The 224309-nt window shown below is 51.5% G+C and overlaps 9 protein-coding genes, 1 long non-coding RNA gene and 1 pseudogene across 25 annotated transcripts; 5 read left to right on the top strand and 6 right to left on the bottom strand.

Moving 5' to 3' along the window:
* Positions 1 to 5666: 5666 nt before the first annotated feature.
* LOC115865152 (large ribosomal subunit protein eL20 pseudogene) lies at positions 5667 to 6276 on the bottom strand (annotated as a pseudogene).
* An 11843-nt stretch (positions 6277 to 18119) lies between these two features.
* Positions 18120 to 26904, top strand: ANGPTL4 (angiopoietin like 4). Of its 2 annotated transcripts, none has more exons than XM_060297210.2 (7): positions 18120 to 18632; positions 18808 to 18918; positions 19045 to 19162; positions 21409 to 21522; positions 21849 to 21944; positions 22033 to 22314; positions 25962 to 26904. In XM_060297210.2, the coding sequence occupies exons 1-7, from the start codon at positions 18297 to 18299 to the stop codon at positions 25979 to 25981; spliced, it is 1077 nt and encodes a 358-aa protein (XP_060153193.1). In that variant the 5' UTR covers positions 18120 to 18296; the 3' UTR covers positions 25982 to 26904. The 2 variants fall into 2 exon arrangements, with proteins under 2 accessions (XP_060153193.1, XP_030735423.1); XM_030879563.3 differs by lacking the exon at positions 25962 to 26904 and adding an exon at positions 23036 to 23692.
* LOC132597138 (uncharacterized) lies at positions 23796 to 28128 on the bottom strand. Its single transcript, XR_009563561.1, has 3 exons — positions 27926 to 28128; positions 26414 to 26568; positions 23796 to 24352 (listed from the first exon to the last, which is right to left on the bottom strand). It is a non-coding gene; the product is annotated as an uncharacterized lncRNA (long non-coding RNA).
* A 4710-nt stretch (positions 28129 to 32838) lies between these two features.
* On the top strand, positions 32839 to 43370 carry RAB11B (RAB11B, member RAS oncogene family). The gene is made up of 5 exons (XM_030879564.3): positions 32839 to 33011; positions 40000 to 40195; positions 41049 to 41242; positions 41594 to 41674; positions 42326 to 43370. The coding sequence occupies exons 1-5, from the start codon at positions 32972 to 32974 to the stop codon at positions 42469 to 42471; spliced, it is 657 nt and encodes a 218-aa protein (XP_030735424.1). The 5' UTR covers positions 32839 to 32971; the 3' UTR covers positions 42472 to 43370.
* A 6916-nt stretch (positions 43371 to 50286) lies between these two features.
* MARCHF2 (membrane associated ring-CH-type finger 2) lies at positions 50287 to 64741 on the top strand. The gene is made up of 5 exons (XM_030879581.3): positions 50287 to 50415; positions 54241 to 54468; positions 59856 to 60051; positions 61518 to 61727; positions 63975 to 64741. Exons 2-5 carry the CDS (start codon positions 54293 to 54295, stop codon positions 64131 to 64133), a joined length of 741 nt encoding a protein of 246 aa, XP_030735441.1. The 5' UTR covers positions 50287 to 50415; positions 54241 to 54292; the 3' UTR covers positions 64134 to 64741.
* A 2346-nt stretch (positions 64742 to 67087) lies between these two features.
* Positions 67088 to 106144, top strand: HNRNPM (heterogeneous nuclear ribonucleoprotein M). 4 transcript variants are annotated; one of them, XM_030879569.3, is made up of 16 exons: positions 67088 to 67241; positions 75791 to 75960; positions 83328 to 83380; positions 84282 to 84289; positions 84375 to 84468; positions 85589 to 85780; positions 86443 to 86596; positions 87462 to 87511; positions 88394 to 88454; positions 91026 to 91127; positions 92393 to 92437; positions 92891 to 92968; positions 100500 to 100553; positions 102611 to 103413; positions 104075 to 104126; positions 105718 to 106144. In XM_030879569.3, the coding sequence occupies exons 1-16, from the start codon at positions 67129 to 67131 to the stop codon at positions 105879 to 105881; spliced, it is 2193 nt and encodes a 730-aa protein (XP_030735429.1). In that variant the 5' UTR covers positions 67088 to 67128; the 3' UTR covers positions 105882 to 106144. The 4 variants fall into 4 exon arrangements, with proteins under 4 accessions (XP_030735429.1, XP_060153191.1, XP_060153190.1 ...); XM_060297208.2 differs by lacking the exons at positions 67088 to 67241; positions 75791 to 75960; positions 92393 to 92437 and adding an exon at positions 96972 to 97070 and having other exon boundaries at positions 78898 to 84289; positions 105687 to 106144; XM_060297207.2 differs by lacking the exons at positions 67088 to 67241; positions 75791 to 75960; positions 92393 to 92437 and adding an exon at positions 96972 to 97070 and having other exon boundaries at positions 78922 to 84289.
* A 1260-nt stretch (positions 106145 to 107404) lies between these two features.
* Positions 107405 to 115656, bottom strand: PRAM1 (PML-RARA regulated adaptor molecule 1). Its single transcript, XM_060297203.2, has 10 exons — positions 114880 to 115656; positions 111339 to 112455; positions 111192 to 111249; positions 111042 to 111118; positions 108477 to 108534; positions 108253 to 108361; positions 107941 to 108103; positions 107819 to 107852; positions 107700 to 107734; positions 107405 to 107559 (listed from the first exon to the last, which is right to left on the bottom strand). Exons 1-10 carry the CDS (start codon positions 114880 to 114882, stop codon positions 107522 to 107524), a joined length of 1692 nt encoding a protein of 563 aa, XP_060153186.1. The 5' UTR covers positions 114883 to 115656; the 3' UTR covers positions 107405 to 107521.
* A 1770-nt stretch (positions 115657 to 117426) lies between these two features.
* Positions 117427 to 122779, bottom strand: ZNF414 (zinc finger protein 414). 4 transcript variants are annotated; one of them, XM_060297206.2, is made up of 8 exons: positions 122656 to 122779; positions 121639 to 121948; positions 121220 to 121327; positions 121010 to 121115; positions 120127 to 120470; positions 119996 to 120046; positions 119391 to 119564; positions 117427 to 117833 (listed from the first exon to the last, which is right to left on the bottom strand). In XM_060297206.2, exons 1-8 carry the CDS (start codon positions 122656 to 122658, stop codon positions 117820 to 117822), a joined length of 1110 nt encoding a protein of 369 aa, XP_060153189.1. In that variant the 5' UTR covers positions 122659 to 122779; the 3' UTR covers positions 117427 to 117819. The 4 variants fall into 4 exon arrangements, with proteins under 4 accessions (XP_060153189.1, XP_060153188.1, XP_060153187.1 ...); XM_060297205.2 differs by having other exon boundaries at positions 117428 to 117828; XM_030879578.3 differs by lacking the exon at positions 117427 to 117833 and adding an exon at positions 118942 to 119297.
* Positions 122780 to 126925: 4146 nt separating this feature from the next.
* Positions 126926 to 158955, bottom strand: MYO1F (myosin IF). Its single transcript, XM_030879589.3, has 28 exons — positions 158849 to 158955; positions 150003 to 150140; positions 149513 to 149602; positions 149335 to 149429; positions 148858 to 148945; positions 148635 to 148724; positions 146566 to 146697; positions 146266 to 146400; positions 145894 to 146026; positions 145491 to 145687; positions 144640 to 144720; positions 144445 to 144531; positions 143530 to 143616; positions 142880 to 143047; positions 141626 to 141711; positions 138231 to 138312; positions 136640 to 136746; positions 136109 to 136207; positions 135876 to 136020; positions 131611 to 131725; positions 131348 to 131517; positions 130549 to 130694; positions 130041 to 130187; positions 129706 to 129854; positions 129099 to 129182; positions 128310 to 128505; positions 128063 to 128232; positions 126926 to 127335 (listed from the first exon to the last, which is right to left on the bottom strand). The coding sequence occupies exons 1-28, from the start codon at positions 158849 to 158851 to the stop codon at positions 127259 to 127261; spliced, it is 3297 nt and encodes a 1098-aa protein (XP_030735449.3). The 5' UTR covers positions 158852 to 158955; the 3' UTR covers positions 126926 to 127258.
* Positions 158956 to 160323: 1368 nt separating this feature from the next.
* Positions 160324 to 179670, bottom strand: ADAMTS10 (ADAM metallopeptidase with thrombospondin type 1 motif 10). 9 transcript variants are annotated; one of them, XM_060297198.2, is made up of 27 exons: positions 179520 to 179664; positions 177226 to 177304; positions 176189 to 176375; positions 175726 to 175912; positions 175141 to 175487; positions 174634 to 174790; positions 173418 to 173635; positions 171864 to 171947; positions 171620 to 171765; positions 171171 to 171214; positions 170917 to 171022; positions 170685 to 170831; positions 170347 to 170488; positions 167394 to 167501; positions 166839 to 166984; positions 166678 to 166741; positions 165847 to 165949; positions 165482 to 165615; positions 165260 to 165383; positions 164172 to 164324; positions 163920 to 164083; positions 163698 to 163824; positions 163473 to 163602; positions 162923 to 163127; positions 162507 to 162683; positions 162254 to 162413; positions 160324 to 161095 (listed from the first exon to the last, which is right to left on the bottom strand). In XM_060297198.2, the coding sequence occupies exons 4-27, from the start codon at positions 175811 to 175813 to the stop codon at positions 160986 to 160988; spliced, it is 3384 nt and encodes a 1127-aa protein (XP_060153181.1). In that variant the 5' UTR covers positions 175814 to 175912; positions 176189 to 176375; positions 177226 to 177304; positions 179520 to 179664; the 3' UTR covers positions 160324 to 160985. The 9 variants fall into 9 exon arrangements, 8 of the variants coding, with proteins under 8 accessions (XP_060153181.1, XP_060153180.1, XP_060153178.1 ...); XM_060297197.2 differs by having other exon boundaries at positions 176189 to 176236; XM_060297195.2 differs by having other exon boundaries at positions 176189 to 177304.
* Positions 179671 to 222300: 42630 nt separating this feature from the next.
* On the top strand, positions 222301 to 223164 carry NFILZ (NFIL3 like basic leucine zipper). Its single transcript, XM_060295551.2, has one exon. It carries the CDS (start codon positions 222301 to 222303, stop codon positions 223162 to 223164), a length of 864 nt encoding a protein of 287 aa, XP_060151534.2.
* Positions 223165 to 224309: the final 1145 nt, after the last annotated feature.

Raw genomic sequence — 224309 nt, 5'->3', positions numbered from 1 at the left:
GATGGACCTAGAGTTTATCATACTAAGCATAGTAAGTCACAAAGGGAAAGACAAGTACCATATGATACCACTTATATGTGGAATCTAAAATACCACACAAATGAACCTATCTACAAAACAGAAACAGCCTCACAGACATAGAGAACAGACTTGTGGTCGCCAAGGGGGAGGGAGGTGGGGGAAGGAAGGATTGGGAGTTTGGGATTAGCAGATGCAAACTATTTTATACAGGATGGGTAAAAACAAGGTCCTACTGTATAGCACAGGGAACTATATTCAATATTCTGTGATAAACCACAATGGAAAAGAATATGAAAGAGAATATATATATATATATATATATATATATATATATAACACTGAATCACTTTGCCGTGCAGCAGAAATTAACACAACATTGTAAATCAACTATACTTCAATAAATTTTTTTTTTAAAGTCAATGTCATGAAAGACAAGGAAAGGAGAAAGGACATTCCAGGCATGACATTTGTCTGCAATGTGTGATCCTGGATTGGACCAGAGATCAGAAAATAAAAATTACTAAGAAAGACATTATTGAACCTTTGATAACATTTGAATATCTGTAGTTCAGGTAGCAAGATTAGATCAGTATTAAATTTCCTGATTGTGATCATTATACTGTAGTTATATAAGCAATGGTTCTCCACTGGTTGGGGGAGAGGCACTGTCTGTCATCCAGGGGACATTTATGTAATGTATGAAGACATTTTTGGCCGTCACAGCCAGGGTGTGTGTGCTACTGACACCTAGTGGGTGGAGGCCAGGGAGGCTAAAAATCCTGCAATGCAGGACAGCCCTCTACAGCAGAGAATTATCCAGCCTCGGTGTCAATAAGGTAGAGAAACCCTCCATAGGAGAAGGCCCTTTTTCTCAGGAAATATAAATTGAAGTATTTAGGAATAAGAAAGAGTCATGTCTGTAACCGGCTCAAAAAAGGTTCAGAAAGAAAATGTGTATCTATATCTATACCTCTCTCTATATATATACACACCTAGATGTGTGTGTGTCTTCCTTACAGCAAATGCTAACCTGTTGCCACATTTGCGTATTTTTTTCTCTGTCTGATTCTGCCCCCACCCCCCCACCGCCAACCCGAACTTCTTAGTGTTCCTCGAACTCATCAGGCACATTCCTGCCTCAGGAACCTCAGGGCCTTTGCACTGGCTATTCCCTCCTCCTAGAATGCCCTTCCCCCTGATATCTGCCTGACTGACCTCTTCACATCCTTCACTTCACTACTCACACACCCAGTGAGACAGTTCCTGACCACTCTAGTTTAAATTGCCAACATCCCCCCATTCTGTATCTCCCTTCTTCGATTTATTTTTCTTTTTAGTACTTATCACCACGTAACATGCTATATATTTTCTTTATTTGTTTACTGTGTCTCTTTCACACAGCCATTGTGCCAGCTCCATTAGGGCAAGGCCTTTGTCACCGGTGCTTAAAAAGGGGCCTGGGGCTTCCCTGGTGGCGCAGTGGTTGAGGGTCCGCCTGCCGATGCAGGGGACACGGGTTCGAGCCCTGGTCTGGGAGGATTCCACATGCTGCAGAGCGGCTGGGCCCGTGAGCCATGGTCGCTGAGCCTGCGTGTCCGGAACCTGTGCTCCGCAACGGGAGAGGCCACAACAGTGAGAGGCCCGCGTACCGGAAAAGAGATGGCCTGAAAGGAGGAGGAAGTTGGGGGCGGGGAGGAGGGAGTAAGAGGAAAGTTGCTACTCATCACCTCCACATCTCCCTTTGCCTCCTCCTTTGAATCCTTCATCTTCTAGGACAAGACCTCGAGGCCACTTCTGGGGGGCCCCTCGGCCCTCAGGAATCGCGCACAGGGGACGCTCAGCAGCCACGGGCACTTTCCTTCCCTCCCGGGAGCCCGTGACAGCGGAAAGGAACGCGCGTGAGCTGCTCTCTGATTCGCCACCAGGAGGCCACTTCGGGTAAGAATTATTCTTCAGAAAATTTTTAAAAGAAAGGAAGGAAGGAAGGAAGAAAAGAGAGAGAGAAGGAGAAAAGAGAGAGAGAGAAAGAAAGAAAGGAGAGAGAGAGAGAAAGGAGGGAGGGAGGGAGGGAGGAAAGCAGGAAGGAAAGAGGCAATCTCTAGCTTTTTCTTATTGTTACAAAAATACTTTCTTAAAATTAGCACATTCATGGGATTTCCCTGGTGGTCCAGTGGGTGAGACTCTGCGCTCCCAATGCGGGGGGCCGGGGTTGGATCCCTTGGTCAGGGAAGTTGATCCCACATGCATGCCGCAACGAAAGATCCCTCCTGCCACAACTAAGACTGGGCGCAGTCTAAATAAATAAATAAATAAATATTTTTTTAAAATTAGCATATTCATCATAGAAAATTAAGAAACTAAAGAGAGAAATAAAAATTGCTGCGCTAGCCCATCAAAATTGGATCTACCAGGGACTTCCCTGGTGGTCCAGTGGTTAAGACCCTGCGCTCCCAGTGCAGGGGGCCCGGGTTGGATCCCTGGTCAGGGAACTAGATCCCTGATGCCACAACTAAAAGCCGGCACAGCCAAATAAATAAATAGTGGGAAAAAAAATTGGGGGACTTCCCTAGTGGTCCAGTGGTAAAGAGTCCGCCTTACAATGCAGGGGATGAGGGTTTGATCCCTGGTCCGGGAACTAAGTAAGATCCCACTAAGATCCCAATTGAGCCCCCGGGCTACAACTACTGATTTTGGAGAATTTTAAACCAAAAATAGTAGCAAAATGTACTTGATGCCACTAAACTGTACACTTCAGAATACTTCAAATGGCAAATTTTATTTGATGTATATTTTTCCACAATGAAAAAAAAAGTAGATTGTATAACATGAACACCAGTTATCAACTCAGTCTTGTTTCATCTCCTCCCAGGTTCCCACTTCCTCCCATCTGGATTACTTTGTTTTTGTTTTTTTTTTAAGTGTTATTTTGGTGAAATCACATACAACTTAAAAAAAATAAACTTATTAATTTATTTTTGGTTGCATTGGGCCTTCATTGCTGCACGCAGATGGGGCTTAGTTGCTCCACAGCATGTGGGATCTTCCCGGACCAGGGCTCAAACCTGTGTCCCCTGCATTGGCAGATGGATTCTTAACCAATGTGCCACCAGGGAAGTCCCTGGATTATTTTGAAGCAAATCCCAGATGGTCCCTCACCTGTAAATATTTGAGCGTGCATTCTAGGAGATATGGACTTTTTTGTTTTTGGAATCATTTCTTTTTAAAATACCCATAATAGCATTATTATACTTTAAAAACTTATTATCGTCAAATGTCCAGTAAGTGTTCAAATTTCTAGTTGTCTCATAAATGTTATAATTTGTTTTGTTATCTTTTGTTTTATTATTTTAGAGATGTTTTGAATAAAGATATTTAAATATCTATACATTGCATTTGGTCAAAATGTTTTAAAATCTCTTTTGATCTAAAAATTTTCTCACCAGCTTTTTATTTTTTATTTCTTATTTATTTATTTGCAATTTACTTGTTAGAAAGAAAAAGATTTATCCTCTCACAGTTTGGATTTAGCTGACTGCACACCTGTGGTGTCATTTAAGATGTTCTCCGTCTTCCATATTTTGTAAAATTTGTTATCTAGATCTAGACCAATGCTGTCTAATAAAAATGTAATGTGGGGCTTCCCTGGTGGCGCAGTGGTTGAGAGTCCACCTGCTGATGCAGGGGACGCGGGTTCGTGCCCCGGTCCGGGAAGATCCCACATGCCGCGGAGCGGCTGGGCCCGTGAGCCATGGCCGCTGAGCCTGCGCGTCCGGAGCCTGTGCTCCGCAACGGGAGAGGCCACAACAGTGAGAGGCCCGCGTATCGCAAAAACAAAAAAACAAACAAAAAACCAAAAATATAATGTGAGCCACAAATATGAATGACGTGCAATTTAAATTTTTCTAGTAGCCACTTTAAACACAAAAACAAAGAAGATGAAATTTATTTTAATCATTTTTTATAATTACTTGTATTGAAGTATAGTTGATTTATTTATTTGTTTCTTTATCTATTTTTAAATTTTTTTAGCTGCACCACTTGCCCCCAAGGGATGGAACTCTTGCCCCCTGCAGTGGAAGCACAGAGTCCTAACCACTGGACCGCCAGGGAATTCCCAAATATAGTTGATTTATAATGTTGTGTTAATTACTGCTGTACAGCAAAGTGATTCATTATACATATATATACATTCTTTTTCATATTCTTTTCCATTATGGTTTATCCCAGGATATTGAATAGAGTTCCCTGTGCTATACAGTAGGACCTTGTTGTTTAGCCATCCTGTATATAATAGTTTGCATCTGCTAATCCCAAACTCCCAATCCTTCCCTCCCCCAGCCCCTCCCCCTTGGTAACCACAAGTCTGTTCTCTATGTCTGTGAGTCTGTTTCTGTTTCGTAGATAGGTTCATTTTGTGTCATATTTTAGATTCCACATACAAGTGATGTCATACGGTATTTGTCTTTCTCTTTATTTTGACCAGTTAATTTTAACCTAACATATCCAAAATTTGATGATGTCAACATGCAATGAATATTAAAAACTTAGATATTTTAACACTTTTTTTTTTTAACCAACTCTTCCAAATCTGGTGTGTTGTTTACATCTAGAGCACATCACATGTCAACTTGGAATGGCCACGTTTCAAGTGCTTGACGGCCACAGGTACCTCATTGCTGCAATTTTGGATTTTGGACATTCTAGAGAATTTTTTAGGTTCAAGTTCGATTTTTCAGCACAGTGACTTCATTGGTGGTGATGGGCACTGCCAGTAAGAGATGCAGAGCTGCCTCCCTTTTGTGATCTGGGCATCAACAATTATCTTAATGAATAAATGAATGTTCTCACAGAAACCCTGCCTGAGATTATTAGTCCATTTCTCTGTTTCTCGCCAGCCTCTTTTCTCATAAACACGTTTAAAAAGAAACATTGGAACGGAAACACTTTGCTGTACACTTGAAACTAACACGACATTGTAGATTAACTGCACTTCAACTAAAAAACAGGAATGGAAGAAATATTGGAATGCTATTGGATACAGAGTTTGGATTTCTTGTTTAACACACCCTATATTTTTCCTAGGTCACTAAGTACTTCCTTGAAATAGTTTGCAATTTGAAATCTTGTTGCACTTGATGGCTGTTCCTTCATGTTGGAACACTTAGGTTGTTTCCAGACTGTCAGCCAATCACTGTTACAATAAGTCATTGGTTAGGGAAGTGGTGTAACTGACTCATTAAGATGTTGTAATTTCAATCAAATAACTAAGCATGAAAATAAAACCATAAATGTTCTGCAAGGGAAAAAAAGGGAGAATTTTATCTTGCAATAAGGCTTTTCTGTGACAAAACCTAGAAGACCTTTTTTTTTTGGTCTTTATTTTTTATTTTATTACTATTTTTATTTTATTTTATTTTTTTTAGCGGTACGCGGGCCTCTCACTGTTGTGGCCTCTCCCGTTGCGGAGCACAGGCTCCGGACACGCAGGCTCAGCGGCCATGGCTCATGGGCACAGCCGCTCCGCGGCATGTGGGATCTTCCCGGACTGGGGCACGAACCCGCATTCCCTGCATCGGCAGGCGGACTCTCAACCACTGCGCCACCAGGGAAGCCCTGGTCTTTATTTTATTTTATTATTTTTTTTTTTTGTTTTCCCAGCGAGTTTTATTTGGGCAGACCTGGGGACAGGGAGGTCCTGCATCTAAAAGAAGGTGTTGGGCCTCTTGGTGGTGAAGCGTGGCTTGTGCTGGCGACGGAGGACCCGGTGGGGCAGTGGGAATTTGATCTTGGAGTCGTAGAATTGCTTGACTGCTGGTCGGCGGCACTTGCTGGCTGCGATCTCCTCCACCTTCATGATCTGGATCGAGTGGGCCCGGGCACGGTGCCGGGCGCCCATGTCTCGGTAGCACTGGGTGACAGCACCGGCTGTGGTCAGGTCCCGGTACTCCCGGTACATGTTGTGGGTGCCACTGCGGGAGTCATAGCGCAGCCAGATGCCGAAGTTCTTCACCCGCAGGGGAGATTTTTCAAACACCTGTCCACAGTAGACAATTTCCCCTGAAGACTTCTTCATCTTCTTCAGCTGAGATACAAAGTACCAGAAGCGAGACTTGGCAACAACATGGTTAGGCGCAAAGATCCGCATGCGATAGGGGGGCGGCGTGCGGCACTTGGGGGTCGGCAGGCAGCGCCCCACCACCTTGTATTCTCGAAGCGTGCCCGAGGCCTTCATAGCGCCCTATCCACGCTCGCCGCCACCCTCGAAAAGCTGGTCTTTATTTTTTTAATTGAATTATAGTTGATTTACAATGTAGTGTTAGTTTCAGGTTACAGAAAAGTAACTCAGTGATACATATATATGAATACATGTACATTTGTATATATAAATGTATACATATACATTTATATATATAGATTCTTTTACAGATTCTTTTCCACTATAAATTATTACAAGATATTGTATATAGTTCCCTGTGCTATACAGCAGGTCCTTGTTGGTTATCTATTTTATATATAGTAGTGTGTATCTGTTAATCCCAAACTCCTATTCTATCCCTTCTCCTGCAATCTAGAAGACATTTTTAAAAATTGATTAGTTTGCTCTCTCTCATACACACATAAAATTTCTGTATGGCAAAAAATATTTAAAGCAAAGTCAGAGACAAATGAAAAGCTGAGAAAAAAGTTTGCAATTCATATCACAAAGACTTAATCTGCCTAGTAGAAATCAATAACAGAAAGAAAAAAAATAACAGAAAGAACAACCCAAGAATTTTTTTAATAGGGCAAAGGAAATACAAATGGCTATTAAGCATCTGAAAAGGTCATCTCATACTAAGACAGATGAAAATTTAAACTATGTGAGGTGCCGTTTTCCACGTATCAGAGTGGCAAAACTCCAAAGTTTAATAAGGTAATTTATTGACAATGCTGAGAGAAAATAAGTGCTCTCATAAGTGGTCTCTCATTGTTGGTGCCAGTGTATACTGGCCCAACTCCATGGAGGGCAATTTGGTAAAATTCATCAAAATTACGAATATATATCCCTTTTGACCTAGTAATTCCACTTTGGGAAACTCTTTCTCCAGGTATAATTGCATAGGTACAAAATGACAGTCTGCAAGGTTATTCATTAGTGCATGGTTTGTAATAGCAAAGGATTAGGGACAACGCAGGTGCTTAATAGGGACCTGGTTAAATACAGTACAAGTATAAATGGAATACTATTCAGCTACTATATAAAAAATGAGGAACCTTCTATGGGCTGATAAGAGCTCTGAGATTTATGTCAAGTGAAAAAAGATACAAAACAGTGCATGTGACATGCTATCTTCTGTGTAAAGATAGTGCGGAAAATTGCTTATATCTGTATAAATAAATGCAAGAATGACAGAGGAGAAACTATTGACAGTGATTTTGGGTATGAGTGAGGGGAACTGGACAGATAGGGGACAAGAGTGTTAGGGAGATTGAAATTAAAATTTTTAATTAAAAAATTTTCCGGACTTCCCTGGTGGAGCAGTGATTAAGAATCCGCCTGCTAATGTAGGGGACATGGGTTTGAGTCCTGGTCGGGGACAATCCCACGTGCCACGGAGCAACTAAGCCTGTGTGCCACAACTACTGAGCCTGCATGCCACAACTACTGAAGCCTGTGCACCCAGAACCCATGCTCTGCAACAAGAGAAGTCACCGCAATGAGAAGCCTGCGCACCGCAATGAAGAGTAGCCCCTGCTCACCGCAACTAGAGAAAGTTGCGCACAACAACGAAGGCCCAACGCAGGCAAAAATAAATAAATAAACTTATTTAAAAAAATGTCCTCCAAGAGAAATGAAAGCACTCTCCCATCAAAAACTTGTATGTGACATTGGATGCAACTAGAGATTATCATACAAAGTGAAGTAAGTCAGAAAGAGAAAGACAAATACCATATGATATCACTTACATGTGAAATCTAAAATATGGCACAAATAAACTTATCTATGAAATAGAAACAGACTCACAGACACAGAGAACAGACTTGTGGTTGCCAAGAGGGAGGGGGGATGGGGGAGAGAGGGATTGGGAGTTTGGGATGAACAGATGCAAACTATTATATATAGGATGGATAAGCAACAAGGTCCTATTGCATAGCACAGGGAACTATATTCAATATTCTATGATAAACCACAATGGAAAAGAACATAAAAAAGAATGTATATATATGTATAGCAGAATCACTTTGTGGTACAGCAGAAATTAACACAACATTGTGAATCAACTATACTGCAATTTTAAAAAATTGAAAAAAAAAAGTGTATGTGAATGTCCATAACAGCTTTATTTTTAATAAACAAAGACTGGAACAACCCCAATGTCCTTCAACAGATGAATGTATACAGAAACTGTGGTTTATCCATATCAACGTTAAAAATAAATATACTATTGATACACACTCCAACAGAGATGAATATCAAAATAATTGTGTTAAGTAAAAAAAAAGCAGGCAAGAAAGGAGGACATTCCATGTACTCTATGTGATTCCATTTATATAAAATTCTAGGAAATGCAAACTTACCTGTAGTGACGGAAAGCAGGTCATGGTTACCTGGGGAAGGTGGGAGGAGCCAGTGGGAGAGGTTCTTAAGAGGCACAAGGAAGCTTCTGGGTGTGATAGAGATTTCCATTACCTTGATTATGGTGATAGATTCACAGGTGTTTACATAGGTCAGAGTTGATTAGATTGTGCACCTGACATATGTACAGATTATGGTATGTCAATTACACTACAATATACTGCCAAGATGCTTTCCCCACCATTTTTGTCTTAGTCCTCTTGGGCTGCTATAACAAAATGCCACAGGCTGGGTGGCTTAAACACAGAAATTTATTTCTCACAGCTCCGGAGGCTGGGAAGTCCAAAATCAAGGTGCTGGTATATTCGGTTCCTGGGGAGAACTCTCTTCCTGGCTTGCAGATGGCCACCTTCTCACTGTATTCTCATATGGTGGAGAGAGAGAGAAAGCTCTCTCCTGTCTCTCTTTCTAAGGGCACCAATACCATCATGGGAGTCCCGTCCTCATGACCTAATCATCTCCCAAAGGCTCCACCTCCAAAGACCATCACACCTGGGGATTAGGGTTTCCACATAATGAATTTTAGGGGAACACAAACATTCAGTCCATAACAATTTTGAAAAGGAAAATGTTTAGACATACAAAAAAACTTCAAAAGTGATTATGAATAAACCTGGATAAACATTCTCAAACAAAGTTTTAGGTGGACACACAATTAGGAAAAGGGAGACTTCTCCAGCTATGGTTTTTATTTTATTTATTTTTAAAATTAATATTCTCTTTTTTAAAAAAATATTTATTTGTTTGTTTGGCTGAGCCAGGTCTTCGTTGCTGCATGCGGGATCTTTAGTTGCAGCATACGAACTCTTAGTTGTGGCATGTGGGATCTAGTTCCCTGACCAGGGAGTGAGCCCAGGCCCCTGCATTGGGAGTCTTAGCCACTGGACCACCAAGGAAGTCCTCCAGCTATGATTTTTAGAGTTTTGGGGTTTGGCACAATGCAAATGCCTTCCCCATTCAAAATTGTAACTTACAAAAACAGACAGGATTAAAAAAAAAAAAGATTGATTAGTTTGGAACTAGAGAGAACTAGGTTGAAATCTTGGGCTTTCTAAGCTGTCTGTCTTTGGCCAAGTATGTGAACATCTCAGAACATCACAGTTTTCCTGTCAGTCCGAAAGGGAAAGGAATGCTTTCGTTTTCAGGGCTGATTAAAGGGTGACAAAACATAGACTATGCAAGTGCCTAATGGGATAAAGGTGAGTGCTAAATTAATGTGCACTGTTATAATTATTATTCTTACCTTAGTGAGTTCAGGGCTGTTTGCCCTGGTGTCCAAAGGCGGCAGGTTCACACACACGCAAGCTCCCAGGCTGGGAGGACTCTGGGAGACGGGTGGCGATGGGGAGAGTGTCTTGGGCAGAGGCCACTCCATTCCTTTCTGGAGCCCCAGCCCAGAATCTGAGTCATTCTTTCTGCTCTGAGATTCTGAGGCTCCTGCCCTAAAACTGACCTCTCCTGATGACCTGATGTGACTAAAGGCTGACAGGAAAGGGCATGGGCAGTTGCCAGGGGTGGCGGGGGCCACTCCTGGGGGGCCAGCAGCCTTGTTTTGGGATGTCCACATACAATGTCCCTCTGGGCTCGTCTGGGAAGAATCAGTCACATATCCCACGCTACAATGCATTATTCATGCTCTTCCCCAATCTGGGTCACCCAGTCCATATCCTTTTCATCTGGATAATCTTACTGTTCCTCAGCCCCAGGGCCCCTGCCCAAAAAGCCTTACCTGCTGGGATAGGTCCCTTCTCTGACCTCTTCTAGGCCCTGTGCTTCCCCATTACAGCACTGATCATCCAATATTAAAGTTAAGTGGTCAAACAGACATAGAGAACAGACTTGTGGTTGCCAAGGGGGAGGAGGGGTGGGACAGGGAAGGACTGGGAGTTTGGGATTAGCAGATGCAAACTATTATATATAGGAAGGATAAAAAACAAGGTCCTGGGCTTCCCTGGTGGCGCAGTGGTTGAGAGTCCGCCTGCTGATGCAGGGGACACGGGTTCGTGCCCTGCTCCGGGAAGATTCCACGTGCCGCGGAGCGGCTGGGCCCGTGAGCCATGGCCGCTGAGCCTGCGCGTCCAGAGCCTGTGCTTCCCAACGGGAGAGGCCACAACAGTGAGAGGTCCGCGTACCGCAAAACAAACAAACAAACAGAAAAAAACACAAGGTCCTACTGTATAGCACAAGGAACTATGTTCAATATCCTGTGATAAACCATAATGGAAAAGAATATGAAAAAGAATGTATATATACATATAACTGAATCACTTTGCTGTACAGCAGAAAATAACATTGTAAGTTAACTATACTTCAACAAAATAAATGTAAAAAATAAAAATGCTTAAAATAATCAAAATTAGGTCAAAAGATACAAACTTCCAGTTATAAAATAAGGAAGTCCTGGGGTTGTAACATACAGCATGGCAACTATAATTAATAATACTATTATATATTCAAAAGTGGCTAAGAGTAAATCTTAAAAGCTCTCATCATAAGAAAATAATTTTTATTTTTTGGCCGCTCCGTGTAGCTTGCAGGGTCTTAATTCTGTGACCAGGGATTAAGCCCAGGCCCTCAGCAGTGAAACCACAGAATCCTAACCACTGGACCACCAGGGAATTCCCAAGGAAAGAAATTTTGTAACTCTGTATGATGATGGATGTTAACTAGACTTATTGTGGTGATCATTTGGCAATGTATATAAATATTGAATCATTATGTTGTACATCTGAAACTAATATAATATTATGTCAATGATGTCTCAATGAAAGAATTTTTTTTTTCTGTGTTGGGTGTTCGTTGCTGAGTGCGGGCTTTCTCTAGTTGTGGCAAGTGGGGGCTACTCTTCATTGTGGTGCGAGGGCTTCTCACTGCAGTGGCTTCTCTTGTTGCAGAGCACGGGCTCTAGGCCCACAGGCTCCAGTAGTTGCAGCACGTGGGCTCCGTTGTTGTGGCGCTCGGGCTTAGTTGCTCTGTGGCATGTGGGATCTTCTCGGACCAGGGATCAAACCCGTGTCCCCTGCATTGGCAGGAGGATTCTTAACCACTGAACCACCAGGGAAGTCCCAAGAATAAATTTTTAAAAATCACAATTAACGGTGCTAATATGGGCAAACAGATTTGCCCCCTGGTACTATGCCCGGAGGTCACAATATCAGTGCCAAAAAATGCATAGTAATCAGGAGGAAGCATCAGACAAATGCAAAGTGAGGAACATTCCACCAATAACTAGTGTGTGCATTTCAAAAAAGTCAATGTCAAAAAAAATGGTACAGGGCTTTCCTAGTGGTTCTGTGTTAAGACCCCACATTCCACTGCAAGGGCCATGGGTTCGATCCCTGGTCGGGGAAGTAACGCATGTCGCAAGGTGTGGCCAAAAAAAAAGAAAAAAAGGTACAAATGAACTTATTTACAAAACAGAAATAGAGTCACAGAGGTGGAAAACAAACTTATGGTTACCAAGGGGGAATGGAAGAGGGATAAATTGGGAGATTGGGATTGACATATACACACTACTATATATAAAATAGGTAACTAGTAAGAACCTACTGTATAGCACAGGGAATTCTACTCAATACTCTGTAATGACCTATATGGGAAAAGAATCAAAAAAAGAGTGGATATACGTATATGTACAACTGATTAACTTTGCTGTACACCTGAAACTAACACAACATTGTAAATCAACAATTTTTAAAAAGTCAATGTCGTGAAGGACAAAGAATGATTGAGGAACGGGTCCAGATTATGGAGGACTAAGGAGACACAAGTAAATGCACCATGTGATCCTGGATGGGACCCCAGAGGGGGAGAAAACAGCTGTAAAGGACATGATGAAACTGGAATCTGGACTGAAGATTAGATAACAGCAATATGTCAGGCTCAAACTTCCTCAAGTTGCTATCTGTGCTGCAGTTACGTAAGTGAAAGGCGTTGTTCTTAGTAAAAGCACTAATCATGTCTGCAGCATATCCTCAAATCATTCACACACACAAAAGTGTGTGTGATTATCTTTTTTTCTATGTGTATTTTATATATACATGTATACGTGTGCATTATATATGTGCATGTGTATAATAGGTGTGTGTGCATATTATATGTATATACATGTGTCTCTCTGTATATAAATGTTTTTCTCTCTCTCTCTCCTCCTCTCTCTTTTTTTTTTTTTTTTTTCGGTACGCGGGCCTCTCACTGCTGTGGCCTCTCCCGTTGCGGAGCACAGGCTCCGGACGCGCAGGCTCAGCGGCCATGGCTCACGCGCCCAGCCGCTCTGCGGCATGTGGGATCTTCCCGGACCAGGGCACGAACCCGTGTCCCCTGCATCAGCAGGCGGACTCTCAACCACTGCGCCACCAGGGAAGCCCTACTCCTCTCTCTTTTGTACAAGAATCATCTCTGTTTTATTTATTTCACAGAGTAATGATTTTAGTTGAATACATTTGGGCACAGTAAATATTTGACATGAAAAGTAGTTGTATCAGAATGGGCATCAGAAAAATAGCAACTCATCTTTACACATAATAAGTAGAAAATATTTTTTCTGTCTGTTCATGTAAGTGTTACAAATCCTGAGAATGTTATACACTGAACTAGGTACTACCTTATAATTAAATCTTGCGCATATATATATATAGAGAGAGAGAGAGAGACAGAGAAGAGAAATATATATGGAATATATATATATATATATTTGTGTGTAATATATATATATATGCCTCTCTTCCTTTATGTGAGGGAGGATCACCAGGGAAAAGAACTGCTCAGCTGAGTCCACTGGATGTGGTTTTGAGCCACTAAGTTTGGGGAATGTTTGTTACACAGCAGAAGAAAACTGATTGGGCTTCCCTGGTGGTGCAGTGGTTGAGAATCTGCCGGCTAATGCGGGGGACACCGGTTCGAGCCCTGGTCTAGGAGGATCCCACATGCCGCGGAGCAACTAGGCCCGTGAGCCACAACTACTGAGCCTGCACGTCTGGAGCCTGTGCTCCGCAACTAGAGAGGCCGCGATAGTGAGAGGCCCGCGCACCGCTATGAAGAGTGGCCCCCTCTTGCCACAACTAGGGAAAGCCCTCGCACAGAAATGAAAACCCAACACAGTAAAAATAAATTAATTAATAAACTCCTACCCCCAACATCTTCAAAAAAAAAAAAAGAAAAACCACGGCTTTAAAAAAAAAAATGCTCCTGATTTCTAAAAAAAAAAAAAGGAAAATGGATACACTAATGCTGTTAAATAATAAAATATGTTCTATCCTCCCAGTTTTTAAAATATACCTTCAAAACAATATGAAAGGCCAGATTCAAATTTATTATTTCTTTTTTGTTTTAATAAGATTTGGGTTTTTTTTAGATTAGAGTTTTTAAATTGTGGTAAAACATACATAATAGAAAAAGTTTAACCATTTTAATGTATACAATTCAGTGGCATTGAGTACACATACAATGTTGTACAACTTCTACCTAGTTCCAGAACTTTTCCACCAGCCCAAATGGAAACTCAATGGTCTAAAAGGAAGTCTATGGGCTCCAGTAAATATACCCATTGCTCCCACAACTCCTTGCCTGGTGGAGGCATTCACCCTCCAAAGTGCAGTGCCATAATAGAGGTCCCTCTTGCCCTGGTCTGAGGCTGGCACTGGCAACAGAAAAACACCAGCCCAAAGGCAATGATCAGAGGCTTAAAGGATCTGCAAAAAAACAGAACATGGAATGGCCTGTGTCGCACAGCAGTGATGGGGCGGGAGGGCTTCCCTTGGCCAAAGAGGGCAGCTCCCCTTCAGCTTTGGACCGTTGCAAACAAGCAGGACTGCAGACCACTCCTGTTGGACCTTCCAATTTTTCAAGAGAAGCAGAAATTCCGGATTTTCATTAGAAATCTCCTGATACTCAAAATTCTGGGCAGAACAAACCAAGCATATCTTCAGGTGGAGTTTGGCCTGTGGGGTCCAGCATAGGATCATGCAGGATCTGTGCCTAAAACATGGGTGAGGGAGACTTCCCTGGTGGTCCAGTGGGTAAGACTCCATGCTCCCAATGCAGGGGGCCCGGGTTCGATCCCTGGTCGGGGAACTAGAGACTGCATGCATGCTGCAACTAAGAAGTCTGCATGCTGCAACTAAAAAGATCCCATGTGCAGCAACGAAGACCCGGCTGAGCCAAAAAAAAAAAAAAAAAAAGGGTGAGGGATGGGGTGGGTGGGAGAGCAGAGCTGGCAGAGGGGGCTTGGCTTCTGTGCAAATTTGAGCAGGAGACAGGATTGCAACTCATGGGAGCAGCATTAGTTGTACTCCATGTCCGCCACTGGCAGAACTCAAAATAAAGCATGGTTGGAGCAGGTTTAAGCTCAATAATAATCCTAGTCTTCCTGGGAAACTTTATTCCCCCCACACCTCCTCTCTCAGACTATGTGATCTCTCTGTACCTCTGTTTCCCCTTCTTTAAAATAGAGACCTTACAGGATATATTAAGTGAATGAATATATGTAAAATACATAAAATAATGCCAAGTGCAGGGTGGGCACTACTTAAATGTTGGCTACTGTATTAGCTGCAGAATGAGTGGCTTAAAACAACAAGACACATTTATTATTTCTTACTTTTCTGTGGGTCAGGAGTTTGGGAGCAGCTTAGCTGGGTGGTTCTGGCTTGGAGTCTCATGAGGTTGCTAACAGATGCCAAGTGAGGCTACATCATCTGAAAGCTTGACTGGGGCTGGAGGATCTGCTTCCAAGATAGCTCCCTTGTGTGGCAGACAAGCTGATGCTGGTTGTTGGGTGGAGGCCTCAGTTCCTCACCTTGCAGATCTCTCCAAAGGGCTGCTTGAGTGTCCTCACAGTATGGTGGCTGGCTTCTCCCGGAGCAAGTGAGCTAATCAAGAACAAGAAGGAAGTCACATGTTTTTTATGACCTAACCTCAGAAGTCACACACATTGTCATTTCAACAATATCCTCTTGGTTATATGATGGAGAGGAACTACACAAGAGTGCAAATATCAGGAAGCAAGGATCACTGCGCTATTATGAATAAAGGTAGCATGGCTGCTAAGAGCAGAGCTGTGAGTCAGGCAGCCTGGTTTCAAATCCTAGCTCTTTCTAGATAACTGTGAGAACTTGGACAAGTACTTAACCTGTCTTTCACTGCATCCTCATTTATAAGATAGAATAACAGTATCTGCTTCATTTGCAGTTGTTATTGGGATTAAGGGAATATATAATCACTTTAGAACAATTCCTGGCATATAACAAGTACACAATAGTGCACAACTTTTTTTTTTACTTGAGTTGTACACTTCATTATTTATTTATTATTTATTTATTTATTTGGTTGTGTCAGATCTTAGTTGTGGCACGTGGCTCCTTAGTTATGGCACGCAAACTCCTAGTTGCGGCATGCATGTGGGATCTAGTTCCCGGACCAGGGATCAAACCCGGGCCCCCTGCATTGGGAGCATGGAGTCTTAACCACTGCACCACCAGGGAAGTCTCTGCTGCTACTTTTTTATACACAGCCCCTCCAATGACAGATCAGCTCCTCCCATACAACCCACCAGAAGCCCCAATGATTGAAGACTAGTAGAGAGGGACTGAGGGGTCCCCAGTAATTAGGTCCTAGAGATACATACAGATGGAAAGACACTGTTCATGAGACTGTGTCCTGCTCCAGACTGAAATTTCCCAAAGGCAGGGGTTTTCCTTTCAGCTGCCCACAGACAGAAAAAAAAAAAGTCAATTTTACTGCTTCGCTTTCTGATGAGAGACTCCAGCCCACATGTCACCTTTCTAATACCATTTACTTCACCCAGAGTAGCCTACATTGGGTGGAGGGGGCATCTTGCCCACCATTATGGACCCAGCATAGTAACCAGCACACAGCAGGTACCAAAGAAACAATTGATCATGGTGATATGTTATTGCTGGGTCAGAAGTATATTCCACAGAGCAGTTTTTTAAGATATAATCCAGGGCCAGCTCTGGGTCCCTGGACAAATTCTTTTGTAGCCTGCTCACTGCAGGTGCCTCTAAGAGGCTTGGGTGTACTTTGTGCCCTCTGAAACACAGCACAGAGGTAGAAGCTACTTCAGAGTGGATCAGAAAGAGGCCTTCAGGTTGGGAAGGTAATTGATCATTTTTCTCAGTGCAAGAAGCCAGGGAGGAGGAGAGCTCACTCTTGGATAGCTATGTCCCCCACTCAGAAGGAGGCCAGGGGCTGGGGGCTGGACAGGCCGGCTGCCAGGTCAGATGGTGGCTATCTGGATCTATTCCTTGCCAAGGTTTTCCTCTGTGCCCTTCCCACCTGCCTGTCACTGCTGCCGGGATCTGCTATCCTGGCATCTGGCCCAGCCAAGTGTATGGGGCACACAGTGTTGGATTCCAGAGGCTGAGCTGGCTCGGAGCCCTGCTGAGTCAACTCTGTTTTTCTTGCCTGTTCTCTGAGCCATCGTGCCCTGGGTTTTTCCTGGCAGGCAGGTTTTCTATGCCAGCCTCAATTTTCAGGCAAGGTATAGGGAAGTTGGTGGGAATGGAGGGGGAGAACTTTGGTAAAAGTTTGTTGAATAAATGCTTAGCCTTGTGAAATGAAAGTGGTCCACCTCACAGCCTCACTCAGTTCTTCCTCTGTCCCAACTCTTTCCCTACCCGAGGGTCTCTCCACCAGCCTGGGAACTCCATGTAGGAGAGCAGAGGACTGTTTATTGAATGAATGAATGAATGAGGGAGAATGGGGAGACCTTCCTTCCATGTATCCCCTCTTTCTGTTCCAAGGTTCCTGCTTTGATTCAGGCAAACACTCTGAAGACCCTGAGGGTAGAGAGTGGGCAGTGGGGAGAGAGGCACCCGCTGGAGACTGAACAAGACAAATCTGGTCCCTGCCACCTGGGCACTAAGTTGTGCGGAGTGGGATGAGGGACGTTAAAGAATGCCACAAACGCATCTGCAACGACCAAGCCTTGAGCGGGAAGGAGCGCGAAAGCCCGAGATGTCTCCCCGGGAGACCAGCCTGGTCTTGGGATGCTCTCCAGGAGGCGTTCCGGAGGCGGGGATGTTTGAGGGGTCCCGGGTTTCCGTCTAGCTCTGCTGGACTGAGCGTACCAGGACCCTCTTCCCCAGCGTTTGACTTGGGGAGGGGGTCAGGAATGCAGCCCGCACGCCCCGTCCCCGCTGACACCAGCGCCTTTTCCCCCTGGGCGCGGCGGGGGCTGGGGGGGGGGGCTCGAAATTCCGGCGCTTGGAAAGGGACCGCGGGGAGAGGAAGTCACGTCTCCCACGGTCAGCAGAGAAGGCACGGCTGACCACGCACGTCCGGGCCTGGTGGGAGGAGCCACAGTTTTGCACCTCCCAGGGCACCCCTCACCCCCAAAACTACCCGGCCTCCAGCAACTGAACCCCACCCCCGGCCCCACGCCCCGTCCCCGGAACTCCACGCGCCCCGCCTCCCAGGCTCCGCCTTCTACTCCCGCACTGTGCTTATAATAGAGGGCGTAGCGGGCACAAGCCAAGCTGTGATTCGAGTCTTTGCTCTCTGGCTTCTGCACCCAAGCGAGTCTCCACCAGGGCCCCCGCGTCTCCACCCCTCTCATCTCGACCTCCGAGTCCCCCTTGCGCCCCCTCACCCGTGCCTCTCCGATCTCCGCGTCCCGGCGTCCACACCACCCGGAAGGATGCGCTGTGCGCCAACAGCCGGAGCAGCCCTGGTGCTGTGCGCTGCCACCGCCGGGCTGCTGAGCGCGCAGGGCCGCCCGGAGCCTCCCGAGAAGCAGCGCTTCGCCTCCTGGGACGAGGTGAATGTGCTGGCGCACGGGCTCCTGCAGCTCGGCAACGGGCTACGCGAGCACGTGGAGCGCACCCGTGGGCAGCTGGGCGAGCTGGAGCGGCGTCTGGGCTCGTGCGGGGCCGCCTGCAAGGATCCTGAGGGGTCAGCCGCACCTCCGTTCGCCCCGGAGAATCTGGTCCCTCCCGGCGGCGATGCAGTCCCGGAGACCCTCCGCAGCTTTCAGGTACGTACGCTCCTACTGCCCTGGAAGTGTGTGGACGGGAGGGGGCGCATCTCGGACTCCCTGGGCTCTTCTGCCCGGGCCTCAAAGGATGGAGAGTTGGGAGTAGGACCGGGGATGAATGGAGAAGTTGGCGGCGGAAGGCCAGATCCTCACCAGGGTTTTATACTCTCCCCAGACTCAGCTCAAGGCTCAGAACAGCAGGATCCAGCAACTCTTCCAGAAGGTGGCCCAGCAGCAGCGGCACCTGGAGAAGCAGCACCTGAGAATCCAGAATCTGCAGAGCCAGGTGCCCGATGCTTGCCCCAGGTGGGGAGGGAGGTTGAAGTTGGACCTATGGGTCTGGACGTGGAGCTAAGCAGGTCGAGCAGCCTGAGCCAGCCAGACCTGACCCCCTCCTCCTGTCCTGTCCCAGATGGGCCATTTGGCCCCCATGCACCTGGGCCACGGGGTGGCCAAGCGTGCCAGGAGGAAGAGGCTACCCAAGATGGCCCAACTTGCTGGCCCAGCTCAAAATATCAGCCGCTTGCACAGTGAGTGTCCAGACCTTTGCTGTTCTCCGGAAACCACACCCCCACTATTCTTGCCCCCCACCCTTGTCAGGTCCACCTTACTGAGAAGGAGAGAGGCCCCGGCCCTGCGTCCCTGTGGGCTGACGGGGCTCTGGTGAAGGGGTGACTGGGACACCCCCTCCTCAGTCCTCTCCCTGCCCCACGGGGCCACCCCACCCTTCTTCCCAGCAAGCCACTGGGATTTCCCACGGGCCACTAAGTGGAGCAGCAGGCGGCTGGGAAACAGGGTCCAAGGGGGACTTGAGCTGCAGGGGTGTGGGAAAAGGGGTGGTACAGCTCAGGGCCACCTTCCTGGAGGTTGGAACCTTCTAGGAGGGACAGGATGGGGGACGAAAGGGTGCCAGCTAGGGAGGCTGGAGGCTGGAGCTCTCGTTGGGTGAAGAGAGAATGGCGGCCTGGGAGAAGAGGTTCTGATGTTTGGCCACCACCCACCCACCATGGGCTTTTAGAGTGTGGATCTAGGAGGGGAGGCTAGGGCAGGCAACCCCCATCTCCTTGGCCAGACGCACCACTCTTGCATCTCTTACAAATCCAGGCCTCCTGACTCACACACCTCTTCCGTCCCACAACCTTCTATTGGCCCGGAAGTCCCTGATCAGCCCTTCCCACGCCCCCCCCTAAGTTCTGGTTCCTTTATTGTGTATGCCCTATGCACCCCAGATCTCCTAACATGTCTGTAGGTATATGACACAGATTCCCAGCTCCCGGTGTCTCTGTCCTACTGCTCCAGAGCTGGCTGGCTTCCTTGTGGTCCTCCTACCCCATCACCCACCTTGGCATCTGCAGCCGTCTGCAGCCAACTGGGTGAAAGTTCAGATCTCCCTCTTCACACCCTCGGGCTGGTTGCTGGCTTCCCGCCCTCTAGTCTTGAGGGCTCTGGCATCTCCCCGTCCTACCACTTTTCCTCCCCTCCCCAACCAGGAAGGGTCCATTACACCCTCCCAAACCGTAGCCCTGGTATGAGTGGCTTCTGGGTGGGGCCCGCAGGCATAGATCCAGGCTGGGGAATGTGATGGGGAGGGTGGGGGTCATGTGTAGGTTTGGGGACTCCAGGCTCGCCCCTGCCAAGTATGGGAAAGTTCAGAGCTGCGGAGACAAACAGCTGGTGTTAATGGAAGCCACATTGGTGGTTTGGCGGGCTGCCTGTTGTGATTGGAAGAGAGGAAAGTAGGGGAAAGGGGAGCTGCTTCAGGGGCCAGAAAATGCCTCCAGTCATCCGGGCCCGCCCCCACTCCCACAGTGTGGACACATTCACCCCGCGACCTGAGCCTTCCCCTCCCCCTGCGAACTTTCCCCTACTTTCCGGGCTGGGCTGGGGCTGGGCTGGGGCTGGGCCTGGGCTGGGCCGGGCATGGGACGGGCTGGGGGCGGGGACTTACCCGGTCTGCCGATGTGCCCTGGCCATCCTTCCGTTTTTTCCTCCCTCCTCCCTCCTTCCCTCCTCAATCCTTCCCCCTCCCTCTCTGATACCTGGGACCCCAGGCAGGGCCTCTGTGGTGTCCCCAAGCCCCATCCAGGCCTGATTCCCCTCCCGCCACTGGACAAAGCAGAGCTCCCTCCTGTTTATCACAGTTCTTGCCCCATCCCCACTCTGGTCCAACTCCTTCAGTCATTCCTTCATGGCATCTTTAGTAAACACCTGCTGTGGGCTGGGATCAGCCTGGGCACCGGTGCCAGATGGTGGCAAAGAGCCATTCATTGTCCCTAGCCTCATGGACCTCCTTCAGTGTGGGGAGTTGGAGAGAGACCATCAGATGACCCCAGTGTTGGGGAGTAGGAAGTCCTCAGTGCCCCTAACCTGGTCTGGGTGGGATGGTCAGGGACATGATCCCTTTCAGAAGCTGGGACCTTTAATATGAGGCAAGGAAAGGCATGAGGGAAGTGGGTCTCAGAACAGTAGCACGTGCAAAGTCCCTGTGGCAGGAGGGGGGTGTGGTACCAGGAAGGCTATGTGGCCAGAGGGTGGGCGTGCAGTGCAGGAGAGGGAGGATGAGTATAGCAACCAGTCCTGGGGTGCCTTGTAGACTGTGTCGAGGAAAGGCATGGGGTGCTATGGAAGACTTTAGGCAAGTGGGGTGTGTGTCATGAGCTCTAGATTGCCCCCTCCCGTCCCTGTCACCCGCTGCCCAGCCCCCAGACATGCCTGTTTCCTGGAACCCCCAGGACTGCTCTCTGCTTCAATCCCCCCACCCTTGTCTGCCCTGCAGGACTGCCCAGGGACTGCCAAGAGCTGTTTGAAGAGGGAGAGAGGCAAAGTGGATTGTTCCAGATCCAGCCCCGGGGGTCCTCTTCATTCCTGGTTAACTGCAAGATGACCTCAGGTAGGGCTGCTCTGGCCCCCCAGGTACCCCAAATATCATGGGCCCGGTTGTCTTTCTGTCAAATGCAGCTCACCCCCCCTCCCTCCCTCGCTCCCCGCTTTCTCCTTCCCTGCTGGATCCTTGGGACAAAGATCCAGGCAGAGCCCTCCGCCTGCTGACCAGCCCATCTTCCTCCTTTAACCATCTTCCTCCAGTCCTGCTGGGATGGATGAGAGGAACATTGCTCTCCCTTGGTTTAGACGTGGTTTGGGGTTTGGGAGCCAGATGGGGGAGTCAGGGTCTCTTGTAAAAAAATCCTCCTGGTGACTTTGCACCTTTCCGGGCAGATGGAGGCTGGACTGTAATTCAGAGGCGCCAGGATGGCTCAGTCGACTTTAACCAGCCCTGGGACGCCTACAAGGATGGCTTCGGAGACCCCCAAGGTGGGTGTTTCCTGCAGATCAGAGGCACAGGGGGAGGAGGGGGCCACGGAGGTGGGTCGTTCTCACAGATGGGCCTTTCCCACTGTAGGTGAGTTCTGGCTGGGCCTGGAGAAGGTGCACCGCATCATGGGGGAGCATGGCAGCCGCCTGGCTGTGCAGCTGCAGGACTGGGAGGGCAATGCCGAGTCATTGCAGTTCCCTGTCCACCTGGGTGGCGAAGACACAGCCTACAGCCTGCAGCTCACGGCGCCCGTGGCCAGCAAACTGGGTGCCACCGCCTTCTCACCCAGCGGCCTCTCCCTGCCTTTCTCCACTTGGGACCAAGACCACGACCTCCGCAGAGACAAGAACTGTGCAAAGAGCCTCTCTGGTGAGCAAGCAAGCTCTGTCCCTCCTTGTCTTGCCCTTTGCCACACAGCTGGGACCTCCCCTCCCTACCTTTCTGCATCCGTCCCCTGCCTTCAACTCCATCTATTCCCTCCCCACTTTTCTCCTTACGTGCAGCATACCCTTGGGCAACTGACTTAACACTCACTTACTCCATCTTCAAAATGGGTAGAACCATACCGTCCACGCCATAGGATTATTATGAACATATGATGAGATGACGTTTGTGGGATGGTGGCTGGTGTGTGGCAAAGCCATGGAGACAGACCCCATCTTGTTCTAATGAAATCGGAGGCAGAGCCCGGGCCCTGTGAAGTGAAATATATGAAACTGCCTTTTGGTGGGTCAAAGAAGGATGGACTAGTGGTTAATTTCATATGGTTCAATCTAATATAAACTAGTGAGATGCATGACAGTCATAGAGAGGCTTTGATAAATGTTTGCCATGTGCCAGGTGCGGAGAAGTCACTCGCCAGGGTCACAGACATAAAAGCTGCAGTTACCGGGAAGGGGGGTACCCAGAGCCCCTGAGGTGCCTTTGTCACAACCTGGGGTTCCTCAGAACACAGTTTGACAACCACTGCCAAAGACATCTCATCTAAAGTGTGTGACATCCAACACCCAGCCTCATCCCCATCCTGGGCCCAGTGGAGGCCCAAGGACCCATGGGCCTAACCAAGTCCCCTTTTTTCTGACCCCGGCAGGTGGCTGGTGGTTCGGTACCTGCGGCCACTCCAATCTTAATGGCCAGTATTTCCATTCCATCCCGCGGCAGCGGCAGCAGCTTAAGAAGGGCATCTTCTGGAAGACCTGGCGGGGCCGCTACTACCCGCTGCAGGCCACCACCATGCTGATCCAGCCCACAGCGGCCGAAGCAGCCTCCTAGCCTCCTCGCTGGGGCCTGGTCCCAGGCTCCTGGAGGACAGGGACTCTGATTCTGGCCCAGCATGTGGCCACTCCCTGCCTGGGCAGGGGCTCCAAGCAGGGGCCACCTGAAACCTCATGGACAGAGATGTCCACGACTGGAGATGCCCCCGCGATGAGTGGGGGGGCTGCAGGAAATGCCCTCTGAGAAGAACAGAGCTGCAGGGCTGCAGGGCACAGACCCCGAAAGCGTGGGACATGGGGGCATTGAAGCCCACTCCTCGCCCGCCCGAGGAGTATGGGACGCAGAGGGACCACTCGGGGGCAGCCAGGCCGGCCCTTGATGGCGGATTCAGTCACGTTGACTGGCTGGGGGACCAGGACTCCCGTAGACCCCGGGCGCCCTTGTGGTGCTGTAGCGTGTGGGTGCTATAGGCGAGCCCACGCCGACGGCATCTGGGCTGAGCCCACGGAATTCTTGGAATAAAAACAACCTCAGAACATTTCGTTCCTTTTCGTCCTTTGTTTTTGTTTTAAAAAGTGGACAGTTTTCAAAGTCCACATAAACATGTTCCCAGGGTGGAGGGTGAATGCTTCCGGGGCTCTTGAGGGCAATGCTGGTTATCCCTACCACCTCCGACAGCTGATTTCAATTTCCTTCACTTATGATTTCATGACGTGTATCTCATTTTTTACTTTCAAAGTTACAAAATAAAACCCTCATTCAGTCCTTCTGGAAGCAGGTAATAGAGAAAATAAGAAGCTCTTCCTGACCATACTTAGGCATATGAATCACTATTAACTTTTTAGTGTCCTGCCATCTGATAGAAATATGATGTGAGTTGTGTGTTTAATTTTTTTTGTAGCCACATTTTTTAAAATATTTATTTATTTTTGGCTGTGTTGGGTCTTCGTTTCTGTGCGAGGGCTTTCTCTAGTTGCGGCGAGCGGGGGCCGCTCTTCATCGCAGCGCGTGGGCCTCTCACTGTTGCGGCCTCCCTTGTTACGGAGCACAGGCTCCAGATGCGCAGGCTCAGTAGTTGTGGCTTATGGGCCTAGTTGCTCCGCGGCATGTGGGATCTTCCCAGACCAGGGCTCAAACCCGTGTCCCCTGCATTGGCAGGCAGACCCTCCACCACTGCGCCACCAGGGAAGCCCTGTAGCCACATTTTTAAAAAAGAAAAAAAAAAGAAAAACAAGTTTTACAAGAAAGTAAAAAAAAAATTTAGGAATATACTTCATTGAACCCAATATTTCCAAAATATTACTGTTTCAACATGTGGTCAATATAAAAGTTATTGATAAAAAAAAGTTATTGATGAGATATTTGATGTGGCTTTTTGTACTGAGTCTTCCAAATTCAGTATGGATTTCACACTTATGGCGCATCTCAGTTTGGACTAGCCGTATTTAAGGGCTTAGTAGCCACAGTGGCCAATGGCCACCATCTTGGACAACCCAGCTCTACTGTGTGACATTAATGCAGTGTTTTGGGTAAATTCTTCCCATTTTTGGCCATGTCTGCAGAAGTTTTCCTTTAAATTGGCTTTAAAATATATATATATGTGTATATATATATATATATATATATATATATATATATGTATCTTGGGACTTCCCTGGTGATCCAGTGGTTAAGAATCCACCTTCCAATGCAGGGAACGCAGGTTCCATCCCTGGTCAGGGAGCTAAGATTGCACGTGCCACAGGGCAACTAAGCCCGAGTGCCACAACTAGAGAGCCTGTGTGCTGCAACTACTGAGCCCACGCACTCTGGAGCCTGCGTGACACAACTACAGAGAAGCCTGCTGGCTGCAACGAAAGGTCCCACATGACGCAACTAAGACCTGACGCAGCCAAAAATAAATAGATATTAAAAATATATATATATATGTGTATCTAAAATTCAGCTAATATTTCTTGAGCACCTACTACAGGTCAGGCCCTGTCCCAAGTGCTTGGGCTACTCTAGTGAACAGAAAGATCCCTGCCTGCACCAAGCTTGCCTTCAAAGCCCCTCCCATTACAGAGAAGGTGACCTATAATTGATGGTCCAAACTGGAGACACTGTTGAGAGTGAAAGGCGGGGTGTTGTTAATAATTACGCCAGATGACAGATGTAAAGCAGCTCACCCCCAGGCATATAGGGACTTACTGACCCAGTTTCTAAAAATGTAGTCATATATCTTACAGTGTGTGGAAAACCCTGCCATAAATAGGTTAGTAAAACTAAACTCGGTGAAAACAAAACAATGTAAATGCTTTCAAATTCCAGCTAGAGGGAATTCCCTGGCCGTCCAGTGGTTAGGACTCCATGGCTTTCACTGCTGTCAGTGTGGGTTCAATCTCTGGTGGGGCAACTAAGATCCCACAAGCCCCGCCGCCTGGCCAAAAAAAAAAAAAAAAAAATCCAGCTAGAAAACTGATCTATGGTGAAAAAAAAAACCCCACAATAAACGAATAGTGGTTGCCTCTGGAAGGGTGGGAGGTGGGATAGGGATTGACTCGGAAGTGATATAAGGGAACTTTCCCAAGTGACGGTGATGTCTGAACCTCAGTAGAGGTGGGTTACTCCCGTGTTCACCTTTGCCTAGGTGAGTATACACTTAAGATTTGTGCATTTCATTGTATGTAAATTTCACCTAAAAAAAAAGCTACAACAGTCATAAAAAGACATGGAACTCTAGTTAATGGTATGCATGCTGAAGTGTTTTAGAGGTGCAGTGAACTGATGTCTTCAATTTTGTTTTTTTAAATTTTTTCCAGCTTTATTGAGATGTGATTAACACACAATTGGACTTCTCTGATGGCGCAGTGGTTAAGAATCCGCCTGCCAATGCAGGGGACACGGGTTGGATCATTGGTCCGGGAAGATCCCACATGCCGCGGAGCAAGTAAGCCCGTACTGAGCCTGTGTTCTAGAGCCCACGAGCCACAGCTACTGAAGCCCACGCACCTAGAGCCCGTGTTCCACAACAAGAGAAGCCACTGCAGTGAGAAGCCTGCACACTGCAACGAAGAGTAGCCCCTGCTCACTGCAACTAGAGAACGCCCGCGTGCAGCAAAAAAGACCCAATGCAGCCAAAAATAAATTAATTAAAAAAAAATAAAACATTGTGTAAGTTTAAGGTGTATGACATGTTGACTTGATACACATATACTGTGAAACGATAAGCACCCTAGCATTAGCCAATGCCTCCATCACATCACACAATTACCTTTTCCTTTTTGGTGGTGAGAACATTGAAGATCTACCCTCTTAGCAGCTTTCAGGTACACAATACAGTGTTACTTGTAATCACCATGCTGTCCATTAGATCCCCTAAATCTTCAACTTCCTTTGAAATGCATCAAAAAATTAGATGACGGGTGGCTAGAGGAATGGATATGCAATAAAGCAAAATGTTAATAGTGCGATCTGGGTCTGGGTATTCTCTGTACAATTCTTTCCATTTTTATAAATGTTTAAAAAATTTCACAATGAAATGTATGTAGGGAAGAAAATCCTAATGAGATCCTGTTGCCTTCTAAAGGCTCTCATCCTTCGTCTGAGCTCAAAAAGGGAGATGAGGATTAGATAATTGTTGAAGAGATATGAGCAAGAGAGAGTAAGCCTCTCTCCTTGATGGGTAATAAAGGTCTTCAAGAATTGAAAAAAAAGGGAGAGGGATAAATTAGGAGTTTGGGATTTGCATATACATACAAGTATATATAAAATAGATAAACTACAAGGACGTACTGTGTAGCACAGGGAACTCTACTCAATATTTTGTAATAAACTATAAAGGAAAAGAATCTGAAAAAGAATATATATGTGTGTGTGTGTGCGTGTATAACTGAATTACTTTGCTGTACACCTGGAACTAACACAAAATTGTAAATCAACTATACTTCAATAAAAAATTTAATTCATTAAAAAAAAGGAATTGAGGGCTTCCCTGGTGGCACAGTGGTTAAGAATCCGCCTGGCAATGCAGGAGACACGGGTTCGAGCCCTGGTCCGGGAAGATCCCACATGCCACACAGCAACTAAGTCCCTGCGCCACATCTATTGAACCTGCACTCTAGAGCCCGCGAGCCACAACTACTGAGCCCGTGTGCCACAGCTGCTGAAGCCCGCGCGCCTAGTGCCTGTGCTCCACAACAAGAGAAGCCACCGCAAAGAGAAGCCTGCACACCGCAACGAAGAGTAGCCCCCTCTCGCCGCAACTAGAGAAAGCCCACGCACGGCAACAAAGACCCAATGCAGCCAAAAATAAATAAATAATTTTAAAAAAATTGAAAAAAGGAATTGAAAAAAGGTAGGACTTTCACAGTATGTGGTTCAATGTTATTTAATGCACTGCTTACGATTATCACCCCTATCATATGGCGCATTATCATAGGGCACGTTTGGGAGAAACAGTATTTGCCTGTGCCCTGAGCCCCAGCTGCTGTTTTAATAGAGAACCTATTTTTCCAATATTCCTAGGGGTTCCTTGGGAAGGTAGTGGGGGCCTCTTTCACTAGAGGAGAGCCTCTGTGTTGGGGACGCACTAGCTTCCCTGGGGCCCTGGCTGAGCATGGGTGACGATCTCCTCAACACTTGGAGGCCAGACCCTCTCCAGGATCCTTGTTTGGGGGTGTCCTGTATCGGGCAGGCTTGGAGAGTCTCCCTTGAGACCACTGTGGCTGAACTGGTGGGGAGTCCAGTCTGTTGAGGTGGGGGCAGAGCCCTCCCAGTTACGTACTCTTTATTCTCAGGTTCGGTCAAACAGGGCTGATTGCTCCAATGCTGCTTCTTCTTCTGCTATCACCTCCTCCTCCAACACAGCATTTCCTGCCCCTCCATCACTGGGAATGACAGAAAGAGTAACCACCATGGCTGGGAACCAAACAAGAGCCAGGAAGTGAATCCTGACCCAGCCAACTTCAGAGCTGGCGCCCTTAACCATATCACTCTCCTGCGGAGGGGCCAGGACAGGACACTCAAGCTCTGTGGCCTCAGCTCCTGCATCTGGAAAATAGGGATGGTCTGGTACCCCACCCTCCCATCCGCACCACCCCTTCCTGTTCTCCAGGTACTGTGAGGATTTCATGTAGCATTACATGAAAAGCAGTCTGAGTAGTGTCTGACTCATGGTGAGCACACAACATAAACGTGAGCCATCATTACTAACACTATCATTACTGTGAGCCATGCTGGATGGGCGCTGGAACAACATGACCTAGACAGGAGAAATGCCTTCATGGTGGAGGTCACTTTTGAGTCAGTTTTTTTTTTTTCTTCTTATTTAAAATGTTTATTAAGAAGGTTTACTTTTTAAAAAAATATTTATTTTATTGAAGTATAGTTGATTTACAATGTTGTGGGGCTTTTTGTTTTGTTTTTTTTGGCCATATGGCTTGTGGGATCCTAGTTACCCGACCAGCGATTGGACCCAGGCCCTCGGCAATGAAAACACGAAGTTCTAACCACTAGACCGCCAGGGAATTCCCTACAATGTTGTGTTAATTTCTACTGTACAGCACAGTGATTCAGTTATACATATATATGTATAATTTATATATATATACATATATATAAATTCTTTTTCATATTCTTTCCATTATGGTTTATCACAGGATATTGAATATAGTTCCCTGTGCTATATAGTAGAACCTTCTTGGGTTTTTTTTGTTGTTTTTTTAAGGCCTTTATTGAGTTTGTTACAATATTACTTGTTTTATGTTTTGTTTTTTTGGCCCCAAGGCATGTGGGATCTTAGCTCCCTGACCAGGGATGGAACCCACACCCACTGCATTGGAAGGCGAAGTCTTAACCACTGGACCACCAGGGAAGCCCCGACCTTCTTGTTTATCCATTCTATGTATGATAGTTTGCATCTACTAATCCCAAACTCCCGATCCATCCCTCCCGCATGAGTCAGTTTTCAAAGGATAAAAATTCTACAAAGATGGGGGAGGGGTGTGGCACCGCAGCAGGAGAGCACTGTTTGAGAGCAAAAGCCTGGCTGCCTTGGAAGGAAGCACGGCTCCTGTCTGGAGAACCAGTGCCTTGCCCCACCTGGCTGCAGCGAGAGGCAAGAAGCTTGGGTGCTGAATGCGGGTGGGGTGGGGAGGGGGTTTGGGTGGGAATGTGCTGGGCTTCAAGCCAACAGCCCAGGAGTGTGCAAAAGCCACTAGGGTCCTCCCTGGACTGGCTTCCAGACTGCCTCAACTTTTCCCCTAAGCTCATCTCTGGGCCCTTGGACTCAACTCTCCGGCCACTGTGGCCTCCTGGCTGTTCAGAGCCATTGGGCTCTCTCTCACTTCTTTGTTTTGTCTGTCTAAAATGCTGTTCCCACCACCTCCTCCCCCTCCCTCGGACTCAGTGTAAATGCCACCTCCTCCGGGATGCCTTCCCTGCCTCCCTAACTAAGTAGATCCGCTGTCACATAGCCCAGTTTATTCCTGGGCTCACTGCACTCTGAAATTTCTTGTGCGTGCTGTTGTTTACTTGCTCCTTGTCTGCCTGTTCCACTAGACTGTCAGCTCCCCAAGGGCTGGGACTTGTCTCCTTCAACTCTGCATCTCCAGCCCATAGAGCATTGCCTGGCCTGACTTATGTTTTAAGACTCTCGGGGGTGGGGGGGATAAATTAGGAGTTTGGTATTAACATATACACACTACTATATATAAAATAGACAACCAGGGACTTCCCTGGTGGTCCAGTGGTTAAGACTCTGCGCTCCCAATGCAGGGGGCCCAGGTTCGATCCCTGGTCAGGAAACTAGATCCCGCACGCCGCAACTAAAAGCCCGCATGCCTCAAAGTAGATCCTGCACACCGCAACTAAGACCCGGTGTAGTCAAATAAATAAATAAATAATTTTAAAAGTATATAAATAAATAAAATAGATAGTCAACAAGGGCCCACTGTATAGCACAGGGAACTATATTTAATATCTTGTAATAACCTATAATGGAAAAGAATCTGAAAAAGAATATATATGCCCCTGAATCACTTTGCTGTACACCTGAAACTAACACATTGTAAATCAACTATACTTCAATTTAAAAAAAAATTATTTATTTATTTATTTATTTTTGGCTGTGTTGGGTCTTCGTTGCTGCGCACGGGCTTTCTTTAGTTGCAGTGAGCGGGGGCTACTCTTCGTTGTGCTGCACAGGCTTCTCATTGTGTGGCTTCTCTTGTTGCACAGCACAGGATCTAGGTGCGCGGGCTTCAGTAGCTGTGGTACGCAGGCTCAGTAGTTGTGGCGCACGGGCTTAGTTGCTCCGCAGCATGTGGGATCTTCCCAGACCAGGGCTCGAACCCGCGTCCCCTGCATTGGCAGATGGATTCTTAACCACTGTGCCACCAGGGAAGCACCCCCAATTTAAAAATATATATATATATTTATTTATTTGGTTATGCCGGGTCTTAGTTGCAGCAGGCAGACAGGCTCCTTAGTCGTGGCATGTGGGCTCCTTAGTTGCAGCATGCAGGCTCCTCAGTTGTGGCACACAAACTCTTGGTTGTGACATGCATGTGGGATCTAGCTCCCTGACCAGGGATCAAACTTGGGCCCCCTGCACTGGGAGAGCAGAGTCTTAACCACTGCGCCACCAGGGAAGTCCCTATACTTCAATTTAAAAATACATAAATAGGAATTGCCTGGGGTCCAGTGGTTAGGATGCAGCTCTTTCATTGCTGAGGGCCCAGGTTCAGTCCCTCGCTGGGGAGCTAAAATCCCACAAGCCATGCGGCGTGGCCAAAAAAATGTTAATTTAATTTTAAAAATAAATAAATAAAAGACTCCATGTGGCTGCTATGGGAAGAACAGACTGTGTGAGGTGAGCTCAGATCAGGGAGCTTTGGGAGCAGGAAACTACACAGGTCCGTGAAGTGATGACAGGGCCAGTATAGGGGTGGTGGCAGTGGTGAGGGTGAGAAGTGGTCAGAAATTTAAGAGGGAGGAGGGACAGAGTAAGGCAACTGAGGGAGGGGTTGGGAGAGAGGGGCAGGGGAGTAAAGGACGAGGAGGAGAGGGGAGTCCACCACCTCTGGCTTTGATGATGTGGGTGAATGGATGGAGTCACAGGAGGAGGAGAGGATATGGGAAAAAGAGGCCAAATTTGTGTTTGGGATGCCTGATGGACATCCCAAGGATGAGGTCCAGGAGGCAATGATTATTATTATTATAATTAGCACATGAGCTATACTTACATGATCACTAATCAAACATTTCTGTGACTTTCCTGGTGGTCCAGTGGTCAAGACTCTGCACTCCCAATGCAGGGGGCCTGGGTCTGATCCCTGTTCAGGAAACTAGATCCCTCATGCCGCAACGAAGATCCCACGTGCCACAACTAAGACCCGCGCGGCCAAATAAATAAATAAATATTTTAAAACAAAACACAACGTTTATTGCCCACTGGGGACACAGCAGCGACTGCCACAGACACAGCCCCTGCCCTCACACGGCTGATGTTCTGTTGGTGGGGGACAGAAACTAAATAGGATTGTGAAAATTTAAAAGAGGAAACCTTAACTAAAACTGGAGTCAGGAAGTCTTGCAGAGGGAGCTCTTATGCTCTGCCACTCCTCAGTTACCCCAAACAGGAAGACATCAATTACAGACCCCAACCAGAAGAGATGTACGTACCTTGCACTCCCAAACAGTAACTGCAGTTACTTTACTAAAACTGGAGAAGAGATTTTCTTCCCTCCCAGCAACAAGCCCAGCCAATGGAAACACCACAACTTAGCCAATGAGAAGCTGTCCTGAACGCTTACTTTCCTCCGAATTAACTTTCATTTCACGATTGTCCATGACTTCTTGTCTCACCGTCTTTTCTATAAAAGGCTTCCATTTTGTACAACCTCTGGGAGTATCTCTGCTTGACAGATGAGATGCTGCTTGATTCATGAATCTTTTAATAAAGGCAATTTGACCTTCACACTTAGTAGAAGTTTGTTTTTTAACAGGATCGAGAAAGAAATGCATACTTTAATGTCAAGTAGGGATAAATCCTTGGGGTGAGGGATGGAATAAAACAGGATAAGGGGACAGAGAAGGGGAGACAGTCTGACACCGAGTAAGGATTTACAAATATTTGTTAAAGACTTAAAGACAGACAGTGGGTGGTTGATTTAGTATGTGTTTAGGTCAACGATCTAGTCATACTCCAAAGATTCCATAAGGTGAGTTTCTCCCGTTTTACAGAGGGAGAAAACTGCAACCCGGAGAGGAGACCTCTAAGCTAAAAAAGTCCCCACTCAGATGTTCCCCAGAAACTGCCATTTCTGGGGGCAGCGGGCGTGGGGGTGGGGGTGGGCGGCCCGCAGAGCAGCGCGCATTGACCTATGACGTCATCGGGACGGTAAATAGCGTAACACTACCTGGACGTAGCCCCATTTCCCCTCCCGGACAGGTCCTCTGCTGGTCCGGTACTGCCTGAATCAAACCTCTCATTGGCTACTCTCTCCGTCAATCCGTTTCATTCTTCCAGTTTTTCCGCCCCGCCTTCCAGATCTCGCCTGTGATAGGCTGGCGAGGCCGTCACTTCATAAAGGTCCGCATTCCTTCCGCCTTTCTCCAGGAGACCGAGAGAGAAGAAGGTGGATCTCCGGCGGCGCCCACCCCGGGGGCTCTGATTCCGCCTCTTATTGGCTTCTCTGGGTGCCGGTCGCTACGCCATCCATCGCTGATTGGCCATCCGGCCGCCACTCTGCGCGGCGCCGGCTCCGCCCCCGTCGGGTGTTTGTGGTGGGGCTGCGAAGTCGCCAATCCCGCCGGAAGCGCCAGGACAATGGGGACTCGGGACGACGAGTACGACTACCTATTCAAAGGTGCGGTTGGTGGGGCACAGACGGGCGAGCGGGCGGCGGCGAGGCGCCGGGCAAGCACCCAGGCTGCGCTCCAGGCCTCTGGGCCCAGGCCGGAGCCCGAGGCTTGGGGCCTGGCAGGCCAGGCAGCCAGGATGGCCAGTGCAGGCCGGGCTTGGTCAAGTTCGGGCCGGGATGCGCAGCCGTGCGGGGCAGGCTGTCCAGAGAGGTTTGGGGGCCCGGGATGCTCCGAGGCGGGGCCAGGGCCCAGGGGGGTGGGGCCCGGGGCAGTGGGAGAGGCCGTTAGGGGCGGGGCATTAAGAGGGGGCGGGGCCGCCCCAGAATTTGGCGGGCCGGGCTGGGTGGAAAGCTCCCTTCGTGATGGGGGCGTGTCCGTTAGAGGCGGGGCTAGGATGTGGTGGGCGTGTCCAATAAGTGGGCTAGGGTGGGCGGGTGGGGGTGGTGCTCTCATGGAGTAGGAGGGGCCAGTCTTGATTGGTGGCAGTGCATCTGGGGGCGGAGCCCTGGAAGGGAGGGGCGGACAATGGGGGTTGAGGTGCGTGTGTGGCAGGGGTGGGGATGTTTACCCTGGATTGGGGAGCAGAGTCGGAATTGCGTGTAGGGGCACCTGGGGTGGTGGCGGGGGACTGTGTGTGCTGAACCCAGGCCTGGTGGTTAACAGCAATAATTATGTCTTAACTCTTAGAGCTCTTGAGCGCTGTCCAAGCACCTGCACTTTTCTAAGCACTTTACACACATGAATTCATTGAAATCCTCAGCACAACCCTGTGAGATCCATTTTATCCAGCATCTCTCTTTATGGACCTGGAAACTGGAGGGACAGTTTAAGTATTAAAGCAAGATTTGAACCCAGACCACTTAAGGAGTGTATCTGGGGGGGCTTGTGGCCAAGATCTGGGACTGGGGTTGTCAGATGGTCTCCTCCAACCTGCTGGAGGATCTTCCCTGCCAAGGCAACAGAGGACTCTAGGAGCCTCAAGTAAGGCCTAGGAAGGTCAGGCAGCTTAGGGGTCACTGACTTTACAGTACCTTCTGTGCCAACCTAGGCTTTGGGCAGGTCCTGTGCTGCTGTGCTGGGCTCCCTGGCTGGCATTGGTCACCCTTGAGAGCTAACCCCTGGATGCACACAGGACACCTTTGCCATGCTGCCTGCTGCGTGAGGGTGTGCTTCCCATGCCAGCCATTGACATCTTTCCCTCGTTGGGGGAGCTTGGCCATCCCTGGGAGTGTGGCCTGTGTGACACTGTGTGTCTATGGTATTATCCCTGGTTGGGTCTGGGGTTCTGGGGACCTTGGGAATGTAGAAAATGGGATGGAGCACTTCCTACCTGGGATATCCACGTGGTAAAAGGTTTCTGGGCAGAACGAGTCCCCATGCAAAGGTCCGGAGTTGTCACACAGCACCATGGGCTCGAGGAGCTGCCTGCAGGCTGATACGTTGCTGCCAAGTGAGGCTGTGTGGTCGGCAGGCATTGGGCCCAGGCCCTTGTGCCGACTGAACCTTGGGGTCTCACTTTAGAGGCAGAGGAAGCTCTGTCAGGGCCTTGGGGACGGGTGATAGGTGGACTGGACGCCAGTCCTGCTGCAGCTGGTGCCTGTCTCTCTACCCAGCCCACCCTGAGGCAGCTGCTCCCCAGGTCCTGGCTGGCACCCACCTGGATGTGTTACTACAAGGGCAGGGGGCGTTCCTCCCAGCGTTTCCGTGGTCATTCCCTACTTGTTATTTTCAGCCGTTTGCTGTTGTAAATAACCCAGCTCCAAGTGTTTGCACGAGTCATCGTTTGCCCTTTGGGTTATTTCCTTGAAGTATGTTCCCAGAAGTCCAGTTATTGGGTCAGGGGCAAGGGAGCAGGCTGTGCGCTTCTCAGGATTCATCTCTGGAGTCCTCTTCCTGGAAACACTAGTACCACAGCTGGTGTGGGGGGGGGCGGGGGCGGTGCCTGCCTGCCCCGCTGCCCTCTCCCACTGGGCTCCTTTTCTGAGTAGAGCAGGTGCCCTGCTGTCTCAAGCCAGGTCAGATGCGAAAGTGTAATTCACAAGGTCAGTGTTTACCAAACGGGTCCTCTGAGACCTCACCTTCACACGTAACGCCTTGTTGGAGGACCCTCTATTATCTTTTAATATTTGTTTGTTTGTTTTTATAAATTTATTTTAAATTTTTGTCTGTGTTGCGTCTTTGTTGCTGTGCACATGCGGGCTTTCTTTAGTTGCGGCGAGCGGGGGCTACTCTTCGATACAGTGTGTGTGCTTCTCATTGCAGTGGCTTCTCTTGTTGTGGAGCACAGGCTCTAGGTGCATGGGCTTCAGTAGTTGTGGCACACAGGCTCAGTAGTTGTGGTGCATGTGCTTAGTTGCTCTGCGGCATGTGGGATCTTCCCAGACCAGGGCTTGAACCTGTGTCCCCTGCATTGGCAGGTGGATTCTTAAGCACTGCGCCACCAGGGAAGTCCCCTAATATTTGTTTTTAAATCCACTCAGTTTTTGTCTCACTTAAATAGGAAAAGGAAATTCTTTCTGACTCTTAGAAGGAAGAAAGGAAGCCAGCAGGTAGACAGGCCGCCACCATGGCATCACTGGCCATAAATATGGCAGGTAGACTGAAACGTGAATACACTGCACCCCACAGACCCTCCTGAGACCCCGTGCCTTGCAGAGGGTCAGGCCTAGGCAGTACAGAGGTGTCCAGGACACAGCTGTGCCAGAAGGGTTGACAAGGACCAGAAGGGTTGACAAGGACCGGTACTCTCACCGTACATCTCCCCAGCCCTGCTGCCTGGTGCGGGGAGTCCTTCAGGAGTGGAGGGGGGCTGTGATCCTCTCATCCCCCATCCCGTGCCCAGCCTCCTCCAGGCTTCAGTCACCTTCCCCAGGCCCTGCCCTGGGCACAGAGGGGCCACACCTCTCACGTGGGACGCTGGCTGCCCCCTCTCTAGCCTTCCCACTACTGACTTGCTTTTTTTGGCAGCCACGTCACAGGTTGGCTCTCCTGACCCCCCAGCAGAGGCCAGCAGATCCCTGTGGGTGTTCCACACCCCCCCCCCCAGTCCCCGTGTGGCTTGTTTTCCTCCCTGCTCATCTCCCGCCCCCGCCAGGAGTGAGGCTGTTTATTTGCACTTAATTATAGATCCTCACATTTATCCTGCTAACATTTTATCCTTTTCAGCGAGGGGCCATTTTCCCAGCCTGCCGATCAATCCCCGGGGGCGCCCCAAACTCTCCTCTGATGGACTGGGCGGCAGGGGCCACAGTGCGAGCAGCTAGGTCCCCAAGGGCCACCAAGGCCTTCCCAGAGCTCCCACCACTCACTTACTCCCAGGGAACAGGCCGGCCCCAGTGCTCACCAGGTGCTCCCGAGGCAGCCTCCTGGCTCTCCAGCCTGAGCAGACTTCACACCTTGCCGGCTGGTCTGGGACCCGAGCACACCAGCTCCCCCCATTATGAATGGTGGCCCTGCCTGTGCCCCGGTTTGGGGCACCTGTCCTCTGCTCTCTGATCCCCCTGGGGAATAGCTCCTGGGGGAGGGGTGGAGCCCTGCTCTGCCTGGAGTCGGGGAGCCGAGCGCCCCTAATGGCCACTCGGTGACCGGAGTGTCAGAATGGGGGCCCCAGATGTGCCACGCTGTCGTGGGGCGGGCCAGAGGACCAAGGGCTTCCAGGAGCTGCCAGCTCTTTGTTTTTGCCAACTGGGCTTGCCTGCTCTGCCAGCCAACTGGTGTGCCCAGGGGGACCGTGTCCCGGCCAGTGATGCCACCAACTCCTGTGGAAATGCTGGGGGCTGCGTCCTCAAGGGCCCTTTCTTTCCCGGAGACAACAGATGACTTGTATCTTCGACAATGCCATTCTCATTCCCAGCCTGCACACGGGACCAGCCCGGCCGCTGCCCTGCTGGCCACTTCTGCATTGGGCACCGCGTGCCAGGGACCGCGGGGGCAGCCCCGCCTCCCCGCCATTTGTCCGGGCAGCGGCTGGTGGCCGTTGTTCTGCTCTGGCCTCCACTGTTCTCACTGGGTGACCTTGGGCCAGGGAACTTGGTCACTCTGTATTGAGCGTCTCCAGCTGTACACGATAACATGAACATCTGTCGCTGGGGTGGCCCTGAGAACTCCGTAACAAAGCCTTTAGGGCTGGGCCCGGCCTGAGGGGCTGAGGAGATGGTTGGCTGGGCCGGGGCAGAACCCCGATGTGGCAAAGGGGATCCCGAGGCTGGACAGCTGGACAGGGCTGGGAAGGGAGTGAGAGGGTGGGGAGGATACAGGCAAGGGCCCAAAAGGACCCTCCTCCTCATTTCCTGTTCTGTTCCTGAGGATATGAGAAGTATGTACAGACATCCCTGGCTTTGGCCAGCTTCCTGCAACCGCCGTGGGCACGAGGTGACGGGGTGAGAGTGTGGACAGTCAGTCCAGTCATGGCCCCACTGGCATGGCTGGGCGCCCTTGACCCTCAGCCCCAGACCCATGTCCATTCACCTCTTTCCACCTTTCTCTGAAGTCAACTTGGCATTCTTATGCTGGGTGCCCCCAGTGTCAGGGGAGGACGCTGACACTGTCATCACAGATGTTGTGGGCTAGGCCACGTGGTGGTTTGGGAGAAGAGGAGAAGCCTGCACCCAGGGATTTTGAAAGACAAATAGGAGTTTGCTAGCTACTCTAGGGGTTCAGGATACCCCAGATGGTGGGAGAGGAGGAAGCTGAACCCAGACCCCTGAGCTCAGCCCTGGATCCAGAAAACCTGCGTTCACATCCTGCTGGACCACTCTCCAGCTGGGTGGCCCTGGGCAAGCTGCTGGTCGCTGCGCTTGGTTGGGGGATGGGAGTGAGCCTGCAGTCATGCACGGACTCAGAGCCCAGCTCTGCCTTTGGTGACCACGTGCCTTAAGCTGGTCATTCCCCCGTCTGCACCTCAGTTTCTCATCTGTAAAATGGGTCATGTGATGCATATGTGAGATGATGGCACGGGACGTTCTTCCTGTTCTTGTTCTTGGCTCTAAAGCAACCTGTCCAGAGAGGGTGCTGGGTCCTGGGGGCTGCCTGGCCCGCCCCCTCCTTACTTGTGGCCCAAGGATGGTGACCTGGCCATCTTCCAGTGTCGGGGGAGGTGGGCCTGGGAAGCTCCGCCAGCCACTTTGGCGTTTGTTCATTCGACAGGCATTGCTCAGGTGCGTCCCGTGCGCCGGGCAGTGCTCCAGGTCCTGGGGATACAGCAGGGAACCAGACTGTCTGAGATGGCTGCCCTCGAGGCAGAATGACAAAAAAAAAGTCTATAAGGGAAACCTGGTGAGTGTGAGAGGGTAGGGAGAGCTATGGGGGAAAGGTAGGGGAGGGGAATGGGGAGTGTTGGGGGGAGTGGGTTTTGGGGTTTTTAAAAATATATATATTTATTTATTTATTTGGCTGTGCCGGGTTTTAGTTGCGGCGTGCGGGATCTTTAGTTGCGGCATGCCGGCTCATAGTTGCAGCGCGCGGGATCTAGTTCCCCGACCAGGGATCGAACCTGGGCCCCCTGCGGTGGAAGTGTGGAGTCTTAACCACTGGACCGCCAGCGAAGTCCTGGGAGGGGGGTTTTAAGAGGATGGCTGCAGGGAGCCTCCTCGATCAAGTGCCATCCGAGGGGCCACACGGAGTAGATGAGGGCAGGAACCTGGTGGGTACCCAGGGAAGAACACTACGGCAAAGGGTAGCGTTGCAGGGAGGCCTGTGTGTCTGGAGCAGAGTGAGCGAGGGAGAGAGAGGCAGGAGGTGAGGGCAGGGAGGGGACGGGGCAGGTCATGCACGGCCCTGTGGGCTGCCGGGAGGACTTTGGAGGTGGGAGCCCTGGAAGGCTGTAGGCAGAGGAGGGATGGGACCCACGCAGGGTGCTCACAGGCACCCTCTGGCGGCCAAGAGGAAAACAGCCTGTTGGCTGAAGCCGAGAGTAAATGTAAGGGCGGGCACCAGGGAGGAGGCTGTCACAGCAACAGGGAGTGACGGGAGTGATGATGGCCTGGGGTCGGGGAGCAGTGAAAGTGCTAAGAAGCAGCAGGAATCTGAACACGTACACGTAGAAGTTCTCATCAAGGAAAAACTTTACATCGGGGCCTTGGGTGACCAAGTCTGCAGCCCCCGTGGCTCCCCACGAGCCAGAGGCACCCTGGGGTACCAGAGCCTAAGGCCCACACTTGGGGGTCCCTGTGGTTTCCAGCTGGGACGTCCGGAAAGAAAGGCTGTTTCTTCTGCGCCGCACACACACCTATGCACACACTGACACGAGTCCCCATTGTGTCCTGGGTCTGAGCACAGCCCTCCAGGCCCGGGCCCCTCCAGGACCCTCCAGCCTAGAGCTTGGAGCGGCTGGGCCGCTAGAGGCAGGGCTTCTACAGGTGGAGGCAGGAAGCTCAATAAAGGGAGGGATGGAGGGAAAGACCCGCCTATGCCTGCCCTGCTCTGCCCTGCGCTGCTCAGGAGGGCCCTTGTTCCCACCTCCCTGCAGGACGATCTGACCCCCCCACCCCCGCCCCGTCTTAGCGTACGAGATGCTGGCTGAGTTCTGATCCCAGGCATTCCCGTGTCCCCCTCCCCGAGGTGGCTCTTGTTACTGTCTCCCTTTTCACACCTGTGGAAAAGGCAGCCCAGAGACGTTAAGTGACTTGCCCAAGGTCACCCAGCCCTGGGGCTTTCTCAGGCATGCCTGGCTGCCCAGGTCACCAGGGCACTGTGGAGGTTTGGGAGTTGATGGATCCCCAAGCTGCCTTCTGCCGGGATGCCTGGATCCCTGTGTCCCATCAGAGCAGGGGCAACCCTATTCGCTTCTGTACCAGGAAGCGTGGTTCCTCGGGCCAGTGGCCCCAGGACAGCTCCAACTCTGCCCCGTCACTGGCTGTCGCGTGTCTGCAGCACCCGGGGCGCCACTGTGAAGGTTCTGTGGGTGGACGTGGGCAGCGCGTGGGGTCTTGGCTCGGGGGCGCTGCCCCCCTCTGACCCAGGGAGGCTCACTCGTATCCCTCCCCGCTCCCACAGTGGTGCTCATCGGGGACTCGGGCGTGGGGAAGAGCAACCTGCTGTCGCGCTTCACCCGCAACGAGTTCAACCTGGAGAGCAAGAGCACGATTGGCGTGGAGTTCGCCACCCGCAGCATCCAGGTGGACGGCAAGACCATCAAGGCACAGATCTGGGACACCGCCGGCCAGGAGCGCTACCGCGCCATCACCTCGGCGTGAGTGGCGGGGCCGGGGAGGCCGAGGGCCCCAAGAGATGGGTAGGAGTTGGGCTGGGGGGGGGCGGGGGAAGGGGAGAGCACAGACCTGAGAGCAGGGGGCGCAGGGTGGAGGGACAAGACCCCCAGGAGCTGTGGGACCCTCTGAAAGGCCAGTGCCCAGGCTGTGACCCCAGGTGGGCATGTCCCACAGCCCCTCTGACCCCTGGCGTCCCACTGAGGCACTGCAGTGTTGCCGGGTGCTGGCTACACAGTGAGGGCTGTTATCAGGCTCTGCCCGCTCCCCAGCCTGCCTGCTCGGCCCGCCCTGCCCAGCCGTGTTCCCAGCCTTCCTTTTCCAGGTGCAGCCCTGGCACCCCTGGCCCTCCTGTGGCCACCCCACCATCAGGACCCCCTCGACTGCCTCTTCCCTGACGCTCCCAACTCCTGGCCATTCCCTGTCAGTCACTTGCTGTCTTCTGGAATCCCTCCACCGAGGCCTGGTCACCTTCCCGGCTCCTTGATCCCTTGGAATGGATGTGCGTCCATCCATTTCCTTGGTGCTCTGGGCGGACAGGGCCACAGCAGGCATTAGAGCTTCTGCCCTTTCCCTGCATAGTCACTGTTTTCCTCCTCCCCTTTTGATGGCTGACCCTGTGGGTGTCTTCTGATCCCAGATCCTAAACCTCCCTCCTTAGGCCTCCCCATTCCTGAGCTGAATCTGGGGAGTGGAGCCGGGGCCTCAGGACACGCACCCCTCCCTCGAGGCCCTGATGGCCACCCCTCGGGCCAAGGAGCCACTGCCCACAGAGACTGGGGGGCCCCCAGGGACGCGGGCTCAGCTCACGCCTGGGCCCTGCCCCCATCCCTGCAGATACTACCGTGGTGCCGTGGGTGCGCTGCTGGTGTATGACATCGCCAAGCACCTGACTTACGAGAACGTGGAGCGCTGGCTGAAGGAGCTGCGGGACCACGCCGACAGCAACATCGTCATCATGCTGGTGGGCAACAAGAGCGACCTGCGCCACTTGCGGGCCGTGCCCACGGATGAGGCCCGCGCCTTCGCAGGTGAGCGCACGCCGGGCCAGAGGGCACGGCCAGAGGGCTGCTAGGTGTCAGTCCAGGCCATCTGCTCTGGCCAGGGCCTCTAGGTGCCACACTTCTGAGAGCAAGACTCTGACTGAAGCATCCGAGAAGCATCTGGAATGCAGGCAGCTCCCCTGCACCAGGTGCATCTTCCCTGGCCGTGCCCATGGCTGCAGGGGTGGGCATCTCCATCCTACCCCTTCGGCCCCAGCCCTTCATTTCCTGGGCCAGGTGAGCAGACAGGCAGCCACAGTCCCCAAGAGGAGGGTATAGGGGACCACCCTCCCCCGCCTCCACCAGCTGACTCACCTGGGCAAATATTCTCTCTTTCAGAAAAGAACAACTTGTCCTTCATTGAGACCTCAGCCTTGGATTCCACCAACGTAGAGGAAGCTTTCAAGAACATTCTCACAGGTGGTCACAGGGCCCAGCTGGGATCACAGAGGGTGGGCATGGGAAGGGCACCAGCCACACGGGTCACGTGCTCCAGAACGCAGCCCCTGAACCTTCCTTCCTTAAAACTGCTGTTCAGTCTGGACACGAGGACAGACAGGGCACCTTCCACAGCGTGAGGCCAGATCCCACCCCTGCTGGCACTCAGGGCACAGAGACCCTCTCAGCCCAGCTCCCGTAGATGGGCCCTGCCATGGCTTCACTAGAGAACAGCCCACAGCTGGGGAGGCAGGTGGCCTCAGGGTCCCAGAGCCGCTGGGCTTCTGGGAGTTTCTCCTGAGGGAGGAGGGCCTCTGATCTTAAAGAATGCGATACCTGTGCTGGGAGTTACATCTGCAAACAGATATGGGTCCTTCCCTTGCTGAGTACACAGCCAGCATTGGGGATGGGCAGGGAGCCTCCAGGAGCCCAGCCCATGGCATGGATCCCCCTGACGTGATGGGGCGCACAGGGCACAGTGGGAGCCTTTGGAAAGGGTTCCAACTCAGCATCCAGGGCGCTACCGTGAGGAGGTGACATCCAGATGAGTCCTGTGGGAGGGGGAGGTAACCGAGATTGGGGGCACACAGTGCATTCACCCTGTGTCGTTCTCCCCGCCCCCGCCCACCGCAGAGATCTACCGCATCGTGTCACAGAAGCAGATCGCGGACCGCGCAGCGCACGACGAGTCCCCCGGAAACAACGTGGTGGACATCAGCGTGCCACCCACCACCGACGGACAGAAACCCAACAAGCTGCAGTGCTGCCAGAACCTGTGACCGCCCCGCGCCTGGTCTCAGCGTGCGTGCACGTGCTCATCCTCCGCCCACCCCTCACTGCCCTGTCCTCCCTGCCCACCCCCTCCGCCCCTCTGTGACTGGCTCCTGCCCTCCCATCGAGCTCCGCACGAAGAACAGGAGTTGAGCGGCATCTCCTGTCCCGCCCAAGGAAAGCTAGAAGCCCCGGCTGCTGCACCTGCTGTCCTTGGGTCCCAGTGGGCATCTCAGCGGGGCGGGGAGGGGAGGGTGGCAGGATGGACCGGGCCGGCCAGAGGCCAAGAGGATGGGCACACCGAGCAGGCTTCTCCAGTTTTCCACGGTAGCCTCCGGGGAGCCATCGCCGCCCTCCCTCTCTGGCCAGCTGGCCCAGCTGGCCCCCGGTCCCCACCCAGAGCCCCATTCCAGGCTGAAGCCCGAAGAGCAAGGCGCCAGGGGCCAGGCAGACGGACACTCTTGGCTCTTGGCATCCCGCTCCCCCGCGCGCAGCCAGCAGCGCACATGCCTTCGACCTCTCCCGTGCGTGCGCAACTCCAGCTCCTGCCTGTAGATTTATGCTGGGAGAAGACCCTCTCCCCACCTTACCCTCCTTTTTGCACGCGGCGCGCTCTCCACCCACCACCCCCTCCCTGTGCCCTTCTCTCTGTCTTGTCTCCCTGTCTGGTCAGGAACCTGTTTGCAAGTGAAGCAATATCTCCGTGTTTTGTATATACAACCGCTCTTGTAGCCTTTGGTTTTTTTGTTATTGTAGAGAAACACAGATTCTTTATACACTTTGTAAGATTTATGCCAAACCCTAGCTCTCGATCTCTTATTCTTCCTGTGGCCCCTGCACTGTTGCCCCGATGCCTCGTTTCTCTCGCCCGGTTACTAAAATGTATAATCCGACTTCTGTACAGAAACCTGCCGCTGCGCCTTTGTCTTCTTTCTCTCCACCAGGCGGCGCTCCCGAGCCAGGGTCCGTCGCTGCAAGCTCCAGCAGCCCTGGCTCAGCCCCACCCACCCCCGCCCCGCGGACAACGCGGAGCACCCTGAGCTGACCACGGGGGTCCTGGGGTGGGTGAGGGTGTTGTTGGGTGGACCTTCTTCTTGCTGCCCGTGTGGCAGGGAGGAAGGGAAGGCGAGGGCTTGGGCAGGTAAACTCCCTGGCCCTAGGACAGCCAGCCCTAAGACCAGAGGGTGCCCCTTGGGAAGGGGTGGGCTGTGCCCGCTGCTCCCTGTTCTCAGCCCCCCCGGTTGGGGTTCACTGCTTTCATCCACTGCCCACCCACCTAGCCACCACCTCACCTGTCACCTTGCCCAGGGAGGTTGGCGATGCCAGTCCCACCCCTGCTCCCTCCATCCCAGACTGACCTATGAGGAGGGCCCACGGTGGGGGGGGACACTGGTGATAGAGGAGAAGCGCACAGGCCGGGGGGCAACTGTTGCTCTGCCTCTCCTCAGGACCCAGCTTCTCCCGCTGGTCTGGGTGGCAGGGCTGGCTTGAGGGCCACTTGCCACTGCAGAGGAGGCTTATAGCCATCCCCCCAGGCCTATATGGGCCCTCCACCCTACCCTGCACTGATCACATGACCCAATGTGTGTTTCCTCTCACCTGAGTTCCGGCAGCTGTTCTAGAAGCTCCAGCCTCTGGCTAAAGCCACTTGTGACCTTGACCCCTAGGAGAGCCACCAGAGAGGGGGATGCACGCCCTCCAGGCACTGGCTGCCCTGCCTGGAGGGATGGGCGAGCCCAGATACATCTCTCCCGAGGAGCTCAGAGCCACAGGGAATGTTCCGAAAAGGGGGGTGGAGTAAGTCAGGGTGTGTGGTCCAGGCCAAAGGGGTATCCTGGGCCAAGGACGTTGGTGGGAGAGCTGGGGGTCTGGTGGGAGCCGTTCATAACAGCCCTTGGGGGCACTGACTCCTCTGGGTTTGGACAGGGCAGGGCGTGGAGAGGGTGGCTGGTGGAAGGAGAGGTCGGGAGGGCCAGGAAAAGTGGTGAGGCACCCTGAAGGGTTTCAAGCAGTCAGAAGATGAAATCTGGGACTTCCCTGGTAGTCCGGTGGTTAGGACTCTGCGCTTCCACTGCAGGGGGCACGGGTTCATCCCTGGTTAGGGGAACTAAGATCCCGGATGCCCTGCAGCGTAGCCAAAAAAAAAAAAAAATCAAACCTTTCTGGAGCCTCTGTGATTGGCCAGCCCTGGGGCATATACCTGAGAACAAGAATGATGTGACCCTGTGCCCTTGGGGGGTCACAGTACAGCGATGTTGTTTCAATTACTCTACAGTCAGTGATTTACTAAGCACAGCGTGTTCTCTCTGTGCCAGGCACTTTTTAAAAAATATATAAATTTATTTTATTTACTTTTGGCTGCGTTGGGTCTTCATTGCTGCACACGGGCTTTCTCTTGTTGCGGTGAGTGGGGGCTTCTCATCGCAGTGGCTTCTCTTGTTGCGGAGCACGGACTCTAGGCGCGCGGGCTTCAGTAGTTGTGGCTCGTGGGCTCTACAGCGCAGACTCAGTAGCTGTGGCGCAAGGGCTTAATTGCTCCACGGCATGTGGGATCTTCCTTGGATCCCGCCACCAGAGAAGCCCCGGGAACCAGGTTTTTCACCGTCACAGAAGGACTTTAGAAACATGTAAAGCGGCTGGAATAAACCTTGGTGTTGAATTCGAATTAGAGATATTGGTGGGCACTCATGCGTTTAAAGACATAAGATAATATAGGGACATATTGTAACATATTACAATGAGAGAAGCAAGAAATAATGACACTGGCCTTCCCTGGTGGCGCAGAGGTTAGGAATCCGCCTGCCAATGCATGGGACACGGGTTCGAGCCCTGGTCCGGAAAGATCCCACATGACACGGAGCAACTAAGCCCGTGCGCCACAGCTGCTGAGCCTGCGCTCTAGAGCCCCGTGAGGCACAACTACTGAAGCCTGCATGCCTAGAGCCCATGCCTAGAGCAACAAGAGAAGCCACCGCAATGAGAAGCCCGCGCACCACAAAGAAGAGTAGTCCCCGCTAGCCGCAACTAGAGAAAGCCTGCGCGCAGCAACGAAGACCCAAGCAGCCAAAAACAAATAAATAAATTTGTTTTAAAAAAAAAAAACTTAAAAAAAAAAGAAATAATGATACTGTGGTAGCAATGAGCCCACCTGGCACCCAGATCTTGGTTTCTAAATATTATTCCCCACTAAACAGAAGGAAAGCTCCTTGGAGAAAGGGTGGAGTCCAGAACTGGGGCCGGTAAAATTTCAAGAAAAAACCACTCTGGAACATCTTGTTGAGCCAATAAGGAAGGAAGTGCCAAAGATGGAATTAGAAAACAATCATCATTTAGCAATCATTATCTGATAGAAGAGACAGACATGGTGGACACCTCCGTGCCACTCCCTTTTTCCTGCCTTCATTGAGGATGTGCTGCCTGGAGCCACAGCAGCCATCTAGCTACATGAGAAAAAGGCCAAGAGAATCTAGGTCATTAACCCTAATATCATTTGACCAAATCAATGCCAGCAGCCATCCTCCTCCAGAATTCTTGTAAATAAAAATAAAACCCTCTTTGCTAACAACAGCAACAAAATTTAATTCAGGCAAGAATCATCAATGAATATTAAATCTGGTGGGTGAAGGTCTGTTGAGGAGCAGATATTTAATCAGTTTCATGGTATTTTCCAATAAGGCACTTACTGATAAGTGCAACATGAACTCATGCTGGAGAAACCTGGAAGACACCATTTAATTAATTAATTAATTTTAAAATATATATATATTTTTGATGTGGACCATTTTTATTTTTATTTTATTTATTTATTTTTGGCTGCGCTGGGTCTTCCTTGTTGCGTGCGCACTTTCTCTAGCTGCGGCAAGCGGGGTCTACTCTTCGTTGCAGTGCGTGGGCTTCTCAGTGCGTTGGCTGAGCACGGGCTCTAGGCACGCGGGCTTCAGTAGTTGTGGCTTGTGGGCTCTAGAGCGCAGGCTCAGTAGCTGTGGCGCACGGGCTTTGTTGCTCCGCGGCATGTGGGAACTTCCCGGACCAGGGCTTGAACCCTTGTCCTCTGCATTGGCAGGTGGATTCTTAACCACTGCGGATGTGGACCATTTTTAAAGCCCTTATTGAATTTGTTACAATATTGCTTCGTTTTATGTTTTGGTGTTTTGGCCGCCAGGCATGTGAGATCTTAGCTCCCCGACCAGGGATGGAACCCACACCCCCTGCATTGGAAGGGAAAGTCTTAACAACTGGACCTCAGGGGAAGTCCCTGGAAGACACCGTTTTAACATAATCAGGTTAATATAATTAGGGTAGGTTATAAGTAGTGGAAGAAATCAACATTCTTTGCCTCCTGATACATGCACTGAGAACACAACATCACTTCTGTGGTTTCTGTCCTAAATGCATGTCATGAGGAAATATTAAAGAAAAGCAAATTGAGAGGCTTTCTACAAAATAACTAGCCAGTAATCTCCAAAAATATCAAGGTCATAAAAGACAAGGAAAGAACGAGGAATTGTTCCAGACTGCAGGAGACTGAATTAGACAGCAAAATACAACATGTGATCCTGGGACGGATGCTGGAGATTTAAAGAACTTTACTGAAACTCTGAATGGGATTTGGGAATTACCTGGTGATACTGGATCCATATTAATTGCCTGATTTTGAAGATCATACTGTGATTATGTGGAAGAATGTGCTTTACTTAAGAAATAAACTGGGGGGCTTCCCTGGTGGCACAGTGGTTGAGAGTCTGCCTGCCGATGCAGGGGACACGGTTCGTGCCCCGGTCCGGGAAGATCCCACATGCCGCGGAGCGGCTGGGCCCGTGAGCCATGGCCGCTGAGCCTGCGCATCCGGAGCCTGTGCTCCGCAATGGGAGAGGCCACAACAGTGAGAGGCCCGAGTACCGCAAAAAAAAAAAAAAAAAAAAAAGGAATAAACTGAGACTTCTCTGGTGGTGCAGTGGTTAAGAATACGCCTGCCAATGCAGGGGAAACAGGTTCAAGTCCTGGTCCGGGAAGATTCCCCCATGCTGTGGAGCAACTAAGCCTGTGCGCCACAGCTACTGAGCCTGCGTTCTAGAGTCTGCGAGTTACAACTACTGAGCCCACGTGCCACAACTACTGAAGCCTGCGTGCCTAGAGCCCGTGCTCTGCAACAAGAGAAGCCACTGCAACGAGAAGCCCGTGCACCGCAACGAAGAGTAGCCCTTGCTCGCCACAACTAGAGAAAGCCCAAGGGGAGCAATGAAGACACGACGCAGCCAAAAATAAAAATTAATTGATTAATAAATTTTAAAAAGTTAAGAAAACCAATCGGTTAAAAAAAAAAGAAAGAAAGAAACACTAGAGACTTCACTGGTGGTCCAGTGATTAAGAATCGGCCTTCCAATGCAGGGGATGTGGATTCGATCACTGGTCAAGGAACTAAGATCCCACATGCCTCAGGGCAACTAAGCCCGTGCACCTCAACTACTGAGCCCACTTGCCACAACTAGGGAGAAGCCCGCCTGCCTCAAAGAAAGAAAGAAACACTGAAGAATTAAGGGTTAATGAGACACCATGTGTGTATCTTATACTCAAAGGATTCAAAAATGTTAACAATTGGGGAATCTGGGCAAAGTGTTTATGGGAGCTCTTGCATTCTTTCGGCAACTTTTATGTAAATTTGACATTATTTTAAGATAAAAAATTAAAAACCCAAATGCACAAAGTTGAACATTTGATGCATTTTGATCTGCAATCATTATCCTTATTGAGGATCAAATTGTCCAGTTCGTGGCCAATGGAAGCTTCTTATTGGCTCCCATTGACATTATCTCACCAGGTAATGTCTTTGATAACTCCCTTTCTGGTATATCAAGATGTGCCATTTTTGTCTGTACATTTCCTGCCCCTGACTCAGAATCAGATTTTTCCTCAGTGTTCCTGGCTTCTTTCAATTGGAAATGGTATTTAGAGACCACGATCTGGGCTTACGGGGTGCTTATTAAGAAGGTTGGTCTTTGTTTCAGACTTTTTTTCAGTGGACAGAGGTAGGAAATGTTTGCTTTTTATAAAGATAAAATATATCATGATACCCCCAATTCAAATTCAAGACCACAGGGTTTTTCTTTAATGTGATCAATCTTACATCTGTACCTCCTTCACTCCCTCTGAAAAGCTCAGTTCTTGACACCAACATAATCACTCCTTTTCTGTATCCCAGACTAAATGTGCAACAAGCTCAGAATAACAATTTTAACACCACCACCACCAATATAGTGGTATGTACAATCAAACTGTGGAGTTTTAAAGTCATTAGTTCATCTCTGCGTTGTTTTGTCACCAACTGGATACACAGGTTAATTTGTTTTATCTTATTTTTGTTTTTAGGGATATCTTATATTTAAAATTTTGTTTTAAAGTTATATAAAATATTTACATGGTTGTAAAGTCAGATATCCAAAACAAGGTACAGTTTTAAAAGTCTACCTTCTATCTTTGTCCCTTCTATTTTACCCCTTCCCTCTATAGGTAACCTTTTAAAAACTGTTATGATTTATTGTTCCTTTTTTTTTTTTTTTTTTTTTTTGCGGTACGCGGGCCTCTCACTGTTGTGGCCTCTCTCGTTGCGGAGCACAGGCTCCGGACGCGCAGGCTCAGCGGCCGTGGCTCACGGGCCCAGCCGCTCCGCGGCATGTGGAATCTTCCCGGACCGGGGCACGAACCTGTGTCCCCTGCATCGGCAGGCGGACTCTCAACCACTGTGCCAGCAGGGAAGCTCTTATTGTTCCATTTTTGAAAAATGTAAGCTAGTACAGCACAGAAGAATTTGATTAAGGTAATTGAGCTGATCTACATATTCAATAAAGGCAGGGGAAGAAAGGAGTATTGAGGCCATTCTCCATCCCACCTCAAGCTCTTTGCATCCCACCTCAAGCTCTTCACCATTGTCAGTTCCATTGCTTCTTTAGGGAAATATTTTTGGACTTTCCAAATATTCCATGATATGCCTCCCTCACTCGCTATAACTTATCACCTTTGAAATTAAGAATTACATAATTGACTGCTTAATGTCTATGTCATTCCCTAGACTGAGGTCCATGAGAGCAGCAATATTTACTCAACATTGTGTCCACAGCGCCTAGCACAGTGCCTGGCTCATAATAGGCCCTTTTATTGATGCTTATTACATCTAATGAATGAATTTGTTGTATGTATGAATGAATGTGAATGATAAATAAATGATGTTGGCTTTATGCTCTTCCACGGCCCCTTAACCTCTCTAGACTTCTGTAGTTCCTCTCTGTAAAATGTAATCGGACGGTTCATCCCTCCCCCAGGATTGGCGAGAAGCCTAAGAGAGGTGACGAACACTTACAAATCCCTTCGCTAGTGTCGCGTTGAATTCTTTTTGTTTTTTTTAACATCTTTATTGGGGTATAATTGCTTTACAACGGTGTGTTAGTTTCTGCTTTATAACAAAGTGAATCAGTTATACATATACATATGTTCCCATATCTCCTCCCTCTTGCGTCTCGCTCCCTCCCACCCTCCCTCGCGTTGAATTCTGTAACGGTATCTATTAACTGGTCTTCTGCAGGTGGCGCCACGTGCCCCGCTCGTGCCCCGAGTCGGCATGGGGAGGGGCCAGAGATGGGGGCGGGACATAGACTGGGGTGGAGCCAGGACGCAGCAGGGGCGGGGCCAGCAGCTGCGGCGCCGCCGGGCCTGTGCGGCCCAGGACGTCCCCGTCGCCTCTGGCCCCGCCTCCCAGGGCGGGAGTTCTACGGCGACTGGCCAGTGTAGGCGAGAGGCGGTCGCCATTGGTTCGTGGCGCCGTCTGCTTGGCGGGCGGTGTCCCGACGCAGGTGCCGGCCGGAGCGGAGCTAGCGGCGCTGACGAGACCGGCCGGGCCGGGACCAGGGCCGGGGCAAGCGGAGGGGCCTGCGCGGCCGCCCGGCCCGGCCGCGGATCAGGTAGGCACGGGCGGGACGATGGGGCCGGAGGGTGCCGATCCGCGGGCCGGCCCCGAGTTTGAGGCCCGAGCCCGGCCCCCAGGCGGGACGGCCGGGCTCGGACAGTCGGCCTCAGCCTTCCCAGGGACTAGGTGATCGCAATTTCCGTCTTTGCAGAAGTCAGGAGGTCCTCTGGGGGCCGGCACACAGTAGGTGCCTCTCTGAGCCTCGGTCTCCTCATCTGTGAAACCGGGTCATCCTAGTACCAACCTAATTGGGCTGTTGGGAGGAATCAGGAGGTGGCAAATGAGGAAAGCGCTCTGCACACAGTAGGCGGTCAGTAAATGACCAGTCACCTTCCCCAACCTCCTCCTCAGAGGGGCTCTGCCAGGAAAATAGTAAATATAATGACCCAGGCACTTGGTTAGCAGAGTGCCTGCCTGTTCGTGTGTGCTCAAAACGGGATAGCCAGAATTTATAGGATTAGGTCATTTAGTCCTCTATCGACCATATTAAGTGGAAGTACTAGAAACGTTCCCTGCTATACGGATGAGGAATCAAGGCTCAGAGAGGTCAAGCCTTTTGCACAGGGCTACACAGCGAGTAATGATCAGAGCTGCGATTAGAGCCTGGCCTTCAGTGCAGGGCCATTCAAGTACTGAAGGGCATACAGGAGCCTCTCTGTGGTAAGTGAAGAGGAATGAATGCATTTGACAGGCTCCATGTTTATCCTAAAAAATAATAACAGTGAGCATTTGTTGAGTGCTTACTGTGTGCCAGGCACTGGCTGTGCCTTGTCTCATCAAACCCTACCAACAGCTCTATAAGCTGATGACGGTAATTATCAATAGAGCTAATATTTATTGACTTTCTCATATTTATGCATGTATGAGCTGGGTTTCACTGGGACCCCCATTATACAGAAGAGAAAACTGAGGCCCAGAGAGCAAAGCAGCTGGACTGAGATGACACTGTGGGGAGCTAGGGCCCTCTGACTCTTCTTCCCTTGGATTCCTGCCCTCAGAAAAAAGGAGTCTGGGTAGGTGTGGAAAGGTTGTGGTTCCCCAGCGCCACCCCAGACAAGCCTAGCCAAGGGCGAGCTTCGCTGGAGGAATTGAGCCTGGCTGCTCCTTCCCAGGAAGCCCTCAGCAGACACAGTCCACTAGCTTCATCAACTTATTTGACAAAGGAGAAAAATGAGGCCCAGAGAAGTCAAGTGTCTTGTTCCAGGACAGACAGCATTAGTAACAGAGTCAGGACTTAAAAGAACCCAGATCTCTTGAGTCCCAGACCCACCCACTGGACTAAGTTCAAATCCTGGCACTGTCCTGACTTAGCTGTGTGATCTTGGGCAAGAAGCTGCCCCTCTCTGAGCCTCAGTCTCCTCACCTGTCAAGTGGGGGTAATTATTGGACTTACGTCATAGTTTTGTTGTGAAGACTCAGTGAAATCCATCTCTCAAGCACTGGGCCAAGTTTGCTTGAGGCATTGGCTCGCTCTGCCATCCCAGCAGCCCCAGAGCTGCAGCCACCCTATCCTTGCATCCAGCCTCGAGTTTGGCCTCTTGCAAGCCCAAGCCTCTGTGCTTTGCACAGATCTCTAGCCTCTAAATATTTCTGATTCCCGTCATGGGTGCTGGCAGACCAGGGTCTGGGAGGCGGGGTCAAGAGACCTGGCTCTCCCAACCCTGCGTTTACACAGAGGAGGGGCTGAAAAATTAATGCAGGAACTCTGTACTAGACACAGGGCCAGGTGCTGGAGAGACTGATGAGTGGAAGACGGATGTGGTTAAACCAGTAGATGAAGAAATAAGAGCATTTCATGGGAATTCCCTGGCGGTCCAGTGGTTAGGACTCTGCTCTTTCACTGCTGAGGGTCCAGGTTCAATCCCTAGTCGGGGAGCTAAGATCCCACAAGCCGTGCGGCGCGACCAAAAAAGAAAAAAAGGGAAAGAAATAAGGGCATTTCAGGCCCGTAGGCAGAGAGTCTTCTGCGCTGTTCCTAAGGCCGCTGAGTCACTGGACCCCCTGGGTCTGGCCGTTGCCCGGTTCTTGGATGGATCGAGAGGGAGCCCACTGTGGCCGTATGCCTGAGCACCCTCTCCAGTAGCTGCTGACTCAGGAATAAAGGCGGCATTGGCCTCTCAAAATAAAAAGGAAAGAGCATTTCAGAGAGGGGTACATTCTGTAAGGGCAATAATGTGGACACCAATGGCACTTTGACCAGAGTGGTCAGGGAAAGCCTCTCTGGGGAGGTGACCTTTGAAGGGGACACTTATAACAACTGTTTGAGTTCAGTGAGCTTAGAACAGTACCCGGCTTGCAGTAGGTACTTAATAAACAGTAGCTGCTATTATTATTTTGGTGATTTGCAGGCCTTGCATTAGCAGATTTTACCAGTGTTTTTGTTTTTCCCTTGACAGTAAAAGAAATGATAGAACTTAATATACAGTAGCTGTGATGTTTCTTGTGATGCCCAATTACTTGCAGAAATGTGAAGGCCAATCCTTGGAGGGGCAAGAGGAGTGGATTCCCCTCTGCCTGCATTCCCTTGGGTAACCCAGCGACTTCCCTGCTGGCCTCTGAGCTGGAAATTCTGGTTGCAGGCACTCGGAAGGGACAGCAGTGTACACAACATGGCAGGCCTGGCCACTGCCCTGAGGATGTTATCTCAGTCATGCAGCCTTCCTCCCAGCCTCCTCCTGCCTCTGGGCTGACACTTGCTTATGTGGCCAACAGCAGCCCAACTATAGAGGCTCAGAAGGGCCTGCTGAGCCTGGAGGTCTTCTGGCTGAGCTGTTCAGAGACTGTTGATCTGGCAGCAGACTGTCCTGGTGCGAAAAGTTAGCCAATGACTTACACTGCTTCCCTCCCGCCCCTCTTTGGGTCTCAGAGTTTGACTGGCAAGGGTTGGTAAAAAACAATTGTGGGGGGACCTCAGCGAGTGTTTCGGGGGTCTCTGGATCATAGTTCCTAGGGACAAACGGTGGAGTATGAGACAAGTTTGGGACAGAGATCCTTAGCTCCAGAGCACCTGTATTGGCTTCAAGAGGCCTCTGTTACTTTCATGAAATTCTTCAAGGGAAACACACAAGACTCGCTGGCTGGTTCTGTGACGGAAGAAGAGCTTGCCAAGGGTTCCTTTTGTCAGGTCAGACCCTGGGGTGGGGGACAGAATCCTGCTGAAGTCTCCCACCCAGAGCAGACTCCAGATTGCTCCGGTGGCCTTTCCTTGGGGACAGAGGCATGGGTTAGAGCAGCTGCTTTGGTGGGTGGGGACAGAGACTGTCATGGTCCTCCCCAGCCTGGGCCACTTCCTTGATAGCCTGAGTTATCAAGGAGTTCAGAGCCCCACAAGAGGCCGTCAACCAGGAGGGTCAATGTGACTCACCATCCTGGTCTGCTGGGCCAAGTTTCTAGCTCAGTTCTGGCCCACTCAAAGGTGGGCGTGAGCCCAGGCCCAGCAATCCAGTCCATGGAGAACAGTCTCTACATGGTTGGCGGGCATGGTTCTGTTCCTGGAAAGCGCCAAGCACAGGGCCTGCTACACAGAAGGTGTTCAGTCACTGTTAGGTGCTGTTATTATGTCTGGAAAGGTGATATTGGGGGTGACCTGCATGCTTTGCAGGCTGGGCCGGGCTGGCCTTTCTTAGGAGGGTCAGAGGTAATATAATCAAGCCCCTGAGACGTGCCAGGCCTGGGCTGAGCTGCATGTGTGACCTTATTGAATCCTCACAGCCCCCTCCAAAGCCCCATTGTATAGATTGGGCAACCGAGGCTCAGAGAGCTGGATTCGGTGTGTGGCTTGCTAACCTTGCCCTTAATCTTCCTGCCGGCCTCTCCCCAGGCTCCTGGGACCATGGGCCTCGGGCCCTGAGGACGCGGGGCTCCCTGTGGCCATGACGACGGGTGACTGCTGTCACCTCCCTGGCTCCCTGTGCGACTGCTCCGACAGCCCCGCCTTCTCCAAGGTCGTGGAGGCCACGGGCCTTGGGCCACCCCAGTATGTGGCACAGGTGACATCAAGGGACGGCCGGCTCCTCTCAACTGTCATCCGGGCCTTGGACACACCGAGGTTAGTGGTGGCCAAGCAGGGATCTTTGCCTTCACTCACTTCGCTCTCGGGCCCAAGGGATTTCCTCCCAGCCCTGCCTGGGGTCAGAAATCCAACTGCGGGAATCCCCTGGTGGTCCAGTGGTTAGGGCTTGGTGCTTTCACTGCCGGGGCCTGGGTTCGATCTCTGGTCGGGGAACTAAGATCCCACTAGCCGCGGGCCAGAAAAAAAAACAAAAAAGAAATACAGCCACCTAGAGGGGCCAGGTGGGCAAATAAACCAGTAATCACCACGTGGAAACTGGCTAGCCAGGTCTGATTCTTCATGAAAAGCAGAAACTCCAGATTACTGGGTGAAATCTGAAGGTCCAATGTTGATGAGTAGCTCACGTCTTGGGGAGGCTGCTTGAGGAAATGGCTGGATGTGGACTCAGGGTGCCTGGGCTCAGGTCCTGCGTAGAAGCCTCTCTCCCTGTACAACCTGGGAAGAGTTGCTTCACCCCCGTATCTCTAAACTGGGGACGCCTTCCTCACTGGGTTGTTTTGAGAGTACGTGGCCGTGGTCCACATAAAGTGCCCGCAAGGGGCTTTGCCACCTCCTAAGCAGTTGATAAATGTATTTAAACCTCAGTGCCAGCCTTCCAGACCCACGTGTGAGCTGAGTCTGCCTGGTTCACCAACTTGTCACCAGTTCCAAGGAAAAGAGATTTAAGGAAACCCCACACAAATTTAAATCCACTTTAACTCGTTAAGATTTAATCTGGCCACCAGTTTTTCAAGTTTAATGTATTTTCATGATGTTTACTTGAGACAATTTAATTCATAAGCTTTTCTTTCCAATTTTTTTTATTGTTACGATATAACACAATTTAGCTTCTTGGCCATTTTATTTTTATTTAATTTATTTATTTTATTTATTTATCTTTGGCTGTGTTGGGTCTTCGTTGCTGCACGCGGGCTTTCTCTAGTTGTGGCAAGCAGGGGCTACTCTTCCTTGCGGTGCGCGGGCTTCTCATTGTGGTGGCTTCTCTTGTTGCAGAGCATGGACTCTAGGTGCGCAGCTTCAGTAGCTGTGGCGTGCAGACTCAGTAGTCGTGGCTCGTGGGCTCTAGAGCGCAGGCTCAGTAGTTGTGGCGCACGGGCTTAGTTGCTCTGTGGCATGTGGGTTCTTCCCGGACCAGGGCTCGAACCCGTGTGCCCTGCGTTCGCAGGTGGATTCTTAACCACTGCGCCACCAGGGAAGCCCTCTTGGCCATTTAAAAGTGTACAGTTCAGTGGCTTTAAGTACATTCACAGTGTTGTGCAACCATCACCACCATTCAACCCCATAACTGTTTTGATCTTGCAAAACTGAAACTCTGTCCTCATTAGACACTCACTCCCCAGCCCCCGGCCCCCACCATCTACTTTCTGTCTCTGTGGATCTGACTCCTGTAGGGACCCCCTGTGAGTGGAATCAGACAGTATTTGTCCTTTTGTGACGGCTTCTTTCACTGAGCATCATGTCTCTAGGGTTCATCTGTGTTGTAGCAGGTGTCAGAGTCAATTCATAAGCTTTTCATTCAAAACATAAAAAGAAGCAGATGGAAGCCTTGCAGTGCTTTGGAGGGAGCCCACTGCCAGTCACCCTGTAAGTCTTTGCCTGGCATCACTTCTTTCAGGAAGCCTTGCCTAAGCCCAGATGAGATTGGCGTTCTCCTTCTGGGCTTCCTCCAGGGTCTTGGTTTTTATGTCTGCATCTCCATCAGACCCCCTGAAGTCAGGACAGGGTCTGTGCTGCTTGAGCCAGGCTGGGAGCAAGGGGACCCTTGGTGGGCCCAGGGGCCTCCTAGCCGGAGCTGCCGGGGTGGGGGGCAGGGAGGAAGTCTCCCTCCATGGGATTCCTGGGGGCCACTGAGTGAGTTGACGTCACCTTGCCCCACCCTCCCTTTTTACACCTGGGGAAACCGAGTCCCAGAGGGAGCTGGACCCCTGCCAGTGTCACTGAGCAGAGCTGAGGCTTGAACCTAGGGCTCCCCCTTGGGTGTGGGGGGCAGGAGGAGAAGCCTGTTCGGTCCCATCAGCCTCCCCTGCAGCCCTCAGAGACCCAGGCAAGCAGCGGTACCAGAGCGGCCCCTCCGCGGGCAGCTGGTGGTCAGGACAGCTCTGCCCACTGAGACCGACCGCAGGGCCCTCCTGATCTGCCCCTCTGCCATTTTTTATTTTTTTGGCTGGATTGTATGGTAGTGCTATTTTTTTTTTAATTTTTAAATTTTTTATATAATTTTTAAAGGTTACAGTCCATTTACAGTTATTACAAAATATTGGCTCTATTCCCGGTGCTGTACAAGACATCCCTGTAACCTATCTGACACCCAATAGTTCGTACCTCCCGCTTCCCGACCCTCACGTTGCCCTTCTCCTCCCTCTCCCCTCTGGTAACCACTAGTTTGTTCTCTATATCTCTGAGTCTGCTTTTTGTGTTGTTATACTCACTAGTTTCTTGTATTTTTTAGATTCCACACATAAGCATATAGTAATTGTCTTTCTCTGTCTGATTCATTTCACTCAGCATAACACCCTCCAAGTCCATCCATGTTGCTGCAAATGGCAAAATTTCGTTCTTTTTGACGGCTGTCTCTTCTGCCTTTTTGTTTTGTTTTGGTTTTGGGCTGCACCGTGAGGCATGTGGGATCTTAATTCCCCGGCTAGGGATCGAACCCGTACTCCCTGCAGTGGAAGCACGGAGTCTTAACCACTGGACCGCCAGGGAAGTCCCCCCTCTGCCTTTTTTTTTTTTTTTTCTTGCCGTACGCGGGCCTCCCACTGTTGTGGCCTCTCCCGCTGTGGAGCACAGGCTCCAGATGCGCAGGCTCAGCGGCCATGGCTCACGGGCCCAGCCGCTCCGTGGCACGTGGGATCTTCCCATACCGGGGCACGAGCCCGCGTCCCCTGCATCGGCAGGCGGACTCTCAACCACTGCGCCACCAGGGAAGCCCCCCTCTGCCTTTTGATGCAGCTCAATCCCAACTTGCCCAGACTGAAGGCCAGGGCAGAACAACCCTTCCTAGAGAGAGGGCTGCTGTTTTCCCAGAGGGTTGTCATCATCCAGGGATGGGGCCCTCTTTACAGCCTCCTGGCCGATCTCCCCAGGAGGAAATGAGGATCCTCCACTGCCACTGCTGGGAGGTGCTGGGATCGGCAGAGGCCACACAAGCAGGTCACTGTCCCCCTCCTTCTCTTCACTCACCCTGTAACTCCTCCTCCCAGCCAGCCTGTGCCATCTGGGAGCAGCAAGGGTGGGGCTGAAAGATACTGTCCCCAGCACCTGGCTGGTTCCATGACCATAAAATCAAGCCTTCCATTTCACTTCAGAGGAGACCCTGATTCCTGGGGGCGCATGGCACCCCAAGTGGGGCAGAAAGTTCTGGACCCTGAAACCTTGAGAGGACAAAGAGGAAGGCCCAGGAGGTATCTCCAGGCCCCAGGACAATCCACAAAGGCTCAAGGCTTGAGGGCCAGCACCTGGGGCCCCTCTGGCCTCTGTGAGGCATCCATTCTCTCCGCCCCCTGGTCTGTGAGCCAGGCCCTCCTGGAAGCTGCCCTGAGCATTTCCACACCCCCCAGCCCTTCCACCTGGCCTCCTCCCGCTGCCCGATTCCCCATGGCTTCCATTTCCATCTCCCTTCTGCCCATGGAGCATGCTCTGGTCAGCTCCACTGGGATCTGTGGATGTCTCACCCGCTCCCCCGTCCCATCTCCTCCTCAACTGTATCATTTGCATAATTTTCCTCCCAGAATTTCGGGAGTAAAGCCCATTTCTCTTGCCCTACTACCGGTGGCAGGCAGCCTAGTGGCTCAGAGTATACAGGCCTGGAGTGACTTCCTGGGTTCCAATCCCAGCTGTGCCCGACGACTGGCTGTGTGACTTCTGCACAAACAGGTTAACCCCTCGATGCCTCAGTTTCCCTGTCTGTAAAACAGGGGCAAAAAGAGCACCTTCCTCCCCGGCTCCCTGTGAGAATGAGAAAAATTAACCCAGATGTTGCCCTCCAAATTGTGCATGGGACCTCATCAGTGCTCAATCATAAATCAGTGTGTGCTTTGTTTTCTCTGAACTTGCACCTCTGAAGTAGGGTTCTTCAGGGGCAAACCCCAAAACCGACGTGGCTCTCCCTCAAGGTCCTCGTCACTTCCACTTCCCGGCTTGGTTTCCGGAGCAGGGATCCCTTTCCTGTTCACTTGATGTGTGTGGGGAGTGTGGGAGCAGAGGGGAGCCGGGCATGCCCTTTTGACCTTGGAGGAAAAAGTAGCAGCCCAGGCACAGGATTGAGGACCAGAAAGCAGACCTGAGGGGTCAGCTCAGCTCTTGGGTTTCAAAGCAGCCAGGCCCCGTCCCACAGCAGGAGACACTGAGAAAAGGATAGAAAGTTTCTGAGGGGAAACTGGCGTTATCTGGAAAACAGCTCTCCTGCTCCGCCTCCTCCGTGTGTTCCCGCAGTCCTCTCTCTGGGCAGAAATGTCTGGAAAACAATGACTCATGTGCTGGACAGCCGCTGGGGCCACCAAGGCCACGCCCCTGGCCCTGAGCTGCCCCAGGAAGGACCCAGCATCCCCAGAGACCAAGCTGGGGCCGAGACTTCCCTGAAGCAGCTTCCTGCAGACGCTTTTTATGTCTGTTTTCCGAGCCTCACTAGAGCAGAAGAGCCAGGGAGCTCTTCTCCCTGGACGCACAGGTTTCTTAGGTAGCATGGCCTTCAGGTGCGGCTGGATCCAGAGCTTCTGATGGTGTCCTTGAGACTCTGCTTCTCCTTATCTCTTGGCTCCACCTTCCTCTGTTTCCCTCTGTTTTGGCATCATTTACAGACTCCATGTGGGGACCAGGCTGCTGCCAGCAGCTCCAGACTTACATCAGCCATGCTGCCTGTAGTTCTGGAGTTTAGGGAAAAAAAAAAAAAAAAAGAATTTCAGGAATCAATTCCCAGTGGCTCTGATTGCATCACACATGCTGTTCCCTGAATCGGCCCCTGTGACCAGGGACGTGTGGTGTTTTGATTGGTCAGGCCTGAGGTCATTAGGGGTGTCGTCTTGAGGACCAAGAGTTGAGAGTGGATTGGTTGCCCAGTACAATCATGGTGGCATTGTAGGAGAAGGAGGAGTGGACGCTGGGCAGGCAGGTACAAGTGATGCTCACCCTGGGCTGAAAAAGGTGCCACGGGAAACTTGGGGAGGGAGCACATCACTCCACCTGTGGGAGTCTGTGAAGACTTCCCAAGGGAAAGGATATTTGGAGCCGGGCGTTGAAGGATGAGTAGGAGTTTGCCAAGTAGCAGCATATAGGGGTGATGCTGAGCTTGTGATCCAGTGCATGTGAAGTAGGCATAGACAGGAAACTTGATCGTTACTCATGTGTCCCATCTCTGTGTCTAGCGATGGTCCATTCTGCAGGATCTGCCATGAGGGAGCGAATGGGGAGAGCTTGCTGTCTCCATGTGGTTGCACCGGCACACTGGGCGCTGTGCACAAGAGCTGTCTGGAGAGATGGCTTTCCTCATCCAATACCAGCTACTGCGAGCTGTGCCACACGGAGTTTGCAGTGGAGAAGAGGCCCCGGCCCCTCACAGAGGTATGCTTGGGAGTCTGAGGTTGGAGTGGGCAGAGGGGAAGAAGGTAGGCGTGGGGCAGGAGGAGGGAATTGCCCTGGAGGATCCTGGGGGGCTGGGGAAGCAGCTTCTCTATAGGGAGGAACCTTTCTCCTGTCCCCAGGGTCAGTTCTGCTGATGGGGGTGGGGAACCGGGCCTGAGATTCCAGACCTGACAGACCCTGTGCCTCCTCCCTGTTTTGATCACTTCAGGTGACCCTAAGGCTTAGACCTGAGGAATGAGAAGGGAGTGCCCAACCTGAGGAAGGGCAGTCCTGGCAGAGGGCACAGCAAGTGCAAAGGCTCTGAGGCCAGGAGAAGCTTGGTGTTTTTGACAAAGCCCACGTGGCTGGAGTGGAGCTAGTTAAAGGAGGAGGAGAGTGGCCCAGAAGGAGGGGTAGTGGCCTTGCCGGGGGGCTTTGTGGGCCAAGCCTGGGAGCTTAGACTGTAGCCTGAGTGTGCTGGGTGGGGGTTGAGATGGGATATTCCCAGGCATGACGGGAGCCACATGGCTTTCCAGAGCATTGCTGGTTGCCCGGGTGCCCTCCAGGCTCCTCTCTGCCCAGCTTGGCTTGGCATGGGGCAGCTGAGAGCTGCAGGGGGATGTCACTGTGCCGAGGTGTGGGCTCCTGGAAATGCCCCTGGCCCACCCGGGACATTGGGCTCTTAGGAGAACAGTTGGAGGGAGAGCCAGCCTGCCTGCACCGCTCCCCCCGACACGCTCCCACCCCAGTGCCTTTGCACATGCTCTTTCTGCAGCCTCGAGCGCTGTCCCCCCCATTCTTCACCAGGCCCCTTCTGCTCATTTGGTTCTCTGTGGTGCCACCTCCTCGGCATAGCCTTCCCCATCCGGATCATTCACCCTGTTTCATGCCTCCCCCGACTAGCATGGGAGCTATGGGCAGGGACTTTTTCCTGCCATCAACTGTGGCAGGCAGTGTAGCATAGAGGCCAAGACGCACAGGTCCTGGGACAAGACTTCCTGGGCTCCAGTCCTGGCTTTGTGGACGACTAGCCATATGAGTTTGCACAAATGGGTCAGCCTCTCTGTGCCCTCAGTTTCCCCCATCTATAAAACAAGGTCATGGGACTTCCCTGGCGGTCCAGTGGTTAAGACTCCATGCTTCCACTGCAGGGGGCATGCGTCTGATCCCCTGCATGGCCAAAAAAACCAAAGAACCAAAAAACAAAAAACAGGGGCAGAAGTGCCCCGCACCTATCCGGGCCTGGCCTGTCATCGTCATCGTCTCCATAAATATTTGAAAGAAGGAATGAACGCAGGGAGGTGCCAGGCAGGAGGCTGGTCCTGCAGGGCCCAGTGATGAAGATGGGCATCAGCAGAAGGGGCGGAGGGCCTGGCGGTCCTGCACCCCATCCCCCCGCAGAGGCTCGAGGGAGGGCGGTGCATGACGCTCTCTCTCAGCGGCTCCCCCTCCCTTCTTCCCCGCAGTGGCTGAAGGACCCAGGGCCTCGGACAGAGAAGAGGACACTGTGCTGCGACATGGTGTGCTTCCTGTTCATCACGCCTCTGGCCGCGATCTCAGGCTGGCTGTGCCTGCGTGGGGCCCAGGACCACCTCAGGCTCCATAGCCGGCTGGAGGCGGTGGGGCTCATCGCCCTCACCATTGCTCTCTTTACCATCTACGTCCTCTGGACGCTGGTGAGTGGCTGCCTGCCACAGAGCAGGCATCTGCGAGCAGTCAGGCCCGGGGTTTGGTCAGTGGCTTGGAGGGGGTAGGGGGCGCCCTGCCTGCCTCGGTTTGTGGCTGGCCCTCGGGTGGAAGCAATTCCCAGCATCTCATGGAGCTCCAGATTCCAAGCTGGTCCAAGGTCCAGGGAGCCAGGCGTGAACCTTCTGCCCCAAGGATACAAGGGCACGTGATCACCTCTGCTGAGTGCAGGCCCTGCCAGCCACGAGCTCCACCAAGACTGTACTGGCGGTGGAGGGCGGGTGAGGGGGTTGGGGGGGGAGAGGCAGAGGGACACCAAAAGGCTGCGGAAGAAAGAGTAGGAGAAAGAGAGACAGAGAGAGAGGACCATCAAGAGACAGAGAAGGGACTTCCCTGGCGGTCCAGTGGTTAAGACTCCACGCTTGCACTGCAGGGGGCATGGGTTGATCCATGGTCCGGGAACTAAGATCGATCGCCCCACACGGGGGTGGGGTGGGTGCTGAGAGAGAAAACGACTGGGGTTGAGAGAGAGGGAGTGTAGTGGGGTGTTGTCCCCGGCTTCTGGCAGGCATGAGAACCCTCACTCAGAGAGGAAAGGTCCCCAGAGTCTGGCCCCTCAGACAGAACCACTGGCCTCCAGCTGTGGGGCACTCCCTCCTCAAGAATTGTTTCCCAGCACATCCACCAAGCAGGTTTTTTTTTTTTTTTTGTGGTAGCGGGCCTCTCACTGTTGTGGCCTCTCCCGTTGCGGAGCACAGGCTCCGGACGCGCAGGCTCAGCGGCCATGGCTCACAGGCCCAGCCACTCCGCGGCATGCGGGATCCTCCCGGACCAGGGCACGAACCCGTGTCCCCTGCATTGGCAGGCGGACTCTCAACCACTGCGCCACCAGGGAAGCCCCAAGCAGGTTTTTTAATACAAGTAGGATGAAATCATAGGTCCTGCTTTGCAGTCTGCTTGTTTTCACTTTGCTAATGTCCTTTAAAAAAAAAAAAAGGCAGCCACCCAACAATCCTTGATTGTATGGGCATGCTGTATTTTTTTAACTAATCCCTTTTGATGGACACTGGGATCATTTCCAATGTTTTTTTTTTGTTGGTTTGTTTTTTTGTTTCCCTTCTTTTTTTTGCCGTTATAAACTGTGTTTTGGGTGCCACCTGTGCAAATGTTTCTTGGAACTGGCTTGGTTAAAGAGTATGAACCATTGACATTTATTGGAAAAAAAAAGTTTTTTTTTTTAATAGATTTGACTCATTAGAGCAGTTTGAGGTTAAACAGCAAAATGGAGCATAAAGTACAGAGTTCTCCAAAATCCTCCCCCACACCTGCAGAGCCTCCTCCACGATCAGCAGGGCACCAGAGCAGTGCATTTATCACAGTCGATGAACCAACACTGACACATCATCACCCCCAGCCCATAGTTTACATTAGGGGTTCACTCTTGGTGTTGAACAATTTGTGGGTTTAGACAAATGTATAATGACATGTATCCACCATTAGAGTGTCATACAGAGTATTTTCACTGCCCTAAAACCCCTGTGTGATCCTCCGGTTCATCGCTCCCACCCCCAAGCCCTGCTAACCACTGCTTCTCTTACTGTCTCCATAGTTTTGCCTTTTCCAGAATGTCCTATAGTTGGAATCATGCAGTCTATAGCCTTTTCAGTGAAAGCACCGAGTCCTAACCACTGGACCACCAGGGAATTCCCTGTAGCCTTTTCAGATCTGCTTCTTTCCCTTAGTCATATGCATTTAAGCTTCCTCCATGTCTTTTCATGACTTGATAGCTCATTTCGTTTTGGTGCCAAATAACATTCCATCGTCTGGATGTCCCACAGTTTATTTATCCACTTACCCACTGAAGGACATCTTAGTTGCTTCCACATTTTGGCAGTTATGATCCATTGACGTTTGGCCCCTTCCAAGAGGCTTTATCACTTCACTGCCACCCTCTGAGAGACAGAAGGGGACCCCCCCCCTTCCACACACACACACACAGACTCTCTCACCTTTGCAGGGCCCTCAGTGCTGGTGGGGAGGTTCCCCAGGTGAGGGAATGGGTGTGTGTGCACTGTCTGTGTGAGAAATGCCTGGATGCTGCCCCTGCTTCTGCAAGCAGGAGCCTGGTCCTGGTTAGGTCGAGGCAGATGCCTCAGGGGCCCGCTTTTCCTCTCTTGGGGGTAGAGGCTGGATGGCCAGAGGCTGGCCCTCCCACTCATCTCCACCCTGCCCTGCAGGTCTCATTCCGCTACCATTGCCAGCTGTACTCCGAGTGGAGAAGGACCAACCAGAAAGTGCGCCTGAAGATCCGGGCCACCGATGGCCCCGAAGGCACCCAGCACTCCTCTCTGGCAGCTGGGCTCCTGAAGAAGGTGGCAGAGGAGACGCCTGTGTGAAGGCCGGGCTGGCAGGGCCAGAGGCAGCTGGCGATGCCCTGGTGTTTGGAAGGACAGAAACTGCCCGACACTTCCGCACAGCTGGAATGCTTCTTAGGCCAAGAGATGCCAAAGTGGAGCTGATTCCGTGATTCCCGTGTAAAGCTATTCTCAGATCGTTTTGCACACTCTTACACACGAGGAGAACAGACGGACGTGGTCCCGAGCTTCGGATGGAGCAGGCACCCTGATCTCATTCTGAGGTCTACCTGGCCCCTCCTGGGCCAGCAGCCATGGCCAGAGGCGAGTCGCGGGCACCCATCGAGCTGGGAGGTTCCGCAAGCTTCTTGCACTTTTCTGCACCTGGCAGGCTCACATTCCCGGCACCCTCAACTTTATAAAGTTGCACCGTGTTTCAAAACCCACCCCCCTACCCCACCCCACCCCCAATGAATAAAAGGAGCCCTTGCTGGACAAAACGGACCTGTCAGTCACGTTTCTGAGGCCTCAAAGTGAGGGCACGGGGACCGAGGGGAGTCAGGACCACACAGAGGTAACAGCAGCAACAACCAATGCTCTCAGCTGGTTTGAGGGATCACAGGGCTAGAAGCAAAGTGCGAGTTTTCAAGTGAAGAGCAGGTAGCAAGGCTATGTATTAAATGATTTAAAATAAATATACATAAGAATAGTGTCTACTTCCTGTGTGTCTCCCGTGGGTCAGATACCCCGCTGGGCCCTTTACACTCACTCACAAGTAATGTCCACACTTACCGAGGGTCACCCTGAAGAGGGCCCAGTACTTTTTTTTTTTTGGCCACATCATGCAGCATGTGAGGTCTTAACTCCTCAACCAGGGATCGAACCCTCACCCCCTGCATTGGAAGCACAGAGTCTTAACCACTGGACCGCCAGGGAAGTCCTGAGTTGTAGTTTGGTGCTAGGCTGACTTTCATGACCCTTAACCCTAGCAGAGAGAGAGCAAGTCTTAGACTCAGATCCTTTGACAGAGCGTATGACTGAATTTACACTTTAACAGCATCATTCTCTTATTTATTTTTTACAATAAGCTATTTATAGTAGGGTTTCAATGTGGGCTGTGAGGTAAAGCAACATTTTAACATCCTTTTTTTCTTTGACTGTACTGGGAGGCTTGCAGGATCTTAGTTCTCCAACTAGGGATCGAACCCAGGCCTTGGCAGTGAGAGGGCAGAATCCTAACCACCAGACCGTCAGCGAATTCCCAAAACATCCTTCTTTTAAAGAAAATAAAGTGTCAGTTACAGGAAAGAGTGAAGGAATTAATAGTGCAGGCAATGGCTAAACCCAGGAATCTGGGCAGTGTTGGATTAAATCAACCAGCCTATAGAGGAGCACAGCCTAGTAGAAAGTTTGTCTCCTCAGCCTGGGCTTGGCTTGTGGCTCATCTCCAGTCACACCCACTGCCGGAGAAGGGATCAGAGAAAAGGTGCCTTCTTGTCCCCGCTGCTTTGTATTCGGCCTCCTCTCCATGATTCTGACAGACTGCTGTGGCCTCTTCCGCCATTTCTGAGCCCTGTTGGGCGAGGGAATTCAGAGATTCATGAGGCTTCTTCTGGTCCAGGGGCCCCTCTGGTCTAGAGAGATCTAAGGGGGAGGGGGGAACTTCCCTGGCTGTCCAGGCCAAAAAAAAAAAAGAGAGAGAGAGAGAGAGAGGTCTAACGGGGAGGAAAGGAAACTGAGATAGATTCCAGTGGGACCATGTGAAGAGGGTTGGTGTGCACAGGGGATTTTAGTAGATCAGAGATTTCCGGGGGGAGGGGGCGGGGTGGGTGGGTGGAGATGAGAGGAGGGGCTTGCAGATGGGCAAGAGAAAGGAGTTCTGAGACAGGTGAGTCTGGGAAGTTCTTGGGAATGGGAGCTGGAAAGAGAGGCTGGGGCCTATCCTCTGCCTTAGCCTGGGCTATTGGACTTATTCTCCGGGCCTGGAGTTCTCAGCCTGGCTGGATTAAGTATTTAATTTGGAGGAAGGTGTGGCAGGTGAGATAGTTCCTCAGAGCCTGATGAAATGTAGTTATTTTGTGAGATAGGGGGAAAAAAACCCATTTTTCCCATTGTGAGCTTAGAGTTTGGTGGTTAGATGGGAACTTCTTCAAGATCCAGTGAAGCATTTATTTCAAAGTACCAGAGACAACAGAGACCAGGGGTGGCTGCTGGGTAAGGGAGCCTGAGACCTCTGAATGCTGGGGGCTCTGGCCTCTTCCCAGGCCACTGTGGCTGTCCCAGGACATGGTCCTGTAACAGCCCTGAAAACCCATTTGTGGACAGGGCCAAGCTCTCAGGGCAGAGGGACCGACGGTCAGGCAGGAAGGAGCCTCCATCGTGTGATTTCTATCACCATGTTTGGCTTCTTGCTTGTTCATTCACTCAAGAAACATTCATAAACACATTCAAAGTCTCCAGCTAGGCGTCTGGTTGTTGACGGCTGTTAGTGAGAGAGACCTAGGCCATGGGCTCTGCGCCCAGGACTTCTCAGAGTGGTGGGGAGACAGGTCGGATAGAGCCCAGATATTCTTGGTGCAGGACGATACTTGCTTAGAGAGAGAGCATTTTACACATTTGTCCTACGGCCTGGTCTTTCAGTGTCCTACCCTTGCCTGCCTAACTCCTTTCTAGCCTAGTAAACAGAACTTTCGCTGCCCTTCTGCCCTAGCTGTGATTACAGAAAGCTGGGAGTGACGAGGTCCACGTGTGGGGGGGTGGAGAGATGGTGCCTCTACCAGACCTGGAGAGCGGATGGAGTATCCAGTAGGCGCCAAACGCAAGTTAGTTGCGAGAATGAATTAGTAACAGCTGACGATGCGCGCCTGCGCGCGGCGGGGGCGTGGCCCGGAACAGGGGCGTGGCCCGGGGTTGGAGGGAAGGAGGCGGGAGGCCGCCGCGGCGCGAGCAGACGTTACTGGTCGAGCTGGATCACGTGAGCACGCAGGCGCAGCGCCGCGCATCCCGCTCGCTCACACAAAGCCCAGACGCGGAGAAAATGGCGGCAGGGGTCGAAGCGGCAGCCGAGGTGGCGGCGACGGAGCCCAAAATGGAGGAGGAGAGCGGCGCGCCCGGCGTGCCGAGTGGCAACGGAGCTCCGGGCCCGAAAGGGTGAGTACTCCACGGCTCCTTGTCCCTGGCCGGGCACTTCTGCGGCGGCCGGCGGCGGCTCTGTTAGGTCTTGGCGGCTTCCCACCGGCGCGGCCTCGGCCGGGCTTTCCCCTCAGGGTCTGCCGAGGGTGGGGGCCGCCCAGGCCGTGAGGGATGAAGCCGGGCGGCCCCGGGAGCGCCTCTAGGACAGCTCCTTCTTCCCAGGTCTCGGGCCTCAACTCCCCCGGTCCCTCCAGGCCGGGTCCGACCCCGACCCCGACGCAAAGGCCTCAGGCTGGGCCTCTGCGCGCGGGGATAATGGCGCGCGGGCCACGGAGCCGATGAGCCCCGGAGTCCGCGACCCGCTCGCCTGTCGGGTGACCTTGGTTGGGCGCGTGGTTTCACGTCTCTCCGCAATGGCCCGGGGCCTCAGTTTCCCGATCGGTAAAGTGGGGGGAGGGGAGGGATTGCGCACGCAGGATCTCGCCCGTTGTCGGTCCGGGTAAACGGTAGCAGAGGCGGGTGGGTATCGGGAAGGACCGCGAGGCCGGCTCCGGGAGCCTCCTCCCCCCCCCGCCCCCCGGCGCGCGCCGTTCCCCTCCTTTCCAGCCCCCCCTCCCCCGTCCCCGCGATAAGTGCCTCTGTCGGAACCGCCCCTCGCTCCACGCTCTGGCCACGGCTCAAGTCCCTTACCTCCTCCCCAGGTGCGCAGTAGGTATTTGTGGAGAGATCGGACCTGCTGCTCAATGTTCAGCCGTAGAAACAAACTATAGGGGGAAAAAAAAAAAAAAGGAAACATTCTCTTCCGTGTTCCAGGGGAAGATTTTTCCATCATCAGGCGGGTTCACCCATTTCCAAACTCCGTCACCCTTTCAGTCCTGGTTAGAGGTCTGTCTCGGGTCCTCGGTTTTTAAAGTTTCCATAAAGCTTTAAAGCATCACCTTATGTCCCCTTGAACCCCATTCATTCTGATTACAGGCGCCTGAAAGATGGAGAGACGTTTTGCCTCCTCCCGGCAGCTGTCGGGGGGAGGACAGGGGAAGGCTGGGCACACATTTGATTTGCCACATACGTTTTTTTAAAATTGTGGTAACATACGTAAGGTGAAATTTACAGTTTTAGCCATTTTTAAGTGTACGATTCTGTGGCGTCAACTGCATTTGCGGTGTTGTGCAGCCATCACCAGTATCCACATCCAGAACTTTTTCATCATGCCAATTAAACAGTAACTTCCTCTTCTCCCCCTCTCCTGGTTACCTGTGTTATACGTTCTGTCTCCTATGAATTTGCCTTCCCACAAATTTTTAATTGGAGTTCGTGGGGATTAAAAGTGAATGTAGTTAAAACGCTTTGTTAATGAACACTCACTAAATACTAGCTATGTTGTTGAACTTTCTCTCCTTAGGTGGGGAGGAACAAAATACCGTGGTTACTGGTCCTTGGAAATCAAGAGAAAGGCATCTTAGAAGTATTCCCAACCCTTTATTATTGAAAACTGTGGAAAGGGATGTGTTCATTTAAACTTTTTTCATTACCTATTTCCTTTATTTCTTTATCACAGGATGGAGTGCTGCTAGAATCGTGCTAGGTGAGAAGTTATTAGTTATAGATTATAGCATCTGGGGTACATTTTTCAAATTTCCCATTTTCCACTGTCCATTTCCAAATAGTCATTTTGTGACTGATTCCAAATAGTCATTTTGTGACGAACGTTAACACATGGGCTATTAGAAAGAATCTGAAGGTTTCAGAGCTAAAAGAGCCCTTGTTGGAAAGAACCTCAAAGTCTAGGACTGCTTAGTAGAGACTATTTTAGAAAGTTACGAACACTCAGATCTGTTTGGGAGGGCCATTGGAAAAGTTAGTGTTCGTTGTGTTTTTTTTACATCACAGAGTTTTTAAAGCAGAGTTCTTTAGAAAACAACCCCCCTACCCCCACAGGGAAGGCCAAGGAATATTTTTGTAGTAAAGTAATTGTTCTGTGGTATTAGTAAAAGGAGTTACTAGGTAGGGAGCATGGAGGGGCTCCCCTCCCCCCAACCTAACCAGCTGGGGGCAGTTAACAGGTGTTCTTCTAGGGGGAGGAGGATGAAAGATGATGGAGAGAGGCACAGGAGAGTGTCCAAAGACTAGGGATTTTTATATATTTATATATTTGATATGTATTTATAAAGAACCCAAACTGCTGGAGCACTGGGGGCCAGCTGGTGGGCAATGAATTCCAGACGAAGGAATTTAGATTTTTATCTTGAAAGCCTTTGAGGGATGGGAAATGAGTGAGACTGGATTCTTCTTACTTTGTCTCCACCAGGAGTGGAGTGTGCTGTAAACCAAAAAGGCAGTGAGATAGCAAGCTTGATGAGGACCCCAGATGGGACAGCTTGTTTTGCAGTTCCTTTTCTTCTGGGTATAAGAGGAGGATTTGTTTTATTTTGATGAGAAATCTGTTCCATCTAAAGACAGTCAAGGGACTTCCCTGGTGGTGCAGCGGTTAAGAAGCCGCCTGCCAGTGCAGAGGACACGGGTTCAATCCCTGGTCTGGGAAGATCCCACATGCCGTGGAGCAATTAAGCCCGTGCACCACAGCTACTGAGCCTGCACTCTAGAGCCTGCAAGCTGCCACTGCTACTGAAGCCCGCGTGCCTAGAACCCGTGCTCTGCAACAAGAGAAGCCTCCACAGTGAGAAGCGCGCTCACCACAACTAGAAAAGCTTGCATGCAGCAGCAAGACCTAATGCAGCCAAAAATAAATGAATAAAAAAAATAAATTAAAAAAATAAATTCTGAAGTTAAAAAAAATAATCAAGATTCAGAGTTAGAGTATATTAATCAGGAGGTAAAAGCGTTCATTTTAGAGGACTATGTAGGCTTAGGTTTGATTTTTTTTTTTAATTTAAAATTTTATTTTTTAAAAATAAAGCTTGCACTGTCCATTTAAAATCAGTGACTTAACCTACTCCACTTTCAGAGTAACCTTGTGGCTGAATCAGAAAACTGAGAGAGAGGCTATTTTAAAAATGAAACTTTGTATTTAGTATAAATTCCTGGGGATGTAATGTTAGTGTTGACACTGTTTTACAGTCAAGAAAAACTTTTTTTTTTTTTTTAAACAATTGAGAAGACCCAGGTTAAGGAAATTGACCCAAAGATCTGGGGGAGGCCATCTTGACTCCAGGTCCTTTGCTGCTTCCACACACCACCCTGGTAACCTCTCACTGAACACAGTTATTTAAAGTGTTTTTTTTTTTAACCAGATTCTCCGTGCTTTGCAATGATTTGAGTGTTTGCTGTACTTTAAAAAGTGATGGTATACTTGATAGTAATTTTGAGGCACATTTGATTGTGAGCTCAAGATTAGAATAGGGGCTGTAGGTTGTTTGAATGCATGCTGCCAGCTCTTTGCTTTCACTTTGCTCTTTGATTTTATTCATGGCTAGGCAGGGAGATGCTAGTCTGCAAAGATTAGGTTGCTTGTTTCATTTAGGAGTTTGCAGATGGTCTCTTCCATTACCATGTTTTGCAGTCATAGAGGTGAAAGCTGAATTGCTCCTTTGGTAGTCTGTAATGAGTACAGTGCCTAGGTTTCCTCAGCCACGGCCCCAGTGGGCTTATTTTAAAGCTTAATCAGTATGTGCAATGGTAGAAGGCAAGGAGTGAATCATTCTCCAGAAAATTTTTGGTACAAAAATATATCATTGCCACAGTTAGTGTGCCAAGTCTCTCCTTTAAACTTGTCAGGGTGGATAAGTAACCTCCTTGCACAGATGAAGGAACTGAGGCCTGACAAAGAGTTGGTGACATTGGGGTTCAGACCTAGATAACCCTACCTCTTAGTCACCCGTAGTACTGCTCCCTTAGGTATTGTGCTTAACATTTACCAACCTGCTTTTTGTTAGGCTGATTGTTGATTCTCAAGACATCCCTGTGAGCTACATGGATACAGGTTATGCTGGTTTTGCTGGTAAAGAACCAGAGACGGAAAGCGCTTAAGTCACGTGGGTAGTGAAGAGGTGGACCTGGAGCTAGAATAGTGTTCTCCACATCTTAAATGCATTAGGGGAAACTCAGAATTGAAAGGGTTTCTGTGAAGAGTCATTTTATATAAGGGATGGTTCTCAAGGGAATATGGGGGGTGGGGGAGTCTTTTCCCTCAGGAGATGTGGTCAGGATTTCAAGGTATCGGGGTTGCCGTTTCAAACTACACTTGATTGAAAAACTGTGAGAATAATGAGAGTATTATATGTGAGAGGGAATGCCATGGAGGCGTAAGGGAGGGTAGGGATTCACTGTTTTACATGGTGAATGTGGCAGCCCTTGGTGAAGTAGGCAGGCACTCAATCTTTTTACTTGTGATCTTTATGTACAGTATAATTCTAGTATGGTGGAGCAGTGACATGTTAAATTATCAATTTTCAAAGAATGCAGTCAGTGAAACAATTCCAAAGCCATATTAAACATACTTAATCTATTTTAATGATTTGAGAGGTTCTTGCAGATACTTTGGCCTTATCTTTATTGATGTATCATGAATTAGGTTGACAGAATGTCAGAAAAAGTTTTTTAACATATTGGGTCTATTTAGAACTTCAGGTAGATGATTGGGTGCCAGAATCAGATGGGGTGTTCATTGGGAATTGGGAGCCACTTAGCAAGGAGAATATTGGTAAGGCATTTAGCTTGCTTAGGTAGCTTCAGTTTCTTTGAAAGATGACAAATTTGTTACTTTATATAGGAGTTAAAAGTCAAGTTATATTGGGGTCAGGTTTGAAATTTAAGAAACTAGTGGAAACTTAAAAAGTGTATAATTGGGGCTTCCCTGGTGGCGCAGTGGTTGAGAGTCCGCCTGCCGATGCAGGGGACACAGGTTCGTGCCCCGGTCTGGGAATATTCCACATGCCGCGGAGCGGCTGGGCCCGTGAGCCATGGCCGCTGAGCCTGCACGTCCGGAGCCTGTGCTCTGCAACGGGAGAGGCCTGAGTACCGCAAAAAAAAAAAAAAAAAAAAAAAAAGTATGATTGGCACAATAAACTGAATAAGTTGGAAGTGTACGATTTGATACCCTCACTGAATCAAGATAATAAATACAACCATAACCCCCTTTGCTCCCCCTTTGTAATCCTCTGAGTCCTTTTTTTCCCCACCCCCAGGCCATTAGTATGCATCAGTGGTTCTCAGTGGGGTGATTTCTTCTTTCCCTTCAGGGGACGTTTGGAAGTGTCTTGGAGATACTTTTGGTCTTCATTTTCAAGTCTGAGGAATGGGGCTGCTACTGGCCTCTCTGGGGTAGAGGTCAGGGATGCTGCTGAACATCCTACAGTGTACAGGGCAGCCTCCCACAACAAAAGGATTATCTGGCCCCCAAATATCAGTAGTGTTGAGGTTGAGAAAACCCACTATAGATTAGTTTGCCAGATTAGATTTTCTCAAATATAGTTGTATATGATGAAATATTACCATATGTACTCCTCTTTTGTCTGATTTCGAGTGTAAGTATTTTGAGATTCATCCACGTTGTGTGTAGTTCATTACTTTTTGCTGAGTAGTATTTCAGTGTATGGATATACTATAGTTTGTTTATTCATTTACCTGTTAGTAGACATTTAGATTTCCTTTTGGGATATTACAAGTAATGTTGCTATGAGCATTCGGGTCTAAATTTTTGTATGGATATATTTTCTTCTGGGTAAGTATCTAGTTGTGGATAATGTATGGTAGGTGTGTTTTAACATTTAAGATTCTATAATCTAAATTTGGGGTATTTAGGATAAAGCAGTTTATTTCATCAGTGTAGCTAAATTATAATCTACCTATAAAAATGTGCTTCTAAAAGTTTTTCACAGTTAAGTGTTATATGTATTTTAGGGCTAGAAGCATATTCCCCTAATTTTATCCCGAAGGTAAGTGAGAAAATTGAATTAAACATTTAATAAATGGGCTTTTCTTAAACTGTCACATCATCTATACTTGAACATGCGTCACGTGAGGTTTCTTTGAGGGTGGTTTTCTACAATTCTGTCAAGAATAGAGTTGATGGTGATTATTAGAGTTACAAAAAGGTCAATTTTTTAAGAAACTGGAAGTGATGAGATAGGAGGAAACTTCTCAGAGAGAGGAAATGATTAGCCAGAGAAAGACTTGGGTGTAGTAGTGCTTTGCTCACACCTTGGCCATAACCCATTTGAGCTGCTTTCTTGATGATGAGCCATGTGAGGTGGATTAACCCCAAACCAAATCCCCAGCTTCTGGGGTTAGATTGGGTAGTTTATTCTTAGCAGTAATGATGCATGGCAGAATATGGCCTAGACACTTTGTTACCTACTATGTCTTGTAATTCGTTATTTATACATTTTGTAACTAATAAGGTGAGCTGGGCAGTCTTTGAAAACCCAGGCTGGAAGCATTACTGTGTCATGAACCCTGTGTCAGAATAATGTTTTTTAATGTAGATTGTAGAATATTTGGGTTTCAAAAGAAACCAATTCTAAAATATATTCCTACCCACAGGCCCTCTGTAGGCCCATGAAATGTAGATTGATCTACATTTTATGAATTGTTGTAACACACTTCCTCCTTATGTAGGGAGGGTGAGATGCATGCTCTGTCTGGCAGACGGGTGCAGGGCTTTCATATGGAGTGGATGGGTGGACTGTGCTTGCGGTGTGCAGTCAGCCTGAGGAGGGTCTGTTGTGAGCCTGGGTAGACAGAGTGAAGAATTCTAGGAATCTGGGGATTGGTGTGGCCCTACTCCCCCTCCCCCATCTGCCGACCCATGTGAAGGTCTGTTTATTGCATGTTGGTATAGTTCAGATCATAGAGGAAGTTGCTTTCCTTAGTTTTGCCTAGGGTGATAACTTCACTGGGTTACCACTTGGCACGGCTGTGTTTGGATATGAGGGACCAGTAGAAAAAAATACTTTGGGGACTACAAAAGGTTGCTGACTTAAATTTTTCCAAGTACACTGAAAATCCTCCAGCTACCATTGATGTTTGAACAATACCCCTCCCCCACACAGGGAAGACATCTCTTAGAATAAAGATCAACCCTTTACGTTAAAGAAGGTGGTCTTATAAATCATCAATGCTGTAATCTTGACTTTTTGTTTTCTTTCCATTTTTGTTGTGGATCACAAAGTCTCTGCTAGAATCTGTAGTTTGGGAGTCCCTTGATTCTCACTGGTGGAAAGCATAGGGCTTGGGAAGCAGGAAGTGCTGGACTTAGTGCCCTGAGAGGACTTCTGTGGCTGCTGCCTCCCCAGTTGTTCCTGGTCAGCTCTCACAGGTGTCTGCCTATGGTCAAAGGGGGCTCGGAACAGCCACACGCAGCCGGCACAGGGCCTTGCCCTGCTGTGCACACCCTGTCCGGTTCCTGGGCTATGGACTGGGCTTCCAGCCTGTCTTGTTCTGTGCTTTGGGAGCCTGCGTTTCTTGTGAAACTTTTCCTGCCCACTCTTAAGCCAGATTCATACCTGTAGAGCTTAGAAATGTTAACTCCATGGAAGCACCTAACACACAAAGGTAAAGAGGATTACAGGAAAGGCCATGTCAGAAAAACGAATCCACCCTTCTTTGCCAAAGGTGGAATTGTTTGCGTGCTGTCTTTTACCTACCAGCGTTGCTCAGACTTCAGTTTCCCTAGCCTCAAAGTAATAGGGTTGAGTAGAGAATGGTTTCTTTCCCTTAAAAATTTTGTTTTTAAAAATTGTGGTAAAATATATGTAAATTTTGCCATTCTAAAATGATTACGTGTACAGTTTAGTGGCATTAGGTACAGTGTTGTACACTATGCCAATAGCCACTCGCCATTTCCAGAACTTTTTTCTTTTATCATCCCAAACAGAAACTCTAGCCATTAAACAGTAACTCGCCATTCCCACCTCTCCCCAGTCCTTGGTAACCTCTATTCCTTTTGTCTCTATGTCTGGCTTATTTCACTTAGCATAATGTTTTCAAAGTTCATCTGTGTTGAAGCATGTATCAGCACTTCATTCTTTTTTTATGGCTGGATAAGTACTATTCCATTGTATGGATCTACCACATTTAGTTTATTTCATTCATCTGTTGGTGGACACTTGGGTTGTTTTCACTTTTTGCTATTGTGAATAATGCTAATGGTGTACAAGTACCTGAGTCCAATTTTTTTCCGCCCACAATGAAAGACACTTTTATTTGTAAAGCTAAGATTGGTTGGACCTATGTGTACCACCTCATTTCTGTTCCATGAAATGTTACAAATCTTCTTTCTCTTTTCCTGTTTCTGTCTTGGCGTTAAAGCACCTTGGGCAGGGAGTTGGCCTGTCTCCCCCACCTCTGTTAGAGCCCCACAGGAGTGTGTGAAGGCCTAGGAAAGCACATTTGTCTTGGGAATGATTTTTTTTCATAGGTGGGTTTTAAGGAGCGTACTACTGCAATATTCTGCTGTATGGACCACTTTAGTTTGTTTCAAATCAGAATCAATATTAGTCTTGTGTTACATGTAACTTTGTGTGGGATTGTAAACCTGGAAAATCAAATATTGTCTTTAGTATTGTGCTAACATATGGACTTTTTTTCCCCCTCTCTTTTGAATTCAGTGAAGGAGAACGACCAGCTCAGAATGAGAAGAGGAAGGAGAAAAACATAAAAAGAGGAGGCAATCGCTTTGAGCCGTATGCCAATCCAACTAAAAGATACAGAGCCTTCATTACAAACATACCTTTTGATGTGAAATGGCAGTCACTTAAAGACCTGGTTAAAGAAAAAGGTAATGGTACTGGTGGTTGAGTAGGGTCAGAAGGTTGGTGTGTCATCTTTTCTGTGGATAATTCCTTGGTTATTTTTTTGTCAGTGAAGCTGTTCTGGGTAGAGCATGTGTTCTCTCCAGGCTTGAGAGTGAAGCCCCCCCATCCTACTTTTTTATTTTTACTTTTTGTGGTCATGCACTTGTGTGTCAAACAGGTTGTTTGTTTGATCCCTTGGCCTATGAATGATTTTACTGGCTTAATATGGTTAATAGGGCTTTGATTAAGCTTGAGGGGAGCCTCTTTGTGTTAAGGAAATTTTTTGAATTCTTCATATGAGGTGGGAGAAATTTTTTCTTTTTCCTTTTTGTTTTAAAGTTCTGGCGGGAAGGTAGTTTGTTTAAATTTTGTGGCTGTCTTCCTGGGATCAAAAGTTGGTAGCTGGAACTTGTGCTGCTCAGATCCTGAATTATAAAACCGTAGCTTGTATTTAAACTGTTAAGCTTCCCCACCCTGGGGAGGAAAACACAGAGTAGATTGGCAATTGGATAGCTCAAAATAAAGCATCTGCTGTGTAATTTGGTGCCTTTAGGCACACATCGTTCACAGCCCTGGTGTTAAAGTCTGGCCTAGGGCAGAGGAAGCAACTGAATGAAGCTCTGCTGCCACCAGGAGGTCCTAGGGGGTTGGTTGCCCCCATGGTCCTCTGCTTTACCCACCCCCCATTCCCACCCCCACCCCCGTGCACACCACGTGTGTCTTTCTTTTTATACTCTTGTTCTGCTTCTTTTGTCTTCTTTTCCTGATTCTGGGCCCTGCTGGTGGCACACAGGGCTAAAGAGATTGCTCAGCCCAGGTTTAAACAAAATTATTGATAGAGAACCATTTGTGTAATGCGTTGAGGTCTCCCCTCACCCCTACCCCAAGGGAAACCTAGAATCAAATTATTCTTAAATGGAGTCTTTTTGAAGGACTGAAAGGTACTGGTTTTTCTGGAGCATTCATAATGAAAAGAGATTTGAGCTTGATTTGTCAAATGATTAACATTTCAGTGACAGATGCCACTTGGATAGGCCATTTTGGTATGTGTACTGGTGCTCCCAGCATTGGGTTTTGAAATTATGAATGGCCCACTGCCATCATTGTCCCATCACTTAATTCAACCATGACATGCCAGAAGCACTAGGCACCATGAACCTCTGTACAGTCATGTAGGCTGCTCCCATGTAGTATTTCTCCAGGTAACATGGATGGAAAAACGTTTTGGTGTGAGATTTGTTTTCCTGCCTTGATCAGCCAAATCATTCCTGCCAATGCTCCTAGGGCAAGAGTGAAGTTTCTTCTTTTTGTCTGAAGGGCGTGTCATGTGGCATCCCAGATGCAGTGTTCTTGGTTTTTGGGACTGCTGCTTCAATAAAGCTTAGAATTTCTGTTACAGTACAGTTGGGTCTCATTCGAATTAGTTTTTGGAATAACCCCCAAATTTGTGTTCTCGTGATTTGGTTGAACCGCTGAATTGATACTTCCATTGATAATAAGGTATAGTAGTTCCAAGAACCAGGAATGTGGCTTTGAAAATGCAATTGTTAGAATTTTGTAAGAGATTGCAGGCCAAATTATTTTTCCATTTTTAGGAGTGTGTGAACCAGTTTTGGGACATGATGGATAAAGTAGGTGACATTTTTACTGCTTTACCATTCAGTAATTCAGTTTTGGAAGCCTTAAAGCTGGTAGCAGCAGCAGCCATGACGTTTCTGGATGTAGAAGCAGTTCACCTCAATTTCCTATTTTGCACTGTATTAAGTGTGGAGCCAGCCTGGTGGTTTATTCGGATACTTCCAAACTGGTTCTCATATTCCCTTGGCATACTGCTATTAATGCCCTGGCTCAGCCCTTTCAGTGTATTTTTGGTGGTGTAATTTAGAATTACAGGTGTGCAGTAAATCAGTTATTCTTAACAAACCTTAAAATGTTCTTGTTTAGAGCTCCCCTGTACAGGTTAAATTAATTACTTTCCTGTTTAATTAAATTATTAGAAGTATTGGATTGTGGTTAAAGGGATGCATAAGAGAAAGGTAATCTTTTTATGGTAAATCTTATACTCAGTATGTGAAGTCTAAAGAAATTTACTGTTTACATACGTACGGTTTCTTAAAAATGTCCTTATTTTCATTATGTGGTTTTAAAAAATATTTTAATTCATGTCTTGGTATACCAAAAATATGTTTCAATGATTATTTGAAATCTGACATATTTACATGAAATGCGTTGCACGTGTTTTAAGGTTTTTGAAGACTGTTGTTGCGTAGGAAAAAAAGTTGCGGATAGAGGCACTCACTCTAAAAGTATTAGTCTCAAGATAGTCTCTGAAGTGGGCAAACCACAGAGATTTGGGCTGTTATAATCCAACCACTCTTTATCAGTCTGCATTTCAAGAGTCTATTCCTGATGAAATCATAGTCCTGTTGTTTCAGGAAACTAGTGGAATAGCTAGAATTAGTTGTCCTCGGCTTAAAGATCTGAAAAATGCTCTGTCATTGCAGCACTGCCTGTAATTGTTGCCTGTCAGAACTCAAGTAGTAGCTTTGAGATGGCAAGACGAGTTTTTTCCCTAAGGATAATCATGCCTGAGAGTGCCTCATGTACCCCTTCCTAGTTCCCGATCTTTTCCCCCTCCTTGGACACCAAGTGTATATTCTCCATGTTTGTTAGCATTTAACAGCCTTCTAGGAGATCCTATTAATAACACATGTATTATGTGAACAGGCCACTTATGCCTTTTCCCCTGGATGGGATCACAAAGCTTGTTTGGTGGCACTATCATGAAATCAGCATTGCTGACTTTAAAGAGAAAAGGTACTGAGAGCTTTGTTTAGTTCTGTGCCAGGGTGCTTCCCCCGCCCCCTCCCCCATCACATCATTCAGGGACACGGATTAAACAGCCTGCAGAATTGAGCTTGAGCTTTCCCTGAGCTTTCCCCTTCCTGCTCTAAGTGTCTGATGGAGCAAAGGAAAGGTTTCTATTGTCCGTCCTTTTGATCATGCTTATTTTTAACGGAGATACTACATGGAACAAATGACTGCTGTGAACACTGAAGAGTGGATCTGAAACAAAAATTGAGAGCCAGTGTAATAGGAAATTTGAATTGGAGATTGCCAAACCAGGTTTGAAAGTAAACAGTCTCAACAGCTACCTCATTTTCATCACTGGATCGATATTGGGATACACATCTCAAAAGTGTTTGACCATAAGGTCTGGGCAAAAAATTAAGACTTCCGTGAACAAAAGGTGATTGATCTTGGGAATTCTAAACTTAAATAGTGTTGTGCTGCATTACTGAGAAGTCCTGTGTGGATGAAGAAAGCTCGTCGTCGGGCTGTTGTTCTCGTGGCCTAACCAGGGAGCCAGCAGCATTGAGGTGGGGCAGCTGCAACCTAGGCAGGACTGAGCTGCAGGAGCAGTGAGTAAACATGGAGAACAGTTTGAGGAGGAAAGAAAGGAGGGTCAGTGATACAGCTTACTCTCAATCAGTCTCAAGTTTAGCAGCAGTCAGTTTAACTTGGGTAAGCAAAGATTTCTTAAGAACTTAATCCTTCTGTTTTTATTGAATACATCACTTTAAGTCAGTTTCAAATTCCAGCTGACAGAAAACTGAGGCCCAGAGGGCAAGTATAGTCCAGTAGTACGTCTCTGTTGGCTCTCGAAGATCATCTACATTGTGGGCCTGTGGAGCAGAACTTTATTTTCAATTTAAGTAAAAATCCCTACTCAGTCTGTTTGGCTCCTTCATAGTTTCCTTTGTTGGAAATTCATCCTGCGTTTTGGAAAGGCCTGTTGATGCTAAAGCATTCATATCTGTGGGTACTTGGGTTGAACCTTAATAGTGCAGCCTGCCTGGCTTATTTGTTGGTTTTTGGTCGAGTTAGAGAGGCAGAATTCTGTTCTCGTCCATGGAATTAGGAGCAAGAAGGTGCTTAATCATTTTCTAATTTTTCCATAAATTGAGTAATCATTGTATAGTATAATTATTTTGCCGTGTTTCAAGTTGTCTGTGTATTAAAGAAACAGGCTTTCCAAGTTAAAATATGCATTTATTCCATGCACCCCTCCATTAGAGCATGCCCTGCTTTGGAGCTACTCCCCCACCCCCCTTTGAATTCTTTTCAGTGAAGCTTTAGCCCCTGTACTCGTGTGTGTGTGTGTGCGCGCGCGTGTGCGTTTCAGCCTTGAGCAGTAAATGAAATGAGAATACAGAAACAAATACTCTTTGTGATATAAGTATGTGCAGGAGTGTTAAAGTAGCTCCAAGGGACTGTGTGAATTCTTTTGGGGTTGCTCATTATCTTACCCTCATGATATGTTTTATTCTTGGGGTAGTATTTTTAATAATCCACCTAAATGTCGGTTAATTTTCTTTGAGCATTTTCAAGTAAAGGTAGGGACTTCTTGGTGGTCCAGTGGTTAAGACTCTGTGCTCCCAATTCAGGGGGCCCGGGTTTGATCCCTGGTCAGGGAACTAGATCCTACTTGCCGCATCTAAGACCCGGAACAGTCAAATAAATAAATATTAAAATATCTTACCTTAAAAAAAAATAAAATAAAGGTAGGTGATGACATTTGGCATTAGATTTTTCAGAGTCTTAGTTTTTTCATTTAGATATTTTGATGTTTAAAGCTGCAATAGAATTTGTCTTAGTAGCCTGCTCTTGGGATTCCATGGATTCCATCCATGTTCAGGAATGAGAGGAGCAGCAGTATTTTTCATTAATACCTGTGAATTCCGTGTCTATGAGACTTGCTACTGCCAATTTGTTAACTCTGCCTCAATCCTAACTGATCTGCTCTGGTTGATTTGCTCTTTTAAACTTCATTTCATTGAATGTGACCAGACTATGAATAGTTGGTAAATTTTGCCTTCAAAGTTTTGTTGATAGTTGTACTGACTATACTAAACAGGTCTTTGCTTTAATAATGTAGAACTAAAAGAGAGGTGGTCTTTTAAAGGTTTTCTTATTCTCTTCCTGTACGGAAGTATGAATTGGCAACTGTTGCAGATCCTATAACAGTGATTTGCTTACATCTCTGAATTGATTTGGTCTCTCAGGGTAGAGATCAGAAAATTATGAATTCATGAGGAGCATGGTCATTATTGATGATACTCGGGAGCAACACTACTCGTGGTAGAGCCGCAAGGCTTGCCTAACCTATGGCTAAACTGATAGGTTGGAGGCTTTTTTAAATGTAATTTTTTGTTTTTAATAAACTATACCATTTGGGGAAAAAGAGGGAACATTTTAAGCAGAGTATTGGTGCAGAGGATTGAAGTTGGATTTGTGCTGTCTCTAGAATGTTAAGTAGAAAAAGTCCTAATTTCTAAACCTGGCTTTTTGTAAAAATGGTTATGACCATGGAAAAAAGTTTGGTTTGGACTTGCTTGGTTTCTGGGTTGCAATGACAGCTTTTTGATATAAATCAGTGTCTTTATGGGCACAAACTAGAAACTTTGAAAATGCAACAATATTTGAATTCTGACAACATAGTTACAGCTGTCAGTTAGATACTGTGATTGTTTTAGTTATTTTTAAGGTTATTAGGCGGTAGTCATAGCTCTAGGAAGTAAACTTGGGGTTGGGTCTCTTTACTGTCTTGACACTGCTTGGCATTTTCATCAACGTGGAGACAGGGGCTGTTGGTCCTCAAATGGCTGCTGCTGTTGAAACAAATGGCTTTTAACATGGCCTCAGGAATGACCACAACATTTTGGGAATTGCTTTATTTTTGTAAGGATAACAGAAGGCCAATTTGTATGACTGTCCCTTGGCTGTGATCATTTTTCAGTTGTACATAGTCCAAAAGTTAAACTATACCAGTCCCTCCTAATTCGTTTCTTCATTTCTTTGCACTGATTCTCCTTCCTGTTTTGTGCAAAGTGCTGGTTTGGTTTGTAATATTTCAGGAAAGGACAAGGGAGGTGAGGCTGTACAGTTAAACTTTGAACACTTGGCCTTCTTGCTGTCAACTGCCATGCAAATATACTACTAATATGCCCTTCAAATTTTTAAAAATACATTTACTTTACATTTCAGTCTTTCCTTGGTGTATTAATTTTAAAATCTTCATAATAATTTTAATATCCTTTGAACAAAGGAATTAGACTAGGAAGGACTTGGGCCCATTAAGAGGGTTATTTTTACCCTTGGCTGCTAAACCAAATTGAAAACTGAATGAGAGAAGGCTTTACCATCATAAAAATAATCGTTAAAAAAGAAAAAGTATTTCTTAGAACAAAAGCCCTTTCTTGACTTTGGAGAGCCTGCTTAGATATTGTTTCCACAAAGTTAACACTTAAATTTCTGGGGGTTTTTTGGTGTCTGTGTGCCATCTTCAAGTTCAGCAGCCATTTTGGTGGTTGTCTAGGTGGGTTCTAACATCTGGTTGTGGTGGTCATGAATTGGCAATCCAAACCTTGAGGAAAATCTGCAGAACCTTTTGAAATGCTTTGTTTTTCCCCTTTTGTATAGATTAGCATCCTAAGTGAGTCTGTGTAGCTGTTTAGATGCAAACTGAGCTCTGAGTTTGCATTTATCTGTGTCCTTAAATGAGAAGGTTGAGAGAGCAGCAAGAATACAGCCTGGCTTAATTTTAATTCACTGAAGAGAATCCAGATGCTGCTCTGGTTTTGTGATAGAATATTTACACATCCTACTTGTGACGGTTGTGGAGCCTAGTGCTGTGTGCAGGACCAGCCACAGAATCTGTGGGGCCCAGTGCAGAATGAAAACACAGGGCCCCTTATTTAAAAATTACTGAGAATTTCAAGACAGCAACAGAGCATTAAACCCAAGTGCATGGCCCTCAGTGCAAAGTCCCATGCGATTGGACAGGTTGCACACCCACGTAGCCGGCCATGCCGTGTGTGCACCTTTGAGGATATATATTATACATATACGCGTCTTTGTAGTTAGCATTTGAGCTCAGTTCAGTGGCATTGCAATTTGTGTGCTGTTCACCTTCTTGCAATATTAAGAGTGTATTTGTAAAATTGTTTTCCTCTTTCCCCAAAAAAGTGAATCACGCAGACTTCTTTCCTGTAGATTTGGATTGCCTCTAGTCATGAATGAGTATTTCAGACAGGGAAATTGATATGGAAATCTGTGGAAATAGCTTGTTTGAGGTGGGAGGAAAATCAAGGACATTGTTAACAAGTTTCACCTACTTTTACTGCACACCTGTAATGCCTAGTGTGGTGGTTTAGAGAATATGGAGTGTTTCTGGGCTTTCTTATAAGGCAGAGGCTCCATACAAGGTTGCTGATGATTGTTCTAAATTCCCATTGTTTTCTTGGCTTTTCTCCCTTGGTTTATGTGTCGTCTGGAAACTGATTTGTAGTTGGTGAGGTAACATACGTGGAGCTCTTAATGGACGCTGAAGGAAAGTCAAGGGTAAGTGTCTGAGAGAATTTCTTCTGTGGATTTACTACATGAAAAATGTAACTGTATGGTGGCGTGGAATCGAATGAAATCAGGAAGGCAGTGAGTGCTCATGTTATAGTAGCTATGTTTGATTTTGCCAAACATTTGAGTGGGGTGGGAGGGGATTTGCAAACGGGAGTCCCGCTTTTCCAAATGGCTGGGCAAAGAGCTTTTTGGTATTCTGTTTGGATGCCCAATTTGGATAACTGGGGACCAATAGCAGCATTGTCTCTTTGTTAACAGAGGAATTGGCTGTGTGTGAATTATGCATGGAATTTTAGCGGTGGTATATTAATGTAAAACGTGTGTTCTTGTCTAGAAAATGTTACTTTTGGTTGTTTGCTGTATTTGAAAGTTGTGTGAACCAAAGATTCTGAAAAGTTGCCTTTGTGCCAGTAAATTGTAAAACAAATACTAAAACTTGAACGTTTAAAATTGGCCTAGTTTAAAGAGAAAATTAACTATTTTCTGTCGTGCAATAGAATGGCTTAGAATAATCAAAAGGATGAGCTTAATTTATGGAAGGGATGGATTTAGGAGGAGTATGATAAGGAATTGATTGAGTACAGAGAGAAGCAGATCTAAAGTTTGTGTGATTTCTCGGAGAACCTGAATTTAGGTCTGCTCATTATAACTTCAGCAGCTATAGTGCAATGCTGGTAATGTGAAGGAAGAGGAGATACCAAGGAGCTGAGCTCTTAATAAGGAAGGCTAGGCAAGACACTTCTGTCAGCTTCCCCTTAGAAGGGTTAATTTAAAAACTGTTACATAAATCATATTTTTAATTTATAACTGTCATTGAAATTTACTATTTTTTTTCTTTTCTTTTTTTTCCCTTTGCTCTTCTGACTGTCTGTGGCTTCTTCCAAAGGGATGTGCGTAAGTATTGTCTAGTTACTTATTGGCACTTGAGCCTTCTAAGTTGTAGGACTGGTTTCACTTATTTCCTTTTGACTCTTCATAGCGTTGTTGAATTCAAGATGGAAGAGAGCATGAAAAAAGCTGCTGAAGTTCTAAACAAGCATAGTCTGAGTGGAAGACCACTGAAAGTCAAAGAAGTAAGCTCATGAAACACCGTGGTGGATACCATTTGTAGTTGTCAAGTGTCCCTGTTTCGAGTTAGGAAAAGACAGAATAGTCCTTGATGACATTTTACGGAGCAGAACAACCTGTTGTCGTTAACGAGGAGGGTCAGTCACAGGCTTCAGCAGTCATTCCTGTAAGCACTTTGGGATAGTGGCTGAGCACATCTTGAGCCACTGCTGACTGCCTTCCTAACATCTCTGATTTGTATTAGGCCAGCCTGCCTTGGTTTTCTCAGGGGCAGTCAAACTGAGTCCATGGGTTTTTTTTTTTTTACTGTGTGTGTGTTTGTTTTTTTGTTTGTTTGTTTTAAGGTATTCTACATCTACAGTTTTACTCAGTCTGAACCCTGTTCTTTGCCCATCTTTTTTCTTTTTTAAAATGAGTTTAAATCCTTTTTCATAGCTAATCCAAATCAGGTATCTTCTCTCCCTGTAGGGAAGTGGGAGACTTTTTGTTAATTCAATCCTTCCTTGACTTATTTTTACCTCTTATTCTTGGAGGAAGATCAGTATATGCGAGCTCAGAGAGGAAAGCATGGTAGCGCTTAAGTTCTCTTGTGTGAAGGTAGCACGCAGAAAGGCAAAGAGTTTAAGAATATTGTCAACACCAGAGATGCATAAACCTTTCCAGACTTTACACATGAGTCAAATGCCTGAATACTTGAAGGATGGAGTACCTTGGTGGTCTAGAGCTGTGTTTTCAAACTTTTGGGAAAATCACCAGTTGGGTTTGCAGAAATTATAAAACCCCCTTGAGTTAGTGAGGTTCAATTGTACCAAGCCCTTGAAGATCTTATTTCAACCTGGAAGTTTTAATCATGTCATCCCCCCGCCCTCCCTTTTTTTGTTTTTTTACTTAGTTAATTGAGAGCTAAATTCTACACCCTTTCTTTCTTCCTCATTCTTTTGGCTAGAATTGTTCCTGGCCTGGTGGTTTAGTTTTACTTCATTTGAATTTTTTGTTACAGATTTTGAGAAATGGTTTCCAAACAACCTCTCAATCTCTGAAGTTTTGGGGGTATCACTTACTGTGGGAGCATGGTTTTAATTGTCACTGGGTCAGTTAAATGTAACCCTTTTGTGCTTGTTTTAGGATCCTGATGGTGAACATGCCAGGAGAGCAATGCAAAAGGTGATGGCTACGACTGGTGGGATGGGTATGGGACCAGGTGGCCCAGGAATGATTAATATCCCACCCAGTATCCTAAATAATCCTAACATCCCAAATGAGATTATCCATGCATTACAGGCTGGAAGACTTGGAAGCACAGTATTTGTAGCAAATGTAAGTAAATGGAAACATTGTTTCATAAAGTTTGATTTTCTACTTTAGACAATCTTGTCAATGTGTTATAAAAGTAGTTCTGACATTTGAGAAGAAAAACTTAAAAGAGGGTTATGTTATCTTCTTGATTTATTTAAAAAATCATCCTTGGGCTTGGCTTTGTCCCCTAATGACCACTGCAGTCATAAGTCACACAGGCTTGACCATGGTCCTCTTGGGGCCATGTTTATGGAGTTTTGCTGGTGTGTATAAAAGTAGGTGCAGGGTAAAGTGTATGAGCAGAGATTGTGTATTGACATTTCCCTCTTCCTGTTAATGTCTGGGTGAATGGTAATACTTTGCCATTTGCACAGGGAAGTATTTTTAAAAGAAAGTTGATTGGGGAGGATGATGGTAAACCTTATCTGGGGAACAGCATTTTTTAGTATTCACAAAATAAGCATTAACTTGAAAGGTATGAGGTGACTTAAATTGTTATTTCAGAGAAAAGAGTAAGTAGTAGAAGGCAAACTTTCGTAATCCTGTTTGAAAAATTATACTGACATATTTTTGTGACATTATTTTTGTGACATTTTCTAATGCTTGTTTTCCAACCAGAGCATGTCACATTCATGTAGTAAAAATGTTTACAATGAGATTTTCCTCTCCTTTCTCTTGGTTAGCTGGATTATAAAGTTGGCTGGAAGAAACTGAAGGAAGTTTTTAGTATGGCTGGTGTGGTGGTCCGAGCAGACATTCTTGAGGATAAAGATGGAAAAAGTCGTGGAATAGGCACTGTTACTTTTGAACAGTCCATTGAAGCTGTGCAAGCTATATGTATCCTTTGATCGGAATTCAGCTCCTGGTGAATTTAGTTTAGCCTAAATGTTGTATTAGTAAGACAGGTTTGTGTGGGGAAGTGGTGATTTTGTGTATTAGTATTTCCTATGTGACTCGAGAGAATACGTTACTATGGATATTACTAAGGGAATACAAAGTATCTACATAGTATTGTACTTATGTAGATAGAAGAGATGGTTAGAAAACAGGCACATATCCATGAGTGGTCTTTTCCATTGTCTCTTTTTAGAGGAGACTGGTTTGAAGGGAGAAGTCCAAAGAATGTGCCACTGGAGAGAAATTCAGTGTTATTTCATATGTAAGCCCTTATAGGGCCCTATCTCTTCAGTGGATTGACATTCTGGAAGAAGCACTTCTCTCTGACCCTAGGCTGCTCACCCTACTCACCCGAGTTACATCTTTGTAGTCACAGGGAGAATACCACACATGAACACTGTCACTAAACTCAGGCACGATTGTCACTGAGTGTATTACCCGGAAAACATGGTACTCCAAAAAATGGTAGAACACCTGGCTTATTGGACACACACAGAAAACTGATGTCAGTGCTTAATTTAAGAGGAGGATGGTTTGGTGAGAAGTGTAAGGTTTTATGAATGGCGCGCCACACCTAAGGAGTAAGCTGAGGTTTCCTTTTTTTCCCCTTGAGTGTTATTTATTGTCCCTTTAATGCTTACTGTAGGAATAAATACTTGAAAGTATAAACAGGAATCAAAATTGCTCATAAATTCACCACTTAGAGGGACTGGTAGCAGCAGTTGGAGTATTTTTCTCTTAGGTATTTCTGTTATGCTGTGCATGTTTCTAGAATTGCAGGAAATAGCCTTAATTGTAATATCAGCTATGTTTAATGGCCAACTGCTATTTGACAGACCAATGCACGTGAAAATGGTAAGTTAATAGGATCTTTCCTTTAATATACTCAGATAAGTTTAGCAAAAACATGGGTTTATTAAGAGTATACATACACATAGCCACTGTACTTTCTTTATGGATCAGTCCAAGTTAAAGGGTACAGCACATTGAGCAAATTTATGACAGAAATAACTTTTTGCTCATGCACCTCCTCAGATAGTTTTTCCTTTGCACAGTTACTGGCATGGTCAGGAGGTCACTTGCATATCCTGCTTGAGCAAGTGATCAGTTTCACAGAATGGTTTTATATATATAGGTTGCCAGTTTTCAGAGTATTGCAGTATGTTTAATTAGCATCATATCTATTGTGAACATAATTAAATCTGATTCAGAAAGCCTTTAAAGTTCTGTTGAAGCGTTTCAGTATAAACATTAGCCCAGCTATGGCTGTGCCCAAGATGCCAAAGATAACAGTATTAATACAAGCATGACCAGAACGTGCTGAGGGCAGTCTAGTTAGTTAGGGTTCCAAATCAGGAAGGACATAAAAGGAGCTCTAAAGGAATTTTTTACTTCCTTTAAACATTCAGTTTAGTTTTTTGAATAGATAATTGCTTCACATGATTGAAAAGTCAAAAAGCATGAAAAATTCAGTGTGGGAGTCTTGTTCTTACTTTATGCCCAGGTTCCATCCATCCCCCACAGTGATATGAATGTATATTTTTTAAATCTTTCCCCCTGTACATAAAAGGTAGCAACTAACTCTCACATATTCTTTTTATACTTGCATGTTATTCTGTGGCATGGGTGTATCGTAATGCATCTAACCCGTCCTCTGTTGATAGAAATGGTTTCCATCTTTTGCTGTTGCTAACAGTACTGCAGGGAATACTGAGATTTATTCATTTTCTCTTTCAGGATGAGAGGGCCTTACCAAAGGGAGATTTTTTCCCTCCTGAGCGTCCACAACAACTTCCCCGTAAGTGTCTCAGTTATTATGGCTAAAATTTTGAATTTGATTTATTCTAACCAGAAAACTGCAATTACCTTTGAACTTGTGCCATGTCATTCTTGTGCCGTGTCAGTTATCTTGACCATTCTTGAGTAAAACATTCAAGAAGGTTGTTTGTTTGTTTGCCCTGTAGATTTTTCTGGGTGAAAAAATGAGTAGAGAGATTCACAACTTAGGAAGGATTGTTAGGATTACACTGTGGTGTGAGGCAGGCTACTCAGGATGTAGAGGCTGTAGTTGGGAAGAAACAAACTGCAAAGGGAATTAAAGCCAGGTTGCACTTTGGTTCAAAAGAGATTGGTTATTACCATGTGGCCTAGCAATTCCACTCCTAGGTTTACTACAAGAGAGCTAAAAACTTAACATCCACACAGAAATTTGTGCACAGATGTTCATGGCAGCATGATTCCAGCTGATGAATGGGTAAATAAAATGTGATAAATCCACACAGTGGAATAGTACTCAGCCGTAAAAAGGAGTGAAGTACTGATACATGCTACAGAATGGATGAACCTTGATTCCATCTCTGAGAAATGTCTAGAATAGGCGAGTCCACAACAGGTGGATTGTGGTTGCCAGGGGCTGGGGAAAGGGGTGAGTGGAGAGTGACTGCTTATGGGGATGGGATTTCTTTTGGGGGTGATGAAAATGTTCTGGAATTGGATAGTGGTAATGGTTGTATAACTCTGAATATACTAAAAATCACTGAACTGCACACTTAAATGGGCGAATTTTATGGTGTGTGAAGTACAGCAACCAGAAGTTTTACATAGTGTTATTTGCAACATGCAGGTGAAAATCTATCCTGGGACAGGGAAGGCTTGTTGGTTGGTTCGTCACCGCGTGGGTGGAAACAGCGCACAGTAGTGAAGTCCTAGGCACTCCCTCTGGCAGGCCCACAGAGAGCAGCAGAGCCTGAGCACAGACAGCCCAGGGAGTGGGGGTGAGGGCCTGCTGTAGCATGAGGGTTGGGGAATCTGCGGTGCGGGCAGGACTAATCTGTAGAAGGAAGACTGGGTGGTGGGTAAGGGCAAAATCTGCTTGTGCTGTGCTAGGGAGGACTTCCCCCACTGAGGCTGCTGGGGTGGAGCTGTTTGGAGGGCTGGCCAGTCCCTCCTGTCTGGAGCCGTGGTTCAGCTGTGGGAGATTGAACTGAATGGGAGCCTAGATTAGAACACTAACTCTTCTTCGCACTTTAGGATTGTAGAAGCATCATAGAGGCAGATTTGAGCGGAGGTCTGTGGTTTCAAGAATAGGAGATGGCTTATCTGTTGAAAGTTAAGGACCCCATTTCCTTGTCATAGTCAGTGTGATCACTTGCAGTAATTACCCAGGAACAGGGCGATGGCTCTTGTTGACTTTGGGCCTGGAGGAGGGGGGTGAGGGCTGCTTGGCAGCCTCGTCTGGCACACTGGGCTCCACGGAGCCCATTATCTGTGGCTTTTGGTCTCCCCAGCACATTTCAGAGGGTTGACTTCAAAGTCTTCAGTGCTTTGGGGAGTAAGTAACCTTGGTGAGCTCTTGCTGCTGTTTCTATGCAATTTAAGAACAGGGATTTTAATCAGATTAAATATTTGGGAACCAGTGTCAGGTTGTTTTAGTGAACTTTGTTCCCGTTTCAGAAATCTCACCTGGTCTTGGTTTAAGCCTCCGACCCATGGTGACCCAGAGCACTGTAAGTGTCTTAGGCTGTCAGGCCTTGTTGGCTGCTCCCTGTTTGTGGAACAGGGAGTTGAAGGTGGTTTGGGTACAATGCACGCCTTAGGAAGCTTTCTGGGTAGAAGATATGTTCTTTGAATACACTAGCTTCATTGTTGTTAAAACTGCCTGCAGCGGAGTCAGAATAGTGTAAGCCCAGTGTGTTAATTGGCTGGTTTATGACATTGTTTATCGTGAGAAAAGTCCTTTGGGTCTGCAGGTTGAGAGGTGTGGGTTGGGCATATGTGTACCGCTTGCCACCTGATGTCTCCAGTTGCCTGTTTTGATTTTAAACATTTCTCAGTTCACGATTTAGGGAAACAAATCGGTGTTCACAATTCTCGTTGAGTGGGCTGTTCATGGTTCTACTCTGTAGTTTTCACGTGAACTGATTTTTAGTTGCCCTTGTTTTATTTTTTAAATTTAATTTAATTTTCTAAAATTTATTTTTCCTTTATTTATTTTTGGCTACGTTGGGTCATTGTTGCTGTTCGTGGGCTTTCTCTAGTTGCGGCGAGTGGGTTTCTCATGCAGTGGCTTCTCGTTGCAGAGCACAGGCTTTCGGCGCATGGGCTTCAGTAGTTGTGGCACGTGGTGCCCTTGTTTTATACATACCTCACACTCTAATCCGTAAAGTTGTATAAGAGCTTATGCCTTAAAAGGGAGAGCTCCTAAATGCGCCCTTGTTGACTCATGGATTAGACCCTGGGTTTGCTGGTGGAGGTGGGCGGTGGGATGAGCATAACAGCTACACGGTAAACCAAGGCTCTTTTTGGCTTTGAGAGTCATGGTTTCCTGAGTAAGTGGAATCAATACTCTGACTTTCTCTTCTCCTTTCAGATGGACTTGGTGGTATTGGCATGGGGTTAGGACCAGGAGGGCAGCCTATTGACGCCAATCATTTGAATAAAGGCATTGGAATGGGCAACATAGGACCCGCAGGTGAGAAATACGCTGTACCTCGACTGGGGATTTTTGGGGAAGTTAAAGTTATTAAAGTTAACTATTGGGATAATTGGACATTGAGTAGTTCAAATGGAATGAGGCTTTAATTGGGACAAAATTAATTCCCTCCTTATTTATCTTTGATGCATTTTGATAAAAACAGTATTTTGTATTTTTACCAAGTTGAGTGTTCTTTTCTAAAGCTATTATGCTTGCATTTTATCCTCACGAGACCTTCTGAGCTGAGGTACTCAGTTAAACCTTTTGGTAAAAGGAGGCAAGCCAGAGGGTTGGTCTTGCTCAAGGTCACACTATCAGTTAGTGACAGAAACTGTAGGTCTCCTGATCCTGGGACCACAGCACTGCCACAGTCTATTACCCAGACCCCCTTGGGTTCTCACCTGGTGTTGACATGGCTTCTAGAGGTAGGGGCGTTGGTGGATGCAGAAAGGTATGGAGGGCCTCATTGCATGACCGCATAGCTGTCATAGGCCACAAGGACGAATGATGCACAGTGTTGTCTTTGTTTAAGAAGAAAAATAGCTAATGAATAAAAGCTTTGGCATGTAGAATAAACTTTGAACTTCACTTCTTAGCATTTTCGTTTTCATGCAACGAAGTATTCGTATATCATTTTAAAATATTTCATTTTTATAACCTCAGGCCTGTGTCTTTCTTGAAATTCTTTGAATTGCAAGATGGATGCCCTCTACCGTACTACTGTCAGTTCTGCATATCCTTTGACTCCCTCCCAGATTAAACTCTGGGACTGACCAAAACGTCTTGGCCCATCACCTTGGGTGGCCAGTCTGAACACCACATCCCCTGATACCTCAGAGGAAAGGCTGCGGGTGGCGGGGAGGGAAGCCTCAGCGTTTTGAGGAACTGCTTTTTATTTAGAGCATTTTACCTTTAAAAGGGAGTTTTAAATCTACTTCTGTTCCGTAGTCTGTACCTGGTATTTATATTTCATGTTTAAAACTGTCTACCTTGGGCATTTAATGAAACTATGTGGACACTATAAAATTTTGAGTCACATGGTGATTATTTTGTTAAAGGCTTAAATAGTTTTCCTGGAATGTACTAGTTTGACAGTTGAAATGGAAGAGCCCCCACCCCATTTTTTGCACTTGGCAATTAAAATATATTTGTAGTCAGGGATATTTTTGCTCATTTGCTGGTGTGGAATTTCTTGTGCTTTTTAAGTTCAAACTTTACTGCTTTGACATAATTTTAGTTTGCATTGACTTTTTCTTTTTAAGGAATGGGAATGGAAGGCATAGGATTTGGAATAAATAAAATGGGAGGTAAGAAATTTAAAATGAAGTACAAATGTAATTACTTTTAGGTATGGTTTTCCCTCTTTTTTTGCCCCCTTCCTTTTCTCTTAAGCCCTGCATGAAATTCTCACTTAGGTTTCCAAAAAGTTTGAGTCTAGAAATAACTTTTACCTGTTGATCCTTCTAGTGGGTGTCTTGGCCTTTGGTTCTGGCTTTCTCACTAACTAGCTCTGTGACCTTGGGCAAATCACTCCATCTCTCTGGGCCTTCTTTGCTTGTCTCTTCATTGAGGGGGTTGGATCAGATCAGCCTTTTGAAGATAGTGATTTTTAAGTAAAGGCACTAGCCTTTTTTCTCCCAAAGCCCTTAAGTGAGTTTTTGGCAGACAGTGCCGTAGGTGAAACTTGTAAAAACATTTTTCTTTGCTTGTTCAGTCTGAGTCTTGTTAGGCTGGTGCTAAAATGCGAATGTCTCTTTCAGGCATGGAGGGACCCTTTGGTGGTGGTATGGAAAACATGGGTCGATTTGGATCTGGGATGAACATGGGCAGAATAAACGGTAAGATTTGTGTTTCCTTCCTGCTTATACCTACCTTTGTTGGCTGTTGGCTCTCAGGTGACCTTTAGGCAGCAGACCCATTTTTAATAAGTGATTTCTCGCTTCCACTTCTGTACTGAATCTGATATCTTTGAATTGCCTTAAATAGTTTGTATTCCAGAAGCTAGACTTAGTGGCAGGGAAGTGTTAATTCTCTTAGTTACTTAATTCTTGAGGTTTTCTGTGTTTCAGATCTTCCCAATAATTGTCCAATAAAACTTTAAAGCTTTCCTGTTGCCTCCAGCACTTGTCTCCCCTGGAGTGCTGGACTGGGTGAGTTCTTGACCATCTGCTCTGATGTCTCCAAATTGTGAGCAGAGGCATTTGTTTAATTTAGCATTTATATAATGCAAAATTTGGCATACTATTATTTAAATCTTCCAGCCCTCCCAACTTAATAACCGAAATATAATTATATCACTTGTAGTAGTAACACTGTGTTATTTCATTTCGTCCTCGCAAGAACCGCATGACGTGTAGGTACTGTTATCCCCATTTCATTGGAAACTGAGGCCCACAGTGACTTGCCTAAGGTCCGATGGCTAGTAATGGTGGGATATGGACCCCGGCTGTCTGGCTCCAGAGCTTGGCTCTTAATCACACTGAGATTCTGCCTTTTAGAATTGCCTTCAGGCGTCACCCCCCGCCCCCCCCCCCCCGCCCCCGCCCCCGCCCACCAGCAGGGCTGTAAAATGCCAGGAGAAACTTGCTGTTATGAAAATCTGTCTTTCTAAATCCTCTGGGTGTGGGTGGACTCTGACCCACACCTGTGGGAATGCTGCTGCTTTTATACACAGACTTTTCTGGAATGGGAAGTTACTAAGGACTTGGGGTTTCTTTTGTTTTTTCCTTTTTAAATTGAAGTATCGTTGATTTACAATGCTGCATTAATTTCTCCTGTACAGCAAAGTGACTCAGTTATACACATAAGGACTTGGGTTTAAATGTTTCTTTGCTGGTCTGTAGTAACATATCATGTGAAGATGGTACAGAGCAAGCAAGAACCTTACTAGGATAGATATTAACTGTCAAACTGCAAAGAGTGACATTCCTGATGAATAAGCTGCCCTTCTTCATGGAGTGCCTTGTTCTAGATGATGATGAAGAGAGTCAGGAAGGTTCTTACCATTAATAAGGAATGAAGGGACAAAGGTCTGTGTTTCCAGTGTGCTTTCAGGCTTGCCTTTAGCTCATGTGTGCATGGAGTTTTTAATAAAAAGTGAGAGTTGGAGAGGTCTGGCTTAATAAAGTGTTTGCTCAGAACAGATGAGCCATTAGAAAGGAGATTTGGGTTGCTGCTCTGAGGAATTTAGTGATGCGACTTAGAAGTAGATGGAAACGAGGGTAGGAACTGTGCTGAGCCACGGGGACAAAGTCTTTGGTAATCTGGCAGGTGGAATGCAGCAGTCACGCTTCTGAGCCTGGTGATTTAAGGTTCAGAGTGCTGATTGTCCTGAAGAGCCACAGTGGAAGATGTGTTCTTACGCTGTGTGCTTATTAGTTGCTCTCTGATACAGATAGATACTCAGAGTCCTCCTTCTCCATCCTCTACAGCAGAGAACAGGGCCTTCCTTGCCCTGGAGCTGTTTTGAGATTTGGGTGGAATTGGCTCTAGAGCCCTTGGGTGCTGCGTCCAAGGAAGGTTTTGATCACTGGGAAAAAGTTGATAGGGATGTTTCAGATTTAACTTAATGTTTAGTTGATTATCATGATGCATCACATTATAGTCACAGGTGCTGACAGCATTAGACTGATTAGAAATCAGATTCTCAGGGCTAGTCAACCAACCAGTAGAGGTCAAATCTTTATAGAACGGGTACAAAAATTTTAAATTGAAAGATCATCAAATATTAAATGATGACTGGTTTGATGCAATATTTGACAATGAAAATTCTTTCTCTGTCTCTCTTGCTCTCTTTTTTGTGTCGGTGGGGAGTACATTGGAGTTCGTACAGGGTTGGTTCCCTGTACTCTACACTCTGTTGACAGTTGGGAAGATAAATTCTGAGGCCTTTGCCAACAAATTACTGCCTGCATGTGACTTCCTAATGTGTGTGGGGGGTGTCTTCTTCATGGGCTTACGGTAAGGATTAAAGGAGTGCAGGAGAGCCCCCATCCATTACGGTGCCACTCTGGGATTTCTGTTCTGCATATACAGGCTCGCACAAGTTAGATATATTTCCAGCAGATAGCATGCCACCAACCTATGGGATTCAGTTGGGTGGATTCAAGCTATGAATGTAAAGTCCACCATTGTCATCTGCTGCATCTTCTTATTAATTCATAATGCTAGTCCGCTTCCACGTTTGTAATAGACTCATTTACTTCTTTCAAAGTATAGGGGCTCCAGCTGCATATTTTGTAGTTGTGCAGTAAAAGATGTCCATTATGTAGCACATGTATACCTGATATTTCTAAGGAGCAAGATTAACTAACTGGGTTTTCCAGGGACCTCTCGGTATGGAAAGGAGACAAAGTGTGATGCACATTTTAAGTCTTGCTTTAGATGAATATACAAGGAAAGAAGTAGCCAGTGACAGGAGTCATGAAAGGGTTTCTCAAACAGGTGACAGCTGTGGCGGGGCTTTTCCCCCACAGAAGCTAAGACCTTGTTGTTGTTTTTAAATAAATTTATTTATTTAATTTTGGCTGCGTTGGATGTTCGTTGCTGGCACGGGGTTTCTCTAGTTGCGGCGGGTGGGGGCTGCTCTTCGTTGCGGTGCGCAGGCTTCTCATTGCAGAGCATGGGCTCTAGGTGCGCAAGCTTCAGTAGTTGTGGCTCGTGGGCTTAGTAGTGGTGGTTTGCGGACTCTAGAGCGCAGGCTCAGTAGTTGTGGCGCACGGGCTTAGCTGCTCCGCGGCATGTGAGATCTTCCCGGACCAGGGCTCGAACCCGTGTCCCCTGCACTGGCAGGCGGATGCTTGACCGCTGCGCCACCAGGGAAGTCCGAAGACCTTTGTTTTTAAAAGACACTGTGGGACTTCCCTGGTGGCGCAGCGGTTAAGAATCCGCCTGCCAGTGCAGGGGACACGGGTTCGAGCCCTGGTCCGGGAAGATCTCACATGCCGCGGAGCAGCTAAGCCCGTGCGCCACAACTACTGAGCCCGCACACCGCAACAGAGTAGCCCCCGCTCGCCGCAACTAGAGAAAGCCCATGCGCAGCAACGAAGACCCAACACAGCCAAAAATAAATAAGTAAATTAATAAATTTGTTTAAAAAAAAAGACACTGAAAAACAACAAATACTACTGCAATCAGCATAGAAAAAAATAATGAAGTTACCAGACCCCATTATGTAGATGAAACCACTCCAGTTGTCAGTAGAGAAGTCATGTTGTTTGCACACAGGCGTCTTTCTCTGTTCTCATGGCTGTGCTTGTGATTGGAACATGGGTTTTTGCATTGGAGTTAGGTTCCAGCCTTTGCCTCACTCCTTACCAGGCATGTGACCTTGGTCAAGATGCTGTCATTTGAGCCTCAGTTTCTTTGTAAAGGGGCAGTGGTGATGGAGGGTAATGTAGGTGTACAGTCTGGTTGTGAGGATTCCATGAAATAATAGCACATATAAAGCCCTGGGCAGGGCAGGGCATGTGGGAGGTGCCCCAGAAGTGGTACCTGCTGCTGCTGTAACATAGGCAGGCTCTCCTGCAGCCTACCTTTGATGCCTCATGCACTGCAGCCTCCCCACACCAGTTACTGCAGTACTGGGTGCTTGGTGTATCCATTGTGTGACTGTGTGTAAGCTGGAAATTAGTCCTAATGGACTAAAGGTGGGTTGTTTTCAGGGATTCATTTGAGGTGACTTCCTTTTTTAAGGAATAAAGGATGAACGATGGTTTCCTATAGAAAAACTAAAACATGCTGACTTGCTGGTAGCTGTTGTGTGTTTATAGTTTTTTGTTTTTAATGTCTAAAACATGATGGTATTCTTGGAAAGGCCTAGGGTAATATTTTTTTCCACAGAGATGGAGCGTGGCATGGGTGGAGGATTTGAGAGAGACTTTGCCAGAAATGAAATGGGAATGTCTCGAAGCTTTGGAGAGCCCCTTGGCAGAGGAATGGGTAAGAAGGCCCCATGGGCCCCTATGTGGGCGGGGTCAACCCCCCGGGGGTGCAGGCTCACCCTGATGTCGGGAGGTTCTTAGGCAAAGTCAGCTATTTTTCCTTAGGCTTTAAAAAAATTGTATGTTTTCTAGGTCTAGATACGAACTTTTGGTCCTTGAATTTTTTTATTGGTATCAACAGCACCATTTGTCTTTAGTCTTTTCAGATGGCTGCTTTTTTCACATTGGTATAAGGTGTTTTCTTGCTGTGGAGTTAAAAACTGCTGTGTTTACATGACGTTGTGGCTGTGCAGTCACGGTAGAGATCTTCAAGGCCCTGCTCAGTGGGGGTGTGAGTCTCCTTAGTCCAGGGGCCTCTGGTGTTCCAGTTAACAAAGGATGACGGTGTGCTTGCTGATGCAATTGAAAGAGATCTTGGTGAACAGGGAAGTTTCCTAATGTTGGAAGGCCTGGAGTATTGGGTCTGTCTAAATGTAGTTTTGGTTAGTTTGCAAAGCAGTTTCTTCTTTACTTTTCCATGGATGTCTTCCCCTGTTTGGAGTTTTGACGTTTCTGAGAATCTGTCAGCCTGATTCTTAGTTAGTTTGGAATAAGGAGATTGTCTATTCCTGGGCTCTGAAGTTTGTTTCTCTCAAAGGAGATTTAGAGCATGGATAACTCTCTCCCCAACACCCCCTCCTCCATCTTCATCAGCTTCTCAGCCTGTGCAGATAGGCGGCTACTAGGTGATAACCTCAAAGAGTGTTCAGCCTGTCTTTATGGGACACCTTGGGCTAGCTGTGAGGATTTTAAGCTTTTTTATGTCTAGTTTGTATGAGCTGAGCTGTATTTATCTCCAGGAATCCTATCTTCTTTGTTTCCTTCATGGAAACCAGGAATTATTAGGAACTGTTTCTCTCAGAGTAGACTGTTGGCTTTTGTTTCATTTGTCCCCCTGACCATGGTTAGGATAATTAAGTGATTTTTCTTGCATCAAAACTAGCTTTGCTTTCTTCTTTAAAAAAAAAAAAAAAGAAAAAGGAGGAAAAAAAAGAGGAAAAAAAGTAGCTGGTACTGAAGATTTACTTTTTCTGTACTTACTTGATATGACTGTAGCTTTATTCTAGATTGTTCCAGAGCTTTAGAATTTGGGGGTGAGTTCATAATCTGTATGTGACTAGGTCAGTTAAAAGTTTCTTGTTGCCATGACTGGCTTTGTTTTTTGTGTCTTGAAATGGTAGGGTATTAAAAAATTGTAATTTATTGTCATTTGGCTGCAAATACTAATTTGTGGATGGATACCTGTGGTGAGAAGAACAAAATGGCACGTGACTTTCCTCCCACAGGCACTTTGTGCTGCTCTTGAGCCTTCAGTCCTTTGCTGCTCTGGGTCCTCTCACCTCACCTCTGTGATGAGGCTTGTCAGCCTTGTCCCAGATCCTGTGGAGGCACAAGAGGTGGACTGGTGAGGTTATTTCACGTGGCATCAGGAAACACGTCCTGTCCTGACCTGAATATAGGAAGGTCATCTGCAGGCCTATCTCCTGCTACTTTGGCACCTTCTTTCTGATTGAGACCATGGTCTGTTTGTCCTGAGGCTTCCCAGAGTGACCATGGGCAAGAGCAAGGAGCTTTTGTTCTCCTGCTACTTATGATCAGACTCAAGTTAGTGAAATGGTCTTTGTACCAAGTAAAATCTTTAAGTCAGGTTTTCAGAGTAGTTGCCTGGATTGTTTTTTTTTTTTTCAGATTCAGTTCTTGATCTTTTTTTTCTGTATTATTTACTTGACAGTTGGATCATTTTGGTGTGCTACTTTTGTAGTGCTCTCCCTATTCAGTATCCCTTCTTTCCTATCAAGGCAGTAGTTCTTTGTGCAAACAACTGTACTTGGTGCTCCAGGGCTATAGATAGATATGTGATCCTTAACTTTGAAGGATGTGGTGTAGCTGAGGAGACGGTGCTCAGAGCGGCTTGGGGCAGTACCAGAGATCAGCACGTAGAAGTGGCCTAGTTGAGGGAGCCAGTGGAGATGTTGATTCCCGGGCTCTCGGCAGCTATGTGAGCACCACACAAAGGCGATCATTTTCTGTGTTAAGATTTGAAAAAGCACTGCTCTAGATGCTTGATAGAAGTGTTTTGCTCAGAGAACACAGGATCCAGGCAGGGGTGTAAGAAGACCATGCAGGAGATGCAGTTCACACTGGAGGGGCTGGACTTCAGCATAGGTAGAAGTGGGGTACTGGCCCACAGAGAGGGCGGACAGCATCAGGTGCAGAGGCTTGGAGATGTCAGTCTATTTGGGGTGGGAAGAACAGAACAGATTATAAAGTTTTAGGTCAGAGCAGGGGGCCCTGTGAACACCCATGAAAATAATTTGGCCTTTCTCTTCAAATCGGTGGTCGGCTGATTGTGAAGTCTTTTGCCAGGGAATGGTTTGATCCAAGTGCTGTTTTAGGAGCTAGAACCTAGGCCTGGGCGTGCTGAGTAGGCTCCCAGGCATCATGGAAGAATAAGCCCCGGTCTTGCTTCCTGGCTGGAGGTCTGTTTTCTTGGTGTACTTTCCCATCCCCTTCCTTTAGCAGGTAGTTGTAATACTTGAAACAGCTGCAGGGCTAGGGTTTAATCTCTCACGGTCATGGTCAAAATATGATATGTGCTCTGTGGCTGTTGTCCATGTTGCTCAGCACACTTCAGGACCAGAGAGGGGATGGGTACAAGTTTCTTTTATATAGTGAAAGACCCAGAAGAAACTTAAAAGCTAACACTAATGATAGCATTAGACAAACTTAATAGAGGTTTGAATGAACTGCCAGCCAGCAAGCAGCAGTATTGCTGTTTTGGAAAGCTGAGTGTGTTGGGGTTTTGTTTACCTGAGGCTTTGTCTGTCACTTGGTTACCATCACATTTAGCTCCTTCCAGGCAGGGCTTGTAGGCTCAGTTTGCTGCAGTCTTCCCTTGCCTGGCTCGTTGATTAGGTCATATTTCCAGCACTGCATGCGGTTGCTACTGGTTTTCTGGGGTTGGGCTCTAAGTGTAGCTACAGCGGTAGTTTGTTGAAGGGTAACTGTGAGGTGCTGATTGGATCTGGGTGGGTGAGTGCACGCTTCAGTCTGTGAGTACTGAGTGTCTGGACCAGCTTTAGAAAACTGTGCTACTGGCCCCATTCTTGCTCTAACCTTCCAAGTTCAGCTCGTGGGTGCAGTACCAGAGGCCCTGCCAACTGGGCCTCAGACTCTGGAGCTACATGGAACTCTAGCATCATGACCCATCATCAAGGACCCTTACAGTTTTCCAGTAAAATGACCTTGTCTGTGTGTATATTTCTCAACCCCTTCCCCTTTCCTTTTTTATTTTTTAATTAGTAGTAGTCCTGCTCTGGAATCTGTAATAAATTTCTATTACCATAGAGGAATTTGGCTAATTTTTTTTTCTTCCTGATTTCCTTAGAAATCCTAAGTAATGCACTGAAGAGAGGAGAGATCATTGCAAAGCAGGGAGGAGGTAGGAAACGCTTAGTTTTGATGTTTTGATTTTTAGAATAGGCCTGTGTTACCGGGGATAGTAGTGTAGTGGTGAAAGCATGGGCTCTAAAATAGACTGCCTGGGGTGGGGAACCAGCTCTGGCTCCTCCTAGCTGTGTGACATTTGGCAAGTTACTGAACTTCTCTGTTTTTCGTACTGTAAAATGGGGATATAATGGTACCTACCTCATAGGGTTGTTCTGTAGAGTAAATGAGTTAATGCATAAAAGAGGACCTACGTATGTGCTGCGTACACGTTAGCCATTGTCAAAATGTCTGTGTAATCTGGGGGCTTTCTTGTTTCTAGTATTATAAAATTGTAAATTGCTAAAAGTAAATATTTCACCTGATTATAAAAGTGTACACCACCTAATCATAGCATATGTTTCCTATGTACACGTGTACTCACAAAAATTCAGAACATTATGAAGAAAGTAAATACCTGAAATCTCATTGCCCTGCGATGAATGCTGTAAATGTTTTGGAATATATTTTCCCATTAATACACTTTTTTTTAAGGGGTACCTAAAACTAAATGTACTTTAATTCAGTCTGATTTTTTTTTTTTTTTCCCTCATGGCTCTGAGCATCTTGGCATTTCCTTGGTAACTCCACTTGCTGGATTTATTTCTGTGGTGGGCTGATTCTAGAACTCCATGTGGGTACCGTTTCTTCCTAGTTCTCTGCTGCTATTGGCATCTGGAGTGTCACCCTCATTTTTGGTACTTTTGGGGATGCTACCCACCCTCTCTAGGTCTCTTACATTTTTTATAGTTGCTGAGATATTTCTGCTGTGAAAGCTTAATATTCTTGAAATTGTGTTTATATTTTGCCACTTGGTGCACTGTTATTCAGCCAAGGAAACAGTCACCGAGAAGTGGCATGACTCGTGCGAGGTCACAGCTTTGGTCAGTTAGAGAATCAAAGAAACGGCTGAATTTCCTCTTTTGGAATTTGCATCTTGGCCTGGGCTGCTTGATTCAAGAATGGGCTGGCTGAGGGCCCAGCTGCCCATTTTTCAGAGGCAGGTGGTGGTGGTTGTGAAGCTTGAGTGAGGGGGACTCTCGGGCTCTGCATGTGGAAAAACTTGGTGGCCAGAGTGGCCTTGGTGGTGGAGCCAGACCCTCCTTCTCCAGAATTGTAAGCATCACAGGGTCGGCTGTGCACTGCTGACCTGCCAGCGTGTGTCCAGCTGAACCATGACAGTGAGGGACTGATCCCAGGCCTGTTACTAAATCTACTCTGCAGTGCCATCAGATTTTTTTCCTCCAAAGCTAGCAAAGTTATACACGGCAAAGTCGGTTGGCGGTTTCCGTGACAGAGTAAGGTTCCCTAGAAGTGGCTGGCTGTGTTCATTTGTACATGAGGATCTGTATTGGTGTTGGTGTTTGTTTTCTTTATCTCTGCCTGATTACATGGCTGTGTAATAACTTACTTATGCCGTGGAGGTGCTAAGGAAATGCAGCCAGACTGGTTACCAGCAGGGCATTGTAGAGGGACAAGTTGGGAGAGGATAGAGGTTGTGAGCAATTTTAATTGTCCCCATTATAATCCATGTAATCCATTATGTCGGGTGACCATCTGAGTGTGGGGTTTCTGTCCCTCGCGCTCCCCCCCCCCCCGCCGCCCCCCAGAGCCTTTATCAATGTCTGGTGGTGGGGAAACTGCAGAGTTCTCAAGGAGTTGATGCCTGTTGCTCACAAAGCTTGTCACAAGTATTAGCACTTTCGAAGTAATGTGGAGAACATTGTTGATCAAAGTTCTCGGGGTGGGTTTTTTCCCTCTTTAAATTTTATTATGTAAATTAACTGTGGCACAGAAGTAGGAAGAATGATGTACTCACTACCCAGCTTTAACAGTTGTCAACATTTGCAGGATATCTAATGATAACTTATTGTGGGACTTAAAATTTCTGAACCGTGATTGAGCTTGTGAAGTGCCCAGGCCTCTGCACCCAGGGAACCCTCCTGGCATGGTGTGCACACAGATCCTCAAGTACCTGACATATGCCTGACACATTTCATGTCTCTGTTTTAGGTGGAGGTGGAGGCAGTGTCCCTGGAATTGAGAGGATGGGCCCTGGCATTGACCGCATTGGGGGTGCCGGCATGGAGCGCATGGGTGCAGGCCTGGGCCACGGCATGGATCGTGTGGGCTCTGAGATTGAGCGCATGGGCCTGGTCATGGACCGCATGGGCTCAGTCGAGCGCATGGGCTCCGGCATCGAGCGCATGGGCCCACTGGGCCTCGACCACATGGCCTCCAGCATCGAGCGCATGGGCCAGACCATGGAGCGCATCGGCTCTGGTGTGGAGCGCATGGGTGCCGGCATGGGCTTTGGCCTGGAGCGTATGGCCGCACCCATTGACCGTGTGGGCCAGACCATCGAGCGCATGGGCTCTGGCGTGGAGCGAATGGGCCCTGCCATCGAGCGCATGGGCCTGAGCATGGAGCGCATGGTGCCCGCAGGCATGGGGGCAGGCCTGGAGCGCATGGGCCCTGTGATGGATCGCATGGCCACCGGCCTGGAGCGCATGGGCGCCAACAACCTGGAGCGCATGGGCCTGGAGCGTATGGGCGCCAACAGTCTCGAGCGCATGGGCCTGGAGCGCATGGGCGCCAACAGCCTGGAGCGCATGGGTCCCGCCATGGGCCCAGCCCTGGGCGCTGGCATTGAGCGCATGGGCCTGGCCATGGGTGGTGGTGGCGGTGCCAGCTTTGACCGTGCCATCGAGATGGAGCGTGGCAACTTTGGAGGAAGCTTCGCAGGTTCCTTTGGTGGAGCCGGAGGCCATGCTCCTGGGGTGGCCAGGAAGGCCTGCCAGATATTTGTGAGAAATGTAAGTGGCTCCTCAGGAACTTCTCAGGGGTTGTATGCACAAGGGAGGAGGGGGCAGGAAGCCAGCAGGACCTAGTGGTAACAGGTCGAAGTCAGAGGGAGAGCTGAGTAGCGTGCAAGGGCCCTTTGCCACTTTCCCCGAAGTTTGGTGTTGGGAGAATGAGGAGGGAATGTGAGAGCTCGTGAATACTCGTGCAGCAGAAATAGTGGGTTTTGTGAAATCCTAAGCTTCTCTGACTACTGGATGGAAAAGCCAGTGATCTGAAGAATTTGAGTTTCTTGAACTGTCAGCTTGATGAGCTGCTAAATGACATGGCACGACAGTTCAGGGGTGGGGGGGAAAGGCTGTATCTGAATTATCTTTACCAGATTGACCACCTTTAGCTACTGTTCAGTGGTTCTGTGGGCTGCTCACCACAGGCAGCTGTGTGTTCTGCTCTGTGCATGGTGCTTCCACAGACAGATGCAGACAGGAGGGAGTGAACTTGCTGTGCTAGTTTAGAACCTCACGCAGACAGACTCTTTGTTCTCTGCTGATCAATCTCAGTGTGAAGGTCAGCCAGTTTCTCTGTGTGATAAGTTTTAAAGGCACTCTGAGACAGTTGATGTTTGTGCATTAGGATTTGGTTGAATCACTCACCAGTCTCCTTTTTCTCCCTCAGCTCCCATTTGATTTTACATGGAAGATGCTAAAAGACAAGTTCAACGAATGTGGTAAGTATTTGAGAGGCTTTCTAGGTGCTTCCTTGTGTTGTGGCTTGTTGGTGGTGCATTGGAGTCATGCAGCGAGGCTTCCATCCTAGTCTTCACAGACACCTTCCGTGACTGTGGAGGATGGATGGGACTTGCCATTTTTCTGCCTGTGCAAATATTCAAGCAGGTTGTTGAGTTTCCTTTTATGTGTCAGATACTTTTTCACCTGTGTTCTCATTTCATCTTTGTTTTTCTCTTTTTTTCCCCCTTCCGGTTTTTGAAAGGAGGTAGTGTTGACCCCATTTTACAGTCAGGCCAAATCATGTTCCCAAGGTCACATGGCTTCTAAGTGACAAAGCTAAATAAAATAAATACATCTGAGACAAGGTTGTTTTCCACAATAGCACTATTGGTTTGCGCCTCAGAGAGCACTCGCCCAGCAGGTCCCTTGGGTGAGGTTTCACAGGCTCTGGGCACACAGTAGCTTGTGTGCGATGAAGCTAAGGGTCTCTGATAGAGGTTTCCTGGCACACCAGGCAGCCATTCTGGAAGGGTCACTTTGTGGCCAAAAAGAAGTTGTCTCCGGTTGAGGCCCTGCCCCTCACGCCTACCACCTCTTTTCTTTTAACCGTGTCAAGTTGGGAGCCCCAGCCCTAAGCCAGAGGTCTGGGTAGCTCCCTGGATCAAGGCTTCCTCAGTGTTTTCTCATTTCCTTTTGCTGCAGTGACTCAGATTTCACCACAATTGCTGCTTCTCCTGGTTCTTCTCTCGGGTCAACTGTTGAGCCATAGCCCTGCCTTCTTGCCCTGTTCTTGTCCTCTTTCCACTCCTTAGTTCCCAAGTTGTAGTGGATATTCTGAAAAGTCAAATTGGATCACTTCCCCCTGCCACAGATGCCCGGAGGTGTCCCTCTGCTGTCAAGAGAAAGCCCAAACTACGATCCCCTGTACGACCTAATGTCACCCTAAGCTGTTTTAGACCCTTCCCGTGAGAAGCCCTCCAGGATGTTGACCTCTTAAGCAGAGTTGATGGCCCTAGAATTGTGAGTGCCAGCACCAGTTACACTGTGTGTTCTTGGCCCTGTGTTTCTGTGGCTCTTCCCTTGTAGATTGTTTCCATGGTGCTTGACACATACCTGGATGCTTAACCGGAGCTTGAATGAATATTTGTAACCTGTTTGCCAATTATTACAAAGCTTGTATTTGGACAGTACAGAAGTGTCCATGGTATTGGCATTGGCCTTGTAAATGCGGTGGAGCAGTGTATTAAATAAGTGAAGCCTCTGTGAAATTTGCCTGTAAAGCTGGCTTCACACAGCGTCTTTTTATAACTCTTGAGAGTAAAAGTGTGCATTTGAAGCCGCCAGGAATGCTCATGGTGGGTCAGATTGTTGTCCTGTGGCAGAAGAATGGCAATGTGGCTGAGGGCCATAGTAGCTGGGTTCCAGCCGCTGTGTTCTGAGCATTCATGCGCCAGGCGCGAGGGCCACCCTCCCTTTTGACTCTGTCAACCGAAATCCAACAGGTGATCTGGACTGAGTGGAGCCCAGACTGAGGCTGAGCTCTGGGTTTGCCTGATGAGTTGTGGTCTCTTCTTCCCTCCCTGTGCCCAGGCCACGTGCTGTATGCCGACATCAAGATGGAGAATGGGAAGTCCAAGGGGTGCGGTGTGGTTAAGTTTGAGTCGCCAGAGGTGGCTGAGAGAGCCTGCCGGATGATGAATGGGATGAAGCTGAGTGGCCGAGAGATTGATGTTCGAATCGATAGAAATGCTTAAGCAGTTGCCTTTTTTAAACATCGATACCAGACCTCTGAATTTGTATTTTTTCTTGTTAACCATTTTAATTTGTTGGCTGGATGTATAAAGATGTTTAAAAAATTCAGTTGCTTTTTGGGGTAATTTGAATTACTTTTTTAATGACTGGGATCCCATTTGACTGTTTGCATTGAGATTGCAATGTGCGCAATTTTTTTTGTAGTTGTGGCATCTTGTTGACATCGAATATGACTTTGATAATAAATACCAGTTCCTGAAAGCTGCTTGCTTTTGTGTGTGTGTTGTGGGGTAACCGCCCGAGTTTGGGGGAGCTAGAGCTGCTCAGTCTCCTTTCTACCCTTGGAGCTGTGGACCCTTGGGCTGGGAGGCCACTGGCCCCAGCCACTTCAGAAAAATTTCGTGGAAACGGAATCCTGAGTGGACCTCAATCCCCCAGGGCTCGTTAATGGTGCACTTGGCTGTCGGAGCCATCCTGTCTCCCCTGGTGCAGTTCTGTAGGGCACAGATGCTGCATCAGGCTCGTTTCCAGTTAGACTTTTGTCTCAGTCTGCTCTGGCTGCTGTAACAAACATTTGTTTCTCACAGTTCTGGAGGCTGGGAAGTCCAAGATCAAAGCGCTGGGAGATTCAGTGCCTGGTGAGGGCCCGGTCCTAGTTCGTGGATGACACCTTCTAGCTGTAACCTCACATGGCAGAAGGGGCCAGGGAACTTTCTCAGACCTCTTTTATTTATTTTTTAAAAAAATAATTTTTTAGCTTTATTTGTTTGGCTGCGCCACACAGCTTGTGGGACCTTAGTTCCCCCACCAGGGATTGAACCTGGGCCCTCAGCAGTGAAAGTGCGTGCAGAGTCCTAACCACTGGCCTGCCAGGGAACTCTCAGACCTCTTTTGTAGGGGCACGAATCCCATTCATGAGGGCTCTGCTGCCACAACCTAATCCCCTCCCCAAAGGCCCCACCTCCTAGTACCATCATGTTGAGGGTTAGGTTTTCAACGCAGGAATTGTTTTTGGCAGCAAGGACACAAATGTTCAGTCCATAGCAGCTTTTCTTTGCTAAAACAGACCAAGTAGGGTGAGAGTTTCTGAGCATATTTTGTCCTGTCAGAGGTTTAGGCTGAACTTGATACCTGGACTCTTATCAGAACTGGGTCACATTCCCCCCAAGATGTGATCTCATACGTAAGTCCACTTGGGCTGTGTAGCCTGTGAGAAGCTGCAGCTGCTGCTTGTCACGTTGGATGTGGAGGGTCTTCACTCTGGCTGGCGGCTGACACGGGGTACCATCACGGGGACTCCCACCTCTAAGTCTAGCAAGGTGCCAGCTCCCTTGCTACCTTCTCCTGCCCTACTTTTCTCCTTTCTGGCCTATATCCTTGAGGGGTGTGAACTTGGAGAAGGGGGGTGACCCCACAGATTCCCCCAGGTGTCTGATCATGGCTCCACTGTGTGGTGCCCATCAGGAGGGAGAGACAAGACAAGAAGCAGGAATTGCTTTAAAAGAGGGGCTTTATGTGGTCTGTGTCCGTGGTCAGACAGGAGCCTGGGCAGTTCTGTGACGGCCAAACTGGGATCCAGGGCTCCTTCGGTTAAGAGGTGGCTGGATTGGTGGGTTGTCCTGGGTCCCCACCCCTGTAGGCCTTATCGTCCCCCGGGGAATGGTTGGTTATCCAGAGGATCTGCCGAGGAGGGGTGACTTCCAGTGACCCTTGCCCCATAAGCAGGTAGCCAGCAGCCCCTGGTGGAGTGGGATGGGACCTTACCCCCTCCCAAGACACTGTAGTCCCTTCCAGTCCACCCGGAGCATCCCCATACATACCCCAGGAACCGACGTCGTCATACACCTCTGTTTCCCTGGTTGAGAGCGCAGTTAAGGTCAGTAAGGGTCACCCCACCCCTCCCCCCTAAATCCCCCACCCCATCAGGGCCAGCACTCACAGGGGCAGTAGAGCTGTTCTGGGTACATAGCCATCTGCAAGGAGAGAGCGGGGGTGGGTGAGTTCTCCACCCTCCCTGGTGTTTGGCGTCTTCCCAGGGCTGCCCCTGCTGGGCTCACTCACACTTGCCCTTGGTGTCCCGGCACAGCATCTCCTCCTTGCTGGTGAACTCTATCACCTCCAGGATCTCCCCACGCCGAAGCGCCAGGTGCTTGCCACCCCCGCGACGGGTCTTGGCGTTGGGGTCAATCATCATCCTTGTCTGAATCACAATCTCCCCCTCAAACTGGGGAGGAAGACATCAGAGCTTTTGGTCATGCTGCCACCCCGAGGACCCCTGCCTGGCTTCTTTCTGAGGATGGAATTTGTGGGGCTTTGGTCAACTGGGGCTGAGCACAGCCCTCCCAGGACTCTTGCTTTGCTTGGGGTTCACACCTTGAACTTCTTCCGGAACTCCCGCTCAGCTTTCTCTGCCTTCCGGATCTGCTTCAGAGACTTCAGGTCCGTGGGCAGCAACTGCTGTGGCTGGGGGCCCTTCTCCTTCCTGAGCCCCCGGGGAGTTGGGTGCTCGTGAGCAAGACGTGCTTCTCAGGGACCCCCTTTTACCGTCCTCCCAGAGCTCAGCCCCACCCTGTCCCACTCCCTTTGCCCTCTGGTACCTGGGCTCTTGGTCTTGTGGTGGCCTCCTGGGGGGTTGCTGGGTAGACAGCACTTCATCTGGGACAGTCAGAATGCTGAGTTAGGGCAGGGACCATTGGTTCGGCCTCTGAATCTGGCGGCCTGCTCTTTCCCTTGTCAGTTCTCAGGACCTTGGTCCCCTCCCCACCCCGCTGCCCAGGCCTTTCTCATGAGTTGTGAGTTCTAGTGGATTGCCTTTCATTTTCTTAACTCCTGTCGCAGGACAGGCGTGGCAGAAACGTTACCACTCATTTCAGCTGTCTTGACTGTCATCCCAAGTTGCTTGCCGAGGAGGACCTAAGGGTTCAGAGAGGTAACACAGCCTGCCCCAGGTCACCCAGCTGTTAAATGGTAGAGGCAGGATTTCTCTGTGGGCTTTTGAGGCCATTTCACGCCTGCCTTGTAGAGCAGGTGGGGTTCTGGGAATTGTGATGAGATTTGGGTCAAAAAGTAAGGCGAAGAAAAGTATTTCCTGGAAGCAAAGAAGTCTCCCTCTAAGAAGGGGCTGTTGGGCTGGGACTCTTGCCTGGCCTGGCTCATGATGAGACTGGACTGTGAGGGGTCTCCCAGGTGAGGACTGACTACCCCGCAAATGACCAGCTTTCCAGGTATGAGCCCTGTTGGCCAAGGGTGTGGCTTACAGTGAGAGCCTTGTGAACACAAGGGGAGTGAAGGATCCAGAACCTGAAGCCCCTAGCTTTTTGCAGTCCTCTCTGAATGACTTGAAGTGCTGCTCTGGACATTTCTAGGCCAGCAGACCCTTCCATCAAGCTGCCCGAGGGGCATCTGCATGGGGCCCTTCCACCCCTTCAGACACTGAGTTTGCCTCCAGCCTCAGCTGGGTGGTGCTCGGGTAACGGTGCCACCCAGAGGCTGCCCAGGCCGGAGATGGTCACCCGGCTGGGAGCAGCCTTGACTTCACCCCAGGGCCCCTACAGACCTGCCGCAGCCAGAGAGTGCAGCCCTGGGCACGGCAGTGCGGGGCAGACCCTGGTGCCCTGTGTCCCCAGCTTTCTGGCAGTGTGATCCTGAGCACGCTACCCTCAGCTCCTGAGAAAGAGCTGGGCCCGGCCCCTCCAGAGGAGCCCCCAGCTGTGCAGGGAGCCTCTAGTGGAGCCGCCACTGCTCTGAGTGAGGCAGAGAGTGGGAGGGGGGAGCCCAGAGTCCTTCCAACTGGGGACAGATTGAGAAGGGCAGAGCTGCCTTTGGGACAATCACTGAGCCCCACTCGAGAAGCGGGGAGATCTGGGGAAGCATGTGGTATCGGCTCAGAACCTTGAAGAATGACTGGCGGTTGTCCAGTGGCTGGGACGGTGAGCAGAGGGAAGAAAGTGCCTCGTCTACTTGGGGTTGGGGAAGGGGAAGCGGTGGGCCATGCCTGCGGAGCTGCTGGAAGTGGATGGCCAGAGGTGCTCCCTCCCCACGTCCACATCCCCAAGAGAGGCCCCCCAGACCCAAGCCACAGAGCTTAACTGGAGCGGAAGCAGGAGGGGCCCTGTCAGGAAGCTCTGTGCTAACAGGGGTGTTGCAAGCAGCCCCTGGGGAAAGCCCAGGAGAAGCAGAAGGGGCTGGGGAAGGAGTAACAGCTGTATAGGCAGCAGACTTTGGAGGGTGGGCTGGTGAGGTGGGAGCGGTAGCTGGGGATCCCAAAGGCACCTCTGATGAAACGTTCCCCTGCAGGAGACCCTTCCAAAGACAGGGCAGGGAAGCAGCCCGGGAGCCTAGGGTCTGGGCTCCTGTGTATCGGCTGTGCGACCTGGGGCAAGTCACTTCTTGCCTCAAGCTTGTCCTCAAGCTTCCACTCCTGTAAAATGGGCAGGACACTGCCTCGGGGGTGGTGGGCTGTGCACATTCGGTGAAGTGCTGGCATGGGAGCCTTGGTGTTTTCACATGGGGTTGGTGAATGCATCATCCGCGAGCTGGGCCTGCTTGGCCTTCATCCTGCTCTCCAGGAGCAGAGGTGTGGAAGGGAGAGAAGAAGCATCCTTGGAAACCCAGAGCACAGAGAGAGAGTTGCCTGGGACTGCAGACCTGGAGGGTCGGCCGCACCCTGTCTCCAGCCCCTGCCTCTGAGTTCAGGCCCAAGTCCTGCCTGGATATCCCTCAGGCACCTCCAACACCACGGGTCCCTTACTCAGGTGCAGGCTCAACATTTGGGCCTCAACCCTGTCATGAGCTCGCTCTCGTCCCTGGTGATGCACCACCAAGTCCTCTTGCTGCTTTGTACCTGATCCTTCCACTGCTCTCCATGTCTTCTGCCACCACCCTGGCCCACACCCCTGCCCTGGCCACACCCTGGTCAGGCTGCTGGCCTCTGGGCTGCCCTTACTCACATTGTTCCACCCACCAGGAGCTGGTGTGACCTTTCTGAAAGGTCCCTCCTTCTCTCTGCTTCCTCCCCTGGCGCTGCTTTCAATCCATCAGGGATATGGATTGCCACTTGGCGTCACGCTAGCAACATGGCAGAACACACCCTTGTGACAAATGTTCCCCAGGTGCCTTGGCAGACTGGTCTGGCTGAGGGCCTGGCCCTGTCACCAACAAACCTCTGCCCTTGGGGCTGGGTCTGGAGTCGTCTGTGGGCTCCACGTCCTCGTACAGCTTGTAGGCCTCATCTGGGTCCCTGCGGGGATACCTGAGATGAGGGCCTCTTTCGGTCCCGTGACCCACGCCTGTACCCCCTGACTCCTACTCACTGTGGGGTGTCTTCAGGCTGTCGAGCCAGGAAGCCGGCAGAAAAGCTCCTCGGCAGAGCTGTGGGGAGATGAGAACAGGAGGGAGGGAGGCGGGCACTGCCAGGGAGCCTCCACACCCTCCTTTCTGCCTGGGCCGCCCTCACCCACCTGTGCCTGCTGCCAAGGTCCTTCGAAATCTCTGGACGTCCCTGGGGCCTGGGGGCAGTGGGGGCTTGGCTGGAGGGGCGCCCAGGCTGCTGACTGGGGGGAGAGGCCTCCGCCGGGGTGGGTGGCCAGGTTTGAGGCCCAGCCTCGAGCCTCCACCGCAAGTGAGGGCTCCAGATCTCTGCTGCCTGGCTCCAAACCCTGGGCTGAGTGGGAACCTAGGGCTGGAGCCTGCAACGGCAGTGGGCAGTGAGCTCTCTGAACGGGAGCCAGGGAGTGGAGGCTTTCTAGGGAGGTCACCGAAGAACTCTGCCTGCTTCCTGGGCAGAGATCTGGGCTTGGGCTGGGAGGACTTGCAGGGCGGCCCCCGCCACTCGGGCTGCAGAAACTCCTTGGGGAGCAGGCTGCACTCGGGCCCCGAGGACGTCCTGGGGAGGTCACCACACTCGGGCCGCGGGGGCTTCTCGGGGAGGTCACTCAGCGGAGGCTGTGGCATCTTTCCGGGGACTGTACTGAAGTTGGGCTGTGAGGAGTGAGGCTGGGGCTCACTGGACTCGGGCTTTGAAGGGGGCATTGGGGGGACCTCAGTGGACTCGGGCTGCGGCAGGGACTTCTCAGGGAGACCACTGACCCCAAGCTGCGGGGGCTTCTCGGGAACGGTACTGAACTTGGGCTGGGGGGGCTTCAGGGTGGCCTCATTGGACTCAGGCTGCTGGGACTTCTCGGGAACGGTACTGAACTTGGGCTGGGGGGGCTTCAGGGTGGCCTCATTGGACTCAGGCTGCTGGGACTTCCTGGGGAATGCACCGAACTTGGGCCCTGTGGGGGGCCTTGGAGCGTGGCTGAGCTCAGGCTGCAGGGGCTTCCTGGGGAATGGAGTGGACTTGAGCTGTGGGACCTTCTTGGAGAGTTCACTGAACTCAAGTTTGCAGGGCTTCTTGGGCAGATCAGTGAACTCGGGCTGGGGGTGCTTCTTGGGATGCTCGCCTAGCTCAGGCTGTGGAAACTTTTTGAGGAGTTTGTTGAACTCGGGCTTTGGAGATACTTGAGGGAGTTTGCCGGTCTCGGGCTGAGAGGCCTGGAACTTTGCTTGAAGGCTCCGAAAGTCCTGATGACTCCCCTAGGGGACACGGAGTCAGGCAGGGACTCAGACACATGCGGGTGGTGGAGAGACGGACGTGGGACAAGCGGACATGGTCACGGACACGCACCCCCTTCCCCTGGCTCCTGTTCAGTTAGCTCCTCTCCCCCACCTTCTGCCCTTGGCCGCCATCTCTGTTGGCCATAGACTCCCACGTTTTTGTGTCTCTAGCCTCCCGGTGGGTCGCAGGCCCTCCTAAACTACCACACCCTCTGACCTCGCCACTCAGGACCAGGATGCGCACCCAGCCTCATCCCACTCTGGACCCGAGCTCCTGGGGCCCCTGGGGCCTGCTGCTCTCATAGCCCGCCCCGCCCCCTCAGTCAGGGGAGCATCCTCGAGCTCCCCGCCCCCCCCCCCCCCCCGCCATGCCCCCAGGCCCTTCTTTTCTCATTTCAAAATACATCCGGAATCCAGCCACTTCTCACCGCCTGCACCACTGTCCTGGCCCAGAGGAGCCCAACCGGGTAAGGCAGTATCCCCTGTTGCCTGGATCATTTAATAGGCTCCTCCTTGGTCTCCTGCCCGCCCCCGCCCCCCGCCCCCGCGTCCCCATCCCTGGTCAGGCCCCTCACAACAGCCGGAGGAGGCCAGTTAACCCAGAGTCAGTTTGTGCACCTCTGCTCAAAATCTGGCCGTGTTCCTTCATTTCCCCACAGTAGAAGCTAAAGATCTCACGAGGAACTTCCCTGGCGGTCCAGCGGCCAAGACTCCGCACTCCCAACGCAGGGGACCCGGGTTCGATCCCTGGTCAGGGAACTAGATCCCGCGTGCCACAACTAACGATCCCACGTGCTGCAACCAAGACCCAGTGCAGCCAAATAAATTAAAAAAAAAAAAAAATCTCACAAAGGCCCTGAACGATAGATTTGACCTCTCCTACCCAGTCACCTCCTTGGCCTCCCCTTCTCCCATCTCCTGCCCTCTGCCTGGGACACTCTCCCCACTGCATGGCTCTCCTCCTCTTCCAGGTCTCTGCTCCCATATTCCTTATTAGAGAGGACTTCCTCCCAGACCACCCTAATTAAAAAAGAGAAGATTGGATTCCCCCTTCCCAGGATTCTCTATCCTCCCCAACCTGCCTGATGTTTCTCTTAGTTAGTACCTGACACCTTGTATCATTCTATTTATTTTACTTAATACTTTTTTTTTTTGGGCAGGGGGCGGGCGGCGGTGGCCATGCCTCACGGCATGTGGGATATTAGTTCTCTGACCAGGGATTGAACCCACGCCCCCTGCATTGGAAGTGCAGAGTCTTAACCACTGGACCGCCGGGGAGGTTCCAATACTTGTTTTTTAAATGTGTTTTGACTATTTGTGGGATTTTTTTGTTTTGTTTTGGTCTCTCTCCTCCTCCTTTCCCCAGCCCCTGTGGACTGTCAGCGCCCCAAGAGCAGTAGCTTGTCTTGTGCATTGCTGTCCTCCTAGTGCCTGGCCTGTGCTAAGATGCTCAGTAATTCTTTGTTGAAATAAAGAACGTACAGGACACAGAGACAGGCATATGGGCGGCCTGACCATCACGTTCTCACACAGACTCACGTGGAGAGACACTAAGAGACCTAGAGGCAAACCTGAGGGCAGGGCCCCACAGTCCCAGACACCCCGACTGATGGTCAGGGATGCCCACCAGGCCCGGCAGGCAGGCTCCCGAGCGTGGGCACGCGCACCAGCCCTGGCACAGGAAGTCCGTCCCAGGTATGGTCTTGACCAGCCCCACATCCTTGGTCACGGACACAGGAGATGCACAAGTAGGCCAGGGCTGCTCTGACCGACAGGTCACCCCAGAGGTGGCCCTGCCACAGCTCCCAGGCCTGGCTTTACCTGGGGTCGAGGAGACCGGGGAGGGGAAGGGTACGACCTCGGGAACTTTGCCCCCGCCTGTGCCTCACTCTGCCCTGATCCAGAGAACAAGGAAAGGTGCCGGGGCCTGAGACGCCTCTGTGGAAGCCCCCCTAACTGGTGGGTTGTGGCAAGGCTCCCAGGTGACCCAGGGGGCCAGAGAAGCCGGGGTCAGCAGGTCAGGCCTTGGGGCGCTGCTGGGGTGGGGGGTTGGCAGCGTGTGCGTGACCCGCTTTGTCGCCCCCAGGAAGGCCCTGCCCCTCACCCTGGCTGCCTGTTACCGGGTTGCTATTCATGGCGGGGGGGGGGTCGTCTGGGCAGTGCCACCCATCTCCCTTCTAGTCGCAGCCTCAGCCTCTGCTACAGGCCCCTCGGGAGCCTGAGCTGTCCCAGAGGTGGGTCTTGGCTGCCTCCTACCTCTGGGCGTTTGTGTCGGTCACAACCCTGAAAACCTGCTTGCCCCTCTGCCGGCCCGCTCTTGGAATGTGCCTTCCAGTTTCCACCTGTGGCATCCCTTGCCTCCGGCCAGTGGGGGGCTCTCCAAGGGCTTGGGGGCTCACTCACCATGGCTGCAGGCGGGTGACGGGCCACAGGGCGAGTGGGACCTGAGCCAGGGCTGCTGCCTTCAGGAAGTGACTGTAGCTTCTGCTCCACGGGCCCCACGGGGTGGGGTCTACTGGCCAGGCGGGAGGGCAGAGGAGGAAGGGGAGGAGGGGGGAGAGCCCCAGCCTGTCTTCAGGTCCTGCTGGGAGCTTCTTGAATTCCTGTCCTGCGCTGCGCTTTGTGCATTTCTCAGCAGACACCCAACAGTCACTCGTTTCTCGACTCTGCTGGCCCCCCCTCTCCCACCCCATGCCCTGCTGTGTGCTGACCTCCGGACTCCAGGAAGGACTCACGCCAGGCCCTGAGGACCTCCTGCCGACAGAGGCAGGCCAAGGCCAACTCCTCCCAGGGCCTCTGCGGGAGGCGAGTGGTAGTTCTCAGCGGGAAAGGGGCACGGCCAGTTCCGGGCCGTGAGACCCCAGGAGTAGAGCGAGCCTGACGGGTGAGGCCCTCCTGCTGGCTCTTGTTGCCTCAGTCCGCCTTCCTCATTTCAACACTTCCCTGTAGCCTGATTTCCAGCTCTGAGCAGGACTTAGGACTTCCCTGTTACAGGGGCAACTGTAACAAGGGCCGAGGGCCCAGGTGGGATGGCACGTTTGGTGGTGGGTGGGTGGGGAATGTCCAAGGCTCCCAGAGGACAAGAGGAGGAAAATGGGGACAGCTGGGAGGCCAGCAGAGAGGGGGTGAAGGTGGTAGGCAAGATTAGAGCTGTGAGGGTGCAGGGTGCGAGGCCAGACAAGGGAGACCCTGATGGCAGGGCTCGGTCCCCAGGAAGTCAGTGACCTCGGGCTCATAGAGAAAGGGAGAAAACACCCAGTGGGAGAGTGCAGAGCCCCGATTCTCAGTTCAGCTATGCCACCGGGATCTTTGAGATCACAGAAAGACAGAAGAAGCTCCTGGAGATTTTGACTTAATTGGTCTGGGGTGTGGCCTGAGCCTGGGGATTTCTTACACACCCTCAGGGGGATTCTGGTGTGCCGCTGAGGAGCACTGGTGCCCACAAGTCACCCTGAGACCCCGAGAAAGTGTGGGTTGTGTCTCGGGTCTGAGGTGGGGCCTCAGATTCTGAAACATCCCAGGTGAGGCCCATACTGCTGGTCCAAGGATCACAGCGAGAGTAACAGAGATGTACTGAAGTCTCCAGAAAGATCCACAGGAGACAGGGACGGAGGCTGGGCATTGCATCCCAGCAGGAGCCCTTCACTCGCCGCTGCCATGAAGGCCACAGACAGCAGTCGGCAGTGACTCTGCCTGTGTCTGCTCTTAAGAGCACAGCTTGGGGATTCTGGAGCCTCTGTGCCCGTGCATCCCTGTCCTTGAACGGACAGACATGCGCGCTGGGTCACATTTCCGGATGTTGGTCCGCCTCCGAGTAGGAGGCTGGGGATGATGAAGAGGTCTGGGTCCTGGAGTGGCTCAGCCTGTTCAACGTGAGCCTGCAGTCTCAGGCCAACCTGCCCACTCTGGGGCGGCTGTGTAAGGTGGGTGCCTGCTTGGACGCGCCGGCCCCTCATTCATTCTCCCTTCAGACCGACACTCTTGGGCGCCCTCTGCCGGGCGGATCCGGGGCCCTAAGAGGACTCAGCTTTCAGGCATCCTGGAGTTGGGGTGCGGTGGAGGGACCCTCTGTGGGGCTCCCAGCTTGGTTGGCCAGAGGGAGGTCAGGGGCTGCAGGAGCCCAGAGGGGACAGTGGGAACAGTAAGACTTCCCAGGCGAGCAGACAAAGGTTGGATGGGAGTTGGGAGGGGGTGAAGGTAGGGGTCAGTTTTCAGAGTGAGCCAACTCCCTAGGCCTCAGGGCAATTTCAGCTTGCTCCAGAGGGCAGCGAGGGGCCCAGGGGGGACTGTGGACCCACTGTACCCATGGGAGGGGCTGTTGCATCTTTGTGGGTGACGCGGTTGGGGGGGGCGGCACCTACCTGGACCAAGATACCTGGGTCTCTCTGGGAAGGTCCTGACAGACTGCGAAGTGGCACTGCCTAGATTCGGGGGTGCCTGAATGAGGGGCTTGATGGGGGAAACTCCAGGGGCTGGGGGACCCTGGTACGCTGGAGATGGGACACCAAGCCCTGAAGATGCAGGAAGGGATGGGCCTAGAGCCATATTCCCAAGGGTGTCTAGGGGCCTTGTGAGTGCAGGAAAAGGAGAGAGTGCCCTTTGGGCCTTGCTGCCTGGGTTTTCTCATCAGTGGTAACTGCCCCGCTTCTGGGGTGGTGCAGAATCGGTGACTTGGAACCGGGCCCGGCTAGAGTCAGGGCTCAGTCAGCTTACCCTCTTAGCCTCACCTCTATCTGTAAAGTGGGCCCCGGGACCCACCTCCTCCCCAGGTTCCTGAGAGGGTCCCAGGCAGCCGGCCACAGGCTTGGTGGTTGGAGTGATGTCAACCACCTGCGAACATTTCCCAAGCCCCCTCCCTCGCTCCCCATCCCTCTTTTGAATCCTCACAAGAACTCCAAAGGATGAGCATTCATGACACTCATTTTAAGGAGTAAGAAACTGAGACGCAGAGAGATTGTCTTTCCCAGGATCACCCAGCTGTGGTTCCAAGGCTTCTGGCTGAGAAGGGGGAGGGGAGCTCACAGGGGGCCTGAGCCCCAGGGTTCCCTGACGGCCCATCTGGCCCTACAGCAGGTGCTCAGTGACAGCCGCTTCTGTGGGGGCCTGGAGGTGCTAGCAGAGTGGGCGCCTGGCCTGAGCCACCTGCGACTCAGCTGCAACCCCATCAAGGACACTGGAGCCCTAAAGCCCCTTGTGAGGCTGAGGGCAGTGGGGCAGGCAGGCGGGCAGGCCGGCTCCTGGGTCCAGGTGGGACAGGTCCAAAGGGTGCCCAGATCTCCCTGTTGCCCTTCCCAGGAGAAGCTGAAGGGCCTTCAGAACTTGGAGCTGTTCAGCTTCGAGGAGTCACAGCAGCTGCGCTAACAGAGCAGGATTTTGAGTCATTACCCGAGCTTGGCTACCTGGATGGCTTCGATGCTGGGGACCCTGCTCAACTCTGAGGCTGAGGCCAACATGCTGGGGAACGAAGATTCTGAGGAGGACTAGGGGGAGGATGGTAAGGGGGGCGAGGGGAAGATGGGAGGCTGATGAGGGGTGTGAGGCCTGGGGACTCCACCCAAGGGGTGACTAATGTCTTGCTGGCCGCAGATAAAGGACAACTCTGATGACTTGGAAGATGGAGGAGATATGGAATGAACAGGGTGGGGTGGGGCTGGGGACCTGGTCCTTGGGTTCTTGCTCACAGGATGTCTATGTTCCCCAGGAGGAAGAGGAGAGAGATGCTGAGTGTGGTCCTGAGAAGAGGAGGTGGAGAGGTTCAAGATGGGGCCTTGTGGGCTACTAGGAGAACAGGATCTTCATCCAGAGAGCTGAAGGGAGCTGTGGGGAGCGGTGGGGGTACTAGGCAGGGGAGGAGCACGATCGGAAGAGTTCCCTGTTTCCAGAGGTGTTCAGACTGGGGGGAAGGGCGGGGGGGTGGTTGCCTCCGGTGCTCCAGAACGGGGTGGGGGGGGTGGCGGGCGGGCGGGATTGAAGCTTGGGCTGGAAGGGAGCAAGATGCAGGAAGTAAAGCCGGCCTGAGGGGTGGCTGCCAGCAATGCGTGGGACTTCCATACCCTGGAGGCTTGACCCTCAGGTTCTGGTGACAGCAGTGTGGGACCAGATTTTGAACTCTGCCCCCAACCTGACTTCCCAGGAAGGAAAGGAAGAAGAGGACCTATATGGGGGAGAGGTGAGAAAGGAGGAAGCCCAGGCTCTCCAGGGCTGGCCTTGACCCACCCTCCTCCTCAGAGCTGGGGCAGGGGGAGGAGGGGAAGTGGGCAGCCGAAGACAGTGAGGAGGATGATGATGAGGCCTGAGCTCCCGCCTGCCAGAGTGCCCAGCCCTGGGGGCCCTGGCACCTCCCTTCTACTGCTGGGACTGCCCCACCACCCTGTCACCTCCCTGAGAGTCAGTGCTGGCCTCAGGACCTGGGGGGCTCCAGCTGGGCGGGCGCTCCTGACTCCTGGAAGTTTTTAAATAAAACTTCCGTCTCATATGGTTTCTGGAAGTGGTGGGACAGGAAAGAGGACCATCTACAGCTGTCCCACTGCTGAGGTTGACAGGGGAGGTGGGACACAGGTGGGCTGTGAGGGGGAGGCCTGCCCCCTTCCGAGGTGGGAGCGCCCCAGGACTGCACTGGAGGGGCATGGGACCCAGACACAGCACAGGCTGGCTCATCTGCCTCCTTTATTGTCCCGCCACCCCGCCCATCGCAGGCCCCCCTAAAATTACAAAACTACCCACAGCCCACCCGCAACGCGGCGTGGTTCAGAGCGGCGAGAAAACCGGACACTCCCCCTCTGACAGCAGCGGCGACACCTTGGGTGCCAGCGGGGCCGGGTCTGGGTGGAGCAGAGGAGGGGGCGCCTGAGCCTCAGCCCCGCCCCTCGCCTCAGGGCCCCCGCCCTCCCCACCCTTGCGCTCCCGGGCCTTACCCGCCGGCGCGTCGGGGCGCGGCTGCCCGGGCGCCGGGGCCGCAGGGGCGATGGGGCGGTGGTCCTCCAGGTGTAGGGTCATGGCGGGCCGCGAGGCCGTGGAGAAGGCGCACTGCATGCACGAGTAGCGGCCGCGCGTGTGCTCCCACACGATGCGGCTCGGGGCCGCGTGCCCTGCGGGCAGGCGGGACCCCGTCAGCCCCGGGCCCTGGGCGAGGGCGAGGACCGGGGCGAGGGCGGGTCGTACCTTTCTCTCCGCCTCCCCCTCAGCTCCCAGGCGCCGGGGCTCTGGAACGGCTGATCCATTTGTCCCGGGCGTTTCCCCATGTATTTGGGGGCACCAAACTTGACTTATCCTCTGAACCCTCTCCCATCCTCTGAACCAACGTAGGGGGAAGGACTCGGGAACCGGGTGAGAGTTTTACACGGAAACGCCGGCGCAGATAAAGAGCAGGGGCCGTAATTTTTTAAGGCAAAATCCTGTATTTCGGGGGTGACATTTCTGGCCACCTGGGAAGGGGGTGGGCACCGCTGCCTCCCAGTATCCCCTATGCCCCGCAGGGGAGAAATCCCCTCCACCCTCCCCGGTGATCACCTGCACGCACCTGAGGGCGTATCGGAGCCGCCCTGGGGTCTTCGCGGGCTGCCGCCGGCACCTGCGGTAAATGGGCGGGTCAAGGTCAGAAGTTAGAGGGAGCCCAGCCCACCCTTCAGGCGTCCCTGCCCCCACACTCACCTTGGCTCTTTTTCCAGACTGCCGCGCTGGAGGCGGGCGGCCCGGGAGCGGCGGCCAGAAAGGGGCGCGGGCGTGGTGGGCTTAGGCCAAAAGGCGCGGGGTTCAAGTACGGCAGGAAGGGCCCGGTGGGGGCAGGGGCAGAGGTCGTGAACGGCTCGAGCAGCGGGAACTGTAGCCCAGGCGCCAACGCAGGGTCGGACTCCGGGGGGCGCTCGGGCGCTGGTGGCTCCTTGTCGAGGGCGGGGGGTGGCGGCGGGGCTGGGCTCTGCGCATGCTCGGCGCAAACATGCAGGTGCTTGAAGAGGGAGCGGTGCGTGCGGAAGCGCAGGAGGCAGTTCTCACACCTGGGGGCGGCACAGGGCTGGGCTGGGTCTCCTGCGGGACAAGGGGGGGGGGCCTATCCGTAGTAACCTGCGGAGCCGCTCGAGGGTGGTAAGGGAGCCCGGGCCCAAACAACAGATCCCCCATCTGCGGGGGAGGAGTCTGCCCTAAGCGTCCCCCTATTGTGGTCGCGACCCTTCCGGACCCCTCCAGGTCGGAGCCCTGGGAAGACGAGGAAGGAAGTCTCAATTGTGACTTAGGGGATCGCTTTTCCTCTTGGGAGGTAGAGGGCTGGGCGGAGCCGCGCCAAGAATGCCCCCCCCCCCGAAACCCCTTCCGAGCCCCGCCCTCGGGGTCCCTGGAACTTGCTCTAGCGACCAGTGTCTCTTCTGGGCAGGTTAAGGGCAAGGCTTGCCCTAGTTCATGCCCACTTCCCCGACCCAACCCCCTGGACTAGGAAGGGAGAAAAGCCCGGACCCCCGGTAGTGGCTGTCAAATCAGTGGTGGGGGGAGCTGCCTGGTCACCGAGCGCCAGCAGACGTGGGGGTGGACGGGGTCTCACTTGAAGTAGCGATTGGGTTTGTAGTGCAGCTTGCCGTGTGCCACCAGTTCCTGCATGTTGGGGAAAGTCTCGGTGCAGCTCAGGGCGGAACAGCGGAAGAGCTTGCCTGGCAGGGCAGGGATGAAGGACAGAGGAGTGGAGAGGGGTGGCCAGTCGGCTCTGCCTGCCTCCCGCCCTAACCTGCCTCCCCACCACCTACCCTGGCCCTACCTTCCAGGGACTGTGTGGGTGGGCAGTGGGTACGCAGATGCTGTGCCAGGTCTCGAACGCTGGGGAAACTGAGGCAGCAGCCAGGGCTGGAGCAGGGTATCTGCTTCCCTGCAGGACGCACAGAAGCGAGGGGAGGGGTGTGTCACCATCCCTTCTCCATCCACGCTGTCCAGGGCCCTACCCCAGAGAGGCATGTATGGGGTTGCAATTACCCTATGATCTCTTACTGGGGCCTTCACCCTCTGCCTCCCCCAACAGAGGGTTGGGGCTGAGTTGGCCTGGCTCACAGCCTGGCATACACCTGGGGCTCAGTAAGTGGTGATTCCCTCTAGATGGGCCCCAAGTCTGGAGATACTCTGTATTCTTCACTTCTATCGTTCCAGGCCTGTGATCCCCCAGAAGGCCCCATCACGGGTCACCTGGTGGTGGGCGTCGTCTGGGAGGCCGCAGGTCCTCACTGGTTCCGGAGACAGTGCTGGTCAGGCCAAGGCCGGGTCCAGGGCCAGCATGGCCACTGTCTGGGGCTGGGGAGGCACCCTGCTGGGTCCCTCCAAGCCCTCCACGTTCCCACACTGGGGGTGTGGCTGCCTGGTCAGAGCCTGGCTCCTCCCCCATGGAAGAGGAAGTGGCTACAGCAGCCACAACTGGGGACACCTCCTTGTCGGTCTCACTGGAGCTGGGCTCTGCAGTGCCCGGCATGTCCGGGCTGGGACCCGAGGTTTCCTCCTCCTGGTGGAAGGAAGAGGTGGGGAGAACCCCTCTGGGCCCAGGGTCTGCCTGGGCCAGCCAGGGGAACTCCACCCCGCCAAGACCACTGGGCATTCCTGAAGCAGCAAATGCCCCGGAGACGTCACCCAGTCAGCCCCCATCCTAAGGAGTGGCAGGGGGTGAGGGTGGATAGAGCTCCTGCCTCCTGTGTCCCCATCCTCTGGGAGGGAGCTTGGAGGTGTTCCAAATGTAGAAGGGGGTACCTTTTTAAGAATCATCTATATGAAAGAAGCATGCCTTTGACCCTAACTTGGAAAGGTGGGAGGCCCCCTACAAGGCAGGGGCGTGGCCCGTAGGGAGTGGGCGGGGCAAAGGCGGGGCTCTGAACCGGGCGCGGATAGGAAGATGCTGGAGAGGCCAAAAGTGGCCGAGTGGGTTGTTCGAGCACGGAGATATATCTACCAGCTGGGCTCGAGCTGTGCAGGCGAACTGGGAGTGCTGGGGCCCCGGCCGTATGAAGATCTGGGGCGGTGCCCGAGCCCTGTGGGCGTGGCCCAGTCGAAACCAGGCCCAGAAGTAGGGGGTAGGGTGCTCCCCGAGTGACAGCCAGCGGCGGGCGAGTGCCCGGATGTGGGGGCGGGGTCGGCCGGAGGCTATGTGCGCTACAGGGCCGCTCCCCGCCAGTCCCCGCTGGTTCGCCGCGTCCGCGTCCCCGGCGCCGCGCTCACCATCCTCGGCCTGGTTCGGCTTCTTGTTCCCGCGGCTCCGGCAGCTCCAGCTAAGGCTGCGGTGACTCCTTCGGTGGCCGCAAGCTCTCGCTCACGTCGGCGCCATTTTTCGCCTCCCAGGTCTCGCGAGAACGGAGGAGGGGGCCTGTGCACAGTGCTCCGCGAGGAGGCGGGGCCTGAGATCCGGGATTGTCCTGGATGGCGGAGCGTGCGCCGTGGTGGATTTGCAAGCCGAGGGCAGTCGTGGGGTGCAAAGAATCTGCAGGCAGAGATCTAGGATTAAAATCTCCCCGGGCCTCTGTGTTCTTCTCTGCAAAATGAGCATCTTCATCCTCTCCAGTCCCGTCACCATACCTCGAAAGGGGATAAACAGCGGTTCTCTTTTTTGAAGAGGTCGTGTTTAGAGAGCCTCGTCTTTGGAGGGAAATTGGCAGTGGCCGTCAAAATATTCAATGCACTTAGTTCTGACGTTGGAACGGGTCTGCTGAGATAGCCAAGGGCGGGAAGCAAGCCTACTGTCCGTCCTCGGGACACCCGGAACGGGTGTAGCCTAAGGATGGAGAGGTGCGTGTTTTCAGGAGGATGGATGGAGAGCCTTGGGTATACCGGCGTGGAATGAGTCACCTATCCAACCTACGTTTCTTTCTTTTTTTTTTTTAATACAGCCTCACTAAGTGTCACTACATCTCAGAAAGTCACTCTAGAATTTAACACTACTGTTTTTTGTTGTTTTTTTGTTTTTATTTATTTTTGCCTGTGTTGGGTCTTCGTTGCTGCGCGTCAACCTACGTTTCTTGAGTGCCTACTCTGTGCTAGGCGCTGGGGACCCAGAGATGAACAGGACAGACCAACATCCCCACTCCCAGAGTCCGCTCACGGTTTAAAATGGGGAAAGAGACAATGAATCAACACATGCAGCAAACGATCTTACGTTATATTAAGTGCTACAAAGGAAAAACAAAACAAAACCCCAGAAGGATGTGATGGTGATGGGTCAGGAAAGTTTCTCTGTGAGGTGACTTCTTTTTTTTTTTTTGCGATACACGGGCCTCTCACCGTTGTGGCCTCTCCCGTTACGGAGCACAGGCTCCGGACACGCAGGCTCAGCGGCCATGGCTCACGGGCCCAACCACTCCACAGCATGTGGGATCCTCCCGGACCGGGGCACGAACCCGCATCCCCTGCATCGGCAGGCGGACTCCCAACCACTGCGCCACCAGGGAAGCCCTGTGAGGTGACTTCTGAGCTGTCACCTGATGGTCAGGATGGAGTGAGCCAATGGAAGGTCAGGAGGCCACAGCACTCTGGGAAGAATGGATAGCTGGTGCAAGTGGCCTGAGTTGGGGAGGGACAAGCTTGTCTTTTTCAAGAAACAATGAGGTGATCAGCTCACTGCTGGAGCAGAGTGGAGGCAGGGAGTGGAGGTCAGAAAGTGGACATGGTGCAAGAAAGGTCATGCAGGGACCTTGTGAACCATGGAAAGAGAGGCATGTGATCTCTATTCTAACCTTGAATCTTTAGCAGGGGGAGGTACACCATCTGATCGCCGGTTGTCGTTTGGAGGATGGGTCATTGTGGGGACGGTAAAGTGGATCTTTGATCTCAGATCTCTATAATACATTATTTAACCGTTCAGGAAGTATTTCTTGAGTTCTAGGCAAGTTTAGGCTTTACGTACGGTGTATTTCCATCTATATATACATAAGATGTACCTATCTGCTTTTATACGCTAAGAATACCACTGGAAGGAGATGGACATTAACAAATTGGGGGGGACAGGAATTTTCGAATGAGGGGAAGACAGATTTTTCACACTTTTGGGCTGTTTGAATTTTTTTTTTTGGCCGCACCACGCAGCTTGTGCATTGCGGCCAAAAAAATTCCTTGTGTCTTAGTTCCCCGACCAGGGATCGAACCCGGGCCCACCACAGTGAAAGCGCGGAGTCCTAACCACTGGACAGCCAGGGAATTCCCATGGGCTGTTTGAATTTTAAAAAACTGTTTTCTTTTGATTATCATTAATACAGTTAAAACTCATTAACTGTATTAAAAACTCCTTAATTAAAAAAAAACATCATTTTGATACAGGGTGGAGGTGTGTGTGTGTGTGTGTGTGTGTGTGTGTGTGCAGGGGAGGTTGGTGCAATCTGGGGAAGGGTGGGGCGAGGTCCCAGAAAGGACAGGGAACCAAGAAAGAGAGAGGAGGGGCCCAACTTAAGAAATTTCGTAAAAGAGTCAACAGGATGTTGCTGAGTGGGGGGGACCAAGCTGACTGAGGTTTGCAGTCCGAAGATGCTATAACCTAGATGTGAGATGCTGTCTGTTAGAAGATGTCAACCCCACTCCCTTCTTCACCCCCAGTGCCTCACCCAAACCTCACCCATCAGTCTTGCCCGGAAGGCCCCACTTCCTGCAAACAGGGTGCCTGCTGTGGCAGTGGGGCCACAGGGCTGTACCCCAAAGTGCCAGGAGGGGGGGCAGCCTGCATGATGAATTCTAGGGCAGAGAAGGGAGACAGAGGCCCTCATTCCCCTTCAGCACCAGGAAATGCCCAGCTGATGAGGTTGTGGCTCACACAGTCCTCCCCGACTCTGTCCCCCAATCTAAGTCTTGCAGAGAGACACTCACAGTGGTGACTGGGCAGTGGAGGGGCAAAAATCAGAGATGCAGAGAACCAGGGACATTCAAGGGACTGGTTAAATGCTTTTGTATAGTGATTGGCTAATAAAAGGCTGTTGAGGGCTTCCCTGGTGGCGCAGTGGTTGAGAGTCCGCCTGCCGATGCAGGGGACGTGGGTTCGTGCCCCGGTCCGGGAAGATCCCACATGCAGCGGAGCGGCTGGGCCTGTGAGCCATGGTCGCTGAGCCTCCGCGTCCGGAGCCTGTGCTGCGCAACGGGAGAGGCCACGACAGTGAGAGGCCCGCGTACCACAAAAAAAAAAAAAAAAAAAAAAAAGGCTGTTGAGACCCAGTTGCAAAATTGGGATTTTTTTTTTCCCAGCCACGCTCAGCTTCCCAGGTAGGTGTAGATTCTACAGAAGGCTCTGCTGACCAGTCTTTCTTTGATACCTCATCTCCCATCCCCCAGGTGGGTAGGTGTCCTCTGCCTGGAGTCCTCCCATCACAGTATAGATCACTCTGTGTGGTATTTGCCATCAAGATCTGCTGACCCAGGGCTTCCCTGGTGGCGCAGTGGTTAAGAATCCGCCTGTCAATGCAGGGGACATGGGTTCCCAGCCCTGGTCGGGGAAGGTCCCACATGCCGCGGAGCAACTAAGCCCGTGCGCCACAAATACTGCAGCCCGCGTGCCTAGAGCCCATGCTCTGCAACAAGAGAAGCCACCGCAACGAGAAGCCCGCGCACTGCAACAAATAGTAGCCCCTGCTCACCACAGCTAGAGAAAGCCCGCACACAGCAACAAAGACCCAACGCAGCCAAAAAATATATGTAAATAAATAAATTAAAAAAAAAAAAGGTCTGCTGACTCTTTTCATCCTTCTTGGCTCCTCCAGCAATGTCCACACTCTCTCTGCATCTCCCTCCCCTGCTCCAAGCCCTGTCCCTTCTCTGGCACAGTCCTGACCCCACCCATCTGGCTCCATCTCTCCCAGACTGACTGCTCTTCGTGGGGCTGAGCACAGAGCGGTTGTTTATTTGGAAAGGTCTGAAAGGCTCAGACTCCGGCACTGGTTTGGAGACAGCTGCGGGGACCAAGAGACAGCTGGAGGGGACTGGTAGCTAGGCTGACCCCCTCTTCACCATGACAATAAGTGCAGAAGGCCAGGGCCCTCGAATGTCAGAACTGGTCCTGACGCCAGGTGAGTGAGGGCTAAGTAAACACAGACATGGGGTGGGGGTCAGGGTTCAGGAGTGATTCAGGGTGAATTATGGGGGGCCATGTGGGACCTGCCTCCTTTGTCAGGGTCCAGTAGGGTCCCAGTTTGTTTGGCAGGGGGTGCAGAGTCAAAGCTGACAGGACCCACTGGAACATTTGCTGCAGGAAAGCTAGCATGCAGGTTCTGGAAGCTAGCAGGTGAGACAAATTCAAGCTTTGTGAGGGGCAGAAGCATATCTGAGTTCAAGACTTGGCTCTGTGCAATCTTGGGTGAGTGACTAAACCTCTCTGAGCCTCCATTTTTCCATCTGTAAAATGGGATATTCACTGCTACCACCCCACAGGGTTGTGAGAAGGTGGTCCTTGTTCAGTAAGTTAACTCATGTTTTCACTCGGCAAACGTTTATTGCCTCAGTGGTGAGAAAAGGAGGGAAGTCAAGCTTGTCAAGGTCCCCCTGACTGTGCCCGGCACTTTGCCTGCAGGACACAGCTCACTTCCTACTCACAAGGCAGCTGGGAGGTAGGTTCTGCTGTTAGCCCTGTTTGACACAGGAGGAAACAGGTGTGCCTTGGGGGAAGCCAGGGCCCGGGGGTGGCTTAAGTGGTGATCCCTAGACCCAGGACCTGGGCTAGGCTGGGCTGGAGGCCACAGGACTGGACCTTCTGGCCAATGCAGCCAAGGGAAATGAGACCCGCATTGCAGGGCCTGGCTCCTGGCAGGATCCAGGCAGGCAGGTGGGATGGCAGGATCCCAGGCCCCTGTCCTGCTCAGATCTTCTCCACGTAGTTTCCTGGGAAAAGGCCCTCCTGGCCATGCAGCCGGCCTTTCCACCAGCCTGAGGAATCTGTGGGAGAGAAGAGAGCGTGAGGCTGAGCCCAGCCCGCTCCGGAGAAAGCCTTTCATGCTGGCTCTGTGTCTGTCTTTCTGTCATTCGTCTGCACTGGCCTGGCATAAGGCAGAAGCTGAAAAGAGAAGACAGAAGGGCAATTCCCCAGCGGTCCAGTGGTTAGGACTCTGCGGTCTAACTGCCGAGGGCCCCGTTTTGATCCCTGGTCCGGGAACTAACATCCCACGAGCTGAGCGGTGCGGCAAAGAAAAGAAAAAACATGTCTTTTAGGGGACTTCCAAAAAAAAAGAGAAGACAGAAGGAAGGGAGGGAGCAACGCGTGGGTTTTCCTTGCCACTGGCTCACACGCTGACATTTTCTTGACCATTCACTTGTGCTCGTCCCTCATCCATCTCCTCCTATAGGTCCCTCCCCATAATCCCCTTGGAGGAACCAGGAATGACCCCTAAGGGTTCCCCTACCCACCTGCAGAGGGTGCTGTTAAGTCCCAGGCTCCTCTAGGGGCAACCCAGGGGCAAGGTAGGAGGTCTGGAGGCCTGGGCCATCCAGACATGGCCCATTTCCTACTCACAAAGTAGGTTCTGCTATTAGTCCTAGTGCTTGACAGGTGAGAAGAATGAGGCTGGGGTACAGGGTACGATACAAGTGAGGCCAGGCTCCCAGGGTGGCTTAGGAGGTGACCTCCAGGCCCTGGCTCCTCCCATTTCTGCCCTGGCACACACACCTTCCATGAGGATCTCGATGACCTCGTTCACGTTGAAGCTCAGCTCGTCCACATCTTGGCTCACGTACTGGTACAGTGCCCGGCACCTTGGGCCGTGTGTCCGTGGCTGGGGCTTAGGTCGGCCCACACCAGGCACAGGTCTCTGCCCTATGCTGCGCTTCCTCTGCATGCTGTGGGCACATGGAGGCACTCGTCATAGCCCCAGACACTCCCCCACCTCCTGGGGCTGCCCTCTCACACCACCTACCCAGCCATGCCCTGGTCAGGAACACTGAGGAATTCTGTGTTGTGCTCCGAGGGAGGCCGTGCCCGTTGGCGTCTGCTGGCCCCCAAGGCTGAGGACGGAGGGCCCTGTGGTGGCTTCTGGGAGCCCTGTCTGGATGTGAACTCCAGGGGTAGGGGGCCCCCTCTGGCAGAGGGAGGCACCCCATTGCGATCCAGGCCTGCAATGAGAAGGGGGCATTTGTCAGGGTGGTGCTAGGAGGATTTGGGGGGACTTGGCTCCAAGTTCCCTGTCTGAGGGAAGAGGCAGCTACTCTTAACCCAGTATGGTAAGGAATGGCCTGGAGAGAGAGACCCTGGGGCTAGGAGGCCCTAGAGGGAGACTCTGAAGGGGTAAGATTTTCCCCTACCCTCTTCTGTAGGAGGGCTTTTGTGGGTGGGTCTTGGAGGATGAATAAGAGCTCAAGTGGAGCAGGAATTTGGGAGACAGGCAGAGCAAACAGCCCAAGCAAAGGCCTGGAGGTAAGAACAAATTTGGTAAGTTGGCAAAATAAGATGTAGCTTGCATGACAGGAGTGTAAGGTGGGAGGAGAGAAGAGGTCAGTGGTTAGCTGGGTTCGGATTCTGAAGGGCTCTGAATACCAAACTAAGCTTTGGCTTTATTCTTTGGGAGATGGGGAGCTATGGAGAGTTCTGGACAGAAAAGAAGAGCATGGTCATCTCTGCTTGTTAAATCCTGTCGACAAGAGGTCTGGCTTAGGCCTTGGAGCCCACAAGAGGCAAGGAAGACACTTAGTGGGGGGTGTCTCTTCACCTCTAGGGGGCCCGGGAGCTGCCCGGGTAGGGGCCTGGGCCGACCTTCTGGGTTTTCCCTGGGCCATTCCCTTCCGTGTAGGCTCTGAAAGGGAAAAGGAAAAAGATGTAGGGATTTGAGTGATGACCAGACAAGGTTCTTGGCCCCGCCCACAAGTCCAATCCACTCTGTGGCTCCGCCCCGGTCCCCGCTCCCGCGGCTCACCGGCTCTCCTACCAGGAGGGAGCCCCTTAGTTACTGGAACACTGGTTCCGCCCAATAATTGGCTCCGCCCCTCCGGGAACCTATCTCTCATTGGCTCCTGGGTCCACCCACTCCAAGGCTCTCCCCATTCATAGCCGGCTCAAGGGTGGACTCCCTGGCCTCGCCCCTTCCATGTTTCTCGCCCACTCATTGGTCACCTCGCGAGCCCTGCCCTCTTCACGGCCGTGTTCTCTCTTTAGGTCTCTCAAGTCCCGCCCCTCCATGGCCTTCACCCACCCTTGGCCCGCGCCACTGGCTCCGCCCCCACAGCCTTGATTGGTCCCTATGGATGGTCCCGCCCCTAGGGGCCCGCCTCTTCCTGAGCGCCTCTTAGTCTCCGTCTCCCGGTTCGGCGTAGACTCACTGGAGCTTTTGGGCAGTCCATCACCCACGCTGACCGAGAGGGTCCGACCGCTAGCCTTGAGCATCGCCACGTCGCCGGAGCCACGGGAGAAAGTGACGCTGCGGGTGCCACCTCCGCCCCAGCCCTCCTTCTTCACCCGGAACTGTAGTCTGCGAGGAGAGGAGGAAGCTGTGGGGGTCCCCACCTCCCCGCAAGAGGGGATCACCTCCCCATTCCATCCTTTCCGGACCCGGGGTGGGAGGGAGCGAGGCACGGGCGCATTTCGGCCGATCCGCGAGGCGGAGGAGGAAGCACTGTGCCCAGCCCGAGGATGGTGCAGGAGGTGAGGGTCGTACGTGTCGCTGAAGGTGAGGGGCAGGGGCCTCCGCACCGCCTCCTCGAAGCGCTTGCACAGGAGGCTGACGAACTCGGTCTTGAAGACGCTCTCCAGAAAGCTGTCGGCCGCGTCTTCTTGGAGGATGAAGAAGTCGTCCTGCCTCGTGCTGGGGGAGGGGCGGGAGGAAGGGCAGGTGCGAGTGACAGGTGAGGCTGGCAGGACTGACATTTGAGATGCGACAGAGTAGGGTCAGGTGTCAGGTAAGGGGCAAGTGAGGGGTTACACAGGTGGGGGGAAACGGGAGAGGTGGCAAGGAGCTGGAAAAGGTGGTAAGGGTCAGGTGAGGGGACAGGTGCTGTTGGCAAATAAGGATCATGAATGCGAGGGCAGGTGAAGGTGACAGGTAGGATCAAGTGAAGGTTGCAGGTACAGCAGCAGGTAAGACGTTCAGGGTGACAGATGGGGTAACAAGTAAGAGGGCAGCTGAGAATGAAGGGGGCTGGCGGGGGTGCCTGTGGGAGCCCCACCTGAGGGAAACTCCCCGTAAGGCCTGGATCTCCAGCTTCTTCTTCAGGACCTCACGCACCTGGCCCTTCTCAGGTCCCTTCTTCACCTTCTCCCGCCCGATCACATACACACACTTGGGCGTCAGGATCAAGTCCCTCTTGATGGCCTATGAGGATGCAAAACCAGAGAGACTGGTGGCAGGAGCCCCGGGCATCGGCAGCCTGGCCCCAGGGGATCAACCCCAGGCAGAGAGGTAGCGCTGGCAGGTCAGGTGAAGGACAGGTCAGGTGAGGGTCCCTCCATGTGAAGCTACATGAGTGGTTACTTTATATAAGAAACAGGAGGTTAAGTAAGGGTATATTGGCTAGAAAGGGGTTTCTGGGCAGTGAACAGGTACAGGGTAGGTGAAGGTATGCCTGCTGGACATGGGCGCCCAGGACCGATGAGAGTTTACCTGTGCACAGGTGCATTTGAGCCAAGTGAAGGTGTGTCTAACTGAGAGGTCTGTCTAGACTGGGTGAGAATGTACCACCTAATGGATAGGTATGTCCAGGATAAGGGAAAGTGAATCTGTGGTCAGGGCTTCTGAACAAGGTGAGTGTGTAATTATGGACAGATGTGTCTGGCCAGGTGAAGATGTATCTGATGGACAGGTGTGTCTGGGCTACACGAGGGCGTATTTGATGGACAGCTGTATCTACATTAGTTGAGCCTACACCTGTGGGCAGGTGTGTCTGGGCCAGGGGAGGGTGTACCTCTGGTGGGGGGTGGCCAGGCTGGGGTCAGGGTCCCAGATGTGGCCGCCTGCTAGTGCCTCACCTTGAAGCGGCGGTCGTACTTGTTGACCGAGTCAGCAAAGTCCACTCGCTCCCTCTTGCCCAGGAACTGACGCAGCTCCGGCCGCTCCTCCAGCCCCAGGTAGTCCCCAACGAAGTTCCTATTGATGCTGTTCCGTCTCCGCTCCTTCTTGTTCAGCAGGATGTTGGAAGCTGCGGCGACACAGGGTGAGGGGCAGAGATCACAGCCTGGCTCCTCCAGGCCCCTCTGTCCTCAGCCCCAGCCTCCCACCTGCAGCCTCTCACCTTCCTCCCGCATCTCCTCGTACTTCCGGATTGCCACGTGACGCCGCCAGGCCTTCTGGATGGTGCGGGCAAAGCCATCGAACTTGCGCTCTCGCATCTCCTCCAGAAGGAAGAGCTGGGCAAGAAGGAGGGCCGGTGGGTCCTGGCATCTCCCCGGGGAACACAGTCTCCAGTTTCCCCCGAGCCCACCCCACCCACGTGCTCTTGCTGACAGGCACCTGCACACATGCTCTTACACTGTGGGCAAAAAATTTTGTCTTTCTCCAAATGACCGGACCCAGGGTCCCAATATGGGGCACAATCTTCTGCATTAAATTATAACTGCAGGTTTGTCTTGCTGGGTTCAAATCCCAGCTCTGCCACTTACTAGCTGTGTGGTCTTACCGGAAACGGTATAACATCATGGTTTCTCATGCTAATTAAGCTATGGCATGTCATCCATGTGAGGTACACTTCAGTTTCAGAGATGTTAGAAATGCAAACCCGTGTGCATCTTGGAAAACCAACAAAGTACTGCAGATGTGAAAATCTGATGGATAGGACTGGGATGTGACCGGCTACCACATGGTTGTGCAGTATACAACCTGCACACCCATCCGTGGCAGCCCTGGAAAGGAAGCTTTCATAGAAAGCAGAGAAAAGTCTTTTGAATTTTTTTTTCTTTTTTGCGGTATGCGGGCCTCTCACTGTTGTGGCCTCTCCTGTTGCGGAGCATAGGCTCCAGACGCGCAGGCTCAGTGGCCAAGGCTCACGGGCCCAGCCGCTCCGCGGCATGTGGGATCTTCCCGGACCGGGGCACGAACCCGTGTCCCCTGCATCGGCAAGCGGACTCTCAACCACTGCACCACCAGGGAAGCCCAAGGCTTTTGAATTTTAAGAGTCTCCACCCACAGGGGACTTAGAGAATAAACTATATTAGAGCAGGTCATCTGGAATAATAACTGGTGACTATATCAGGGAAAGAAAACTACTGGATATGAAAATATTACAAATCTGCAGTAATAAAAACAATGGGGTGCTGGTCAAAGAATAGAACAACCAGTTGGACCAGGATGGATGATGGGGAAATGTCATAATTCAAATGGAAATTTAGTGACAGAAGGTACAGCATTGTCAATCAGTGAAAATGGGAAAAGTATTGAAAATAAAGTCGGGCTTTATTTAGAAAAATAATTGACATTTCACCCAGAGGGGTTTCTCAAATACACAAATATCACATCACTGCTGAAAGCATGGCTGCCACTTTGCTGACCAAGGTGGCTGATGTCTCCCAGAAACCCCAGGCTTCCCTGCCAGGACTAAAAGAATTCTCACTTTAAAAATATATACCTTGAAGGACTTTTAAAGCTGCGGGTGTTTAATAACTGTTCATAAAAAGTGGAGAGTTCTCACCAGGAAAAAAAAAAATCTCAGGTTCACAGGTTGCCGGGTGTTGACTAGCATTTACATCTTCTTTTGATTCTCAGACCAATACTCTGTGGGTCCATGGGTATGTGTGCAAAGCACGTTCAAGTAATGCCTTGTATAGGGTGTCTGGAGGGCACGTAAATGCATTCTGTGGTTTGCCGCTGGAAGGACAGTTACAAGTAAAGGGAGACCAGCCATGCAGAACTGGGGGTGGGCCAGTCAACCAGGACAAGTGTCCTCCAACCTTGTGATTTCTGCCCAGTGAAGAGGATGTGTTTTCAGTTTGGGAAATGTATCTTCCTGTCTCCAGAGTTTTAACGGCATCTTCTTTACGCTGGGACAGGCAGGGGTGGGCGTGCCCCAAATCTGAGCTTGGCCCTGGTGTACTGGGTTGAATAGCGTTCTCCCAAAACTCCTATCCACTCAGTGGGAACTTACGATTGTGACCTCATCTGGAAAGAGGGTCTTTGCAGATGTAATCAATATAACATGAGGTTATACTGGAGTAGGGTGAGCCCTAAATCCAGTCTGACTGGTGTCCTTATAAGAAGAGGGAAATTTGGACCCAGACACACAGAGGAGAAGGCCATGTGATGCCAGAGGCAGAGACTATACACTAAGGATGTAGAGGTGATACGTCCACACACCAAGGAATGCCAAGGATTGCTGGCGATCGCCAGAAGAGAGGGAAAGGCGAAGAAGGATCCTTTCCTGGAAACTTCAGAGGGAGCGTGGCCCTGCTCTTGGTTTTGGATTTCTAGCCTCCAGAAATGTGAGAAATTAAATTTCTGTTGGGTTAAGCCATCCAGATACTTCGTTATAGTAGCCCTGGGAAACGAATACACCTGGGATGATGGGCCATGAAGGCCGATAGGTGTGTAAAGCATTCAAGGTATTTTGAGTCCACGTTTAGAAGAAACAAAACCCAAATCTAACATAAGTGCCTTTTTAGTTGAGAAAGGCTCCAACTCCATCAAGTAATTTAATTCTTTGATCAATTTTTGATCTAGCGCAGTTACATTGTTTCCGTTTTACTAAAATTATTCTCATCAGGATCAGGTTTTTTTTCCTGTGCAAAATTTCAGTCTTTTTCCTTATAAAACTTTCCCAGCAAGCTTTTACCTTTGTGAATGTCATTATTTCCAGCTGGTTCCCCTTCTCCACCTCAAAATGTGCAGACTGCAATTTTGGTCAACATTTGATTTTACCTTCTATCGTCTTAGGCAGCGCTAGCTTTATTTTGTCTGTTTTTTTTCAGTGTCAATTTTTATCTTTTCCTTTCAGAGTCAGATACTGCAATCCGCCAGTAACCAGCGAGATGGATTCTCTTTCTCTCTCTTTCCCTCCAATTTTCCTTTTTTTTTTTTCCCCTTCTGCTCCCTCTTTCCTTTCTTTCTTATCTATTACCACTTAAATTCTTCCAGGTGCAGTTTTAGCCTTGGACAATTTTGGTTTGTGCTGAGTTTCTACTGCTAACAATATCTACATTGTATGCTGTTGATTCTAGACTGTTTTTATTTCTTGGAGCAAAGCGCCTCCGTAGGGAAAAGCTCTAGGAGGTAGATGCAGTCACATTTGGGGGATGAAGAATCTGGACCTCCCAAGATAGATTATTTTTGGAGCTATGAAATCTGTAGAGGCTCCACCCCACTGTGTTATGTTTTTGCTTTGATGAGAGAATAGTTACTTGTAAGTTACAGTAACATCAAGGGAATCATGCAGACAATCTCCTGGTTGTCTTCATAAAGTCCCTGAGATACTATAGAGCAGGTGCCATGATTATGCAGGTGATGGGCACCCAGCTGGGCCTGGCCCACGTCCCCAGCATACCTTTCCCTGGTGCTACAGCTTGTCCTGGGTTGGGGAACCTAAGATTCCCTTGGGAGTCTGGTGAACCAGTACAGCTCATTGAGACGACCATTTCCCTGTGTGCTTTCCAATCCATGCACTGAAGCAGGGGGCCAGATGGGCCCTTAGGGGATTCCTAGCCTTGTTTTTTCGTTATTCTTGTCATTGTTGCTTTTTAAAAAACTTCCCCTGCCAGCTTTATTGAGATATAACTGACATATAACACCGTGTAAGTTTAAAGTGTACATGAGTTAATTTGATGCACATATATGTTGCAAAATGATTACCACCTAGGTTAGCTAACCCTTCTGTCCTGTCACATAATTACCATGTCTTTCTTGTGGTGAGAACATTGAAGATCTACTCTCTTAGCAAATTTCAGGTATATAATACAGTACTGTCAACCGTAATCACTGCACTGTACATTAGATCCCCAGAACTTCTTTGTCATTGCTGCTTTGTTTGTTTCCTTTTGCCCCTGGAAGCAGAGGTGGCATAATGTCAGTGGTGCTTCTAGCCTTTTCATAAAAGGCTAAGAGCTGGGAATTCCCTGACGGTCCAGTAGTTAGGACTCCATGCTTCCACTGCAGGGGACACGGGTTCAATCCCTGGGGGGGAACTAAGATCCTGCAAGCTGTATGGAACGGCCAAAAAAAAAATATAGAAAAAGACATATTCTGGATAAGCTGTGAGTTCTTATCTCCTCCAAGGGGATGTCAGCACAGGCGGCCATGCGTTTCTTCACCTGCTTCCTGGCCACCATGGACCGTTCAGCTAATTTAGTTTTTTTTGAGCACCTACTACATGCCAGGCACCATGCCTCGGACTTTCTGTTTTGTCTAATCCTCGCCCTGATCCTGCGGTGTGGCTATGACTCTCCCCACTTTCCAAATGGAGAAACTGAGGCTTGGAGGGGAGAGGAAGCATGCCCACAGTCGCACAGGGGCCTGAAGAGCAGGACCGTGCAGGTGATGCTGGTGTCTGTCTGTCTGTCTCTCACACACACTTACGGACTCAGGGTTCTTGACGAAGACCTTGGTGCTCCCCATCTGGTACTGGTCTGGCTCCATGTTGACTGCCCGCAGCAAGTGCTGGACCCCCTGACGCTCGTCCCCACGCCAGTGCGGCCACGTCTCGGGGGTCAGAATAGCATACCTGGAGGGGGAGAGCAGGGGAGGGTTTGAGCAGCTAGCAGGGCGGCTGGGTGTTGGGGCCAGGGTGTGTGTGGTGGAGGGCGCCTCACCTCTGCAGGAACTTGGCAAACTGGCGGCGGTAGGCGAAGCCTGCCCGGCGCACCCTGATGTTCTCCTTTAGGCCCAGATACTCCACCTGGTGCTTGACCCTGGAGGGAGGGCAGCCTGAGTCCCCTGGGAGTTGGGGGGGGGTGTCTGGAATCGTGCTGGAGGCAGTTTAGGGGGTGAGTTCTGAGGTCTAGGGAGGGAGGTTCACTGCTGGACACAGGGGCCTGCTTGAGAGTTAGTTTTGTGCATTGGGGGGGCCTCGGTTCTGGGGGATCTGTGTTCGGGGGTCAGTTTCAGTTTCAGGGGGTGGCACGTGGGGTTTGGGGAATGAGGAGGACTGTGTTAGTCCCTGGGGCATCCTACAGACAGTCTGGGGTCCTCCCTTGGGGTCTTGATCAGCGTTAGGTATAACCCTGGGGCCCTGAGGGGTTTTGCACTGGTCCTAGGGGTCGGCTTGGGTGAGCCCTTTGATGGGTCCCATGACCCTGGGGGTCAGCTGGTGCGGACTGGCCCAGGCAGGGCGGGGGTGTCACCTGTTCTCCTCCCAATCACGGGGCCTCTTGGTCTCGTTGGGCTTGATGCAGCGGATGTAGTGGGGGGTGCACCTCTTCAGCGTGGATACCAGGTCGTTGGCTTGTTTCTAAGGGAGCGGGGAGAAAGTGGGGGTGGGGAGCACAGATGGGACCCTCTGGCCCCTCTCTCTTCCCACCCTGAATACAAGAGACAGGACACACTGGCTGGGTGTGTGGCACCTGACGGACCACGGGCTCAGGTGTCCCTGGTCCATTCCATGTGTGACTCTGTTAGCACATATCACATGGGGTTGATATCGTGCGTCTACCTGGCCCTCAAACCGAAAACCAGGAGCTCACATGTCTGCCATATTCACCACTTAGCCTGGCACATAATAAGTGCTCAGTGAACTTTTTTTTTAAATTAATTAATTTATTTTTGGCTGCGTTGGGTCTTCGTTGCTGCATGCGGGCTTGCTCTAGTTGTGACGAGCGGGGGCTACTGTTCGTTTGTGGTGCGCGGGCTTCTCCTTGCGGTGGCTTCTCTTGTTTAACGTTTGTTGATGGAGTAACTGAGCACGCGGGAACATGTTGCCCAGAAATTTCTGCTTGTCCTTTGGGGCACTTTGGAAGCAGAGAATCATGTGTGTGTGTCTGAGAGGCTAGGGTTGTGCATTTTAGACCCTCAGGGGAGACTAGAAAGGAAATTATTCCAGGTGGGAGGATCAGGGGAGCAGCAGGAGAGACCCCGGTGTGTGATCACAGTTCTGGGCCAGTGACTGCGCCTCTCTGAGCCTTGGCCTGCCATCTGCCAGATGGGACTAAGTCCCACGTCTGTAAAATGTCTTGTGTTTGCTGCCAGCACTGATAAGTGCCCCATATATGGTTATTGAAATATTATTAGGATGGGACACCCATGTTCATAGCAGCACTATTCACAATAGCCAAAAGGTGAAAACAGCCCAAGTGTCCATCAGTGCAGGAATGGGTAAGAAAAAACGGTATATCCGTAAATGGAGTATTATTCAGCCTTAAAAAGGAAGGAAATTCTGACACATGCTTGAACCTTGAAGATATGCTCAGTGAAATAAACCAGTCACAAAAGGATAAATGCTGTCTGATTCCATTTATAGCAGGTCCCTAGAAGGGTCAAATCCATAGAGACAGGAACTAGATGGTGGGGGCCAGGGGCTGGGGGAGGGGATGAGGAGTGAGTGTTTCATGGGGACAGAGTTTCAGTTTGGGAAGATGAGAAAGTTCTGGAGATGGATGGTGAGGGTGGTGGCATGAATGCAAACGTACTTAGTGCTGCTGAGATGTATACTTAAAGATGGTTAAAATGGTAAATTTTATGTATATTTTACCACAATGAAGAAAAAAGTGACATGACCAAAATACCAAAAAAACAAAAAACATTAGGATGATGGTTCACTTCTGGATTTAGGGAGTTAGGAGGACATTAAGGAAGCTGGTCCAAGCTCCTTAACCCCAGAGCTGGAAGAAGGCCCTGGTGAACAGAGAGAGGGTGCCAGAGGGAGGGGCAGAGGCCCTGGGATGGGGGAGGGATTGACCTTGGAATGAGGGAAATGGACCCATCCCTCCCCATGCCCACCTTGATCTTGGAGCCGGCTGTACTGGGGCGGCCCTTCTTTTCTACATCCAGCTTCTCGGGAAAGAGCATCCGGAGGAAGGCCCTGGGCAGGGATAGAGGGGAGGTCGGAGGTGCAGCTAGAACTTGGATGCCCTCCCAGAGGTGGGCTGTCTAGGTGCCTGGGACGCAGAGGACATGCTGTACAGTATGGTTCTTCCTTAATGCTAGGGGGTGTGATGGTGAGAATCAGAAAGTTGGTTTTGTCCTTCTGGTTCCTTGATTTATTTGTACTGTTACTTTTTCCTCCATGACCATGTATGACTTGGGTAGCAAGTAAAATAGAACAAAGTTAAGCTAAGTGATGCAGCATCTCGGGCAACAGGGGCAGGTCCCCTGGGAGGAACCGTCTTACAGGCACAGGCTTGCATGTGTGTGCAAAGAAATAGGGACAAGGATCTTGTCGCTGTAGCTCTGTTTGTGATAACCATAGATGGGCACAACCTAAGTGTCCATCAACAGGGGATCTGTTAAATTCACTCTGGTGAAACCGAGCAGGACCCTGTGGGGCCTTCCCGGAGACAGAATCCCCCGCCATGTCCCCTGCCTCTTGTTTTTAGAAAAGCTTTAGCCTCCCAGGCCTTCTCTGAGCAAATTTAATCAGGAAAGTGAGAACATGCAGAAACAAAGGAAAGCAGCCAAGCAAGACAAAATAATAATAGTTCAGCCGTAAAACAAAGTGAAGGACTTTTAGTTCCTCCTCAAGGGCCATAGATAATATCCTGAGCCATATCCTTGAGTTGTTTTGCAGATATTAAAACCCCCATCAGGTAGAAGAAGGTAATTATATGCTGACCACCAGTGCATAGACCCCAGATTGGCTGGAACCAGAAGGTTGATGATGGAGATTCCAGAAACATCACTCTGTTACCTCACCATCAGCCAATCAGAAAATTGTGCACGGACCTGATCACACACCCTGTGACCCTCTCCCTCACACTGTCTTTAAAGACCCTTCCCTGAAAGCTATCAGGGAGTTTGGGTCTTTTGAGTATGAGCTGCCTATTCTCCTTGCTTGGCCCTGCAATAAACGCTGTACTCTCCTTCACCACCACTTAGTGTCAGGGGGTTGGCTTTGCTGCGCATTGAGCGAGGGGCCCAAGTTCAGTTTGGTAACATTGTTACATTCACAGCTTCTTCCTCCTTCTCAGTGAGATCTTCCCTAACCACCATAACCCAGAAGAAGTGGACTGCTTAATAGATGCAGAGTATGTGTTTAGGGTGATGAAATGTTTCTGAACCTAATCGTGGTGATTGTCATACAACATTGTGAATGTACTTAATACTTAATGCCACTGAGCTGTATACTTTAAAACGGGTAGAAAGGTAAATTTTATATTTTGTGTATTTTATCACAATTAAAAGAAAGCAAAAAAAAAAAAAAATGAAAGAACGATGCCCTTCTCACTGTCTACCCCTTACCAACTTAGTTTTTCTTCACACTCGTCCCAGTGGTTCTCACACCTCAGTGGGCACCAGAATCACCAGGGAAGCTTGTTGAAACACAGATAGCTGGGCCTCGCCCCTGGGGGTTCTCATTCACAGGTCTGGGCTGGGGGCCAATAATTTCTAACAATAATTTCTGGTGATGCTGAGGGTGCTGGTCCAGGGACCCCACTTTGTGAACCACAGCTCTAACTCTGTGCTTTACAATACGGCAGCCATGGGTCCCACGTGGTTCCTGAAGCCCTTATAACGTGGCCTGTCCAAATTGAGATATGCTGTGAGTGCTGAAACACACACTGGATTTCAAAGAGTATGCAGTGTGGAAAAAGAGAATGTAAGTATTTCATCAATAATTTTTTAGTACTGATTGCATATTAAAATGCTACTTTGGGTATACTGAGCTAAAGAAAACATTAAAAAAATTTCACCTGTTTTACTTTCTTAAAAAATTCTTTCACCGTTTAATATTCCACAGACAATTAGTTCTATGGTAAATCTCTTACTACAATTCTGTTTTTTAAAAAGAACAAACCCTAGACGAAATCTGACCAGCAGATGTGTTTTGTTAGGTACACATAGCTTTCTTTTTTTCTTTCTTTCTTTTGTAAAGTACACAAAACAACATACAATTTACCATTTAAATCATTTAAAAATGTACTATTCACTGGTATTAGGTACATTTACATTGTCGTGCGACACCTTTTTACTTTTTAAGTGTGCTTACCAGAAAGTTTAAAACTACACGGGTGGCAGGAATGGGGATTGACTGCAATGTGGCATGAAGGATCTTTTGGGGCGATGCACGTGTTCCAAACTGGATTGTGGTGAGGGCTGTACAACTCTGAACATTCACTAAAAACCATTTCTTAAAATGGATGCATTTAATGGTAGGTAACTTATACCTGAATCAGGCCATTTAAAAATAACTACGTGTGTGGCTTCAGTTCTATTGGATGTGGAATAATGTTGGACAGCATCGTTCTACATCAGTGGTTCCCAAACTCTAATGTACCCATGACTCCTGAGGTCTTGCTAAAATGCAGATTCTGATTCAGTCCCTCTGAGGTGGAGCCTAAGGCTCTATGTTTGTAATCAGCTCAGAGGATGCTGACGTTATTGGTCTAGTAACCACACTTTCAGCACTATACGAACCACTGTCTTAGAACTTTCACTCATGCTATATTCTATTTGCCTTTTTTTTTTTTTTTTTTTTTGGTATGCGGGCCTCTCACTGTTGTGGCCTCTCCCATTACGGAGCACAGGCTCCGGACGCGCAGGCTCAGCGGCCATGGCTCACGGGCCCAGCCGCTCTGCAGCATGTGGGATCTTCCCGGACCGGGGCACGAACCCGTGTCCCCTGCATCGAGGCGGACTCTCAACCACTGCGCCACCAGGGAAGCCCTCTATTTGCCTTTTTTTCCCTCTAGTTCAATGTCTGTCTCGCCACTTGGCTGTCAGCTTGATGAGAGCAGCTGTGTTCTCTGACCTGTTCAGTTCTCTACCCCCAAAAGTTCAAATGATGCCTGGTACACAGCAGCGCTTGAATAAAATTTTGAGATATAAAAAGATGGAACCCGGTATGCTGCTGTGATCAGGGAGATGAATCCATACATATTAATACAGAAAAATGCATAGCGAGATGTGTTTTCACTGCATAAAAAGGGAAGCTGTCCACACCAGCACAGATGCTTGGGTTTGCAGAGGGCAGCGTTGGAAGGGCCATAAGGAACTGCTGCTAGGGCTCTCCCTGTGGACCTCGGGCTACTGTTTAATCAGAACCAGTCATTAGAAACACAGCCACCCCCCCCCAAAGTTTATGGCGTGATGGGAGCTCTGGGGAAGACGGGGTGGTCTCTGGGCCTCCCCCGTCCCCACGAGGAGTTGTCCAGAGGCTCCCGCCTGGGACCACTCACTGCTCACTGGTCTGCATCAGCTCTATGAGGTCGGAGAAGAGGACATCACGGTTCCTCTCGCAGAAGCCGTTGACATCATAGGATACCTGGAGGAAGGCGGCGTGGCGGGAGTGAGGGACTTAGGCAGAGGGTCGGGGGGGGCGTCCTGTGGGGGCCTGCTCTGGGGTGACAGGACTGGGTGGTGTCTACAGTTCAAAATAGGGGGTCGGGGGCAGCATGGACCTGGGGGCCCTGGAGGTCTGATGTTCAAGGTGGGGTTGGAGGGTTAGGGCTACAGTCTAGGTCAGAGGTGAGGGAAGATGGGGGTTACAGTCCAGATTAGGAGGTGGGGGCTGCAGGCTGGATCCGAGGGATGGGGAGGTGACAGTTAGAGCTCAGACTGGGGGGTGAGGGGCTGCAATCTTGGCAGGGGTGGGCCCCGGGGTTCCACGACTGAATTTGGTGTCAAAAGGTCAGATTGAGCATCTGTATTGGGGTTGGTTGGGGGGCAGGGGGCTGGGGGACTGTGTCAGGAGGGTTACAGCACTGGCTGGGGGCTGGTGGTGGTGGGGGCTTTGGCCAGGCTTGTGGGCTGGGTCTGCCATCCCCAAGGGTGGGGGGCCCTGCATAGTTCCTGTCTGGGCTACTTCCTGCTGAGGGAAAACGGGAGCTCCAGCCCATTTTAGGGATTGGTGGGCTGCAGTATGGCCAGGGGACCCCTGAGGTTCTTCGCTGCCCATGTTAAGGTCAATGGGAGAGTCTTCAGTCTTGTAAGCTGGGGAGGGGGACCATGGCCAGGGTCGGAGGCCACTGGATTTCGAAAGCCTTGGCTAGGGGTCTGTAGGTAGGGGGCTCCAGCCTATCGTGCAGGCAGTGGCTGGCAACATGGCCCTGGGGACTCCAAGTTGAGATCAGAAGGAGGGGGGCTGTGTCCTGGTTCAGGGGGATAATGGGGCTGACAGCTCAGATTGGGGCTTGGGGGTCTGCTGCTTAATTTGGTGTCGATGGGGGGGGAGTTTGTGTCCTGTAAGGGGGGGCGCTGTCCTGTTAGCTGCGAGAGCTGTGGGCTTGATCAGGGGCCAGTGGGCTCCACAGCCCTGGCTGAAGGGCCATGGGTTGGGGTGACAGGCCAGTTCTTGGGGGTCAGTGGGAGGGGGTCTGTGTTTTTGGCCAGTCGGGGGAGGGCTGGAGAAGGGGGTCGGTGGAGCTCTTCAGCCCTGGCTGGGGGTCTGGACCGAATCCCCCTGGGGCCTATGGGGCGGAGGTGGGGCGCACCTTGCCCGCGTAGTGGTGGATGACGAAGCCGGCACTCCAGCTGTTGAAGTGCTCGTGGGTGCCCACGGCCGCCTGCAGCTTCTGCAGCAGCGTCTGGTCGGCGCCGCCGCCCGTGGCGTGCATGGTGGCGCACACGTCGTCCAGGACGCTCATGATGCCCGGTGGGTTCTGCGGGAGCGGGCGTCGGGTCGGGTGGGCGGGGTGGGCGGGGCAGGGATCAGCCTGGCCCGGCCCTGCCCCCATCTCGCTCATTGGGGAGGGAGAGGAGAGGCTTCCGAATGCACGAGCAAAAAGGTGCTGGTGGGGGGCCCAGCTCGCTGGTGCAGGATAGGGTGGGGGACCCCATAAGGGACCCATGCCTGTATCCCTTCCCCAGACTGAGATGGTGGGGGGACCCGTCAGCTTTGACCCCTCTATCCCCAGCAGCCTGCCTGGGGGGATGTTTGTTGAGTGAATAAGTGAAAGGTGAGCAGGTAAGCAGAGTGAATGGGCAAGGTGGCCGACAGGTATCGTCAGTGGGGCTCCATCTGCCCAAGGGGGAGCATGGGTGAGAAGGGCCTACGGGGGCTGGAAACGCCCCGGCTCTCCCAGCTCTCCCAAGCCCAGCTCCGGGGCCCAGTGAGAACCCCCAGATCTGCCCTGGCCCTCACCAGCTTGTTTTCGATGAGGTCACAGACGATTTTGTTGTTGAAGTACTGGATGGGGGTCCAGCGGATGCCCTCCTGTACGTACTCCTCCTGGTGGCGGCAAAGGGGGCAGGGATGGGACCAGGTGTCTGGGCAAAGGTGCCTGTGTTTCTAGAATTTGAGCTTCAGGAGGATGGGTGAAGGAGGTGTGACAGATGTTCCCCCCCACCCCCCATATAACTCCTCTTCCCATCTCATCACTTAGGACTGTCTCAGATAACAAAGCCCATTCCCCCGTGTGGGGCAGGTCAGAAGGTTCCCCAGGGGTCCGAGAATTGAGCCCCAGTTGCCTGAAGTGTGACCTTCTCATGAATACATCCTATTTGGCTCTTTAAAAATAAATCCCTTTCTGGGGACTTCCTTGGCGGTCCAGTGGTTAAGACTCTGCGCTTCCACTTCAGGGGGCATGGGTTTCATCCCTGGTCGGGAAACTAAAATCCCACATGGAGTGGCCAAAAAAAAAAGAATGGTGGTTTAAAAAAAAAAAAACTCCCTTTCTCACTTCCTCAGTCACGTCCTGGTATTTGCCCTGAAACCTAGTCTCAGGCTCTGCTTCTATGGGACGGGTTGAATGAAAACAGCAGGGATTTTTGTCTGTCCTGTTCATGGAGGTCTCCCTAGCACTGCAGACAGTGGCTGGTACACAGCAGGTGCTCAATAAATAATTGAGGTGTGAAGGTGTGAACAAAGAAGCTATTCCCTAGCCCTTGTCAAACCTTCAGAGGCAGAAAATCTCTCCTGAAGGAAGGAGCTTGGACAGGTCAGCAGAGACAGGTGCCAGTGTGGGGCTGGGGTGTCCCCGGTTGCTTGGCAACCTTCATGGTCCTGCCCCCACCCCCAGTGTCCCCTGCTCCTGGCCACTTGGATGCCCTTGCCCACCTGTTCAGCCTTCAGGGTGAGTTCGATAAAGATCTGCTGTAGCTTCTCGTTGACGAAGTTGATGCAGAACTGCTCAAAGCCATTTTTCTGCCAAGAGAGGGAAAGAATGCTTCCCTAAGTGGGCTGATACTGGAGGCTCCGGGGCCACTGGGCCACCCTAGAGTGGCCGTGGGCCGGTGGCAGTGTCATACGTACCTGGAAGATCTCAAAGCCGTAGATGTCAAGCACACCGATACTGTACTCCTCCTGGGGCTTCTGCATGGCACGGTTAATGGCCTGTGATGTGGTGGGGACACTAGGTGAGTGGCCTGCCACTCTCTTGAAATGCTCTTAGCCATGTTCACAGGCTGGGTACCCTCCCACCAGTTTCTCTCCTGCCTTCCCCACCTCTGTGCATACCCATACCCCCATCGGTCATTCCTATGAGAAAGCCAGGTGTTAGAACATCCGGGTTCCTGCCTTGGGAGCTGGCTCTGCCCCTTAACCACTCTGCACCTCTACTTTCTCATCTTTAAAATGGGTAACAGTAGCAACTCTCTTAGAGGTCTATTCTCTAAGAGTTAAATAAACTGATGCTTGGAAAACAGAACCACAGCGGACATGCATTAGGTGCTATGGAATGTTGGCTACTGCAGTCACTATTCTTGACCTTGACGCGTCCCATTCTCATTCACCCCCGTCTAGTCCATCACTTTGTCCTCCTGACAGGCCCCCCCCCAACCTCGTGGCTCTCAAATGCACCCACCCCTGTCCATCCCAACAGCCCCCATCTCAGTTCAGGCCTGGACGTTTCCAATAGACCCCTCCTTCCTGGGCTCCACGCCACAGCCAGGAAGCCCCTAAATCTCCCATCAGATCACCTCCTGCCCTGTTTGATGCCTCCTACGGCTGGGCATTGGTGAGGTCATGCCCACCAACTGGTCATGACAGTCCAGACGCCGGCCCCGCCCCCCTCACCCCCCCCCCCCCCGCCCCGCCGCTGGGCTGGTCCAAGCCCAGGGCCTGGTGCCGTCCCGAGCTCCTCTCCCACCCCCAGCCCCACTTGCCTCTACGAGGAAGTCGAAGAGACGGGAGTAGAGCCCCTTGGCCAGAGCGTCCCGAGTGTAGGCCGCCTGCTCCACGTTCAAGGTCACGTCAATGGACTCGCTGCGCCCGCCCCAGCGGCTGTCCATCTTGCGGCTGGTCAGCTTCTCCTGCAGCCGCCTGCTGTCAATGCCCAGGAGGTAGGCGGGGAAGGCCAAGACTGCCAGGTGATGGGGCGGGTGGGGGGAAGGGAGCAGTCGGTTGGGCTCTTGGGTTTCGTGTGAGCGCCCCCCATCTCTCCCCATGATGCCCAGTGACACCGATCTTGTCCTCATGGGACCTTACCCCCAGGGGGCCACCCAGGGAGGAAGCAGGTCACACAGGCATACACGCCTCCACCCCGCCCTCCACAGCACCCACACTCACGGTCTGCGCTCTCCACCCGGGCATAATTCCCATCTTCGCAGAAGCTGATGTTTCCCAAGTGCAAGATCCCCGCCACAAGCTGCAGGACCAGCTGCTGGACATTGGCTGGGATCCCGATGACCTGCATGGCGCTCTGGGGGCACAACAGGGGCAGAGCCTGTGCCACAAATCCCGACCTCCAGCCTGCCCCCTGGGTTGGGCTTTGGGGGCCATGGCACAGACTTGGGGAGTCAGGACACCTGGGCCTCTGTCCTGGCTCTTTCACTCATTGGCTCTGTAACCTTGGGCAAGTTCCTTCCCCTCTCTGGGCCTTGGTTTCCCAATTTGTAACACGGGAAGTTTCCCGGGGCTGGAGGGGCAGCTGGCGCTCACCAGAGTCTCACTGAAGTCGCTCCGGTCATCGGTGCCGTCGACCTTGTAGGTGTCTGCTTGGTTGAGGTAGTAATAGTAGTCGGGGGTCATGAGTCCCAGGTTCTGCCGCTGCTCCTGAGAAGCCCCTTCCAGCAGCTGGAGGGCAAACGATCTTCACGCATGTGGTGATGGACCGGCACAGCCCTCGTAATCCCCGAGGCTCACTGTCATGGGCTTCCAAATGCTGACCCTCCCACCGTCTCCCCCCGGGCTCCAGGTGGGGCTCCCTCTGCCCCAGCCCCACGGCCCCCTTCCGTGCACCTGGTAGTAGATGTGGAAGTTCCTCTCGTTTTCATTCTGCATGACCACTCGGGATTTCTCCAGCAAGAAGTTGGAGATCTTGCCCCCATCTGGCTCCCCACCGCGGCTGAACTGGATCTCAAAGTACTTGCCCTGAACCCAAGAGAGTCACGTCAGCCCTCCCAGGGTCCCAGGGCTGCAGGTGAGGAAGGATTGGGGATCGGTCTTATGAGCCTGGTCTCTTTGTAGCTCTTCGCCACGTGACCTCAAGTTGCTTTCCTCTCCTCACCTCCCACTTATTGTTCTTTTCACCAGCTCTTCCCTCCAGCCTTTGCTTAAACTGTGTCCTGGGCCAGGAATGCCTTTTCCTCCCTCTCTGATGATTCAAGCCCTCACTTGGGGCATTTAGCCCTGTGCCTGGCACAGAGAAGTATCACAGTTTATTGACAGCTCCCCAGTCCCTTCACCATAACACAGAGGCCTCCATGTCTCCGTGGAATGCTACTGGTTCCAGTGATCCTGGGTGTATCCCATATGTTGTCCCTGAGCCCAGAGCAAGGGACCCACACCATCTTTGGTCTCTGACACCATCTGGGTTCCACTCTGGCTGGAGGTTGGAAGGCAGACAAGCCCCTTACTTCTCCTTTCTGCCACCTACATCCAATTGCAATACAAATGACATCATCATACTACACAATGAAACACCTATAATGTATGACAAATACTTATTCTATTGTATAATAAAACTATATAAAATCAAATAGGATTACATATTTTTGAGATTCATTCATGTTTTGGTGTGCATTAGTAGTTTGAAAACACAGACTCTGTGATTCCGTTTATACGGAGTTCTAGAACTGCTGAAACTAATCCACGGTGAAAAAAGAAAATATCAGAGTGGTTGCTTCTGGGGTAAAGTAGGAGTAGAGATCAACGAGAAAGAGACAAGAGGGAATTTTCTGGAGAGATGGTGATGTTCTGTATATCAGTAGGGGTGTGGGTTGCACAGGTGTATGCATTTGTCCAAACTCAGTGAATGGTCCCCGTTAGATTTATATATTTTGCTGTTACTTTAAAAGAAATAAAAGAGAACTGCAAAATTATATTGGACTATAATTAATGATCTACATGCTGAAGTGTTTGGGGGGAAAGGTATGATGTCTACAGCTTAGTTTGCAGTGCATCAAAAAAAAAAAAAGATGATAGCCGCTGGGCCTGTGCGTCTGGAGCCTGTGCTCCGCCATGAGAGAGGCCATAGCGGTGAGAGGCCTGCGTACCGCAAAAAAAAAAAAAAAAAAAAAAAAGGATGAATGGAGATACGATTAAGCAAGTATAGTAAACTATTAGTGGTGGAATCTAGGAGATGGGCATACAGGCGTTCACTGTAGTATTCATTCAACTTTTCCATGTATATGAAAAATTTTACAATAAAATGTTGGGGAAGATACTTCAAATATAATTATATTATAAAATATATTAGAAAATAAAAATAGAGCTAATAACTGTAACTAATAATATTTAGGGAAATTAAAAAATATCATTAGTGTCGTAATTCATTAATCCAGTTCCACGTTCAGGCATTTACTGAAATTATCGAGGTCTATGAGATGGATATTAACATCATCCCCATCCCAGCAGAGGAGCCCCACAAGGTTACATTGTTTTTCTTTGTCTAAGCCGTGACAGAAACTGATGACAAATCCAAATCCGTTTACCTACTCTGTCCTCCATTAGGCTCAGCATGGACCTGACACAAAGAAGGACTCCAAGAACCATATGATGAAAGAAAGAATGAACGAGGGAATAAATGGGACCTGAAATGTGAATAGGAACAGACGTAGCCTGGTTGCAGCTGGGGGAGGAGTGTTCTTGAACACTACACAGACATGTCATGGCCTCCACAGATATGCTGATGGGGGACTCTTTTTCAGATGAACCATGAACAGGAAATGAGTCTCCCAGTAAGGAGCAGTATTTCCTGTATTCTTGAGAATACAGGTGGGAGAGAGAGAGAGAGAGAAAGAGGGGGGGGGAGGTCAGTGAGTCAGTGTGGAGGGAGCATGTGCTCCAAGCAGGCTGCAGAGACTCACAAAGCGACTGGAATTATTGTTGCGCACAGTCTTGGCATTGCCAAAGGCTTCCAGCAGTGGGTTTGATTGCAGGATGATGTCCTTCACATGCTGGGGAAAGAAGCAGGTGGGGGTGGGAAGAGGTCAGACTGACGGGGGGGGGGGGGGTGGGAGCTCAGGGTGGGGGGGATGAAATACCGTGCAGAGTGGGGAAGACTCAGCCCTTCTTTCTGTTTCGCCTTACCTGGACCTTCTGGCCTCCGCCCGACACCTTGGAGATGTAGCCCATGATGTATTTAGCTGCCACCGTCTTCCCAGCTCCACTCTCTCCACTGGGGATGGGTGAGGGAAGGAGTCATGAGTGACCAGGGGGTGGGGGAATTGCTCTTTCAACTGTCTGATCAATCATTCATTCATTCACTGAATGAATGACACCTACTGTGTACCAGGCAATAGTCCAGGCACTGGGGATACAATAGTGAACAAGGCAGATCCAAGTGCCTGTCTTCCTGACATTTAGATGGGACAGATGGGCGATAACAGAATGAATACATAAAATATATCATGGGTCAGATGGTGACAAGAAAAGTAAAGCAGGGCCAGAGGCGGAGAGGGGCAACAAGGCTCTGTTTGGATCAGGAGTTCCTAGTACCCCTCCCTGGGGTGATGATGCTGTTTTAGCGGGACCTGGGCACGAGGGTCTGGGACCCCCACTCCGTACCTGATGATGACACACTGGTTCTCACAATCAATGAGCATGTTCCGGTACATGTTGTCTGTGAGGGCATAGATGTGCGGGGGATTCTCGTACTGGGCCTGGCGGGGGAGGTCTGGGCTCAGCCTAGGGCTAGGGCCCTGGGGGTCCTGGGGCTGTGCCTCCCACCCGGCCCCGGCCTCACCGCGCCCTGGTAGAGGTCGATCTCACGGTCTGTGAAGTAGGGCATCTGCTTGAAGGGGTTTACGGAGATGAGCACGGAGCCGATGTAGGTCTGGTTGGGGGAGGGTTAAGGGCCATGCAGTGTCCCAGCAGGCTTTGTCCCTCAGATGCACCCTGGCTCTCTTAGGAAAAAACTGATCTGGATCCAGAATGCGGAGAATAGAATATGCTGTGGCTGAGCTATCCCTGGGGCAGAGGGAGCAGTGAGGGCCAGGGCCACCCCCAACCGGGGCCCTGCTGTCACTCCGCTGTCCCCTGTCCTAACACCTAGCGCTCTTACTGCCCATCCCCCCACCCCATTCCTGTGCTCAGTTATGTGTGTCCCTTCCATGCTTCAGTCCCTCTGCCATCCTTCTCTGCTCTCATCCGCACACCATCTCTCCATCCATTGGTCAGTCATCCTCCTGTCCCTCTGTCTTTCGTCTGCCCACCCCGCCCGCGGCCCAGGGTACAAAGATGTAGTCGTCCATGAAGCGCTTGCGGAGGTTGCCCACGATGGCGTCCTCGGTGATCTGGGGCAGCAGCACCATGTCGTCCACACCACTCTGCTTCACGTTGTGGCTCTGCCAGTGGAAACGCTCCTTGCTGCCCTGGGGGTGGGGGCCGCGGGGTGGCGGTGAGCCCCTGCAGGGGGCGTGGCGGGGGATGGTGCCTCAGCACCCCCTGCTGGCTCACCTCCATCATCAGCTTCTGATGCTGTCCCCTTCCCCACCACCTCCCTTCCTTCTTCTGCGTCTCCGGGACACCAGGAGAGGCAGGCAAGGTCTAGTCCCAAAGGAGGAGGCCAGACAGAATGACAGCTCGGATACATCCCTCAACCCTCTCTTTTGGTCCCTCCATGCTTCCACTTAGTATCCCGTTGCCATAGAGGAGACAGTGATGCCTGGCCCAGCAGGGCAGAGTGTGCTTGGGACTCTGGTGGCTGTGGGAGGAGAGGAGGGTATCAGAGAAGTCTTGATGGCGGAGTCCCCACCCTGCTTCTCACGTCCCCAGCCCCGCTCTCCCTACCTTGGCCCAGGCTGAGTCCCTGACTTCTCCATGGCATTTGACCTGCTGCCACCCCTTCCACCTGGAGATGGATTCCTTCCTCCCATTCCCATCCTCCTCCCTCGGGGTCATCCTAGCCCATCCCTCTGAGATTCTCTCAGCCACCATGTGTCTGTGATCTCTGCTTCTGTGCCTGGCTGGGACTCTGGTCCTCAGCTCGCACAGCCTTCCCACCACCCCTGCCGTGGGCTTCTCCATCCTCAGAGAGTCAGCTCCTGCACCTTCCCAGGCTCCCACTTTGCCTTCTCATTTCCTCCCTCAGCTTTTCTTCAGATGACACCTTCCTTAGGCCCCAACGAGGAGACTCAGACACAGGCGCTCCTCAAAACCCTTCCTCCAGGAAGCCTGCCAGGAATGCTCTCTCCTTTCAGCCCAAATGAACTCATCCAGTGCCTAAAACACTCAAGCACACTGGCTCTCTCAGGCCCCCTCTGCCTCCATTCAATATACCCCTGTCATGGAGGAGTCCAGCACACAGAGTGATGGTGGCTTGGAGCTCTCCTGTCTGGTGAACTCATGCTCAGACAAGATGTCCCTCCTCTGGGAAGCCCCTTACCCGCCCCAGACCTGGAGCTCCTGGAGGGCAGGGATTGGGATTGAGTCCTTGCTAGTCCCAGCAGGGAGGACCTATCGAACAAACAAGGGACAAGGGCAAAGAAAGAAACCCAGCTTCAGAGGAAAAACCCCCAAGAGCAAAGATGCTGGGAACCAAAGTCAAGTCTTCAAAGATGACCAGGGTTTGCCAGGCAGATTCTGGGGAATGGAGATGGTGCGCTGGGCCCATCTGGGAAGGAATTCAGGCAGGGATCGAGCAGGAGGGTCAGCATGGGCAACTGTAGGGCAGAGGTGGATGAGAAGCCAGTCTCACCTGGGGGCACTGGGGAGCCACAGAAAGTTCCTGAGCAGGGGAGGTGCTTACTCAAATTCTGGACATGCTGACAACCCTGGGGGCATTCGTGGAAGAATACCCACAGACACTAAGTGAGCCCAGTCTTTGGTGTGGAGTAGATCTGGGTTCTAATCCTGGCTGTGTGACCTAACAGTGCTCAGAGCTTCAGTGGCCTCATCTGGAAAATGTGAGAAGCAGCCTCACTTCCCAGGGTTGATGTGAGGGATTAACGGCTTTGGGGAAAAAAGTGGGGTAGGAGGATGATCCCCGGGCAGAGGGACACTTGACAGAATTAATATTCACCAAGAATCTACAACCTGCCTGTTGCTGGAGGCAGGTGTCACCAGTATTACTGGCAATCCTCACAGCAGTTCAGTGTGGTGTAGGCTAGGAGGGAGACTGGGACTTGAGAAGTATTTGACCCTTGACCAAGGATGCAGCGAAACTGTTTCCAAGGATGTGGGATTCGAATCTGGGTCCATCTGACAGCAAAGGCTAGGTTCTTGCATCCATGCTCATGAGTGGTTGCGACCCAAGGGGTGTTTAGGGTGGGATGTGAAAGCCGAGAAAGGTTTTTTTTTTTTTTTTTTTTTTTGCGGTACACGGGCCTCTCACTGTTGTGGCCTCTCCCGTTGTGGAGCACAGGCTCCGGATGCGCAGGCTCAGCAGCCATGGCTCACGGGCCCAGCCGCTCCGCGGCATGTGGGGTCTTCCCGGACCGGGGCACGAACCGTGTCCCCTGCGTCGGCAGGCGGACTCTCAACCACTGCGCCACCAGGGAAGCCCCGAGAAAGGTTTTGATCAAGAGCAGGGAGAAAGGGTTCACCAGGCAGAGTGAACTGCCTGGGCAAATGTGCAGAGGTGTGACAGAAGCAGGAAGAGAATTCAGAGGAGGGGGGTGGGCAGGGCTCAAACCCCTGAGACTGCTTCCAGCCTGAATATTGAGAGTGAGGTTTTCATATGACAAATACCATCTCATTTCTCTGTCTATGGCTTCCCATCATTGCCACCTCCATGCATCCACTCTACAAAGAATTCCTGAGCACCTACTTTGTGCCGGTAACTTAGGACTTTGGGAGGAACTCTTTCAGTGCCTCACCGTGTTGCCTCTAAGCCTTTGCACAGGTTCAGCCCTCTGCCCAGAACACCCTTCCTGCCTGGCTAATGCCAACCCATGCCTTAAGGCTTGGCTCAGGGGACGCCTCCTCCGAGAAGACCTCCCTGACTCCAGGACAGGTCAGGTGCTCCCTCGGAACCCCCCAGCCCCCAGGCATCCCTCACCATAGCCCCATCCACGTTCTGGACGTCATGCACAGTAGCTGGGCTGTACTGCTCCTGGGGGCACTTTAAGAATTGTGGGGGAATTCCCTGGTGGTCCAGCGGTTAGGACTCCACACTCCCACTGCATGGGGCAGGGGTTCAATCCCTGGTTGGGGAACTAAGATCCCTCATGCTGCAAGGCGCGGCCAAAGGAAAAAGAATCGTGGGAGCATATTTGGTTGTTCCAGGGATGGGGACATGGCTGGGGACATGGCTGGCATTTAAGGGGGCCATAGGTCCCCTTAAATTTGCACATGTACCTAATTACATTATTTTACAAATACATAATCGTCCTGCCCTCAGCTCCCCACCCCAACCCAGCAGAAGTTCATGTAAGTGACAAACCTGTTTATAACCATTGGAACCGAGAACCAAAACCTATTTTATGTATAAACAGAAGACCTATGTATTTTTTGCATGGTTGATACCCACTGCATTTTACAGGAAAGTTGCTATTGCGTAGCAAGGGAGGATTTAGTTTTGTTCAGATTTCACTAAGAAATGTCCAGCATTCGGAAGCTCATGCTGCTAGTGAGGTTAACGTGTCCTGCTTGTGGCGGGGGGGCTGTCTCGCTCGCTGAGACGCACCTGTGTCCAGGTGTGAGCACCTGGCCACTCCAGTGGACGTTCTTGGGCCACCGGCCTGAGCACTTTCATCTTTCCATGCAATTTTATTCTAAATAACTTTCTCCTCGCCTTGCAGGGGGCCACATTAAGTGTTTTCGGAAGATGGAAGTCTGTGTGTTTCACTATTCCATTTCAGCATTTCAAGGGCACCTGCCAGGATGCTTGTTATAAGAAGGGGGTGCTGGATGTGATGCTCTGAGAACCCCAGGATGCAGTGGGAAGGGTGGGGTGGTGGGAAGACAAGGTTGTGAGAGCAGGAGGACGGAGGTGTTGGCAAGTGTGCCCAGGGCAGAGGCTGAGGTTGGAGGAAGCCAGGACCTGGGAAGGCCTGGAGGTGACAGGGGCTGGTTGGGAGAAGCAGGGAACTGTTGACCGGACCCCCAGCTGCTGAAGAACTTCCACGCTCACTGGAGACTCAGAGGGACCCCATAGAGAGCGTTGTTGACCTCAGGGTCAGAAGTCGGATCTAGAGGTCAGGGAGAGAGGACTGCTTTTGGGGAAGAGGGAAAGAGACTTCGGGGAGAGGAAGGGTCAGGGGAGTGTATTTCCTGTTTTCAAGATGGGGAGGCTCTCCAGTGTGTTGGTGAGAAGAACCCATGTAATTCGAAATTCAGGGGTGAAGTGGTGTCATTCACGGACATGGTGGGGTTGCTCGTTCCCTGAGTTGGTGTGGGGAGGTTGGGTAGGGGTGTGTAGGGGGAACTGGAAGTGGATTCTCTCTCTGGAGACCTCAAGGGTTGGGGCTTGGGTGGTAACCATGGTAACCGAGAACCATACATAACAATAGTTCACACCCCACTGGCACTTATTCTGCGCCAGACTCTGGTTTAAGCTTTTTTCAGTGAATTACCTCACTGCATCCTCTGGGCACATGCCGAGGTCAGTACTCTGATTAGGTCCATTTTGCGGAAGAGAAAACTGTGGCCCAGAGAGGTTAGGTGTCCTCCGCAAGGTCACACAGCAGGAAGGGAAGCTGGGTCTATGTCGGGGCTGGGGGGTGGCCGGGGTTTGTTCTTCAGGTCATATGAGGACAAGGAGAAGACAAGATTGGTCCTGTCCACGGTTTCCCCTTTGGGGTCACCCCAGTCCCCATGCTCTTGGGACCCTCAGGCTCACCTGAGACTCAAGACCACTTCCTTTCTCTGAGGTCAGAAGCCCCGAGGCTGGCTGTGTCTGGCTGGCTCTCCTGACCCCGAGGACTTGGTTCCTCTTCCTGTCCCTTCCTCCTTCCCCCACCCAGTTGAGTGGGCCTCTGCCTCTAGTGGTCCCTGTTATCTCTCCCTCTGTGTCCCGCCCCAGGCACCCGGGACCCCCAGATCCATCCTAGCTCTATGTGATCACAAAAACCACGGGGTTGTTTGTGGCAGAGCGAGAGGTTTTCCTCAAGAGGGTACAGTGTGAGGGAGGAGAGTCGACGATTTTGGCAAGGGATGGATTGGGTGTGAGGCCTGGCTTAACAGTCGGCTCCGTTGACCCCAGGGAGGCCACTTCATTTCTCCAAGCCTCAGTTGCTCCATCTGTAAGATGGATTCCATAATAAATCTCCTCTGTGGGTTTGCTAGGGGAAATAAATGAGCCAGTGCTGAGAAAAGATGCACTGGGGTGCCTCAGGAAATGGCAGCCGGTGGCCCCAAGAGCACTTAATAGAAGTGATCAGTGGCTTGACAGGATAGAGGAGCTGGTCGATGTAGACTCGTTGAATGAATAAATGAACGAAGTATCATTGGGATGAGACTGCCCCCTGCCCTGTGTCATGGGTGTCCATCTCTCTGTGACCCCCAAGTCTCCAACCGTCAAGTTGAAGCTGTTTGTTCCTTCCTTGGAGGGTGAGGGTACCACAAAGAGGTTGTGGTCATAGTTGACCGCAAGTCAAGGATGACTCAACTGGCTGGGGTTCTTGTGAAAGATAGTCAGGGGTCAGAGGTGGCTGGGATGGGAGTGGGGACGTAGATTCTAACTTCAGCTCTTCAGAGAGGCTCCCCTCAACCCACCGCAGAGGGTGTGGAGGGGTGGAGCTTCCCTGGTGCCAAAGGAGGGAGGGCCAAGGTGATGGCTCCTGTGGGGCTGGGGCATTGGGGCCCTCTAGTGAACACACTTCCTGAGCCCCTACTGTGCACGGAAGTAGGTGGGGACCAGGCCTAGACTCTGCCCTTGAGTAGTTCAGAAGCAAGTTGCCCAGAGGAGACAGTGATCCCAGTCAGACGGTGCTAAGGAGAGCTGAGGCAATCAGAGAAGGCTTCCTGTAGGAGGCAGGCTTTGCAACATGAACGTCCCAGACCGTGTCAGGGGTGGCAGCAGGAGCCATGGGCCAGGAAGGCCTTGGGTGTGTGTGGGACACCAGGATCCTAGTTTCTTTGGAATAGAGAATGAGGCAGGGGTGGGCAGCCTGGAGAGTATGGGGGTCAGCCCACACCCCCAGGTGGCCTCTTACCTGGCAGGAGGAGGAGGAGGTTGTAGGTCAAGGTGGCTGTTAAAAGTGTGACCCTGGGGATCACTGAGTTGAAATCCTCTGCTATTTTGGGTTGTACGGCAGCTCGCCTAACCTCTCTGCCTCTGTTTTCTCATCGGGCAAATGGGAATATTGAGGGCCATGGACCTCACGGGGCAGTTGTGCAGATTCAACAAGGCCAAGCTTGTCAAGAAGAAACACTAGCTTCCCTCCATCAGCAGCAGCAGCTGCAGCGGCAGCCTGAAGCTGGCCGATCCCACAGGCACGGGGCACAGGGTCAGGAGGAAGGGCTGGATGAGGGTTTTGCAACTTGCCCTAACTGCTCTGGCCTCCCTGCTCCTGGGTGGTGATGAGCAAAGCCCCAGACTGGAGAAAACAACGAAACAGCCACTTCCTTCCTCGCCGGGGTCCTGTGCACTGTGGCTGCCAGCCAGCAGAGAGGCAGAGGCGAAGCTGCTCTCCAGCCCTGGCCACGCCCTGGCCCCCCGGTGCGCCCCTGGAGCCTTGGTCCTACTCAGTGGGGTTCTGGGGCTACACCATGTGTCTGTACACCATGCAAACAACATTCTCGTCTCTAAAGGCTCTCAGGTCTCCCCCTCCCTTGGGAGGGGTGTCTCAGTTTTCTTTTGGCCTAAACAGAGGCCGTTCTCCAACATGTGGGGACCCTTGTCCTTCTAGAGTCTGTCTTCCTAATTCTCTCTTGACCTCCCAGCCTTTTCCATCCATCCCCATGGCCGCCGCCCCTCGGTCAAGCAGCCGCATCACTGGTCTCCCTGCTTTATATCTGTACTTTCAGAACAACCACGATTACCCTCAGGTCACCACCGTTATCAACCGAGGACAACAGATGGCTGCCTGTACCTGCCCCCCCCCACCAAAGCCCAACAGAAACTGCTGATAACCTCAATGCCAGCACCCCCAGCTCACATCAGACAGAAAAACACTGACGGATTCCACCACCTGTTCCCCATCATCACTCACCACCATCACCACTTATTATCACCGGCACCAACAACCCATAATAACCAACCACCATCGACAGTAACAAGCGCGATCGCAATATACTAGCCATCAACAACCCCACATGACCCAGCAGTCAACCAGACCCCTTTCCAAAACCAGGGATGCACCACCACTAGTCCCAAGACCGTCACCCCAAATCAGCAATGAACGACCAACGGCAAACACACATCATCGTGACCACCTAACTTCAAATGATGGCCAGCTGCCATCGTTCCACAGATCAACCCTCCAGCTGAAAACAACTAACCGCCAACCACCAACATTCAACACTCGCCAGCACCAAAAGCAACCATTACTATCACCAACCCACCCACGAGAACCGTGGGCACCACCAACTTGGGACAACTGACAGCAATGACCACCATCACAACCAATGGCACCAACAACCCAACTCCTCTACGGGAACCAAGAAGGAGGCACATCCATCCACCACCACCGCTAAGCCCCACCGTGAATGAGCGTCACCCACAGCGGCAGTTACCGTGCATTGAGCACGTATTATGTGCCCTTTAAAGCACTTTATGAACATTGTTTCACTGAATCTTTCGACACTCTTCCTGGCACCCATGACACCTCCGGGAAGATGTCAGCACCCCTAGACAGAGGGATTGGCCTCATGGATGGATTCCACTTTTTTTTTTTTCTCTCTCTCTCTGTGGTCCTCTTGCATGAGTTTCTCCCTTCCCAGACACGGTTGGCCAAGCAAATCATTGACTAAGCATTTCACACAGCTTCCTCAAGAGGGGCTGCTTTTCTCTCAAGTAGCAAATCATTTCCTGTGTTCTTTTGATCAAGGAGTCTACCTGGCTTGGCTCTGTCTGGGAAGAGTTTCCATCCCAAGCCCAGAGCTCTAGCTGGTGGTTTGCTTGTGAATTAATCAAAGGGGTCCTTGGACAGTGATGCCCAATTTATCACTGACTTTCTGAAATAAGACATTCTCTGTCAGGCTAAGGCAATCCTTGCCTCCACCTTGGTTAGCCGCCTGCCGCAACTGCCAGAAACACTACAGGTGTCACCACCAGCTCTGTGACTGTCCCAGCCACCCACCCTCATTAACAGAATGACAAAAAATGAAAGCTGAAGTGGTTTGCAGAGGCACGGAGTCGTGGAGTGACATAGCCAGCCCAGGCTCCCTCTTGATGTGTGTGACATGATGCTACTGCATCTAGACCCAGGACCATGACAGTCTCCCCAACCCTGTCACCATAGTCATCATCAGACCTCAGTCTCCCCAGGTGGCAATGCTTCTGGCTGCAGTGTTTTTCCCTGCCACCCTCCCGGAGAAGGGTACCGGTGGTGGGACGGACATGCTGCATCTCACCAACTCCTGCTTCTGTGATTGCTACAGCCAGACCACCCCGTCGCCCACACCAGCATGCTGTCACGCCACCATCACTGCAACCCACCGCCCATGTGACCCATCTGACACAGCTTCCCCTCCCAGCTGTGGACGCAGAGGGGCTGAATCCCAAACCCTCTGAACGTTCCAGTGGAGAGATTCCCCCAGACACCTTCCACATCTTGACAAACTTCCAAATATGACATATGTGGGAACTGAGACTCACAGAGGGGAAGTGACTTGCCCAAGGCCACACAGGAAGATGAGGCACCAAACTCGGCTGGGAACTGGGTTCCCTAAGCCCCAGGAAAGGGATCTGTCCCTGTCCCTGCAGGCACTGTGTGATCCCTTAGGACCATCTTCTGTCCTCCAGTTACTGCTCCGTCCTTTGGTGCCCCATCCCCATTCTGGCATCCTGTCCACCAGCCGATGGGAGTTTGGTCCCCTGTGAGGGATGCTGGCAGCACCTGAGCTGCACAGAGGGACCCCAAAGGGTCTGCTGTGCCCATTCTCATCATCCCACTTTCTGATGGTGGCCTCTAGGTGCCTCCACCTGGCTGGTGCCGCCACCCCTGCACTTGAGGGCCCACCCTGAAGGACTTACCATGGTGGGGGCTGGTGTCTGGGTCCCTGGGGGATGTCTGAATGGGTCGTGGCAGGGATGCAGGCTCAGGGGGCTCCAGGGGGCGGCTTGGGCATGGCCCTGTTCCTGCTGCTTCAGCGGACTCCCAGACCTAGTTCCTCTTATGACAGCCCCCTTCTCACTTCCTTTGGCGGGAGGGGCCGCGACTAGAGGGGAGGGAAGCTGGGCCTGGGGGGCGGGGAGAGAGCCCAGGCAGGGCCGAGGGAGCTGGTTGTTTGGGGCTCTGAGCCTGAAGGGAGAGGTTAAGGATGGATGACAGCCGCTGTCAGACCCCAGAAAGCCGCTTCTCCAACTCCTCTGGGACGCGGCTGCAGCAAACTGCGCTGCAGGTCAGCTGGCTGCAGGACTGACTGCTCCTTCCTGGGCTTCGAAACCACTTCAGATGTATGTCTCCTCTGGGAATCCCCGAGCAAACTCCCACCTCCAGAGCCGCTTCGGCTGGTCCTTCCTCCAGAAGGGACCTCGGGAGCCAGGTGTGTTTGTGTCAAGGGGAGGGCAGCGGGAGTGGCGGGTACCAAGAACTGAGAGCACCTGGAAGGTCCCAGACTTCGGATGTCACACCTGGAATTAATGACCCCCAGCTCTGTTACTTCCGGATCTCCCCATTTTGTCATCGTAGAACGGCGGCACCTGGCACACGTGGGATCCAAGGGTCGGCCCATCTCCGGATCTTTGGGAGACCAGCAGGAAACGGCAGTTCCTAGAGGCTGTCATCTGATACACATCGAGGAGGTGGCGGGGGCAGAAGCCGACCCTGGGTGAGCCTGGCAGGGAGGGCTGTGACCAGGGGTATCCCTGGGCTCCCGGCAGCACACCACACCCTGCCTAGAGGCTGGCACGCCTCGGCGCCCCCTAGTGGCCACATCTGGGGAGAAGCCCGTTTCTCCCTGGACCTCCTGCGAAAGTTTGCTCAACCGACTGGCTTGGCTTCTGCAAACCTCAGCAATGCTTCCAGCCACTAGGAGTGAAGAGTCTGGAGGACCCCCACCTCGTTGAGGGCGTCAGGGGAGGCTTCTGGGAGGAGGCGATGTTTGTGCTGAGAGGTGAGTTGGAGTTAACTAGGTGAACAGGGAAGGGGAGGGTACACCTGGCAGAGGAAACAGCTCTAGCAAAGGTCCCAAGATGGGAAGAGGGTAGGGAGATTGAGGGACTTCCGGGAGTCCAGCGTGACTGGAGCCTGCAGAGTGACAGGGAGTGTGGTGGCTGGAAAAGCAGGCGCCAGGCTGTGTTGCTTAGAGCGCCTCGGTGAGAAGCTGTATTTTTGACCTAAAATCACTGGTTTCTAGTCTGTGTTGGAACAAGTCCCCTTTGGCCTGTTGGGGCCGACCCGCGGGGGGCTGTGGTCGCTTGCAGGATCGGGGGTAGGGGACAGCTGAATGTGACCCAGTCTCACTGACACACCCCCCCCCCCCCACGCACGGAAATCTACACAAGACAGAACTTTATTGATGTAGGGCTTCCTGGCGAGGGGTGTGTGGGCCCCAGGGCAGGGCCTGTAGCACCATGATGGGGGTGGCCTGGATGACATGGTCCCCCTGGGGCAGGCAGGGCACAGGATGGGGTGGATCTTCCCAGCTCTGCCTCCCCCTGTAGCTGGTCTGGTTAGGTGGAGGGTGTCAGGGAGGTCGTGCTAATCCCCTCCCCCGTGGCGGACATAGATTCCCCCCCAGCTCAGAGTGGAGGGGTAGGGCAGTGCTGGGGCGGGGGGCAGGGCACCGGCTGACCCCCTCCCCACCCCCACTCTTCACAGTACATATTCCGATCAAAGGCGGGGGTTGTGCTGGGGGTCTCCCTAAGGGTGGGTGGCAAGAGCATTAGGGCGAACAGTTGTTCCCACCTCAAACCCACCCTGGAGGGGGTCTCATTCTGAACTGGGAGACGGGAAAAGGAGGGGCCGTGGGCGTGGCCAGCCCCTCTCCATACCCCTCAGCCAGGAGCCCCGCAAGAGTTCCCAATAAATAACTTCCGGCTCCGTCTCACCCTTCACTCCCAGCTCCTGCCCCCCTCGGGCTCCTTCAGGCTGGCCAGCTGCAGGCCTGGTCGCCCCACCCCCATCCCCAGCCGGCCCCCAGCCTTGGCTCCGAGGACCGTGCGCCCTCTAGCGGCCTTGACAGGTTTTGCAGCACATTTGGCGGAAGTAGGCTCGGCTGCAGAACTGAAATTTCAGCACCAGGGGGCAGTAGGCGACCTTGTTCACATCCTTGCACTCTGGAGGGGGCGGGAGAAGAGTAGGTGAGGGGAATCAGGTCTCAGCACCCCTTCTGGCAGCGGCGCGACCGCAGGCTGCACAGCGCTTCCTAGCTCCTCTGTGCCTCGGTTTCCTCACCTCTCAAAGGGGGCTTATACCAGTAACTATGTCATTAGGTTGTTTTGAGGATGTTGGGAGGGAAGTGCAGGTCTGGGGCGGGGACACCGTGCTACACCACGAGAAAAGTGTTCCTTCTCCAGTTATCTGTTTGGAGCTGTAATCCTTGCTCGTTTCCCTTTGTAACAGACTGAGGACCTTGAGCTCCAGAGCAGTCACTCCTCTCAGGGTATTTGTGTAGTTTGTGTTCAGGGTAATTGACAGTCTGTTCATGACAATGGACCAGGGTTCCCAGTTAGCAGTTAATGATGTATGACAGGGCCCGGTGCTAATAAAGGGCTTCACGTGGATTATTTTAGTCCCTCTCCCTAACAGGGCACTCCCTCAAGTGAATATATTAAACGCCTCTTGATAAATAAGAATACGAAGGCACAGAGGTGGAATGTGAATCCAGGCAGTTTGGTTCCGGTGCCCTCAGTAAGTAACCTATTGCTCTCTATGAAACATAAATTAGGTAGAAAAAAATGGGTATATTTAAAGCAGTGGTTCTCAAGGAGATGCGATTTTGCCTCCCAGGGGACATTTGGTGATGTCTGGAGACATTTTTCAGTTTTCACCACGGGGAGGAGGGGTACTATTGGCATGCAGCAGGTAGCGGTCAGGGATGCTGAACCCCCGACAATGCATAGGGCAGCCCCCGTGACAAGGAATCATCTGGCCCCAAACATGAATAGTGCCTGAGGCTGAGAAACTGATTTAAAGAAAAATATCGGGCAGATAATGTTATACATGGAGATGATCAAGGTGAAGGTCATGGAGGTGGCTGGAGGAATGACCTGAGTTTGGGCCCCCAGAAAAATCAGGTGCCTACAACGCCTGGCGCACAGTGGCACCTAATACATGTTGGCAGGCAGGGAATGGTGAAAGATGGTCTGGAGAAGACAGAGAAAGGCATTTCCGTGGTTGCAGAAGCTCTAGGGCCAATGGCCTGGAGCCCCAGCTCTCCTATCTATGGCGTCCTCTGGACAGGACCCTCCTGGTTCCCTCCCCGCCTCACATACCTTCCAGGCCGTCGCCGGGGGGCGCGCTGTCACACTTGGCCTCGCACTGCTGCGTGGCGGGGGGCCGCAGGGCGTCCGCGCACTCGCGTGAGGGCTGCCCTGTGTGGCTGGAGCAGCGCACCGGGCGCTGTTGCTGCCCGAAGCCGCACTGCGCGGAGCACTGTGGGGAGTCGCGGATGAGCCGCAGCCCAGCGCGGCCACCCACCCTGCCACCCGTGCCCTGGTTCCCGCCCTGCAGGGCGCGCCCGCCTACCTCACCCCACTCTCCCGCCACCCAGCGGGCCGGCGGGCAGCGGCGCAGGTTGCAGCGCATGGTCGCCGGCGGCTTGGCCGCGGGCGGGCAGTGCGTGGGGGGCAGTGTGGCGCGGTGATCTGCGCTCTTACAAAGGACGACACGGTGGCGGAGGCCCGGCCCGCAGCTGGGGGTGCACTGCAGTTGGAGGGGGCGTTTCATGCTCAGTGGGCGCCTCCCTCCCCGCTCACACAAGGAGTAGGAAGGATGCTGGTCCGCTGGGAGGTGAGGACGGTACAGCTAACTTTGGACCAGTCACGGTGGGGGCCGGGGGGCTCACTAGGGCTAGCGGGAGTGGGGAGGCGCCTCAGTGTGCACCCGACATGGGCAACCCAGGCCCCTCCCTGCTCTGCACAGGGAGGGAAGGGGCGGCTGACCTCCGACCAGTCGAGGGCGGCCCACTCTGGAGGGCAGGCCGGGCCGTGGCAGGCCTCCAGCACCGGTGGGCGCGGCTGCGGGCAAGCGCTGTCGTCCAGCGCCTTCTCCTCGGCGGCCGACACGCGGCGCTGGCACACGACGGAGCGGCTGCGCACGCCCGCATCACAGCTGCGGCTGCAGCGCGACCAGTTTCCTACGACCCAGCTGTGGGGGGAGGGTTAGTCTGAGACAGGACGCCGGGCAGGCCACCCTGAGCCTGGGGCACGAGCAGATCCTCCTCCTTGTCAACAGGTAACATCATTGTGGAAGCTGGCACCGGGATGCCTGTTGCCCCCGTGCCCCACACCTCGAACTCAGAACAACTTTCTTCCGCACCCACGTTGGGGGCTGGGAGGCGCATCATCCCCAGGGGAGTTCACCTGGACTTGGCCAGGGAGCACCACTGCTCTGACTTTGACCTCACCTTAGGGAGCACCCACTCCTCTGATCCCAGTAGCACCATCACTCCAGTGCTTGCCATCCCGACCCTGCACCCTGGCAGGCACTCACTCGGGTGGGCAGGGCTCTGTGTTGCAGGCGCGCTGCCTCTTGGGTAGCTTGCTGTGGGCGCTGCAGTGGTGCGGAGCCACGGCTGAGCTGTCCAGCTGGTTGCGGCACTCCACAGCCTGCACCTGGCTGCCTGGGGGCGGGCGAGAGGTCTGCTCAGCCCTGCCCGACCCAGAAGGTCAGCCTGGTGACCAGGACCTGCCCCACCCCGGCCCACCCCGGCCTCACCGCCTGCACACTGGGCCGAGCACTTGGTCCAGGGCGCGTAGTGCCAGGAGTACGGAGGCAGTGCATCTCGGGTGATGGGTGCATTGAAGCGGTAGCGGAGGACCGGCAGCTCAGTCCGGGCCAGCACCTGGGGTTGTAGGCGGGGATCAAATGGAAATCAAGTTCGAGGCCCCACAAGGATGCTAATGTTCTCCTGCACCTTGCTCCCAGCCCTGCTGTTACCATGATGATGAGAGATGCGTTAATGGGTCCCAGGGCTTCTAGGCTCTGGGTCTGATCCGGCCCTTGTCGCAGCTGAAAGGTGGTCCCGGCCAGGGGCAGGCGGTGGGGCTGGGGGGTCCCAGGCAGCCCCTCCAGCAGCAGGGACTCCTGGTCCCCCTTCAGGGCTGGGGGACAGCATAGGGGTCAGAACCCCAGCCACGCTGACGCCGCCCCTGCTGACCCCCCGTCCTCATCCTCCCACCTCTGGCTCACCCAGGTGACTGAGGGAGAGGTTCAGGTCCTGGATGAAAATGTGGACGGAGCCTTTGGGGATCCAGACGACTTCCTCGTACCCTGGACAGTGGAGCTCAGATGTCACCCACTTGGCCCTTCCCTGCACCTGCCTGTCTCCCCCATTCCTGGTCCCTGATGATAACAACTAACCATTACCATGCTAAGCACGTACAGAGACATGCCACCTCATCCGCAGCTCTGACCTTGTGAAGTTAGATGTGTCATCACACCCACTTTACAGATGACAAAACTGAGGCTCAGAGAGACAAAACAAATTGCTCAGGTTCCACAGCTAGGAAGTGGCTGGGCTGGGATTTGAACCCACACTTTCTCACCTCTCAAACCATCAAAGTGGCCCAACCCGCCCCCCACCCCCCAACAAGCAGCAGGGCTGGGCTTGGGCAGAGGGAAGGGGGCACCGCGGGGCCCTGACCCACACAGGGTGACTTGGCGGTTTTAGCAGTCAGAGTCAGGTTTGCAGTGAGCTCCATCACTTACGACCTGGATGATCTTGGGACCCTGTGAACCCTCTATCCCTGCCCACCTGTGTCCCCCCTAGTTTATCTGTACCCCAGGACTATCCCCTGAACTCCACACTTGGCCCTCAGTGTGTGTTTGGTCCCTTAAGCCCACCTCCCCTCTCCCACCTCACGGGGGTCTCTTCCCTTCAGCCCAAGGTTGGGAGGCATTCAAGTTCACCACACCCTGCAGCTATCCCCACCCCTAGTAAGCTCTGTGCTTTAGCACAGAGGGTCCCTCAGCCTCCTTGGGGGGTCAGGCGCCTGCCCCCTCAAGACCCGGTTTGAGGCCCTCAGGATGGGGCAGGGGAGAGATTTAGGCCTCCACCCCCTTGAACACTTTAAGTGCTGAGCTTTAGGCACCAAGAACCCAAGCCAGTCCCTGACCCTGACCTGGGGCATCACGTCCGGGACCTTTTGGGGTCCCTTACACCCCAGTGGGCCCTCGGCTCTGAGGAGTTGCTGATCTTGGCTACTGTGGTGGGGCGAGCCCCGCCCCCAGCCACCAAGTGGGGAGTGTGAAAGGGAAGCTGGGGGGGGGTCTCTCACCGGCTCCAGGCCAGGCTGGGCTGAAGACCCCCTCGATGGTTTCGCAGGCGCTGCCATCACCCCCACACACTCTGCACTTGTCTTCCCGCAGGTCAGAGCCCAGGACCCGGTCGCAGCCCACGTGCTGGGGAGGGCAGTGGTGTGCGTGGGGGAATTCAGGGAGCCGCCCCCCTCCACCTCCGGCCCCCTCTCCCCTCCCCTCTCGCGGGGAGTCCCCTCCACCTTGCACTCGCCGCTGACACAAATGTCCACTGTGTCTGGGCGGCAGGGCGTCCCGTCCACCACAGCCGCCGCCCTCTCCGTGTAGAAGTTGAAGCCTTCTGCTAGGCACGTGAGCGAGCAGGCCTTCACGCCCCCTGGGGGGCACGGCCCCATCAGACTGAGGGCCAGACCCCAGACCCAACAAGGACAGGCAGGTTGGGCAGAGGGAGCGGGGCCTCCCGGTGTTCAGTCTAGGCGCTGCTGAGCCACATCCCGGGCGCTCTGGCTCCTTGGGTGAGGGGAGGGCTCAGGGCAGACCCCATGATATGGTCTCCACCTGCGGCTGTCCCGTTACTGCCCCAAGGCCTTCTGAGTCCCCTGCTCACCTCCCCGGTACGTTTTCCACGTGTAGAATTTTCCACGGAAGGGGACACTGTCAAATTCAGAGCACTGCATTTCCCTGAAGTCCTGGGAGCCTGGGGGACAGTCCTGGGGCACAAAAACGGAGAAGTAGGGAGGCCAGGTGTTGGGGGGGATGCAGTTAGGGCAGAGGCCTGGGGATGGAGAACTAATGCTCTGAGCAGGGGTGGGTTGGAGGAGTGAGGCTGGAGGCAAGGAGGCCAGGGAGGAGGCCGGGGAGGGGGCGTGGTGTCTGAGATGGGAGGAGGTGACTCATTAGAGTTTGTGGGCAAGCTGAGGATAACACCTGGGTTTCTGGTCTCAGACCATGGGGCCTTGAGAGAGCTGGCTTAGGAAGGAGCAAAGCCCACTCTTCGCGAGTGTGGGGGATGTGTGGACGGAAGTGTTGGACAGGAGACTGTGGTCTTTGGGCAGAAGGCAGTGCAAGCAGGGGACGAAAACTTGGCCACTGGATTTTGGGGCAGGGAGCTCGGGTCAGCTTTGGGGCAGGAGCAGGGCTTTTGGGGGTAAATTGGGCAGTAAAGGGAGGAACGCGTGTAGTTGGAGAGGGTTGTCAGGGGCCAAGCAGTTATTTCCAGGTGGGAGACGCATCTACTGCAAAAGTGTGAAGAGTTGGAAGGAGACAGGGCCCAGGGCTGGTGTAGGGAGATCCGGGAAAGGAGGGGGTGGCCGCTGCAGGTTTCCAGAGGAGACGGTGGCCAGCTGGCCCAGGCTCGTTGGAAGCTGATGTATGCCTTTCTTTTCCCGCGTGTAAGAGGGGCCAACGGTACCCGGCTTGGGATCCTGGGGGGACTCACATCGGTGTTGCAGGAACGGTGCCTCCGTCTCTCGCCCAAGCAGTACTTGCCCCCGATCGTCGGCCTGGAAATGGGGGTGGACCGCAAAGAAATGGGGCAGGGGGAGTAGGGGGCGAGGACCGCCCGCCCCGCTCCCCCGGCAGCGGGGCCTGGGGGCTGACCTGGGGCTGTCGCAGTGACGGCTGGAGGAGGACACGCCGCCGCCGCACGTCCGGCTGCAGTCGCCCCACGGGGTCCACGGGCCCCAGGCGCCGTCCACGCCCTCCGGCCGCGACCCGAAGGGGACGCAGACCCGCTTGTAGCACCACTGCGGGTGGGATGATGGGGAGGGGTGAGTCGGGCTTTGCGGACTCTCTGGGGCTTGGCGCTCAACCCTACCCCCACCCCAGCCCCCCAGCCGGAAGTCTGAGCCCTCCTGAGGTGGAGCGAAAGCGGGAGGGGGTGGGGGACGGAGGTGGGGTCTGAAGACCGGGATTCTGTCCGGTAATGTGGGGGCGTGGCTAGGGTGAGACACTGTTCAAAGAAGGGGCGTGGCCTAAACTTAGGGTCCGGAACGGGTGGCGAAGCTAGTGTTGGGACGAGCGCGCAGGGCACGGCTTGAAAGCGAGTGTGGCCTCAGGCCAGGGGTGGGGCTTACAAGCAGTAGGCGTGGCCAAAGCCGATGGAGGGGTCTGGGGGTGGGGGTGGGGGTGTGGAGGCTCTTGGCCTGCGCTCACCCCCTTGTCGATGGTGTGCGTCTGGCACAGCGTGCCCTCGGCGGCCGGGATGCTGTTGGTGATGCACCGGTTGCTCTTGCTCAGACACCACAACTCGCTGCAGACCTCCTGCGGGCCAAGGCGCCCGCTCAGCCTCGCCCCCCTCCCACCTGCCTTGGGAGGACCGAGGCGACCCGCTCACTGCCGGCGGACAGTGGGGCCCCAGCGTTCCTTTCCTGGGTCTCTTTTTGCAAGCCCTTGTGGGGGCATGGGCTGGGACCTCTCCTCTGCCCGTAAGCAGCACTTATAAAACACCTAGGAGTGCCGCAAACTCCCTTAGGCACCACAATCCCCATTTTACTATGAGAAAACCAAGGCTCAGCCAGGTAAGGTCACTCGCTAGAAGTCACACAGCTCCTAAGGGTTAGTCTGGATCCTAACCTAGAACTTAGATCGCAGCGTCTATGATCTCATCCCTCTACAGTTCAACCCGTGGCGCCTCCCAAGTTTCTAGGAGAAACCTTGGGACCTGCTGAGAAATGAAGAGGAAGGATTTTTAGAATGGGCAAAGCAGCCCACCCAAGAGCAGTGGTTGAAAAATCAGGCCTGATGATGGCTCAGGTCAAGGGCCCTGTCTCTAATTCTTTTTCCAGCTGGTAGTTCTCATTGTTTCCCCCACCTAAACTGGGGAAGCTCCCAAAGCTGTTAATCTATGGAGGGTTGAGAGGGGATAAGGGCAGGCTGGGTTTATGTGGAAAGTTCCTCTAGTTCTCCCAGTGAAAAATCAGCCCATCTTCCTCCTGAGTCTTACTTGGGCTGGCCCAGACCCTGGCATCAGGTCCTGTCCCTGGCATCAGGTCCTGTCCCTGGCAGGAGGCTGGACCAGTCCCAGGGAGTCACTCAGAGCCTTTAGGTTCAGCTTAATTAATACCCCTGGACAAGCCCCACTGGGTTCAGGTGTGGCCAAATTTGATCCTCTAGCCTACATCCCGCTCCATATCCCTGGGTCTTTCCTCTGAGAAGTGAAGATTCTTCTGTCCTCTTTTTATAATCACATGTAATCTTCTCTTAGAACCTGATCCTTCCAAACTTTGAAGATTTGGGATTGGACTGAGCAATGGCGGTAAGAAGGAACTTTCCTGTGTTAGCCTCTGAGAGACACCTGCACACACATGAGAAGTTTGGAGGGTTGTTCTCAAACCTGCTCCCTCAGAAGATACTTCTCATCTAAAAACTCAGCCTGGTTTGCTGGCTTCACTTGGCTTATGTTCTCCTGGCCATGTGTAAAAATATCACAGGCCCTGATCCCACTTCTGACACCTCTTAAAGAGAACTGCCTAATCCAGTCCTGCTCTTCCTCCTCTCCACAAGGAGGTGCCATGGTATATATGAATGAGTCCTGGGCCACTCATGGAGACTTCAACTCCACCACTGACTTGCAACACGTTTCCCCTCTCTGGGCCTCATCTGTTAAGACGGGCCTTGTCTACACATGGCTGAGGGGCATGTAACAGAGTAGATATGAAAGGGCTTGCATAAACACCCTGTTATTGAGTAATAAGACCACAACTATCTCTGGACCAGGCACCAGGCCCAGCTCTTTACACATATTAACTGGTTTACATGTAGTCAATCATTTACCCCTTTGCCAGGAAGGCCAGGAAGATGTCCCTCGGAAAAATAAAAGGAAGAATCAATTCAACATACAGCCAGCAGTGGTCCTTGCTCGATAATCTGGCACTTTCTCCACTTACCCACCCCTTTATAAAATTTAGATTCATAGAGAAACCTAGATTCCAATCCCAGCTCTGTCATGTTCTCGAATGGTGGCTTTGGGCAAGGCATCCTCCTTAGGCCTCAGTCCCTTCTTCTGCAACGTGGGGGCAATAGGGTTGTCAGGAGTTTAACTGAGATGATACATATCACATGCTTGGCATACAGTGAGCATTCAGTAAATGTCAGCCATCGTTGTCACCGTTAGGACACCTGGGACACAGCAGATGCTCAAGAGTACCTTCTGAACTCTTTAGGAATTCATCAGAGGGAGCTGTAGTTAGTTACCAGCCAAGTTGGGTGGGGTGGGGTGCTGAGAGTGGAGTAAACATGAATTGATCCAGGGTTTGTCTCCTTGTCTTGCACTGGAATAAAGCGAGGGCATTTTAACAGCTGCCTGCTCCCTGTTTTGAGTTAACATGGCCTTAGCTTGGACAAGTCATTCCAGCTGATCTTTTTGAGTCTTGAGGGTGTGGAGAATTGGGACTGCGTCTGGGCTACGAAGGCTGAGGCTGTGAGGAGTTAGGGGGTGTGTTCAGGGAATTGGGGGAGGTAGGCAACGGAGGGGCAGACCCCAGATGAGCCGGTGGTCCCTGGTGGCTTCCTCGGGGGAGCTCGGAGTGGCATCCCCAGCTCACTTCTCTACGGGTGGATGGGGCTTTGGGAGCTGAGTATAATCCTCAAGCGGGAGTGGGGAGTGATCAGGAGGCTCAGAGCTTGTCCAGCTAAGGACTGGGGTCGAGAGATCTTGTCAGTGGGGGAAGGAGGGCATGGAGACAGGGTATCCCTAGAAGGATCTCTCCAGTTTTTTGCCAAGTGGGGAAGATGGTTCATCCCCAGGGAAACTATTTCCACCAAATCTGGATGTTTCGTTAAAAATGGCCCCGTTAGGGATCTTGGGACTTCAGTCCTGCTGCAGCAGAAGGTGGACCCCCAGGCTCTCCCCAGCTCAGTTCCCGAAACGGGGGTCTGGAGAACCAGGAGATCCCATTCTTGCTCCCGAGCACTGTGACTGTGCGTGGCGCTCGTATGACCCCATGCACCTCTGTCCTCCCGTCCCCCACTGAGGCCCACTTCCCTTCCCAGCTCTCCCACCCCCACTGCCTGTGTGTGGGGTGCCCACATGGAGTCTCCCACCCCCAGTGGCCCCCCCGGTGGCGGCCCCCTCCCCCCGGAAGGAAAGCAGGAAGGCTCTCTCTACCCCGTATTTACACTGACGCGATTTGACTCCATGCTGGAAGCGGCATTGTTCGTCTGCATCATAGGCCTGGCCGGGGGCCACCGTTGGGTACACGAAGTCCTGTCTGGGCGGCCGGTTGTTCAGGCAGAGCCCCAGGCCCAAGCTGTGACGAGAAGAGAGCAGCTGTCACGCGGGAGGGCTGCAGGCCAAGAGCTCAGAGGCCCCAGCCAGGTGCGGGTCCCGGGGAGCAGCCCTGGGAGCACATGACCCTTCTCAGAAGCGGCCCTGATTGCCAGAGGTCCTCCCCTCCCCCAACGCGAGTGTGTGTCCCTGGGTGGGACAGGCAGGTGGGTCCTCACTCCAGAAAGCTGGTGATGTAGTCACGGCTGCAGGAGGACCACACAAACGGGTTGGTCTTCATGGTGATGTGCGCGGCCATGAGTTTGGCCGGGTCCTGGCCACGGGCCCCGCAGCTGTTCCCCACGCCGTCGTGGTTCATGCCAAACCTGGGGAGAGGAGCAGCGGCTCTGCCGGGTGTCGAGGGACCTGCCAGGCTCCTCCCGCCCGCCCCCTCCCGTGTCCCCGCCTCACGTGTGTCCGATCTCGTGGGCAATGGTGAATGCTGTGGCCAGGCCGATGTCTTCGTTGATGCTACAACTTCTCTCTCGCTCACACATCCCGCCCACGGGGGCCAGGCCTGGGAAATGGGCGTGTGGGGCTGCAGCTGGGGGCTCGGGACTGCGTCGTCGACCCTGTCCACTCTGTCAGGTCCCCACCCCCACCAGGGCCAGTGTCACCCAGCCCACTGCCTTCAGACGTGCCTGAAACCCAGGGGACCCGGGTACCTAGTGTGCCGCAGGGTTTGTTCTTGTAGATGCAGATGTCATAGCTGTGAAAGGAGAGGAGGGCCGTGAGGGAGCTGGGCTGACTCCCTAAGCCCCGCTGCTACCATCCTGCCTGTCTCTGGTGGCTGAGTCCTGCCTGGGAAGCGTTCCCTGCCTCAGAACTGAAGCCTCATGCTCTTGCCCCAGCTGGCCTTGGAGATGCTGGGGTGCATGAATGACCGACTGAATGAATGACAGAGTGAGTGAAGGATGCGTCAGTGTCCGAACAGCGCCACACATCCTCAGGCTCCCCAGCAGCCCCTCCCCCTCCCCGGCTCCCCAAGGGGGTGGCTGCACAGTCTCGGCCTCTTCCATCTCTCGGCAGAAGTGATCCCTGCTTAGACTTGGACAGTCCCCTGGACAGCTCGTCCCCCGGCTCAAGTCCTAGTGGAGCCGTCCCCGCCCCTCACCGTGTGATGAGCACCGCTGTGTCATGGTTGGCCACGCCGTTCTCTGGAATGGCATTGCCATGGCCGCTACGGTTCACGATGGATTTCTGCCACTTACAGAAGCTGTCCAGGGACTTCCCAGCATGGTGGGTGATCTCCAGGGTGGGCTGAGGGTGGACAGAGAGAGGTGCATGGGTACTAGCCACCCAGGGGAAGGTGGGCAGCGCTGGCGTGCAGGGGAAGGTGGGCCCCCCCCACCCCGCACCTGGTCCTCCGTGAGCAGGATGAGGCGTGTTACCAGGATATTAACGATGTTTCCCAGACTCGAGTCCTGGAAAAGTTTGGCAACCTGACCTCCAAGAAACAAGAGAGACCGAGTCTTAAGAGGGGCCCAGAGTAGAAAACAAAAAGTGAAACGAGGACAATAGCTTGCTTTGATCTAGTACCTACTGTGTGCTGGGGCTCAGGCTAAGCCTGCTGCGTAGATCTTCACAGGAGTACGTATTATCATTCCCATTTTACAGATGAGCAAACTGATGCTCAGCTGGTTAGGATGCGCAGCTGGCAGGCGCTGGAAGTGGGATTCAAGTCCGGCTAAGCCTGTCTGCCAGTGCGTTTCTTTCCAACTCACCCCTACCCTGCTCAGCTTGTCTGTCTACTTGTCCTCCTTCCTCCCTGCCCACCCGCCGGCTGCCTCTGCCCAGAGATGGCCTAAAGGATGTGCTCATCTGGCCTCATTCCATACTGTCTGAAGGTACCAATTTGAGCATCACCACCAGAAGGTGGAAGTGTGGGGGCAGGAAGCTCTGGAGACAGTGGTCAGAGGAGAGGAGGAAGTGCCCGGGGGAGAGCGGGCACAGATGATGGAGGCCACTCTGTGCAATGACCTTGGAGCCCTGAGCCATCACGGTCCCATGTGGAAACCCCCAGAAACCCTGGCAGGTTTTAGGGAACTTTGGAAGCCCAAGGGAGGAAGGCGGGTCCTGGGCAGAAAGCAGGGGTATCAGATATGAAGTTATGTTAACGTAACGGGCCAACTGTCTGCGCTAAACTTCTTGTCTTCCCTTTTTGCTTTAGTGGAACAACAGCATCACTCATCAAGCCCTTACTGTGTGCCAAGTGCTCTAGCTGGCTTCCCTCTCACTATCTCCTACCCTTTTGTGATAGATACTAGTATAGCCCCATTTTACAGAGGCAGAAACTGAGGCTCAGAGAGGTCCACCGTCTTGATCAAGATCTAGGATGGGTGCTGACTCTGAGCGTGGGTCAGCCAGGTCAGCCTGTATGAATTTATAGGTAGGCGCTTGGGCGAGCCCTGCATGAAGACGAATGCGCACCAACGTGTGTGCTGCTAACCTGGGCAAGTACCTGCAAGTCGCCCATTTATTTTTTTATACAGCAAATAATTACAGGGCACCTTACTGTGTGCTAGGTGCCGTGTTAAGCTTTAGCAGTTCACTGCATCCACCTTAGCCTTATGAAGTCAGTACTATTATTATACCCATTTTACAGATGGGTAAACCAAGGCAGAGAGGTAAAGTAACTTGCCCAAGGGCACACAGTTCAAAAGCGGCATAGCTGAGATTTCAGGCCAGGCTGGTTTGCTCCCGAGTCCATGCTTCTAGCCACCGTGCTAGGCTGCTTCTCTTCCTTCCTGGCCACAAAAAGCCCTCCCTTCTCACTTACCCTGTCCCCTCTCCATTCTCTTTCACTGGCCTCAGGTCAGGGATGGGGGGGGATGGTGACACCCCTTTTCCTAACCTCTGGAGCGAGCTCTATGTTCTTGGCGCTCCACGCCCAGGGAGGGGGAGGCACTTACAATGTTCATGATGGCCAGCACATACTGTTCCACGTCTCGGCGCCCGTGGTAGGCCACCATCATCTTGTCAGCCACCACCAGGGTCTCCACATAGCGCTCTCGGCTGACCGAGCGCTTCAGGCCTGGCTGGCCGCGCTCTGTTTCATTCCCGAGGGGCCAGGCAGGTGGCGGTTTCAGGGTGCGCAGCCACCAAGGCCGCCCCTTCCACGGTTTCTCATCTGGATGGACAATTTCTGGTCATTCTGCTGCTTGCTCTGATGGTCCAACTCCCTGTCTGATGATTCATCTGGCTGTCAAATAGCTCATTCTTTTGCTGCTGGTTCTACAATGATGTGGCTGTCTCACTGCCAAACTGGTTGGTTGAACAGCCGCCCAGCATCCCATGACAATCAACATGACCGTGCAACTTCCCGACAATTCCACGGCTCGAATGGATGTGTGTAGCAGCCTGCCTCGCTGCCAGAACTGTGTGCTTGTACGGCTCCCTGGCCTTCTGACTGTGCAACTTTTTACTCACCCTGCTGCCAACTGTCTGGCTGTAAAACAATCCACCTGCCTGACGGTCTTATTGCTTGGCTGTCCCAGCGACTGTCCAATTGTGACACCATCCACTTTTCTGTTTCTACAACCCCCTGTGGTGGTGTGTCTGCCACGGTGTGCTACTCTGGGACTCTCAGATTATGCAACTAATTCAATGTTCCAGTGGCTCTGCCTTTCCACTGGACAGACATCATTTTTTTTTAGCTGTACGATTGTCCTGGGGAATCTTCTGTTGTCTAGCTAGTTTCCTTACTTTCCCATTCCCTAAATGCCTGATGTTACAACTGTCCTCCTGCAAGTCGGGTTGTAAATCTGATCCTCCGAATGGTGGCTAAGGTCTCCTGGTGTTTTCCTTGTGCAACTGCCCCGATATTGGTTACCACCATCCCGCTGCTTAACTGTCTGATCAGACGATAATCCTAGAGATGGATGGCTTTACACCTGAGCACCTGCCTGGCTGTCCAGCTGCCCGTCTCACTCACTGCTGGGCCATCGGACTACGGCAGCGACGGATGCGCTGTTCCACTGTCTGCTGCCCTGCTGACTGTCTGCACTGCTCCCTGGTGTAGCTGCCTGCCGACCTTCTGGATGGAGGGACGCTGCCATCTACCTCTGCCTCAAGGCAAAGATGTTGTGCACCCCCTTTGCCCAGCCCCAGAGAGAAAGATGTATGTACCTCTCACTCCACAGGCTGTGTCCAGGTGGGGGTGACGCAGGGAGGAACGCTTGTACACCACGTGGGGACCACTCTCCTCTGGGCCCCGCTGCCCCTTGGGCCCTCCTTGCAGGGGCTCGATTAAGTATTCTTCTTCATCTGCCACAATCAGGCCATGCTGGGGGTTGGGAAGTGGGACAGAGGGCTCGGCTCAGGTTCTGGTTCCCAGGACCCCTGGGACCCTATCTCTGTCTCTATGACTTAATTCCTTCCATTGTACTGGGTTTACGTTACTGTTCCTTGTCCGGTTTCTTCGACGTTCAGCTCATTAATCTTTAGCCTGACCTAAGGCTACACATTTGCTTCTACGGACTGCTTTAGCTGCACCTTAAAATAGCTAATCCTTTCGATTAGCTCGAAATGCTTAAAAAACTTCCACGGTGATTCCTTCTCTGACCTATATACGTGTTTTTCTTAACTCCCAAACTCGTGGGCATTTCCCCCTACCGCCCAGAACCCTCCACTCACCAGGCCCCCACAGGTGCTGATGGCCACGTGGGAGCTGCTGGCCTGGCCCTGCAGGTGGCCGGCGTAGAGGCAGTGGGGCCGGGCGGCCCTCTGCCAGGCCAGGCCCTCTCGAGTCCAGTACTCCACGGAGACATGCCCCGCCAGGAGGCGAGGGCTGCGGGTCAGGTTCAGCAGGAAGTGGGTGCTGGGTGCTGCCACCTTGTAGAAAAGGCGGGACTCTGCTTGGGGCCCTGTGCCCCGACGCTGCCTCCTGGGGGTTGGGGGTGAGAAGGCCAGCAGTGCCCCGTTGTGGTCCACTCGGGTGGGGAAGGCGATCTCATAGCTCTCCAGACTGGACAGGAACTCATCTGTGGGTGAGGGTCAAAGGCTTGGGGACGGGCCCTGGGAAGGACCCCTGTGTCCTGCCCGCTTGGCTGCAGGGTAAACGATGCTGGCTTCAGTGAATCCTGAATCCAGGTCACCTGCTCCAAGGCTCTGGTCTCACTGACCCCAGCGCCTACCCCACCACGACCACCGGCCCAGCTGCACTGACCCCTCCTCAGTTCCTGGCTTGGTCCCCCACCACTACCCCCGAGCCACCCCTACCTTGAGACCGGAAGGCGTGCGTGACCTCGAACGTGAGGCCCAGCCCCAGGGCGAGGGCCCAGCGGAGGATCTGGCAGGCAGGAGCCATAGAGGCCACGTGTCCACATGTCTCTCCCCAGCCCCGGCTGCCAGCAGCCCCCACAGCGCTGCCTTCCCTGTTCACAGCCTGGGCAGCATCACCGGGATCCTGGGATGGGAGAGCTGGGTCAGCGGGGCCTGGTCCTGCTGCCGGGCAGAGCCAGTGCCAAGGTCCCTCACCAGGCAGACAAAGACACCTGCAGCAAGCCCTTCACTCCCAGCCTCACGGATGCCCATGGCATTCCCCCCTCCACGCCCCTGGTTTGAAGACTCTGAATGCATTTCCTTACTCAGTAGCCTCTCTGTCCCCCCCCTCCCCCCACTTCCCCACTATCCTCTGTATGCTCTTAGGACAGGCGGGGACCTTGACTCCGTGAGCACTTACTATGTGCCAGCAACTGGCCAAGCTTGTTCATGCCATCTCATTTCATTTCTGCAATAACCCAGGGGATTCGTTCATCGGGTGGCGACTGTGTGTAATATGGATACAGTCCCTCTCCTCCCACTCCCCCCCACCCCGTGGGGCTCAGTCTCACAGGAATGACAGATGACAGACAAGTAAACGAAAAGACCTGTAATTCAGATCAGGACACGTTCTTCATGAGAAATAACCAGGAGGCTTGCAAGCAGAGGTGGGAAGGATGAGAAGTGAAGAGACAGGAGACAGTGCAGTGGTCCAGGCAGAGGAACGGCAGGGGCAAAGGCCCAGGGGCAGGCAGGAGCTTGGTGTGGACCCAGGACCACAAAGGGCCAGGGCAGGAGGGCAGCAAGGGGCTGCTGGCCTGGGACACACTTGAAGGCTGGTCAGCGTGAATTTTCAACCCATATTAAACCCGAGGCCAGTGCTCGGAGCACCCCTTCCCCCGGGGGCCCTGCCTTCAGATTCTGTGTCACGGGTAGCACAACTCACCCCACCAGCGGGGCTGCAAACCCCTGCATCGTGGTCTCTCTTCCTGTGACCTCTCCTCCACCCTACATTTCCAGCCCAGCCCCTAGTCCTGCTTCCTCTCATTTCTCCTCGAAGCTCCGGGCCTGCCGGGCAGGTCTGTTTCTCCAGCATCTGCCCCAGGCCGGCCTGCCACAGACACCACTCTGGGCCACCACCCTGTGCCAAACCCTCCACCCCCCTCCTGTCTCCGCCCTCCTTCTCCTACTCTGTGCAATTTCCCCCTTAATCACATACTGTCTTGTTTTCTTTGCAGCCTGGCCAAGTCTGAGAGTCGATCCCCAAACAGGGCAGTTCAGCTCCTGAGAGATGGAGCCAGGTTTCCTCCAAGATGCTGACTTAGAAGCTGACACCCACCCCCCGTCCCCGGCCACTTCTGATTGGACCCCTCCAGCTATGGGGAGCTCACTCCCACTCTATGACAGTGGTGCTCATTTCAGATGGGCTGATGCTTGGGTTTCTCTTTTTTTTTTTACCTTTTGGGGTCTTCAGTTGGTGGCACGGTGTCGAACCTGTGTGTGAGTCTCTCTGGGCCTCAGTGCCTCTTCTGGGAGCCTGGACAGGGTGGGAGGGGGCAGTGAGGAGAGCAGAGCTGGGTCTGGAGTTCAGGGGTCACTGAGGACACCCTGCCCTTCTCCCCGGCCCTGGTGATCCTCCTTTTCGCTTTCATCCTCCCTCTGTTCCTAGTTCCCCATCCCCACCTCCCTCCTCCCAACTTCTGTCCCCTCCCATCCCCATCCCCTCCCCTATTCCATCCTTGACTAGCTCTGGGATCAAAGCCCCTTCTGTGTGTGTGTGGGGGGTCCCTCGAGCCCCCTCCTGCCTTAACACCCCTCCCCATGCCGAGGCGGCAGCATTCTCATTGCAAGTGAGGCTGGAGCCCCCCAGCCCCCCAATCCTGCCCCTTTCCTCCTTCCCATGCTGCCAGGCCTGGTGCAGAAGCTCAGTGGCTCTGTGGCTCTCTGAGTCCTCACCTCGGTCCTCTGAAGCTGGGCCCCTCCCCCCTACAACCTCTCCCATGCCTCTGGTGCTTCTAGCTCAAGTGGGGTGTGGGGAGGGCAGAAGGACCCAGCACAGGTGGTGGGTGAGGTGCAGGATAGGAGGAGTCTGGGGGGGGATGTACAGGTACAGGTGTCTGCCAGGGTGAGGCCAGGGGGAGAGAATCTGGAACAGTGGTACAGCCCACAGTGGGGCTGGGAGGTATGACCTGCTCTGGGCATTGGGGGGACCACGAACAGATTGGTGGCTCTGGTGGGGGGGAAGAGAAGGCTTGGGGGTGGGTAGAGGATTACTGGGCCTGAGCCTGGGGTGGGGGGGCCACAGGATGTCAGCTGGGGGTCTCCCCTGGGATGTGTGCGGGTGACTACACATCCATGACTGTGCATGGCTGTAACTGTGTATATGTGACTTTGTGTGTGGTGTGTGCCCACGTGACTGTGTGTGTCTGCCCATGTGACCCTGTGTGTGACCGTAAGAGTGTGTTTGTGTGTGTGTACCCAGGCCTGGCCATCTCCTCCAGCCCCTCCCTCCTACAAGGCAGGAGGGAGATGGCCAACGTGGGGGAGGGTGCCAGCCCGCTGGAGGTGGGGGAGGAAATACCGGCGGAAACAGCCTCTGGAAACAGAGGCTCCATCCCATCCCCGGGATCCTGCAGGGATCTGCCGCTCTACACCCAGATGTCCAGGGCCAGGCTGGGGGACAGGGCCGCGGAGCCTCCCTGCGGAGGCCAAGGCCGAGACTGCCCAGGCAGAGGCCCGGCCAGCCCAGGCTCTGCACATCTGGCCGGGCAGGCAGGAGAGGCGGCAGCCCCTGCCCGGAGAGCAGACAAAGGCCCGGCCTGCAGGAGGAGGGGGCCCGGCACCCGGCGGGTCTGCAACCAGCCGCTAATTAAAGGCCCTGAGCTGATGGCTGGAGACACTCGGAGACAGACAGTTGTGGCCCCGATGACCAACTCAGGGTAAATGGGCGGCGCCACTCCCACACCCAGACACACAAACACACATTGGCAACGACGTGCACGCACACACACTTGAGGGTGACCACACCTGTGAGGCTGGGGACCCACAAAGGACCCCCCAACACTCAGGACACACTCACACCCTGAGACAAACATCCGAGACACACAACTACACATGCCCCAGACCTATGTGCATACATACACACACAACCCAGAGTTACACACCCAGGCTTACGTGCACAGACACGTACACACTCATTTCCATACTCACAGCAGACCAGGAACAAATTCACTTAGTCCTCCAAACCTTGAGACCCACCAGATGCACATACACACAGGCATTTACGCACATGAAACTCAGACACACACGGAGACACACCGGCAGATGTTTGGAGAGACACACTCATCCAGACATTTACACCCAGGAGATGCTGACCTACGTGCACACACTGGCTTACACTCACACTTCCGCAGACATAACACCCAAATCACACATCACACACAAATTCAAACACAGCCAGGCACTTACATTTTCACACAGCCACACACGCGCAGACACACGGCATTTATACAGACGTGGATGTCCACACACACACACACACACACACGGAGCAAACTAACGCAGACAGGCGCTCACAGGAACTCAGGGGCGCGTTGTGTGTCGCACACGCTTAGGGACATCGCACACCGCCACAACCCCCATGGCCCGACGTTCATCGTCCGGCGGCCCACGGCCATCCCCGAGCGACGACGCGGACACACAAAGTCCCCCTTAGTCCCGCACCCCCGCCCCGCCCCGCCCCGCGCCGTTACCCGCGGCCGGCCGCCCGCCCGGGCCTCCGCCTGCAGTCCCCGCCGCCGTCTCGCCGGCCCACGCGCAGGAAGGGAGGGAGCGAGCGCGGCGGCGTGGCCGGGGGAGGGGGCGCGGGGACGGCACTTCCTGAGCAGCCTGCCAGGGTTATAAAAAACCCCCAAACCGCGCGCCGCCAAGACCCCGCCCGCCGCCGCCGCCGCCGCCGCCGCCGCCGCCGGTGCAGGGCCGCGGGCTGGACCCGAGCCAGGGACCCGGGAGCTCGGGCGGCCCCGCCCGGACAGGCGCCCAGTCGTGGGGGCGGGGGAGGGATGGAGGATGGGGGTGAAATACGGTGGGGGCGGGGATAATGGGCGGCGGCGGGGGGGGGCGGGGAGAAAGAGGTGGAAGGGTGGGGGGAGGGGAGAAAGCCTAGGGTAGGGGGCTAGAGAGGGAGGGAGAATTGGGTAAGGGTAAGGGAAATGGAGGAAGAGGAGAAGGGGGTGATTGGGGGAGGGGGAAGTTGGAAGGGAAAGAGGCGGGGCAAGGAGGAGGAGGCAAAGTGAGGGGGGCGGTAAGGGGCAGGAATGGGGCCAGAGGGGGATGGGGGAAGAGGGTGGGGGAGGGGAGGGCCCACTCCCTCGCCGGCATCCACAGCGTCCACAACAGCTGTTATTTATTGAAGGCGAGTCCTCGCTCAAACAAGCATTTATTGGGCGCTTCCCGTGTGCCAGGCACAGTGCCCGGGGAGGCTGAATACATCTCAGCTCGCCCCCGCCCTCCCAGCGCTCCCCGCTGGGAGTCTGACCAGGACGGAGCCAGGGCTTGGCCTGGCTGGTCCCATTTCACAGAAGAGGAAACTGAGGCCGGAGAGGGGGCGAGTGAACGCTCCGTGAGAGGGGGTGGCCCTGTGGGTTTTGGTTACCCCTGGAGCAATGCTCATTAGACGTGGAGCTAAGGCATGAGTAGGGGTGACCTGCACAGTCAGGGCCAGGATGGGATTTGAACCCCACGTGGCCGGCTGCCCCCCCAGGCCTCTGGGTGCCTGTCTAGGGGCTGGTGCTCCGGGAGGGGCAGGGCGGTGACCTGCAGACCGCAGGATTCCAGGCATTTTCCAGGCCTGGCCCCCAGGGAGCTAGGCAGAGGCTGGCCTGGCCTTGCCCTTGGCCTTCTCATCTTCCTCATCCCTTGGTGGGGTGGGGGGGGTGGGGGGCGTAGTAGCCTTTACAGGGCCAAGCGGGAGGGGTTCAGCCAACAGCAAACATTTGTTTTCTTTGCCTTGAACTTGGAATGACATGTCAGGGCTCCTGCATACAGTAGGTACTCCACAAATACCAGAGCTCTTCCGGAGCTCCCACCAGGTTACAGCTCCACCTCCACCCCATCCTCTCCCCAGGCCAGGCCAGAGGGGCAGCCCATTCTCATTTGCTACCCACTTTCCACCCCCCCAGGGAGAAGCAAGTCTAAGAAAGCCCTCTCTGCCTCTGCCAGCCTGTCCCTCTGTTCCCAGCATGGGCCTGTTGGGAGCCCACCCTGAGCTGCCTTCTGTTTACTTCTTTCTCCATCGGAGGGGGTGGCTGCCTTTGCATTCTCAGTTTGCCCTGATGCTAAAACCTCCTCCTTTCAGCCCAGTGTCTGCTCCAGCCACAGGTCCTTAGTCTGGTGATGGGTGGCCACCAGACAGCGCTGAGAATTTCAGGGCTGCTTTGTACAAGGAGTTCCCAGCTTCTGCCACTTACTAGCTGTAAAACCTCCTATAATCGTCTGGGAAACTGACTCTTTGCGTCCATTCCCCTTCCCTGATGTGCCACAACCCCAGATGTCCCTTGGGTGCTCCCTTTCCCCGCTAGGTGTGGTCTGGGTGTAGGACATGTAACTTGGCCCTAAGCCACACCCACTTCCCATCTCCTGGCCTCCTGGACTGATTGGAGGATGGGCACATAACCAACCTGCAATGAGCTGTGTCAGGGCTTTTGCAAGGAATCCTGGGAAACAGATTTTTGCATCTTGAGTAGCATTTGAAGCTGAGTCCCCATCTTAGACGACAGGGAGAGACCTCTAATAAGACTGAAGCCAACAGACTTGTGGTTGCCAATGGGGAGGGAAGGATTGGGAGTTTGGGATTAGCAGAGGCAAACTATTATATATAGGATGGATAAACAACAAGGTCCTACTGTATAGCAGAGGGAACTATATTCAGTATCCTGTGATAAAGCATGATGGAAAAGAATATGAAAACGTATATATATATATATGTATATATATAACTGAATCACTTTGCTGTACAGCAGAAATTAACACAACATCGTAAATCAAGTATACTTCAATTAAAAAAAAAAAAGATGAAGCCACCCAGGTGGAGGAGGGCAATGGCCCCAAGGCCATCATTTCAGCCCTGAGCCAGCTGTTCCTGAAGCCCATAGCTGGGCTTTCATTCATGCAATCTTTATTAAACAGTGTTTTGTGCCAGGTGCTGGTGCAGGTACTGGAGACACAGCCAGGAACAATGACAATCTCCATTCCCCAGAGGTAATTGACCTGCCTCAGGGCCTTTGCACTTGCTGTTTGCTGTGCCTGGAAGGCCAACTGCATCTCATTCTTCAAGTCTAGTCTCAAACATAGCCCCCTCAGTGAGGCCTGCCCAGCCACCCCACCCCCCCACACTTCAAGATTACAGCCCCCCAACACACATACCTCCTCTCCCATTTCCTGACTTATTTTACTCTCAGCGTGAGTCACCACCTGACTTACTCTGTGGAATACTTGTGTTTGTTGATTCTGTCTTTCTGACGGGAATGTCAGCTTTGAGGATGGAGTCTTCATCTGTGAGGTCCACAGCAGTCTCCTGAGTGCCTAGAACAGGGTTTGGCACAGAGTTGGTGTCAGTATTGAATAAATAGGGAGCTGTCAAAAGGCTCCCTGTGGAGGTGGCATCCACATCCTGGTTTGAATGTTAAAGAAGGAGGAAGTGAGGGGGGGCCCCCTGTAGTGAGGGCATTCTAGGAGAAGGGCACAGCAAGTGCAAAGGCTGTTATGGCCAATACATTATCTTTTGACTTAAACCAGCTTGGACTGATTTAAAAGTTTTTTGTTTTTTGTTTTTTGTAATTTGCAACCTTTAGAACCCAGAGTGATGTAATGAGTTGTGCCTGGAGGGATGCAGTACTCCAGGGCTGCCACAGGAGGGTGTGGCAGAATCTCATTCTTGCCCTTGGACTGTAGGAACTGGGAAAAGAAGAGAGACATAATAATAATAATGACCACGATGCTGCAGCACTTGCTTTCAGGCCCGTTTTAACTTCACATCAGTCCTATGAAGTGGGCACCATTATCATAGCCATTTCCCACATGAGAAAACTGAGGCACAGAGAGGCTCAGTAACTTGAAGAAGATTGCCCAGCAAGGAGTAGCAGAACCAGAATAGAACAACCAAGATAAAAGTCACAGGTTATCTGACCACCTAGGGGGAAGGCAGGTGAGCTTCGAGGTGGAAGATCTCCCAGAGTGGGAGGGAATCCCTGAGGTGCCCTGGGATCATTGTGTTGCGTGGTGATCCCTTTCTCAGGGCCTGGAGCCCCCATCTGTAGCCCACCTGCCAGATATTTTTCCCAGCCAGGGAGTTGGTATCCTCTTAAATGCTGAGACAAATCGCACCCGCTCAAGGTCAGGTGAAACTGACAGAAAGGCCATCCTTTTCTAGTTGGGGGTCAGGAAAGGCTTTCTGTAGGAAGGTTAGGAGAGGCAAGGAAGAGAGTTTCAGGCTGAGGACACATCATGGGCAGAGACCTGGAGTGGGAGAGGGAAGGGCGTGTGGTAAGTTTCCTTTCAGAGAAACACAAATACTCTATGACCTCACTTTTTTTTTTTTTTTTTTGCGGTACGCGGGCCTCTCACTGCTGTGGCCTCTCCCATTGCGGAGCACAGGCTCCGGAACGCGCAGGCTCAGCGGCCATGGCTCACGGGCCCAGCCGCTCCGCGGCATGTGGGATTCTCCTGGACCGGGGCACGAACCTGTGTCCCCTGCATCGGCAGGCGGACTCTCAACCACTGCGCCACCATGGAAGCCCCATCTATGACCTCACTTTAACGTGGATTCGAAGTGGAATGGTGGTTGCCAGGGCCTGGGGGGTAGGGGAAAGGGGGGATGTTGGTCAAAGGGGGCAAACTTCCAGTTAGAAGATGAATGAGTCCTGGGGATGTAATGGACAGCATCGTGATTACTGTACTGTATTGTATACTTGAAAGTTGCTAAGATTGTCAATGTTCTCACCACAAGAAAGAAATGGTAATTATGTGTCATGATGGAGGTGTTAGCTGATGATATATAACTGTACCATGTTATCACAGTTGTACACCTTAAACTTACACAATGTTATATGTCAGTTATATATCTCAACAAAGCAGGGGAACAAAAAGCAACTCAAAACCCCCAAAGTCTGCCTAGCAAAGGTGACATAACCCTCCTGCCTTCCCCCTTGTTTCCAATGAGACCTGGAGGTTCCCTGCTCCCACTGCCTCCCCAACTGCCCCCTCCCCCTCATCACAGCACACACAGATCCCCTGCCCCTCCTCCCCGGTTTGGGGCCAGCTGTTGGAGACATCACCCCTGATCTCAGAGAGATGATCTGAGCGCTGGCCTCAGTTTCCCCTCTGCTGCTGGGACAGACAAAGCTCAGCTGTCCCCCTCTGCCACCCCCAGAATCCGTGGCAGGCGATTTTCTTCAAGCCCAGCACTTTGTGACTTTGACGTAAACTTCAAATGTGGTTGCCTTTCTTGTCCTGCCCTGCCTGGGTCTCGGTGCTGCTCCTGGCTTATCCACATGAGTGGGCGTCATGGGGCCACTTAGAACAGGACCTGGCACCCAGTAAGTGCATAATAAACAGGCTCAGGATGATGATGATGATGTTGGTGATGCCTCTGATTGCCCACATCATTTTCAGCCTGATGGGTGATTGGTCCAGGGATTCTCACCCTTAGCACTACTGACATTTTGGGCTGGAGAGTTCTTGCTGGTGGGGGATAGGGGGATATCCTATGCATTATAGGGTGTTTGGCAGCATCTCTGGCCTCCACCCAGCAGGTACCAGTAACACCCTCCAATTCTGAGGACCCAAATCATCTCCAGACCCTGGCCAGTGTCCCCTGGGTTGGGAGGCAGGATCGGTTGGGTGAGAACCACTGATCTGAGCCTAGGTTGTTTTCTGTCTATACCAGATCCACTAGGATGAGCCGTGTCCCTCCCAGCCCCGGGTTGTTAATTCTTTCAGTATCCTGACTTTAGACGCATAAAAGCCTTTTTCTTTTTCTTTTTCTTTTTTATGCTGAGACAGCCTCTCTCTAAGAGACAGTGGAAGCTGACATACTGGCTGTTACTTAAATGAAGGAAGATCCTTGGTAACTGGAAAACCCCCATCATCAGACAAGCATCAGTGAACACTTAAAATCCTGCCCCACTGGCTCTCCCAGTGACAGCCATTAGCTGACAGGGACCCGGAGTCTCAGAAAGGCTGGTACCTAGTGCGTGACAGTGTGAGTGTCTGCGCTGGCCTTCCTGCTCGAGCTGGACAGACACCCCCAGAACCATGTGTTTGACCATCCCCTGGCCTGTGTGTCCGCCATCCAGCCAGGCTGGACACCTACAGCCTCTGTCTCGCGGTGAAACCCCCTGGCTTGGCCATCCGTGGGAGTCTGGCCTCTTCCAGGCCCGAGTTAGAGGACACACATTTTCATCCACTGATTGGTACATAACCTTGTGTGGTGTGTGTTGCTGTTGAAAGATCCCTTACTTAATATACACTGTTGATTCATTTCCACTGAATTCATGGCCAGCAGCTTTATAACTCCTGTCTGAATCGACCCCATCTGGGACTGTGCACCCCGGGCGCCCTGCGTGGCCGCGAGAGTCCCACCAGCATTGATTCCGCGGTTACCCATACACGTCAGTGAGGCAGCAAATTTGCGGTTGTGGGATCTGCGAATCCTGAGGACAGACTGTGTACTGTTTCAGGTGGTAACGAATGCTGAGAAGAGACTCCTGGATTGGGGGGATTAAGAGGGAAGATAGGGGTATGTTAGTTTCCTAGGGCTGCCCTAACTAAACGGAAGTTTATTCTCTCACAGCTCGGGAGGCTGGACGTCCAAAGTCAAGGTGTCAGCAGGGCTGTGCTCTTCCTGAAGGGTCCAGGGAAAAATCCTTCCTTGCCCCTCCCTAGCTTCTGCTGGTTGCCTGTGACCCTGCGAGTTCCTTGGTTTGCAGGTGCATCTGCCTCCCTTGTCACATGGCTTTCTTCCCTGTGTACATGTACCCAATTTCCCCCCCCCCTTTTATGATGGATTTAGGGCCCAGTATGGCCTCATGTTAACTTGATGACATCAAGACCCTGTTTCCAAAGAAGATCACATTCACAGGTTCTGGGTGGATGTGAATTTGGTGGGGGGAACCCTATCCAACCTAGTCCATGGGGCTGTTTTAGCGTGGAGACATCGTGGGTGACCTCCTGGAGGAGGTGACATTTGAACGCGACCCGATGGAAGTGCGGGAGATCTGGGGGGAAGAGGCAGAGGGAAGAGCCGGTACAAAGGCCCTGAGGTTGGGCTGTGCTTGACTTGTTCTGGTATCATTCAGAGGCCCACGTGGCTGGAGCAGAGTGAGCGAGGGGGACAGAGGAAGGGGGGTGAGGGCAGGGAGGGGATGGGGGCAGGTGGTACAGGACCTTGTGGGCCTTGGGGAGGACTTGGGCTTTTACCCCAAGGGAGATGGGAGCCCTGGAGGGCTGTGGGCAGAGGAGGGACAGGAGACTCCAGAAAAGGACAAAATAGCATAAGAGCAGGCCAGGTCTTGGGTTCCATATCTTACAGAATCCCCGCCGTCATCCCGTGATGGACTCATTTGCTGGCCCCATTTTCCAGATGAGGTCTGGTGAGTTTGATTCACTGCCCCAGGATCGCGCAGCTGCTAACTGTTCCCTGATCGATCATGTTTGATCCATGTGAACTCAGTGAGTTTCTCTGGAGTCACCTGCTGTTTCTCAGGGCCCCCAGAAATGAGTATGGGACATGTGAGACATGCCTAGGGTTCCCTCACCTGCATCTGGGGACCCTTTGGGTGGTCTGAGTTCCTTAGACAGAGTTTTTAAAGGAAGCGGGGCTCCTGCTACAAGTGAGCATTAAAGGCTGCTTGCCTTTGCCAAGGACGCCTGAAGGTCAAATAACACCCGTCTGTTCTCCTGGTGTCAGGAATAATAGATGAAGGTGTTCATTAAAGTCTAACTCCTGTCACGAAATTGGGTCATTTGTAGACACGTGGATGGACCTAGAGACTGTCATACAGAGCGAAGTAAGTCAGAAAGAGAAAAACAAATACCGTATATTAACGCATATATGTGGAATCTAGAAAAATGGTACACATGAACTGGTTTACAAGGCAGAAATAGAGACACAGATGTAGAGAACAAACGTATGGACACCAAGGGGGGAAGGGGGGTGGTGGATGAATTGGGAGATGGGGATTGACACGTATACACTAATAGGTATAAAATAGATAACTAATGAGAACCTGCTGTATAGCACAGGGAACTCCACTTCGCTATACAGTAGAAACGAACACAACATTGAAGAAAAACTATACCCCAATTCAAAAAAAAAGTCACTGCTAATCTGATAAACAAACAACCAACAAACAAAGTCTAACTCCTGTCATTGGTCTTTCTAACGTGGCCGCGTGGCATTCAGTTGGCTGCCAATGCCTGTGATGCCTCTGTTAGAGCCCTGTGGATGGGTACAGTGGCCCGCGCCACGGCCACATGGTGGTAGCAAGAGCAGGAGACACGGTTCTGGGGGAATCTGAGGTCTTGGGTGCAGGAACGGGGGTTTGATCAGAGAGCCAGGAGCTTGAGCAAGGAGCAAGGTGGTGGCAGTGAGGTCTGAGCCCCCTTCCCGTGCTTTGGGGATGTTTCTGGTCTCTAACCGAGGGTGGCATGCAGGGCTTTTGTCCTCCACATCCCTTCCATCCAGGTCCAGTCGAAATGACTTACTCCCTCTGTAGCTTGATGGTCCCCCTTACTCCTCTGGGCTGTCACAGTGGGCATTTAATTGGGGCCTTGGATGCCCAGAGCATGTTCTGTGGAACCAGAGCCAAGTGTGGGGATTAGGTAGAGCTAAATGGGGCTGTTCCGTGCGGGTCTTCTCAGAGCCTTTCATGTGCTCAGAGCTTTCCAGAACTTAGGTGCCCCCCTTGACATTTTTTCCCCTCCGAAGCATTTTTTAGGGGTCTAGGGGGGTCCTGGAATACATAAAGGAAACAGTGCCTTAAACCAAAGGGGAAACTTGAATGGTGGAATTTCAGGCAGAGACTTCTGGCCGAGCATCAAAGATTTCCTGCTTTTCCCCTTCCTCTTCTTCCCAGAACCTGGGCACTGAGAACAAGGCTGGCGTCCCACGGCCCTCTCTGGGGTGGCCCAGTGGGGTTGCAAACTCTGGGCAACCCAGCCAAATTAGGAGCTCAGGATGAGGCTGGATGGGGTCAGTCCAGGCGAGACTGAGGGGCTGGGCTTGTGGGGCTGACCGGGCTCCTGGGGGCGTGGAGACGCAGGATTCCTGAACCCGGATAATGTCTCTTGATGTCTGAGGGTTCTCGAGGTGGGCGTGTCTTCTGGGAAGGCCAGAGAATCCCCTGGGATGAAGCCCAGAGATTAGCTCAGGAGAGAAACATCTGATTCCCCACGGACCCCTGAGTCCAGGGTCACAGTGGGAGGCCGCAGATTGGCCCCTCTCTTCCTAAAGTAAACACGCACTGCTGGCCAGGCCCCCTCGGTCCAGCTGCCAGGCCTCTGCCCAGCCTCCTTCAGCGGCCCCTCCAGCATGTCAGCCCCTGGCCTTTCACCCTCTACCTCCTTCTGCCCACCCGCTCTGGCCTCTCCCAGCATCTCTGGCTGTGGGGACCCCGGGGACTCGGTCACTCCAGGCCTTGCCCCTGTGTGGCCCTGATGGGCACAGTCTAGAAGGGCACAGGGAAGCGGAGGCAGATGCAAAGCTGGCTGCCCCCGGGCTGTTATTATTACTGTTGTTGTTGTCATTGCCAATAAGACAGGAATGCTGGGACATAGTTGAGAACGCAGAGAGAATGCATCATCTCTGGGACATCTTGACCTTGGGGCCCTTGACAGGGCTCCGAGGGTCCGCCCCCTACCTCTGTCTCTGCCTCCCCTACCTCTGGCTTCTCGAGCTGCACCTGCAGCTGCCGTGGGGAGGAGCTTCTCTAGCTCTACTAAGGATGGTTTCCTGCCTCAGCTTCCTGAACCGAGACTAGCTTAGCTATTCCCACCTGGTCTCGGGTCCCAGGACAAGCCCCCTACCTTGCTACCTTGCGCTGATTCTCCACGGGGGAGCGTGTCTGCGAGTCTGCAAGGCAGGGCTGGTGGATTAGGGGAGACAGAGAGGGGTGGAGACAGTGCCCCCAGTGGAGGGCATCCCATGTATAAAAGTGTGTGAGGGTGGGTTAGAGGGAAGGCCAGGGACCCAGGCCGGCTGGAGCGGAGGGCTGAGATGTTTAGGTTCAATGAAGTAGTAAGAGGGAGCTATGCAGGCTCTTTTAAAATGTTTAAACTTATGGTAAAATAACATAACATAAAATTTACCACTATTTTTAAGTGTGCAATTCAGTGGTGTTAACGTACATTCTCAGTGTTGAGCAACCATCACCTCCATCCATCTCTGGAACTTTCTCATCTTCCCAAACTGAAACTCTGTCCCCATGAAACACTCACTCCCCATCCCCTCCCCCAGCCCCTGGAGCCCACCATCCCACTTTCTGTCTTTGCGAATTGGACTCCTCTAGGGATCTCATGTAAATGGGGTCATACGATATTTGTCCTTTCACGTCTGGGTTCTTCCACTTTACATGTTTTTCAAGGTTCATCCATGAGGAAGTATGTGTCAGAATTTCATTCTCTTTGGAGGCTGAATAGTATTCCATTATATGCATGGACCACATTTTATTTATTGGGTCATCTGTTGATGGACACTTGGGTTGTTTCCAACTTGTGGCTACTGTGAATAAAGCTGCTATGAACACTCATGTGCAGATACTTGTTTGAGTTCCTGCCTTACATTCCTTTGGGTATATACCTGGGAGTAGAATTGCTGGGTCCTATGGTAACTCTCAGTTTAATTTTTTGAAGAAACACCAAACTGTTTTCCGCTTTACATTCCCACCAGTAACACAAGAGGGTTTCAATTTCTCCACATTCTCACCAATACTTGTTATTTTCTGTTTTGTTTTGTTTTTGTTTTTAATTGCCATCCTAGGGCTTCCCTGGTGGCGCAGTGGTTAAGAATCCGCCTGCCAATGCAGGGGATGCGGGTTTATGCCCTGGTCAGGGAAGATCCCACATGCCGCGGAGCAACTAAGCCCGTGCGCCACAACTACTGAGCCTGCGCTCTAGAGCCCGCGAGCCACAACTGCTGAGCCCGCGAGCCACAACTACTGAAGCCTGCACGCCTAGAGCCCATGCTCTGCAGCAAGAGAAGCCACCGCAACAAGAAGCCTGCGCACCGCAACGAAGAGTAGCCCCTGCTCGCCGCAACTAGAGAAAGCCCGCACAGCAACGAAGACCCAATGCAGCCAAAAATAAAAATAAATAAATTTATAAAAAAAATAAATTGCCGTCCTAGTAGATGTGAAGTAGTATCCCATTGTGGTTTTGATTTGCATTTCCCTAATGACTAATGCTATTACACATCTTTTCATGTGCTTATTGGCCATTTGTATACCTTCTTTGGAGAAAGGTTTGTTCAAGTTCTTTGACCAGTTTTGAACTTTTATTGTTGTTGTCAAGTTGTAAGAGTTCATTATATATTCTGGATATTAATCCCTTATCAGGTATATTTTTTGCAAATATTTTCTCACATTCTGTAGGTTGTCTTTTTGCTTTATTAATAGTGTTTTTTAAAAATTTATTTATTTTATTTTTGGCTGCGTTGGGTCTTCGTTGCTGTGCGCGGGCTTTCTCTAGTTGTGGCAAGCGGGGGCTACTCTCCGTTGAGGTGCGAGGGCTTCTCGTTGCGGTGGCTTCTCTTGTTGCGGAGCACAGGCTTCAGTAGTTGTGGCTCGCGGGCTCTAGAGCGCGGGCTCAGTAGTTGTGGTGCATGGGCTTAGTTGCTCTGTGGCATGATGGATCTTCCCGGACCAGCGCTCGAACCCGTATCCCCTGCATTGGCAGGCAGATTCTTAACCACTGCGCCACCAGGGAAGCCCTAATAGTGTTTTTTGATGCAAAAAAGTTCTCAATTTTGATGAAGTTCAATGAATCTATTTTGCCTTTTGTTGCCTGCGCTTTTAATATCATATACATGAAATTGTTCCCAAATTCAACATCATGAAGATTTCTCAAACTTTTATGATTTCCCCTAATGTTTTCTTCTAAAAGTTTTATAGTTTTAACTCTTTTTTTTTTTTTTTTTTTTTTGCGGTACTCGGGCCTCTCACTGTTGTGGCCTCTCCCGTTGCAGAGCAACAGGCTCCGGACGCGCAGGCTCAGCGGCCATGGTTCACGGGCCCAGCCGCTCCACGGCATGTGGGATCCTCCCAGACCGGGGCATGAACCCGTGTCCCCTTCATCGGCAGGCGGACTTCCAACCACTGCGCCACCAGGGAAGCCTCTAACTCTTAATTTTAGGTCTTTAAATCCCACGGAAGGTTCTTGAACACGGAAAGTTCAGGGAAGTCCTGCCAAACAGTATCTTGAGACTTCAGAGCACAGGTCACGTGGGAACCAGACTGGGGGTTCGGCCAACCACAAGGCACAGTGTGAGTCAGATATGGATTCCAGGTCGTATTAATAGAAATATGTTGTGGAGAACTTAGGAGGTGATGTTACTGCAGATCCAAGTCAAGAGATGCCTGGGTGGGTGGGGGGAACTGGGTGTGGCTGACATGTTGGCAGCCTGTGAAACCACAAGCAGGATGGCCCAGCTAGGGGGGTGGTGAGGAGTTAAGGGAGGAGACAGAGCAGGAGCCATCAGAGCTGGAGATGGGGGACGCAGGCTGGAGAGGTTGCGTAAGAGAGAGCTGTGATTCTCAAGCAGGAGAGAGGGCTCCCCAGCATCTAAGGGACTCAGCAACAAGAAGCGCAAGGAGAATGAACAGGGCGTCGTTGGGGAGCTAGCCATTTGCCTGATACTCAACCAGCCAAGGGAGCAGGGTCCCATCAGGGAGAGAGTTCGAGGCTGGATGAGAGGATGGGAAGGAGGAAGTGGATCTGCAGAGTAGAAACAGCCTTTCCTTTCCTATTCAGCTATTATTTTTACCGCATAATGTGTCTTTTCTACCGGCTCCTTCCCCGCTCTCCTGAAAAAAATAAGGTATAATTTACATATGGTAAAATCCAATTTTAGTATACGATTCTGATTCTTGGCCAATGCATACAGTTATGCACCCACCACGTCAATCAAGATGCGGAATATGCCCCCATCCCCAGCCTCTGGCAAGCACTGATCTGTTCTCCGTTACTACAGTTTGCCTTTTCCAGAATATTGTACACATGGAATCATATAATATGTAGCCTTTTGTGACTGGCTTCTTTCACGAAGCATAATGTTTTCGATGTTCCTGTGTAGTATGTATCTTAATTATTTGTATGGTTGAATAATATTCCATTGTATGTATATATGTATATATATATGTATGTATTTTTTTTTAATCTATTCATCCACTGATGGGGATTGTGATGTTTCTGCCTTCAGTTATTGTGAATAATGCTGCAACGAACATTCCTGGGCAAATATTTGCTTTAATACCTGTGTTCAATTCTTTTTGGTATAATTTCCGGGTCATATGGAAACTCTATGTTTAACATTTTGAGGAACCGCCAAACTGTTTTCCAAGCGGCTGAACCATTTTACATTCCCCATGGCAGTGTATGAGGGTTACGATGTCTCCACAGTCTTGCCAACGCTTGTATTTATTCGACTTTTTGATTCTAGCCATCCCCCTGGGTGTGAAGTGATATATCACTGTGGTTTTGATTTGCAATTCCTTAATGACTAGCGACATTGAGCGTCTATTCATGTTGGCTGTCTGTTTATTTTCTTTGGAGAAATGTCTGTTCAGGTCATTTGCCCATTTTCAAGCTGATGGATGTGCTTGAAACAAATATGCTGGCTCTTCCTTTGGCCACTCCAAACCAGCCCTCAACAAATTCCCACTCCTGTGTCTTCCCCATGGCCCCATCTCCATCCCTGACTCTCCTCCAGCACCCGGGGGACCAACAGCCCATCTCGACCTATGAAAGCTTCCTCATATTCCCCTTACACTTGCAGGACTAAGAAAGACCCTCAGGGACCCTTCCTCAGCACAGGTCTGCACCAGGGTTGCCTTGCTGGGCCCACTTTAATAGAAAAATGACCTGTAGCTTCTGTGGGAAGACAAATTTTCTCAACATTATAAAAATTTTCATACATACAGAAAAACGGAAAGAATTGTACACTGGCCTGCCCACCCTTAGATTTGACAATTAACATCATGCTATATTTGCTTTATCAGATATGCCTCCCTCCCTCCCCCTCTCTCTCCATCCATCAATCCACATTATTTTTAGGATGCGGCCATCAGCACCCGTTACCCCGAAACACTTCAGCATGGACATCGCTACCTAAGAGTTCAATATCTTATGTTTCTTTGCTATTGGGGAAGTGGGTGAAACAGGCAAGAAACAGACAAGTCTTCTGTGTACATCCCCTGACTTTGGAGAGGTGCAGACACCCGTGTAATCCAACCTCGATCAAGATATAGAACATTAACGTCATCCCCAGAAAGTGGAAGGAAGGCAATTTTAAGTTATCTGCCTTGCTAGATATTAAAATACCTTTCATCACCAACCCCCCAAACAGGGTCATACAAACTTCCTATTTCCCTCCTACAGATAGATGTTTCGATCCCAACCCTGAATCGTATATCTCATTCCAATCCCCTGTTGATAGACATTCAGGTTAGCTCATGCTTTCTAGAAACTTGTCTATGATGGGGGGATGGGACGGGAAGAGGCAAGGCAAGAAAGGGATTCTCAGGACGATGGAGAATCTCTGAGGCTAAGGGGGAAGAGTCAGTGGAGAGGAAGAAGGGAAGGCTGAGGAGCAAGGTCCTTGATGGCAAAACTTGTTCCAGCCTCAGGGCCTTTGCACCTGCAGGATCCCTTGCCTGGTGTGCTCTCCCCTGGCTTTCTGAACTGTGAGCTCCACCGTCCTTCAGATCTGAGCTCAAATGCCACCTCCTCAGAGAAGACGACATCCTGGCTACAATCACTTGTCTTTTCTCGCGCTGTCCCCTGTTTATTTCTTTGGTGGCCCTTACCTCAATCTGTCGTTATGATTTTTGTCTCTTCCTTGCCCATCGAGCTCCCCTCTCTCCCCTAGAGTATTAGCTTCAATAGGGCAGAGACGATGGTTGCTTCTTCGTCCCCGTATCCCCAACACTGGGTCTAAACACAATAAGAATTCAACACATGTTCATTCAAGGAATGAATGGCTCCAGGGGTTGGGGCGTGGGGACCAGTGGAGGCATCGAGGCGCTCCGTACAAGGTCTCTAAAAAGTCAGAGGTAGGTTTAGGGGTCCCTGATCTGAGCCCAGCGGGCTGGGGCTCCTCTGGTTTAAACCAGGTTCTCTAGATGGATCTGCAAACTCAGCTCTGCGCCACGCCCGCTACTTCTGCCCAGATGGATGGTCAGGAAGGGCAGTTGAGGGCTTGACTTGCTTCAAAGCCCCCTCTGACCCCGCAGGATCCAGTGAGGCTCAGGGGTGCGTATTGTGCGTGGGGAGGCGGCGGCGACTCGGGGTCCACACCTCCCCTTCTTCCTGGGCAGCATCTTGCGGGCCGAGGCCCAAGGGAACCTGAGCTGGTGGGCAAGGCCCGCGCGCCCTTCCGGCTGCGCCAGGTCCTGCACTCGGGGTGGCTAGGTGCTCTCAGACTGCACCGCAACGCGGACGGATGCCTGCACTCTGCGCAGGCCGTGGGGCGCGATACGTGCAGGGCAGGACGCGGGGCAGGTGCGGGCGTGGCCTGGGAGGGTCCGGGAGCGGCTGAAAGGCAGAAGAGGTTCCGGGAGCGGCTGAAGGGACCATGATAGCTAGGTCGAGCCGGGCGTCTTCGCCAGCCGGTGCGTGGCCAAGTGCATCGCACCCCGAAGCTGTAGGTGACTGGGCGGGGCCTAGGCTGGAGTGGGGAGGAGCCATTGGGGGTGAGGGGGCCACAGTTCGCCCTTCTTGGAGGCTGGAGGGGTGGGGTGGGGCTGGCTGGGGTGGGGCCTGGAAGGAGCCCTAGGAGGCGAGGTCTTCAAGGTGGAAGGTCTTCTTGCAAAGCTTCAGTGATGCCTTGGTGCTGACTGTGCACCTGTCCTGGAAGGCTATGTTGTACTTGAGGCCGGGAGGGGGCAGGGCTTGGGCTGAGGGAGGAGCCTGAGGGGACCCCGGGGTCCAAGGAGGATGGGAGGCAAGGACGGGGCGGGCGATAGGGAAGGCTGGGCTCTTCTGCAGCCTGCCCTGTGCCACGGTGGGCGGCTACCTGCCTCAGACCTGGAAGCTGGAGAAGCACAGGGAGCCGGGCTCGGATGAGGGCCTGGGTTGATGGGAGAAGGGATGTAAAGACAGTGGGGTCTCAGCAGCCTGCCCCACGTGTCCTGGGGGCGCCAGGGTGAGGGTGCTATGGGGACACGGCGATTGAGAAGGCACAGAAGATGGGAAGGGGGTTTGTGTGGCCGCGCCCTCGGCCACACCAGCAACTCTCCTGGGTCTTCCCTCCCCAGGGCGAGGCGCTGGACCTGGCCACCATCAGCCCGGATCCGAGGTGGGTGGCCCGGAGCCGCTCACGCACGGTTGCCCTGGTAAACAGCAGCCTGATGCCCTAGGAGGCTGAGCTCGAGTTCTCCAGGGCGCAGACCGAGGGCTCTTCCCTGCCTGGGGTGTTGGGGCGAGGGGCTTGAGGAGGTGAGCGCTGGGGGCCAGGAGTCTGGGGGCTGAGGGTGGGCCTGAGTGAGGGGGTGTGCTTGTGGGAAAGCCAGCCGCGGAGGCACCTGGCGGTAAGCAGCACGCGTTTACGATTGTGTTAGCCATCGCGTGCGTTTGCGGCTGTGCGCGGGAATGTGTTTAGGGAGAAGAGGCGCAGTGACTAGGAAGCCTGGGAATTCAACTGTCTGGGTTCGAGTCCAGCTTCTAAGGACTGTGGGCCTTGGGTACGTGGCCCAATTTCTCCCTGTCTCCGTGTCCTCTTTCATCGGGGATTATTCACTCTGCAGATACTTGCCGAACACCCACTGTGCGCTGGGCACTGTTCTAGGCACTTCAGGCACAGCAGTGAACAAGACAGACACAAATCCCTGCTCTGGTGGGTCGTGCTGACAATAGAGATGAGGAAATAAAAGTATACAACATGCTAGATGAGGAAATCAACGTATGCAGTATGCTCGATGGTGTTAAGTGCTGTGTATGTGCATGCGGGGAGGGGGGTGACATTTGTGGGTAAAGAATGGAAGGAGGCGAGGCGAGAGCTGTGCAGTGCTTCAGTGGGGAGAACCTCTTTGGCAAAGGGAGGAGCACATGCAAAGGCCCTGGAGCAGGAATTTACTTGGGGAGTTCATGTGACAGGAACAGAACGAGCAAGGGGGAGAGAGAGAAGAGGTCAGGGCAGGGAGGGGATGGGCCAGGTCATGCAAGGCTCTATGGGCAAGGATGGGGGTGGCTTGCGCTTTCACCCTGGGAAGGTGTTGGAGCAATTCCCCTGCCTGCTGTGGGAATGAGGATAGCATCGACCCCAAGGAGTTGTTATAAGAATTATATGAATTACTATGTGTAGAGTGATCGTACCCTGTCTGATGCATACGGCACATGCATGAAATATTGGGCTATTATTATATGTGGCGGACATGTGTGTCTCGGGGTGTGTCCATGCTGCAGCTGAGCGGTGGCTCTTAGTGAGTTTGTTGTTGTGAAAGAATCTCTCTAAAGCTATTAAAAAAACCCTGCTGGGTGTTTGAAAGCCCTGCTGGGGTTACTGCTCCCTGGCTGGGACAGGCTCTTTTGTGTAACAGCTGTTCTCCAGATGTCAGCTGGGGTTACTCAGGCCTCGGAGCTTTGGCGCCTGCCTCACTCCCACGACCTGCGGGAAGCCCAGCGCCCTCCCCGAGATGTCTGTAAATTCCCAGGGCCTGTGTTCTCATGCTTGCTTCTTGGCCTGAGTTCCTGCCCGCTGAACCCTCGCTCTTACCCACCTTCCCGGGGCCAGCGCTTTGGGGAAACCAGTTCTGTTTCCTCGATTTTCCCCGGGCCACCCACGCGTGAACTTTGCATACTTACCTGCGGGTGCCCCCCACCCCCATGCCCCCCAAGATGCGGTGCTCTCTCTAAGGTCCTGCCATCCCAAAGGCTTTCGCGTTGTTTGAGTTTCCGTAAGATGTTGCTTGACAAAAATTCCACCGCCCAGAGGAAAAGTTTGCATACTCGCACCACATAGCAAACTTTATGACCAGCTTAGAGTGAACTGGGCTGTCATGGGAAGGGGGGATCTCGCTCAGGGACACCTGAGGCCAGTGGCTGTGAACAGCTGTAGGTGCTTCTGACGTCAGGCTGGCGTGCAGATTTGGAGGCAAGTGGGAGGACCTGTTGGCTGTGGGAACTCAAGGCGGGGGCAGATGGGAGCTGGTACAGAACGGAGAGGAGGCTGGGGGGTGAGCAGTTGTGAGAGACAGCAGCTCATTCTGGGGAAACATCAAGCCACCAGAAACAGTTACAATGAGTCAGACTCCCGGAAAATTAGGCAAGGCTGCTTCAGACAGAATTCGCTGTAGACTGTTTTGGTAGTTCCTGTAATCATCACTAACTGCTTTCTCAGGGTGTGGATAGGTAGGGCTCAGGGGTTAAAGCTATAGCAACAGAACCTTGCCTGGGGCAGGGTGAAAGCACGCCCCCCACCCCGGGCAGGTCGTGACTCAGTGGGACAAGCCCATAACTGGTCTAGTTCCAAGATAAGGGCACAGGGTGTGTTAGAAAGAGGCATTCCATTCAAGCTTGGAATTAAGACCAGGGTCACGCTTAACCCTGACCACAGTTCAGTACCGCTGCGTTATGGACCACATGGTCCCTGAGACTGTTCTCTGTAAGACTTGCACGGTTTCTGCACAATTGTAATTATAGCATTTGGTATCAACTTGAATAGGAACTTGATTCCTGGAATAGGTCTTCTGGAGGATATTATACAATGTTTCTTAACCTTTTCTGGATCATAGACTCATTTGGGAATTAACTGAATTTAAAGACCACCTCCAATCCATTGCCCTCAACTCCCCCCCTCCAAATATATTTACCCCCAAGATTGTTTTGGACAGTTATATGGTATCATAGCTGTTCATTCCAGGTTAGGAACCTTTGGTTTTAGTTCAGCTCTCTCATTTTACACGAGATGAAACTGAGGCATAAGAGTGTAGCGCCTCGCTCAGGGTTACACAGATAATAAGTGATAGAGCAGGGTGTCAGTCCAATGTAGTAATTAATTGTAGACTCAGCCTAGATGCAAACCCTGGCTTCATCCCTCACAAGCAAGAGATGTAAATCTCCTCATGCCTAGGTTTCCTCATCTGCAAAATCAAGATAATGATTGCAAGATAAAAGTATTTTTTTTTTAAAGTGGAAACACAAATTGATTCCTTAGCCTGTACTTCTAGCTTAAGTGGAAGTTTGAGCCAGATGAAGAATTCCTGCCACCTAGTGGATGGCAGGATGAATAAATTATAGGATGAATAAATTAGAATTTCTGGCACTGAAACTTACACGTTGACCACACCAATGTCTTTGTGTGGTTATTGTTAAGAGAGTTAGTGGCTGCACGTTAGAGAGCTTGTGTGTCTCCTTTCAAAGAGACTGTGTTTCAACATTGTAGCAGTTAGCCTTTGCTGTGTAACAAACTACGCTAACGTGTAATGGCTTAAAAGATGGTCATTTATTAACACTTGATTCTGTGGGCTGGAGATTTGGGCTGAGTTAAGCTGAGTGATACATCTGTTGGTCTTTCTTGGGGTCACTCATGGGACTGCAATTAGCTGGTGGGTGGGCTGGGGCCAAATGCCAGATGATCATGGAGGGCTCCCTGCATGTGTCTGGTAGTCACAGGCTGTTGGCCAGGGTGCCTTGGTTCTCCTCCATGTGGTCTCTCCAGCAGGTTAGCTTGAACTCATGTCCACCGTAGCTGCAGATTTACCAGAAAAAGCAGAGAGCCTGCTAGCATTTTTGCTCCCCATTGTGTCATGTTTGCTAAAGTTTCATGGGCCAAACAAATCACATGGTCAAATACAGATTCAGGAGGAAGAGAAACAGAATCCATATCTTCTTGATGGGGGAGCTACCAAATATTGTGGCAATTTTCCCCCTTCAATACCCCACACGCGTTTGCTGGTGAGTGACTGGGCATTGAGTTGTCAGTTTAAAACTTAAAGGGTTTGATGCTAAGAAATGTTTTCACTTCTCAAAAGAAGCGAACTTATGGTTAGAGACCATAACCTCCAGGCTAGCCCATCAGTCTAGTTATGGAAATTGACCTCTTCCTTATGGGACATTTCTCTTCCTTACCTGTCTGTACTCCCCCCGTCACTTCCCATCTATCCCATCACTTTCACCTGCCTTATGGGCTAAGTAGACTACTGTGGGCTAGCTTGGGAACTATATAGCTTTTCCCTGCATTGTTTTCAGTAGAATGTGCTGTTCAGGAATGGAGGGATGGTCATGGCCACCCTCTTGTCCCCTGCCATGGTGATCTAGGGACTGTTTCTCTCTTCCGTGGCTTAAGAAAGGGCCCACTGGCAAGGTGGGCTCACATCTGTCTTATCCACCACTTGCCTTGGAACAGTGCCCGGCACATGGCTGACACTTGATAAGTGAATGTCTGCAGGCAGGACCCAAGCCTCATCCGAGAGTTTTCACTTCTGAGGGTGTCCGCTCTCACATCATCCCAGTGGCTATTTCCTGTTGCCCGCCATCCTCCAGCCCTTCTGTAACTGTGTGTGTGACCCCTTAGCAACTGTTGGTCAGCTGTCCACGATGTCCACAGGCTCCCACAGGACAAGCTGTCCACCCCCTTCCATTGGACATCTTCACTTAATGCTAGACTCCACACTTGCACCAATGGCTCAAAACCAAACTATTTAAAATATATATATATTTATTCATCTGGCTGTGCCGGGTCTTAGTTACAGCATGTGGAATTTTTTTTTTTTTTTTAGTTGTGGCATGCAGGATCTAGTTCCCTGATCAGGGATGGAATTTGGGCCCCCTGCATTGGGAGAGCGGAGTTTTAACCACTGGACCACCAGGGAAGTCCCCATAGCAAACTCTTTTGTGAGCTATGTCAACTAGTTTCACTGTGGGCTGTAAGTATGCAAGTGTTTGACTAAGTTGGTTTGTATGTGTTTTCTCCGCACTAGGGTGCCACCTTTGAGGGGTTTCATTCACAGCAGAAACACGGTCGATTTGTCTATTTATTTTGACTACTTTCCAGCAGAGGGCAGTCAAGGGTCTCATTCTGTCAAAGTCAGTCCATTGTGATGACTTTGAAGTCTACTGTGATGACAAGGTGACTTGTTCTAATTTGCATACAGGTACAATTTGCTAGCCACAGACCTGTACTTACCTGTGTGGTGTCCATGTGCATATAATGCCTGCCTCACCCAAAGTTGTGCACGTCCTAATCCCCAGAACCTTGAGTATGTTCCCTACATATTCATGGCAAAAGAGATTCTGCAGATGTGATGAAGGTTACTGATTTTGAGAAGCGGAGGTGGTCCTGGATTATCCGGTGGGCTCACAATCACATGGACCCTTAAAATCAGAGAACCCTTTCTAGCTGGGTCAGAAGTGAGATGGGAGAAGAGGAGGGGAGATATGAAGGGTGCGAGGGACTTGATCTGCTGCTTCAGGCTTTGAAGATGGGAGGGGGGCACGAGCCAAGGAATGCAGGCGCCTCTAGAAGCTGGGAGTGGCTCTCAGCTGACAGTCAGCAAGGAAATGGAGAACTCAGTCCTACAACCGCAAGGAAGTAAAATCTGCCAATAACCCAAATAAGCAAGGAAACAGAACCTCCAGAAAGGAATACAGCCTGTGCACACCTTTCTATCCTGGTGAGCCCTGGGTGGGGTTTCTGACCTCTGGAACTGTAAGATAATAAATCTGTGTTGTTTACGCTGCAAAGTTTGTAGTAATTTGTTATGACAGTTAGAGGAAATGAATACAGTGTGGAAATGACTCTCTCCCTTTCCCCAACAGAATGGTTTCAAGCCCACCTGTTGAAGGCAGTGTGTCCCTCTGTGAGTGGCTGAGGGTCCACCATGGATGGCCGGGCATCTGGCTGTGGCTGGTGAGTGACCACCATGGACAACTGAGTGTTTGCCTGTGAACACTGTCATTCCCCTGTCCCCTGCTTCCTCCCACCTGTTACCTGGGGTTGTGGAGGCTAGGTGGGATCTGCCTTGCCTCCCCCATCCCTGCTGCTTCTCCATGAAGCTCTGGTGTGTGGATCCCAAGTATGTTTGGGAAACTGAGGCCCAGAAGGGGGGGGACACGATGGGAGGGGGTACGGGTGGCTGCAGTGGTGACACCCGTCCCTTGCCCTTCCACTCCTAGACTCAGGCCCCAGAAAGAGCAGGGCATATATAAGTGGTCCCTGATCTGTGGGAAAACCTCATCAGCCAGGTGGGTTCGTCCTGCTCTTCTGAGGGGCTGAGCTTGATGCTCTCCCATCAGCCCTGTGCTTGGAGGGTCGGGCAGACGCTGTGCTGTAGGACTCAGCGTCCCGGGGAGGAAGGGTGACCCTGCTGTGATTCCACTGCCCCCAGAATGGTAGAAGCTTGCCCAGTGTTGGTGCCTTGGCAACTTGAGGTGAGTTGGGGGGGGCGTAGAGGGCAGGGGGTAGGAGAACTTGTCCCTCACAACTCTCCCTGTCCCTCTTGCTTGCCCTGGGTCTGCTCCTCTCACACCCCCAGCCCATCGGTCCGCATGGATCAGGTGGACACCTCAGAGGTCGGGGAGCTTGGGGATGGAGCCACATGGGTGGGAGAAGAATCCTGACCCCAGGGGGGACTGGGATGGAGGGGAGGAGTCTTCTGTGGAGCTGAAGAAGGTCCCTTCCCAGTACCGTTCCTGTGGAATCCTCAAAAGAATGTGGGTCTCCTTCTCTATGTATGTATAACAGAATCACTTCACTGTACACCTGAAACTAACACAACATTGTATATCAGTTATATTTCAATAAAATTTTTTTAAAAAAGAATGTGGGTCTCATGGGAGCATCAGGGGACCCCAAGCTGAGACCCTGCTGACCTCATCACCTTTACCCTCAGAGATGGATGGATGCCCTCAGCTCCGATAGAGACCCCATTCCTGAGCCAGGTGAACTGGTGGGGAGGGGTGGAGCTTGTGCCAGGCTGGGAGCAGGGTCCCTGGGCATCAGGCCTGAAGGGAGGAGATTGGGGCCAGGCCAGGCCCAGAGTGGTTGACATGTTTTGCCTCTGTGTGTGTGCCATGCCTATAGATGGACACACAGGTGTGTGGACACACAGGTGCACGCCTGCCTGCGTACACACACATCTGGGTAAATGGCACCTGGCCAAGGACCCCTGGCCATCCATGGTGGACCCTCAGCCATGCACTTATTGAGCATCTACTGTGTGCCAGTCACTTTCCAAGCCCACCATGTGGGTAAGCTCATTGATTGCGATGATTATCTCCACTTTCCAGATGGAAAAGGTGAGGCCCCAGGAGGACAAGAAACTTGCTTTAGATCCCAGCTGCTGGGCAGGGGTGGAGTTGGGATTTGATCCCAGGCACCTGGGTCTGCTCTAGACATTGGGGACACAGAGGGGACCCATCTTTGCCCTCCAGGGGATGTCATTGTAATGTCATTGTAATGGCAGAGACAGACACTACACAAGTCAATCAGTCAGTAACAAGATGGGAGGTAGTGATAAGTGCCCTGAAAGCAAGAAACAGAGCAAGTGAATTGAGGAGGGGGTGTGGTCATTCAGCCTTGGGGTCAGAGGAGGCCTTTCTGAGGAGGTGACTTTGAGGAGAGACCTGAGGAGGTGATGGAGGGAAGTGTGTGACATCTGGGGGAAGAGTGTTCTAGGCAGATGGAACAACCTGTGCAAAGGCCCTGGGGCAGGACTGTGCCTGGTGTGTTGGAGGAACAGTGAGGAGGCCCGTGTGGCTGGATCATAGAGAGTGAGGTGGAGAGAGGGAGGAGGGGAGGGCAGGGAGGAGATGGGGCAGGTGGTACAGGGCCTCATGGGCCTTGGGGAAGACTTGGGCTTTTAATCTTGAGGGAGGTGGGAGGTAGGGGAGGGGGCGGGGCCTGACTCAGGTGCTCACAGGCACCCTCTGGTGGCTGCTGCAGGGAGGACAGACTGTGGGGGCGAGAGCCAGAGCCGAGGGTTGGACCTGACTCAGGTGCTCACAGGTGCCCTCTGGTGGTTCTTTTGGGGAGGACAGACTGGGGAACGAGGGAGGACTAAGGTGGAGGTGACTGTGCCCGTCTAGGTGAGCGATGATGGGACTGGACCAGGTGGAGGCAGCACGGGTGGGAACAAGTGGGTTAATTCTGGCTAGATTTTGAAGCAGAGCTGCCAGGACTGGGTGTGGGGTGTAGAAACAGGAGCTGAGGGCCACTCCAGAGCTTCTGGTGAGTAAATGTAAGAACAGATTTGTCTTGGACTGAGCTGACTGAGACAACCGGGGTCATATTACCTTTGAGATGTTCGTGAAACCCGCACAGAGGCCAGCGAGGATGCAACCAGAGGTATCGACGTGGGAATTGTGGCACAAGGGTGATTTTTTTTTTTTTTAAGTTTCAGCTTGGCTTGAATAATTCCTTGGCCAAATTTCTCTCATTCCTTTAAATGTGCAAATGTTTCAAACCTGTGAAAAGTGTCTAGATAGCCAATGCATTTAGTTTTTTTAAAGCACTGAAGATAACTTCTGCCAATAATTGTTAACAGTGAAATAGTCATAACAGTTAAGTGTTTCTTGAGTAGTCCAATTTTAGTTGGTGACAAAACAAAAGGGAAGGACTTCCCTGGTGGTGCAGTGGTTAAGAATCCACCTGCCAAGGCAGGGGACACCGGTTCGAGCCCTGGTCCGGGAAGATTCCACATGCCCTGGAACAACTAAGCCCGTGTGCCACAACTACTGAAGCCCACGTGCCTAGAGCCCGTGCTCTGCAACAAGGGAAGCCACAGCAATGAGAAGCCCGCGCACCACAATGAAGAGCAGCCCCCGCTCGCTGCAACTAGAGAAAGCCCGTGCGCAGCAACGAAGACCCAATGCAGCCAAAAATAAATAAATAAAAAAAAATTATTAAAAAAAAGGGAAGAGAGTGTATACCAAATATTTAGTGATAGCGGAAAAGATCCTCACCCCAGACATGAAATAGTTTAAATATCAGAATGTGGTCCCTCTCTTATTGTCACTGGTAATGAAAGAAGTTCCTGAAATTGCATATTTATTTTGTAAAGTCTAGGGCTAAAACACAATGAATTTTTAAGCTGCATCCACAGCAATTGATCCTAAGATAGCATCTTGTCAATCAGAGTAAGGGCTAACACAGAGTATATGCTATTCAGAAATCTTATCTTTTTCTCCAAAAGAGACGTGGCATTGTGCTGTGTTTCCAAGTATTTTAGTTGGGTTTCTTCACACTAAGCAAGTAGGTGATTCTGGGAGTAAGATATTATTTTTATTTAAATGTTTTGTTTGTTTGTATTTGGATGGATGGTTCAGTGTTTATTTAACCAATCAGCTGTTGTTACACATTTACATTTGCTTTTCCCTGAGGTTAATCCTTACTCCTTTCCCTGCCCCCCATAGCTTTATTGAGATATAATTGATATATAACATTGGGTAGGTTTAAGGTGTACAACGTGTTGATTTGATACACTTACATATTGCAAAATGATGACAACCATGGTGTTAGCTAACCCCGCCGTCCTGTCACATAGTTACCATTTCTTTTTTGTGGTGAGAACATTGAAGATTTACTCTCTGAGCAAATTCCAAGTATATAATACCGTATTGTTAACTATAGTCTCCATGCTGTCCAATAGATCTCCAGAACGTGTTCATCTTCTAACTGGAAGTTTGTACCCTCTGACCAACGGCACACAAATGATATTTAAAACCATGGGGTGGGTGAAATCAACTGTAATTTTCCCGTTTTGTTTTTCTCCTTAGCACTCATCACCGGCTCATGTAAGACATATAATTTCCGTATTTATCTTGTTTATTTCCCGTCCCATCTTCGAGGGCAGAGATTTTTGCCTGTTTTTTTTCTTTTATTGTTTGTGTTCCCAGCTTTCAAGACAGTGCCTGCACCCATTCTGTCCTCCCTGGCTGGGGGGGTGATAGAGGAAGACCTGGGGAAGATAGGTCTTCTCAGACTTTCACAGGCTGTGTAGCCTGGTCCCATGCTGGTATCTTGGGGTCCCTATGGAGCTGGAGCGGGGGTGTTGCTTATGTTGAGGAAGCCCCTTCCTTTGGCCAGGGGTCCCCAGGCAGCAAGTCCTAAATGGCCAAAGTAAACTCAGCTTCTCTGTTGTCTACACTGCTTTATCTGTCCCTGGGGCAGGGGGCTGAGGGTGGGAGCTGGGAAAGGGTGTGTGGGTCACTCGGGGGCGGGGGCTGTCGATGGAAGAAATGCCCAAAAATGATCCCTGGGAGGGTGAGGCTGGTTTCCCCACGTCTTTGCTCTGGAATCAACTTGATGTAGCACTTGGGGGCTTGGGGCAGTGTGAGGAAGCTGGGGCAAGGTGGTGATTCTCTGTGCATCCAGCACAGAACCCAACAGTCCAGGTGAAGTGGAGTTAGGACCCTGCATTTCTTTCCTGACCATGCTCCCCCGTCATCAGCTGTGACTGGCTCTAGCCCCAGCTCCCAACCACTACCTCATCCTTTTGGATACAGCGATTGTCTCAGGAGTGGGCATGTAGCCCACTTAGAGCCAATGAGAGGCAGGGAGACTTGGTGGGGATTCTGGGGAGGCACATCTTCCTTCCATTGGGGCAACCGGAAGAGACCCCCAATCTGGCCCTAGGTGGTGTGGTTTGAGGATGGGAGAAACTGCAGTAGCAGTTTTGTGGACCACCGGGCTGGGACTGGGGCTTTAGCTGCTGTGTGGAGCCATCATATAAAACCTAGGCAGCCTGTGATGGCAGAAGGAAGACTTGGTGAACTCTTGTGAGCACCTGGATCAAACCTCACCTGAAGCTGTCAGGCTCCCAGTTATGTGAGCCCATATTTATTGTGACAAGGAATATAATGATATGTGACATTATGTAACCCTTACTACCTGCCAGACCCTTATTCTAAGTGGTAGGTATTATTATTATCCCCTTTGCACAGCTGAGGAAACTGAGACACAGAGAGGTGAAGCAATTTGTCAGTGGTCACACTGCTGGGGTGGGCAGACCCAGGATGCCTAGACCCCTCATCCCGTGTAAGATTCTGCCTCCTGCTTCTGTTGTTTACACCCGAAAGAGCCCTACTTCCTCGTGGCGTCAGATGTTGCACAACAGAAGGGAGGAAATTAGAGTCACTCCTCCTTTGCCTAGAGCCTTTCGTGGTTCCCTAAGGCCCTTCATGATGCAGCCCCTGCTGTCATCTCCCACCTTATCTCCCACTACCGTCCCCACCTCACTCGGCTCCAGCCCCACGGACCTCCTCTCTATTCCTCCAACTCATCAAACTTATTTCTGCCTCAGCGTCTTTGCCACTGTCATCCCCTTTTACTAAAAATGCCCTTCCTCTACTCTTCCTGGTTAACCTTCCATGTTCCCAGGGAAGTGGTCCTTGACCACCCTCCTATTGACCCCAGTCCACTCTGATACGTCAAGAACACACATCCTACAGGGAGTCGGCCTGGGTTCAAATCCAGTTCCATTACTTCCTTGCTGTGTGATCTTGGGCCGTGACCTTGACCCCTGTGCCTTAGTCTCCTCATCTGTAAAATGGGGTAATAATAGTGCCTGCTTCACAGGTTTGGGGAAGGATTAAAAGAGGTTATGACGTGTAAAGCGATTAGAACAGTGCTGGACACTTAGTAGTCACTCAGATAATAATAATAACTTTCTTTGACCATTTGATTTTATTATGCTTATTAAAACAACAAAGTATTGCAAATCATGAGTTACAATATTGTTTTTGTTGGCAAGTGTAAATATTAGCTCATCCATGAACTATAGTGCTGAATTTGAATAATATATTTTTAAAAACTTTTTTATACTTATTTAATTTTATTTTTTCAGCTTTATTGAGGTATAACTGACAAATAAAATTGTAAGATTTAAAGCGTATGAAACCTGGGAATTCCCTGGTGGTCCAGTGGTTAGGACTCCGAACTTCCTTCGTGGGGGGCACGGGTTCGATCCCTGGTGGGAGAACTAAGATCCTACAAGCCATGTGGCACGGCAAACAAACAAAAACAAAGTGTATAAAACCTTCTTTTTATATTGTTCCTTGTTTTTTTTTTTTTTTTTTGGTTCGCGGGCCTCTCACTGTTGTGGCCTCTCCCATTGCGGAGCACAGGCTCCGGACGCGTAGGCTCAGCGGCCATGGCTCACGGGCCCAGCCGCTCCGCGGCATGTGGGATCTTCGCGGACTGGGGCACGAACCCGTGTCCCCTGCATCGGCAGGCGGACTCTCAACCACTGCGCCAGCAGGGAAGCCCTGTTCGTTGTTTTAACACTAAAGAATGAATCAAGAAGATAAAATGGTACATCAATGGAACGATTTTGTGGCTTCCCAAATTGTAGTGTTTGCAGATATTTCAATTTTATTAAAATTCATGTAGTTACCGGACAGTTATTTACGTAAAATATTAATTAAATTTTCACTGCCTGCATTTCTTTTACGGCCATTATTATTATTTGGTTCATTACATGATTATTGCTTAAAGTGAATTTATTGTATAGGAAGGAGGAATTTAAAAATATTTTAAATTAAATAGATAAACAACAAGGACCTACTGTATAGCACAGGGAACTCTAGTCAATATTTTGTAATAACCTATATGGGAAAAGAATCTGAAAAAGAATATATATATGTATGTAAGTATAACTGGATTACTTTGCTGTACACCTGAAACAAACACAACTTTGTAAATCAACTATACTTCAATAAAAATAAATAAATAAGTAAAAACCCAAATCATCAGGTATGTATATGGCTTATAAAATTATAACAATATTCATAACTTTGAAAAAAAATATTTTAATACACCGGGAAGGCCGCTGGGCTTGCAATAAATGTCTGTTGAAGGAACCCATGAAGGAGGGTGCAGTTCTACATGGCGACCACCAGGGGCCGCTGTTTCCAAATCAAGGCCCGCTCAATCCCACCTCGGAGTGATTCTTCGTCAAAGCAGGTCAGGTTTTGGGCACCGACAGAGGATGCGCAGCGTGCCTCAGGCTCTTCCCCACCTCCACGTCTCCGTCCCGTCCCTGCAGTCTGTTCATCCGCCTCCCGGGGTTATGTGTGGGATTTTTCCTGCAAGGAGCTCTGCCCACGTCCCTCCTCCTTCCAGGATTCCCTGAATGTATAAATGCTGAGCCTTACCTTTGAGCCTTTGCATTGCTGTTTCCTCTGCCTGGAATGCCTTCCATTCCCGTTTACCGATGTCCACTCAAAAAACCCGTACTGTAAAGATTTAGACCCACTTTCTCCTGGTGTTCTGTGCCTCAGTTTCCTCTGATGGGAAGGCTGTGCAGAGAAGGTATGCTCAGAGTGAGAGATCAGAAGATCTGCAAGGCAGTGGGGAAGCACAGAACGTGTTTGAGCGGGAGAGAAAAGGCCCTCTTCCTTTCGCCCCTGGCCCTATCTTGAAGAGTCTTGAGGGGCTGGAATGAGACGCTGTAGCTTTGGCCAGCCCAGACTCTCTCCTCCTTGGGTCCCCACTGGCTAGATCAGTGGGTCCCCCTCCCCGTGTGCCCTCCTGGTGGGGCTGTTTGCTCCCCCGTGACCCCCTGAGCCTGAGGCAGCCCACAGCACCTGCTCCCTGGGTAGACACCAGGTGGGAGGTGGGAGATGCAGCCCTGCAGGGAAAGCCACGAACTACAGGCGGGGGCCAGGGTGTCACCTCTATAGAAGTGCTGGTGACTCCACCACGGAGGAGTTTGAGGCCTCACACGGCTGACGTGGATCTCGCGGGACTCGCTGGGGGTACAGCCACCCGGAGGTGAGCCTTGCAGGCAGGTAGAGGTCCAGCCAGGCTGGTCAACATCCAGGGGGCGGGGGGCCTCGGGAACCCCACACCCAGTCCACCTCCCCCAGCCCATCTCAGCCCCTCTCCTGACAATGTCCCTTCCCTCTCGCACTGTCTCTGAGTCTCTTCTGCCTCTTACAGTTCTCCCACCCTGGTGCTAGCACTTTCTGTGTCTCTCTCTGTCTTAGATCTCTGTCTCTGGGACTCTGGCTCTGAGGGTCTGCGGCTCTTGGGGTTTCTCTCTGTGTGACCCCGACCTGCGTGTCTCTCTGTTTGCCACCGTCCCTGCTGCCCCATCCGATCCCCACGCGCTGGCCAGTGGGGGAGGGGAAGAACAGGCTTCTCCACCTTCCAAGGGTCCCCTCCCTCTCCCTTCTTAGTTTCTGCCTCCTTTGACAATGTTGCCCTGAGGGGGAGCAAAGGGGAGGGTATTGCCCTAGGGAAGGGGCCAGGAGGACTGCCTGGTGGAGGTGGCATCCAGGGCCAGGCCCCATGCAGTCGGGTGTGGGAGCATCAGCCTTCAGATCCCGATACTGACATTCATTTCGGGGGCCCTCCTGCGGCTGCCTTCTCCCCGAGCCCACTCTTCTCCTCACTTCTTGCCCTTTCTGCCATCACGGGGCTCCCGACCTCCTGCCGTGTGTCTCTGCTCCTTACGTGGGTGTTGCCCCATGTGGGGGACAGGGGCCGGGCCCCTGTCCCCCACGTGGAGCAGCTGCTGGTGGCTGATGTCCGGCTAGTTTCACCCGGTTGGCAGTAATGGGATGAAAAAGCACAGGCTCCACGCACATCCAAAAAGGATGCAAGAGCGCCAGTCCTGAAGGGAGATGGCAGCCCCTGTGGATGTTGGGGAGACTGGGAACTGGATGGGAGGTTGAGGTCTCAGAAGAGGCTGCTTCAGGGACCAGGGAGGGCCTGCTGTTGGGTGGTCTTCTAGGGGTCTGGTGTAGGGGAGGGTCAGGTTTGTTCCTCAGGAGTCCCCCTGTGTTCTGGGATCTGGTGGTGAAGCAGTCCCAGCAGCTGTGTAGACCTGTCTGTGTTTGTGCAGGGTCGGTATCTTGTGGGGTCTGACTAGATAATTACTGTGGGGAGCCAGTTATTGTAAGGGTTTGGGGGTCGCTGGGGTCTGGCATGTTGGTGGTGAAGTTCCAGTGGCCATGGAGGATGAGCAGGACTTGTAGATCTGGGATGTCGTTTGCTGGAGTCTGTTGAGTGCGGGGTTGTAGTTTGTGGGGTGGTGGCCATCAGCTCTCTCTCTCTCTCTCTCTCGCTCTGCCTGCCTCTATCCTTCCCTCTCTGCCCTTCCTGCTTCCTCTGTCCATCTCTTTCTCTCCCTCTCCTCCTCTTTCTTTGTCCCACTAGAGTCCACGCTCATCCACACGTTTATTGAGCAATTACTTTGTGGCTGCCATCTGGCTGCAGCAGGTGCCTGGGAGCTTATGGTGGGTGCTGAGGGTGCCACCTCAGGTGAGCAAGCCTCAGTTTCCTCACCTGTAAAATGGGAGTCTGGGGGAGATGCCAGGATGCAGTACACTCATTCATTCAACGAGTATTTATCAAGTACCTACTGTGTGCTAGGCCCCGGGATGGGGAAACACTGGGGAGAAGAAACACAGGCCCTGGCCTCATGGGAGAAAGAGAGATATGAGTCAGTTAATTACACGAGTGAATGTAAAATGACTTCCATAATAAATGTTAGGAGGCAGAAACACCCTGTGCTCAGTAGAGGTGCAGAGTACGGGCACTTGATCTATCTTGGGAGGTCAGGAAGGGCTTCTTGGAGAAGTTGCAATCAAAGCATGAGAGAAAGGAATCTAGGGGAACGGAGGAAGAGCATTCCAGGCAGCAGGACTGCACCTGCAGAGGCCCTGTGGTGAGTCTGAGTGGTCGGAAGGCCAGAGTGGTTGGGGCTTGGAGGGGACCAGCTCCACCTGGACTGTGCTGGGTCCTATGGGTGGGGCAAGGGAGTGTGGTGTTGATCTGTTGAGGATTTTAAGCTGGAAAGTGGCATAATCTGATTTGTGTGGTGAACAAGATCTCTCCAGCAGATAGTGGCTATAAAGTGCTTAGCACAGGCAGGGCTGGGTTCCCAGATAGGGCCCGGATGACGCCAGTGGGGGTTTTGGGGACCCAGAGAAGTCACAAGGTCCAGTCCCTACCCTTTGAGGTCCCCAGGGACAGCTCTGGCCTGTCTCCAGGAACCATTGTGTCTCTGGGCTCTGGGAGTTGCAGGGGCTGGGAAAGTGGGATGTTCCTGCTTTAAGTGTAGCTGTAGAGCTAGGGGAGGGATAGCACCCTTGGGGGTGGAGGGCAGGGCTCCCAGAGCCGGAAGCTGCTACTCCCAGTAAGCTCCTGGGCCCGGCTCAGAAGGGAGACTGAGGCCCTGGGGCTCCATAGACACTGAGCCCTGAGCCAGGAGATGCGTCCTGGCCTCAGAGTGTCTTTGGGACCTGCCGCACCTCCGGCTGTATCTCAGGGCTCCAGAGAGTGGGCTCTGGGGTCCAGCTGCCCAGGTTCCAAACTTACCCGTGACCGGCTGTGTGACTCTGGGCAAGACACTGTACCTCTCTGAGCCTCTGTAGCAAAAATGGGACAACCTGCCTTCTAGAGAAATTGTGAGAATTCAACAAGATGGTTCATGCTGGTTCATTCACTCAACAAATATTTAGTTATATGAATAGTTATTAAGCAATGGGACTTCCCTGGTGGTGCAGTGGTTAAGAATCTGCCTGCCAGTGCAGGGGACACGGGTTTGAACCCTGGTCCGGGAAGATCCCACATGCCGTGGAGCAACTAAGCCCGTGTGCCACAACTACTGAAATCCGTGTGCCTAGAGCCCGTGATCCACAACAGGAGAAGCCACTGCAACGAGAAGCCCGCGTACCGCAGCGAAGAGTAGCCCCCGCTCACCACAACTAGAGAAAGCCCATTGTGCAGCAACGAAGACCCAACACAGCCAAAAAAATAAATAAATAAAAAAGCGCCTACTGTGTGCCAGGTGCTGTTGTAGGCACTGGGGACACAGAGGGGTGATGTGCCTGCCCTCAGGGGCTGGTGTTCTAGTGGCAGAGACAGACACTAAGCAAATCAGTCAGTAATTAAAAAGTAAGGGAGTGATAAGTTCACTGAATAAACACAAAACAGGATAAGAAGGAGAGGAAATGAATGGGGTTGTGGGTGACAATTTAGCCTAGGGGTCAGGCAGGTCTTGCTGAGGAAGTGAGACCTGAAGGAGGTGAGGGAGGGGCCATGTGAGTGTCTGGCAGGAACAGCATTCCAGGCAGTGGGAACAGCCTGTGCAAAGGGCCTGAGGCAGGACCATACCTAGTGTGTTAGGGGAACAGTGAGGAGGCCCATGTGTCTGGAGCAGAGTGAGCCAGCGGAGTCATAGCTGTTAGGCTGTGTGTAGGGCCCAGGGGAACTGGATGGGGTCCAGCACCTGCAGGGCATTTGGGGACTCAGGTGCCTGGAAGAGAGATCTTCCTGGCAGGGGCCTGAGTGGGAGCAGAGGCCGGCTGGGTCCTGGCGTTGGTTGGACATGGGTCACCTCTGAGCTTCCTTCTCTAGAGTCTGAGTGATGACTGGGGCCAGGTGCCCTCAAGCCCTTCCTGGTGACACCACCTCCGGGCTGGGTAGGGGGCCTGCACTTCTGCCAGGCAACTGGACCCCAGCCTGCCAGGAGGATCAGAGCCTCCTCTCGTTTTCAGGTTTGTTCTGGTTTGGGCTGGAGAGAAGGCAAGGTAGAGCCTGAGCGACTCGTCTGGCCAGGGGTGGAGAGCTTAAGGTCCTGGAGATGAATTTTTTCCATGAGAGTTGCAGGAGGTGAATTTCCATTGAGCTGACACTCATGGGCGGGCGACATGAGCCTGCCATTGGATCAGACCCCGTGAGCCCTGGAGGCCTCCCTGAAGTTCTTGGAGTTGATGAACAACACCCATAACCTTTTGGGACTAAGCGTGTACCTGGGTTACTTACCAATCCAGGCACCAACCTTGTACCCATTTGACAGGTGAAAAGACTGAGGCTTGGAGAAGACCAGGCATTTGTCTAAGGTCACGTAATATGTCTTTGGCACAGCAGGGATTGAACCCCTGGCCTGGCTCCTGACACCCCTCCCCTGCCCACCCCGCCCCCTCCCTGCCCATCAAGCCTGTTCCTGGCTCTGGGAACTCCAGCTGGGCTCGTGGGCTGGTCACAGAGGTACCAATGGCTTCCAGCCACTCTCTGTGCTCCGGGACGGGGGAAGGGGAGGGCCGGCGGCAGACCCAGAGTGCCTTGCATTTTTCCCTTTGAAATCTGAGTTCCTGAACAGGGTTCTCAGTTTTAGAGGTTGGTTTCACTGGGGTTTTATGAAGTAGGGGTTCTCTCAGAGTGAGAGTGCAGGGCCCCGAGGCTCACTTGGGCGCCTTGAACCGGATGAGAGTGTAGCCTCTTGTGCCTCTGAGGCTATTCCGTGGAATGGGCTGGGCTGCGCTGGACAGCCTCTGTGGGTCCCCTGTTTTCCCTGGGCTTGGGTTGCCTTCTGAGTCAGAGGAGAACCACGTGTAACAGCTCGGGGAGGAAGGCACCTCCTTCACCCCGGGCCCCCTGAGTCTGGGCAGGGAAGGATGGAGAAGTCAGAGAGAGAGACTGAAAGAAGTGGTTTTTGACTGCCCACCACCACTTGCATACCTCCTGTGATGGGTAGCTCATTAACTATCAAGGCAGCCTCTGCTGGGTTAGTGAGCTGGAATTTTTATAAAATTCTTTCAGATGCTGGCCCCCAGTTGAACCTCCACCCCCCTCTCTGTAGTCCTTGCTCCGCCTTCTGGGACCACACAAAGCATACCCCTTCTCCAAATATTTCACTCCTCCTGTGTTTATTGAGCACGTATTCTGCAGACCTGTGGACATGGGGAGGCAGACCCAGAGTGATCACTGTGGTGGTGATGGTGAAAACCCCTGGGCACAGGGAGCCCAGAAGAGGCCTCTGGCCTAGCTAAAAGGGGTCAGTCTGGTGGGCTTCCTGTAGGAGGTAACATCTATGCTAAGTTCTGAAGGATGAATAAGATTTGGCTGGGTAATTGGTGTGGGAAGAGGAAGAATGTTTCAGGCAGAAGGAACAGTATATGGAGGTGAGAGAATATCTTTTCAGTAAATGAAAGAGGTTCTAAGTGGCTGGAATTGTGTGTCTGAGGAAGGATATCGGGGCTGCTGCGGACAGGTGCTTGAAGCAGTGATCTAGATGGGAAGGACGGGACACCTTTACTCCTCAAACAGGTATGAGTCCAACTTTGTTTCATATTGTCTAATTGTTTTGCCAGGAAGCAATTTACGCCTCCACCTTCTAGATATAGAAGTGCCCATCTCACCACATCCTTTTTAGTACTGGGTTTTATCATTTTTTAAATCTTTGCCAATTTCAGCTAGAAAAAACCAGTATCTCACTGTGTAAATGAAAACAAGTGAGTATTTCTCTTATAACGGATGGGGGCAAACAATCTTTCCACATGTCCATGGCCCATATGAATGCCACCTCTTGTCTGTGACTGTTAAGAAGTCTCACACCCACTGAAGAGTCTGTGTTCATTTTTAGCTCCCCACTCAGCACGGAGCAAGGGGAAAGCCTGTGGGCTCACACATGGGTGGGGAATTTGTGAGGCAGCCTACCCTCTCTTCTTTGGTTCATGTTTTTGTTTTCCTCACCTTTTTTTTTCCTTTCAAAGTTTTAAATTTCTTTCTCCTTTGTTGGTGGCTGTAGTTTGTCCTCATCTGGGGTATCTTTGGGCTCAAAGAAGGAGTTTGCTAAACCCCAGGAAGGTGTTCTGTGTGAGACCACCTGGACATGCCAGGTGTCTTGTACACACAACTTACTATTTAATTCTCAAAACATCTGCATTTGATGGGGACCCTTGAACCCATTTTATAGATGAGGAATCTGAGGCTCAGAGACCACCATCAGCGTCCCATGGCCAATATTGGCTAGTCCTCTTAGTTTCACTCAGTCATTTCCTCTTCTGACATTAAGATTCTGTTTAATTAAATTCTAATTTCGGAGGAGAGGGCTGTCCATTTCTCCATACCTCTTGTCCAACACTGCCCAGTCAGGCGATGGAAGCCCAGTTTCTCATTAGGGAGGAGCTTTGGAGTCTAGCTCAGCAGCAACCTTATTATACAGGGAAAGGAAAGAAAAACAGAAAAGAGAGAGGGGGAAGCCACAGAACACCCTTGGAGAGCCACAGATGGCTTCAAGGCTCAGGTCCTAAGCTAGATTTTACTTCTGGGCTTTTAAAAACTGAGCTTGGCATACTAGTTCCACCTCAGCCACTAAAATTCCATGTGAACTTGGTAAGTCTGTCCCCAGACCTGGATCTCAGTTTCTGCTTCTACTAGTCAACCCATCTCTTGAGCTTTCTCTTAGTAACTATCTTTTTCATATCTGAGCAATCAGTTCTTTTTTAATATCTATGTGTTTTTGTTTCATAACCTCCTGTTCTTGTTTTATGGCTGCTACCCCTTCCTTTATCTTTTTGAATCACTTAATCTATTCACTGTAAAACTCTTTGAAGATTGTACTAATTATCTCTATTTCCACAGATGTAAATTCTTCCATTTGGGAAGTTTGTGGCAACTTCATGAAGTGATTGTAAATTCCTCATCTCTTTAGGTTATTTTCCCCTGTCTCCTGAGTCTTCTGAGAATGTGTGTCCTTGATGATATATATTAAGGGGCCCTACGTTTCCATGGGTGGGGGCATCCTTGTCACTGGGCACCTGTGCTTTGGTCTCTGGTTCAAGTTGGCACCTCCTTGTCATTTCCAAGTGTTTGGGGGTGGAATGGGGGAGGTCTCAGCATGTCCTTCATTTGCCATCTTGAACAGAAGTCCAATCTCATCATCTGTAAACTGATACCATTGTGTTGGGTGGTCTCTGAGGGTTCTATGGGTATTTTAAACACAGTTAACCACTGGGTTCTGTGGGAGAGGGTTCTAGCACCACCACCAAATAAAAAGTAGCCATGTGGCTCATTTTATACTATTAGTGTGTACTGGGTCTTTCTACTTATTTATTTATTTAGGTTGCGTTGGGTCTTCGTTGCTGAGCCCAGGTTTTCTCTAGTTGCAGCGAGTGGGGGCTACTCTTCGTTGTGGTGTGCGGGCTTCTCATTGCAGCGGCTTCTCTCGTTGTGGATCACGGGCTCTAGGTATGTGGGCTTCAGTAGTTGCAGTACGTGGGCCCTAGAGTGCAGAGGCTTCAGTAGTTGTGGCTCATGGGCTCTAGAGAGCAGGCTCAGTAGTTGTGGTGCAGGGACTTAGTTGCTCTGCGGCATGTGGGATCTTCCTGGACCAGTGATCCAACCCATGTCCCCTGCATTGGCAGGCGGATTCTTAACCACTGCACCACCAGGGAAGTCCTGTACTGGCTCTTAACACATATGATCTCATTCTTTACAGAACCAGTGAAGTAGGTACTGCTATTACCCTCATTTTAGATGAGGGATTGGAGGCTCAGAGGAGTGTTGGGACTCGTCCCCCCACACTCATTTGGGAAGGAGAATCTGAGCCCAGTTAGAGGTGGCTTACCTCTTCACTCTGTCCATCCTGTACATCATCCTGACAGCCAAGGTGTTCATCTCAGCCCTGCCCCATTGTAAGCTATTCGGCTTCTGGACCCCTTTTCCCTCTGTGGACACTGACGTCTATTCTTCAGAGGTGCTAAATGAACTCAAAACTGTGTTCTCAGTGCAAGGAGTGGGGAAGAGCCAGGAAGGTTTAGCTGGTGTGTTAAAGTGTGGGCTCTAGGGTCTGTTGCACTTGGATTCTGGCTGTGTTGACTTAGGCAGGTCACTTGACCTTTCATCTGTTTTTTTCATCTGTCAAATGAGGATAATGACTGAACATTTCTCTTTGAGTGGTGGTGAGTACAGAGTGAGACTTTGCATGTGCCTGGAACATAGCAGGTGCTCAGTAAACATTACCGCTGTCCTTAGAGACTGGAATAGGAATGGAGGGATATGATCCTTGAGCTGTCAAATCCTCAAAGCGTCTTAGGGGCCAGAGAGAGGAGAAGTTTTTCATGGACTCACAGAGAGAATGCATTCTAACAGGGAAGTCTAGTGAAGGTGGATTTTGCTCCATTCCAGGAAGATCTTCTTCTTCTCCTTCTTCTCCTTCTCCTTCTCCTTCTCCTTCTCCTCCTCCCCCTCCCCTCCCCTCCCCCTCCCCTCCCCCTCCTCCTCCTCCTTCTCCTTCTTCTCCTCCTCCTCCTCTCCTTCTTCTTCTTCCTCTTCCTCTCCTCCTCCTCCTTCCTCTCCTCCTCCTCTTCCTCCTCCTCCTCCTTCCTCTTCTTCTTTTTCTTCTCCTTCTCCTCCTCCTCTTTCTTCTTTTTCTTCTCCTTCTCCTTCTTCTTTTTCTCCTCCTCCTCCTCCTCCTCTCCTTCTTGTTCTTCTTGTTCTTCTTGTTCTTCTTCTTCTTGTTCTTCTTCTTGTTCTCCTTCTCCTCCTTCTCCTCCTCCTTCTCCTTCCTTCTCCTCATCCTCTTCTTCTTCTTCTTCTTCTTGTTCTCCTTCTCCTCCTTCTCCTTCCTCCTCCTCCACCTCCTCCTCCTCTTCTTCTTCTTCTTCTTCTCCTTCTTCTTCTCCTTCTTCTCCTTCTCCTCCTCCTCCTCCTTTCTCTTCTTCTTCTCCTTCTTCTTCTTATTCTCCTCCTCCTCCTCCTCCTCCTCTTCCCCCCCTCCTCCTCCTCCTCCTCCTCCTCCTCCTTCTTCTTCTTCTTCTTCTTCTTCTCCTCCTCCTCCTCCTCCTCCTCCTCCTTCTCCTCCTTCTTCTTCTCCTTTTCCTTCAACATTTTACTGAAGTATAGTTGATTTATAATGTTGTGTTTAATTTCTGCTGTACAGCAAAATGACTTACATATATATATATAATTCTTTTTCATATTTCTTTTCCATTATGGTTTTTCACAGGATATTGAATATAGTTCCCTGTGCTATAGAGTAGGATCTTGTTGTTTATCCATCCTATATATATAATAGTTTGCATCTGTTCATCCCAAACTCCCAACTCTTCCCTCCCCCACCCCCCTTGGCAACTACAAGTCTGTTCTCTATGTCTGTGAGTATGTTTCTTTTTCATAGATAGGTTCATTTGTGTCATATCTTAGATTCCACATATAAGTGATAGCATATGGTATTTTTCAGGAAGACCTTCTTGACCATGAGAGGTCACCCAGCCTCATAGCTGCTGGCTTTAGTGAATGAGTTCCACATCACTCAGGGGAACCAAGAAGAGCTTTGATTACCACCAGTCAGTGAGGCAGCAGAGGCTGATGGGGTGGACTGGTGCTGGGCCATCTCTGAAGGAGACACTTTTCCGGTTTCCTCATCCCCCACCAGCTGCTTCACAAGGAGAGTCCCCTGTCTTGCCCACCCTCCACTGGTGCCACGACCACAGGAAGGCCCAGCCCAGCACTTGCTGCATCTTCTCTAAATAAACTCGGGCAGCTGAGCTATCTACCTCCCCATCTCCCTCTGGGTTTCTGTGGAGGTGTTGGGGTGGTGGTTAGGGGCGGCTCAGGCTGAGCCACAGAGAGGAGAGACTTGGGCAGGGAGCTGCACAGTGAGGCTGAGCCCTTGTCTGCTTCATGGGCTTGGCATGAAAGCCTACTGTTCCTGCTCTAGCTGACCTCTAGCCCATGCACTGCCTTCCTCCCTGGGCATCTGCTGGCTTTGACTCAGCCTTAGAGGACCCCTGGGCTGTGTCCTCCTCCCTTTCCAGTCCAGCTGGCCCTTGGGATGTGCCTTTGACACCCATCAACTCTTGGCTTTGTGAGGGCAGGGAGACTGTTTAATTTTCCTCTGCTGTCCCAGTAACCACCTTAGAACCTGACACAGTGTTGTATGCGTGAATGAATAAATATGCATCCCAAGGTGTTTTGTGAAGTCGATATTTTGTGGCCAAATACATCTGAGAACTTCGAAGTCAAACAAAAGTTAAACTTTTTTTGCAGGACTTCTCAGAGCCTTTAATGATTCTCATATCTTTGTGATTTTCATATAAGGAACAAGGAATGCAATATTTCTCAAATGTATTTGTATCTTTTTGGGGGGGGCGGGGCAGAACACTGTGGCTACCAGGGTTCTTGAGAATATACTTTGGGAAATGTGGACCTAGGATCACGGTCAGAATTCCTAGGAGTGTTGTTATTTGACCGTTTATGCCTCTACCCTTTTTCAAACATGACCTGCATTAGCTTATGCAGACACAGACACTAAAGCCAAGAGCTGTTAGCACAAAATAAGACTAAATTCAAACAATAATATTGGAGAAGAAAAACTGCACTCCCAATTCAAGAAAGCTGCCAGAGTTCATCTCAAAACAGAGTGCCGAGGTTCCTGGTGGCCAAAGCAAACAGGGTGATGAGGTGGGTTTCATAGTTTTAGGAGGAGAAGGGCCAAACATTCTCTATGTACGAACAAGTTTCGGTTTTCATTCGTCTATCTGTCTACTCACTCATTCAACAAATGTTTATTTACCAACTACTATCTATGAGCCCAATGCCAGGCACAGGGATACAATGGTAGCCAAAAAAGACACATACCTGTCCTCATGGAGGTTAGTCAATGGTTTTTCAGAACAAAGATGCCAGCCCTCAATGTCCACTTTTCTCTGGAGCCCATTCTGAGTTCTCAGGCAGAAGCCTCCCACCTTACTCTAGTTTTTCTTTTTTCTTTATTTAAAAAACTATTTATTTACTTATTTGGTTGCACTGGATCTTAGTTGCGGCAGGCGGCCTCCTTAGTTGTGGCATTCGAACTCTTAGTTGCAGTATGCATGTGGGATCTAGTTCCCTGACCAGGGATCGAACCCAGGCCCCCTGCATTGGGAGCGCAGAGTCTTATCCACTGTGCCACCAGGGAAGTCCTGCTCTGGTGTTTCTCTCCACCTGTTTTGCATCAGAATCACAGAAGGTGATGACATCCTAGGTGCAGGGAACCCAGGTGGTCAGTAGAATCAGACCGTTGTGTGAGGATTTTCAGGAAAACCAATGTGGGAAAATGGGCCGTGGCAAAGGAGGTGGTCCCCCATCCTTGGGGGGGGTGGGTATCCCTGGGGCCCTGGGCATCTTTTCTGAGCTCCAGCCTAGGAGTTGAGAATCTAATGACTTTGCTTCTTTTATCTGCTCCTATTCTTAATATTCTGGTTCTTCAACACTTTGCATGTGGGAAGTTCTTGTCAATTGCTTTTTGTTGGTTGAAAGAATGGATGGACTCATGGAGGGATATATAGATGAATGAATGGATTTGTGGAAGGTTGATTGGCACATAGGAAGGAACTGTTGGTTGAATGGAAGAATAGAAGGCGGATGAGTGAAGGGACCAATGAATGAATATGTGGATGGAAAGATGCCTGGCACTTAGTAAAGGTACAGTATTATTATCATTAAAATATTCTTAGTGTGGTAAAATACACATAATGTAAAATTTACCATCTTAACCATTTTTAAGTATACAGTTCAGTGGTATTAAATACATTCACATGACATGTATTGTGCAACCATCGCCACCATCCATCTTCATAACTCTTCTCATCTTCTAAAACTGAAATTCTGTATCCATTAAATGCTAACTCCCCATTCCCCTCCCCAGTCCCTGGCAACCACCATGATACTTTCTGTCTTTATGGCTTTGACTACTCTAAGTACCTCCTATAAAGGAAATCATACAGTATTTGTCCTTTTGTCACTGGCTTATTTCGTGTCTTAATGAAATAACGTCCTTAAGTTTCATCCACGTTGTAGCATGTGTCAGAATTTCCTTCCTTTTTAAGGCTGAATAATATTCTACTGTATGGATGGACCACATTTTGCCTATCCATTCATCTGTTGATGGACACTTGGGTTGCTTCCACCTTTTGGCTACTGTGAATGATGCTGCTACGAACATGGGTGTACAAATATATCTTTGAGACCATGCTTTCAAGTCTGTTGGGTATATATCCGGAGGTGGAATTGCTGGATCATATGGTAATCCTATTTTTAATTTTTTTTGAGGAACCATCATACTGTTTTCCACGATGCCTACACCATTCTTTACATTCCCACAAACAGTTCATAAAGGTTCCAGTTTCTCCACATCTTGGCCAACCCTTGCTATTTTCTGTTGTTTTGATAGTAGCCATCCAAAGAGGTGTGAGGAGGTATCTCATTGTGATTTTGATTTATATTTCCCTAATTATTAGTGACACTGAACATCTTTTCATGTGCTTTTTGGCCATTTTTATAGCTTCTTTGGAGAAATGTCTACTCAGGTCTTTTGCTCATTCTTGAATTGGGTTGTTTGGTTTTTGTTGTTGTTGAGTTTTAAGAGATTTCTATGTATTCTGGATATTAATCCCTATGTAATCTGGGTATTATATCAGATATGTAATTTGCAAATATTTTCTCCCATTCTGTGGGTTGCCTTTTTACTCTGTAGATAGTTTCTTTTGATGCACAAAATTAAAAAGCTTTCATAAGGTTCAATTTGTCTATTTTTTCTTCCTTTTCTCTTTTTAGGCCACGCTGCGCGGCTTGCAGGATCTTAGTTCCCTGACCAGGGATTGAACCCAGGTCCACAGCAGTGAAAGCGCCAAGTCCTAACCACTGGACCGCCAGGGAATAATTCCCTGTCTATTTTTTCTTTTACCTGTAGGCACAATATTATTTTTAAAATGAAGCTATCAGTGAATGAATGGACAGTTAGATGGATGAGTGAGTGGGTGGGAGATGGACAGAGGATTGTACAATCGGGTGGGGGATGGACGGGTGTTTGAAGGAGTGGATGGATGGATAAATAGATGGTGGATGGGTGGATCAATGGATAAATGGATGGAATGTGAGTTGGTTAGGTAGGTGGGTAGAGGGACGGAGAGATGAGTGAGTGGGTGGGCGAATAGAAGACCTTATGAAAATATAGGTAGGGTGGCTGGGCAGGTGCAAAATTCTGGCCACAGATGGAGGACATCTTGGTGCACAACCTTGGCTCTTTTCAGATGAGTAGTAGCTTATCTTCTGACCCCACCTTGGCTCAGTTTAACTCCATGGGCACACACTCTCTTTTTCTAGGTTAAGCTTTCCTCCTATGTCTCTCTGGTTCTCCAAGAATCTTACCCTGGAGCTCAGATTGAACTGAGCCCTTGGCTGGTCTGCTGACCTTCTCAGTGGTAAGAACTCCTGGAAAAGAGCCTGCATCCTCCTGAGGATATGGTACCCAAGCACCTCTCCATGACGACTGTGGTCTGCTTTTAAGCCTTATCCCAGTCAACCAACCTCTCTCTGCAGCCTCACCCACTTCTCCATCAGGCACTAAAGCATCCCACCAGGTCCTCACTCTCCCTGCTACACCTCTTTCTGCTTCCACCCTGGTCTCCAGCCCAATTCCCACTCCACCCGCGCCCCTTCCCCTGGGGATGGCGGAGACACAGGATAAATTAGAGGAAGGAGTCACCCAGGTCAGCCTCCTACCTCCAGTCCAAGAACTTTTTTCTCCTCCCCAGGGTCCCCAGGCAGCCATGGATGTGGGTCTCTTGGTCCCGCCAGATGTACCCCAGGGTTGCGGCAAAACCCTGAGGCGACCGTGGGGCCGGCGTACGGCCGTGCGTCGGCAGCGGGAGTTCATGCCAGAAGAGAAGAAGGATACGGTTTACTGGGAGAAGCGGAGGAAGAACAACGAAGCGGCCAAGAGATCCCGGGAGAAGCGACGTCTCAATGACGCGGCCCTAGAGGGCAGGCTGGACGCATTGCTCGAGGAGAACGCTCTGCTCAGGACTGAGCTACGGGCTCTCAAACATCGCTTTGGCCTCCTGCCCCCCACTGGTGGTACCTGGACCCTGCCCACTCTGCTATGGGAGTCGCCCTGGGCTGGAGACCCCCACCCTAGGGCTGAACAGCTCCCCTCTCTTCCCGCTTCCCATGGCTGCCTCTTGAGACCGTGTTCCTTGGACGCTGGGGTTCCAGGATGCTGGGGCTGTCTGGTGGCTGCCAGCTGGACTGGCCTGGCCACTTCCCCCAGGTCCCTCCAGGACCCTGAACCCCCTACCCCCAAGAGAATGGACATGGCCTTGCAGAGTTCCCTTCCAGCTGCCTTCTTCAGCTGTCACCCCCTGGATAGACATGAGGGGCCCAGACCCGAGCTCAGGCCCTGCTGGGGGCTGTGGTCACCCATACCCCCTGGTTGCCGGGCCTCAGGGTGCTCAGATGTGTTGCTGACGCCCAGTGTTGATCCCGTGGGGTTGCCTCCTGGGGTGGCCTTCCCGGTCCCTGGGAAGGATCCAGAGGGTCTGGCTCAGCCCTCCCTGCCCCACAAATTGCGTATCAAGCCCCAAGCCTCAGGCAGAGTACCTTGGGGCTGGGGGGGTGGCTGGGCCCCCATCTGAAAGCTTCTCCTGGGCAAGGCCAGGCCTGCCAGGGTGCAGTGGGGGCTGATCGTGGGTTTGTCTGGGGGTATGAGTGGCTTGGCCTTGACCCAGCTCCCAAGACTGGGAAAGGCCTGTGGGAGGCCGTGGGTGCCCTGGCTGGGGGGAGGGTCCACTTCTTAGTGTCCAGACCAGACCTTTAAGAGGAGAGGCTGGGGTACCTTGGATCATGCCATGGCTCCTATCCTGCCTAAAATATTTGTTTTGGGTAGTCATTTTTTCTTCCTTCCTCCATTCATCCATTCATCCACCCACTCATCCATCCATCCACCCACCCATCTACTCATTTGTCCATCCATCCATCTATCCACCCATCCATCCTTCCATCAGGCCATCCATCCATCCATCCATCCATCCATCCATCCTTCCTTCCATCCATCCATCCATCCATCCACCCACCCACCCATCCTCCATCCATCCATCCATCCATCCATCCATCCTTCCTTCCATCCATCCATCCATCCATCCACCCACCCACCCATCCTCCATCCATCCTTCCATCTATCCACCCATCCATCCTTCCATCAGTCCATTTATCCATCTATCCATCCACCCACCCATCCATCCTCCATCCATCCTTCCATCTGTCCATCTATCCATCCATCCATCCTTCCTTCCATCTATCTATTCAGCCATCTAACCACTCAGCCATCTAACCACATCAACTCACCCAACCATTCTCCCTTCCTTCCTCCCTCCCTTCCTTCGTTCTTTCATTCGTTCGTTCGTTCATTCATTCGTTCCTTCCTTCCCTCAATCTATCGATCCATCCTCCCAACCACTTTGCTATGAATCTACACACCTATCTATTCATCCATTTATCTATCTACACATATGTCTATCCATTTGTCAATTCTTTTATTCATTTAATCACTCATTCACGTGCTCATTTGGTTATTCATTCATTCATTCTCTCACTCATTTATTTACAATTCATAGTGCCCAACTTAGTAACAAGCGTGAGGACACCTTCCTGGCTTTGGGGTTCCTGTTCTAGGGGGGATGATGGGGGGCTGGGAACAGACATACTGAGGGCCATACTTGAAGGAGGACGTACTGTCTCAAGATGTCTGACCCCTCATTTCTTAGGGTCCCCTTGGGGTGCT

Source organism: Globicephala melas, chromosome 3 (genome assembly GCF_963455315.2).
Source record: "Globicephala melas chromosome 3, mGloMel1.2, whole genome shotgun sequence".
Taxonomy (NCBI): Eukaryota; Metazoa; Chordata; class Mammalia; order Artiodactyla; family Delphinidae; genus Globicephala; species Globicephala melas.
Note: the sequence above shows the minus strand (reverse complement) of the source record. Positions and strands in the feature narration are given on the sequence as shown.

Excerpts from the sequence above, each read along its gene's own strand:
- NFILZ (XM_060295551.2), top strand. The coding sequence starts at position 222,301 with ATGGATGTGGGTCTCTTGGTCCCGCCAGATGTACCCCAGGGTTGCGGC.
- ADAMTS10 (XM_060297195.2), bottom strand. The coding sequence starts at position 175,813 with ATGGCTCCTGCCTGCCAGATCCTCCGCTGGGCCCTCGCCCTGGGGCTG. Across the intron at positions 171,023-171,170 it reads CAAACCCTGCGGCACACTAG|GCCTGGCCCCCGTGGGCGGG; the intron begins GTACCCGGGTCC and ends CCCATTTCCCAG. Across the intron at positions 162,414-162,506 it reads TGGCGGGAGAGTGGGGTGAG|TGCTCCGCGCAGTGCGGCTT; the intron begins GTAGGCGGGCGC and ends GACTCCCCACAG.
- ANGPTL4 (XM_030879563.3), top strand. The coding sequence starts at position 18,297 with ATGCGCTGTGCGCCAACAGCCGGAGCAGCCCTGGTGCTGTGCGCTGCC. Across the intron at positions 21,945-22,032 it reads TGGCTTCGGAGACCCCCAAG|GTGAGTTCTGGCTGGGCCTG; the intron begins GTGGGTGTTTCC and ends TTCCCACTGTAG. Across the intron at positions 22,315-23,035 it reads CTGTGCAAAGAGCCTCTCTG|GTGGCTGGTGGTTCGGTACC; the intron begins GTGAGCAAGCAA and ends TGACCCCGGCAG.
- RAB11B (XM_030879564.3), top strand. The coding sequence starts at position 32,972 with ATGGGGACTCGGGACGACGAGTACGACTACCTATTCAAAG. Across the intron at positions 40,196-41,048 it reads TACCGCGCCATCACCTCGGC|ATACTACCGTGGTGCCGTGG; the intron begins GTGAGTGGCGGG and ends CCATCCCTGCAG. Across the intron at positions 41,243-41,593 it reads TGAGGCCCGCGCCTTCGCAG|AAAAGAACAACTTGTCCTTC; the intron begins GTGAGCGCACGC and ends TCTCTCTTTCAG.
- HNRNPM (XM_030879569.3), top strand. The coding sequence starts at position 67,129 with ATGGCGGCAGGGGTCGAAGCGGCAGCCGAGGTGGCGGCGACGGAGCCC. Across the intron at positions 86,597-87,461 it reads TGAAGCTGTGCAAGCTATAT|CTATGTTTAATGGCCAACTG; the intron begins GTATCCTTTGAT and ends TTGTAATATCAG. Across the intron at positions 91,128-92,392 it reads GGGCAACATAGGACCCGCAG|GAATGGGAATGGAAGGCATA; the intron begins GTGAGAAATACG and ends TTTCTTTTTAAG.
- PRAM1 (XM_060297203.2), bottom strand. Across the intron at positions 111,250-111,338 it reads GACCTTGGCAGCAGGCACAG|CTCTGCCGAGGAGCTTTTCT; the intron begins GTGGGTGAGGGC and ends ATCTCCCCACAG. Across the intron at positions 108,535-111,041 it reads ACCCAGCCCCAAGGGCAGAG|ATGAAGTGCTGTCTACCCAG; the intron begins GTTTGTTGGTGA and ends TGACTGTCCCAG.
- MYO1F (XM_030879589.3), bottom strand. Across the intron at positions 148,946-149,334 it reads AACCAGTGTGTCATCATCAG|TGGAGAGAGTGGAGCTGGGA; the intron begins GTACGGAGTGGG and ends ACCCATCCCCAG. Across the intron at positions 131,726-135,875 it reads TCGTCAAGAACCCTGAGTCC|CTCTTCCTTCTGGAGGAGAT; the intron begins GTAAGTGTGTGT and ends CTTCTTGCCCAG.
- MARCHF2 (XM_030879581.3), top strand. The coding sequence starts at position 54,293 with ATGACGACGGGTGACTGCTGTCACCTCCCTGGCTCCCTGTGCGACTGC. Across the intron at positions 54,469-59,855 it reads CGGGCCTTGGACACACCGAG|CGATGGTCCATTCTGCAGGA; the intron begins GTTAGTGGTGGC and ends CTCTGTGTCTAG. Across the intron at positions 60,052-61,517 it reads GGCCCCGGCCCCTCACAGAG|TGGCTGAAGGACCCAGGGCC; the intron begins GTATGCTTGGGA and ends TCTTCCCCGCAG.
- ZNF414 (XM_060297204.2), bottom strand. Across the intron at positions 121,116-121,219 it reads ACCCACACAGTCCCTGGAAG|GCAAGCTCTTCCGCTGTTCC; the intron begins GTAGGGCCAGGG and ends CTGCCCTGCCAG. Across the intron at positions 119,565-119,995 it reads CGGCTCCGATACGCCCTCAG|GGCACGCGGCCCCGAGCCGC; the intron begins GTGCGTGCAGGT and ends GCCTGCCCGCAG.